The sequence below is a fragment of the Triplophysa dalaica genome, chromosome 20 (assembly GCF_015846415.1).
Source record: "Triplophysa dalaica isolate WHDGS20190420 chromosome 20, ASM1584641v1, whole genome shotgun sequence".
NCBI classification, from domain to species: Eukaryota; Metazoa; Chordata; class Actinopteri; order Cypriniformes; family Nemacheilidae; genus Triplophysa; species Triplophysa dalaica.
In genome coordinates this window covers 10,018,731-10,305,615 of record NC_079561.1, presented here as the reverse complement: position 1 = coordinate 10,305,615, position 286,885 = coordinate 10,018,731, and the positions used below count along the sequence as shown (strand labels likewise).

The 286,885-nt window shown below is 37.5% G+C and overlaps 22 protein-coding genes across 30 annotated transcripts in view; 12 read left to right on the top strand and 10 right to left on the bottom strand.

Annotated features, from left to right (window-relative positions):
* Positions 1–13,851, top strand: part of LOC130408793 (molybdenum cofactor biosynthesis protein 1-like) — a 17,116-nt gene extending 3,265 nt beyond the window's left edge. The window contains exons 4-11 of one of the 2 annotated variants that reach the window (XM_056732219.1): positions 1,844–2,008; positions 3,267–3,328; positions 3,821–3,932; positions 6,916–7,028; positions 8,175–8,285; positions 8,383–8,503; positions 10,433–10,480; positions 12,903–13,851. In XM_056732219.1, the coding sequence (XP_056588197.1) occupies positions 1,844–2,008; positions 3,267–3,328; positions 3,821–3,932; positions 6,916–7,028; positions 8,175–8,285; positions 8,383–8,503; positions 10,433–10,480; positions 12,903–13,624 (1,454 nt within the window). In that variant the 3' untranslated portion in view covers positions 13,625–13,851. Of the gene's footprint in view, positions 1–1,843; positions 2,009–3,266; positions 3,329–3,820; positions 3,933–6,915; positions 7,029–8,174; positions 8,286–8,382; positions 8,504–10,432; positions 10,496–12,902 lie in introns of both variants that reach the window. The other variant, XM_056732220.1, reaches the window with a different exon arrangement.
* A 2,658-nt stretch (positions 13,852–16,509) lies between these two features.
* On the top strand, positions 16,510–19,650 carry LOC130408820 (zinc finger protein 184-like). Its single transcript, XM_056732262.1, has 4 exons — positions 16,510–16,535; positions 16,706–16,870; positions 17,116–17,290; positions 17,416–19,650. Exons 2-4 carry the CDS (start codon positions 16,706–16,708, stop codon positions 18,234–18,236), a joined length of 1,161 nt encoding a protein of 386 aa, XP_056588240.1. The 5' UTR covers positions 16,510–16,535; the 3' UTR covers positions 18,237–19,650.
* A 264-nt stretch (positions 19,651–19,914) lies between these two features.
* Positions 19,915–23,404, top strand: LOC130408807 (zinc finger protein 501-like). The gene is made up of 3 exons (XM_056732244.1): positions 19,915–20,257; positions 20,432–20,609; positions 22,365–23,404. Exons 1-3 carry the CDS (start codon positions 20,102–20,104, stop codon positions 23,402–23,404), a joined length of 1,374 nt encoding a protein of 457 aa, XP_056588222.1. The 5' UTR covers positions 19,915–20,101.
* A 3,725-nt stretch (positions 23,405–27,129) lies between these two features.
* LOC130408810 (zinc finger protein 239-like) lies at positions 27,130–33,761 on the top strand. Of its 2 annotated transcripts, XM_056732247.1 has the most exons (3): positions 27,130–27,438; positions 27,686–27,839; positions 31,461–33,761. In XM_056732247.1, exons 1-3 carry the CDS (start codon positions 27,283–27,285, stop codon positions 32,486–32,488), a joined length of 1,338 nt encoding a protein of 445 aa, XP_056588225.1. In that variant the 5' UTR covers positions 27,130–27,282; the 3' UTR covers positions 32,489–33,761. The 2 variants fall into 2 exon arrangements, with proteins under 2 accessions (XP_056588225.1, XP_056588226.1); XM_056732248.1 differs by lacking the exons at positions 27,130–27,438; positions 27,686–27,839 and adding an exon at positions 29,631–30,116.
* Positions 33,762–39,893: 6,132 nt separating this feature from the next.
* On the bottom strand, positions 39,894–73,854 carry bmp7b (bone morphogenetic protein 7b). The gene is made up of 7 exons (XM_056732253.1): positions 73,106–73,854; positions 48,186–48,378; positions 44,898–45,046; positions 43,410–43,613; positions 42,861–42,937; positions 41,003–41,113; positions 39,894–40,807 (listed from the first exon to the last, which is right to left on the bottom strand). Exons 1-7 carry the CDS (start codon positions 73,503–73,505, stop codon positions 40,658–40,660), a joined length of 1,284 nt encoding a protein of 427 aa, XP_056588231.1. The 5' UTR covers positions 73,506–73,854; the 3' UTR covers positions 39,894–40,657.
* A 7,502-nt stretch (positions 73,855–81,356) lies between these two features.
* On the top strand, positions 81,357–90,959 carry spo11 (SPO11 initiator of meiotic double stranded breaks). The gene is made up of 13 exons (XM_056732263.1): positions 81,357–81,598; positions 81,682–81,795; positions 84,350–84,438; positions 84,687–84,753; positions 85,039–85,147; positions 85,408–85,494; positions 85,795–85,831; positions 86,306–86,415; positions 86,572–86,671; positions 86,877–86,914; positions 88,145–88,221; positions 90,137–90,248; positions 90,438–90,959. The coding sequence occupies exons 1-13, from the start codon at positions 81,507–81,509 to the stop codon at positions 90,555–90,557; spliced, it is 1,152 nt and encodes a 383-aa protein (XP_056588241.1). The 5' UTR covers positions 81,357–81,506; the 3' UTR covers positions 90,558–90,959.
* A 3,963-nt stretch (positions 90,960–94,922) lies between these two features.
* Positions 94,923–109,766, top strand: rbm38 (RNA binding motif protein 38). The gene is made up of 4 exons (XM_056732274.1): positions 94,923–95,470; positions 98,340–98,463; positions 100,692–100,746; positions 107,853–109,766. The coding sequence occupies exons 1-4, from the start codon at positions 95,261–95,263 to the stop codon at positions 108,166–108,168; spliced, it is 705 nt and encodes a 234-aa protein (XP_056588252.1). The 5' UTR covers positions 94,923–95,260; the 3' UTR covers positions 108,169–109,766.
* A 2,300-nt stretch (positions 109,767–112,066) lies between these two features.
* On the bottom strand, positions 112,067–113,535 carry mipb (major intrinsic protein of lens fiber b). Its single transcript, XM_056732273.1, has 4 exons — positions 113,176–113,535; positions 112,827–112,991; positions 112,662–112,742; positions 112,067–112,572 (listed from the first exon to the last, which is right to left on the bottom strand). Exons 1-4 carry the CDS (start codon positions 113,533–113,535, stop codon positions 112,435–112,437), a joined length of 744 nt encoding a protein of 247 aa, XP_056588251.1. The 3' UTR covers positions 112,067–112,434.
* A 3,494-nt stretch (positions 113,536–117,029) lies between these two features.
* On the bottom strand, positions 117,030–120,575 carry LOC130408827 (aquaporin-4). Its single transcript, XM_056732269.1, has 6 exons — positions 120,457–120,575; positions 119,727–119,921; positions 119,386–119,547; positions 118,326–118,490; positions 117,890–117,970; positions 117,030–117,735 (listed from the first exon to the last, which is right to left on the bottom strand). The coding sequence occupies exons 1-6, from the start codon at positions 120,469–120,471 to the stop codon at positions 117,520–117,522; spliced, it is 834 nt and encodes a 277-aa protein (XP_056588247.1). The 5' UTR covers positions 120,472–120,575; the 3' UTR covers positions 117,030–117,519.
* A 1,554-nt stretch (positions 120,576–122,129) lies between these two features.
* On the bottom strand, positions 122,130–148,642 carry baz2a (bromodomain adjacent to zinc finger domain, 2A). 2 transcript variants are annotated; one of them, XM_056732198.1, is made up of 31 exons: positions 148,461–148,642; positions 146,488–146,692; positions 146,218–146,347; positions 145,297–146,082; positions 141,114–142,616; positions 140,631–140,867; positions 140,160–140,543; positions 139,248–139,308; positions 138,917–139,025; positions 138,637–138,744; positions 137,159–137,378; positions 137,001–137,068; positions 136,832–136,897; positions 135,607–135,954; positions 134,717–134,971; positions 134,373–134,587; positions 134,209–134,283; positions 133,889–134,060; positions 132,301–132,363; positions 132,064–132,208; positions 131,296–131,939; positions 129,991–130,192; positions 129,707–129,862; positions 129,463–129,623; positions 127,338–127,403; positions 126,625–126,911; positions 126,383–126,518; positions 124,786–124,932; positions 124,408–124,625; positions 124,167–124,310; positions 122,130–123,998 (listed from the first exon to the last, which is right to left on the bottom strand). In XM_056732198.1, exons 3-31 carry the CDS (start codon positions 146,345–146,347, stop codon positions 123,839–123,841), a joined length of 7,266 nt encoding a protein of 2,421 aa, XP_056588176.1. In that variant the 5' UTR covers positions 146,488–146,692; positions 148,461–148,642; the 3' UTR covers positions 122,130–123,838. The 2 variants fall into 2 exon arrangements, with proteins under 2 accessions (XP_056588176.1, XP_056588175.1); XM_056732197.1 differs by lacking the exon at positions 146,488–146,692.
* A 10,905-nt stretch (positions 148,643–159,547) lies between these two features.
* Positions 159,548–163,348, bottom strand: ptges3b (prostaglandin E synthase 3b (cytosolic)). Its single transcript, XM_056732289.1, has 8 exons — positions 163,194–163,348; positions 162,050–162,163; positions 161,897–161,966; positions 161,701–161,799; positions 161,440–161,529; positions 161,196–161,252; positions 161,058–161,082; positions 159,548–159,991 (listed from the first exon to the last, which is right to left on the bottom strand). Coding segments are annotated over exons 1-8 (477 nt in total). The 5' UTR covers positions 163,196–163,348; the 3' UTR covers positions 159,548–159,971.
* A 602-nt stretch (positions 163,349–163,950) lies between these two features.
* On the top strand, positions 163,951–176,644 carry p4htma (prolyl 4-hydroxylase, transmembrane a). 4 transcript variants are annotated; one of them, XM_056732231.1, is made up of 11 exons: positions 163,951–164,190; positions 164,310–164,395; positions 164,506–164,786; positions 166,096–166,177; positions 173,212–173,390; positions 173,793–173,883; positions 174,335–174,500; positions 174,994–175,179; positions 175,290–175,380; positions 175,508–175,613; positions 175,705–176,644. In XM_056732231.1, the coding sequence occupies exons 3-11, from the start codon at positions 164,571–164,573 to the stop codon at positions 175,899–175,901; spliced, it is 1,314 nt and encodes a 437-aa protein (XP_056588209.1). In that variant the 5' UTR covers positions 163,951–164,190; positions 164,310–164,395; positions 164,506–164,570; the 3' UTR covers positions 175,902–176,644. The 4 variants fall into 4 exon arrangements, with proteins under 4 accessions (XP_056588209.1, XP_056588207.1, XP_056588208.1 ...); XM_056732229.1 differs by having other exon boundaries at positions 164,310–164,786; XM_056732230.1 differs by having other exon boundaries at positions 163,951–164,395.
* Positions 166,648–173,205, bottom strand: LOC130408841 (secreted frizzled-related protein 5). Its single transcript, XM_056732292.1, has 4 exons — positions 170,266–173,205; positions 169,302–169,480; positions 169,118–169,207; positions 166,648–169,015 (listed from the first exon to the last, which is right to left on the bottom strand). The coding sequence occupies exons 1-4, from the start codon at positions 170,562–170,564 to the stop codon at positions 168,696–168,698; spliced, it is 888 nt and encodes a 295-aa protein (XP_056588270.1). The 5' UTR covers positions 170,565–173,205; the 3' UTR covers positions 166,648–168,695.
* A 1,166-nt stretch (positions 176,645–177,810) lies between the features above and the next one.
* Positions 177,811–187,831, top strand: si:ch211-117c9.5 (sodium- and chloride-dependent creatine transporter 1). The gene is made up of 14 exons (XM_056732214.1): positions 177,811–178,224; positions 178,910–179,179; positions 179,942–180,073; positions 180,256–180,535; positions 180,621–180,753; positions 182,032–182,166; positions 182,245–182,348; positions 182,923–183,047; positions 183,243–183,355; positions 186,014–186,154; positions 186,275–186,377; positions 186,771–186,871; positions 186,957–187,127; positions 187,255–187,831. Exons 1-14 carry the CDS (start codon positions 178,200–178,202, stop codon positions 187,381–187,383), a joined length of 1,962 nt encoding a protein of 653 aa, XP_056588192.1. The 5' UTR covers positions 177,811–178,199; the 3' UTR covers positions 187,384–187,831.
* Positions 187,832–190,694: 2,863 nt separating this feature from the next.
* On the bottom strand, positions 190,695–198,780 carry si:ch211-117c9.2 (solute carrier family 26 member 6). Its single transcript, XM_056732215.1, has 19 exons — positions 198,641–198,780; positions 198,166–198,305; positions 197,833–197,943; positions 197,579–197,751; positions 195,377–195,541; positions 195,018–195,170; positions 194,835–194,917; positions 194,152–194,299; positions 193,887–194,000; positions 193,723–193,800; positions 193,511–193,606; positions 193,324–193,430; positions 192,855–192,924; positions 192,194–192,286; positions 191,987–192,070; positions 191,430–191,675; positions 191,170–191,224; positions 190,912–191,054; positions 190,695–190,817 (listed from the first exon to the last, which is right to left on the bottom strand). Exons 1-19 carry the CDS (start codon positions 198,778–198,780, stop codon positions 190,791–190,793), a joined length of 2,226 nt encoding a protein of 741 aa, XP_056588193.1. The 3' UTR covers positions 190,695–190,790.
* A 5,565-nt stretch (positions 198,781–204,345) lies between these two features.
* On the top strand, positions 204,346–210,287 carry nucks1b (nuclear casein kinase and cyclin-dependent kinase substrate 1b). Its single transcript, XM_056732265.1, has 8 exons — positions 204,346–204,741; positions 205,966–206,015; positions 206,273–206,315; positions 206,555–206,583; positions 206,674–206,805; positions 207,053–207,223; positions 208,523–208,666; positions 208,778–210,287. The coding sequence occupies exons 1-8, from the start codon at positions 204,725–204,727 to the stop codon at positions 209,089–209,091; spliced, it is 900 nt and encodes a 299-aa protein (XP_056588243.1). The 5' UTR covers positions 204,346–204,724; the 3' UTR covers positions 209,092–210,287.
* Positions 210,288–211,819: 1,532 nt separating this feature from the next.
* mfsd4ab (major facilitator superfamily domain containing 4Ab) lies at positions 211,820–220,282 on the bottom strand. Its single transcript, XM_056732224.1, has 10 exons — positions 219,943–220,282; positions 217,079–217,277; positions 216,534–216,755; positions 216,303–216,456; positions 214,810–214,925; positions 214,567–214,740; positions 214,266–214,413; positions 213,023–213,093; positions 212,838–212,955; positions 211,820–212,634 (listed from the first exon to the last, which is right to left on the bottom strand). The coding sequence occupies exons 1-10, from the start codon at positions 220,170–220,172 to the stop codon at positions 212,561–212,563; spliced, it is 1,506 nt and encodes a 501-aa protein (XP_056588202.1). The 5' UTR covers positions 220,173–220,282; the 3' UTR covers positions 211,820–212,560.
* Positions 220,283–236,685: 16,403 nt separating this feature from the next.
* Positions 236,686–244,190, top strand: lemd1 (LEM domain containing 1). Of its 2 annotated transcripts, XM_056732268.1 has the most exons (10): positions 236,686–236,921; positions 239,541–239,646; positions 239,761–239,904; positions 240,068–240,129; positions 240,613–240,681; positions 240,957–241,058; positions 242,368–242,463; positions 242,546–242,632; positions 243,333–243,397; positions 243,473–244,190. In XM_056732268.1, exons 1-10 carry the CDS (start codon positions 236,730–236,732, stop codon positions 243,750–243,752), a joined length of 1,203 nt encoding a protein of 400 aa, XP_056588246.1. In that variant the 5' UTR covers positions 236,686–236,729; the 3' UTR covers positions 243,753–244,190. The 2 variants fall into 2 exon arrangements, with proteins under 2 accessions (XP_056588246.1, XP_056588245.1); XM_056732267.1 differs by lacking the exons at positions 240,613–240,681; positions 240,957–241,058; positions 242,368–242,463; positions 242,546–242,632.
* Positions 244,191–244,319: 129 nt separating this feature from the next.
* On the top strand, positions 244,320–247,840 carry LOC130408796 (N-fatty-acyl-amino acid synthase/hydrolase PM20D1.1-like). The gene is given in 14 exon segments (XM_056732223.1): positions 244,320–244,719; positions 244,936–245,022; positions 245,152–245,300; positions 245,302–245,388; positions 245,465–245,551; positions 245,650–245,783; positions 245,865–245,984; positions 246,327–246,402; positions 246,524–246,585; positions 246,659–246,737; positions 246,818–246,889; positions 247,026–247,191; positions 247,347–247,446; positions 247,547–247,840. Coding segments are annotated over 14 exon segments (1,548 nt in total). The 5' UTR covers positions 244,320–244,505; the 3' UTR covers positions 247,662–247,840.
* A 1,664-nt stretch (positions 247,841–249,504) lies between these two features.
* pm20d1.2 (peptidase M20 domain containing 1, tandem duplicate 2) lies at positions 249,505–255,034 on the top strand. The gene is made up of 13 exons (XM_056732221.1): positions 249,505–249,780; positions 249,952–250,038; positions 250,330–250,565; positions 250,655–250,741; positions 250,860–250,993; positions 251,079–251,198; positions 251,329–251,404; positions 251,535–251,596; positions 252,044–252,122; positions 252,200–252,271; positions 253,313–253,478; positions 253,569–253,668; positions 253,757–255,034. Exons 1-13 carry the CDS (start codon positions 249,561–249,563, stop codon positions 253,884–253,886), a joined length of 1,569 nt encoding a protein of 522 aa, XP_056588199.1. The 5' UTR covers positions 249,505–249,560; the 3' UTR covers positions 253,887–255,034.
* Positions 255,035–257,987: 2,953 nt separating this feature from the next.
* Positions 257,988–262,547, bottom strand: LOC130408801 (acidic mammalian chitinase-like). Its single transcript, XM_056732234.1, has 12 exons — positions 262,412–262,547; positions 261,432–261,500; positions 261,333–261,359; positions 261,014–261,218; positions 260,862–260,918; positions 260,609–260,774; positions 259,782–259,906; positions 259,462–259,585; positions 259,091–259,273; positions 258,888–259,004; positions 258,539–258,671; positions 257,988–258,442 (listed from the first exon to the last, which is right to left on the bottom strand). The coding sequence occupies exons 2-12, from the start codon at positions 261,454–261,456 to the stop codon at positions 258,183–258,185; spliced, it is 1,422 nt and encodes a 473-aa protein (XP_056588212.1). The 5' UTR covers positions 261,457–261,500; positions 262,412–262,547; the 3' UTR covers positions 257,988–258,182.
* Positions 262,548–274,549: 12,002 nt separating this feature from the next.
* LOC130408800 (acidic mammalian chitinase-like) lies at positions 274,550–282,891 on the bottom strand. Of its 2 annotated transcripts, none has more exons than XM_056732232.1 (11): positions 282,793–282,891; positions 279,117–279,185; positions 279,009–279,035; positions 278,696–278,900; positions 278,544–278,600; positions 278,295–278,460; positions 277,101–277,225; positions 276,678–276,801; positions 275,615–275,797; positions 275,412–275,528; positions 274,550–275,181 (listed from the first exon to the last, which is right to left on the bottom strand). In XM_056732232.1, the coding sequence occupies exons 2-11, from the start codon at positions 279,139–279,141 to the stop codon at positions 274,783–274,785; spliced, it is 1,428 nt and encodes a 475-aa protein (XP_056588210.1). In that variant the 5' UTR covers positions 279,142–279,185; positions 282,793–282,891; the 3' UTR covers positions 274,550–274,782. The 2 variants fall into 2 exon arrangements, with proteins under 2 accessions (XP_056588210.1, XP_056588211.1); XM_056732233.1 differs by having other exon boundaries at positions 279,117–279,182; positions 282,793–282,833.
* Between the last annotated feature and the right edge of the window lie 3,994 nt (positions 282,892–286,885).

The window sequence follows — 286,885 nt, the reverse complement described above, 5'->3', positions numbered from 1 at the left end:
CCGCCCACTCAACTGTATGCTAGATGTTTAAGTGCACTGTTGGTTTATAGATGTATGTTAAGTGGGTCGCAAACCAGACAAGAACCGCATCACATTTACTCCTCAAAACACTGGAGGCTGTTGTTCTAGACATGTTAACCCGTTTTAAATGATCACTTGCAGAACCGTGAAACATTATATACAGAGAAATGTTCTAGTATTATGCTTACCTCAAATCGGAGAGATTTATATCAGTCTCATTATCTGCTGGTAGTTCAACATAAATGTTTAAAACCGGACTTTGTACCTTCATGCATAACCTTTCATCTTCAAGGCATGACTCAGATTTCCCAGTTAAAATATAAACGAAAAGCTCATTTAACTTTACATTTTATATTCACGTGTGTGCTAGGTCAGGTGTTTTTTTACAGGGGAGCAGGGGATAGACATACCAGTGTGCCGAATATACTGTATATATGAAATAATATATACACCGCATTCCAAATTATTATGCAAGTGGGTTATGGGTTACCTGACATATCAGTAGATTATGGTACTATAAACACTCAGATTCTCCCAGAAAGGTTGTTTAATAGTTTGCCAGGTCTTCTCAGTTAAATAAAAAACCTAGTTAAAGGGATATTTCACAGGCAAAGAAAAGTCCCCAAGTTTTCCTCGCATGTTTTTACTCAAGTTTTGAAGCTCCAAAAAGTGCATCCATGAACTGCTCAACATGGCTCTGTGGTCTTAACTCTTTCACCGCCATTGACGAGTTATCACGTCAATTAAAAGAAAAGCTTCCCCAGCAAAGACGAGTTATTACGGCAATCAGTGTTTGTACTGTTGTACAGCAGGTGGCGCTATTACACACCACTGGGAAAAAGTACAGAATCCCAGAACCTAGAACGTATATGTTTTAGGAGTTTTTAATGATCGTTCTGAGTGTAATCTGGGCGGAATCTTTGACGAAAAACGTTAATTGTCTCAGCTGTTTAATCAAAATGATGCAATTTTGAAGAAACCTACCCACATCTACGGAGTGATAAAAAAACGAACAAATGAAGATAGAAGAATGCGGTTTCTTTTGTTTGAAAGCTGAGACTCAGTTCTTTCATTTGACATATTTTTTGTCCATATATTCTTTACAGAAAATGTACTGTGAGCCATTAAAATTGTGTGAAAATGTTAAAAACCGCTGGCGTAGGCTGGCATTTTCTTTTTAAAGAGGCTGGCGGCAAATGAGTTAACAAAGGTCTTCCGTAGCGAATCAATGCGTTTGTTTAAGAGAAATATCCATATTGATAGCGCTATTAATGTTAATAGTAAGCTTTTGTTATCCCCCCTGCTGCACGTGGACCTGAGGCTAAAAATTGTGATAGTTAGGTGAATCTATTTTCCTTCAACCCCTAATATGCAATATGGGGAGCAAGAAAGATGTGAAGATGAAAAGTGTGAAACAATGCAACGTCTTACAAAAAGCATGAAAACAACTACTATTTTGTATAGAGATTTGTGAGATACCTGTAAAGACTTATAAAGAAGTTTATGTCCAACTATTTAGTTTTAGTAAAAGGGCAGCTGTAAAAAGAAGGCCAATGCTGAGTTGCCAATTTTTGTCTGGAGTCTCAAGATCCTCTCCATGTACGCTAATAGTTCTGTGGCAGTAGCTCCGCTGCTACAAAAACCTCACAAAGAGAAAGCAAAGTACATTTCTACAAAAAAAATAATAATAATAATGCAATATTGCTTGAGTAGGAGTGTGATATGGCTCCATATCAGGTCAAGCATATTTTGTTATCATACTTGAAAGCATTTGATCATTTGAGCTTTTTACCAGGTGTGTAAACTTTCGTTTTTCCTTAAGCGGAACTGAGAAAGCTGGAGGGTCTGAAGACCATTGCAGTCACCACTAATGGCACGACTTTGACCCGACAGCTGCCTGGTCTTAAGAAGGCTGGATTGGATCTACTGAACATCAGCATGGACTCACTAGTGCCTGCCAAATTTGAGTTCATTACTAGACGTAAAGGTAAGGATACACAAACCTTCTCCAAATAATACATTTTGTTACACCAGATTGTGTTCCATCAGTATGGATAGATACACTAGATGCAGAATGAATGGGTTAGAATGAAGTATCCAGGATGAAGAAGTTCAGGGGTGTGCCTTCATTATTGCTTTGCCAGCTCGTAAAATTTGTGTGTTTTGTAGCGAAATTGGGCTTTGCTGACATGATTTTAGGGTTTGGGGTGGAATAAGGTATTGCTTAGCCAACGTAAATATATACAACTTCCTTTAGTTTTAGATTAAACCACAATGCGATTTATTCAAGATTTATTCTTACAAAATGAGTTGAAACAAATTAGAAACGAACCATTTCCCTTGCATTATTTCTTGAATGCTTCACGTTTCTTTGTATAATAACATTGTTATGTTTCAAATAACAAAACTAAAAAGCAATTTTAAAACAAATTAATAATAGAAAAGCCTCTTTAATATAAACAAACTAATACTGTCTATGCTTTTTTAGAATTCTTTGCATTTCAGAAATGTCAGCATGTCCATGTTTAGGTTTGCAGTGAACATGGAGGCGGCCCCTGCTGTTAATTTTTTTATTGCTATTCAGTTCACACCTCAACCATTTTGAATCGTCACGCATTAAAATCAATTTTCAACATAGTGTACGTGCGTGAACTAAGGAATCAGCAACGTTTGACCAGAAAACATTTATTGTGGTTTGGTAATAATTGTTTACTAGCATAACACTAAATTCCTGACGATCTTACTGTACGTAAGCTATTGAGACCCGGCAACATTACATCATCTCTAGTCTACTTAACGGTTATAGATTATGAACCAATAAACAACATGAGCACAGCCAAATTCAGTGAAATTAAATCTCAGTTAAGTGTTGTCCTACAGCTAAAATATTTTAAGAGAGATTATTTTGAGGTCGAAAAACGGCTCGTTGTTGCTTTAATACCCATTTGAGGACTGATCTATGTTCTGTTTGTGGAAACATGTACAGTATTAACATGTTAATAATAATGTTAAGATTTTTACATATAAGTGTAGTTACATTATTGGTTAACTACAGCAAGTGATACATCACAATCATTGTAAAAGCTATTGGACTGCGCATGGTTTATAGAAAATATAACAAATTAAAAACACATGGAATATAAACATGAAAGTATTCATTCACACAAAGTATTTGCTACTACTAACAACAGTGTCCATCAACTGACAGTATACTTTTTGATGCCTAACATTGGTACTGCTTGCAGGGTTTCATAAAGTGATGGAAGGCATTGAGAAGGCTATTGAAATGGGCTACAATCCAGTCAAGGTAACACATCTGCTTTAGTATTGTGATTCAATGTTATTAATCGATGGCAAAATAAATGTTTGTGTTTATGTTTGCGTTTGTGTGTTCATAAATACACAAACATACATGTATCATTTGAGAAATAGGAGTAATATTTATACATAATGTAAAGTTTAAATAGAAGTATTAACCTTTTATATGTGTTAGGTCACATGACAATATCAGTTTTGTGTTGCCAGTGTTGTCTGGCTGGTTGGCACATTTTGCACTGTCAACAATCAATAAAAGAAATGTGTTGCTTAAGGTAGTTTTTAACCCAACCCATTTTTTTTATAAATACAGGTTTTAAGAACATATTCCTGTATTTAACCTGTTTTGACCACATTTCTTGAACACATCGAGATATAACATGTAACCTTGTAAATGGTAAAGGTAACCTTGGACAGGAAACCAATGTAAGGGCAGTTTTATCTTTGGGAAACAATAAAGATGTTCATTGTTGACTGCTTTCAGGTGAACTGTGTGGTCATGAGAGGTCTGAATGAAGATGAGTTACTGGACTTTGTGCTCCTAACAGAGAAGAAACCTTTGGATGTGAGATTCATTGAATACATGCCTTTTGATGGTAAGATCATTATAAAATAATATACACTGTATTTGTATATTCTAAATACAAAGAACTCAATAGTAAACCCGTCTGTACAGTTGCAGAATTGACTTTTTTTTTACTAAATCTATTGTTGAAGGAGATTGTCAATGAGAGTGAAACCGTTTCTGAGGATTTATTGTCATATCAGATTTTTATACTGTACTTTCTCATTAATATTCAGTTTTAAACTGATTAGGTGCTTGAAAACGGGGTATTTTGTGACAATGACAATAAAATGAATGTGGAAAAAAACAAAGTTTGAGGGTAATTCAAACCACTATTTGACATGTAGGCGTTTAATACAATAAATAAGACCCACCATCCTGATCAGCCCTTCAAACTGAAGAATTAATAGATATTTCACGAATAAATAGTTGAAATAATCTTTAAAGACCTAGTGAATCACCTTGGAACATGCAGCATTAATTGATGTGTTGACGTAATTTCAACTGAAAAAGGCTAGACAGCGTGAGACATATCGTGTGGCCCCGCCCCCCTTTTAAAATAACCAGTACCGTTTTGTTTACAGCAGAGATAGCCTGGCAAAGCTGCATTTACCAGCGTGATAGCTACAGTGGTGGAAAAGTCTAGTAGAAAGATGAGGAAGATCTGTGATACCAGTAATGTGTCATTTCTAGCTTGTGATTTACATCACGCTGGCATTTCGTCGCTTTAGAATTATGAGGTTCTGTCTGTTATCTGTATCAGTTATTCACAAATTATTATTCTTATTTACATGTTTTTTTTTTTAATGGGTATATTTTGAGACTTTTTTTGAAAACTAAACGGTTCTATTAACAAAATCGCATTATAGTTTAGTGCTAAGGTTCTATCTGCGAGCCAATCAGCACTTTGATGCACACAAGAGGACCATTCAAAGATCTATTCGTCATTCATCAGGACATAGTAAATGTGCAAACAAGTGGCTGATGTGAGGCACCACTTTAGCGGCTTTCATAGTAAAGGGGGCGGGACTCTGATTCTAAAGCGCATTTGATTGGAGGACAAGAACTTCCACGAGAGGCTGAAGCGTAGCGTGATGTCTTGAGATTTTTTTGCACGTGCATGATTGTCAGTTTTGAATGCTAAATCTTAAATCTGCTAAATGGGAATTGTGTCACCCTTTAGGAGCATATCAGTTTATTGCTGTCCTTAAGGCTAAAACATATTTATATTTTAATTTAAATACTGTATATTAAGAAAATGTAAAAATTTAAATATTCATATTGATTTTAGTTTATATTTAATTGCACAAAACTATCAAAGTTGTTATAAAGAAAATTTCTGAAACGGATGTTAGAAAAATGATAAGTCGAAAACTCTTGGGGGGCTACAGGGGGACCACTGATCTAAAAATGTTCTCAGAAATCTGCTTCTTTCTCCAATTTTTAAAGACAATCTCAAAATGATCTCGCTAGTCAATCTCACTAATGTACTGACGATCAGTTGACTATCTTGCCACATTTCTAGACAATAACGCTGAATAAATATATATTTGTCCTAGTCAAACTGATTAGATACAGTGCAGTGACCACAGCTCAGCTCACACATTGTACGGTTAAAGCATTAAGGAAGCATTTAAAAAAGAATGCATTAAGTATGGAAGGATTTTCTATTTTGAAAAGTAATTGGTAACACATAATAAAAGATTTGTTAACATTAGTAAAAGCATTAACTAACATGGACTAACAATGAGCAGTATTGTTTTTAAGAATGTATTAATCCTTGTTAATGTTAATTATTGTCAATATAATTTTTCTTGTTAGTTTGGCGTGCATAAACTAATGTTAAAATGGTTAAAACATTTAGAAATGTTTGCACATACACAGACACGTATGTACACCCGTATTTAGCATTGTATACATTGTACAACTTTGATGGTAATATTGCAAGTCTTACAGATGAGCTAGAGATACTTTAGACATGTTATCAACAGGTCAAAGGGAAGTTGCAATACTATTATGGATTGCAGTTAGCATTCCTGGGGAAAATATTCTTCATGATTGTAGTCTGACTGACATAAAAAAAATAAGTATCAAATATAAATATAAATAAGTTTATACAGATATACAAGCAAACTGTTGGGAGAAAGGCACACAGGAACCGGATGTCATGATGGATTTGCAAATTTTTAACAAATACAATCTCAAATAAATATAAAGTGTTACCATGTCATTGCTAATGTATTGTTGATGTTACATCTGTAACATAATTTAAATGCACATCGTTAGCATTTTGTTTAAGTTACACAAATTGAATGTAATGGATTTATAATTTGGAAGTCATTGGAAATGCAATTGCAAGTGGACTTGGCAGACATTGTACGTTTGAGAAAATGAAAATGCAAACAAATTGCGTTTGATTTATGTCACAATTTTTACATCCACAAATAAATGCATTTGCAAATACAATTTCCAATTGCTTTTCAAAATTGTCTGGTAAATCCTGCCACAATTTTCTACACAATCCTTCCATAATTAACAAACCCTTTTTCCTTTCTTTAAGCGGAATGCGTAAAACAATGACAAACAATTCACTAGTTGCACAATATGGCACCAGGGAGCTTTTGGGACGCCAGAGTCGGCAAAGTAGTTCTGGTCATATAACGCTGTATGGGAAAAGGAGGGTTTTTTAGAGAAAAAAGAAGTAGTAATATATCAGCGATATGATGGATCCTCTTTACATTGTTGAGCACTTCGTCAAGCCAAAACAACTTGATAGGGTTATACGACCGGAAATGAGTCTGCTGGCTGACTCTGGCATCGAAAAAGCTCACCGGCAAATAAAAGTAAAATTATCAAGACAAAATCTTGAGTATGCTTTACTCTCCTTGGAATTTGTACTTCTTAAAAGTAAAACTAGTGCAGCTCCTTCAGTTTCCATTATTAATAATTTCCCAATTCAATAACAAAATAATCAAAATGGTTGAATGTCAAGACACATTGGTCTGTCACTGTAGGTAACAGATGGAACTTTAAGAAGATGGTGAGTTATCAGGAGATGTTGGACTGCATAAAGCAGAAATGGCCCAATCTGGAGCAGGTTCCTGGAGAAGAAACGAACACAGCCAAGGTCAGCCCTTATCTAACATACTTATCTAACATACTTGACTCAAATCATCAGCTCAGGGCAGTTGGTCCGTGTAGTTGGCAAACAGTTTTCCTTTGTTCATATTTTTGGATAATACGTTCGAGTTCCCATGAATGCCATTATATGCAGGTGAGGATCAGAGATGACATATTTTTGTAGGCTCACCAGGAAGTAAGAGTTCTCTCAACTGAAAGCCTATGCATTTTTCACATATACTTTTAAAAGATTGCAAAAAATAAGCACTGTGATTAACAAAGGTTTATGATGTTTACATGTTTTTCTATCAAGATTATCTTTACTAATGAACACAACATTTGTTACTTTTGAAGCCGAAAAACAATTGGCAGAAGTAAAAAGCTAACACTTGTCGCTTAATATCAATGTCACCACCACCAAACCTCCAACAACTCTTTTAAACTTTAATAAAAATGTGTTCCCTGGTAAGTAATTACTCCGTGAATGAATCCACATCTACGTTTTAGGAGATTCGTGCCCGTGTTGCAGTATTTGTGAGCTTTATATGTGCGATGACGTCTAACGTCCCCGCCACAGGAAGTAGTCAATTTTAGCAACTTGTTAGCAACCGCCGTTTTTAAGACACAATAAGCCTTTAATAAATCACAAGCTGGCTGTAATTGGTGTGTTTTGGCGTGAAAATATTTAGAGGTTTGTTTACGACAGACCTTAATTCGGCCGATTTACCAAAAACCCATTTAAAAACCTCATAGACTTTGAATCGATGGAACCGGAAGTCCTAAAATATTTACTCGCTTCTGGGTTTTGCATACATAAATACGTCATCTCTGAGCCTCCCTATGGCACAACTAGCACATAGAGTGATTTACTAGCGGGAGTGGGCAGGTGCAGGATATAGCCTGGAGGGAGTGGAATTGAAAAAACAGACCTCAACCTGACAGTGCCTGCTTGCCATCTACTTTGATTATAAAAGAACAGACCAGACATTAAACATCTTGCCTGATGTTTCTCAGAATAAATGAGTCTGGAAGTTAATGAATATGATAGTATGATGATGATAATTTTCATTTTTAAATGTTAAGGCTGTAGACCAAGAAAAATGTTCGTTAATAATCTGTAATGTGTATGGTTTTATGCTGTGTATGGTTATAGGCGTTTAGAGTACCAGGATTTCAGGGGCAGCTGGGGTTCATTACCTCCATGTCAGACCATTTCTGTGGTACCTGCAATCGTCTGCGCATCACGGCTGACGGCAATTTAAAGGTAACTGAATGATTTTTTCTAAACTCGAAACCAAAAGCTTTTACCCTTCTCTCTGCTGTAGAATTGTGTTTTATATGTATATGCCTGTTTGTGGTAGGTGTGTTTGTTTGGGAATTCAGAGGTATCCTTGAGGGATCGTCTGCGTTCTGGAGCATCCGAAGAGGAACTTCTGCATGTCATAGGGGCAGCAGTGGGGAGAAAGAAAAAGCAACATGCAGGTACACAAACACATCACACAGATACAATGAGACAAAAGTGTTACGGTCATTAATTTAGAGTTAGATAGTCCTACATTTAGTCTGTGAAACCAGGGTCACGTTCTTTTGTCAAACACAGTTGTGAATCTCTTGGTCTTTCTATTTATTTGGGATTATGAAACAATTCTAACACAATGCTTACAATTTATAGCCGCAGAGCTTAAACACCAATGTAATTTACCTTGAGCAGAATTCGGTATTTTAACGTTTTTGTGAAAAAACCTGTGTTCCTTCTTCAATTTATTAGACTTGTCATAGGAGCTATGCGGATTGACACATCTACATAAAACCCCCTATTTATTTGAAACGGATGCTTACGCGGGTAACCCAGGTTCTGTGAATGAAATCCGCACACCATTTTGTGCCTGGCTAAGGATGAACTGTCAGGAGACAGTCAAATGTACATGTTAACATGTGGCAAATTCAAAAAGAATGAGTATGATTTAGAAAGGCACACCTCTCAATAAGATCTAACTGCTAGTAGAGCTCAGAGATAGGATTGTATCAAGACACAAATCTGGGGCAGACTACAGTAAATTCTGCCGTGTTGAAGGTTCACAGAAGCAGGTCAGCATCCATGAATCATTAATGGAAGAAGTTTGGAGCAACCAGATCTCTTACTTTAGCTGTCCTCCTGGCCAACTGAGCAATCAATAATGGCCTTGGTTAAAGCTAAAGTTATTCATTGATATCTTCATACTAAAGGTCTGGGAACTTTGGCCGCTTTCATCGGCCAAGGCCCTTCTGAGGCTGAGACGAGTGGCCAGTTGGCACCTGCATTTATAAACTGTGATTATGAGTGGGGCGTGGATCATTTGTCATTACAGCTCATCCTTAGATATTAGATAGACTGACCCATACTGTGATGTGTTGACTGAGATTGAGTAGAACTAAGTTTATTGTGCCGTTGGCGCTTAAAGATGACTTGCCTTTGTTAATTTATGTATGAGCGCTGGCATCTGAAATTGGGTTCACAGACAAGGCTTAGGCATAGTTCACAAAAAAATTTTTTTGTTTTGAACTACTCAAATAATGGGCGTGTCAGTACTTAATTTAGCATTTTAGCGCGAAAACTAGCATCTAAATCTGTGAAATGATAGGAGTTGTGAAGAGGACTCATAAGTCACTAAGACCAAATCGCAGCAATTCTTAAATGTCTGTAACACAGACAGTCTACCTTGAAACCTAAATGTATGAAACGATTTCATGACATTAAGCTTAACCATAAAGGCTGCTTATATCTGCAAAATGTTTATGAGATGCAAACAGGCAAGATGCTGACAATTAGCCGAACATATTGTTTGTTTTATTAGTAACTATATTAGAGGAGTTCATTTGCAAAACAGATAACAGATAATCATGTTTTTTATTGTGCATTCTAAGTAATATCAATCAAACTGCAGTTTTTATTAAGTAATAAAAACTAAAAAACACAGTTAACTAACACAATAAAACCATAACACAATAAATAACTTGTTTTTATTTGTTTTCTTTAATAATGTTATGTTTTACAAATAAACTTTTTATTTTACCTTGTTAATTTTAATGTAGGTTCAGACGCGGAGAAACTTATTGAATACCAACAGCAAAGGAATGCTGATTTGTTATTTACACTTAGCATTTAGCTCCCAAAACCTAAATAAGTTAGAAAAATAACAGTGATTTATCTTACGGGGCAATTATATGAGAAGTAGTAAGATTCAATCTTAAACATACCTGCTAGAAAAGTTTTTTGTATATTTTCAACGTGTTTACTGAAAACATGACCTCTTAGTTGTGGGACAGTTTATAAATCCTGTTTCTAGGACATTTCTAATCCTGCCTTTTAAATCATGCTTTTTAATCCTGCCTTTTTTATTGGTTGTATTTAATAATTTCATTTTTCTTCAGGGATGTTGAATTTATCTCAGATGAAGAACAGACCAATGATCCTCATTGGTGGGTGATGTAGCAGTACGTAACACACTTTACACACATTGCTTTTGTTATCTATTGGATTAAATGTTATTTACTCAGTGATTCGGCAATATACAGATATTCAAACATAAACTGAAAAGCTCATTCCTTCAGAAAGGAACCAAATAGGTCAATGATTTTAAGATTGATTAAGTGAGGGAGTAATCAGGCATCACTCATTAATTGATCATAAGGAAGGAAGAAATGTAAATGTGGGACTAGGTTATTCAATTTTATTTATATGGGACTTTTCACATTTTTCATTGTTCAAAAGCAGCTTTATATACATCATAATTTAAAAAATAAATAATAATAGTAGAACTTGAAGGAACAAAGACAGTATATGATTATAAATATATTAAAGGCAGTATATGTTATTATTGCAAGTTTTATCTATGGAATGTACACTGTTGAAACTTAACATAAATAAATGCTGGATTGTCAGAAACTTTCAATTATTCAATTGAAGATAATTAATTAAATTAGGTAGGAATGCATGATAAATTATCGGCCATATTGGTATCGGCCGATTATAAAATTTAGGCCGATAAATTATAGCAGATAAATGATGAATAATTTTCTCTGGTTAATCCACTTCAGCAAATCCAATACAGTACTGTCGTCATGATCTTTCACTTACTGCTATTAGCAAAACTTTGTTAATGTAAGTACAGTGTGTAGATGTTTATAAATGTGTAAATTATAGGAACAAAAGCCGACTGCATTCAGACAGAATGCTTTCTCTCTTAACACCTGTTAGAAATGTTGCTATTAAGAACACTTTTCTGGGTTGCTCTGGAAGAACACCTTTAATAAGTTTATTAAATAAACATACTAGAAAATTTTAATAGTTTAAGAATCTGTAACTAGTGTAAAGTAGGCTTGGTACATGATTTTCAGGAAAAAAAGATAACTTATGGCAACCTTGTGTTTTGCGGTGAATGCTTTCAAACAAAAGCAGTTGGTCACTTTTTGTCTTTTGTTTCGGTCTCAGAAAATGTTATATTAATATGTAGAGACTGTATATTGGCCAATATATCGATTATCGGCTTCCATTAATAAATAATAATCTGTTATTGTTATCAGCCAAAATTTACATATCGGCGAATCCCTAATTTTAAGTATATTATTATTTTAAATATTGTTATCAGGACTGGAAATCTAACATGACAACATACCAGTGAGAAAGAGAAAGTAGTTGCAGTATTTGTTCCTGTAGGCTACATGGGAAAAAAACATTTTTTGTTAAAGTTAAGATATGTTAACGCGCATGTAAGTTAATAAACATAAACAATAGGTCTTTTACAGCATCAAGTTATTATAGGTTATTTGCAACCTGGCATATTTGGGACAGATCCAGGAGATTAGTATCTTTCTTTTTTTAATCATATATTAAAACATACACACAAATGTTGCATAGAGTATTTTTACCTTTTCATAATATCTAAAGGGATATTGTCTTTTAATTGTATTTTATATAACTTAATGTAAACATATACATGTATAATATATATGTATTCCTTAGTTTACCCAAAAATGAAATTGCTGTTTTTTTGCTGTTAATTTACTCACCCCCAGTCCCCAGTACATCCATGATGTGGGTGGCATTGTTTTTTCAAGAATATATTTATGAAGATATTGGTTGCATTATTGAAAGTCTAATCAATAAAAGTGAAAAACGACAATTCATTCAGCACAAAAGTAATCCCTGCCCCTTGTGACGTTAAACTGGCGTCTTATAAAGCAATATCTAATCGCATTCTTGTGCCCCACGCACTTACACCGTGTCTACACCGGACACGACAGGCGTGATGCGTATTTTCAATTGTTTTTTTTGGGTCACACCGCGGGCGCCGTGGGGGGGAAGCTTGGACCAGAGCATATTGTGAGCTCACACACCTCTTTAACATTATCTTTAGTTATCTCCGACTGATGAAGTAGAACATCATTAGTGCAGACGTGAATAACAATCTTTGAGTATTTACATTTAGCATTAGCCAAGCACATTTAGCGAGTCTAATGTTGGAATCGCGTCTTGTTTGTCACTCGCTGCTAAAGGCGACTTACTCGGGCAATGTGGACTGTTTGCCTCAACAGAGTTACATGGCAGATCATGAAATAAGAAATGTACAATTATTACTATAGACATGGGTTTGTAACCGTTTACTTGGCACAATAAAGTAAAATGGAAAAATAATGTTACTCGCACTTCTGTATTGTGACATTACCTGTTCAATATAGTTTGGACTGCATATCTTTTATTATATCTTTTATTATTTTATTATGTATCATTTTGGCAGCTTGGTCACAATAAAAGCCGTTTTTGGACTAACAAGGGTGTTTTGAAACTGAAATCTGATTTTTTAATCCATTACCCTTTTAAACGTTTTCATTTTTTCTACAGGTAAAAGCAACTGGCTTCTGCAAGCGTTTAGAGGCAATCCAAGGCAGACTGCACCTCTAATCCACCACATTGATTCAGAAGCCTCAGCTAAAACTCGGTCTTTAGGAAATAGAGCATTATGTAATTCCAAACGCAGTGGCTCAGTTCCGCACAGCGTAAGACAGTTTCACCGGGAAACCTATAAATGTGGTTCTGATTCGAAGGAACCATTTTCAGGATCACAGATCTCCAGCCTTGATGGAACCTCCGATCGGCTGACTCACACAGACACACAGGGTAAAGCCTCCATGGTCAATGTCGGCAGTAAAGCAGTAACGTGTCGCACAGCCACAGCTTGTGGAAAGGTCATCCTGGGCCCAAAAGCTTTTAATCTGGTACGTGCCAACCAACTTGCCAAGGGTGATGCCCTTGCAGTCGCACAGCTTGCTGGCATCATGGGTGCAAAACAGACTTCATCTCTCATTCCACTTTGCCATGCGCTTCCTCTTGACCACACCTCCGTTACCATAGAGTTGGTGGAGACGAGACACACCGCCGTTGTCAAGGCAACCTGCCAAACCACGGGCCGTACAGGAGTGGAGATGGAGGCTTTGACAGCTGTTACTGTGGCCACACTGGCGCTGTATGACATGTGCAAGTCTGTCAGTCGTGACATCGTTATAACTGACATTAAACTGCTCAGCAAGACGGGTGGGCAAGGAGGCGACTTTCAAGCTTCTTGACATACCCTGTGTTTGACAGTATATAAAGGAATATTGTCATTGTCTCTCCAGAGTGATTTCCTACAATATTACAAAGTGTGCTTTTGGATGCCTTTAACTTGTTATTGCCTATTTACTTATAAAAAGTGACCAACCTAAACTTTTCCTGAATAATTTATTAGCATTGATGTAATTTAAATGATGTCAAATCATTTATAATCTAGAATAAACATTTCATTGGGTTCCCAGTTAATTTTCATCATTAAAGGCCTAGTCCGTCAGATTTTCTCCCAACCATTCAGCCTTTAAACTACAATATAGCCAGTATTAAACACAAGAGTAGAACAGAATAGATTATGGCAAAGCTATAGCAAGAATGGGCTTCTGTAAAGTGATCTTAATGTTCACATGGCCGTGTGGTTAACTTGATTCGTCAGTTTTGTGAATGCAACATTCCTCTGTAATCAACAAATAGCAGCGTCAAACTATTTTCAAGTATGAAGTACATTAAGGGGCAGTTTCCCAGACAGGGTTTATTTAAAGGCAGGACTAGGCCCATGTTAAATTATGAAAGTATTTTTTACAAACATGTCTTACAAAAACAATTACCGCTGTGCATTTTGAGACAACACAAAGGCACTAATGTTTTTTCAAGTTGTTTTCAGTTTGGACCTCTCTATCATTGATTTTAATCTAGTCTTAATCCCTGTCTGGGAAACCGCCCTTAAACGTGAAAAGTGTCATTATTAAAGTGAGGAATACCTGTGCCTGGAATTTAATGTCTGATTTAAGTGTTAAATGTAGCTGTTACTGATGCTGGTTCATCTGATCATTGGCCAGTTTTGTTTGACAGTTTGTTTGCTTGTACTAGACCTGTTAGCCAGCCTTCTTCCTATCTCTCTAGGTTTATCATCCCCTCCACAGCTGTACAATTAAAGGAGGCTTTTGTAGCTATCCCAGATCTTATGTGTCCCCAGTCACCACAAGCACGAAATGTGGATGATTTGGCAAATTGTTTAATTCCTCTTGTTTACCAATTCTAAGTGTAGTTTCCCCTCTCTAACCGAAAAAACCCCCAAATTCCTTGGTTCAATGAAAGCAACATTAAAGTTGTAAGAAAAGATTGCAGAAGAGCAGAAAGAAAATGATGGACGGATCAATTACAAATTTCATATCTTTTGCAAAACACTCCAGGAAATTCCAGGAATCTGTTTCGTTAGAACGGGCTGAATACCTACAAATTCTCGTTTTCCAAAGATTTTGTTTGCTATGTTAAACTATGTGTTAAACCGCACCAGTTGGTCCAGAAAATAGAGCTATGTGAGAAGTTTTGTGAATTATTTTATTAAACAGATTGCTTTGATCAGGGAGCAGATTTCCTGCGATTTAACCCATTCATATTACTAATGTCAGCCACTCTGCATTTTCTAAATTTCAAGCTATTTCATCTGTTGATCTGTCAGACAATATTTTAAAGATGAAACCAACCAACTGTTCTCTCGATGTTTTACCTACTAAACTGCTTATGGATGTGCTACCTTCCGTTACATTTAGTTTGCTCCCTATTATCAATGGGTCCTTACACACTGGCACTGTTCCATCTTGTTTTAAACATACTGTGTTCCAGTTCTACTCCAAAAAACAAATCTTGATCTCACTGATTTTGATAATTATAGGCATATTTAAAAATAGCCTTTTTTGCATAAAGTTATCGAAAAGATAGCACTTACCAGATCACTGATCATTTGACTGTGTTTTTGAAATATAATATGGTTTGTTTCACTTGCATGTTGTTCCAGCAAGAACTTCCAAATGCCACACAGAATCAACTCCAGACCTTTAACATTCTTTATTTATGACAAAATTGTTCAAGGAAAAGCCCATACCTGGGAATAAAATGGCTTTTGATTAAACTGTCCAATTACTTTTGATCCTTTGAAAAAGGGGGGCTTCATATTAAAAAGATTTAATTCCTCAAGCCTTCAGCTAATCTGGATCAAGTGAAAATTGAAAGGTATGTGTTTGATGGCCAAAGCCTTTTGAACAGTAACAGCTGATGGGATTCACAGTTTGCCATCTAGAATCAAACCTGTCATCACACAATGAGCGACTTGAAGATTTGCCTAATTTTATCAGATTAGTGGATGTAAATATTTAAATATAAAAGAATATTACATCACAGAATACACGTGACCCTGTAATTTACTCACCATCATGCCATCCAGGAACAGTATGACCTTCTTCCTCCAAACACAGAGTTACAGAAACAGCAATTATGACAATTGTTGCCATACATGTCTGTCAAAACCAGCGAGAAAGAGAAGTTGCAGTATTTGTTCGTATACCTGTAGGCTACATGAAAACACTTTGGAGTCTCAAAACATGCTGTGGCCAAAAGGGTCTATCCTTAAAAATCGGTAACACTTTAGATATCAGTCCGTAATGTACTGCATAATTAAATGTAACAATAATGTACCTCTACAGAACAAATAATATGGTAAAGGGGAACAATATGCAAAGTTTGGGGAATAAAGAAGTCAGGAAAAAAGTATGCTGTAAGTATTTTAAAACTAATGGATAACTATTTTAATATTAATTAGTATGCATGACCTGGGGTATGCTATACAACAATCTAGTCTGAACACTACATTTTTGTAAACACAATATACCCATAGATAAGCTACTGTGGATGTTAATTAAGTAGCTATGGGGTTCTTATTTTATAACTATAGCAAACATGACATAAGGGGAAATTATGTGTATTGGATTTTTAATGGCATGCAGTTCCCATGATGGGGTAACTGAAGGCAAACGATTGTTGTCGAGCACAAGCTGATGCGTCACACTCCAGTCCACCAGGTGTCGCAAACGCACCACGTGACGGATAAACAGCACGCGAAGAAAGAGCAGCTCAGGCACAGGAAGTGATAATGTGCGTGTTTTGTTTTCCTCTCTTACTATAACTTTCGAGTAACTTTATAGTTTTTACCGGACGCATTAAACTATTGATTCACTGAGAGTTGTTGCTGTATTGAGATCTCTTCTCAATTCATCACAGCTTCGCAACAATAATTGTTAGTTTATTGTTTGTTTTGTGTTCAGATGTCCATCATGAGGACACATATAGATGTGATGTGCTGTAAATCAGTAGGAACGGATCTGTCCATGCTGGATATTGATGATTTAATGACAGAAATCTCTCAGCTGAAGAAAGAGGTGGCGGTATTGGAGGCAAAGCTCGGGGAGAGAGATGAACTGAACACAAAGGTTTGTACAGATTAAACTTTCATTGATTCATTATGGGAGGGTGTTTGTAAGGCTTCTTCACAGGACCTGGGTGGGTCTCTCTTTCTATTGAGTAGTGTGCTAGAACATTCTGTTCAAACCACACAAGAGAATATTGTGTTCAAGAATATTTATCATAGATATGAATGTAACATTTGCCTTCATATTAGTTTAAATGTATAGAAACTCTTAATTAGAATTCTCTGCTTGTTGTGATGTTTTTCCAGGATGTATCTGTTTTCTCTCTCTGTGTCATTTCTGATCAAACATCTCCAGAGCTTCTGGTTTCTGTCTGTAATGAAGAGCAGAAACCATCAGTGAATCTGCTGGACTGCAAAATGGAGCTGAAAACAGAAATCACTGAAACAGAAGAACAGACAGATGCTGGTTTGATTCATCCAGGTAACTTCAATTATTGTCGAACCGGTAATGAGAGTAAAAAGACAATATAATTATAGTTTGAGAAGTCCATCGTGCATTATAATTATTACACTTATAATCATAGTTATTTTCTCTGTTCATTTTAGACCTGATGAAAGTAAAGGAGGAAATTACAGAACCGAATGAAATGGAGGAAAAAACTCATATAACTTTAGAAGAATCGCAGAGCTTCTTAAAGACTGAGGAGAATTTGTCACCAATACAATCTCAAAATGAAACAACCGAAGATTCCCTAAAATGCCCTCAGTGCGGAGAAATCTTCACTTGTGAATACAGTTTAAACAGGCACGTCAGACTTCACATCAGAGAAAAGTCTTACAGTTGTGACCAGTGTGGAAAGACTTTCGTTTTTAAATCCCACCTCATCAGTCACATGAAAGTTCACAGTGGAAAAAAGTCTTACAGCTGTGATGAGTGCGGAAAGACCTTCATTTGTAAATTACACTTTACTGATCACATGAGACGTCACACCGGAGTAAAGGTTTATGAATGTGACCAGTGTGGAAAAACCATTCATAAATACATTCATGATGAGCACATGAGAAGTCACGCTAGAGAAAGGCCACACAAATGTGACCAGTGTGAAAAGACCTTCACTCGAAAATCCCACATGAACGAGCACATGAGAAGTCACACTGGAGAAAAGCCTTACAGTTGTGATCAGTGTGGAAAGGTCTTTTCACGCAAATGTCACCTTAGTAAGCACATGAGAATTCATACCGGAGAAAAGCCTTACGTGTGTCTTCAGTGTGGAAAGAGTTTTGCTTGGGCAGATAATCTGAGAACTCATCTTTTGTGTCATTCTGGAGTGAGACCATTTCAGTGTGAACAGTGCAGTAGAACATTCATATCTGTACGCTACCTGAAGAAGCACATGAGGACACATGCAGGTGTGACTAATGACTAAACACAAGAAAACACAAACAGGTGTGACATCTCATATGTGTTTTGAGTGTGGAAAAGCCTTTACTACAGCTAGCCAATAAAAAACAGCATCACAGATTTCATACGGGACATAAACGTTACCCTTGCTCCTCATGTGGACAGAGTTTTAGAGAGTCTTGTGACTCACAGGAAGAAGTGTTGCAAAGACAACAAAAATCATCTTCAAGAAACTGTTTAGACCACAAGATCCCTAAGTGCTGCTGCTGTAGTCTGCTAATACTTGTCTAGTGGTGATTAAGTTAGTCATTGATTGACAAGACAAATGCAGAGGTGGTCATTGTAATAAATGAAAAAATTTGAATGTTAGTTTAGCTATGTTAATATTTTAAAAGCAGTCTGAATGAATTTCTTTGTGGGGTCATTCCGTGTCAATTCCAGAGGTCACCGGCTCAAACTTTAGGCCCCGGTTTTATAGACCAGGTTTAGCCTAAGCCAGGACTATGCCTTAGTAAATTTAGGCTATTTAAGTCGCTTTTATTAAAATGCTGTAGTTTTTTTTACTGATGTCCATCTTGACTCAAAACAACAGCACTGACATATTTTAAGATACGTCAGGGCCAGTTATTTTCAGTTAAGACAGTTCAAACATTAATTTTAGTGTGGAATTTATCTTAAACCTTGTCTGTGAAACCAGGCCTAGATTTTTAAAATCTTTTTACAAAAGCAAGTGCAACATCAGTAGTGATGAATTAAATACCACAGATGAATGGAAACGGAGAAATCTACTATATTGTAGAGGATAGAAATTACGATCTTCAACCGAACTTTGGAGCCATATTAGAGGGGGTTGAAAAATTACATAAGAAATATGCCTGCATCACAATTTTATTTTTCAAAGGAGATTCGTTTATGTTCAATCTGTAACTTTATCAATCATTGATTTATTTAATGCCAATGGTGACGGTTAACAATGAGGAAAAATCTTTTTGTGTGTGTGTATTTTTTGCATGTATGTAATTCAAAAATTGTAAGTGATACCTTAATGTCCTTTTATATGCGTCTGCTAGAACAAGTTATCTTTTGGGAACTACATTTATAAGACACTATGCTTTAGTCCCAGAGATAAGCGGTTAAAATGTAAGCTTTTTCAATCATCGAAAACCAAATGTGAGTCATTTCGTAGAAATCTGGTACTTCATTTCTTTTAAAGGGGAATGTCTTATAAACAAATAATGTTGAAACTAGAAATGCATATTTTGTCCATCTATCAAAACATGCATTGAACATAACCACTTCGGTGTCTTTTTGGCACGGAGTTACTTTGTGTGTTCTGTTACCCTGTAAAAAGGCTACAAAATGAATCCACAAATATTAATTACAAAAAAACTAGTAAAAATGTACTAAATAAACTTTGTTTCGTCTGCGCTTTTTTTTGTTTGAATATATTTGAATAAAACCCATATTATCTCGTCATTTTGCTGTGTTTCTGAGGGGCTAATTGTAGGCAAACGATTGTTGTTTTGCACAAACTGATGCGTCACACTCCAGTCCAGCAGGTGTCGCAAAAGTACCACGTGTCAAATACCACTTGAATAAAGAGCAGCTCAGTTCCTCATTCACTACAGTAGGTGGCGATATGCACCTAAACAAGTTGTTTGCAACTCCCCCTTAAAAAGGGAAAGAAGATGCAGCCTCTATTGGCTTCAGTTGAACGCTTTATTATTTGCGTGATAATAAGTGTTTTGTTTTCTTGCTTACTATAACTTGCACGCATTAAACTCTTGATTCACTGAGAGTTGTTGCTGTATTGAGATCTCTTCTCAATTTATCACAGCTTCGCAACAATAATTGTTAGTTTATTGTTTGTTTTGTGTTCAGTGGTCCATCATGAGGACACAGATAGATGTGATGTGCTGTAAATCAGTAGGAACGGATATGTCCATGCTGGATATTGATGATTTAATGACAGAAATCTCTCAGCTGAAGAAAGAGGTGGCGGTATTGGAGGCAAAGCTCAGGGAGAGAGATGAACTGAACACAAAGGTTTGTACAGATTATACTTTCATTTATTGAGTCGTTTTCTATTTGGAAACCACACAAGAGAATATTGTGTTGTGGAATGTTTATAATACATGTGAGTGTTTATTTGCCTCCATACTGGTTTAAATGTATATAAACTCTAAATGTTATTATCTGCTTGTTGTGATGTTTTTCCAGGATGTATCTGTTTTCTCTCTCTGTGTCATCTCTGATCAAACATCTCCAGAGCTTCTGGTTTCTGTCTGTAATGAAGAGCAGAAACCATCAGTGAATCTGCTGGACTGCAAAAGGGAGATAAAAACAGAAATCACTGAAACGGAAGAACAGACAGATGAAGCTGAATTGATTCATCCAGGTAACTTCAATAATTGTTGAACTGTCGATGACATGAAGACATTTTAAGTATAGTTTCAGACGTAGGGATGTCAGAACTGCTGTAAATTACATTATAATTCTAAAGACAAGCCTTTTCTCCTAAGCCCACTAGAGTTCGCAGCACAATGGTCAAATATTAAAGGGACAGAACACCCAGAAGGAAAATTCTGTCATCATTTTTTTCACCCTCAAGTTGTTTCAAACCTGTGTACATTTCTTTGTTCCGATTAACACAGAGAATGTTATTTCAAGGAATATTAGTAATTTTATATTCTGGGACATCATCAACAACTACCATTTAATTTTAATTAATTAATTTAATTTAGTCATTTGGCAGACGCTTTTATCCAAAGCGACTTACAGTGCACTTATTACAGGGACAATCCCCCTGGAGCAACATGGAGTAAAGTGTCTTGCTCAAGGACACACTGGTGGTGGCTGCTGGGATCGAACCAGCAACCTTTTGATTCACCAGTTCAGTGGTTTAACCCATTAGACCACCATCTCGCACTACAACCATAGTTGTTGAACAAAAAATGTGATGTTTGAAAGAATTTAGGAACACTAACAGTTCTGGGACACCTTTGACTACCATTTCATTTTTCCTATGGTAGTCAATGATGTCCCGGAACTGAAAATTACTAACATTCTTCCAAATATCTTATCAGTGTTCATCGGTACAATGTGATTTATACAGGTATGCAATTTAAAAAGGGTGAGTAAGTGATGATGACAGAATTCACATTTTTGGGTGAACTATCCCTTTAATTAAATTTGTTGATCAAAGTACCGTACCACCTAATGACTGGCATAGGAAATGAAGCTGTGAAACTTTGCTTGTCTCATGATTAGATACACCTTGTCCTCCAACACTTTTTTTTATTTACCAGCTGTTTTTTTAACTAAAGAACATGTTTTTTCCATGTTTTTCAAGTTAACAGTAATGGTGGACACAAAACACTTGACTTTTACTTTGTGGAGATTTGCAGAAAGAATACAAAGCTATATCAAAAACAGACGATGTGGAAAGATTTTTAACACCGAAGATAAGTAAAAATGTATGAGAACAGCAGTGCACGGTTGCATAAAGCATCTTAAGGTTTTCCCTGAAGTATTACACTTAAGGGGTGATTTCCCTTTACCAAAGACAATAGAAGAATAACTTAAGGAAAACTTAAGGTATATATAAGGGCACACTTAAAATCAGATTAAAATGGGACAGGTGTGTAATAAGGTGGTGATTATAGGGTTTGTTTTAAGAAGTCTTGTTTTACTTTCTTACTCTCACACTTAACAGCAGCGGCTCTTGTCAAAGCGTCTGTCTGCTCCCTCTCACGCGCCTGAGTTACGTCATCGACCAATGATAATAAAACAATTCATACAACTATAATAATTGCACATAGGCTATATGAGATGTTTTCTGTATTTATCAATCATGTATAACATTTGAAATTGTATTTAAAACAGAAAATGAATGTATAGAGTTTTTAATTCCCTGTCATGTCACGTACCACTACGGGTCTCTTCAAGTACCAATAGGGGTACGGGTACCACTGTATGTGAACCACTGGCTTAAATGAAAGACTACTATTTGACTACAAAAATCTCTAGTCAGGGACAGGCCTAATGTTTGTATTCAACTAATATTTTAATTTGCTAGTGGTCTTATTCAGTAATTCCTTAAGAATTTTTACAATGTCACAATAATCAAAATGATTTTCTCTGTTCGTTTTAGACGTGATGAAGGTGAAAGTGGAAATTACAGAACCGAATGAAGTTGAAGAAAAACCTCATCATTTTATAAATGGAGAAGAATCTCAAAGCTGCTTGAAGACTGAGGAGAATTTCTCATTGAAACAATCTCAAAGAGAAACAGCCTACGATTCCCTTACATGCCCTCAGTGTGGAGACATCTTCACTCGTAAATATAATTTAAACAGGCACATCAGACGTCACACAGAAGGAAAGTCGTACATTTGTACTCCGTGTGGAAAGACGTTTGTATGTAAAAACATTCTTAAAGCGCACATGAGAAGTCACACTGGAGTAAAGCCATACAGATGTGACCAATGTGGAAAGACCTTCAATTGTAAATCCCACTTGACAGATCACATGAGAATTCACACTGGAGAAAAGCCGCACAGATGTGACCAGTGTGGAAAGACCTTCAGTTGTAAATTCCCCTTGAACGAGCACATGAGAATTCACACCGGAGAAAAGCCATACAGATGTGACCAGTGTGGAAAGACCTTTGCACTGAAATCCACTCTTAATGTGCACATGAGATGTCACACTGGAGTAAAGCCGTACAGATGTGACAAGTGTGGAAAGACCTTTGCACAGAAATCCACTCTTAATGTGCACACGAGAGGTCACACTGGATTAAAGCCTTACAGATGCGACCAATGTGGAAAGACCTATACTTGTAAATCCAATTTGAAAGATCACATGAGATGTCACACTGGAGAAAAGCCGCACAAATGTGACCAGTGTGGAAAAGTCTTTTCACGTAGAAGCAACCTTAGTAAGCACATGCGAGTTCACACCGGAGAAAAGCCTCACATATGTCCTCAGTGTGGAAAGAGTTTTAGTTGGGCAGCTGGTCTGAAAGAGCATCTTTTGTATCATTCTGAAGTGAGACCGTTTCAGTGTGAACACTGCAGTAAAACATTAATAGCTGTATGGTACCTGAGGAGACACTTTGAGAAGACTCATGCAGGTGTGACTAATGCACTTTCTTCCTCTGAAGAACATAAGAAAACCACACAGGTGTGATGTCTCACATGTGCATTGAGTTTGGAAAAGCCTTTACTACATCTAATCAAATAAAAAAGCATCACAGATTTCATGCAGGAGAGAAATTTCACCCCTTCTTGTGACTCACAGGAAGAATTGTTGCAAGATCAAAGCTCATCCTCAAGAAACTGTTCAGAGGTGCGTTTCCCAAAAGCATCGCTAGTCAACAATGGTCGCAAGTTCCATCGTTCCAGCATAGCTCAAAGATTCAAGTGTTCCCCGAAAACATCTTTCATCAATCGCATGCCAGTTGGTTTCTCAAACGATGCTTTGTAGTTAACCAGCAAGTTATTTGGGAAAGATCTTCTGCAGTCATTTTCTAATACTGGTCTAGCAGTGATTAAGTTTGTCATTGTTTGACGATACGAATTCATAGGTGGTCATTGTAATCACTGCATAACTTTTTTGGAATGTTAGCTCAGCAATGTTATAATATATATGATCAACAATCTGAATGATTTTCTTGGGTAGATTACGGCTTGCATTATTTTGCTGGGTGCTGGGTAACTACGGGCCAGTGAATAAGTGGTTTTGTACATCTTGTACAATGTTATCTGTGTTTACTGTGGCCAAAGCCTTTTGAACAGCTAATGGGGATTCACAGTCACTTTTTCTTCAGGCAAACACCGTTACAATAACACCGATTATGTCAATTGTTGACTCACACATCTTTCCAAACCATTGAGAAAAATATTGTAATTGTTTATAAATTATTCATTATTGTTAATATTTTTTAGAAGGGGGACCGGAGGGTGTGCTCCAACTATCGGGGATCACACTTCTCAGCCTCCCCGGGAAAGTCTATGCCAGGGTACTGGAGAGGAGAATCCGGCCGATGGTAGAACCACAGATTCATGAGGAACAGTGTGGTTTTCGTCCCGGTCGTGGAACGCTGGACCAGCTCTATTCCCTCTACAGGGTGCTTGAGGGTTCATGGGAGTTTGCCCAACCAATCCACATGTGTTTTGTGGATTTGGAGAAGGCATTCGACTGTGTCCCTCGCGGCATCTTGTGGAGGGTGCTCCGGGAGTATGGGATTCGGGACCCTTTGCTAAGGTCCCTGTACGACTGGAGCAGGAGCTTGGTTCGCATTGCCGGCAGTAATTCAGACTTGTTTCCGGTGCTTGTTGGACTCAGGCAGGGCTGCCCTTTGTCGCCGGTTCTGTTCATAATTTTTATGGACAGAATTTCTAGGCGCAGCCAGGGGCCAGAGGGCGTCAGGTTTGGGGACCACATGATTTCATCTCTGCACTTTGCGGATGATGTCGTCATGCTGGCCCCATCAGACCAGGAGCTTCATCATGCACTGGTACGGTTTGCAGCCGAGTGTGAAGCGGCTGGGATGAGAATCAGCACCTCCAAATCTGAGGCCATGGTTCTCAGTCGGAAAAGGGTGGCTTGCCCACTTCAGGTAGGTGGAGAGTTCCTGCCTCAAGTGGAGGAGTTCAAGTATCTGGGGGTCTTGTTCACGAGTGAGGGAAGGATGGAACGGGAGATTGACCGACGGATCGGTGCAGCTTCTGCAGTAATGCGGTCGCTGTACCGGTCTGTCGTGGTGAAGAAGGAGCTGAGCCGTTAAGCGAAGCTCTCGATTTATCGGTCAATCTACATTCCTACTCTCACCTATGGTCATGAGCTGTGGGTCATGACCGAAAGGAAAAGATCCCGGATACAGGCGGCCAAAATTAGCTTTCTCCGCAGGGTGGCTGGGCGATCCCTTAGAGATAGGGTGAGAAGCTCGCTCGCTCGCTCACTCGGGAGGAGCTCAGAGTAGATCCGCTGCTCCTCCACATCGAGAAGGGCCAGCTGAGGTGGCTCGGGCATCTTTTCCGGGTGCCCCCTGGGGCAGACCTAGGACACGTTGGAGGGACTATGTCTCCCGGCTGGCCTGGGAACGCCTCGGTGTCCCCCCGGAAGAGCTGGAGGAAGTGTCTAGGGAGAGGGAAGTCTGGGCATCCCTGCTTTGACTGCTGCCCCCGCGACCCGGCCCCGGATAAGCGGAAGAAAATGGATGGATGGATGGATGTTCATATTTTCATGCATTAAAACACTATGAACTCTCAAGACAACTTAGGAAAATGAATATCTTCTTTTTTGTTCAAATATATAAAAGAAAAAATTGTGTACAAAGCTTACCGGTACAAGGGCCATGGTTTCAAAATGTTTTTTTAATGTAGAAGGATCAACAAATATTATTAACTGATATGGTTATTTGTAGTTAAAATGTAGCGTTTCTTTGCAAAATGGCGTTGCTGAGCTCTCCCAATCCCAAATTCAAACTTTAACTTGGGTAGTTTGATCTCAACCTTAACTATTTATGGGAGAATCTTATTGACAAAGGCAGAAGGTATGACACGTCTTGTTTATCCTGCTTTCTCTTTGTTGATCAGAAAGAGATTAAATCTATTGGCCCACTGCTTTTCCGTTTTATATGGAAAAATAAACCTGAATGTCTTCAAAGAAAAACTCTGGTAAGAAGCTATAAAGAGGGTGGTCTTAACGCTTTACATTTTCAGTCTATTAACCAGACATTTAAAATAAATTGGATTAAGAATTGTCCTAAATTTTCTTATACAGGCTCTACTTTCCTGGAAGATTTCTTTTAAACGTAATTTCTCCCCACACACATGTATGCTTTGGAATAACAAAAACATATTGTCTGGTAACAAGTCACTCTTTTTCAAGGAATGGGTGAATCAAAATATACTATTTGTTTATGACTTGTCTTTATTCTCATGGAGAACTTCTTTCCTTTACGGACTTTGCATCTTTTAAAGATGAAAAAACACTGATATCCTCTGATAAACTTTCTCCATTCAATTCATTTAAGTCTATATCAAAACCTTTAAATTCAAAGGCTTCTAAAACATGTAACATTCTTGAGTCTGTTGTAAGATTTCTTTAAGATATGTTAAACCGTATTTTTTAACTATGTTGATATGTTTTGTTGATTTTAATGGCCTTGCAGAGTATTTGTGATGTCCGTTGTCCCCCCTGTAATTGTGTTTTATACCTTGAATAATATCTCTTCAGACTGAAGCGTCACGTGCAATGCAAGCACAACGCCTATGGCTTCCGTTAAACTACGCAAAAAGGATGAATGAACACGATGGATTTATATATTTTTGACGTTCAATATTGATGAATATTGATTTTTTATATAATACACCGCAGTACTATATTACTTTATTGATATTACACACCTCGGTACCGTACGTTTGGCGATATACACCTAAACATGTTGCTTGCGTTACTTGGCGTCATGTTGGCGTTGATCGTTACTGTCACTTGCTGTTAATGTGTTTTGTAAATATAGTTTGTTAGTTTTACTCAAAACACTTAAAACTGAATGTGTCGAAATTATTCAACATTTTACTGTGTTTTTTTCTTTGCTATTTTGCTTTAAATATATCGTTCATAAATTATTTGTGTTCACATTTTATAAAAAATTATTTATTTGATGTTTCATTTATTGTTCACTGCTATCTATTATATAAGGTTTACTTTCTAAATACAAACCTGGAAGCAATGCCTGGATGTAGTAACATTAAAGGTGTTTAATTACATTTAAAGAATAAATATGTACTATTAAAACAGAACAAGTATTTATTGACATTTCATAAATGTCTTCCGTGTTGAGGTCAGAATTAGGTGACGTATATCCGCTCGGGCTTCCAGTGGAGGTGACTAATGTTTGTGTTTGGCTTTCTTGCTTGCTATATCTTGCAGATTTTTTACTTGACGCATTAAATTCTTTATTCATTATTGATACAATGGTCACAATTGTCTTGGTTTAACGAAGCTCCTATCGTGTTAAAAATTTAGTTTATTGTTTATTTTGTGTTCAGTTGTCCATCATGAGGACACAGATAGATGTGATGTGCTGTAAATCAGTAGGAACGGATCTGTCCATGCTGGATATTGATGATTTAATGACAGAAATCTCTCAGCTGAAGAAAGAGGTGGCGGTATTGGAGGCAAAGCTCGGGGAGAGAGATGAACTGAACACAAAGGTTTGCTTTCATTTTATGATCGTAATATTTTTTGTTGCGGTAACGTTAGAATGTAAAGATCAGATGTCGTCATACTGTGAGTAATACATGTACAACTTTCTGTTATCGGAAACCACACAAGAGAATATTTTTTTCTAGAATATGTATCACACATTTGATACATGTGAATGTAACATTTGCCTTCATACTAGTTTAAATGCATATAAGCGTGAATTTAATTCTTTGCTTATTGTGATGTTATTTCCAGGGTGTGTCTGGCGTGTCTCTCTGTGTCATCTCTGATCAAACATCTCCAGAGCTTCTGTCTGTCTGTAATGAAGAACAGAAACCGTCAGTGAATCTGAAAATGGAGATAAAAACAGAAATCACTGAAACAGAAGAATCTGATTTGAATTATCCAGGTAACTTCAATTATTGTTGAACCAGTAATGACAATGACATTATAATTATACTATAGATTCGGAACTAGGGCTATTAAAACTGCTGTAAAGCTGTATTCACAGTTCATACTTAAATAACAATAATATTCAAATCATATTTAAATGATAAAACAAGCTTTACGAGGGCTTTTCCATTAAGTGCAAGTTATAGTCGTGCATAGGACCTATGCAGTAACCTACGCTGTAGACTCATGCGCCGTTGTGTTTCCACACTACCTTACGTTTGCGTGCAAGCTGTCCGCGTCTTCGGTGTGATTCAGTCAACAATGGTTAAGTAACTTCCCAATGTTTGGAAGATTTATCGAAAAATAAAAGGTTTATGAATATCGTCTTTTGTTTAGTGCGAGTTGTTGATAAAAGAAAGGCTATCGCGTTTTTTGTTGCGGAGAATAAGTATACTTTGGGTTCACTTCACTTCACTGTTCACTTCACGATTCTTCCGATACTTCGGTTGTATCGAAAAGGATCGATCCTAACATGAAAACATCGATACTAATGTGTTTTTACTACAGATCTTATTTATTTACTAATGTAGGCAATAATTGTATAATAAAGAAGTATTTATCAATACACCTAGTTTTGCACATGTTGCTCCTCCCTGGCTTGCTGTGTTTGGTAGTCCGCTATCACGTGACTCAGCAGCGCCAAGCGCAAGCACGCAGACGCTGCTGCTGCTGCCAGCGTAAAGAATAAAAACACTGAGAACTGCGGTGTTTGGCAGTGGGCCTTTGGGGGTAAAAAGCCAAATATTATAAGTACTTTATTATTTAAACACGTTGTTTATTTTTGTTTCTAAAACAATTGTGTGCACTTTGTTTATAAATTCTATTATTTATCATGGTGGCAATCATTTTATTATAGTGTCTAAACATAACACTAAACAAAAACGGACATGCTGTTTTAAAAGCTTTGTTATACAGTAATAATTTCGTGCACTTTTTTTTAAACTAGAGAAGTAATACTAGGATAGGTAGAAATTGTTTCGTTATATATCGGTTTTCTGTTCTGTTAATCTGTTATTGTTACTATTTTCTAATAATAATTTGGTGCAAAGTTCATGCTTGCAAAATTCTATTACAGGGATAAATAACTAAATAAATAACTTTATTTTGTTTAAATTATGCCCTGTGTTTTAACATCGACATGATTAATAAGCCTATAGGCACATTAACAGGACAAATGACAAAATAGTTTAGTGTTCATGAAAATATATTCAGATTTAGCAAATTATTGATGAATTCATCTGATAAATTATGACATTTCATCCACAGGAAAGTAAATGTAAATTCAAGTGAATGCTTATGAAAGTATTGGTATCGATACAAAATTTTACAGTAGCCTATCGCCCACCACTATGAACCAGTGCAGAAGTCAATATGGATCTTATTACCACCTGCTCGTCACTAGAGGTGTGAACCTACACTGGTGTCACGGTTCGGTTCGATTACGATTACCATGTCATCGATTCGGTTCAATTCGATATCACGATGCATTGACGATGCATTGACGTCTCAAATTTAAATTTTACTAGTTCACATGTTTGTCAATATATACAAGCAGTCAGATATATGAACTGAAACTTTCATTTTACCTGGTCTTCTTCGAGTATCAAACATCATACAAAACTCAAGTCTGGGCATTAGCATGAGCAAAAGGGGCAAATACAAAAAATAAATATTTGAAGTGCACAATGCAAGGAGTGTACTTTAGTACTTACAGTAAATACTGCAATGTACTTGTAACACATTTTAATGTAAAGTGGCTCGCTGTGGTGCTGCGATGGAAGAATGTTGATATTCGTCGGATTCTTCCCAAAAGCCTGGCGAGTGCGGCCACATTAAGCGCTCGCTGGGACGCCAGATTAACTGTTTGTGCGAAGCATTTCACGTGATCTCAATGTTCCGATTTGAGCTGCAGCGATCATATTCGACACATTATCTGTCACAAGCACTACATCTTTATTCGATAGCTGCCATTCCTCGACGACATGAGACAGTAGCTCTGCAAGATGTGCACCTGTGTGAGACGTTATTGTATTGTCACATTCGACTGTGTTGCGACCGAAGTCCAGGAATCGCATGTTATTGCAACTCGATGAGCTCGGCTCATTAACTTCATTACCTGGGCCATGGTTTCGTGGTAGAGTTCGGGCAGAGTGTTTTCTGAAAAGTGGCTGCGTGAGGGAAGTGGCTATATCGCGGCTCCAGTGTATTCAACAGGTGGCGAATCCCGGGCTTTGTAAGTTTGTGGTATTAACCCCTGCGTGTTTTATTTGTGCGTGACAAGATTTACACACATCTTGTGTCCTCTCCAGGTCGTGCTTACCAGGTTTTTCATAAAAGCCGAAATGTGCCTAGATGTCGGCTTTTAAAGTAGTTGGAGCATTTTTGATTACTCGGCTTCCTCCGCTATTGCATGCTAAAGCATTGAAGCACGTATGAGAGATGACGTCAGAAAAATGTAAGTGCGTAATAAACGGTTATGGTCTGTAACTGAACCGATACCGAATCGTCCTCGTTTGCATCGCGATGCATCGTAAAAACGATTAATTTCGACACCCCTACTCGTCACGTGATTGTCACTATTTGCGTGCACCTTCCCCATAAAATATAAACACTCTAGGATATTTGTACTACACAACATTTTAATCCGATTCATTGTTTTTACAACTCTTGTTTAGTTTTTATTGCTTAGTTAAACATAACATAAATAAAAAGTGTAGTCAACTAAATTTATATGCATTTTTGGTTAAATTATTGCATTTCCTTGTCAATTCCTGTTCATTTTGAGCATGATACGTGTGCTATCACGTCCGTACCACACAGCAAAAATAGACTCGATGCGTAAACGATCGCCGCACTGCATTCGCACGCTGTGTGAATGATCTAATCCTTTAACATGTGCACGTAAAAATATACGGGCCGCACACGCACTGCACATGGAGTATGTGTGGCCCAGGCTGACGCGCACCTCTCCAAAAAAGCAAAAACTCGTCGCCTCAACGCGGACCCTACATGGACCACAAGCGCTGGGATTGGTCTGTTTGACCAATAACGTTTTGCCACGTAACATACAATAATTGTTCATTTAGTTTCAATCATTTTCTGCATGTCTCATTTACTATAATTGCATTCGTGCTATGAAGGCCAGTCGACCACAGTGCTTCTTAAATATCAATATCTTCCATTAAAAAACTCATAAAATCGGTCAACCATCTGGTAGCGTAGATTCGCGTTCATACATCATTTTCTTTTAAGCAATGATAGTTTTTGCACTGCTTCTAGGTCTTACTATACACTGTGTAACGGGTTGCCGTTGGCAGTCAGCGAAGTCTTTTTCTTGCATCTGGTAGATTAACAGCATAAACACCTCAGCTTTTGAAAGGATCGGCTAACTAACAAACCACTTCAGTAACATCATCATCATGTCTTACGTGTTTCTTGATGCACCTAAAATTCCAATGCACTGACTTTGCATTTGTTTACATTTTTGTTCAACGAATATTCAAGTTTTATTTTCCTATTCAGAAGACCTTCATTTTTACTGTCTATTAATCATAACGATTTTCTCTGTTCATTTTAGACCTGATGAAGGTGAAGGAGGAAATTACAGAACCGAATGAAGTTGAAGAAAAACCTCATCATTTTATAAATGGAGAAGAATCTCAAAGCTGCTTGAAGACTGAGGAGAATTTCTCATTAAAACAATCTCAAAGAGAAACAGCCAAAGACTCCCTTACATGCCCTCAGTGTGGAGACATCTTCACTCGTAAATGTAATTTAAACAAGCACATAAGACGTCACGCAGATGGAAAATCGTACATTTGTACTCCGTGTGGAAAGACCTTTAAGAATGTTTTTACACACAAAGTGCACATGCGAAGTCACACTGGATTAAATCCTTACAGATGTGACCAGTGTGGAAAGACTTTCAATGGTAAATCCCACTTGAAAGATCACATGAGAATTCACACCGGAGAAAAGCCGTACACATGTGACCAATGTGAAAAGACCTTTGCACTGAAATCCACTCTTAATGTGCACCTGAGATGTCACACTGGAGTAAAGCCGTACAGATGTGACCAGTGTGAAAAGAGCTTTGCACAGAAAACCCACTTGAAAGATCACATGAGAAGTCACACTGGGGAAAAGCCTTACGGATGTGACCAGTGTGGTAAGACCTTTACACGTAAATGGCATGTTACTAAGCACATGAGAAGTCACAATGGAGAACAGCCCTACAGATGTGATCAGTGTGGAAAGAGTTTTGCGTGGGCAGATAACCTGAGAACTCATCTTCTGTGTCATTCTGGAGTGAGACCATTTCAGTGTGAACAATGCTGTAAAACATTCCATTCTGTACATTACTTGAAGAAGCAGATGAGGACACATGCACATATAACTAATGCACTCTCTTCCTCTAAAGAACACAAGAAAACACACACATCTCTTATGTGCTTTGAGTGTGGAAAAGCCTTTACTACATCTAGCCAGTTAAAAAAGCATCACAGATTTCATACAGAAGAGAAACTTCACCCCTCAGGATGTACGAACCCTCATGAAACTGTTCAGACCAGAAGATCCCTGAGATCTTCTTCCGTCATTTGCTAATACTTGTGTAGTAGTGTTTTAAGTTTGTCGTTGTTTGATGAGACAAATTCAGAGATGGTCATTGTAATAACTGCGAAATAAATCTGGAGTGTTAGTTAAGCAATATTTGATCAACAATCTGAATTCATTTCTTTGGTAAATTACAGACCAGTGATGCTTGAATTTTTTGTTCAGTGCTGGGTAACTACAGGCCATTGAATAAGTGTTTTGAGACCATCTTGTAAAATTAAAATGTAACATTTTTATGGATGGCTAAAGCCTTTTGAACATAAAACAGCTACTGGTATTCACAGTCATAGTTCTAGAATCAAACCTGTCATCACACAATAAGACACTTATAGATTTGCCGAATTGTGTCGGGTTAGTGGAGGCAAATATTTAAATATTAAAGAAATTTCATCTCTGTTTGAAAATTAACCCACAATTTACTCACCTTCATGCTATCTTGGGTACAGTATAACCAGGGCTGGGGAGTAACGAAATACATGTAACTTAGTTACTTATTTTAAATCAAAATTTGAGTAACTATTTCATTATAGTTACTTTTTAAATGGTGGTAATCAAATTACAGTTATATCCGAAAAGTATTTTAGATTACCAAAGTGATTCCTTGGAATTTTAATGGTATTTATTTCATTTAAACTTTATAATAACTGTAACGGGCAATTAAAGGGGTCATACGATATGACTAAAACAAATATTATTCAATCTGTATACACTTTTTAAGGTTGAAAAACACTGTTTTTTTTCCACATTCCGTGCATGTTTGTATCTCCTGTTTGCCCCGCCTCTCTGAAGCACGCAGATTTTAACAAAGCTCATGGCTCTAAAAAGCAAGATGTGCTATGATTGGCCAGTGAACCAGTGCCTATTGATTTGTCAAATACTGCAACCGTTTGACGGAAATGTAACGCCTCTTACCATATTTGGAACATCAGGTTACAAAGCAATTGTACTGACAGGTTTGTCTGGTCTCTGACGTAGATATGTGGGGGTGTGGTTACGCGATGCGTTTCAGGCAGGTCTGGGTGAGCATTCGTTTTTATATAGAATGCATCTTTCCTTCTGACAGTTTAATTTTTGCAGTTGTACATGTCTAATACATGCATGGGCAATTTATAACATACGCTGTCAAACATGTATTCTTACGACTCCTTTAATGTAAACAGCAATTGGTGGTTCTCTGACTCTGACACTCTGCAAAAGCATCCCAAGCCACAGTTCTGCTCGTTTTCATGCCCTTTGCAGAATATGCAAAATTTGAATAATTTTAACAAAATAAGAGCGATCTGGGTTTACAGAAATTGCATAATAATTTGATTTAGTACTGTTCTGAATTAGCTGTTTCACGCAATATAAGTTTACATATACTCCATAACACAAACTGAGCTAATTTATACAAAGTGCCACATTAAAAAATGTACATACCCTTGAATCTTTAATGTCTGTGGTTTAATTTAATTGTTTATGTAATTGCAACCTTTTTAGTTCTTTTATCTCACAGTTCTGACTTTGTCTCATTTGGAGCTTGAGAAACATTGTTTAATTTTACTCATGTCCAGCAGTAACTGTATGATGTTTAGATTGCTCTTTTTATATTGAGGATAATCAAGAGATTCATACACAACTATTACAATAGATAGAAACATTCAGTGCTGCCCACAAAGTAAACATGATTCATTTAAAGTCGGGTGTAAACCTCTGTTTTCTATGTGTAAATCGTTTGGAAAGTCATTCTAACGTAAATTTTCGGATTCGTGAAAATATTCGTATTTTAAAAATGTTAGTCGGTTTAAAAGAAATGTACACCTGCTGCATACCATGTGTAGATTTGTGCGTAAAACCTCTTGTAATGTTCTGTAATCTTATAGACAAACTGATGACACTGCATTTTGATGCACCCTGTATTTTTTATCATTTTTTAACTTTGGATAAAACACAGAGCTCGTCACTTTCCCTTTTTTACACAGCCTTCCAAACACAGTGGAGAAGAGGCTGGACAAACACTACATTGACCTACCATCATACATAAAAATGGAGAAGTTTATTTTATTACAGCATTTTATGATTCACTAGTATTCTTCAAAATAAGATGCTAGTAACCAGTAGGATAACTGGTTGCTGATATTTCAACGCATCTTCGGAAAAACGTGCAGTGCCTCCAAAGCATTCTCAAGCCTTCTAAACAGTCTCTGGAGTAGGACGATGAAAGTTCATGAAGTAGATGTAGATATTAGCATCCTGCAGGTAAGGAAATGTATCTGTTTTTTTGTTGATAAACATTAAAAGCACCCCAGGGGTATTATAGGGATCTGTTCTGTTTATTCTATTAACTTTTGCTATGCACAGGTCTATGTCTTTTGAATTAAAGTGGGCAGTGACCTCTGTTGCCTTGAAACTCATGCTGGCACCATTCATTTCATATTCCCCCGGCTGTCTTTCCAGGCCAGGATGGCGGTGTGAACAGAATAGGTCACGTGACTGCAGGAGCTCTATACAATAGAAGTGAACAGGGACTGCTGATGTTTTAAGTTAGTAATTGATGACAGAAGTTTCAATTTTGGGAGAACTATCCCTTCAGGTTACGTGCAAGAGCATGGACATGTAAAAGTGCATGAAGTGAGCCATGTTGACCAGTAGAGGGCATCATTATTCTGTCCAAAATCTGAGAAGTGGGTCTTGTAAAAAGTGCTTTAGTCCACTTTAGATCTAGTTTTAGAGTGTTTTGTATGTGTTAGGGATTTGAACAAATGAATGTTTTGCAACAAACATTTACATCTACTCATTTGGCAGATGCATTTATCCAAAGCGACTTACGTTGCGTTATCCTACACAGTTTATAAGTATGTTCATTCCCCTGGGATTGAACCCATGACCATGCATTGAAAACACAACACTCTTACCACTGAGCTACAAGAAAACTGTAGCACATGAATGCAACCTTAAATCACATGCCCTAGTTGAGTACAGGACTTGTGCTGTTTTCTTTAAAAGTGATATTTTACCTCATCTGGATGATAAAGCAAATGAAATGTGTAAATGACACTTTTTATGAATGACATACCAACATATACGTAATGGTTTTTTTTGAGGCAGTCAGAAACCAGTGTTGCCAGGTCCTCGGTTTAACTGAGGCAGTTTTAAAAGCAGGTAAAAAGTTGATAGATTTTGTTTAATAGCTGTTATTAATTCAAGTGCAATTAATATACACTTTGGTATTTGGGCTGCGGTTATTAAGCTAGTTATAGGTGTGTTTGGTTATGCATATCTGGCAACCTTGACACCTAGGCAGTTGCCCAGAACATACACTTAACAGCCAGAGTAGCAATATGGCAGCAGGTTTTAGGCAATAACTGATACAAACAGTATGTACTGTGATCTTTTCTTGAATCAGGTTTGGCCACATGAGTAAGTGTGTGAGACATCTTTCTCAGCCCTACCCAAGGTCAAGGATTACTGTTGAAGCTAGGTGAAAGTAAATACATTTCTTTTCCACCTCATCGTTATTGTGAAAGCACAGGAGACCCATGGGTTTGTAGAAGAAGAGGTCATAAAAAAAAATGACAGCAAGCGGAAGTCCATGTTAGCCTCTGTGAAAGATGACAGCATGTGAGGGTCTGCAGGGTTTTAAGAGTTGACAAAGGGTGGTGTGACAGCGTAGAAGTTTCCCCCTTTAGTCCCACATTACCACCCCGTTAACCTCTGACCCATGTTGCAGAGAGCAGAAGAGGAACCAGGGGGCTTGTGACTGGAAAACTATGTGAAGAGAGATGGCGGTGAAAGAAAAATCCTCACGGGCAGGGAGAGAAAAGTAGGGTGTGCGCCCTGTGACCCTGCACACGCATACACATGGTCTGCATTTGGAGTGGCATAGAGCTAGTGCTAATCTAGAACAGCTTCTGCAATAAACAGGATGTTTGATGAGAGACCGTGAGAGGGAGAAAGAGGCTGTCTTTATGAAGATCACTCCATCGTTGTTTATGTAAGTGTATGTCTTTATCTTAATCATACATGTTGCTGCTCTCCTCCCCTTCCTATCTCATAATGCTTTATTATTGCAATAGTGTAAAAAAACTTTTTTTTAATGTTTATTTACCAGACTACCAGGTTTTGGACTTTAAAATAATGACAACCACTATAATACTAGGTGATACAATAGTTCTCCTACAAAAAAAATTAGGATAGCCTACTTATTTTAAACAAAAGAAAATATACTTTCAGTTTACTTATAATGTACTTAACCAAGTCTTAAAAGAATAAGGACATGTTCTAAGGATACTTGGCTCGTAGTTAGGTTGACTTTTAAGTAGGGCTGGGACGATATTGTGCAATTCTAATGCTCAGTTTCTTAATGAATTACGGTTAAATGACGCAACATTTCAAAATCTTTCTCTCTCGCAGAATCTCCTGTTATGGGATACGGAAGAAGAACAATTTACACGTAATGGCTGGAATACAATACAAGACTTTTAAAATCTGAACAGATTTTTTTAGACATAACACACTTGCAGACTTTTTTAAAGTTTCAGATAGAAATACACTAAAGCTTGGCTCAGATAACAAGAGTTTTAACATCCTGACCGAATAAAAATCTGGTGGCAGCACACACAGGAGGAGAATCTTAATAGATTCTCTTATATAAAATCTTAACCATGCTCGAACAACATATTTGACATTTCTATCACATCACACACTATAAGATCATTTTAAGATTATCGTACCAGAGGACACGTGATTTCACCAGAATGCAAATGTAAACAATGTGATGACATGGGGATATCTAGTGATAGTATGGCTTTATGTCAACTGGTGGTCATGCAGGGATGTTTTGTTTCTGGTAGCTCTTAAATAAAGTTGTGCGAGGAAGCATCAGCTTGTGTTAACTATATAAAATACAGAACACAATTTAAAAGTTCACTTCTTTTTTGAGAATTTTCAATATGAACACACTACTCACACTATTTATACTACAAAACGGTATACCTTTTAAAATGTAAACACTATATGGTTGAGTGCATAGTGAATATTTTAAGTGCATAAGTACAGTGTCATTTGGGACTCAACTAAAGATATTAAAGAGCCGTAGTTTACGGGAAGAGCTGTGTACAGAACACAGAATCGAAAACTTTGTGATTTCTAATTCAATTTAGACGTATAATTAATGTGATACATACTTTTTAGTCAGTAGCCTATGAAATACTTTTGTCACTAAGTATTACATGCTGTATTATTAACTTACATGTTCGAGTTTATATAGTAACAATTTCATATACATAAATTAAAAAACATTAAACAGTTGACTACCATACGAGTTATATATTAAATTCACTTGAAGAAAACAAGTATGCTTAAGAGTAAAAGCTACTAAACTAGTAGTTTACTGAGAATTCACTTTTATAAAAAAAAAATGTGTTGAAAGTATTAAACTTGATCTGCAAACCTAGAGATTGCAGTACAAATAAAATTTGGTTGTTAACTAGACCTGTACTCAAAGTTTACTACGGTTAAATTATAATGTACTTAAAAGTAAACTTTTTTGAAATAAAAAGTGGGCCAGTTAAATCCTAAGTATTACACTTACAAGTAATACTGACTGCATACTTAATAAAATGAACTACAAGTGTTCTCATGTTTTGTGAGGGAAGGCACCAGTGTTGGGTGTAACTTTACAAAGTAATTTGTTACTTTCGCCTGGAAAAAGTGTGATAACTCTTATTTTTTCTGTAATTTAAGTACAGTTACTTCTGATGTAATTGAACTAAATGCTGTGTAATATATTCAATAGTGGAAATTACATGAAAATGAGGAGTCTAACTTTAAAATATATTCTTCTCCCATTTGTAATACTTTGTTATAATTTGCAGTTAATAAGAATAATTTATGAAGTTATTTATTTACATTAATTAAATAATCAATTTCATGTCCGACCTTGAATCACTTAACTAATCAAGGTTGATGTACAGTACAGTAGGATATATAAACTAATAAGCAACTAAATACTTTTTGGAGAGAGTAATTTGTACAGTAATCTAATTAAACTATTGAATATATAATTAGTTACTAGTAATAAATTACTTATTCAGAGTAATTATCCCAACACTGGCAGCCCCTTAAAGAATGAGGCTAATGCAAAACAATAGACAACATAAACTTAACAAAATATAATGTTACAAAATACAGGTAAACAACTGATGTTTGCTTGATGGAATCTTGCACGAAAGTCTGATAAAGTTTTAGAACATAAGTAAAATATATTATATCAATACATCATGTTATCAATTAATATAAAATTCAAATGATATTCTAACATATATTGATTTACATAGTTTCACCATATGTCTGATAGGCTATATGAACCAGCTATCAGGTTTTTACTGTTGCAGTTTTTTTGTTTGTTTTACAGAACACATGTGAACGTTCTGTTGTCTGGTACACAAGCGTGTGTTGATCAGTGAGAGACACAAACTGAGGCCAGATGAGCTGCCTACAGACAGACATTTGTGGTCAGCACAAAAACATCCTGCACGCAAATGCCACACTTAAGTTCTCACTTCCTCCCTGTTTACTTATAAATTATGTTAAGTGTTCAGAGACTAACCATTATGAATTTGTTTGTTATTTTATTACTTGTTTTTTTTCCTAGCATTTGTACACCACCTGTTAGTTGACTTGAGGGAGCGGGATGGAAAAAGACGAGGACTATTATCAAAGTCTGTGTCAGAACGGAATGATAATCAAATATCTGTCTTGAAATAATATTTTCTCATATAATCCTTTTATCCTGATGGGATTATATATTGTTCTTTAAATAAAAATCCTAATGGATGAAGGAAAATCCCTGTTTTCTATTATTCAATTAGTTAATCTTACAGTATCTTACTTGACTGGATACGTTTTTATGGCAAATATTTTATTAGCATTCCACTTGGATGTTCTTGATAACTGATGTGAAAACAGCAGGCCTCAGGATCACTGTTTGAGTTTAGCCTCCAAAAAACAAACGATAAGAGTTTGGAATTATTACCTCCACCAAACATGTTCGTAGCCTGTTAACTGTCACCCGTTCCGTATACGGGACCCATACGTTTGCATGAATATTGTGCATGTAATTTCTCACGCGTTTTCATGTGTAGGCTAAAAAAGGGCTCCGACGGTTAACAAATGCCTTTCTGTGCCTTCAGCAAAAAATAATAAAATTTGCAAGAAAGGGACCAGGAAACAGATGAGAAAGATAAAAGAGGCCGCAACCAATCAACTTATACCTATTATTTTCAACCACCAAAGTTGTTCATACTGAACTTTCATCTTGCAGAGCCTCATGTTTGATTATCGGCATAAAGTCTGGTCCACTTTATACATTAACAGATGGAATGTAGGGATGGGTTTATAATGTATACCACTGTAATACTGTTCATATATGTAAGATTTAAAAATAAAATAACTAAAAAACAGAAGTGCTTCAGGACCAGTGTTTACATCTGGCAAAGGGGTCTATACACACGCACACTGTCAATAAAGAAAGAACCAGACACATTAAACAGAAAGCCACACAGACGATTGTTTTTTTGACTCCATGTTGGAAAACCAGAAAAAAATAAATACACTTTTTTTGTTTCTTTCATTGAAAAACTATTTACACAGTAGGAAGCACAAGTATCATATAAACGTGTGTACATGTGAGCGTGTATATTTGTGCATACATTTGTGTATGTATGTGTGTGTAAAAGAGAGATTACTACTTTTATTATTATTTAGCCATGGATGAATGTAACAGACAATTAAATAAATCCTTCCATAAATAAATCATGTAATAATAGGTAACTATGACAAAAGTATTTAAATCGTAAATGCCGCAAAACAAGTTATTTATTACATTGCATATTTGTATTGCTAACGTTGATTTCTTGATCTATTGTAAGATTGTTTTTATTCAGTCTTGTCTGTCATATTCATCCGTGTTTTGTAACGATCAATTATTAACAAATTACACAACTTTACACATTTCAAAGAGCCAAAACTATTGTCCATTGTAAAGAGTCCTGGGATTGGCCCATTGCCTGAGATCGAATGCTTTGAGGAGCAGTCAGATGTGGGACAGTGTTTGTCATGTATTTGTTGTTTGGGGGAGAAACTGAGAGTATGTTTGTGTGTTGTGTGTATGACAGGACTCTAGTGGCAACCGCATGCTCTGACCACCATGTTGCGGTATTTCTTCAGGATGACGTTGGAGCTGTCGTCAAAATACAGGACGGAGATGGCGTGGAGTTGTGTGGGAGCACAGCAGGGTTTTGGAACTGTCTCTGGGTTGATAAAGTGAACCTGTGAAAATACAATCATAAGAGCTGAAAGTCACAAAAATGTCTTATAACTCAATTATTCCGTGCATTTCATGTTTTATTTAAAGGCACAATATTTAACTTTCATTACGTTCATTTGAGAGGTGAAGCAAAGAACAAAAGTAATAACTTTGAACAAATGTATAATATAAATATCATGCTGTGTTGTCAGGCTTACCAGCGTCTGTACAATAGCGTGATTCGTCGCATTCATATAGGAATTAAGTGGAAAGGCACATTCACCCATACAGTAATATGCGGCGTAACCTTCAGGAGCTATAATCCAATCCTGAGAGAGAGAGACAGGGAAAATCTGTTAGCTTGTCAAAACAATACAGCTGGAAATCGACATCCATTGTCACTCGCCCAACCAGATGGTTTTAATTTTCATGATGCGCTTTGTGCGCCTGACCTATCTCGCAGATCACTCCGACCGTACGCAAAGATCACAAAAAAACGTGATCCTGTTCAAGTATGTGTAAAATGTTATGATTTAAAAGGGAAAGTCGAATATAAACCTGTGTGGTACGGCCAGAGTCTCTTAGACCTCGGCAGCTGTTCTGAGCGAGTGTTTATGTGTTGTGATCCAGTTGGAGACCTGCAGGTGGCAAGACTATAGATGTGTAAACAGAAACTACGCTGTCCTATCTCTGCTCACGCTCTGAGGTAATGCAGCCGAGTTGACCGAGGCCAACCCGGAGCTTTGTAAAACAGTTTGAGCCGTAAAAACTGAGAGAGTAAAGGTTTAAGAACGCTGCTGGAAAAAACAGCTCATTGGCATCTTCAAGGGATATTTCAGAGGCGAAACTAAATTTCCCCATTTTTTATTCACCCTCAGGGCATCCTGACTGAATATGACTTTCTTCGTGAAGAATAATACCACGTATCATTTTCCATCCAAGCGGTAGAATAGGAGTGAATGGGGGGCGATTTTTTGAAGCTATAAAAAGCTTGCGGTCTTAACAAAAGTCGACTGAAGCGAATCAATGCATTTGTTAAAGAGAAATATCCATGTTGACAACGCTACTAACGTCGATTTCCAGCTTTCATTATACCTCTGCTGCGCGTGAACCTGAGGCTTGTTTTTCTGGCAAATGACACAGGTGTGTATTAAGTTCTGGTGACGAACGCGGTATTTTATTTTTGTTCCAACAGGATACCGTCTCCTCTGTGCGGGAGCTTTCGTCACAGTAATTTGCCGGAAAAACAAGCCTCGGGTTCACGTTCAGCAGTGGGATAACGGAAGCTAGAAACTATCGTTAATACCGTTGTCAATATGGATATTTCTCTTAAACAAATGCAAAGATTCTTTTCAGAAGACCTATGTAAGATCACGGAGCCGTGTCCGGCCATTCTTTGATTGGTGGATGCTCTTCTAGGAGCTTCAAAAAGTTGACGGCCATTCATTCTATCGCTTGGAAATAAAATTACACGTGGCATTATAACTCCGACTGCATTAATCTTCAAGAAGAAAGTCATATTCAGTCAGGATGCCTTGAGGGTGAGTAAAACATGGGAACATTTTGTTTTGCAGAAATATCACTTTAAGGGGATCCAACTGTTTTTGATGTTTTGGAACATTGCGGTAACTGATCTTCCAACACGACCCAGGTGGTCTACCACATGGCAATAAGCAATAAAAGCAAGTGAGTAATATTAAATATATTTAGTTTATTCTAGAAATGTTATCTACCCGACGTATAACTATCAATTGCACAAGCAAGCCATCAAGTTTGGTTTCCTATGTTTTAATATTTTCCTAATATATTTTTTAATTTACTCGTTTAATAACTTAATAATCGCCATGTTTTTTTCAAATCTGCATGGCTTCTGCAGAACACAAAAGCAGATATTTTTAAGAATACTGGTAACCAAAAACATCTGGTACCCATTCACTTCTATTGTATGGACACAAAGCCATTGGAAGTCTATGGTTAGTGTTCTGCAGGAGAAAGTTTGAGTCACTAATGGCAGATTTTCATATTTTTACACCATCTACGGAGAGAACAGAGGTTAAGGGATAAGGAATATCACACCTGCCATCCAAGGTCCCGAAAGCTAACATACAGCTCGTGTTTCTTACAGGCCTGCTTCTGATCGGCACTGTTGTTCTCTGGAGAAAGAGAGAAAGAGAGAGAGAGAGAGGACTGTTGTATAATGTCGAGCAGCAAGAGAAACACAAGTAATAGGTCGCTGAAGCCGCCGTGTCCCTGTGACCTTCATACCAATGCGATGCATAAAACCAGACTGATTTAATATCCATTTAACACTGTAATGCTTTTCCATTCCAAATGAACCTGCAGTGAATTAGGCAGTAATAGAAAACACATGAACACACACACAGACACACAATGACTGGCACACATTTCATCCAAGTAATGGCACTCCACTGTCTTAAAGGAACATTCAATGAAAATTCATTTATACAGTTATATTTTTTTAAACACAAAATAGGGCTATCCGATAATATTCACTAATGAAAAAATTCTGATGATGTTGATACTGATGAAAATGATATTGAGTTTTTCTCCTTTTGTCTTTATCGCCAATGACATTAGAACATTAATAACACAAAGCACACACACCTGCGATGTTGGCTACACGTAATGCCTCTTGGCCTTTGGCGGTTTTAGAGCGGTTAGGATTGCGCTGCTTGTTGCCCCCCTGCGCAGAGCGGATGCTGCGGATGTGGACCTCCGTCGCTTTGAAGAAGGCCACCATGAAGGGTTGTTTGCTCTGGGGGCCGCTACGACCCACCAGTCCAGCCACCCATGGATTCAGGCTTTGGCCTGAAGGGGGAGACAGAGAGATGTTTGCGTCAAGAAACCATGTTAAACACAAATGGCATGGTGCATTTATTTATGCCACAAACTTTCAAAAATGAAACAATTTATTTTCTTTCATACAGCTGAACTCTAAGGAAAACATTAAAATTGTTTGTGGAAACGCTGCCCAATCCCACAAGAGGAAGAGTCAAAGTGCTTTATGGAAGTTTTATGGGTCCCCTGAAAAACATTCATCACCTGCGTACCACAAGGCAAGTTATTTGTGTTTCATCAAACCAAGTCTTCGCTCCTAAAACACTCCTAAATATAACTGTTTAGCATTGTAATATTTCTTTTGTCGGAGCACTATTGCCAGTGTATGTTTAGCAAGTTTATATTTCTGTCTTCTCAGGAACACATTTCAGAACTTCTTTCATTCCTTCACTCACATCTGCTTCTTTCTTTATGTAATTCTGGAGTATTTTCGCCTACACACACAGGCTGAAACAGTGTGTGTTTGTGTAAGTGTGTTCTTTACAAAGAGGGAGGTATGCTATCACTGTCTTTGAGCTAATGTAAAGTCGGTTGCCTATAGCGACAAGGCAAGCGTCCAGCAAACATGTCCCGACAAGTGTGCAACTCTTTATAATACCCCATATACACTCTGTTTTCATACTTACACTAAAACCTGCCACATCCTGCACACACACCTACCTGTGTGCGTAATACAAAACACTACCAGTTCTGAAAATAATGTGAAAAAATATAAGGTTATAATTATTAATATTTTTTATTTATATTATTTATATTATTTAATTTTAGGGTTAACATTTAAATATTTGTATTCATTAAATATTCTTTTAATGTTTTAGTTGCAACACTTTAAAGTAAGATTGGATTTGTTCACCTAAGTGCATTAGCTAACACGTACTAATAATGAGCAATATAGCTTTGTAGCTTTTATTATTCTTTGTTAATATCAGTTCAATATCATGGTGCAATATACCTACTGTTAAAAGACACAACTTTTGAATTTAAAATGTATTAGTAAATGCTTAAATATGTTAACATAGCCCATGTTAGAAATGAGAAAAAATATAATAAATATTACAAGAACATCAAGAAAGTTATGCAGATGATATGATTTGTGACAAAAAAATCCTAATAAGAAATTTGGACTGTATGGTTTTCTATAAACGGCTTTTTGTATGTACTGAAATAAATCCCCCCTTTAGATAAGACTGCAAACATTTACTGAACAGAATAATGTGGGCTCACAGTCGCTTATGATTTCTGATCTCCACTTACCGTCCAAGCTTTCTAGAGCTAGCTGAAGGCCAAGATTTCTGCCTGGATTCAGAACCCAGTGGTTACTGGTGGCTGTGATGTCAAAAACCAGCCATCCCTCTTCTGCCGCCCAGATCACCCGTGAGTCCAGCAGGAACAGATCTGAGTCCCTGATGGAGAGAAAGGAGATGTTGGTCACAAGCATACGACGACAGTGTCCCTATCACGTTTTTGGGTTGAAAGACTTTCTTGGATCTGTTTAATTTTATACAACTTTCAAAAGCACATTAGACAAAAATTGCACTGTTTATGGAAATCACAGAACATTGTTTAAAGACAGGCCCCATCCAAGCAACTTCCAGGAACCGGGATGGGAATGCTAACACGTTGCTAACAGACCTTATTGTTTCACCCCGGGAATAAAATGACACAAATTTATGCGTAATACGGGTGCGCAAATTACACAACCCACACGCTTGAAATGAAAGACAGAGAAGCTAATAGATAAGGACAGAAAGAAAAAGATTGAATGAAATAAGCTGAGAAAAGAAAGAGCGCTCGCTCCAGATGGTGAGGCCCCGGGGAGCAGTTAATTTCTCTAATTGACAATAATGGCTTTATAAACGGCTGTTGATCTCACTATGCTGCTGCCCTGCACTAAATCAAACTGAGGAATGTGGAGCAAGGTGGGAAGAGAGTGTTAAAAAAAAGAAAATGAAAGACAGAATTTAACAAAATGCACTGTAGGGAAAGAAAGAGCGAGAGAGAGGTCGAGGGAGTGTAAATTGACTGAAACCATTGGAGCACATGGGGTTTCACAAGAGGTCATCTGTGTTTATCTTACCTAGGAATGTCAGAATACTAATTATTTGATACCAAAAGTTGGAAAACTTGTATAATTCTATTTAACCTGCTGTTTGACTGGCGGTTTAACCACTTTTGTGAATGATGTGTTAATGAGGGCTCACACCTGATTTTCACAAAATGAGGAAAAAACATAAACAGACTGAATTTGTGTGAAGGTAAACAAGTGAGACAAAAGTAAAAGTCAGTTTAAAATGATCTTATTATCAGTCCAAGTCCATCTGTCTATTATTACAGATTGTTAACTTTAATAATTACTTTAAAAGCGAAGCAACAATAATAGAGTTCATACCATTACAATAGAGTACATAACAGTCGCTGTCATGCTTTTTTATGAGATTTTATACATATTATAATATTATATTATATTTTAATATATTTGTAAACTTTGATAACACATTGTTTCAGTGTTTGGAAATTGTGTTTTTGTCAATACCAATAGCCTTGTGGTTACTTTCTCAGTGATATCCTATTCAAACAAAGGCATGAAAATCCCATAAATATAACTTCAAAAAAGAGTATTTTTGTGTTTGAGATACAAAGGTTTCTGCCAGACAGGCACAATATTAAGAATAATAAAATTGATTGTTTAAAAGTTTAATAACTTAATAAAAATGGATTAGGATCGGTCAATAGCCATGTTTTCTTTTACAATAAAATAAATCTGTTATACTCGAGACTATATTCACAGTTTAGCACAGCCTCTCTTGTACTTAAATTTAATTATTACATTTTTATAAATTAATATTTACATTTTTAATAAGAGTGAATATTCATTTTATTGTGGTATTCAAGAACGTAACAAGTAAACATTTATAATTTATTCAACCTCATGTGATTCAAAACCTTTATATTGTCGCTGTTCTTTCTCCATGTTAAAAGATGTCTAGGAAATATTAATATTAAAAATGAAATACTATGTTGTCTGTGCTGACAAGCACTATTTTTATTATTTTCATTGGTTAGAAATTGCAAAACATTGACAAACATAAAGGGTGACTCATAATAATGATTCATGATAAAAATGATACACGATTTTTGAAGGACAGCAGCTATATGTTCAGAACCAAAAAGAAGATATTTTGAGAAATGTCTTAGTGGGTTTGTTTCCATACAATGAAAGTCAATGGTGGTCAATATTATTTGTTTACCAGCATTCTTCAAAATATTTTCTTTTGTTGTCTTCAGAAGAAAGAAAGTCATACATTTTTGAAATCACATGTTGAAATGATGGTGAATAAATGATGCAAGAATTCTCATTTTGTGTAAACCATTCGTTTAACTAGAAATTTCACTGGTATTTGTATTGACTACTGAAATAACTGTCATTATAACACCTGCTCTGTTCATACCAGCCATTCTAATCTCATTTCAATTCCATTTATTCCTTTATTTTGCCTGTTTGACTCTGGAAGCACAATGGGATGTGTTGTCTCCCATACACTTTTCAACTGTCTTCAGGTCAGGTAGAGCATCACATAAGCTAGATGTTCCTGAACCAAATTCACAGCTGGGGTCAGGCTGATATTCTAGAAGTTCCGAAGGTTGGTGAAGGGAACCCAGCGGATTCACAACCGATTCATTCAGACGGAAACCCCAGAGTACAGCAAAGTTTGCATTGGGACCATCGGATAGAGTTAGCACAGTGTGTAAGGAAAAGGAAACACATATCAAAAGTGTTCATTGTTTACAAAGTAGAGGGTTTGAGAGCATTACAACCCTCCCATTTTCCATGGGAATCGAACCTCAGGCATGGAAGTCATGTTTCTCCTTTAAAAAATGGTGAGCTAGGGTACAGGCCAACACAGAATTTGAGGATTTTAAACATTTCCTGCCCTGATTTTGAAGCACATGGAGTTGAGGGCACTCCTGTTGGTAGCCGAAAGTCATGTTAGTCTGATTTTGGTCAATATAAACATTTCCTAAACAAATAAATATTGATGAAATTATCTTAAAACTAATTATAGGAATAATGAGATTTAATAAGAAAACAGTTTTCTGTTGAATTCTGCGGTACAGATTGCATTGCTTTATAAACTGATAATGTGAATATCAGGGAATATTCACCTAAAAATACAAAATATATATAATTTATTCACCATGATGTTGTTCAAACCTGTATATGACACTTATTTCAGTGGAACACAAAGGAAGAAATGTTGAGACATGTCTTGTGTCCATATAACGGTGGTCAATGTTGTTCGGTTACCAACGTTCTTCAAAATATCTTCTTTTGTGTTAAAATCATATAGAGAATGAATGACAGTAGAAAGAAAATCATACACAGGTTTGAAATGACATGAGGATGAAGTTGAAGCCTGACCAATCCCATTCTTGAACCAAAAATCCTTAATAATAAATCTGCAATATTCCATAAAAAATATATATATATACTGTACATATATTTCATGGTGACTTTAAAGGCTGATTTAAGAGCAGGTGTACCTGTCTGAATGTTCTTCCAACACCTGGTAGATGCTTATGCGGAAAGTCTCGTTGTCAAAGCGTTCTGCAATGAAATCTTTGTAGATCCTGAACTCCGCAGCCGTCACCGCCTCGCCCTCCGGAATCTTGGAGAGGTCAAAGCGGAATTCTCTGTGATGGCGACGCACAGGCAAAAACTCCTTATCGTGTTCAACTGTGGGAGAACAGTGTTTCATATTAGAGTTTACCAAATATTTGCGCAGCAAAGCAAGGAAAGATTGTGACATGTATTGTTAATTGAAACATCACCTTCATGTGCGCTAAGAAAAGCCATGCGTGAACACAGAGCACATGTCTACACAGATGTTTGAACTCTCAAGAGCCTCCGATTGAGACACAGCGCCGCAGACAGCTTTATGTGGCCATTTTTCTCAAGCTATTCCCTCGATCTTATTTACTTTTCCACAATCTTTCCCTCCACTGCTGTGGTATGGAGTCTGTGAGGCAGAAGGTAACTCTCACTGTCCCATCAAATCCTGTTTACATTCTATCAGCATGACCAACGTGACACATTCTGACATTGAAACTTGAGTATTTTTAGTAGCCAGGAAACATTTGAAATAGTTCATTGCACAATGAAAGATTAGTCGGCTAATGCCATTCCAGAAAATGATTTACTGTATTTCCTTTTGTGGAACACAGACTTATAGATTTTGTAGAATGCACCGGCATTAACATTCAAAATGCAATGTTGTATAATTTAAGTATGTTAAGGGTGAATTTCTATTTTCTTACTTTGGGTGACATGGTTTTATCTTTTTACATTTTATCCAAAATGAATTTCAATGGATTCAATTTATAAATTTCATCTATTGCAGGTTTTTAATTTTTCATATAGTGAATAGTTTTTGATTGTATTATTTAGATTCAGAACTGTTTTTAGAGGTTGTGCGTGATGATGTCATAATTTTCATAAAATTAAGAGAAGACAAAATGAAACGGTAATCCCTGATCAGTTTTAAACTGGGAGGTGAGGTTGTTGGCAGGTATATGTTGTTATCTGTCTTTCACTTTTCAAAGATAGATAAGCCTAGTCGAGGACTGAGATTCTCTCTCTCTCCTTACTTTGTTTTGGCTCTTTTATCACAGCGTGAAAGTGCTACACAGACACACAGACAATACAGGCCTTGTTGACTCTTCAGTCTGTACATCAGAGCCAGAGAGAGCAGCTGTAATCCTCATACCTGTTCTGGCATCTGTTAATAAAAGACTCAACTGTCAAAATAACTTCACATATTACATTGGAAATCAAGTGGCAACTCAACAAAGCTGAATTATTAAAGACAAATTTCCTAAAAGGCACAGTTCACCCAAACAAAATGATATGCTGTTTTTTAAGTAAAACACTTCACGTATGTTATATTTGGTCCTACAATGACAGCTCATAGTAAAAGCAAAATGAGTTAGACTGCAAAAGCGCCGACTTGTGTGCTATATTTCGCTATATTGTAGCTGAAACCATACTGTATGATAGCTTGTGAACTATTCCTTTGAGAATAAAAATGAACATAAAATATACGTAAATATGGGACTGGTTACTATTTTTTGTTTTGGCAAAATAATGTTTTGGCTAAATATCAGTTGGTGTTTAAAAGGCATCTAAAACATCAATAAAAAACAATTCTATACAGAAGATAATCTAAGTCTAACGTGATCTGTCTTGGCTAAATACGCTCACAATATTATTCGGACACTCTCCAATGCCAACATCAAGCCAGGCAGAGCCAGGACATCTTTCAAAATTACTCAACCTATATCCATCTGAAGAAAGATGGTACACCTCATGTAGGATGACATAAGGGTAAATCATGGATTACATTCATTACATTTACCTTCATGCATTTGGCAGACGCTTTTATCTAGCGACTTACAATGCATTATACTGCACATTTGTTTCCAAATGACAAAAAGTTATCACCTAGGCGTTGTTAGTGGAATGCTCTAACCACTGAACCACAGGAATGATTAAAATTCATTATTGGCTTAACTAATGCTTTAAAAAATCATAATCTTGTTTATATCATTAGTTGCATTATATATAATTTGTATTTGGCATATTACTTCTGTCAGTCACTCTACAAGACATTTCTTCTCACCCCATCGTCTCATACTTCTCTCTCCTCCATCTGACCCCTTCATCATTTTGTTTTCCCTCTGTACCCATCCTCTGCCCTGTCTCTCCATCTGCCACCATCTCTCCTCATCCTCCTTTCATACCTCTATTAGAATGGCAGCACAAAGACTCCAGTGTGCAGTTAGGTGAATGAGAGAGATGTAGAGAGAGAGAGAGAGAGAGAGAGAGAGAAAAACGTGCACAGATCCGGTTACCCAGCAGTGACGATTAGCAGGGGCATTCCGTGTCTCATTGTCCCGCTCTTCTCAGAGGAGTGGAATTGTTTACACACCGTTCTCATTCAGAGCTGCCCCTGCATTGAACCCCCTGGGTGCCCCCTCGCAGGCCAGACGTACCACCAGGGCCACCTGTGCCCGCTTGGCTCAAAACGACAGCTCTAACAGAACCCCCAGATCAACTTGCATTAAAATTCTGTCTTCACGCTCTTATCATTTCAAACATATATGTCTTTTTTTCTTCTGCAGGTCACAAAAGAAGATATTTTGGAGAATGTTGGTAAGCAAACAACATTGGCCTCCATTGACCTCAAACCTTAAATTCTGAATCAAAGCTCGACTTTTACAACTCACTCTCTTCTTCTCAAACACGGTCTCACTCTTCCTGCTTCTATCTCTCTCTGTCTTTAAGACAGTCTGTGTCTCTCTGCCAGGGAAGATCAAACAATCCGCTCTAAGTGCTTTTCCATTTCTGTGAAGATTTTAATGGATGACGTGCACCAAGCTGTCATTGCCTCACCCTTACACCATAAAAACATACCTCCGGGAATGTGCTTTAATAGACACTGCAAGGCAAACACACACAGTACAGTGACCATCAAACTGGACAAACTTATATTTGTCCACATTATTTTTATTTATTTAAATTTGTTTAAGTAAAACATCACAAAAATTGAAGATTTTTAAGTTACATAACTGCAAGTTTTACAAATACGTCAAAATCATGTAATTTCACATTAAATAAAATGTATTTGAACGTATTTTTCTGCCGGCCCAGCTGCTGGAATATAACCGTTTTTCAACAGTGTTGGTGATCTTTTTCGAACAACAGCCACCTGCTCATCAATAGCATCAGTAGAGCAAGACCAGAGGAGTATCATTGTGTGTTGAGACGTTTTTTCCTATTGTGACCTCATATAAATGAGATCACACACACACATGTCCACAAACACAGCGCACGTGGCTACAGATATGATACATCAGGACAAATCTACTCCAGGAAACATCTGCAAGCTTGGACACACACGCACTAAAGGATGATCGCAGCAGTTGTTCTGTTCCACCCTGTTACCAATAAATAAGATCTCAATGTAGCAGCCAGAAGTGATGACACAAGTAAGCGTGTGTCGGTCATCCATAAACTCCTTGAAACCCCAAATCTCTGGTGAACTGGGAGCCTGTGGCCCTGTGCAGGTGCACTTTCACTGGGGACACAGATGAGGGCGGACGTCCCCTCCCTCCCTCTCTGAGCTTGGCCCATCCGTCCATCATGACTTCCACATTAAAGGGAACATTATCAACTGTGTATGTTCTTTCATATATGTCTCCATTTTTGTAGTGAATAGGTTTGTGCTAAAAAGATCTCTGCCTTAAAAACAGTTGATTTTTTTTATGGCGCCAATACTTGTTTTTCTGTGTCTTCGGTGTCTTATAAGTTGCCCATGCATGCATTAGACACGTAAAATTAAAAAAATCGGAATAAAAGATTAATTCTATCTAAAAGTGAATGCTCACCCAGACCTGCCTGAAACGCCTCGTGTAACCACACCCCCACAAATCTACATCAGTTTGTGGTATGATTTGACTAAGACCACCCAATTGTATACACAAGTAAGGTGGGCGTACCTGTCAGTACAATTGCTTTGGCACCTGATGTTCCAAATATTGTAAGAGGCGTTACATTCCCGTCACACGCTTGCAGTATTCGACCAATCAAACTACACACTTGTTAACTGGCCAATCACAGCACACCTCGCTTTTCAGAGCGATGAGCTATGTAAAAAATCGGAGAGTTTCAAAGAGGCGGGCAAAGAGGTACAAACATGCACGGTATGTGAAAAATACAATGTTTTTAAACCTTCAATCGTATATAAACATTGCATCACATCTAAAACAAACTATAATATTCATTTTAGCCGAGTCATATGACCCTTTTAATATATTTCATTGTTTTCCAGTATATTCCTTTATATTTTGTTTCGGTTTTGATTGCACACAGGTTGGATGAAGGTGAATAAATTATGAAATCATTTATAAAAAAGAATATATAAAAAGAATGGGTGAAGAAATGGGTGAAGTATTATCTACATTCTTTTCAGTCTGGGATAAACAGATTTCTATCTTTTTGTGGGTTGGACAAAACAGGTTCATATTTCCCTAGACAAGGTAAGACATCTGGATATGAAACGCCTTTGAAACTTCCAAATGTTGTTTCTGAATGGAGACCAGAAGAGTCTGAACAATCTCCTCACTTCTCTGTGAATAGTCACCGACGGTGTTTTATCATCTGCTTATTTCCATCTACTCTTTCTTCCTCACTCTCTCTTTCTCTCTTTGACTCTCAGTTCATATATATGGCAGTGATTAGCAGCAGGGCTTGGTGTAATTAAACCTAAGCGGGCACATTTATGACTTCCTCTGGGAGGAAACAAGCGGCGGGCTGCGTGGTTGCCCTACCTGTGTTAAATAAACATTACAGATGAAGATAAAGAGAGAGTAAAAGGACATTTATATGGGCTCAGTCCTGTATTTACTGTATGCTTTATGAAGCCCAATGCCCACATGCCTTGGTTCACCATGCAGTATTTCAGAAACACACTCCAAGCCCAAATTCTCTTTATGTTGGAGACAATGATTTATACAGAACATGTGGATTGAACACATATGATGCATACTTAAAACATTAAGTTGGGTTTAAGCTGGTAATCATTTTTATATCATTATTCTTTGTATAATGTCAGTAATATTGAAGTCGCAATATCAAAGTTGTCAAATGGCAAAATCGATGCCATTAATATACCTGATGACATCATTTAATAGTTCACAAAATGTAATTTTAATAACTTCAAAACATAAAAGTAAGCGACATCTGTACACAAATAACAATGGACCTCCGTCTTGTTGCAGAACTGTTGCTAGCGTTTTTATTGAAATCATCAATGAATCTCACATTGTAGCCAACGTAAAGCTCACATGTTTTTTTTTAACCCGTGATCTACAACTTTTTGTGAACAGAAACCAATGACGCAAGAAAATAAAAAAGTAATATTAAAACCGTGCCCAATTACTTTTAAACCAATTGATCTAGTTTTAAGAATAGATTACAGTATAGACGTTAGAATACAAAAGGCAAATTAACCCTCAGGTTTACAAACGTTCCCAACAGATTAACTGCAGGTGTAGTTTATCACATGACAAAGTGTTTTGCGGCAACTGTATAACAAACACTACGTACAATAATATTAAAAAGATTGATGCTTTCTTTTAAGGTTAGCGCACTCAAAGATGAATTATTGTTTACTCACCCTCTTATTGTTCAAACCCCTTTAGGCTATTTCTGTTCTTCTGAAGTATTGTTTTTGTGTGTGTGTGTTTTTTGCTATGGCAGCGGATAGTGACCGCCTCTTTGTGTTAGAGCTGTTAACGCACCTTTATCACAGCAGAATTGAACACCGGAAGTGCTCATCAAAGCAGTGTGTCGATTCTTCCGGTAACGTTTATTGACTTTATGAGAAGAGATATTCTGATGATTACTGTGAACAGATTTTTACAAACTAAACCGAATTTTAATCCAATAAAGTCATTCTGAGAAAACAGTGGCAGGTAAATTTACGTGATTATTTCACCACACTGTGTCAGTCAGCGCTCTAAATTATTGATCACAATGCTGCAGTGTGAGAATGAGCATTTATTTTTATTTTTTTTAACTATTTGTATCACTGTTGTGTGTAATTTTTCATATTCTTTAAGTTAATGCATGTAATTCACAAATATGCCTAAATTCATTGATATTTAATGTAGTCGAGTTGTCGTTGCGTTACTCTCCCAAGATTGTTTAATTTCTTTTAGGCAGTTATCATGCATTCAGCTATTTTAAAGACTGGATTAACAATTCACATAAGCAATACTGCTCACACATAGGCTATAAGTTACCGTATACTCAATAACCACTATAGTACAACCATTGATTGTTCATTTTCAGAAAGATTGCATATGACTCGTTTAAAATGTAAAATCAACATGTGACGTTACGAAATATGACCAGTAAGAGAAAACACAGGATTGTGGTAGGTTGGGAAAGAAATGTATTTCTTATTCAGAATGTGGATTGGGATGGGAAATGTATTTATATGAACATTTTTTTAAGCAAGTTCAAGTGAAAAAAGCCTCCGTTTCAAATGAATACTGCACACAAACGTACTTCCGTATGTTGTTTTGAAAGAATGCACTTCATCTCACCGTATCAGTCACACCCATGCTTTCCTTAAATAATTTTGTGTCAGGAAATTGCGAAAACTAAGGTTAGGAGGTGGATGTTTAGCTTAAAAGCAGCCCGGTGCTACAGACACACTGCTGGTAAGTGCATTCAGCAATTAGTTTGAACTGCGTTGCAATACCACCGGAAAAGCAATACACTGCTGTGCTAACTGGATCAAGGCCTGGTTTCACAGACAAGGCTTAGCTTAAGCCAGGACTAGACCTTAGTTAAATTAGGATATTTGAGGCACTTTTATAAAAACACTTTTGAAAAAACATTACTCGTTTCTATCTTGAGACATAACAATGTCACTGACATATTTTAAGATATGTCAGGGCAAGTTTAGACTGGTCAAACATTCATTTTAGTCTGGGACTAGTTTTAAGCCTTGTCTGTGAAACCGGGCAATAAGAAGTTTGATAAAGGTCCATTAATCGCGATTAATCGCATCCAGAATAAAGGTTTGTGTTTACATAAAATATGTCAGCGTACTGTGCATATTTATTTTGTATACACAAACACATACATGTATTTAGGAAATATGTGCATGTATATATTTATATTTTTATATAATTAACATTTTTATATTTGCTTTTTATATTTAACGTTTTTTTATACATACACATGCATGTGTACATTATTATACATACAAAATTAATATGCACAGTACACAGACACTATGTAAACACAAACTTTTATTCTGGATGCGATTAATCGTGATTAATCGTTTAACAGCCCTAATTTGTTATATACCCATTTGTATGCGTTTAGGACAATTGGAAAATACTGCATGAGTTGAGTCAAATCATTTTATAACACTTAATCATTTTGAAGCTTGAAAAGAGGGTCAAAATCCACTTTCATTGTAGCCAGAAAGCCAAAACATTTGGGTTCTGTCAAACAGAACCTGTGAGAGGTTTTAACATCACAAGGGTGAGCAAATAATGACTAAACTTTCAATTCAAGTCACAAATTGAATTTTCCTTTTAATGTGCTGCACTTCATTACTACAGAAATCAACATCTACTTCCTCCGCTGTACCACATCAATACAGCAAGACCAAAACCCACCAGTTCACCACACACTGAGTGTGCGTGTGTGTTTGTGTGTGTGTGTGTGTGTGTGTGTAGACAAAGCCGTTATGAGATCAATGTGACCTCTAATTGGAAACACACCACCAACACACAGACAAATGAAAACACACATTATTTACGCCTCATCTTTATGTTTTATGAACACACTCGCATTCACCTTATTGTTATTATTAAAATTACTGTCACTACATTGTTTTTTCTCTAAAAAGTATGAGATACATTTCCTGTCCAAGCCTTTTAATCCATAACAAGCTGTTTTAAAGGGCACAAAACCAAACCGCTATTTGGCAGCAGATTTCGATGTCACACATGTGTTTAAAAAAAGCACTGAAGCCGAGCACTTCCTCCACACACACACACACACACAAACTGTGTTTAAATGTGGGATTATGAGCAGAGTGCTCACGTTTAAATTACGCAGCTGCTTTTGTTACACACACCGAAGAACTGCAGAGATGAGGTCACTCCTCGTTGCTTACAAACTCCACACGAACGGCTCGCCAACATCCCCCTGACCACCCATTGAACCTTGATATCTCAAATCTAGCTTGCTCGTAACAAAGTACTTTGAAATATGAAGCAGGTGGGGGTTTCAAGTGTGTACCGGTAAAATCATTGTACACAGAAGTATTCACATAATAGTGGGAATTGAGGGATTTATGATTAAGGCTTTGTTTACTTGTAACAATGCATTGTGGGATATGGAGCAGGCAGCGCAGAACCGGGGCTTGTGAACATGACATGTATCAGTAGGTTAACACCTCTGAGGTGGGATGAGAGGAAAGGCCGCAGTGACACTGCAGATTAGACTGCTTGTCTGTCTGCTGCCTTCACACCTTCCACCCCAACCTGTGTTCTTCCTCTGCTCAGCAGGACACCTGAGATCTTTCTTTTTCATCTATATCTCAGCTTCTCTCCGTTATTGTCTTTTTACTCACGGCCATCATGCTCTTGACACAACACTGTCTTCGGACGCATTTATGTTTTTCCCTCTTGCAACCAGTCATTTTGGAAATATACCTTTACATAGCATTCTTATCACCTTTTAAGATGACAGTTCACCCAAAAATCTAAATTCAGTCTTCATTAACTCACCTTCGAGTTGTTCCAAATCTGTATAAATGTCTTTGTTTTGATGAACACAGAGAAATATATTTGTAAGAATGCTTATAACCAAACAGATCTTGCCCCCCAACTGACTCCCATAGTAGGAAAAATTACTATATCATTTTTTTGTTCAGTTGAACACATAAGAAGACATTTCGAAGAATGTAGGACAGCAAACAGTTCTGGGGCACTTTTGACTACCATTGTATTTTGATGGACTGGCCAAGCATGTCTTCAGACCTAAACCCTTTTGACCATCTGTGGGGCATCCTCAAAGGGAAGGAACTCTATGCCCAAGAGGGTTAAGGCAGTGCTGGAAAATAATGGTGGCACACAAAATAGTTTTTCTTCATTTTTACAGTTTTGGAACAACTAAAGGGTGAGTAATTTATGAAAGAATTATCATTTTTGGGTGAACTATCCATTTAAAGAGATACATATTCTTATTTATCCCATTAATTTGTAACGGGCTCTACCATGAAAGAAAATTAGAAAGACATACTTTTATCATGTTAACACCTTGTACATATTTCAACCCCCCCCCAAAATAACCATCAAAAAAGGCCAATATCTGTTTGTCTGGTTCCATTCTCATTTTCTCATTTTGATTTTGCCTTCTCTTCTAATTTTACGGGCGTAGCCTCGGCACCACCTTCTGCATCCTGACCAGACTGGCTCCCAATATAGAATACAGGAGAATGCAGAAATATCCTCTAAACTATCCTTTCTCATTCTTACAACAGCACACAGATGTGACACATACATAAAACCTCATTCAAATCAAACACCTGAGTGAGTACAATGTGGATAAAGGAGTAAAATAAAAAATAGGAGATCATTCTAAGTGATAAATTCTTGATGTATTGTAGCCATTCTAGACCAGTGTCTGTTGAATTTCAACAAAATCAAATCTCAAGAGTGACAAAGTCACCCGACAGCAATGTAAAATACTATCATATGTATTTTTTTAACTTTCCCTAAATATATGTACAAAATCTTAATGTTGTTTTGGTTTAAAAGTGTTAAACATGTTTTCATTGCAGTATTTGAGGTCTGACAAAACACAGAGCATATTTTCTGTTAACTTGACCTGCTTGTCCAGTTTTGTACATGAACACATACCTATAAATAGTAATTGAAAGTATATGTTTGTAGGTGGATGTTGGGGAATAATTATCAAAATATGATACTTTTCAGAAGCGTGACAGTAGCTAAGCTATTTTCTGAATAGTGCCGTTGTTCTAGTAACAAACAAAATGTTCTATCAACAACCAGTGTTAGGTGACAAAATGCTACACTGCTGTTTTAATCACAAACACATATTCAATTGTATCCGATTGATTTGAATCTGTGTGCAACTTTCCAGTTGTAAGTGTAGTAAACTCTTTTTAAAGCTTACAGCTTGGAAAACCACACTTTCAAAGTAGCCCCAACTCTTTTGTAGGTCATCCACACACAAAACAAATAAGCAACGATTTGTGTGGCAACATACGGCACTCAAAAACCCCTCTCACGCACACATTCATCCAGAAAGCCATCCACTTGGGCAAGAGTTCGGTTTCAATTGTACTGTTGCGCTGTTGTTTATTTTGTTAAATTAAATCCAGAGACTCTTAGTGAATTAATGAAACAATTCTGTTTAGCTCGAAGCCTGCCTGTGGTTTAAGCGTTTCCTAAATAAACTGATGTAATATTGGCCATATTCATTTTCCACACTAATTTGACACACGTTTCAGTTCCTCATAAAAGAAGCCTGTTTGCATTTATTGCTCGGCTCTAATGGGTTTTCATTTGGCTCAAGTCCTGCGATGCGTTTCTGTATACAAAGATTAATACAATATGAATACACACAAATATATGGATTCAGTCTCCAAATATGGAACACTTATCTATGATATCTATACAGATATAGATATTATAGATTCTTTATGTATGATTATAAGGATATATTATAACAGTTATAATAATGCTGTAAAAGATTTTGTTACTTAAAATTAGCAGAAATGAGCACTTGCATTTTTTGAATCATAAAGGAACTACAGTTTTTAGCTACAAATCATCTTTACTGACCAAATAAATCTTGAATGGCTTGAGGGTGAGTAAATCACAGCAAATTTTCATTTCATAGTGAGCTAATACTTCAGAATTGAATTGAATCCAAAAGACAATTATGACGTTTTTAGGTGTGCGCTCTGTCATTTTTAACCATTAAAAGACATTAATCACATAAAGAAATAGTCATTATAAACTGTCTTTAAAATTATTGACTTTGTCAATTGTTGGCTCATGAGGGGATGAGAGTTAAAGGGATAGTTCACCAAAAGATTAAAACTGTGTCATCATTATCAGCCTCATGTAATTTCTATACCTGTATAAACTGAGAAAGTTATTTGGAATTTCAATTTTCATTCTGGGAAATCATTGACCACCATAGTAGGAAAATTGAAATGGTAGTCAAAGGTGCCCAAGAACTATTTTCCTTAATTCTTTAAAATATCAAATTTTGTGTTTAGCAGAACAATTTTTTTATAACATCTTATCCAATTTATTCAATACTATGGTAGAACTGAAAATTGCTAACATTCTTCAGAATATTTGTATTTGTGTTCATCAGAACACAGTAATTTATTCATTTTAGTAAAAGATGACACAATTAAGATTTTTCGATGAAGTATCCCCTTAAGACATACCGAATTCTACCCATTCTATCTCAGTAAAATTACAGAGCACAACTTTAAGAGGTTTTTGTTTCATTTCCAGTTTTCCACAATAAATTGCATAGAAGACAACACGTGGCACAACTTACCACCCCCTTCTAATCTTTTAAAACTTCTAATCCTTTAAAGACTTTAAAGTCATATTGAGTCTCACCTCATGCAAGTAAATGCAAACTAAGTGCATCAATTAAAAGATTATTCTCCTCTCTAAATGTTTCCTGTTTCTTCTGAGGTAAAAGTGCACCAAAATACACATAAAACTACACACTAATTTTGTACTTGATATATAAAAATTTAATATTAGTCATTTTAAGAAAATCTATGTGTACTTACCTGTCATTTTAAACCTGTATGACTTTCTTTCTTCTGCAGAATACATTTTGAACAACGTTGGTAACCAAATAACGGTACCCATTCACCCACTTAAAACCGCTGTTGTTAGGTTACCAACGTTCTTCAAAATGTTTTCTGCAGAAGAAAGAAGTATCTTCTAGTGCTCTGCAGACGTAAATGATGACAAATGTTTCTGGGTGAACTATCCCTTTAAAGGCAGAGTAGTGGATGTTAAGATACTTCTAACCAGCATGACAAAAACGTTTCTGGACAGGATTTTCTACTCAGCCTTTAGGTACACTTACTGTCATTAAATAAAGTGTATTTTAGTGCTCTATTTTTTGTTTCCCAGTGTACACGCACTAGCTCTGGCACGACTGAAATCTCTGTATTTGCTTAACCACACTGAAGCTATTTACAGAACTAACAAAAGTGCTCAAAACTGAGATGGATCCAATCATATTCCTCTCTGTTGTCCTTCACATTCTTCTCTCTTCCTCCTGCGGTTTATTCTGTTGATTGGACTAAAGAAAACAACTGTTGCACTTTGTCTGATATTTCCCAGCACACAGTGAGACCTGTGGACTGCTGCTCTGTAACAATGTGTTACACAATGTCAATGCTCTTGAGCGGCACAGGGGTGAGTGAGAGAACAGCCGGGTTAAGACCTCCTATAAAATGTCTTTTTATCAGAAAGAAAGCAAGCAAGCTCAATCTTGGGACCAGCTTTAGTAACCGTGTTCTCCAACAGGTAGGTAGACAAGTTACAGTTTCCCAAGACAACATGTCAAGGCAAAGAAACTACAAACTCAACAAGAGGATACAAATTCAAGTCTCTTTCATTCTGTGCCAAGCACGCCGGCGGGGACGTTTTGTTCTCTCTAATATAAGGTAATCTTTTTCCATTCACTTGCTATGTTTATTAGCAAGACTTCATCAGTCACATCGATAACCAGTAAATACATGTTCTCAACCAAAAGATCGGACATGTGTAGACTATAGGCCAGCAGTTTCAAACTCTGAGATGTCCTTTCTTATATAGTGAAACTAACCCGTGTATGTGTGTGTTTTGTTGAGACTGAAGGAGGTGGGGGGCGTGTGCGTGTGTGTGTTTGGACTTTGAGCAGATAAAGTTCCTCACACAGCTGCTTTGGCCTGCAGATGCACAGAAACATCTGTATTAACCTCTGGCAGTGTCCCAGGGGCAGCCTGCCGAGAGCAAGAATGTTAGAAAGGCCCTTCCACAGAGACGAAAGCAGGGATGAAGAAAAAAGAGGCAAAAGAAGAAAGGGATAAACATGCTGAAAGCAGAAGAAAGGGTCAGGAAGTATCTGTTTAGAAACCCTTCTTAATGTTTTACCATTTAACAACAGCAGTTACTTTATTATGGCATTCAAAGGCATATTTACAGGTATATAACACAAAACATGTCCCACAATTTTACCTACAATTAGCTTTTAAAGAGCAACATTAAAGGTGCCGTGTGTACTTTTTATGGTGGATCTATTGACAGAAATGTAATATAATATGCATGTCTTCAGATGTTTATAAAGACCTTACATAATGAAGCGTTATGTTTTTATTATCTTAGAATGAGCTATTTCTATCTACATACACCGCGGATATGTGCATGGATATTGCATGAATTCCCTTGCATGAAATTCACCATGTTGTTTCTACAGTAGCCCTAAACGGACAAACTGCTCTACAGAACGTGTTTTGTAAATACTTGATCTCCTTAAGCAAAGAAGCGAAAACGTGACAACATCTTAGCTTTGTGTCAGCTGCCGTAGTGCTTCGAAAGGGAGGGGAAAAGTGAGCCGTTGATTGCAATTCGCAACCTCACCACTAGATGCTGCTTAAGATCACACAATTGTCCTTTCAGGGGGAAATTGAGACTTTGCTAATTAAATTAGCAAATTAAAAACAGGTGGTCAGTAAAATATTCAAATTGATTTGTTTTTCATAACTATTTTCCTGTTTTTAACCCGCTGTTAGGGCCGGATAATAAGCGTGAGTAAATGATGATGATTTTTGATTTGATGGATAAACTAAGCCTTTTAAATACTTAACTCCTCCACCCTGAACATTGACTGTGTGGTGCACTTAAACTTGCCAAGCACTTGTGCCAACACCCACACCTCTCACAAATAATAAAGTATTCAACAACTAAACAACGATCAAGTCCAAACAGGGCAATAAAGGGATGGTTACATAAAATTGAATTTGTTTCATAATTTACACATTCTCATGTCAGTCCAAACGTGTATGACTTTCTGCTGCAGAACACAAAAGAAGACATTTGAGGAATGTTGGTCACCAAACCTCCACTTAGTTTCAGTGTATTGAAACAAAACCACTGAAACATTTCTCGAAATATCTTCTTTAGTGTTCCACAGAAGAAAGAGTCAAATCCAGTAGATATGAACCATGGAAGTTAATGGGGGGGAAACTGTTTTGGTTATCAATCTTCTATATTGTTTGTGTTCTGCATAAAAAGAAAAACACACCATTTTTTTGCTCATCATTGATGTTAAATAATTAACAGTACATTTCCAATGTATTTTTATTCATCCATGATATATCTATAAAACACAGTATGGGGTATCTTCTTGTGATTCTAAATCAAACGTTGTGAGTCACACAGCATTTAATAACAAAACATTGCTAATCTTAACAAATTGACCTATTCCGCAATAGTTCTCCCACAAAGCCACTTAATACCTGACCTAACTTGCACTATAAAACAATACAACCTGACTGCCAGAAAATATCTCTCCAGAGATTGTGTGCGTGTGTGTGTAGTAAAAGGTAACTTCCATGAGGATTACCTATTGTTGTAGTGCGACTCATGAGAGTTTAATGCTCAGATGAGGGGCTCACAGAAATAAGGACACACACAGTCACACTTGTGATTCACCAAACCTCATGAGGCAGTACTTGCAGACTCAAAACAAAAGGTTTAAAGGGACAGTGCATCCAAATATAAGTAAACTGATATCTTGCAAAATCTCCACGCTGCTCAATACATTTTGGATAGTGACTGGCATTCCTAAACTTAACAAAATTAACGGAAGACAAGATTTTCATCAAATAACGACAACCGAAGGTCTTTCTGATTAGTTTTGTGTGATAGGCGACTACATTGTGTGATTTGCCAGGACAAATATTTGGGAATGATACTTTTAATTCCTTTAAATGTGTGTGTTTTTCTCTTAACCTCATCTATCCTTTTCCTCTAAGCATCTGGTAAGTATTAAATATTCGCTTTAATTTTCCATGTTCAGATGTGTGGCTTCTGATGCCAGGAGCTGTTTTATTTTAAGACCCCATTCATACAGATGTAAATGTGACTTAATACAAGAGCAGCGATCCATTAGGAGCTTAAGATCTAAAATGTGTCTTTCTTAAATCTCCCTTTATCTATCTATCTATCTATCTATCACAGATTCCACTCGCATGCCAGCCAGAGGTTTGCATGAGAGCCAGCTGTGACTAATGCTCTCGATAACGCATTAGCGAGCCTGAGAGACGCAAAACAGACCCACAAAAAAATGATAGGGTAATGAAGTCTCTTTTTCATGGCATGTAGCGGACAGGTCATTTCCTCACTCTGCGAGGCTCTTGGCACCCAAAGTGCATTTGGGTGAACTAACGGCATGGGTCGGGTCAGGTTAAACTCATTTCATCCTATTCCATCTTATTCTTAGAGTGGTGGTAACCTAATTTGTTATAGAATCACATTAGACTATCAAGACAACTACCTTAATGCTTCCTAAAATGGTTAAATGCCCTTTGATTAAAGACATAAACCATGAATTGGTTATCAGGAATGGGCTACAACAAATACAAACTTGAGCTTTATAAAATATGGACTGTTTTACCCAACGTCAAATTCTACTAAAATCAATTATGAGTCAAGTCTATCACGCTTCATGTGAGAAGCTTTATTTCTATTTATTTTGATGCTTGTGGCAGATGCCCTTATCCAAAGTAATTTTGAATACATTTAAAGTACATTTTACCATGTGTTCCCTAGGATTTGAATCCACAATCTGTGCACTTTCATACCACAACCAATTGAACAACAGGAACCATTATAAGGTCCCGTTTTTGTTATGATGCTCACGTAGATGTAGCTACAAATCAAGTCCCAAATAAGAGCTGTCACCAGGGGTGGGCTAAGGGCGCTGAAGCCACGAATGTTTTCAGTAAAGCCTTGAATGTTTTATTGCCAATGGCATGTACGAATCACTTAGGGGCCGTTTACATTTTGCGTCTTTGTTATTTATTTTAAATGTTGATGGATTGCAGGTGCACTCAAGCATAGCAATAACGCATACATGTACACAATTTTTCCAGGCGTGACGCTGCTGAAAATTCCGTCTTCACGGCGAGCGTGGCTCCTGGTTGCTTAGCAACGGCAGACGCCACGACAGCCCAAGCTCCCAGGCTCTTTGGAAAAAGAGAAAGTGCCATGGTTTGCATGTTCCACACATTTTACACACAAAATCTATATTCAAACACATATGTTGATGTATCTGCTCTAAGCACCGGATATCCACTCACCCTAGAAGCACCCTTGGCTGTCACAACAATTCTGTATTTGTGTGCCATTTACCCTGGAATATTAAGTAAACTAACAAAGTAAGAGTTGTGTCAAATACAAAAGAGAAGGTAGAGTACAGTGGTATAAAGAACAGAGTAGAGTAGAAGAGAATACAGTTAACATAAATGCATGTGTGTATGTAGCCTGTTAACTGTCACCCGTTCCGTACACGGGACACCTAAGTTTGCATCAATATTGTGCATATAATTTCTAATAGAATCATATCAAACTATATATCATTGGAAAGGTCTAAGACTCTAGAATACAGATTTCTTTGGTGTTTTTTTAAATAATTTATGTAGGGAGAGTAATTGATTATTTTTTATAAAGAGTGTGCTTCGATTTTTGTTATCCTTTTGCAAACCGTATTTTTTTAATGTATTTTTCAATCAAAGAAAAACATAAACTTTTTTATTTATTTTTTACAATACACCTAACAACATACCTTAAAAAAAGTATTTGTGTGTGCGATTTTTTTTAGCAATAATCAGCTACTTTTCTTTTTTCAACGAGACTAACCGTAAGTCTGTATTCCAAAGAATTCATGAGTTACCTCCATTTTAGTTACAACATGCGTTTTCATGTGTAGGCTCAAAAATGGCTCCGACAGTTAACAGGAGCTTTGTGTTCTGTGCTATGCAAACCAAGACCAGTTTTATAGCACTTATGCATTATTGCCCTTTTGTTGCAATGATTGCTTCCTTTGTTTGGCCTATTTTTAAGTCACCTGGGAAAAAAAGCGTCTCCAGTAGTGTAGAATAGAATAAAGTAGAACATAGTAGAATGAAATGAAGTAGAGTATAAACTGGAATAAATACCACAGCAACATTTATTTCTAAACTTTCGAAATATTTCTAATACAACATTTTGTAACAGAGTAGAATAGAGAATAGAGTAGAACATAATCCAACAGAATAGAACAGAATGCAATAAAATAGAATAAAACAGAGTAGAATAGAATACAGTACAATGGAACAGAATAGAGTAGAACATTATACAGCAGAATAGAACAGAATACAGTAAAACATAATTAAATTCAACAGACTAGAGTAGAATACAGTAAAATACAATAGAATAGAGGAAAATAGAGTGGAATAAAGCAGAATAGAATAGAGCAGAGCAGAATAAAGTACAATAAAGTGAAAAAGAGTAGAGTAAACTGGAATCGAATAGTCAAACAGAGTAGACTATGATACAACACAATAGAGAAAAATAGAATAGAATGGAATACAAAAAGAATAGAATTAAACTTAATCTAATAGAACAGTAGAATAAAGTTGTTAGTGAAATAGGACAAAGTAGAATATAGTAGAGTAGAGCAGCATACAGTATAATGGAGTGGAATAGATTAGAAAAGAGTTAACTAGAGTACAGTAGAATAGAATATAGTAGAATAAAATGGAATCTAATAGAGTGCCGCAACACAAAACAAAATAGAATGGAATAGAAAAGGGTACAAAAGAACTATAGTACAGCAGAGTTGAGCAGAGTGGAATAGAACAGAGTAGAATAGAGTACTATAGAGTAGAGTAGAATCGAATGGAGTAGAGCAGATGGATGTAGCTCACGTGGACTGTCATCCGGCAGGTGCTGATACCACTGAAGATCATTTTAAGCCTGTTTACATGAACACCCTCTGTGCACCATATATAAACTTCTTGAATTAGCAAGAGCTGCTGAGTTTGACTAAAACTTGACTACTGTAATGCATATAATAATTCTAGAATAATTCTACAACTACAATGTTGAGATGATTGATAACAATGTTAAATTTGAATGTGTTGCAATGACCAAGGAAAATAAGATATTTTGTATTGTTTTAAATGATGTTCTCCTTAATTTTTGTGGTTTTAATGTGTGTAATAATACTTTATTACATAATTAAAAAAAACTATTTCAAAATGTTTTTTTAATTTTCGATATTGGTTTTCGACCTAGTGCATACTAAATTTTTAATTCTACATTTTCGGCCCACAATTTTCATTTTGGTGCATCACTAGTACAGAGTAAACTAGATCAAAACATAATAAAATGAGCAGGTCTATTTTTCACTCTCTCCTAAGTTTCAATCAGAGCACTGTCAACACCTCAAATCTTCTCCCGCCTGCACTACTCTTGCCTGTGATGATGTCATCTTTACCTCTGAATTGTGCTACCCAGTTTAACATAAAGTGAAAAGAGAAAAGGAAACCTTGGAGGCGAAAGAGAGAATGTTGCAGTGACCAGAATTATAGTTCTCCCTATCAGACATGCCTGCATGTGTCCTGACATGTTTCGATGCAGACACATCACTCAGAAATGTAACTGTGACTTTAAAGGAATGAGTGGCTGATGGGCTCAGTTAAAGATCTAACGTTTTAATGATTGTATGTGATCACAAGATATGGAATAGCCATCATACAAAACCCTAGCTAATTCTCACTCCCTTTTTTTTAAAGGGGTCATATAGCGCAAATACGTCTTTTATTTGTCTTTGGTTTCTTGCCGATGCATGTGTTAGACACGTAAAATTTACGGATGCCCACCGAGACCCGAAACGCCTCGTGTAACCACACCCCCACAAATCTATGTCAGTTTGTGGTATGATTTGACTAAGACTGGCCAAATGTAGATGCAATTAAGGTGGACGTACCTGTCAGTACAATCGCTTTGGAACCTGATGCTCCAAATATGGTAAGAGGCGTTACATTTCCGCCACATGCTTGCAGTATTCGACCAATCACTATGCACTGGTTAACTGATAGATACAGAAATATACTGGAGTTACAAACATGTATGTTTTTGGTGTTTTAAATCATGTATACACATTGCATAACATCGAAAACAAATAATATTTGTTTTATCCGTGTCATATGACCCCTTTAAGTAAACTGTCCCTTTAAATCTGATTCTAACTGAGCGGATAGTAGATGAAAGTCTGAAACAGCCCTATCTCAATATTTCACACACGCATGTTCTATGTCCCTGGAGGGTTCACACACCCTCCGCCACACTGACTCATGTTGCATGCTCAGTGTTACATTTACATTTTACATACATGCCGTAAGCCATTTACACAGCTGGGCTTTTAACTTGGGTGACTCAGAGACTAAATGTCCCATGCCCTGGGGTCCAAAGAAATCAGAGACGCACCCACTTACTCTACACTGCTTGGAAACATCTCTGTTAACAATAGACCTAACAAAGTGCAGACACTCTTATAAACATTCAACTGACACAACGCTGGCTGAAAACATTACTCTGAAACGTTTAAGTTGCATACCTCAGGCACAGCTGCCTTTATAGAACTACCCAAGTACAAAGCATTTGCCTTAATTGTTCAAACAAAGTTTGGGTGAGTCACACCTGTGCTGGACCTCAAATCCAATTTAATTCAACACAGGAAAAAGATCCATACTCTTAAAGCAGCGGGAAACCCACATTTCGGTCGTAAATTGTGTTTCATGCTTATGAAACATTTGTAGCAACTGAGAGGGTCCAGCCGTGCCAAACAAAGCTTCTTTAGAGCCCGTTCTTCACCAGACCTCCCCACTGCGCTTTCAAGACATATCTGTGTAATCAGACCCATGACTGTTGTCATAATATTTTAGAAGGAGCGAATGCCACCCAGCTTCATTGAGAAAGAAAGGGAACTAATGTACTTTAGATGGAGGGCGCAAGAGCACTTTCTCTCCATCATTTGCGAGCTGCATCAGACAGACGGTGTTCACCCAAAAACAAATATTCTGTCATTATTTATTCCCCGTTATGTCATTTAAAATTTGTATATGACTCTTCTGTGGAACACAAAAGAAGATATTTTGAGAAATGTTTCGGGGGTTTTGTGACCATAAAATGGAAGTCAATTGGGGTCAATGTGGTCAGGTCACCAACATTCTTCAAAATATCTTATTTGCAGAAGAAAGAAAGTCATACAGGTTCGAAATGACATGATGGTGAATAAATTATCCTAAATAATGCTAACTGCTAAATATTGACTTGCTTTTATCTTTCAGGCACAGTCATCGACACCTCCTGCTCTTCAAAAAATGTGCGGGACAAGTCGCATCTGTTTACAATTCTGACCCTTTTTCCCAAAAAACGGCACCGGATGAATAATTATATTCACCCAAAGATTCAATAAAGCTGACCGAATCACGAGTTTCAGGCATTGAACTCACAAAGCTTCTATTCTCCCACATATATCATCCCTCAGCCAAGTATTTGTTTAAGACAGGCTATGACACGGATAATCTGATATAAACTCATGAGCGAGATGCATCCAAACAGCTTGTGCCCTTTTTTCCTAAATTGAAGAAAATTCCGTTAAGATTGTGAGACTTGGGGCCCTATCATACACTCTGCGCAATGCAGAGCCAGGAGCGACGCAAGTGTTTTTTGCTAGTTTCAGCCCAACACAGTTTTCATTTTCACGTCCTGCGCCACGTTGTTTAAATAGCAAATGCATTTGTGGCCATTTGTGCGCCCATGGGCTTGCTGGTCTGAAAACGAGGTCTGTTCAAGTGCATCATTGGGGCATTGCTATTCTGAGGCAACTGAAAAGACTGCGCCATTGACTGACTGAAACCTGGTCTAAAGTCAAGAGTTATTTAAAGAGCACATACACTCTACTTATTAAGGCTGTTTTTTTACTTGTGTGTCGGACCAATGCCGTAGCCTCTAAACCATAGGCAACCCGCCGGTTTTCATTTATACTTGTGCGTCATTGTCTGTGTCGACAGGCAATGGCCACTAGGCGTCTATCTCCACAGGCATGTTGCTTGCGTTGCCGAGACAAGACCCGAAGAAAAAGCGGTTTGTTTTGTACGCTGTCTTAGAAGCATTTAGCAGTGATAGCGGCAAGTCAACTGTCACTTATGCAGTTTGAGTTGTTAAATACAGAAAAACATGTAATTTTTTTAGACTATTCATGCGTAAATGCATACAAGTAAACCTGACACGTTTTTTTACCTGAAGGGAGGGGGTTCAAGCAGACCAATCACAGTGCTTGCGGTCTCTGCGTAGACTACAGCGTAAAAATCGGGCTTTACAAACACAATGATGTGTACACAATAATGCCAAATATAAGGAAAATAAATGGATTACAATGTAAAAGATGTATATCGTTGACATAAAGATAAAAATCTGGCGACTTTCTGGAGAAGCGTCCAGTCTTTGCTCTTTCAAATTCTGGCGTGTTAATAGCGAATCCGCCATGGCGCGAGCAAAACTGGCTCTTGGAGGGAATGGGAGATAAGACTCTGATTGGTTTACTGCATGTTTTGCCCAAAACACACCCATGACTCATTAAGAGAATAGGGACTACCCTTTAGACCATGTGGCTGGCGTGCAGACCATTTATCCTAGTAAAAACTAGTAAAAGTGGATCCGAACACGCCCTAAGTGCACTTGCCCCTTGCGCTTTAGACTATGCACTTAGATCGTTAAAAAGGGCCCTAAGAGTTACTTATAAATAATTTATTTTTTTAGGTAACCATTAAGAAAATAATTTTCAGTATTAAGAAATTGTTTGGAAAAAAACGTATCACTAGCGTAAACATGACTAGTGGAGTCACATAGGGTTGCTGTGAGAATTTCTATGAATTATTTTGTTTTCAAATGTTTTCCCTCCTGCTTATGTGAAACATCTTTGTAATAATTGACTGCCAAGTTTATGGATCACAGATTCAGGAGAAAAAGTGAATATTTCTCCTAATTCAATATAAACTGCCTCTGAAAATGAGGTGAACACATATCTGCACATTCCTTTTGTAAAACGCTGCAGGGAAAGTCTCTGTTAACATTGTGTTTAATATAAAAGGTGCGCTGTCGCAGTTAAAGCAGGTGGGGGTTTGGTTAAATAGAGCAGGCAATGGCAGGTTGTTTGATTGAAAGCGTGTGTCTCTCCTCAGGTAAGAAAGAAACCCAAGCAGAGAGAGAGAGAGAGAGAGAGGGAGAGAGAGAGAGGGAGAGACTCTGCTTGCCAGCTTGTTCAAAATAGGCACAATGCAGTGGTCCTCTGGATAATTACACATTTCAGAATAAGAAACACTGTCACTTCCCTTGAGCTTGTCATACACACACAACCAGTGTTGGGTAAGTTACTCTGAAAAAATAATTAAATACTAGTAGTTATTAAATGTATATTCAATAGTGTAATGAGATTACTGTACAAATTGCTCAGTACAAAAATGATTGAACTACTTATTACTAATATTCTTTATATATCCTAGATCAACATAGATTTGCATTGATTCAAGGAAAGACATTCAATGGCTTATTTAAGCTATTCATATTAATAATATAATAACTAACTACATCAATTACTCTTATTAACTGACCAAAGTATACAAATGTAAGAAAGATACATTATTCCCTTATTTTACTCCAAAAAGTAAATAATTACTTTGTAACTAGTTACACACAACGCTGCACAAAACACACATAAATATTAGTTTAATTAATTAATAGTGAATTGTAAGGGGCTGTGTCCACCGAGCCACGTTTTTTTTTAAAACACCAGCAGTTGAGGTTCATCCCTAAAAATTCAGCCATTTTTTAAAGCTCAGCGTATCCGCTTGAAAACAAAGCCCCCCCCGCACTGTTTAAGCGCCCGCAACCTGCGTTTTCAGTCGGCACCACCTCAGCAACGTAAAAGGGCCTGTGTGAATCTGTAGCTTAAGGGGTTTTAAATGTAGTTTATTGTAGTTTATCCAAAAGCAAAAAATGTCACTATTTATTCGCCTTTACTATAACTTTCATCCGTGGTAAAAAATTTTTTTTAGAAAAATGTCTGTTTTTGAATTCATAAACAATGGAAGACAATGGTGGTCTAAAATATATTCTTTCGTGTTATGCAGAGGGAAGAAAGTCATACAGGTTTGGAATGACATGAGAGTGTATGACTTTGACACAAAAGAAGATATTTTGAAGAAAGTTGGGTACCGAACAGCGCCGGCACCCATTCACTTTTATTGTTTGTACACAAAACCAATGAAAGTGAATGGATGCTGGTTAACAAAATTCTTCAAAATATCTTCTTCTGTGTTCTGCGGATGAAAGAAAGTCATACAGGTTTGATATGACGAGAGGGTGAGTAAATGATGACAGAATTTTCATTTTTGGGTGAACTATCACTTTAATTTCAAATCCATACAACACAAGTTTGTCCATTTTTTCTATGCAAGTTGTCCTTTGGTCATCTTTATACCCTAGTATACTGTTGTCTTGACACCAGCGATGAATATGTGACATCCATAAAGATTACCATAAAGTGGTGCCCACCATAGACAATGGGGGAAACACATCCCCTCAATTTTCACATAAATAATCAATCACCATTTCACAATCCTATAATTTTGATTTGGAAGCCCCCGAGATATAATATCTGTTTACATTCGTGCATGAATCAACCAATAAGCTTTAACTAGCGCATATACTCTGTCCAATGACATCTCTCTTATCTAACATGGCTTTTGTACCTTAAAGAATTCAGATCATAGCTGAACTATCACATCTACCCCTATACCCATTTTGCCAATAAACAGTGACACAAATCACACCCTTAACAACCTGATTGCTCTTTATCACAGCCTAAATCACAAATTGCACGGCAATATAGTGCTTATGCGCAGTTGATGACTTTTTAATGGGAAACTATTCTTTGATAGGACTGGTGCCAGGTGCTTATGAAACATCCAGCTACGCCAAGAAACCCATCTACAGATGGGTGGGTTAGATGTTAGAGATGGATGACAAATAGCTGTTATTTTGGCTCTACCCTGCAGTTTTTCAAATGCTTTAAAATAAATGCAAAAAGTGCATCTTGTCTGAGACAATACTTGCACGACAGTTGAGCAAATGTCATGAGACGTACTTTGCACTTAGCAAAACACTTCTGTCTCTGTCAGCTTATATCATTACTGCCAAGGAAAAGACAGAAGATAAAGAGCCTGTTGAGCTCACAGACAGCCAACCCTGAACACCTGAACATCAGCGGAGGACACAGCTGGCCCTGAGACAGCAGACGCTTGGGAATGTAACAGCGCTTATTATCACTGGGCCAAAAACACACAATACAAATATAGGTTTGTGTTCAACAGCATTAAGAGCTGGAAACCTCTCCAAGGTTACGACTTGGGCAGATAAGTGGCCAACTAAAATCAAACAAACAATGCAGCGGACAACTATGCATGTTTTTTGGCTCAGGAACAAATCAAATATCTAGGACTCGAAGGGGGGAAATCTCCATTCTGTGGTCTGTTATTATTCACTCAACCCTGTTATTATCTCATTTCTGTGTCAGATCTTTCCTGTCAATGCCACGACATGAAAAGGCTGGGTATGTTACTGGTCAACATGTTTTGACTGCGCTTAAATTTTAATAATTTTTTGACACACAACAAAGATTGGCATCCTATCAGTAACCGTCTTACCTAGATTTACAAAACTCATCACCATGTCCGCGTCGTTTAGGAAGTTGTTATCCTGTAGGGTGGCGATTGGCGGTCCCTGAGTGGTAAAAACGGGTTTGTACGGGTACGAATAGCCCTCCTCGTCTCCCTCAGTGGACATGGCATTGTACAGATCCAGCATGAACATCGGCGCGGCGTTATGCTTGCCGTGGAGGTGCGGCCGCGGCCGGTGCGGTAACCCGAGGATTGACAGGATCTCGCGCTGCATCTCCCGGCGCTCCTGGCTCTTCAGTCGCCGGTGGATGAAACTCGAGTGCACCTCGTTATCCAAAGTAAAGTTTGTGAAGACCGTTTCAGCCAGGACGCAGTATCCCCACACCAGCAACAGCACGAGACCGCTTAAATCCAGTAACGAAACCATAACTTTTGTTCAGCTTTAAACGTTCACAAAATTAAGGGAGTCAATCCAAATGGATGATGCGTTGATTTAAACGGCTACAGTCGGTATGAGTTATAACGTTACCTCATTTTACCTCTCTTTAATAGAGACGAGCGCATTCACAAACGCACTTGTAACCTGTGCGTTTCTGGAGCGTTTTTCTGGAGCGCTCAACCTGCAGAGACGCACGGAGTCTGATGCGTGTTTCCAGTTTGGATAGCAAACTTGAGGAGGCGCAGCGCGCAGGGAGGAGCAAAGGGGCAAATACGCAAAACCGCGAACAAAGCGCAAGAACGGAGTGGAAGGTATGAGAACGAAAGGACTGATAACGGGGAAGGCCTCGGGTTATCTCTGTCTCCGTCCAATGCGTTTAGCGGATGCCCGTTTTCAGAAATGCACCTGCGCCAGAGACGATGTCGTTCTGACGCGCGTCTCTCTCTCTCTCTCTCTCTCAATCTCTCTCTCTCTCTCTTTCAGTGTGTGTATGAACGATATTGCAATAAGTCAGTGAGAGTTTATTATAATGTTTTTATTAGTGCTGGAGATCTTGCCTGAGGGTTTAGATTATGATCGTAAATATCTAGAAAAGCATTTTTGATGTTCCTCACAGATGTAAGCTCCTAACACAGAGGTGATTCTGTGTACACATGTTGCTTTTATAGCTCAGAATACCTATAAAGTATTGAGCGATGTTACGATCTCTGTGTCAGATGTTTCTCTTAAAAATTCCAGAGGAGAACCAAATAGATCAAATGATACAGTTTTTATATACAGCAAGAATTACAGATGCAATGTGAATAGAATACACGGATTTTACTTTTAATTGCAGGCTTTTGTATCAAAACCAGACAAAAGAGACACTGATGAACTGTAAAAGCACAACTCTAAAAAGAGCTTGTGATGATAGGTTGCCTTATTGTTTTAATAACCAAGATGACTTGGTTTCTTCGGAGAAGGAAAATCAGAACATGAGATGTACGAAGTCTCCATTTGCTTTCTATTCGATTTAATTGTTTAGTTTGCGTCCAACAGAAACAACGGAGCGACTGCGCAGAATTCCATTTGCGATTTAGCTTTCCCATGGCTATGCAAATAAATTGCCAGATGTTTGGATTCAGATGGCAGACAGCTGTCGTGTGAGGCCAATCCCACCTGCCCCTTATGGCTCAGCACCTCTTAAACACTCCAGTTTAATGTAGCGCTTCTGAAGCTCACCTGAGCTCTTTATTCGCGCACCCTGTCACACCTAACCTCTAGATGCTCTGTACAGGTTAAAGCCATGTGCCAAAAACACAGCGTATCCGCAGAACAGAGATACTTTTTCTGTAAACAGCTCTGCCTGGAGCGCAGGTGTCAGGTACTCATTAAAGTGGATTCTGTGCAGGGGGATCAGCGCAGTCCCAGATGTGAAACAGCAGCCCTCAAGTTCCAGCTGCTTTTGGTTTTGGGAAAGATGGATGGAGAGGAAGCCGTTCCTAGCGACATATTGCGTTCATTTCTCATTTGGGAATGTCCTCGCCCCCTTTGATTTGCAGTGACAATAAACTTTGGTTAATCCATCCGGTCCACAGTATGTTGGCCTGATCCGAATATCCGTTTATGACTCGATCAGTGTTAAAAGCCCGTACCATGTAAACAGTGCTTTCCGCTTCCTCAGATAGAATCACTGAATGGCTGTGTGTGTTTACATTGAGGCAGCATCTGATTTGGGGACTCGAAAAGGAGGGATGTGGTTTCGGTAAAAATTGTCCCTATATGTGGGAGCCAGAGCCCCTAGTTCTCTTTTTGCCCCAACAGAGGGCTGTCATTCTGGTGTAGGACAATAGGAACAGACCCCCCTTTGTTCCAGCTCCGGTGGCCCTTTTGACCGGCACAGTAAACAGTGGGCACAGGCTGATTTGCCGGTCTGGATACCCACACTGAGGCGCTTTTGACCAGGGGAAGTTAAGCAGAACAGCTCCCTGAGATCTCCCAATGCCTCTCTTCAGAGGACAATCTCTCTCTCTCTCCTTCTCTAAACCTCACTCAGCCTCTTGAAAACAAACTTTTATTAGTAGGGAATGTACACAAAAGCCTGCAATTACACAAAGGAGATGGGAAGAGCACAAAGCAATGAATGTTTATGCCCAAACTTAAAAAGGCAATGTTAGGTGGAGCGTTTAAACGCTTAGCAAATAGCCACTCATGTATATAAAGGAATAGTTCACCCCAAAACAAATATTAATTTTATATTGAAAAATAAATGTATATGCACTCACTTTGGGTGTGGTGCCCAAACAACACACAAGGGTTAACCATTTTTTTCTTGCACGTATGTCATTTGAAGTTCTTTACTTTATAGAACCCTTAAGCTCAAGAATAAACATTTTAAGGAATCTTTGTTTTTGACAGTGTACAGAAGATTTTTGGGGCTACAAATGAACAAAATTCACCACATACGTAATGCATCGGTATTCTCACAATATCCAGGAGCTGTAGGGTCTGATTCAGCTGGAAAATTTTGTGTTTGGTCGCATATTTAAAAATGTCTGTAGTTACATAACAGAAGGTCCAGCGTCTGTATTGCCATTGTGGGTGCAGCTGACATGCAACTTATTTTACTGACATCATTTTTTACTTGCAGTGGGTGTTGATAAAACTATTAAACTGCAGTGCAACTCAACTCAACTTTATTTATATAGCGCTTTTTACAATTTCCATTGTTACAAAGCAGCTGTACATGAGACATATTGACTATAAGCAAAACAACTAAAGTCATATACCTGTAAAAACAAGAAAAAGGTGAAAACACAGAAGACAGACATACCCACATACAAACGCTCCACACACACAATATGCACACATATTTACACACATCGACATAGACACTCGGAAACACACAGACACGCACGCACACACTCACAGTGAAAGCACACATTTAAGATAAAGGAGAGAGAAACACAGGTCAAATATTAAACAGACTATACATTTCTATATGTAATATTAATTATGTAAAATTTCTGAAGCAGCCAGGCAAATAGTGCAAAACAGTATGCAAACGGTGGAGAGGAACCCAAAACTCCAATCGAGAAAAAAATCCTCAGGAGAAACCAGGCCCAACCAGGGGATTACAGTTCCCCTCTGGCAAAAGCTGCTGCCTCACCATAAGCACAACAAGGCTTGCACGACAAGGCTAAATAAATTAATTTACTAATAAGATTAATTATAGATTTGAGATTATCATTAATAATCTAATAGCATTTGAAATTTTGTAGTGAAGTCGTGTCAGGTCGGCGCGTCCTTTATCCAGCTCTATCATCTCAGCTCTTGTCAGGTCACCGCTTCCCATTCTCCGCACTGCCATCAGGTCTGGGCATGAACTGCATCCTGTGGTAACCTTGGAACAATGAGACAACACTGGCTGAGAGTTGAGTACTGTTCTGCACTCTTTGAAGAAACAATTACATCAGTTGTTGTTGGAAGTAAAATCTGAAAAATGTGATAGCCCTTGTGTTTTTTTTTAGGAAAAATCATGTTACCACTATAACTTTGATGGTTTTGGCTGCAAAGAAAAATCTATTGGGGAAACTACTTATTGATAAATTTCATGTATGCAGATAACTTTTTATTAAATAAAGCAGTGCGTTGATCATTACTTAATCATCTTATGTTTTAATTTACTGTTTAATTGTGTGAATGTAAGTGAATGTATTTACTCGTTATTTTTTATTTACTTGATCTAGTTGTTTCACTTGACCGGTTTAAATAGAAAAATTGAACTTATATCAGTATGGGCTTTACCACAAAGATGATTTTGTGGATAATGTGTATTACTTTGAAATAAAAACATTAACACTCTTTGTGGTTGATACAAACATTCAACATTCAGCAATTATGCGTCAGCAGGGCCGGCAGAAACCAAACAACTAAAAAAATGTAAATGAAAATGTAAGTAAAATGACATGTTTTTCAAATACATGAAAATTATGTTAAATGAATAGTATTACTTCACAGTGATATGCTCAGAAACTATTGTAAAAAATCACTACTAACTTCTATTTCAACCAAAGATTTTGCTGGAAATGTTCTGTGAGTTAAAAAAATATATATTTACTTCTGTGTGTCTTAATGGAGATTTTACAAAACCATTATTTTTTTATAAATAACCTTACATCTCTTAAGTCATCTTACAAACATCAGAGCCTCAGCAGGTTGAAACCTGATGCTGAAATCAAAAGATGTGCTAACTCCAGTCAGAAATAACTGACACGTACACTTATGTTCACACTATCCCGCCTTAGACTCGAAAGCCCTCTCTGGTTTTCCTTTTCAACTTGCTCTGTTTGACTCTGGCACCAAGAGTTGGAGACACAGGTCAGAGTAATATTTATTTTGCATGTGTCTGGTTGAAGGCGGGGGGCAGCCTTTTGAAGGCAGCGGGGTGGGAAACAGTGGGGCGGCCCGGTGAAGGATACAGTAAAACTCTTTCAGGGTAAGCTGACCCTCAAATGAAGCAGTGAGAATTTGGAGAGGGCTGAACAGGGCAGATAGAGGAGATGGGAGGTGGGGATAACGTTCCTCAACCCGTTACGTCCTGTCTGGATTTTTGGGACGCCCTGGGTGCGAGCGGCATGGCAGGCTGTTAAAACCCTGGCGGCCAGGTGGGACTGAGTGATAGCGAGGCTGATATTGCGAGAGGCCTCACAAACATATGAGACACAGCTGTGAAACAGGGGAAGCAAGAAAAAAAAGAAAAAGTGCTTCACATCTCTGGTCTTTGGGTTTCTGCTGTGAGTTTGTGCAATATGTACCATAAGGCAGCTGTTCAAATGCTTGGAGAGCGTGTTATTGCATATTAGCTCTCTGATCTTAAATTTCCTGTGCTTCTATGCTTTGACAGTTTCAGTTTAGTGATGTTTTATTTTACTTAAACATAATGAAATGTTAACTTGTCTTATAACAGACATTCTTGACAACTTTGAAACTTTCTATATGTAGTTTATACATTGCTGATTCTTTATTTGACAAATTTCTTATATTATATTATTATTCTTTATTTGCAGACTTGCAAGTTTGATACATGCTTTGATGAACTTGAAAGTAGCTATAAACAACCCTTTCCCCACCTTCAGGGTCTTCTTGGTCCAAATCTAAGGAACCGACATTGATGTGTTTCGCGTAAAAGTTAAAATTCGTACAACTTGACACATTCTCTTAAAAACGCGTCACTCATTACGACTGCAAAAGACTCAAGACGTCGCCATAACAGTGAAACGTGTGGGTCTAGCGTGTTTACATTGAAAAACCAATGTAAAAGTAACTCAGAGGGATGTAAAAACACATTCTGTGTGAACCACCCCAATACTGTTGTATGGATTGAGATATGCTCACAATGGAATGCTGGCATCATTCTTGGAAAAATGTGCATTAGTAGCTCAATTTTCTACAAACAAAACAAAGTATACAAACTCCTAGAACTCCATCTAACTTTACATCAAAATAGAATAATAAAAAAGTTGTGAATTGGAGTGCATTGTGGGATACAGCATTCCTCACTGAGCTCTAGAGCTGCTGCATTCTGGACAAACGTGACAAGCATTCACTTTTCACCATAAATTTAACAGTGACTTGTCTTTTTTTATATAATTTTAGCAATAATTTTACAGTACAATATAATAATTTATATCATTTTTATCATTTTTTATATCATTCATTTTCACAAGAAAAGAATCGTGCCTTTTAAAATCAATCAAATACTGTATACGCAGTTTTTTACAGTTACTAATTATGGTTTATACTGTAGCGTTTACCAGATTTTTACTTTAAAACATTTTGCGCAGTGTATGCTATTCTTTCTGAACATAAAGCCTGACAAAGGGGGCTACACAATTCTCGTGGCTAACGAAAAAGCCCTCCCGCATTCTTTATCTCATCGCTCTGTGAGGTTATGCAGAGCTGTCCATTACTGCCAGGGCCAATCAGTCACTTCCTCCTCAGGGATGCTTCTCTGGGTCCCATTAACAGGCTGGGGGCAAGCAGTGTTTGGCAAAGGGCAGATGTGAAAGAGATGAAGCAGTTGTGGGGTATGTGCCAAATGAGAAGGAGAGAAGGGAGAGAGGTAGAGCTCTGTTTTTTATTTGCAGGGATTAGACTGACAGATCTGTATTTGGTTTCGAAGGGGCCTCTGGCTTCAGCTAATCCTCATCACCTGCAGAATGGTCCCCCCTTCTCTTGTGCTAAATTTTCAAAATCCCCCTCCAGTGGCCTAATAACCCTTCTCTTTGGCCCAACAATGCAAACACTCATTCTGGACACAGGAGTCACACTAAGCACAACTACAACCTCAAACCAGAGAAAGAGAGAGAGAAATCTCCCTTTGTAACCTTTCACAATCTTTTGGAACTGGCCGTGAGGTGTTGCTGTGTTGGTTTTAGAGAGATAGCAATTATCTGCAGATTAAACTCAAGTGTTACGGAAACTGCTTGTCAATGTCACTCAAGAAAAGAGGAGAAGATGGCCAGATGCCTACTGAGGAGCCATATGGAAGTTTTCGGGTCAGGTCAGGGGCAAGAAACGGCGTCTCCTGTAGTCTCATATTTTTTCACACGTTGTCAGCAAGATGTGATGCTCACAGCTCATAATTAACTTCAAATTAATACTTAAATTGGGGAATTCACTTCAAAAAGCATCACTGTAGGGGTTTGGAAAGGTTCATATATTACTTAATAAGAGCAGAAGTTTTGATTTTACTGTAGGTGAACTACTCCTTTATCTTTAAAAGAGATTTTACCCTGGAGCTACCAAAGAGTTCTTGGATTAAAGGACCTTTGAGTCTTTGATATGTCTTCATCTAAAACCTTTTTAAAGGAAGTTATGTTTACTGGAGGGCGGATGGTGGAGGCCTTTGCCTGCTGCTGGTCCCTGTGGTGTGGTCAGGCGTGCCGTGCTGGAATTTCGGGGGTTATGGGATAGTTTGCTGCAGGGTTCATCAGGGAATTGAGGAAAAAATCCAAAATGGCTTCAAGTGAGACACGACTGGAACAGTAAAGGGGATGTTTCCTTTATGAATTGCAGTTAACATTACGGCCCTAACTGTTTAAATAAAATAAGACAAATGGGTTGCCTTCAAAAATTAAATGAACCCTCTGGCATGAAAAAGAAAAAAATTGGCAATTCTGTTCAACAATTACTTTAAATTAGATTTAATTATTTATTTGGCGGGCAGTTTATCTAAAGCAACTGGAGGAAGGAGGATTTGATGTATTACTGCTGTAGCTGAAATGTGCATTCAAGCCAAGGTACATTTAGTATGTGTTCCCTGGAGACCGAACCCACAATGAGCTACAGAAACAAGAGAAAATACATAATAAAAATATATAATTTCACAAATAATATATTTTTGTTAGCTATTAAGTACGTGTAAGTGATTAATATTCTCTATGCATATTCAATGATTATAATATTTTAGATTTTTAAAAAGTGTAAGTATCAATTAGTCTTAAAATATATATATTTAAAATAAACAATGCAAGCTGGCAAATAATGGTCAGGCAATGATGCTCCATCGCTGTCAAATTTAAAATATTGTGGTATAAGTTCTTTAAAACCATAAGTAGCCTATACTACTGAAGATTCGTTTATTATTACTTTTTATGAATGTTGCCATTCAAAGATTTGGGGGGGGGGGGTGATTTATCTTTGTACATTTGTACAAAACGAGTTATAACAGATTTCCACTTATATTTAGATTATCTTCTTGTTAATATTGAAGACTCGTTACATCAAGCAGCGAAGCGCAGACCGACATCACAGTACCGCGAGAGTGATCAATAAGACTGTTGTGTTCTCGCGGTACTTTGATGTCATACGCCGAGCGCTCTTCGTAACGCTACACGTTGTCAAATACACTTACTGACGCTCTCGCGGTGTTTCTGTCGTTTATGAACATATGGTAGTAAAACTACCTCAAGTAGAAACATTCGTAGATTGGGATATTCGACTTAAATGGCTGACCTGTTCGCTGAGGTAGATAAGCTTAGGGAGACGCTACTCGGGCGCGAGGAATCTGCTGACAGGCACCTGGAGGACATCAGCAGGTGACAGGGCAGGAATCTCGATGACCTCCGTGTTCATCTGTTTAACAAACACCGACTGAATATGATTTGTCCCTCATGCACAGACAGGATGTTTTGACGCGGATTGAGACAGTCATTCAGACTGTAGTCACGAGTGTGTCTAAAGGTGAGGCACCTGTGCTGAGTGTGATGAACAGATCCAGCTGGGCCAATGTCAGGTAAGTTTATGAAAACGTTCTTTCAAAATAAAAGTTTAAATAAATTAGGAGGAAATTAAACATTTAGAAGATATGTCTTACTGTATATGTATGGCCTATGCAATCTATCTGTCTATCTATCTAGCTGACTGTCTCTCTCTTTATCTAACAAACAAAATAGTAAATATCCATTTTATTTAATAAGATAAAAATGGTATCTATCTATATGTCTGCCTGTCTGTCTATCTGCCTATCTAACATAAAAAATAGTAAATATCAATTGTCTGTCTATCTAACTGTCTGTCTGTCTGTCTGTTTGTCTGTATATCTAACACACAATGGTAAATAAATATCTGTCTGTCTATTTGATAAAAAAATCTGCCTGTCTGTCTGTCTGTCGTACAAAATGCTCAATATAAGGGATGAACTGATATCTAAATTTTAGCCGATAACCAATAATTCTTTAAACTTGTGAGCCGATTATCGATATTTTGGCCAATTTACTGTATCTTAACATTTTCTGAGACTGAAACTAAAGGCAAAAAGGGGACAACTGCTTTTATTTGAAAACATTAACTGCAGAAACAAGGTAACCATTAGTTCTCCGTTTTTCCCTGAAAATCTGGTATCAAACCTACTTCACACTAGTTAAATATTCTTTAACTTTGAAACTTTTCTGGTATGTGTTTGTATATGTATATGTTTATTTGAAAAATATATTATAGATGTTCTTACAGAGCAACCCAGATAAATGCCACAAGTCTAACAGGTCTCAAGACAGAAATCATTCAGATAGGTCTCGGCTTTAAACAATATACTTTTGTTCCTATAATATACACATCTACATATCTACATACTGTACCTACATCAACAATGTTTTGTTAAAAACAGTAAGTCAATGATCATGACAGATAGACAGTACTGTACTGTATTTTAACTGTGAGCAGCATGCAGATGATGTAGTTTAACCAGAGTAAATTATTCATAATTTATAGCCTACAATTTATCGCCCAAAATGTTTTTAGCGGCCGATACCGGTAACATTAAAAATGACCATTTATCGGCCGATAATTTATCGTGCATCCCTAGTAATATCTTTTTTTTCTGTCTGTCGGTCGGCCTGTCAGTCTATCAGATAAAGAAAGAATGTTTTCTGTCTGACTGTCATGTAAAATGGTAACATTTATTTTTATCTGTCTATCCATAACATAAACATTTTATTTATCTATCTGCAGTGCTTGAAGTTGGCAATACCGGCACTTCTCTATTTTAATCTTTAGCCCAGCTTCACTTTGTCTTGCGCCACTCCGAGTCAAAGCGTCATTTTATGTCACGTCCAAGATGCTTCCAGTCAGTGAGATTAGCGTGGACCTACCCAATTTCAAAAGGCTGTCCAATCAAACACAGTTTACAGAACTCCAGCAAATCAAATTGAAGAAGACAGTCAGCCGGCGACGATAATGAGTAGTGAGAAGGCAAAATAAAGTACATATCTTCTGCGAATACTGTTGTGTTATCTCAAAACATACGTTTTTCACATATTGTTGGATTTATTGTGTGGTCGGCCATTTAATGTGCCTAAAAACATATTATAACAGATTTATAGCATATAAACCGTATGATATGACTGTGTGTGCATATGGTAGATTTAATGAGCAGAAGAATTCAATAGACTGCCGAAAAGGTAATGAAATGACTGAAATTATCATTTTTGCTCACATTTTTATTTAACATTATTACATCAGTTGTTCGGCAAATCGTTGCTTTAGTAACCAGTTTTGCACCAGAAATATGTCCAAATATTGTTTATCGTTCTAGAAATTTCAAGTGAGTACGAGAACCTTTTTCTCCCCACTTCAAGCATCAGTCTATATAACTGTTGTTCTGTCTGTCTTATCTTTATGTATTTACAAATGAAGTAACTTTTTGACTGTATCATTTTCAAGAAGGGCTTTATGAACACACCCACACTCTCTCTATCTCGCTCTCTCTCTCTCTCCCACTCACACACACACTTAAAATTCAGACCTCTAAAAAGGTTTTCACTGTATAATAGCTCATGTTTAGAACAAAGAAAACTGTCTGGTCAGATCTACGTCAAACCTCCCCAAGGCTTAACGCACGTTTCTGGGGCCCCTCTGAGGCCGAGGCCCTGACAACTCAGCTCTTGGCTTATTGCTGTAATAAATGTTTCCCTAGTGCAGGTAATATGACAGATTTTTCTCAAAGCAGTTTTGATAATGAAAACCTCATTTAGCTGAATCATTTCATCCCCCATGAGAGCAAAATAGATATAATACCTTATTGTGCCTGGTTATATTTTCCAAGCGCAACATTTGGTAATGATCATTTTAAGATTTCTCAAATTAGACATCAAGATGTTTTTCCCAAAACATTTCACCCGTACACCCAGTCTTGAAGTAACTCAAGAAGACATCATTTCTTGCACATATTTCGGGGCATGTTATGACTTCAATGATATTAGGCAATCAATAAATTGTCAAATTGTCTTGGAGGAAGAGGAAAAGGAGGGAAAAGAAAAGAACAGCAGAAAAATTATTGATATAATTCTCAGGTTTCATGAGTCTGTTGGATTGGTACTGAAGCCAGATGCATCTGTAGTGACTCTTCGAAGTGACTGGCCTTCATCAGCCACCAAATTTGGTAAGATTATGTTTTACATTATTGCTATTTTATATGTTTGTACATATCTGTACAGAGAATATTTCTCTCAAGACCATTCAACTTTATGAGTTGGCAATTTTACATGATTTATATGTGAAACATAATTATGACATCAACAGCCCTTTAACAAGAAACGTGTGCTTTTTTTCAGAAAATGTCGTGAGACCATTAAAACTAATGTTGCCAAATATGACTGTATCCAGTGTCTTTCTGTTTTCTGTTTCCAGCACTGATTTTAAAGCTCTTGTCTGTAATTTACAAACTTGTTCAAAGTGACTCCTATGCTACTAAAAGGTGAGTATTCAATATATTTGCGTGACATTCTCAAAAGTCTTTCATATTGTATATTTCGGAAAGGTTTTCTTCAGCCTGTTTCATGTCTAAATATTTAGCATTCTTATCCGTCAGCTATTACAAGAACGTTTTATGGAAGCCAGCTGTGGGCATAAGCGATGATGTATAAATCTGCAAACAGTGCCATAAATCATCTGATATAGAGAGCAGGTGGAACCTTTGATTTTTATGAAGGGATTTGTCAAGTGCACCTGTGCGCTGAAATGTTTTTTTTCTGTCTGTCAGGGATATATATTATAATGATCCACAGCTGTTTGGGTCACAGAAGACCGTGGATTCCATCGTGGATGACATTTCGTGCATGCTCAAGGTTCCCCGCAGGAGTCTGCATGTTGTACGTGCACGTGGCTGTAATGTGTGATATTGGCATTTCTGAGACCGTTTTACACACTGTCCTGCTCAAGTTAACATACACTTCTTTTTTACATGTATACAACTGATAACAAGACCAAAAATACAATAATTGTCTACAGTTTCTGATATTGTGTGTCTGTGTAATTTATTGAAATGCTAGATGCTATTTCACAGATTCTGCAATATGTGAGTTTACGAGCATGGGTTTAGCATAAATTGAATCATTACTATTTTCCTCAGCTTGCAACATCCAAAGGCCTTATCTCAGGTGATCTGTGTTATTTGGAGGGAGATGGTACGATGGTGGACTGCAGTTCGAGCACCACAGTGAGTCTAGATCAGAAACTCAATGGATATCCTTCTATAAAGTTCACATCATGACCATGATTGATGTCATATCCTGCCCAAAATCATTCATCTGTAATTCCACCGACAACATTTTTAGACTGGAGACAGTCATATGAGCTTTACTCAAATGCTGTCTTACCACTGGAAAACATTAGTCTGAGACAGCATTCTAAATCTACTCGGTTATTTTGTCTGTTTGGAGTTGTGTAATGTTTTTGAAAAGATGAGGCTATTTTTCTTGTGCAACCATTCCAAATGTTTTTATAATTCTGTCCACAGGCCATCCCCGTGTCTTCCAATGTTAGTGGGATTAATCGTATCCTTTTGGTTTAAGCATATCACTGATTTATTTATGTAGGCTACACTAGTGTTTCGAAAATGTAGGGTCACCTACTCATTCTTGAGGAATAACACAGATGTATCTGTAAGATTTAATGTGTTTAATGGTTATTAATACGTTGGCACAATTATATTTTTGTCATCATATGAAACATTTCTGTTCACAGTTTCTTGTGTGTCCTTTATAAAAAGCAGACTTGTGATGTATAATATTAAGTTTTACACACAATAAATAAGTTTTACTTTTCGAAAAGGTAGCTTTCATTTACTTACCCATACCTGCACTTTTTTGCTCTATAAAAGGAGATGTTTTGCAAAATCTCTAATGTGCTCTTCCATGAAGTGAAAGAGAGGGAGACAATGTCAAGTTTCAAAAAGAACTAAAACGTTTGCAGTTCTCTGTTTATGTTTGTAAGACGGGTGATCTGTTAGATTCCTCAGCATCACAAAGACATTGTATCATCTGCCAAATTCATCCTTATAGTGGAGAAGGATGCAACTTTTCAGAGACTCCTGGACGATGACTTCTGTACCAGACTGTCTCCATGCATCATCATAACTGTAAGCATGCTGTCATCATGATCCTGTAGATCAACTGGAAGAGCACAGCATCATGGGTTTGACTCCAGGGGAATATTCTGATAAATGTATACCATCAGTCAAATTGAGAAATGAAAGATTGATAGATTGTTCAGGTGTGTTTCGTGTGTCCCTCAGGGTAAAGGTGTTCCTGATGTCAACAGCAGACTGATGGTGAGGAAACTGTGGGACACACTACATGTCCCAGTCTTTGCTCTGGTGGATGCAGACCCGCATGGTACAAATAAACACACACGCACCCACACCCTTGTTGATAGTAGGTCGTGGTGTGGTTTACCTCTGCTCTGTCTGACACTGTCATTACAAATGTTTCTAGCTGTCTTCTTGCATGTGTAACACTTTACTTTGTTCTTGCCCAAATGATGCTGGTCCGTAGGATAATTGCATGAGTATGGTGGTGATTGCATCTCTTTTTTTCCCAGGCATCGAGATCATGTGCATCTACAAGCACGGCTCAGTGGTGAGTCCTGTTTCCTGCTATTTCTGTGCTGTTTCCAGCGAGGCATGTGCAGAGTATTGCTTTGGGGCGACATGTAATTATTCTTTTCTCTTTGTGGCAAGAAAAAGAGGAAGTACTCGTTCATAAACTTGAAATTTACCCGGTGGAAAGAGTGAAGCATTTTTACATCTGTGTGTGTGTGATACATCTACAGAGTATGTGGCTATTTCGGATGTGTTCAATACTGTTCAAGAAAATCATATTGTAGATCAGTATTCTGTCGTGAATTTTAGTATAAATATCATAACCTAAACCAGATTCATTTAGATCTTGTTTACACATGGTCTGTCTGAGCTGAGCTGCGCTGAGCTGAAAATCTCAATATCCTCTGTATTATTTTTTTGACTCTGTTAAGCAAATTATTAGTTCGTAAGTTTAAATTTAACAAAAGTTGGTAGTTTGTAGAAGTTGGTAACACTGCAAGTATTTAACCAAAGCGACTTACATTGCTTTATCCTATACATTTTACATAGGTTTTGCTATCCACTGGGATCGAACCCACAACCTTGCGATGCTCTTACCACTGAGCTACAGGAAAGGAATTGGAATTACAGTTTCTCATGTTAGCTTATTGTAATGTTAACAGATACAATTTTGGATTGTAAAAGTGTAGTAGTGAAAATTAAGATTGACATTAAAAAATAAGGATGAAAGATTAATAAATGCTGTAAGTATTGTTCATTGTTTTTACATATATATATATATATATATATATATATATATATGCTCAACTATAGTTATATAGTCAACTAATGATAACAAATGAAACATTATAGTAAAATTTCACAAAAGATTTATGTATAAACCAAAAAAAAGAATGCCAATGGAGTCAGTCAGGTATTCGGCAGGTTGAAATATAAAAGAACACTGTGACTTGAACTTTTTCATTGATCCAAACCAATCACATGCTTTCTAATTCTATCAGAATTGTTTGGAATAGGCTCTTGCTGTAGCTCAGTAATTAGAGGATGGCGCTAGTAATGGCAAGGTCATGGGTTCGATCCCAGGAACTGCATACACTCAGATACAAATGTCAAATATAATGTGATGCAACTCTCTTTGGATAAAGCATCTGCCAAATGCATAAATGTAAATGTCTGCTAGTAAATTCATGCCGAACATGTTTGATTTGCTGTGATAATGAAGTCTGTTTGACCGTCAAACTTTATGAACTCTGTGATTTGTCCTCAGTCGATGGCCTTTGAGGCGCGCAGTCTGACTGTCCCCAGTGTGCTGTGGTTGGGCCTCCTGCCTTCAGACATTCAGAGGTTTGGGAAAGTCAACTCATTACTTTACTCTGTGGTTTGCAATTGAGGCCGGGCTGGCTTTGCTTTCTGCTTTCTGGCCTTTCTTGTTTTGGTTTTTGTTGCTGTTTTTTATTTCCTTCCTCTTGAAAGCTATTTTAAGCGGGTTTGTCAACTGTCATGGGCTGTGAATGAAATCAGAACCACTTTTCAGGAATCTATGGGCAAAAAATAGAGAACCAAAAATGGATTGGGGCCGTTAATGGATATGCTATGTTAAATGCTTTTGATGGCCACCTGTCTTTGTAATCTAGCACTTCAGGTACAAGAGCCTTTGGTGAAGTTAGAACTGTCTTGGAGGGATTCACCAGCTGATGTTTATTTGCACGTTTTCTTGATTTACATAAGAAAGGAATTATGAAAATCAGATGCAAACGTGAACAAACAAATACTGTGGGATATGTAGCAGATCATTTCAGCGGTTTTCAATTTGTTTGTCATGAACCCTTCTAAAGCCGGACAAGATATTTCATCTTTACTGGTCGTAGAAATGATCGTAAATGATATTGCTTTGTAGGAGCAGTGTAGTTTGATGTATATTGTCGGTGTTGCACATAGTTTTTTTACTGATATCAGCTGTCGTTGTTTCAGATCAAAGTAGCTAAGATGAATAAATTCGACTTGACTTCAACTTTTTTTTGGTCAAATGACAAAAGATTTATCTGAGTCTAATAAATATTTGTCAGTTATTTATAGTAACATACTTTACATTTATGAGGTTTATTATATGCCCATATGTCTGCATGAGCTCTGTCACGTTTGTGAAAGCATTAGTATTTCCAACTATTCCTAATACATCATAGATATGAACGCAGAATCTGACTCGGTCTTTTGTGTGTTGAAAGATGATGCAGATCTTTTGCTGTGTGAAGAGTGGTTATTTGAACATTTGTGATTTGAAAATCTCAGCACATCAGCTGTTTCTCAGATGCTGGAAGTAGCACATGTGGGACTATCAAGATGCTTACACAACACACTTGAACCATTTTGATATTTTGTTTAAGAACCAACATTATTAATGTCTAAGAGACAGCAGACAAATCTAAAAAAAAACATTTTTTTGTTACAAGTGTAAAGAGTAAGAAAATATATAGGCTTGTCAGAAAATTGCTAATTTGGACAGTAAATCAAAAACAGAAACTTGCAAACAATAAAGTGACATTTTAATCTATAAAGGCAGTTCCTTGTAAACCTTGAATGATACGTACTGATTTTTAACTTCTGTTTTAGTTCATTCATTTTGAATTCTACAAATTTATCATAGAAATCAACCAGATAAAGAGTCTTTTTAAAAAGTGTTTTCTCACTGTTCACAGTTAAATGCATACATGTAGCCTATCTGTATTATAAGAGACAAACATCATCTTTCAGAGGGGCAAGTTAAATGAAATGTCTCTGGTCATGTGATACTTTAAACCACTCATAAAAACAAATTTAGTGGTGACATTAATGTAATGTAATATGTATAATTTTTATAAATTTTGGGATTAAATAGGTTAACTAGACACTTTAACTAATTAAAGTGTCTAGTTGTGAATAGAAACAGAGACTTTAAATATAGTAGGGATCAACGTGGACATTGTATCGGCATCTAGTGGAGAGGTTGCGAATTGTTTGTCCGTTTGTCATACAATCCAAGCAACATTGGAAAATCCATGTAAGGGGACCTGTGGTGTATGTAGATAGAAATAGCTCATTCTAATGTAATAAAAACATAACACTTCACTATGTTAGGTCTTTATACACATCTGAAGACATGGTTATGTATATTATATTGCATTTTTGTCAATAGATCCTCCAAAAAATAACACAGTGGAGCTTTAAGTCTGTTTGTGTGTATTATTGTTATATTGTTTTGAAACTGTGTTTGTACACACAGGTACAGGATTCCAGAAGAAGCTTTGATTCCATTTAGTCAGGCAGATGAGAGGAAAATCAACAGCTTGAGGAGCAGACCGTACATCACCTGCCAACCAGCATGGGAGAATGAGGTGAACGTTCTTGTAGATACATGATTTTTTTTAATGTATTAATAGAGCAGAGTTCTCACAAATGATTTTCCATGTTTATGACGAAAATGGGACATGGTCTTGACATCAGGATAGCTTTGTGAATGCATTGTACAGTTCTTAAAACAATATATGACGTGATGTACGAGTTTGTGTGTTTATTGATTTCAGATCAAAGCAATGCAGAGACTGAAGCAGAAAGCTGAGATACAGTCCCTGGCATCTATAGCTCCTCGTTTCCTCACTAGAGTTTATCTTCCTAACAAACTGCGTTATGGTTGCTGGATATGAGCTTACACTGCCATCTCCTGGAATAAAAACTCTACTACAGCAATCAATTATTGAATTCAGCAGAAGATATATTTAGTGTTTCAACGTTTTTATTTTAAACTAGTTTATAGTGATACTTTAGCTGTTCTGTATGAGTGTCGCTGGATGTACTGGCTAAGAGCTTTTAATAGACCTCCTGAAAGTTGGTTCGAAATGTCATTTTCACTTTGTTTATAAATAGGCTTAAATAAACTGCACTTTATTGTTCATTTGTTTCTAACGTTGTGATAACTTATTTAATGTTAGTATAAATCAACAACAAACTGTTCTAAAATGCTGTCATGAAAATGATTCAATCTTACGTTAATATCCCAGATGTTCGGGAAGCAATGTATGACATTTTCATTAAAATGTTCACTTTCCCAGACAGTGAATTAGTTTTTTGTGATTCTCCATTGGGCTGCTTTGTTCACAGATTAATTTTGTAATATGCTTTCAGGGGAAACTTGGATAGTTTCTATACAGTTACACAATTTTAGCACTAGGCGGCGCTGTTTATATAAAACTGACACATCTGGCAAGTTTTAATAAAAAAAAACTTTACAATAAGGTTTTAGTAAGTGCATTACATAGCATAAACTAAGATGAACAAATGCAGCAGTAGTATTATTGTTGATTGAAGTTAATGTATGCTAATTCATTAAGACATTTCTACAAATTCAACCGTATTGTAAAGTGTTAACTATGGTATAAACACAGAGCAGCAATAAGGAAATCATATTGAGGAAAACAGGTTGTAATAATTCAATGAGTTTGTGCGGCACACAAATATCTGGTCTCACCATCACAAGTTAAAATTAGAAATAACTGAGACATGAACATTCGAATTGTCGCTTGAAGAAACAAATAAAAAAGTTCACATTTAAAAAGTATTTTTATTCAACACAGCTTTGATTTGACTCTATTACTTATTTACAATCCCAATTTCTTGAATATATCTAAAACATTAAAAAATATCTTAAAACTGTAGATACAAAAGTGCTTTTTAGTTTGAGAACCTGAACTAAGCATGCACATCTAATCATAAAAAGATCTAATTAGCTCATATTTTTATATCTGTATTGACACTGACACTCAGTCATGAGGATCTACAAAGTTTTTCTCATTTCCTCTTGTACGATGCTTGTCTCAAACCAGCATATGTCTTTCTGCAATTGTACAAAAGGCCACATTTAATTTCGTTTAAAAAAAACTTGTAATTACTTGGAGTTTTGGGGATGTCAGTAAGCACATACTTTACATTTTCTTTCCACGAAAGAACAGGTTTGGAACAATGTATGGATGAGTAAATGATGACAGAATTTAACATTTTTAATTACGTATTCAAGAATTATAAAAAAATAATAATTAGAAACATGATCATCATGGCGAGATTGCATTTTTTACAGATCCAAACATAAAAAATATTTATTTCAAGTTTAAAACCTTGTAATTGTGAAGATGTATGTAGTTGAGGTGATTCCAAGTCAATAGACGGAGACATTTGTCTGCAAATAAAAAGTAAAGCCTGAAAGACAAAGGGTCTTTCTGGTTCTCAGAGGTGTGAACAACTGCACGTTACATTCTTTGAGCCTTTAATAGGTGTTAGGTCACAATCAGTATAACGCCAACACTTAAATGATTGTCAATGAAGTGCCAATAAAGTCTCTCCCATGAGAGATAGTGTGATCATTTGATCATTCTTCTCGTCTTCAATTGGCTATATGTTCAACTATAAAACAAGTATCAACTGTTTTTGGAAATCTAACACTTTGAATTTCACAGTTTAGTATAGTAAAATGTTATTGAAATAATCTAGTGCAATAAAATAAAGGGTTGTCAATGACCTTCCTGTATACTGCACAGAATGTTCTCTCAAAATACTTACTTATTCTTTCTTCAAATACACAGCCAAACAAACTAGATGTGAGACACAATTGCTCAAGCAAGACAGAGGAGCTAAATGCAACACAATGCTGCCTGTCTGCGCCTCTCTCTGGCTTGCACCATTGTTGGCCTGGCATGTAAAACTGATAGATGCGTCGCACATTGGGACACTTGGCATTGCAGATAAACTATATTTCAAAAAACATCGGAGAGCAATTTCAAGAGTTTAATGTACTCAAAAGTGACACAACACAGTGTGGTCAATGTTTGACCTTAATCGATGTAGTGAGCATTGGTGTCACCTTAAAGTGATAGTTCACCGAAAAATGAAAATTCTGTCATCATTTACTCACCCCTTTGTCATGTCAAACCCGTATGAGTTTATTTCTTCCACAGAACACAATAAGATATTTCGAAAAATGTGATGGCAGCCATTCGCTTGCAATGGTTTTGTGTCCATAAATTAGAAATCAATGGCTGCCACCGCTGTTAGGTTATCCACATTCTTCAAAATATCTTATTTTGTGCAGAAGAAAGAAAGTCAGGCAGGTTTGAAATGACAAGAGGGTGAGCAAATGTAAATGATGACAGAATGTTTCATTTTTGGGTGAACTATCCCTTTAATTGATCTAGCTTCTAAGGGTCAGGTTTGTGGTTAAACATAAAATATGTATTTTTTGTGTTAGCCAATGTTTTCTTCCTTCTGTTCGATTGTGGGACCCACCAGCATGCTAAAAGATGTGAAATTTGTGTATTTATATGATCTTCCTGCAGATTTCTTCAAACCTTTTTTTTCCTTTCATTGTCATTTTCTCTCTAGACTTGCTGTAGGCGTGAGGAATGGCTCCTAGTTCCTGTGACTTGAGTGTTAAGGGTGTTAACGTTCTCACATTAGGCTGCACTGTAAATTTGAATGACAGTATGTGAGCCACTGACAGGCTGGTGTTGAATTCTTTGATGCTAAGCTTTTGATCAGGTATTACATGCCACCTTGTGGAATAAGGAACAATGTGCTGGTCCCTGAGGCCAAAGAGCTACCTTTTACAGTGTATCACAAACAAACCATTTCACTTCCTCATAATAATGGTAAAAATAGAATGCCGTACACTTCAAAATAAAGCTCTGGTTGCATGTGTCGGGCATTCCCAGTGACAGTTTTCCACTTGTTACTTGCAGGTCACCTACGGTTATTGACAGGTCAGCTGAGGCCACAGCACCAAGGCCAGTAGCAGGTTACTTCCTGTAACCATTTGTGGATGGACGGTCACCTGCTGGCACTGACAAATCATGTGTGGCCATTGACAAATTACCTCCTGTGACCAGCTGCAGAATATATAAATCTAAAAGTCTGTCTTTAACATGTTATGTGTGACATGTGTTATGGATGTGACATTTTCAAACAAAACTTGAAATTCATATTCTCAGAGAATGTGTTCATTACCAACATTGAACCACCTGTTTATATTTTACAAAACCTCTGTTCATAGGGTCCAGACATCAGAAAAATATCAGTTTATATTTTAAAGGAGGGAAAAATGGATGCGATATTTGTGGGATTCCTGTGAATTAAAATCTATTCACCAGAAGCATTAATATCTAACAATCGGAGAAGAGTTGGCTCATAACATAAAATAGTTACATTTAATTTGTATGTGCCCATTTATGTGTTATGGATGTGACCATTCACTTACCTGACTATAGAAAACTATGCTTTAAAAACACAAACAAAAAACTTTTAAAAGAGAGACTTCACAATTCTATTTAAACCACCAAATATCTAATGTCTGACCCATCAGTAATATGGTATTAAAGTGATACTTCACCCAAAAATAAAAATGCAGTCATTATTTACTCACCTTCGAGTTGTTTCAAATCTGTTTACATTTCTTTGTTCTGATGAACACAGAGAAAGATATTTGTTAAAATGCTTAACCAAACATATCTTGACTCCCATTGACCTCCATAGGAAAAATTACTTTATAATTTTTTTGTTCTCTCGAACACAAAAGAAGACATTTTGAAGAATGTAAGACAGCAAACAGTTCTGGGTCACTTTTGACTACCATTGTATTTTTTCCTACTATGGCAGTCAATGGGGGGCAAGTTCTGTTTGGTTGAAAGCATCCTTAAGAATATCTTTCTCTGTGTTCATCAGAACAAAGAAATTATGCAGAATTGGAACAGCTTGAAAGTGAGAACATGATGTCAGAATTTTCATTTTTGGGTGAAGTATCCCTTTAAGTCTACAAACTTCTATTGGAGTTATGTGACAGTGACCAGTATAGCTACATCTAAGATTCAACAAACTCTTCAATAGATATTTCTTGTTCTTCCTAATACACGCTGAGCAAGTTTAGTAGCATTTCCCCCTATCTATTATAGGCAAATCGCAGGTGCATTACTGAAACCCCAAAGAGCGATGCAAGGGAAGGGTCGACGAACGACAGTTCTTCAGAATAGGAGGGGTGTAGTTCAACAGAAGACGGCCGTACTCAGCATCGCATTGGATGTCGAGTCAGGAAGCCCGTCGCGCTCGTGTACAAGTGTCGCTGTAGCTGAGGAGGCTCGTCAGTCACCTGCCGTCATTGTGTTTCCCGAACATGGAGTTGGCGGAGTAATCTGGCACATGACGAAGTGGAAAAGGAGCCACAGTTATTTCTCCGAGCCAAAGGAATATCTACCTCACTGCCTTCGTAAACAGTTTTAGAGTATCCTGAGAAGCGGGATACGTCGTTATTTATCGCTGTTATTTATATCTATTTATAACGCGCGCGTTCCGTCTCTACAATTTGCGCACGATGCTTCTACACCAGTTCGTGAATGGGACGTCGGAAACGATGTATCCCGGTATTCAGAAAGACACGACTTTCACGAAGATCTTTGTCGGCGGTCTGCCGTATCACACCACGGACGCGTCGCTGCGCAAGTACTTCGAGACTTTCGGCGACATCGATGAAGCGGTGGTGATAACGGACCGACAAACGGGAAAGTCAAGGGGATATGGCTTTGTAAGTAAGAACAGCTACAAACTGTGAATAACCCCGCATGGAACATCACATTGACAGTAGTTTACATAGCTGCTTAACTGTTCTTTTATAAATTCACGGTAATAATTTGTCTTTGTTTCTCTCAGTTCATGCAAAAACTCCGCGTAAGTGATTTTGGCTGTTAGTTGTGGCTTCACGATACATTTGCGACGACTCGAGCGTATTCGTGCAAGGAATAAAAACGCGATTATAAACTGTGTTGAAGGATGACGGTATCGTTTGTGCGCGTGCTGTCTCCAGGTGACAATGCGAGCGTCGCGTGCCGTTGCGCATGTCTTTTGTTACAGTTGTGAGGAACAAAAGCCAGTTGCGAATCTCCAGGCAGCGGCGCGACGTTTTAACGATCCTAAACGGCTCTAAATAGCGTGAAGTACATAGTCACACGACTGTTGGTTTATTCTGAGCCGGTTTAATAGGCCTTAATGTTTTTCCCCAGTCCGATTTAGTCCTGAAGGATCATAAATGTAATCCTCAGGTATTGAGCGCTTTTCTGAGGCACAATATGCTCTCACATTGCTGTACAAGTGTGCGCGCGTCGGCGCGATGATGCGAGTCACATGTTGGAGAATTAAGTGGATTATTTCTACTAAAGCATGTCGTCAATTATCTTCCTAATTTCTTGGATGCATTAAAATACATTGAAGTTTCTGAGAAGTGGGTCCTTGTGGTTACTATAGCCTACTTGCTGTACACTTACTTAATACTATAATAAAAGTGTTGTTTTTTTATACTATATTATGTAAAGTATGCAAAAAGTGCTTTGTAGACTTCTATGGCTTTACTTTATGATAGGCCTAGGTTAAAACAACTGTAATGTTATATGAGCATTTATTTGTTTAGACGGTTTTATCCAGTTATAACTTCCGGTCTGTATTTGGTTATAATACAACAATGTATTTCATATTTATTTTATATTGATATTTTTAATTGTATTGAATTAAATCAAAACTACTCAACAGTTATAGGTTCTTTGGGGATGTCTGCCCGAAGTTAAGTTTGGGCCAGAGAACATTCTTGCAGCTGATGCTGTCTTTTTGTTGTGAAAACACATTACCTTTACAAATAAAGAGGAGAATACGTATAAATACGTATTCGCACTATTCAAACAGAATTTTTCTATAGCAAAATATTTTGCTTTGCGTGCGGTGTCATGATAATCCCCCATAAAGATCTATTTCAGTCTTTATTGATTTGCAACTATATGTTCAGTGGTACAGAATTGTCGCGGTTTGCCTTCAAAAGCAGTTGGCGAGCCCAGATAAGGCCACAGTTTCAGTTCTTGTGTTTTCTTTTTTTTTGGCGTGTCATCTAGTGAACATGACCATTAGATAAACATAGTTAGCAAAAACGTGACAGGAATTAAAAGCAACTTTATGAGACGAAAACAAATAATGTTTCTTTTGGTGTGAATTACAGTCTTTAATAAGCAGGCGGATACACTCCCTTGTGTGGGAGGCCTTGTCTTAATGTTCTAGAATAAGAAAAGAAGGAGGGGGGTTGCCACAGGAGTTCCCGCAGGATTACACAACCCTAATGTTTTCCCAACACACTCACTGCCGCCTGTCGCCTCATTTACTAGCCGGGTTTTGTGACTACTGAGATAATAACACGTTCTCAGCTGTGTGTGTGCGCTTGTTTTGCTCATGTCCATTCCAGGACGCTCTCCACACAAGGGCACTACAGAAACGAAGCGCAGACTGTGATGTTTACCTGACAGAAACCAGATCCCATGAATTCTCTTCCTAACCGATCTGCCGGGCTGCTGCTCTGGCTGTATTTCTAGTTCCACCAGCCCTCGGGAACGCTGCTGCCACTGGGTCTCCACAGGGTGGGGCGTGTTTGTGTCTCTCTGTGTGTGTGTGTGTGTGTGTGTGTGTGCGTGCAGCTGAGACAAGGCAATGAGCAGCTCTTAACTAATAGTGATGCTTTCTACATTTGTCACAAAGGCACAAGTTGTGAAAAGTCTTCTGTAGATGCTGCTCGGCCGTTTCACTAAAATACCCATAAACTCTTGACACATGCGATTATATGAGCAAATTGTCCAATATATGGCTTTGTTATTGTTCCATGCTTGTGTTGCAGTGGTGACGAGTGTGTTTAACTGCCTCTAATGTTGACAAAATAAATCAAGCATGAATTTATGAGTCCATTAAAAGGTTCAGAGATTATTATGAATATAAAATCTTTGTAAAGATGGATAGTTTTTAAGAGTCTTTTAGATAACATTAATCTATAACTGTGCTTAATAGAAGTGTTTAACTTGGTGGGGAGGGGGTAAGGGGAACATTTAAAGGGATAGTTTAATTCACCATGTTGTTCAAAACCAGTATGAATTTCTTTCCCTTTGTGGAAAACACAATATTTTAAGACTGGTCTCAGGGGTTTTGTGTTCATACAATGGAAGTCATCGGGGGCCAATGTTGTTGTTTACCAACTTTCGTGTTCTGAGGAAGAAAGAAAGTCAGTCAGGTTTGAAATGACGAGAGCGTGAGTAAATGAGGAAAGCATTTGGGTGACGTTTCTAATTGCGAATAAATGTGATTTCATTTTTACTCACTGTTTGTTGTGATGTTTGACTCCCCTGTTGTTCCAAACCCATGTGCTTCTATTCTGTTCCGTTAAACACGAAAGTATAAAGGAGACCATTGAATAACCACCTTCGAGTTTGTCCATCACTTGCACATGCTGTTGTATGGCTTTATAAGACATGAAATGAATTTGCATATTGGTGCTTGACTTATTTGATGACTATGAAGATGCAAACAGAAGACAAATCGCTTATAAGGGGCAATATTCAAACTCATTTGCATTCTCGTCTGTTTGCCTCCAGGTGACTATGCTAGATAAAAGTGCAGCTGAGAGAGCTTGTAAAGATCCAAACCCTATTATTGATGGACGTAAAGCTAATGTCAACCTGGCGTACCTTGGAGCCAAACCACGGAGTCCACTGACAGGTAAACACCAGACACATGCATGAAGGCTGTTTACCAACTTCAGAACGTTAGCTTTTCATTATAGGTTATGTGATTTTGTTTTGCACTACTCGGATCACAAAAAAGTCATTGCAACAATGTCTCTGTCGCTGGATAGAGTTAAGATGAGAGAAGGTATTTTATCTGGAAAAGATACACACTTCATCTTTAAGGACTCGACTCTAAATATATTTCCTTTTGTTTGAAGTTCCTCTGTCCTTATATGGTAGTGCAATCTTATGCAGGTTTTCTTGTTGACATTTTAACTGTTTAGCTGTGAATAAATCATATTAGTAAAAACACTGATGTATGGGCTCATAACACACAGTTTATCATAATAATCTTTTGTGCTTACCTCAAATGCACTGCACACTATCACACTCGCAAATTCACTCTGGCTGACAAACGTACAAACGCACACACACACACACACACAAAGTCACACCTCTTAACGGGTAGTTTGACGGGTTAGACCTGTCAAGAAATTACCACCATCAAACATTTGCATCTCTGCATGTGTGCAGAAAGTGATATCTGTTCACTCGCATGTCTTTGTGTGCCCCAGCTTTGCATTTTTATGTGTGTTTTGTGGCTAATATGACAGAAAAGAGGAAGGGTATTGTTGCGAGAGTTTAAAGAGCGTACACCTGTTCTAACACACCATATTCACACAGAAACAGAGGATATTTTGGCATCTGCTCTGGCTCCCGTCCGAACATGTCTGAAATGGCAGTCCTGTTTCGCTCTGTCTGCCGTTGTGGCCGACATCACGTGACTCATGCAGTGCTTCACCTGCTTTTTCAACCCCTGTGTGACTCTAGTGTGTGTCAGATCATACACTGTGACATATCATGTGTGTTTTTTATTTTGTCTGGACCTTTAGCATTAATTAAAAATGTATTGTTAAGATATAAACATTTTATTTGAAAAGTTTCCATATATTTTGGGGCATAAAAGATTTCTCTTTTTTTAATAATGCAGACCTCCTTTTTTGTCATTGACCCATATAAGAGGCGGAATCAGAGCGGAAACACAAAAAAGAGGAGAAAGGCTTGCTTGCTTTTTAATAGAGAAAGACATGGATTTAGAAGGCAATACATTGAATATGTTCAAAGTAAGCTTTGTCTGAAGGGTAAAGTGCGTTAATGCAAATGTAGCAGAAAAGGCCGTTGAGCAAGGCGAATGTGTGTGTGTGCAATGGGCATCCAGGCGAGAGATGTTTCTCATCTGTATCTGCGCAGACAGAGTGTTGTGTTGGAGAACAGACAGCCTGGAGTTTTTCACTTGACTGGCTGCATGCAAGCATAAAGATCCCGTCTTTCAGAGAATAGGTTGAAAAAAGAAAAAGATGCAATCCATACCGGATGAATGGAGAGAATTGAGTGCCTATTAAAGGCGAAAAGAGTGATTATAAATGTGAATCATGAAGGTCAAACGGGGGAAGCAAAATATTGGAACAAGAATCTGAAATCATGGTGCGGTAATAAAGTACCCTATCCAAAATCTCTCATTTAACAAACATTATTCATTCCCGGATGTCCCAAAGGAGTTTTCTTCATAATAAGCATGATATTATATTAATAATATATCAATATAATAGAGCCATATAATGCTTTAACTCTCAATTTGTAAAAACAAACCGTGTTTATGCACTTCAAGGGACAGTCAACCCCACAATTTTTTTATTATTTACTCACAGCTAGAAGATAGTTAGACAGTTAGAAAAAAGATATTTTCATAAGAATGTTGGTAACAACATTGGCCTCAATTGACTTGGACACAAAACCACATTTTTCAAAATATCTTCTTTGTTTTTCCACAGAAGAAAGAGTCAAAAACAGGTTTTTATGACACAAGGGTGAAAAACATTTTCATTTTTAGGGAAACTATGCCTTTAAAATGAAGGTCTGTAAGCAATGTTTTTGAGATTGTTTAACTTTTGTAGTTCTATTTACGTTCCTGTAACTTAATAGCAATGCCAAGGGTTTATCCATGGGTCTCCTTGGGAACACACACCCTGACAAATGTATGAATGCACTGTAAGTTGGACAAAAGCGTCCAGCATATCAGTAAAAGTGTGTTTGCATAACTATAAAGTCTAAACTGCACTTAAGGTGGTTGGATTACACGTCAGAAATTTAATTTTAGAAGAGGTACTACTTGAAATCTCTTTGTGATATCCATCTCTTATTTTTCTTTTTTGGTCACAGGATACACGACAGGAGTACAGCAGGTTCACCCAGCGCTGATCCAGAGGCAGTATGGGTAAGTGTCTCTCCTCAGTCTGTGAACGTAAGGGGTGAGGACTGACTGTGCATAAATAACACAAAATCCTCCCATGACCCCTCAGAAATACTGCTGCTAAATTACGGTTTCATTTAGTGGAAAATTGCGATTTACGCGTAACGGTCTGGCATCCTCTGATATCCTCCCCTACTCTTTGTTCATTTCATACATTCTTCTCCGCTCCTTCTACTCCTTTAATGCCCTTTAAAGACCAAAGGTTTAAGGGACAGTTCACCCAAAATAAAAATAAAATTCTGCTATAATGTTTTGATCCGTGTCATTCCACACAAAAAGAGTACTTCATATCTTCATATCAAACTCTCTTTAACATCTGATCAACTGCTCCTTGGTGCCATTCGTTGTGTGTGTGCACCACTGTGGTTTCACTATGGTCTCCACCTCCTTCCCAAATCCTCTCAAAGTGTCACTTTCTCCCTTCTCTGTTTCTCAGTTTTTGACTCTCTTCCTCTTTCTTCATTTCCCTCTCAGTTTCTTTCTGTCTGTTTTTTACCCTTCCTCTCTCTCTCTTCCCTATCCTGTTTGACCTGTTTGTCTGTCAGTTAGGTCACCACCTGCCTCATGTCTACTAACCAGCCAGGTGTTATGCAAAACACGTTTTTTATTCGAGCCTAAATCCATCATTCAATTTCTCTTTCATTGTCTTTGTCTTTGTCTATCTGTATACGTCACATCTGTCACGTTCTCTCCTACACATTATCTCTCAGATACTGAGTCTCCCACACACTATCTCTTAGAGACTGAGACATTTAATTATTGTTTTCTAAAATACATATTAAAACAACTCATTATTTGCTGCAGTTCCACCCAGATGTTTTTTTTTCTGTGTAAAATAAAAGTAGACATTTCTAGAGAATCTTCACACACCTGTTGTCATGCATCATTAGTTCATAGAGATAACATCTGTCATGCTCTAAGCAGCACACAAAAAAACTGAATAAATTAAAGCTGCAAGCAGCATTTAGCGGGTTCGAGCAGTCTAAGGCCTCTATTGGCCTTGCCATTGTCAACTAGGCTCAGGAATGGCACCGTAACAAATCCACAACGAATGACACTCTTCCACACCAAGAAATATGACAGAAATGGTTGGTAACTTTTAATACAGACCATGCATGCGTACACTCGTATGCAAAAACGGGCGTAAACCGATAATACCTAAGGGACGAGTGCAATAAACCAATTCTCATGTCTCTATGATGATTTGTTGCAGAGATAGAGATCTTGCTAAACGGTTGCTAAGCTAACCTGTTCGGTTGCCATGGGTGTTAATTAATACCTGTCAATTAATAACACATCAAACCACAAGTCAAACGAACCAAGCCCCGTGTCTTTATAATATTCTACTGCAGAGATGTAGGCCTGGCTAGACGATTGCAAAAAATAATCTGTTTGGTTGCTAAGGGCGTGGCTTGGCAGCTGTCAATTGATAAAGAATGAAGCCATTAGCAAAACAAAGCAACTCCTGTGTCTCTAAAACATTCTATTGCACATATATAGGTCTTTTTTTTAATACAATGCACATTCTTCAAAATAGCTTATTTTTTGTTCTGAAGAATTGATAAAAAAAATACGACCAATTTAAATAGATAATTGATTCACATTCATGGTCTGCAACAATATTCCAGAAGACCTTGCCATTTAAGTGATGCTTATTTGGTTGAGTCTGGTGACTCTGAAGGCCATTGGAGTACAGTGAGCTCATTGTCATGTTCAAGAAACCAGTTTGAGATCATTTGAGCTTTCTGACATGGTCGATTTTTTTTACTGCTGGAAGTAGCCATCAAAACATGGACATGGTTGGCAACAATCCTCAGGTGGTATGTGTTATCTAATATATCCCATACCATATATCCAATTGTTTCTCCATTTTGATGCTCGGTTTGAACTTCAGCAAGTGTGTTTACCACGTCTAGATGCCAAAATGGATTGAGTTTATGCTATGTGACTGGCTGATTAGCAATTTGACTAGCAAATGATGTATTTATTAAAGACAAGTTTAAAATAGTAATTTTAAATGTATGATATTTCACCTTTTTGACTGTTGTGAAGGCATGCCTCTTCCGATAAGAATCACATGTTGCATGCTTGTTTTGTGTCATAATATGTATAATAGTACTTAATGGCAAGTCAGTTGGATTAATTATTAAGGAGTGGTGACCTTCACCACACTTGTTTCACGCTAATATAATAAAGGACCCTGTTATGGTCACAAAACAAAAAAAAACTCAACATGTTTTTGATGATTATTGACCTAGAGAGTCCAGAGAAATGTACTGTGGTGGAAATTTTGTAATTGCTTGAAAATCTTTGAACAAGTTTGCAAAAGTAGGTTTTATACATCATCACCAATAACTCACAAACCATTTGATAGACATCAATGGTTCAAGAGGCAAAGTTGTTATGAATGAGGAGATCTATCGTTTGATATCAATAGTTTGTGTATTAGTCAAATGTCACATGACACAAAGTTGTCCAGGCCACCAAAATACATGTACATTTTGCCTTTTTTAATGTTTTAGCGCCACCTAGTATCCAAACGCCACCTTCCTTTGTATGTGACCTTGGAGTGATGGTCTACACATATCATCTGAGCCCCATGATGATATGTTAAGCCGTTCTGGATTTATGGCCATTTTAATGTGATAGGCTCAGACCATTTTAAGTTTTGGCGTCCCTAAGCAGCGGTGAAAGAAAAATTTCAACTTTTTTTCAATGATTATTTACATTCACACTCCACAGAAGTCATCTGCATTGGTTTGGTTCCGATCGGTTGAAAAACCAGGAACTAGTTCGCGAAAGTAGGTTTTTGACATCATCAGCGATAACTCACGAACCGTTTGATCAATAGAAGTTGTTCCAGAGGCAAAGTTGCTCAGAATGAAGAGTACTATCATATTATAACCATAGTTTGGGTAAATGTCAAATATCACGTGATACACAGTTGTGCATGCACTCCAAAAGCGCTATTACGCCCCCAGGTGGCCGAATAAGTTCATGTTTCTTACAGACCTTCAGGACCATGAGACAAATAAGCCCAGTGAGTGGCGTTTTGATCGGCCTCCGTTAACCCGGCGTAATGAGTGCTCAAACTTCATCGACCAATGGCGGCCATGTTTTTTGATATACGCCAATGTCCATTTAGATATTTATGTAGAATGAGACAAAGACACACCATAACAAATAATAAGTCAATCGGGCAAACTGTTGCGTAGTTATAGACATTTTCTAGCTCATTCAAATTATAGCGCCATCTAGTGGCCAAACGCCACTGTCTTTTTATTGTGACCCCGGACTGAGGGTCTACACATGTGTTCCAAGCCCCATGAAGATATCTCAAACAGTTCAGGAGTTATGGCCATTTTAGCTAAATATGTTACTTCCGGTTTGGATGTTTTAGCGCCACCTAGCGACCGTGAATTGAAAATTGAACTTTTTTTTAATAATTATTCATATTCACACTCCACAGAACTCATCAGCGTTGGTTTGGTTCCAATAGGGCAAAAATCCAGGGACTAGTTCATTTTTTTTTTTTTCATAAAATGCTAATTAGCGAAAAATCTATAATGGCGGAAATGAAATCGGAGATATACGTTTTTTAAGTTTTGAGCCAGTGATTACACTGATATAAGACACTTGGGTGTGCGACAAACGGTTTCGGAGTAACAAGCGCAAACGCGTTTGGTATTGCTATAGCGCCACCTATGGGTCGATATGGCTGGCTCCGTGTATCTGAGTAGCGACAAGGACTACTACCATCTGACCAAGTCTCAGCTCTGTCGGCCTTACGGTTTGGGCTGCAGTATCAGTTTTATGGCAGAATAATAATAAGAAGAAGAATAATAAAACCAACAAATACAATAGGTTTCTAGCCCTTCGGGCTCGAACCCTAAAAAAGTCAATTTGTTTAAGGGCTACAGTACACACAAGCGTTGCCGGAAGGGAAAATAACAAAAAAGCTGAACTACTTTTAACCTTTTCGACGCTAAAATGGTTAGCCGTTAGAACTGAAATAGTAAATGCGCTACAGACAAAGGGACACGTCAAAATACAATAAGTTGTAATCATAAGTGTATTGGAAAAATGCTAACAGTTAGCACAAACTAGCATGAAGCACAATGTGACACTAGACCTTCTCACACTGAGCTTAACCCCGGGTTATTTTCAATCTAAACCCCACTTTTAACCCCGGGTGAAACAAAGCGAGAATGATACAACCAGACGCTTAGCAACAGAGACCCGATCAAAAACTGAACAGCGCTTACCTCATTTCACAAGCTGTGTCACAGAATCTCCGTACGCTGTGTAAACAATCCTTTGAGTTTTTCATTTATTTGAGTACGTAACATCCTAGGAGGCTAAAAATAGCCAAAAAGGATGCAGAACAACAAGGTATTCGGTTATTTAAAGTGACCGCACAGTATTTTTATTCACTCAGTTTGACGCTTCAGTATTTATCCAATCATGACTGTTGACTCCGCAAATATGCAAATAAGAATGTTAATGTTGCAGAGCGTGAAACATCCGGTTATGAATACCCAGGGTTATCTATTAACCCATGGTCAAATATGAGCAGTGTGAAACATGAAACAGATAACCCAGGATTCTGTTTACCTGGGGTTTAGAATAGCCCGGGGTTAACAATTTCAAGTGTGAAAACCCTACTGAGGCTCTGTGTACACTCTGCATTAACAACTGTCAGCAAAAATATGTTACTGCTTAACTGTGGTAATAAAAAGCACCTTAAATTTGGAGAGAACATACATTTCGTTTTTTAGGCATCGCTGTATTTGTTACAGCAGAACAAAGCCAACACACGGTACCTGTATATAGCAGAAATAAATATTTTTGGTTGAAAACAGTTATTAGAAAAGTATGCAATGGGATTAAGGAGGTGGAGGATACTGATAACAGACCCCCTGTGACTAGAGACAGCATGGTAGGGTGTCTGCAGACTTTAGGAGCTGGACTTTGCTGAACCAGCACGATGAGGATCAAACTGCTTGACCATCTGAGATCGTGCATAAACAAACACACGCCTGGCTGTCTCTCTTAAGGCTCTTTTATACCAAACACCATTGACATAATTTTTTGGACCTGGTGACATTGCTAAATACTGGCCTGGCATGCAAATACAGCGTACATGTTTTAGTTATTTTTACGCATCTGCGTGAACACGATTATTTTGACATTTTAGTCTTTTGTTGTGTAAACGTACCCTCAGAGTGCCCCCACAAACTCAATGTACATTTACATTTCTTCATTCGGCAGATGCTTTTATCCAAAGCGACTTACAAGTAGGACACACTTACCAGTCCTGTTAGTTTACAAGGCCATGCTACTAGGAGGATTTAAACTGGATTAAGAAAGAAAAGGAATGAAAAATATTTTTGGTAGAATCATGCACCACAGCTCATATAAATCACAGCAATTAGTTTGCCCTACTTTGTTAGTCCTCACACCCTTGTCAAGTCTGGTCTTCTTTACTTTGTCTTTTCTCTCTTCCTCCTTGCCCCCCTCGGTCGTCTATGTCTATGTCTGCATGAGGGTTTTCTGGATGAATAGGGTCAGTAAGGACAGCAGACACAGTTGATTTGCCTACTCCACAAAGCCACTGTCATTCCATATAAATCACCCTTCAGCTCCATAGGGCAATGAGGGAATGACATGAGGAATGACAATGCAGCTGTTTGTGTGTGTGTAAGTGTGTTATGTAGATATTTTGAGCTTGGAGTCACAGTCCCTCTGGGTTCCTCAGTGTTTTTGAGACGAGTTCATGGCTTTGGTGCGGGGAACGAGCTGGTGTCGCTATGTTTGTGGGCCGTGTCCTTGGGAGTCTCTAAGCAGGAGATGTGCTTTCTGATTTGACCATGATATCACCAGGCAGAAGTTCATAAAATACATTAATAGGGTCAGCGAGCAGGTCAGTTAGCAAGGAGAAGTTGAGGCACTTATAATCCACAATTTCTTTAGTTTTTTACTTAATTAATCAAATAATTGTTAGTTGCTTTAAAAGGTCATTGAAAACTGATCAAATGAAGGATGAATTTTTATTTCTTTCCTCTGTTACTAGGAATAACCTAGAGATCTATAGAGCTATTGAACATACATTATGGGATTGTTTCCTTTAAAGGGCTGAAGACTATTCCTAGACTAAAATAAATGTTAGGAGTTGTCTAAACTGAAAATACATCAGTGCCATTGTTTTGTCTCAAAAGTACTTAAATGTGAAAAATGAATTGTATCTCTAAAATTCTGACACAAAATTCGAGAGGTGGCGCTTCTCTACAATTCAAGAATCCTGCCACGCCATGCACATAAATTCATATTAAATGACATCTTATTTGTCTAAAAACAAACTTCATGTACAAATTACCTTCACACAAAGAATGCAAGATGCGAGATTATCTACAAGGGAATAACAGAAAAGACAGAATATTAATTCAGAAAGACTGAATTTTATCACATTAATAACAGATACAGAAAAACAAATATGGATTTAAGAACGTGATATAAAGCTCATTTATTAAATAACGTTCAAAGACGATCTAAAATAAGAAAATTAATTATAATTGGCCCAATTTGCATCAGGAGAAGACTTTGAACCTGATGTCACAAATAAATAATGTACGTGGCCTGTGTGTGATACTGTACATGTGAGCTCTCCCCCTTATTGCATGTTGTAACTTTGACCCTTAAATTGTACTTCAAAATCCTGATGGAACTATAATTTTTTAGATTTCGCTCTCCGAGACATTTTATGTTTTTTTCAAGGTCACGTGTTTGATATCCATAATGATATCTAGCGGATAAGATGTACTCAAATATCTATAAATTAATGTTTATTTGAGGATTCAAAACGTCCACTATCCTCTAAAAAGGCCGTTTTGGACCTTACTAACATGTGGTGAATAAACCACTTTGTTAACGGATCTAATCAGTAACAGCAAATGGCCAACGCTGATAATCTCTTAATGGAGAATTAATCTGCCTATCTGACATTTCAGTCTGTCACTCCAGTAAACCACATAATTATGTCTAACCCTCTCTGTTTCTCTCGGTCTCTCTAGGCTCAGCCAGCCGTATGTTTACCCTCAGGCCTTCCTGCAGCCCAGTTTGGTCCTTCCTACTCAGGTCACCTCCACCGCAACAAGCCCTTATCTTGACTTCAGCGCTGCATATGCCCAATACGCCACTTCGGCCTTCGAGCAGTACCCCTACGCCCCCTCACCGGGTTTCTTGAGCTACGTGTACCCGCCAGGAACACCCGGGGCCCCCTCCTCTGCCTCGACCACCCCGGTTCCCACCCCGCTCTCGGTCGGAGCCCCTCCCACAGCAACCTTTATCCAACTCCCTCCTTCTCAGCTGCACGCCGACCGCCTGTAGATCTGACAGTTCGGGACAACTGAGTCTGCTGAAATTGCACTAGAACATCATCATTGTGGGACAGGGAATTGTGACATCATCAGCCTGTGACTGGTGGGCTAAAGACTAAATACTGAGGTGTCATACTAAAGGGCTTCGAGTTTTTCCCTCAGTTGAAAGACATTTTCTCTGACTGGATACTGTTATGATTATTCATTTCATTATCTGCATTATAGTTAGAACATTGTAGAATAATGTTAGATGATTAAATGGTGAAATCGAATGACAGATGCATCAAGTGAAAGACCAGAAAGAATAGATCATATGTGATTTATACAATGAAACCAAACGTTACTTGGGCAATTTAAAATGTTTGAATATCATTGCATTAGATAACAAAATATCCAACCAAATATCATTGTTTTAAACAAAGACAGCAGAAGCAGATATGCAAGCAAAACATTTGAAAAAGACACATTTGTTTGGAGCTGTTTATATAGATATTTGATATTTCATACATTTTCAAGTTTTAAGCGTCCAATTTGTGGCCAGTGTATACACGATTGACAAGTTTTTGAAGAGGTATTTATATATCTGAATGAAGAGATCACAAACACTGCAAATTCACGAAAAAACATAAACGTCTGCAGGAATATGTGTAAAGCACAAAGCCTTAGAGATTTCACCGTTACCTTCCTTTATATAGCTGTTTCTATACAACTGAGTTTCCTTTGAGGTGACCTAAATGATGTGACTTTTTTAACCTGACTTTTTCCAAGAATAGATCAAATTTTAGAATTGTAGCATTGCAAAAGGTTTGTAATTCTGCTTATCTCTGTGTTCTGCTCCAGTCCATGTCAGTCCATGTGTTTCTGTCGTTCCACTGTCCTAAAAGGAAAAGTTGTGTCATTTACCTTCATGCTAGTTCAAACCCATATGTGCTATTTTTTTCCATGAAACACAAAAGGAAGGTTGTTTTTTAAGAATCTTGTTTTGTGTGTTTCACGAAAAAGATTCTAGCACACGGACTTGGAAACATGATGATATTAATGAGTCAATATTAACATTTCTGGGCGAACTGTTCCATTAAGATTATTGAGCTCCATGTAGACCGTAATGATGTTAATCCAAGCTTCAGTAACATGGATTTGATAGGCCCTGTAATTATAAATATGAGGATATGTACATGGAAACATTGAGTATTAATCATTTTCTAATTCAGTCTTCGTCTGTGATGCTTTCTAGATCAGGTTAGGGCTAATATCTACATCTATTTAAAGGACAAAAAAGTATTGTGCTGTTTCTATGGCACATAAATGTCAGTGTGGATTCTGTAGCTGGTTGTTATTGGTATCGTTCCATAAATGACACTACAGATCAAAATGCCAGCAAGAACATATAAGGCGAAACATAAAAGAGAGGGAGAAGACATGATTGAACAGACGTTTGGACAGCACGCAAGTGGACATTTTGCCTGGACAATCTGTTTGTTTTTACATGAACAGTGTTGTCCTTAATCTGGCCTGAGACAATTTCAATAGCTTTAAATATGAAAATATCGTACAGTGAAAGCCATAAGACCAGAACATGCAAAACCAGTAATAAAGTAATTTGCAAGACTTCCGCTTCATTGATGTGGTTATTGTGATCGTGTAGGTTTATGTACTGTTTATGTTCTCTTTGTATGTATATTATAAATAATCTGTTGTTTATAAAAAAGGGCAATACTACCTTATCAAATCAAAAAGAATGTTTATTAAGTTTAATAAAAATCAAACGCCAACATACCCTTAAATGCACTTAAAATCAAAGTCGGTTTAACAACCCTGCATGTTTGCTTTAATGGAAAAGATGGACTGATTCCAACAGTTCATGGACATCCATACAAACCTATGCAAATGAAAGCAATGGTGAGTTTTGCAAAGCGCACACAGGGTTTATTCGAAGTTTTTGTGAGCAGGCAAAGTATGGTGAATTTAATCCACAAGGCCCCAGACCTCAATCCAAATGAGCAACTGTGAGCACAATCATCATTCATCTAACCAACCTAGCAAGCAGATAAAGCTTTCTAGGTGCTGCTCTATTGTGAGATGTTCCCAGCTGCACATCAAACTGGAAAACACAATATCAGCCAATGCTGATGCACATTTACTGTAATAAGGGAAAAGCCATCATGATTAGCTAATTAAAAATGGTTTGCGGTCGCCCTCTATTGGTAGATGCTGTAATTGCACTGTACTGAAGCAAATACTTTGCTAAAGAGGGGCATTGTGTCAACATAAAAGCAATTAAAGGCATATCTAAGGACAACAAATAATTCAACACAATTATTTATTTATAACAAATTATTATTCAGAAATATTGGAATTTTAACTTGAACATTGGAGATGATAGTACCAGCATTGGGCCCACTTAGATCGGCTATTGATTATTATATATTTTTCAAACAGTTCAGCCTTTTTTTTCTATTAATCAACATATAGAGGACATGCACACAAAAAAGCCTGGTTTGGCTCAGTATTTATCTTCAAACACATTACACTGTCTTTCAAATGTACACAGTTAAAGGTGCACTGTGTAAGATTATGGAGTATCTTTGACAGAATTGCATTAGGCCTATTATGCACATACCTATGTCTTAAGAGGTGTATTAAGACCTTATGGCATAATTAAGACATAATGAATGGTTATGTATTAATGACGTTAAAATGAGCTTTTTCTATTTACATACAAAGCGGGCCCCCTTGCACAGAATTTACCATGTTGTTTCTATAGTAGCCCAAATGGACAAACTACTCTACAGAGCGTGTTTCGTAAATATATTATCTCCTTCGGCTAAATTACATGTTTGTCCTGTGTCAGCCACCATAGTGATTCAAAAGGTAGGGGGGAACGGTGGAGTGAGCCGATGGTTGCATTTCGCAACCTCAACACTAGATGCTGCTAAAATCTACACACAGAACCTTTAATACAATTAAAAGTTGACATACTGTGTGCTTTACAGTTAAATACACTCATTAGAGATCCTGGATCTTTCTGGTAAAAAACTAAAACTTTTAATCCGATGTGTCAAATAAGGGAGACAAAATGTGCCGTCTACATTATATATAAATATGAAGAGTTTGTTGATCACTGCATTATAAACTGTCAAAAAGAATGCTAATATATAATCATATATTACAAAATCATAGATTATAATGTAGATATTAAAATGTATATATGAAGAGTTTATTTCCGAAGAGATTTTAAAAAATCATGTTTTTTATTGTGCATTCCAATTAATATCAATCAAACTGCAGTTGGTTTGTTTGATTTAAACCATAATTCTGCTAACAAACACAATAAATCAAGAAAAACATGACAACATAATAGAAAACATGATTTTTGAAAAATTTAAGTTATCTCTTTTCGAAATAAATTCTTAAAATATAGGCTACATTATACTATCTACATTATAATCTATGATGTGGTAATGTACGATTATACATTAGCATTTCTTGTTGACATTTTATAATGCAGTGATCATTGCGTCTGCACATGATATATCAAAAACACTTTCTTTTTAGTGTATTTATTTGCATTTCTATACATTGCATATCGCATTTGCCCAATCATAAATGTTGTCCTCAAATAACATTTAATCAAAGGGAACACAGACACCAAGCTTGAGAAGTTTTTGCAAAGATGGGCTGTGTTTAATACAGTTTGTATGAAAGTCAAAGTTGAACATCATTGCAAACACTACAGTTTGGGGTGTCTTAGATTTCTGTAAAAGAAAAGACATAAGCATTGTACTTACATGGATGAGCTGTAACTGAGAAAATCCTAAAATAAATTCTTACAAACATTTCACAAATACAATTATCACGCACATACATACCTGGTCACACAGTCCTGAACACCCTCACAAAGTCACAAAGACCCACCCACATGAACTCTCACACACATTCACACAAAAAAGAAAAACTTGGAAAAAAGTGTGAAGCACTGGCTAAGTTGCACCTTCATACATCCGCATCTTGTTGTAGAAAACAAAATAACTTAAAATTGAAAATCATAATCAGATGAAAAATGAAAGCATGCCTAAAGAAACTTCTAGCCCCTCCCACAACCAAAACTCCAGCCTCATCCAGTTGGTTCTGCCACCTGGGCCGCTGCCTCGGCACCAACAGGACATAAGTATATAGGAGAAGGTCCAGTGAGGTAGAGCCAGATTTCGGTTCACAGGTTTTTAAAACATCATAAGGTTTGAGTCTTCAGCTCTATGGGCTCCCCGCGGGTGTCCTGCTAGTTTTCTGCCTCCGGGGATCGACTGCCCTTGAGTGTGGCTAGCCGCTCAGAGAGACCCCTCATACGCGGGAACAGAATGAAATCATAAAAGATGGCACCCATAGCACCGCCAATCATGGGTCCCACCCAATACACCTGTTGTGAAAAGAGACATATTCTCGTGACCCGAGTCTGTGCATTTTTTTAAATCGTGAGATGCGTGCATCCTGATATGCATTCCTTACCCAATGGTTAGTAAAATTCCTCATGATAACAGCAGGAGCAAAAGACCTGGCTGGGTTCATGCCGGCTCCGGTGTAGTACATCTAGACGAGCAACGTAACTTTTGATGTGCTTGTTCAAACAATACTTGTAGACAGAAATGTTCAAATGTTTTTAGAATCTCTCACCCCCATCAGGTGGCCCATGGTGATAGAAAAGCCAATGGACAAAGCAGCGGAACCCAGACGTCCATTTCTTCTCTCATCTGTGACGGCAAAGACGCAAATAACCAACTGCATGGTGAGGAACACCTCCACTGTGGTCGCCATGCCCAAACTCATGCCTGGTTGCAGCTATTGAAAATAAAACATGAAGAATTAGACTCAATAATAACCATGAATATGTAGATGCTGATAAATATTCACTTTTCACTTTTTTCTTGTAAACTTTTATTCAGTAGACTTAAACTTGAAAAAACATTTAAACGAATCATTTGAATAGGAATTTTTGACTTATCTTTGGGAAACTCTCACTTACAGTATTAAGAGCCAATGTGCCTCTCATGTTGTTAGGTGTAACTCCATACAAGGCCGCGGCCCCTGCCATGGCCCCCAGACACTGAGCGCAAATGTAAAAGACGGCACGGAACAGGGACATCTGGGAGCCAACTAAGAAGGCGAAGGTGACGGCCGGATTGATGTGTCCTCCGCTGATGTGACCAATGGATTGGATCAACGTAGCGGCGGCGAAACCAAAACAGAGGGCTGTGTGGAAGACGTGGAATGGGCCGGAGGTCCAGCGGAGCGCTGCACCCACCCCGAAGAAGACAAAAAACATGGTGCCGAAAAACTCGGCGAACACCGCCCGCCAAAACATAATAGAGCGAAACTCCCACATCTTGATTTTTGAGATCCAACTAAGACGACAGGATGAAAATCCAAGGAGTTGCTATCAAAAATAGATTTTTTCTTTTAGCAAATAAACAAAAAGTTAAACCCTATGTGCCACAAAAATTAACTCTACAAAAGAAAAGCAAAAAAAAAAAAAATTCACCAATAGATCTAGCCGTTAGCTAAGGCTATGAGAGAACCTGCGAGTATACACTCACACATGAATCTTCTCTGCCTACACCAAACACGTGGTGCGTATTGTGTTGTGTGTGTGTTGGCCTAAAGAATGTGAAGGGTTTTCTCAGAGACACCTGAACATCAACGCTGAATGCTAAATCTACAGGACTAATTCTAGATGAGAGACACAGAAGAGAGTATATCCTGCCCACACCAACAAGAGCCGGTCTGACGGACCGCTAAGGGGCCACAGGGGGCATTTATAACAGTCTCGGGGTCTGGTGTGATGTCATAGCCCCCCTCCCCTTCCAGAGGTGAACGGGACCATCACACATCAACTATATTCACTCACTACACTCTCTCGATTTAAGTCAGCGAGAGCAAGACTACAACAGCAACCTGGATTCAAAGCAAAGAGGAAGACACTGGTGCCACAATACATCAAGTTTTAATCGGATCAATCTGGGCACACAACTGCGCAGACTACAACTATCTCTTAACAGTTATCAATGAAATGAAATCTCATTTCTAAATGTATCTTGAATCAAATAGTGGTTAAGTATATGTTGAAGTTGCAGATTTGTATCAAAATTAAACTGCAGTTCAAAGTTTAGAAATGTAAGGTGGATTTATTTCACTGAGTAGTGAATGCTGACATGAGCACACACACACTAACAAGCACACACATATCTTCAGAAAAACATCACACACAATATGCATCCATCCCTGTGGCTCAATGTGTTCCGATACATAAATCCCTAACAAAATCCCTAACCACAGAGAATACTCTGATGTAAAAACATATTTCAGGTCTTCAACCTGTTGTGTTGCCTGTGGGGTTTGCTTTTAATTTACTTTTATGTTTAATTTTAAAAGATGTGTTTCTGGCAAAAGATTAAGATCAGGACATAGTGTGTTATGGATGACATTTATTTAATACCAATACATCGAATCGTCTGTTTATGTTGTCCTAAACCCCTGTTAATAGAGTCCAGACATCAGAAATATATCCATATATAATATATAAGTGAGAACAATTCATGCGTTGTAGGATTTCTGTGAATTAAAATGGACAAACCAGAAAAGCAACAATACCCTACAAATAGAGAAGAAAAGGCTCTTCATAGAACATAATTGAATTATTTTTCATGTGCCCATATATGAGGAATATGAATCGTTATGGTTCTGACATTTCACCAAGATGAATATGAAAAACTGTGTTTTAAAAATTGCTTTGAAAACTTTAAGACTTCACATGGGAATTTTAACCATGACCAATTTTTTTCAGGTTATCACATAGTTTGTAAAAAAAGCCAAAAGCCATTTTTATAGTAATGCACTAGGGATGAAAAAGAAAAGTGAAAAAAAAAATGTAAGTACTGAAATTAATTCTTCCATATATATTGTTAATCATACAGAATAATTTTTTTGGTGGATGTTTTTATAAATGGGCTGACTTTTAGATGCTTACAGTCAATGGATCCGTGGACCTCATTGCTTTTCCCTTGTATTTAAATATTAGGTGCGAGACAAAATGTTTGTCAAAGAGATTCTGTCAGTTGAGTCGTAGTTGTTATCAAATAATGTTTTTTTGCATTTAGTGTGCAAATACTATTTACATTAACATTTAATTTTCTTTACTATACTATGTATTTGTATTGGCACCTAATGTATTATTGGTCCTGTATGACATATCGCTTGTTGCTCCCTTTGTAAGTCGCTTTGGAAAAAAGCGTCTGCTCAATGACTAAATGTAAATGTACAATGATTCATTAACTTACTGAATGATTTTGTGGATTGCATGAGTCTGAACTTTGTTTCTATTGACAATTATAAATAGTTAAATTTTATCTTGTATTGTAAAGTAAGTGAGTGTGTTTCTGGGTGCCTCTGGTCTGTTCAGGACAGAAGTGATTAGACAGAGGTTTGTATTGTGTGAGTGTGGAGGGGCCGGGGACAGATAAAGCCCTGAACAATCCCTCTGTTGGTGTAGCTGATGGTGAATAAGGATCGCTGATGTCATCAGTTTTACTCCCTCACTCCAATACACACATATTAACACCAAACAAAACAAAATGCTGGCTGGCACTGTTTGGATATTCTTCATTGTTGAAGTTCATATGTGTGAGCGTTGGTAATATTGGATATGTGGATAACAGGGTTTAATACTAATGTAGAAGTATTAGAAAATTATAAATAAAAATATCTTCTCTTTTATTGTTAACATTTTTTTCTTAACCGACACCTTGTTCCTTTCTGAAACTGGTACAAAGCTTTTCGTATGTCTGACAAATTTAATAAAAATAGAAAAAAATTAAAATCTTCTCCTTAAATCCTCAACAATTTGTAAATGTTCAAGCAGATAGTGTAAAATATAATGTATTATTATGTGATAGCGCTCAACATGCTTCCTGTATAAACAGTAGACAAACACTAATATTTAAAATAGGATTTTATTATTTGCTTAAAATATGAATGAAGTATTTTGCACTGTCTAGTATGACTGTAGTGTGTAGTATGACCAAAGCTGTATGTGACCTGCATGAAAATCCCCAAAGTGCAAATAATATTACATTAGTACATTAGTACAACTTGCGAGACACGTGTACTTTTGTTTTTTAAATTCAAAAATAATTGAAATATGATTTAGTGATACTACTAGCTTTGCAGACATCCATAACACTTCAAAAGCATTAAACACTTTAAATATCGTAGATATATTGATGTGAAATCCATGCAAAAATTCAGATTCTTTGCTTTGGATAGAATTGCTTAAATATTATAGGACCAAAATAACAATCTTAAACCACATAGAAAAAGATTTGGCACTTTTAAAACTACCCATATAAAAGTTGAAGATTATCCGCAAAGGCAACATATTTATAGATAGCTCAAGACAATACTAAGTGAATGTGTGGATCTTCTGATCAACAAAAAACAGTGTATTAAATAAACAACGTAAAACAGCTTTTAAAGAATATTTACACAAATATTACAGTAATAGAGACTTTATACTCTGAGAGCTGGAGAGTCATAAAAGAACAGAACATGATTTTAAATCATGAGACATTTTCATTTTCTTCACAATATAATCTATTTCAAAACACATTAATACAACAACTACTATTTACAGGAAGAAAGCCTATGCAGTGAATGAGTCTGTGAATTAGGTTAATTTACAAGAACTATGCAAATAAACTAATTCACTGAAATGACTTAACGTTTAATCATTATATGAGGAAGATGACTGTCTGAGAAATTGATTTTAGAAGTTTTCAAAGTTCTGTGGATTTTGTCACACTATATCACTTGTTGATGTGCCAAAAAGATATTATGAAACAGCCATAGCCACCCAACTAAAATTGAATGAATCAGTCAAAAGTAAACAGTGTAAGTAACACTGTTAAAAATCCTGTAGAAAATATCCTGCACAATTTCCTCTGTTTTTCTTGTAAATTTGCGTTTTTTTCCTGTAATTTGGCGGTTTATTCAAAATAATAAACGGGCCACCAGAAATGTATTGTAAAAATGACAGTTCTTTCTCGTAATTACTTGTTTTTCCTGCCTTTCTGGTAAATTTTCAGGCTTTTTCTGTAATATATATCAAAAATACGTGAACTATCTGTAAATAATACAGTAAAATTATATTTTACAGTGTACACTTCCAGTATAAATTATTAACAGTGCGAAGGAGGGAACTAAGTAACCTAGCATTACAGGTTTGGGCCAATGTGGTTCTATACACTAATCTTACACAAGTTGGGGGTCTACAAACGTTTACATTTGTGTGTGCTGGTCTTGGTTTAAGTTCAGTTTAGCTGTGCTCAAGTTTGTTGTTTTGTTTGTTTCTCATGGCACTTTGTGTAACAGTGGACAGGGAAGATCGTGATACGCTAGCTGTCTCCACAATGTCAATGTCTTTACATGTGAGACACGCCACCAACTTCTGTCTGGATGCACTGGGGGCAACTATGAACTCGTGAGATATTCCAGCCAGAACTGCACCTAATATTGGTCCAATCCAGTAAACCTAAAGAGTGAAACGGCATTCGTTTTTCAGGTATAGGTTCGGTATAACATAAGCTTACTTTTAATTTTAAATCCCTCTTATTATTGGTGTTCTAGTAATGGAGTATGGGCATTTGGACATAGAAAATGCAAATTGTCTCACAAAACACACTTACCCAGTGGTGTTCCCAGTATCCCAGTATTATAGCTGGACCAAGAGACCGAGCCGGGTTCAAGCTAGCACCAGAGAATCTACCCTAAACACATAGGCCCAATACTAAGTGTGAACATATTTAAAAACTTGTAATTAAATACTTTTGTAATTAAAAATATATCATTAAAACATATTAGTAACAGTACACATATGAAACATGGACAAGCAACAAGGTTTTTCGTTTTTCATTCATTTTTCATTGTTGTAATTAAAACATAAGAGAGTATAAAAGACAGAGGCGGACTATCCCTTGAAGTTGGTGGTTTCTATCCAGAATAAGCCACAAAGTTGTCTAAACTGTATACCTCATTATCAGACATTCCTACTTACCATGTTTCGCCAAACAATCTAAACACAGACACATTAAACGTAAGGACGCACACATTTTGCAAACTTACAGCAATGAAGATGGCAGTGGTTACAGCGAACCCAATGCCTAAGTTTCCAGGTTCACTGCCTTCTCTCCTGCGTTGATCTTCCACTGAGAATACTGTAAAACCCAAGAGAAATGTGGCCAGTATCTCCATCCCAAGAGCTTGTCCTGCATTCATGTCCACAGGGACCTACAGACATAAATCAATGGAATCAGTGGAAGAAATTTATCATTTTTCGCGTAGGTCAAAAAAGCAGCATTTTACATCAAGTATAAAAGTGAATGACTTACTATAACTGCTGTCCTATGTAAAAAAAGTAATTTAACAAAAAAATCGGTTATATTGAAATATTTTCCACATAAAATGTAAAAAATTACGGAATTGTACTATTTTTTTAAGTTTATTGAATAAAAATTAATTGAAAAAGTTTAAAGTTTCTTTGATTAAAAAATACATTTGAAAAATACGGGTCGCAAAAGGATAACAAAAAATCTAAGCACACTCTTTAAAAAAATAATCAATTACTCTTCATACATAAACTATTAAAAAAAACTCCAAAGAAATTTGTATTCTAGAGTCTTAGAAGTTTCCAATGATATATAGTTTGTCATGATTCAATTAGAATCAAAGTACATGCACAATATTGACGCAAACTTAGGTGTCCCGTATACGGAACGGCTGACAGTTAACAGGCTACATATTTTTTATGTTTTTGAATCACAGTCAATTATAGAAAATGACACCGTGGGATTTATTTTTATTTTACAGTATATTTCTGTCACTCCAGCTGACAGAAAATACAGATTTGTTTTACAGGTATAGTTTATGAATTAGCCATAACCCTTTTATCAACATAACACAAGATATTTGACATGATATCAATCTATAATGCTCTATTTGACTTTATTTCGATTTGACTATTTCTCTTCAAAAGAGAGTGAAACAACATGATACAAACATTTGGTGTGGAAAACATCAGAAAACATAAGAATTTTATGTTTTCTTGGCCAGTTTTGTTGCATCAAAGAAAATTCCTTTGTTTTGTGACTTTTTTAGTTGTTTTGTGGAATTGTTAATTACAGACCTTGTTGAGGTAGTTTTGTGCTGTGGACTTCAGGGGCAGGCAGAGGTAAAGCAGACCAGTTGCCAGTATTCCACCCAAACACTGAGCAACCATATAAACCAGAGCCCTGAACACATCCACCTTCCGTGTCGCCATAAGGGCCACAGTGACGGCAGGATTCACCTAAAACAAGAGCATAACGTGACTTAAAAGATACATTTACTTGAAAACACATTTCTTTTTTTTTTAAGTATCAAAATGAAGTGTTTCATGGGTATCAGACCTTAGCATTGTTAACACCACTCACACAAAACTACAGGAAAAAATAATTTAATCTTCAAAAAGATCACAGTTCTTTATACCTGAGCCCCACTGATTTCACCAAAGCAGTATCCCAGAACCACGGTTGCCATACCACCAGCCAGTGCTGGGTAAATGGGCCCTGGGGAGACCCCGTCCTGCCCCGGGACTAAAGAACCCAACACAGCTGATACAAAGACCAGAGAACCAAGGATCTCTGCCAGAACCCCCTGCCAAAACTGACGGCTCCTCAGCTCCTATGTCGACAGAGGAGATAAACGGACAATAAAAACACAATAAAAAAGTATTTAGAATCATTTAAGAGCCTTTTATTACTCATCGCTTAATTACATTCATTTATATTATAGAATATGAAAAACTGCCAACACTACAATGAGTAACCAGCCAAAATAATGCTTATACCTGTATAACAATGTCTTTTTAACACAAATTATTCCTCTCTAAAACGAAAATATTGTTATAACAGAAATACTATAGTTTATTGTGCATTCAAAAAATCTAATCAATCTCAAAAAACATTTGTAACCATTTGTCAAACTATACATCACCAGAACATATCGTCATTTCTAAAATCGGAAGATTTAGTGATGATCAGAAAACAAACATCACTGATTATACGTTGAATCAACGTTGCAAATAACCAATTTAACATTGATTCAATATTAAACCAATTCTATTTGTTAAATGTCCCCACATAAAACATGCCAACCTTAATAAAATGAATATCAACATATCCTCACTAAGTAATAATTGCTTAATATTCATTCTTACCTCTTTTATTGCCATTCCAGGTGGTATGATATTTAACAATCCGTCAATCAATGTATACGTCTAACTTGATGTAAGTGTGTCAGCGTGTGTTTGTGTTTAAGGGACTTGGGTTGGGATGGAAGAGTGTCTTCTGTCAGAAAGAGGATAATTAATTCCAGTGGAGGACACTGCAGGAGGCCGGACACAAAGGGATCACCCCCCCCATCCTCAGTAAATGCTTATTAGAGAGATCAGACGCTGATAAACCTCCACAGCAGGTCGTCGTGAGGTATCCATGCAGCGTGTATTATAAACATCAAGTTCAACCGAACACGTGAAGCGTTCAATTGCAACCCATGGCTTACATGCAACAGGTCCATCAACTGCAACAAGGGTTCAGGAGATTTTGGAAATGCTGGCAGATCATTTTTGGGATTTATGATGAAGGTTTTTTCGATTGCTGTTGTTGCAAGTGTTTCCATGACAACGTCTTTAATCAAATGACCATAGACCGAAAACACAGCACACGTGCATGTATTATAGCACCGTTTCTCTCCTTTCATCATCCTGCCTGTGAAGTACTGTGATCATTTCCATGGCGACAGCACTTTTGGCCTATTTCAGTTGCCATGACATCTATTTTGATGCTGCTGGGCACTCTTTTAAGTGGCCTGTTTTAGATGAGCTAAACATAGAATAGGGGCCTTCTCTTGGCCTTTATAACAACCATAAATTCTAGTACACCAGCAAATCTTTAACTACATCAAATAAATGGGAGGTGTGTATGTATAGACTCTGATTTAGAGAAAGTTAGAATCTTATAATAGCAAAAACAGGAAGATTTATAATCAGTATATTAACAATAGTGTGTATGTTAATAGTGCAAGTGTGCATGTTCGATATTTAAATGTCAAAAATATACCAGATAAAAATAATCATCTTTAGTTGCACATATTCTGCAGAAAATAGCTGAAGAAATAAGACCAGCGGTGGCCAAAAATGTGTTTTTGTCTTGTTGCATCCAGTGTGGACAAAGTGTAAATGTTAATAGGTTCTAAAAAAGTTATCTTCCATTGTCTCTATAGGGTCAGGGAGCACATGTGCACCCCTCCTGTAATCCAACCTGTGCTGGTGGTTTGTTGAGGTGTGATCCTCTCTTTTGTGGATCTAAACCCAGTGTAGGCCAGTGAGGGGAGCCAGACTTAACAGTGTAGAGACCTGACACAGAATGCTGACACCAACATTACACACGTACACATACACGCAGTGTCCAGAACCATACAAACTGGCATCAAGGTTACTCAGCTGACTATTGCTTTGGTAAATTAAAATGTGCATGTGCACAAACATGAAACAAATTAAAAAGGAGCCACAGCATTCATCCTGTCTAGAGTAAAGATCGGGTACAGCTGGAGCAGACAGCAGCATCTCACCACGTCATGTGCTGCAGACACGCTCCAGCCACCCGAGTTTTGTGTGCTGTCATACTGCCTGGCTCACACTTTGAATGAATAAAAACACAACAATCAATGTTCTTTTAGCACAAAGCATAAAAAGGATAGCATTAACCAAGTGCATAAATGCGAATAGGCATTGATAGTCCCAAACAAAGCACATTCATTGTGCAGAATCTACACCATAGTCATGCATGACGATACAGTAGAAAACATGGAGACAACAAGAAAAAGTTTTGTATACTAGATGTGGTTTTATTTCTGCTTACAGTACATTCTACAGATGCACGTGTGTTACATTACTTTGAAACAACATGGTCGTTTAACGCCTCTTAAAAACAATATATTGGTCCTAAAAATATAGAAAGGAACAAATTTAAAGTCACAAAAACTGTACATTATTAAAAATTCACTAAACGCCACATTTTGTTGAATTTTTCTAGAACAGCTTACAGTTTTGTCGTCTTTAAAAACAAAACCAGTCCCTTTTTTTCTGTTGAGGAACACAAAGTGAATGAACTTAAGAGTTCAGTGTATGAAGACAATGATAAACAAATGTGAATAGTGTGTTCTACGGCGGTCAGTGCTATAATATCCTGCTTCCATGACTAACGTTGCCTATGAAGTTGTAAGGGGAAAATGAAAACGTTAAAATCTGCTACTTTAAACTTTTTTTTCAATCGTGTTTGGTTTACATTTTTAAAACCACTTACCGGCTAACTTCATTAAAATGAGAATGACGAGCCTCTTCTATCGAGGAAACAGTTAATATCGCAAGACAAAAGAAAAAGTCCTTTTTAAAGGAGTTGGTCCAGGTTTTATAGATACCACACAAACACACCAGCACCAACACATAAGACAGTCTACACATCTTAAAACGCAAATGATTTCAGTAAGCCATGTCAAAAAAAATCATCATTTTGTGAAAGCAGAGAGCAAATTATATCCAGTCACACTAAATAGAAAGTGAAGTATACCTTACATCTACACTGATGTACCAAACGTACATACAAATCATTTCACCAATATCAATGCCATCTAGATTCCCCCCGCCCCAAAGGACAATAGTCACACACTGAAAAGTGATACTCAGCTAGCAGAGCTTAAAAACAAGGAGCTTAAAACGAAGGGGGTTAAAAACTGGTGGCCAGTGTTCTTGCATTGTAGCGGTTATAAGTTTTTGCGGTGGTCATTACATAAGATTCTACTATGGCAAAACATTGATTTATTTCTGGGTTTGGGAGGCTTAACAGGACAAGAAAGCAAAAATAAACCAGTAAATGACTGCAGATACGACCAATATTCAACAAGCAAAAAAGTAAATGGAGTTACTTGTAGTACATCTTACTGGCCATTTGATGAGTCGCCTATACATCTTTCTATCACGTGGTCTGTACAGTTGACTACAGGCTATTGCTATTAAATAATCCCAACTAGTTTTTTCTGTCACTAAGTGTATATATAGTATATAATAAAAAATATACTGAGGAAATTGCTTCTAGTCTTAAAAGCACGTTACAATTCAATCAAGGTGACACAGGTGGTCCACAACCTATACAACATGGAGAAGGCGGCTTTGTTAAAGAGAAAAAGTGTCAAAAATATCCTGATAGAGGTGTGCTAATCCCTTCGATTGCACGTGTGACATCAAGTGTAAACCAATCAAAGTTCTGAACACGTACTTTAGCCCCAAAGGTGCAACAGATGAAATTTTGGATGGGAAGTTTATACTTCGTAATACCAGGTGGTAGATTTTTTAACCTTAGGGTCCATGTGGAGGGACAAAAACAGATACTTGTAAAACAAACAGAATCAAACTATACACATATCTACACACGTATGCTTACAGAGGACCGGAGAGCTCTCCAGAAAGAGTTTTTAGTAGTAATGAGCATCAAAGGGGGCGTGGCATCTCAATGCTTTCTCCCGTGCAGCAGATGGTAGAATCTTTATTTGTCCTTGTTCTCGTAAAACTCTGCCCAGCGGCTCTCGAAGAAGCGCCGCATGGAGTAGCCGGCCTTGCCGACATCTGATGTGTCCTCATTGAAAAGCTCGCAGTTGCTGAATACAAGCTGAGCATCAGCGGCAAACTCCTCACAGCTGCAATACCTGTGGCGCAATTTTTAAACACAAATTGAAATTTGTGTGCCAATATTTACAGTTGATATCAAATCCATTATTGTGTCTAGCTTGGGTAAAGAGATAAGCTGTAGTTTCTGTACTGCCAAACAATAAAAGTAGCAAAAGTATAGTTATATTAGCCTCAAACTCTCTTACCCTCCCTGTAGAAGTTTTTCCCTCATAGTGAGGAAGTCCATGGGGTTTTTGATGATGCGTCGGTAGCCAGGCACCAAACGGGGGTTGACCGGCTCCAGGAAAGGCCAGGCATCCGAGTGAGCTTCCATTTCCATCAGAATGATCCTAGTGCACATCAAACACAATATTCAGGTTTTCAGACGGATGTTATAATGTAAAACCAAGTACTGAGAAAGGATAGAAAGCTGGAGTGCGGACTCACTCGCAGTAAGTGAGATCAGGCTGGTTTCTTGTGGTCATCCGTCTGCGTTTGGAAGGGGAGATGCTTGTCCCACTTGAGGAAGCAGTATTGTCCTTTTGCCGTGTGGTCATGCCCCGTTTGAAGCCTTCATCCTCGTCTGAACTATCCTCCGCAAGACGTCGTTTCCGCATCTTTGACCTCTGACGTGCTGAACGTGATCGTGGCTCGTCTCCGGTATGCTGGAAAATAATGTTACGATTTTATCACACTCGCACCATAAACTAACGAAACGGGCAGCAAAACACAAACCTGATTTTGTTTCACATTAAACCTTAAATAGAATTTGAGTAAATTGATAAAACAAGTAATTTGATTTTATCGTACTAGTCATGGCATTACCTTGGCAACACAGGTGGGACAGAACCAATCGCCTTCTGGCACCTGCATGACCTTTGGTTTTAAGCAGAACATGTGACAGCCACGATCACAGCCATCACACAAGAGCAGGTATTCGTCATCATCACCCTTACGACACACCTGACACGTCTGTGCACATACAGAGCACAAATTCATTGCATTTCCAGTCCTCTTTTGATTGACAGGATATATCGGCTCTGATCATTGGATGTTTTTAAACTATCAGCGATAGCCAATAATGTCAACCGATACTGATTACTGGCCGATATATCGGTGCATCTTTAATAATAACTATAGTTGCGTAAAATAATACTTCAAAATGCAAATAGGCCATTTAATGGTAAACACTTGGGCCCGTATTCAAAGAAAAGGTTTAGCTTAATCCAGGACTATGCCTTAGTTAAATTAGGATATTTAAGTCGCTTTTATAAATGTCTTTGATAAAAGCATAACTGGTGTGCATTTTGAGATTAAACAATGGCACTGACATATTTTGTAATTAGTTAGTAAAACCATTAAATAGTTTTTCACCAATTCTTTTTCAATCTGTTTAGGATTGTTTGGGGGGGATAAAACGGGAGACTGAGCGTCCGAGCATTTATCCCCTATCGCTACAGCGCCAAGCATCAGGTCAGGGTAGTAAGATTTTCGCTCACGCTTTCAGGCTCTCACTCTGCCCAACTAAACAAATCCCAAACAAAATAACAGATAATCCAACCGGCTGGTTCTCTATAAGCAATCTCAGCATCTACCTTATTAGCTCAAGAGAGAACCACTACAAAGCTGCCTGTGTTCACACTTGACTTCTATTTTTCCATATCCTATGGAGGAAACCGTGTTTTCAAAAAAAGGTTTTAAAATGCCAACTCCAGCATCTTTTTCTGCAGCTCAGATTGTCTTTTGAGGTTGAAAAAAGTTTTCAACTTTTCTGAAAAAACTTCCTCTCAAGCACCTTTTTCACAGCTAACCAAAGACGGAGACCAGTCATTCCATAACAACATGAGAGGAAAGTGACTGGTCGAGAAGGCTCAAGCTCGAAATAGTAAAATGGCGGCTGAAACGCCGTTGGAGTATAGTTTTGTATAACTGTATGTTTCATTTTCACTTTCAATAACTTTGGATTGTATTTCCATCGAGAAATTAGTATTGCCTTTTTTAAATATGCGTTTGGTTATAGCAAAGACGCACTCGTTTTATAATTCAAATAATGCTAAACCACAATGCTTTCTGGGTTCAGGCTAATACCGGGCCCAGAGCCTTTCCCCCGGTCATGGAGAGAGTACTCAGAGTTCGTAAGAAACTGCCCTCTCCCCGGACAGCACGCCAAATACGCATACCTATTAACCTGCTTGTGAATTATCTATCGATTAATATCGCGCAAATTGTCTCTCGCGTGTGGGAATTCAAATACTCCCATAAAACGTATTCACATAAAGGCTACTGGGCTGGGGACTTAGGTTGAGCCATTCGAGTGCTTTTCAGTTTTCAGTTGTGTGACAAACTTGGAACACATATTTCAATGTCACTTTACTCTGACTTTAACATATGCCCAATAGGCTTTTTGAATGCGTGTGCTCACCACTTTGATGACAGATCTCTCCCAGGCTACGGCTTTCTCTAGCTGCATCAGACAGAGAGAGAGCTGAGACGCGCTGCGGCAGCGATCCAGAGCCTGTCGCCACGTCCTCATCCTTGGCGTGATCTCACTCTCCAAACTAGAAACACAAAGATGTCTAAACTGTTGCAATGCACACATGATAAACTGAAACTAAGACTCACTGAGACTACATTTGGAAGAATCACTTCCTGATAAAGACCCACCTAACAGCATCTAAGGGGACTTCCTCGCCTCCTGGTGGAGGGGTCAGGGGAGCAAGACGGATCACCTCTGCCAGATTCCACAGCGGCTCCTTTAAATACCGCCGCTCAATGTTGCGCTCCAGGTTAGTAAGTCGGAAAACAGCCTGGTCCAGGGGGTTGTTGGGAACTCGAAGAAGATCAGACCAATCCTTTTTAGTCCTGACCATCCAGTCGTCCCTTGGGTCCACCTCGTGTTCGTAATACTGCAGGTCCTCCCGCGTGGAGTCTGGCTCTGGAGGGGTAAAGCTCTGAAAGGACAAGAGGAATCAGTCCAGCGGGATACAGAGAAAAACTCATGGGAGAAAAATTAAAGGAGGGCGAACGGCAAATGATGAACAAGCAAGCGAAAAAGAACGTGAAAAAAATGCTGACAGAATGTGATTAATAATTATTTATACTGCACCTGCTTTGCATAATGTTAATACAATAGCGCTGCGTTAAATTAACAGTCTTTTGTCTGTTGTGAAAAAAATATGAAATATTTCTAAATATTTAAATTAATAATTTTACGTAACTTGACTTCATGTTTCGGGAAGGAACATATGTACATTTTGAAATTTATATTTTTGTTTCAAACAAAAGTGACTTAGTTAATAATTATTGTTTTTACATCACTAGTAAGTCTTGAAGTTTATATTTAGTATTATTAATGTGGACTAGTATGTGTGAGCTACCTGAAACTGAGAACTTGAAGATTCCTGTCCAGTCTCTGTTCCACTCTCCATGTTGGGAGAGCCCATCTAGAAATAATGTGGACATGGTGATTTGAAGAGTAGTGCTGGGGAAGCTACTTTCAATATTGCCAAATTCATATTTGAACAAGGTCAATGAGTTTAGCTAACCTCAAGAAAAAGATTTTGTTATAATACAAATGTATAATAGCGCTACTGAATGGTAATTGTTGACAAATTTTTGTATGTGTATATTATTAAATATTACTTTCCAAAACTAGTTAGTTCGGTATTTAATTATTTAAAGTAAAAGCAAAATTTATCAACAAAAAATATGCTAAGACCATTAAAAAAATATATAAATTGAAAATAAATGAATTGATTGAACACTGATGAATGCTATATTCATGTTGTTACCCTTGGGGAAATTAACCATAGTTTTATTATATAAAATAACACGTTTGATGATTCATTACAATTTGTATGACCAGATTAAAAGAGCAAATATCACTTTTGAACTTTGGTCACTATAGGGAGACTTTAGTAAATTTTAGGATTTCCCATTAATAAAAGCAAAAATTATGGTTATTATAATTTATCCATGGTTAATTTTTCGTAAGGTTACAACAAACAAATGCATGTAAAAGAAACAAATTCATAAAAGCCATGCTGGGAACGCTTAAACGAATAGTTCACCCAAAAAAGAAAATTCTGTTCATCCTCTTTTCATTCCAAACAAACAAGAAGAAAGAAGACTGTAGATGAAAGACTTTCTCTAGCATAACTCAAAATAAGATATTTTGAAGATAACCAAACAAAACTGTAGTACTCATTAGTGATGCAACAATACAGCTCATCCACGGTTCAATACAGACCTTGGTTTATGGCCCAGGGTTTTTGGTTCGGTTCTGATGGCTTCTGCACAAAGTGATTTTGAATTTGTTTTATGCTTATGTGACAGGAACAGTAAAAACTTACTGAAATTCTCTTTATTTTACTATCTTTAAGCAAGAGGTTTTGTGCAAAGTAAACGTGCGCTCAATGAGAAAGGCCAAAGATAATATATTAACAAGGTGCATCACTGCCATTGCAATAAATTAGAAGAAAAGCAAAGCTAAATAGCTGCTTGGAGGCACTCTTGCTAAGACGTAAATAGCTGTCCGAAAGGCCAGTGGCATGACTTTAGTTAAACGGACTTAGGGAGGTGCTAGAAGAGATGCTATTGCTGCATGTGCTGAGAGTAACGTGAACATGCTGCTTTCGTATGCAGTGTAAAAATACATTCTTGATGTGCCAAATATGGACATTATCACTTTAGTTCAAGGGGCATATAATAAAGCCACCTAGCGTCTGTACATCAGCATTATAAGTGACAACAGCACATTGGTTCTCGTGTTGTAGGTAGTCTCGCTTCACCGCCCCAATCACCACTCGATATTAGATATTGGGGATGCGGGGGATTTATCTATCTCAGCATACAGACAAACACTGACAGAGCCAGTTCACAGTGTAATTCAGCGCACTAAAAAAACCTAAACGCAAACCGGAAAACCGAAATTCACTTGTACGTAATTGACCATTGAGGTCGTACCGACCGGTTCAATATTATATTGAGTATTGTGGCATCCCTAGTACCCATTGACTTTTAACTTTTAACATTGACAAAATAACTTCTTTTGTGTTCTGCAGAAGAAAGAAAGTCGCACAGGTATGGAATGAGAAGAGGGTGAGTAATTGATGACAGAATTGTCCCTTTAAATAATGATAAGATGAATAGCTTCTTAAATCTCTACACAAACACTACGAGTGAAACAAATCTAACTTCTCAATAGGAGTTATATCAGAGCACTTTTCTGAAATTTGTCAGACTGGTCAACACAAACAACTACAGTGGCATATAAATCTAAAGTACTAAAGATGAAGCCTGTATCATTACTGTGTGTTTGTACTCTTATATGGATCTCTGTAGCTGTCAGACTAAAAAAGAAATAGCACCACCTTGTGGTTATCAATGTTTACATCATTCTAATGTTACTACACTGTCCTCATGTTGTGTTTAGCAGTTTTAATGTCAGGTTAAAACTTTAACCTAAACGTTTTCCTCACATCGGTCTTATGCATTTCTTACCTTGAGCTGTAAATCCGCACCTACTACCCTCAGCTCCAAGTCTTCCACCCACTGCAGAACACTGATGTCTATCTGCAGGGCTCTATCCTGCTCATTCCACGTCTGTTTAGACGCCTCCAACAGTGCGTCACCCTCCTCCACCGTCATCTCAAAGATGGGATCTAGGAAGCAAAACATGAGGAATGCAATAAATCTGCACTTAAGACACACACACTGACTACGGATCACTGTCGCTGTCCCTCACCAGTCACGGATCGCGTGCAGACCTCAGCAAGATACTCCATGTGTTTGGTGAGGTGTTTGTGAAGGACCTTCTCACGAATACCTCGTGGGTGGAGGGCGCTGAGGATGGCTGTAAGCTCTTCTGGTTCTCTGATCCACCACCAGCCCTTCACCATCTCTGCAGAACACAAAGGCATTTAGCTTATATCAACATAAATATATATATCTGTATATAATAATAAAAAAAAATACAATTTAAAAAAATCTTTTTTGTAGAGAATGTGTGACTCTCCTAATGGCACTCACCTAATGAAATAGGCTTTATAACGAGCTGAGTGAAATATTTCTGCTCAACGTCCTGGAAGAGATTGGATGGTGGTCTGCCCCGCCTCTTTGCGATGCTGGACCGAGAGTGCACTCGTGACGGGCCGCTGCCCCTTCTGCGCCTCCTCCCGGCCCTGGGAGCTGGAGTGGAGCAAACCTGAGGAGGAGGAACTGCCGTCTGCAACTGTGACAGAGAGAAGCCATCCGAATAAGAATATTGTATTGAAAATTGTTTGGCATTTCTTATACATTTATATAATCCACATGCATTCTAATGTTACTATCCAAGATGTCTTCCTGTCTATCACCATTTTGATTAAGTTTCAATCCTAAATGCAATTAAAAAATGCGTCAATGCACACATCGATGCACATTATTCATTTCATTTTAACATAAATGAGTTCTGAATTTATTTGTTAAAAATGAGAATATATAAAATATATAAAACCTGACAATAAATCAATTGACAACAAGGACTACAATATTTGTGTTGATTCCCCTATGAAAAATGAACTATAGCTTTATTATATTATTATGCCAGATTGGTTGCCATTGGGATCCCTTGAGATTAAAGGAATTAATAAAGCAAAACCTAAGATTTTTGTTTCATTCTGAGATCTGATAATAATATTTCTCTCAAATTTCAAGTAAAACGATTGTTTCTGTTTGCATTATTTCTATTGTGTCTATTTTCAATTATTTGCAGAAATTGAAAACTGGAGAAACAGTCAAAATAACAGAAAAGATGCTCTGTATTTTTTACAGAAATATATTTATATACTAGGAAAAGGTCCAAAATATTTTTTTTTATGCGATAACCTGGATTTTTTATCAGTTTTCATGCTGTCAGTCTTTCAAATTGCTGTTAGATGTCTTGGTCATGCCTGAGGTTTGATTTTGTTAAAAACATTCATGAATTTATAAATCCTTCTCTTCATTTTTTTTCCATGATGGCTTTATAGCTTGCAGTTTTTTTTCAATCCATAATCTAATTTGTACTGCCATAGTTTCAAAACGAACCGAAAATCTTTTATATTTCTTCTCATGAAAAAATATCTCAACATTGTTTAAACGTTTTGGCAAACTGTCTTCTATTGACAGTCAACACATCCAGGGACACTCAAAAACATTGTTGTTAAAACTTTGTCACTATATTCAGCGTCTTTTACGACCCCCTTAGTGACTATTGTTCAGAATAAGCGTACAGTAACAAATCTAGCAACTTTCTGAATTAACCTTAGCTTTCATTCAGTGGGAAAATGTGTCATTCAGATTCAAGGTACTGACCTGTGTTGACAGAGGCTGAGGTTGAGGTTCAGCACAACCGAGGGGGGCTGGAATGTCTTCAGTAGGGGCTGAAGGAGTTGTCAAGTGGTTCTCACAAGGTTGGGAGAGAGAAGTCTCATCACATGGCTCCTTAGGCAACAGATTGAACCACTGGCCTGCTTTCTCTGCCTGCTCTCTCATACTGTCCTCCGGCTGGCTGTTGTCATCACCTTGCCCAGCTCCAGATGCTGTGACTGGTGCACTATCGGCTGCTGGGTCCTGCGGTTGGTCAACAAAAGCCTGGAAGGGGGGCTGTGCGAGATCCTGAATGGGAGAGTTAAGGCCCGAGTCTTCACCTCCGGATCTGCTGCTACGGCGGCGACGGCGGTTCTTAGCTGTTCGGAGGTGGAGCTCAACTTCAGGTTTGATCTTCCGTGGACGGCCCCGTCCTCGAGGGGTGCTCATGAGGGATGCTTGACCAGGCAGAGGATCCACGTCTGATTGGGAAAGCTGGGATGCTGGAGGAGAACACGGAAGTGATGTCTGAGGTGTACTGAGAACGGGAGAAAGAGGCTGCTCAACTTTAACCTCCGCTTTCACTGGAGACCCGACTTCTTTCTTCACCTGAGAGACGGGTTCATCGCTGACCAAAACATCACCCGAGGCTGCATACAAAGAAAGGTTACATGTTAATGTAGAAAATCAAAAAAAAAAAACTCCAAAAAAAGATCACAGAAAGCAAAGAATGATGGAAGTAAAAAAGTGGAATAAATAATACAGGATACACACCCAAAATATCCTCAGCTCCTTCCACGACCAAACATCCCATATACGGCAACAGCAAATACCTGCGGCGGTACCGATCCTGCCCGAGAGACACTGCCCGCATGGAATGAGATGACTGGAATAGCTTCTTACGGAAAAACTGCTGACGCTGAGAAAAAAATTATATTGACATGTGTTATTAAAGTGTAAGCAGCACAAGACACAGATTCGGTTTCAAATGAAGATTTGTGAGAAACATACCTTGGTAAGTTTATCAATCTGACGCTCTAGTTCTGCAACACTGCAATTATTGGGACTCTCGATCTATGAGGGAAACAGAGATGTTGTGCTTAAGAACATAAAAGAATCATTTAGTTGACTCCGGTTGAATTAGTTGAACCATTCAGTTAACATAAGTTGAATCATACAGCCAACATTTAGTAGACCTAACATAAATCAGTTAAATTAATTGAATGATTCAACTTGAGTGAACTAAATGATTTAATTAACCCAAGTTATATCGACTGAACCATTTATGTTCACTCAAGTTAAATCGATTGAACCATTTGGTTGACTTCAGTTGAATCATTCAGTCGACTCGAGTCAACTAAATGGTTCATTCCTTTTTAGCTGAAGTTTAATTGATTCAATCATTCCGTGAGTGTGGTGAGGACAAGTGTTCCATACTCAGAATTTGTGCTCTGCATTTAACCTATCCAAGTGGACACACACAGCAGTGAGTAACGGTCTTATTTTAAGTGGACCAAATGATTTAAAAGTTTCGGGTCGGATTTACGATTCAACTTGTGTTGATTAAATCATTAAATTGACCCTATTTTAATCATTCATTCGATTTAACTGTATTTATTTAATAATTTATTTGATCAACCCAAGTTAAATCGACACAACCATTAAAGTTAACTCAAGTTGAATCAGTTAAATTACTGTCGACCAGTGTTGCCACAGTTACTTTGAAAAAGTAATCTGATTACTGATTATACCTCTAAAAAGTAATTTAGTTACTGTACAGATTACTGGATTTTAAAAGTAAATAAATTAGATTACACGTTACTTTATCAGTTAGATTCAGCAGATGCCGCCAACACCCCCACTGCCTCAACATAAAAATGACAATCGGCTTTGCCAACACTCACTTTATTGGAAGTGTATTTTTAACAGTTATGTCAACAACAATTAAACTTAAAGACAATTTCCTGAAGAAAAAAAAAAGCTTTCATTAAAAATAATATAAAGACTGATTTTCTTGATTTCACTTAACGGTCAAATCAGTCTTTCTTGACCTGACATATTTAACTGTTAACACTTTAATAATGGCAAAACATACTATTTATAATCTACTTTTTAACATGTTTTATGAACATTGAACCTGTTGTTCACAGCATTAGAGCAGCAAGGAGTGTTTTTTTTTGCATATTACATACCCAGAACTTGATTCATCCTTGTTAGATTACTCGTTACTGAAAAATGTGGTCAGATTAGAGTAACGCGTTACCGGCATCACTGCTGTCAACTCAAGTCAACTAAATAATGTAATCGATTCCACTTGTGTCAACTAAATGGTTTGGTCATTTTAGTTTAAGTGTAATCAATTTAATCATTCAGTTACCTCAAGTGGAATCAGTTCAACAATTTCGTTGACTCTATTCAAGTTGAATCAGTGGAATTACTCAGTTGACACAAGTTGAGACGATTGAAGTTTACTTGACTTGAATCATTTGAATCATTTAGTCAACTGAACTTGGAAACGGTTGAATCATTTAGTCGTCTCATTGGGAAAACGGTGAATTGTTCACAGGATTATTAGACGGCTGTGTTTAAGCATCTGTACCTCACTGTTTTTGGGTTCCTCCTTGGGTTTGCGTCGACTACCTCTCTCCAACACGCTGCTCTCCTCGATGCTCTCCTCCTCAGCCATGCCCACACGGGCACTACGGCGTCGCTCTTCGATGCACAGCTCCTCCTCTGGGCGGCCTGTTTTACGCACTAGTGCCGCCTTCAGCCTATGTGAACACACAACCAAATATAAAGAATATGCCAACCAATGAAAAGTCCTCCGGTATCAGAATCAGAAAGAGCTTTATTTCCAAGTGTGCTTGGACACACAAGGAATTTGTCAAGTGACAGAAGTTTGTGTTAAGGCAAACTTACTTGCGCAGTTTCCCTTCAATAATCCACTTGTTTTTTCTGTAGGTTGCCATATTCTCCAACGTGTTGTCAATTTCTCTGCAAAAACATAGAATAAAAACTACTTTTTTACAGGCAAAAACTTCAATTAGGTTCTTACGGATCATTGTATTTCTGTTCTTGCTGACCTGGTGATGCAGTTGCTGCCATTGAGTTCCTCCACCAGGAATGCCAGTATGGAGGCTTTGACATCAGCTTTAAGGGTCTGGAAGCTCTTTGTTCGCAGACTGTTACACACCTCCGACTCAAAGCCGTGAGCTTCAAGAAAGACCCGCAGAACCTCGGACACGGTGCTGTGACTCAGCTCCAAATCCACCAGTTTCTCTCCAAGGATCTTCAGAGACTGAGAGAGTGAGAGAGAAATAAAACAGAGAAATTCATTAATCACTGAATATATGTGAATGCTGTTTTAACATTGCTTTAATTCTGTTTTAATAAATATACTGATATTGAACTCAAATAAAAGAAAAACCTGGTTATTTGAGGGTAGTCCAGGATCGTGCAGTGCCGCCTCCATCAGTTTAATAAGCAGATCAAGGAGTTGGCCCTGGCTTTTCTCTAGGCCGAGAAGACCCTCCTGCAGGGTGCTCAGACTGGGAATATCCTTGGGCACCTGTAATCCCAGGAACTTTCCATAACCGTGGAGGAACTCAACTACCCTCAAACAGTTGGAGAAAGCCGAACCAGAAAGCACAAGTCCTGGTATGCGTAACAATGCTGGGAGAGGCTACAGAGGGACACAAGTGAAAACACAAAAAATGTGAAATAAATTACACTCCAGTTATGACCTTAACAATTTTTTCACTGGTTTCATTGCTACCAAATCGATTAATCGCAATTTCGGGTTCCAAAATAAAAGTTTGTTTAAATGAACATACGAGATAGTGCCATTTATAAAATACATGTATATATTAATTAAAAATTAGTAATATATATTGTGTGTATATTTATGATACATACAGTATAAATAAACATATCAGACTGGATTTATTTTCATTTATATATCGATTATTCTCAATTAATTGATTTGACAGCACTAATTGTTTTACAATTGCTAACATATGGCATCAACTGTCAAAGATATAAAACCAATCGTGTGGTATAGCCGGTGTGTGCAAGAAAGAAAGAAAAGTAAGGAATGAATGAAAGAAAATAAGGAAAACAAAAAACGAAAGAAAGAAAGAAAAACAGATAAAAAAAACAATACAACAAACACATGAGTTTAGTGCTATAAAATAAAAATGAACAAACAAACAAAACAAAATTACAAACAGACAACACAAAAATAGAAATAAAGAAATACCAAAAAACAGAACAAACAAACACTGCAATAAAGAAAAAAACTAAAGAAAGAAGTCTCACCGTGTGGTCAGGCAGACACATGTCCTCTGCAGGCTTCTTCAACTCCTCTAAGATCATCTGCTGTCTCTTCCTCTCCTCCATGCGTCTCTGAGCTTGTGCTCTTCTCTCTGCCTGTCTCTTAGCTGTGAGCACTGCCTGTGCTTCAGCCTCCGCCTGTGCCTGAGCTTTGGCTAGAGCTTTGGCTTTGCAGCGGGCGCTTGCCACACTCTTTATAGGACTGGCCTTCTGCAGATCCACGGCCTCTACAGCTGGAATCTTCCTCCTGCGGCCAGGCTTCCTGGGCGTCACTTGAGGGCTCTCTTTATCAAAAGTCTGCTCTTCATTGTTCTGCTCGTTGGCTTTCTCCAGCTGATAACATGACAAAACAGACAAACATCAGAAAACTGAGTTTAGGCAACAACAGTAACGGTTATTGTGAAAAGTATGATGGATATGTGACCTGATATGGCATAAGTGGTATGAGAATATCAAAGTTGACAGACCTTTAAAGCCAACAAATTTCCAATATTCTTCTAGACATGATTATTAGACATGGTTTTGCAGTGATATTTGAAACAATGAATTTCAAGGGAGACTCTTAGAATGTTCTCCACTAATCTTCTGCCTATTATGCGACCCTGGACCACAAAACCAGTCATAAGTAGCACGGGTATATTTGTAGCAATAGCCAACAATAAATTTGGGTCAATATTATAAATTTTTCTTTTAGGCCAAAAATCATTAGGATATTAAGTAAAGAGTAAAATTTCCTACCATATATAAAAGCTTAATTTTTGAGAGTGAAAAAAAATAAATCACTGAAACACGCCTACAAACTCTTCTTGCTGTTGCCCGCCTTTTGGGAACTCAAATTCTTCTTAGCAACAGTCTGCTACAGAGCCTGAATTTTCTAAATTTTGTGCATCCTCATAATTCAGATTTCCAAATAGTTATACCTCTGCCAAATATCGTCTCATCCTAACAAACCATACATCACTGGAAAGCTTTCAAATGATCATTCTCAATTTCGAAAAATTGACCCTAATGAATAGTTTTGTGGTCTGAGGTCACATATCTAAATTTTTTCCATTTTTATTGTTGTATAAATTATAAAGATTTATAAGATTTAAAAATAAAGATTTTGTTGATGTTTAAGACTATTTCAGTCCTGGAAATACATTTTCAAGTTCCCTCGAACCACAGTAACCCTATGTGTCAATGTGGAGTTCTTAAATAGGTCTCTTACTTTTGCTTTTTTTTTCTCCTGTCTGAGCTTCCTGTTCTTTGCATCCTCCTTTCTTTTCATTCTTGCCTGCATGAGAAAAACAAAAGCTCATTTTAATTAATGTAGATTTTGAGATCAAAACAGTTTCAATAATAAGGACCGTTGATTTGTCACTAAAACAATTGTGCACCTTTCTCTTCATCTTCTTCTTGATCTTAACCAGCTTCTCTTTTTCTTCCCCTGTAAGATCCTCTGCAACTGAAGATAACATTTATGTAAAGTCAACAACATGACGTGTTCATACGGATTAACAACTCAATAATGTGGATCAAACCCATTCACACTCACCCTTTGCCTCAAGCTTCTTCAACAGCCTAGCATCCACTTTGCTCAGCAGATCCTCCATCTTGGCCTTGGGAGGTCTACCTGGGCGTCTTCCTTGGCCTCTGGCTCTACGAACCCGGGAACGAGGCTCTTTGTCTGGATTTGGAGGACGACCACGTCTACCTGTTATTGCCATGATCATGGAGGGCACTTCCTCATTGGCAAGGAGGAACCATTTCATACCCTGTAAACAATAAAGCAATAAGAACAAATGTGATGTAGCTTCACAAACTAGCGTGTATAAGAGAAAGATTAAAATTGAGCCTATTTAGCTCAATTTAAGTCAAAACAAACCCATAAAAGAACTATATTCAAATATGGTGAAGATATGTGCTCTTATGTTTCATGACTAGCTAGGGATGTAACGATTCACTGTTAGCCGGTTGAAAATCTGGATTTATAATTAAAATCGATTATAATATGTTATGATTCAAGTCGATTTAGATATTAAAGATGCGATAACACACGCAGTTACTGCAAATCTCTAATTAATTTCGAGTACCTATACAGTAGTATTGCATACTTAGTATCTTCGAAGAGTATTTAATTTGATACAATTTTTAAAAGAGAGATACAGCTGTACCATTATTAGCATTGATGGGCGTGAAGCATGGGAGTGCTCTTTTTCTCTAGCTAGTGTGTGGGTGTACGCTTAGGGGCTGTATCCACCGAGGTGCTTTAACCCAGATGAAGTTGAGAATTTTTTAACTCTGGGCACGTGGTCGAACGGCAGCGCTAATCGTTGGAAAAACGCATAGCACCTGTTTTGCACAAGGAAAAATCTGCCAGTTGCTCACGTTTTCAAAAAAACGCGGCGTTTCCATTGGAAACAATTGAAAAATCACGCCGTATGCCAGCAGAAATGCCTTGGTGGACACAGCCCCTTACATTCGGTTCATGACGTGTGTACATGCTTTTCCAGGAGAATGGCCAATAAAAGGTATAGGATGAAACAGGGATCCAGACTTGTAAAAAAAATTCGGAAACAAATTGGAGTGCATCGGGCACAGAAATACAACGTCCAACTTGTTTTTTAACAAGCATTAGAGGCCAGCACGTTTAACAATGTAACTTCAGAATAAATGAAATAGCATAATACCCTATCTTAAAATGAATAGCGATACATGTTTTGAACAGCAGGGGCAACTGTGTTAACTGCAAGTTTGGAAAACGTTAATAATATGCTGCGATTTCTCAAAAAAATCCAAGTTAGGAAAACCACTGATAAAGTCTTCGTATTTTTATATTAAATTTTTTTTTGCATTGTTTATTTTTTATTTGATTTGGAATTTGTTTTAAAATTGCAATTTAGTTTTGTTATTTGACATAAAATATATTTTATTTTACAAAGAAATGTGCAACATTTGAAAAATAATAAAAGGGCATCTTTACAGATTAGAACCCCTTATGTCTGTAGCACATGTAGAACACTGAATACAAACCTCAGGCGTTTCTCGCTCTTCATAAAAATCTCCCACCGGCATGCGTGGACTAAAGCTGAAGTGCTCTCTTGAAACCCCTTGGAGATTATCCTGATGCTTCTTCAGATACTGGAGAATGTGTTCCAAAACACAAACAGAATGAAAACAGAGCAACAGTCCAACTACTGATAGAATAGTTTGATAAAATATTGATAAAAACATCCGGCATTGATGGTTAACTCTTTCCAAAGTAAAACCAAACGAATGATTTAAAAATCTGAGGAATTATAACATGTCGTACCTTGATGATCTCTGGGAATTGCTTCATCCTTCGACCACAGGGGCTGTAATACCACGTCTCCCCTTTCAGGCGGTCCTCAACTCTCCGGACCCGAATCTCTCGCCGCCAGCTACAAAATGCATAACACAAGAAATAGAAAACAGTCAATAAAAGGATCAATTTAATTGGGTCAAGTTTTCTGAACTTCAAGAGTTTGCCTATCTATGTAGCGTGTGTAAACATTGGCATAAACTGGCAGTACAAGAAAATCTGAGCATGAGTATCACTCTTTCGATTTTTTAGGCTTTTTTTACATAACTAGAAACAGGACCCTGGTCAAAGTATTACTCACCCATGCTGCAGAGGAAACTGGACTTGCTCCTCAGTTGCAACCCTACGCCTAGGGGTGTCACCTAAAACAAGATTTTTTTTATTGCATTTTATTAAAGGTACAATTTGTAAAATCCGCCTAGAGGGCACATTTTATTAAAGGTACAATTTGTAAAATCCGCCTAGAGGGCACACATTCAAAACATGTAGAAAATAACAACAACGGGACGCTGTGAAGGAGCATGGAATAATGGGAACTGTGGTCTTCAACTCCACCACTAATAACCAATCAGACGTGAAATCACTATTATGTAAAGTAATAAAATTGTATAAATGTTGCGTTTAATGACATGATCTTATTTCATAAAAATGAATTAGACGAATTAGAAGTAATTCATAAAAGGTATTTATTACTATTTAGTCATATGATTTAAAAGTGATTACTGCTTGTTCGGTAACTATATAAATAACAATATATACGTTATGACACTTTGTCCATGAGACTGTGTTGTCATGGTTTCTACAGGAGTAAAAGCGGAAATCGAGGGTAATGCCAAAGACTTTGTTATTAGCGATATGCAAGGTCTGGAGAAAGCGCAACAGCTTACACGAATCACACAAGGCACCTCAGCCAATCATATAACAGCCTCTAGTCTCCTTTCCTGCATTTCACCAGCTTTCCATCTAGTATTTTTTTTAACGCGGATATGAGGCTATTGACAGGCGACTGTCAGACACGGCCCCGTGTCACTGGTTAAAATAGACATTTTCTCACGATTAACAAATAGTTGGAAACATTTAAGATATTGTTAGTACTCAACTGAACAAAATATATAACACTGGCCTAGTGGTTATTGGATATTTTACTGCAATAAAGTTAAAACTGTAACTAAGTATAAGAGGGAAAAAAATTCAGAAAGTTAGATGTAGATACCTGCTGTGGAGCTGTTTGCATCATCATTACCATCTTCATCTTCAGTCTTTGCTTTCGCAACCTCGTTTTTGACTGGTTTGGACGATTTAGCCTCTTTGTCGCCTTCTTTCACCTTACGCTTTCTGATCTTCTTCGGTTTAACAAGGGGAGTCTCATTATTGGGCATGCTCTGATTATGGACAAAGTCCATTGGGTCATTTGAAGCATTTGAAGGACTTGACATATCAACAGGGACAATATCCAGTTCCTTAGCCTCTTTGGAAAGCTTTCTCTTCTTTGTTGCAGTTGGTGGCTTCTCCTCATTTTTCTTTCTCCGTCTGACCTTTTCTTCTTTTGGAGCATCAGGGGACAACTTACGCTTTTTGGTCATGGAATCAGGAGAGCCTGTTGAAAAAGAATCAAGAGTCAATTGTAACACTGTTGAACCTTTGGAAACAAACAGCCAACAAGAATCTTAAACAATGCTTTTACCTTCACCAAAAGCAGCAGCAGCAGTGGAGGTCCGGGGGGTATTAGGCTTTCGGGGCTTTTTTATCGGAATGGTGATCAGGGCTTCAGATGGTGGTGAATGTGTGGTCGCCCCTTCAACAGAACCACTGACAACTGCTTGAAGTGCCATCGCTGTCATTGCAGAGAGTGCTGATCTTCTCTCACCTCCAGATAAGTTAGGAGCATCAGGTCCATTTTGTTTGCCAGGAATTTTATCACCTTTGGGTCAAAAACACAATGTAGTTCAACTATGGATATTGAAAAATGGGGTAGTTCACCCCAAAATAAAAATTCTTTCATCATTTATTCTTGTTATTCAAAACCTTTGTTATTTACACTGAACCGCATTGACTACCATGTATGGACCCAAAACCATTGACACATTTCTGAAAATGTATTCTTTTGGTTCCACAGAACAAAAAAATCATGGTTCGATATGGTTCAACTTCACATTAAGAATCTCACCTTTGATACTCTTGGCAGAGACATTTACAGATGCAGAGAGCAGGGAAGAGTTATTTTGTGAGCTTTCGTTGAAACAGTCGTCCAACAGAGACGTGGTGTTTCTGAGGGAGGTTTCCCCGCTGGAACAGGTAGAGGTCATGGAGCTGTTCAAGTTTTCTTCCACACAAGAAGCTTCATCAGTCATGGAACCCTCGGTTAACTTTGATGGATCTTCAGTCTGGGAAAGGCTAAAAGAATCATCGAAAGTGTCCATCATAGAACTAACCCCCTCAACTCTTGAGCTTTCCAAGTAGCTTGATTCGGCCAAGGATGGGTAGTCTACTGACGTGTCAGTGCCAAAAGTATCATCGAAAGTGTCACTCTCTCCTTTCCCTGGTGTGGTCTGACCCTTTATGTTATGACGGTCCTTTTTGACAAGTGAAATAGAGTCTTTTTTTGGAATGATAAATGCTGGTTCAAGATTCCTACCGTGAGCCTCGTTGTTGGGCTCCTGTTTGCTAACGACTCCAGCTTTGCTCGGGGAGTCGCAGACCTCATGCTTACTAAGAGTTTCCTGACTGGTCTGGTGATCTGCTTCCACTCGTACTTTGTGAGAAGAAACATCTGCATTTTCTGAGGCGTCCACGTAATGAGCTGTAGACCCGGTGAGGGAATCAGACACCTTCGGAGCAGGAGAAACACTGGGATATGCTGTAGGTGCCCGAGGAAAGGAACTAACAGCGGGAGGCGCTGCAGTCACAGTTGAAGCAGATGACAGTAGTACAGAGTGTGCAGAGAGATCGATGTTATTGGCATCAGTTGCTGGAGTCGAGGAAGCAGCAGGATGTTTAGGACTTTGACCTGTAAGAGGTGATGCTTCTTGGGGTCGTTTGAGAGGTGACAGTCTTGGCGGAGTGGTGACAACAGATAAATATTGAGGTGATGGAGAGACTGGACTTTTTGACCTCTGGGTCTCTTCCAGAGGTAAAGGAACCATTTGAGGAGGCACATGCCCTGTCGGGGGGTGCGTTAATGTCACAGAACGACTTTGAGAAACAGCAGGTGGAGCTCTTGACGTCTTCGGAGAACACGATAAGGGAGTTTTGTCACCAACTGGTGATGGTGCAGAGAATCCAACAGGTCTTTCGCAATGGACCATCCGAGGCTGCGATGAGACGGGAGAGGGTGGAGAAGGTGTGGACAAAGCATAAACTTCTGAATGTAAAGGAGATTGTGATTGCTGGCCAGGAACAGGGACTGACAGGGTTGATGTTTTCCGAGGTGGACTAGCCAGTGGTAGATGACGTCCCGAGACACGAGGGGGACTGAGTTCCTGCAGGGCAGCTCCCATTTCCTGATGTTGTTTTGCAGGTTGCTCCAGATCCTGGCTGTAGTCGGCTGAAGAAACCGAGCTGGGGGACTTGACAGAAAAACCCTCGGTTTCGAGCAACCGTTTGGATACAGAGGCTCTATCAACACCATTGAAGCCTTTATCAACCTCTTTCAAGGACTCGCTCATGCGCGCTAGAAACCAAGAACAAAAACATACAATAGTTATTAGTTTGAGACAAGAACATTACAAAATAATGTGTAAAACAAACATTAGCCACAAACACACAGCAAATATGCGTTGTTTGACACCTCTGAATTAAAGATGTTTGTGGCGTGAATAACAAAAGGAAGGAAAATCTAAACCCAAGCAAAAAAAATTGCATTAATACATCAATAGTAAATATTTTAGTTTTTTCCACATTCAGCATGTTTATAAAATCCATGGCCAAGCACACAATTTTTTTGCCCGAATAGTGTTTATAAGTAAAAAAAAATGTATATACGTGAAACTATGTTCATTCTTTTTTTCATGTTGTACTCTGTGACTATGTGGGCGGAGCAAAGAACTGGGGCAAGACCTGTTATAGGGAGAGTTCAACCAAAAATTAAAATTGTGTCATGAATTACTCACCCTCAAGTTGTTCTAAATCTGTGTACATTTCTCTGTTCTGATGAACACAAAGAAGGATATTTGTACGAATGCTTGCAACCATACAGTTCTTGGACACCATTGACTACTATTGTATGAAAAATTACATTAGTAGTCAAAAGTGCCCAGAACTGTTTGCTTTCATACGTTCTTCAAAATCTATTTTGTGTTCAACTGAACAACAAAAATTATACAGTAATTTTTCACACTATTTACTCACACAACAATTACCTTTGGTGACTTAACAAGTATGACTGAAAAGCAGTCTTACCAATGGTACTTTAAAGTATCAGTCATAACAGCATTCAGGAAGTGACTAGACTAATTGTTCTGCCATCATTTGGACTATTACTGAGAAAATACATAATAGTTGCATTCTTATGCCACCGCATTTGAATGTTGTAACAGATTTTTACTTTTTTTTTTACTTAACACCATACCATCTTTTGAGGCTATGTTTATGACAAATGCAAGATTTATTCATCTAAAAATAGTATTACATATGATTATGTTAATGAATTTTTTTCTAAGCCTGGTCAGTACCTGGATGGGAGACCTCCTAGGAAAGCTAGGTTGTTGCTGGAAGAGGTGTTAGTGAGGCCAGCAGGGGGCGCTCACCCTGTGGTCTATGCGGGTCCTTATGCCCCAGTAAAGTGATGGGGACACTAAACTGTAAAAAGGCCTTGTCCTTCAGATTAGACGTTAAAATGAGGTGCCGACTCCCTGTGGGCATTGAAAATCCCATGGCGCTTCTCGTAAAAGAGTAAGGGTGTAACCCGGATGTCCTGGCCAGATTCCCTCCAATGGCCCTTGTCAATCATCGCCTCCTAATAATCCCCACGCTCTTAATTGGCTCTATCTCTGCCTCTCTCCACCTATAGCTGGTGAGAGCACTGGCACTGTTGTAATGTGGCTGAAGTCGCATCATCCAAGTGGATGCTGCACTCTGGTGGTGGGTGAGGAGAGACCCCCTAATATGATTGTAAAGCAATACCCAATAAAGCGCTATATAAATGGCTCATTTAGTCATTCATATCAATTCAAATGCTTTTTAAATCGAATGCTATCGGTTAAATTTATCTTTATTTTATATTTTCTCTTTTTTCGCCAATAAACCACACTAAAAATACCAGTATAAGAAAGCAGAGAGAGAGTTTGTAACCATTGTGACTCAAGCTAAAATGTAACTCTAGCTATGTTTCCATCTAAAGCTGCAGATTTTAATTATGCACAAAACTGGAATATTGCAGAAAAGATTTGTGCTTAAGGCACAAATTTTGACACCAAATAACAAGCAGAAAGTTTGAAGTGGCAGTTCGGTTTGTTGTCCTATAAAATAAATTACATGCACCTCAGAGTGCAGAGGCGAACTGCAATACACGCAGTCCTGTCATTTTACCTGGAGGATAACAGTAGTTTGGGAAAGCAGACAATTCTTGGGTATAGTTATACCGAACCACTTCGATGACACACTTTGGCTAAGGTCATTGTTGAATGACCAAGTCAACTTTTCAGGTGCTATGTTATGATAGCGGAGACAAAGTCATGTGACTTTTTTATTGCGCACAGACATTTTATACAGTACATGTGTTTCCATGGTGTTTTTTATAAGATATTCCAAAATGTGCATTAAAACTGGTGAATGGTAACATAGCTATTGATAAAATTTCAATAATCAATCATTTTAAATATAACGTTAATAACAATACTGGTATATTGTAACTCTCCTAGTGGATATGACATGATCCCTGCAAATCCCTTTAATTTTCTATTACGTAACAGTGACTGTACAAGGACTATAACATTTTTTATTTTAAAAGGGGCGATCAATTAAAACCTAAATTTTAACTCAAGCTTTTGTTATACAAGAGGGAATCATATTCAAGCGAACATCCTGTAAGTGTCAGAATTGAAACCAGGCTCAGCAAACGGCAGGTCCTGGTATGCGAATGTGCGAATAGGGCAAACCTAACATTACGTCTCTATCCAAGTTCAGAGAAGGCTTGAACTAAGTTCTTCATGGCGGCATGCGATTTCCAACCGATTGTTTGCCGAGCAGGCCTTAAACCTAGGTATAAAATAGCAAAGTACTTAAAGATTTTGTTGTTTGTGAATGTAAAAACCACGTGAACGTCATACAGCAGTATAAAACAATAAATGGGCCCAGTTCATCACACCTTTAAATAAAAAGAATTGCGAGTTTGCAACATGGGGGTAGCTAACCTTGCATCTCTCGGCTTTTGGGTGATCCGCTCTCAGGCATTGAGGAAGGGGACCTCATTGGGACCTGCATGTGATGGGGACTACTGCTGCCTCCACTGCTCACGTGATGTTGCTGGGGGCTGCCGCGTGGAGGTGTAAAACTCTGTGGGGTGGGTGGTATCATCTGGGTCTGGGGTTGAGACTGAGTCCGGGACTGCTGTGATGGATGCTGGTAATAGGGCATTCCATTAGGCATCAAGCCATAATGTTGCTGCTGTGGCGGTGACTGCTGCTGGTGTTGTGATGGGTGATGGTGTGAAGGGTGTTGGAGATGATGTGATGCTGCAGGCTGGTGCGGCATGCCTGGAGGCTGCTGGTGATGCTGGGAGGATGCAATGCCAGAAAGCCCCTGGTTTGGATATGCTCCATACATGCTGCGAGAGTCATAACCCATGGGCACTGAAGACCCCCCCTGCACAGGAATACCCCTCGCCCAGTACTGTGACCCGGGGGGCTGCCGTGAAGGTCCAATACTGCCATTGACCTGGTACGGCCCGTGGCTCTGGAAGTGGTGTTGAGGCTGTTGTGGTTGTATCACTCCCTGGGAGCCTGGTTTCTGGGGCATGCTGTGGGAAGGGCCAATAGCTGGGTTGTACTGAGACTGACCCCACATGTAGTCATATCCCATGCCGCCCGGGTTGTGATGGTTGCTCATATGAGGGTACGAGGAAGAGGGAGGGTGGGCGCCAGATTGGCCACTCCCACCTGCAGTAGTGATGCCATTCACATTCATATCGCCATTCAGGTCTGAACAGAATCATTAGAAAAGAGTGGAAAAGAGAGCATTACATGAATGGATTTATAGGCATCAAATAGTGCATGTAAAGAAATAAAGAATAGTATCTGGATTTAATTTATGCGTCATACACGAAACATGCTTACTTTTCCCTTGCTGGGGGAAGCTCATGGAGGACCCGTTAGTATAGAGAGAATCTCCTGAGGAATGCTTCAGTCCTGAGTTAGCGGACACAGATGAGTGAGGCCCGTAGTTAAAATGGTTATTTGCATCCATCTGTTGGATAAAAGAAAAAGAGTCAAATAATTGTGTCGAAGGAGACCCGTGTGACTTTTACAATTGATAAATGCGGTTGATCAAAACACTGGCAAAGTTTGTTTAGGTTTCTCTACAAAGCAACATCTTTTTCAACTTACATCATTTGGGGTACAACTGTCCTGTTTGTCCAAATAATGGAAGACGTGGGAGCATTCGGTGAAGTTTAAAACAAGTCAGTGGTATTGTTTATTATTTTATTTCCTTTGTCTTAACAACATGAGAATATAAAAATGTGACAGGAAAAGCCGAGGTGATGAGAGCGGCAGGAGTGCGATCAGGTCATGATGCTGACGGGACTCGAACCTGCGGTGCAAAATGCGTATGTTGTGTAAGTTCCACTTAGCCTACATTACCCCACAGCACCACGGCTCTGACAGCCAACGCATTTCATTGCAATTTAAATGGCCTTCCCGAATCTTATACGATTCAAAATGATATAGAAACCCTAAGTATACATACAATTATACTTGGTGTTGTATACACACCAGGGTGGCAAAGTGCCAAAAACGGTGGCTGTTTCAAACCCTATCATGCTATCTACATATACAGCATTTTACCATTATAGAGGCGATTTTTGTCATATTTTTCGTTACTGGTGCGTACCGTACGCGCGCAAATGATGCCCAAAAGATGCTGTCCATGTAACGTTACGCTCGTCCTGCTAACTAGGCTTTGAAGCAGCCACCGAACACCGCTGTGGCCGACATCACAAATATTGCTCTTCACATCTCTCCATAAAATGTCGCAGATAAAGCCGATGAGATGCCCGAGCAATTGCGTTAAATAACACATCACACACAGAGATACAATCCTGATCACCGGTCCCAGTCAGCTAATAAAACGTTTAACGAGGAAATAAACTCTGTCTGAACCTTTCCGTTAAAAGTTGATTAAAATAAACTGATGTAACGTAGATTTAAAAATTAGCTTCGCATCCGCAATAATAATTTTATGCGTGCCCATCATTAGCCTCGAAGCTACGAGTAAACACTTCTTACAGTTGTTGAATTTCATTCAGAAATACCGATATAATATACACACATCACTTAAAGGTCACATAGAATGTTAAAAGTAACATTTAAGTGACGAAAATATAAAATATGTGGTTCAGGAACGTAAAGAGTGATGAGGGAATCCGTTAGCACGAAAGCTAACCCGCTGCACATGACCATGCGCTACTTCTGGATCTCACGCCGCACACAAATATAAACGTACAATTTATTATTAAACTTCCCTTACACTGAAGTAACAAGACTGAGTCAGTCAGCTAAAGTCTTCTCTGTCTATCTCTACCTTCTCTTTAATATAATTTCAGCCTCGCATGCCCATATATTAATGTAATAAGCAAAAAATACGACTCAGATGCGGCCAAACAACAGACACAAAAACGAAAACAAAAAGGACCCAGCTAGAAGACAACACGCTAATTACGTACTGTAAAATATAATGAAAACCAAATATAAAAGGCGAACGGTTTGTTTCTGTTAATGAAAGTAATCTACAGCTACACAACCACACGCACGTATACAATTATATTTTAATATGAAGCTCGATTAAAGTGGTTGGTTTAGATCAGGGGGATGATGCCGTGAAAAACCGAGGCCTGCGATTCCGCAACGCAACGATTAATAGCAACATCTTATGGTATTTAAATCATATTCATTTGTGTCAATTCATATTTGTATTTGTTGTGTTGTATTTAAGTAAACACAAATTATTCCTCAATGAGCATGATGTAATGAAAACAGCGGGTCCTATTTACATAGCCATGAATTATTATTTAATTAATTAAAGCGTATGGATAAACAGGCTGATTTTATGAACATAAGAACTCGAGGGTTTGTGCTCTCACGTTATACGACATAAGTTCATCGTGTCCCCACAAAGCACATCTGCGTCCTGTAATATTTAGGGATGTGGATCATCTCTTCTCTGAAGGTCGTTATTTTGCTAATTAATTCTTGGATTTTTTCGAAAAAGGCAATAGTAAGAAGGAGAATGAGGCAGCATCACCCACACAAACACACTCTCAAAAGTTTCCCCCGTATAAATGATAATAAAACTGCCCAACCTTGATATCTGCTGATCACACAAGAGACAGCGCCTCTGGCCACCCGGCAGGAGACCAATATGAATGAAGAAGGTATATGCGAATCAAATAATAAACGGGTAAATTGCTAACCTTTGGGTTTCACAATTGCAAACATGGCTGGTAATGTTTGAGCGCAGCCATGATCACAGAGGGAAAAAGAGAGAAAGCCGAAAAGAGGAAGTGAGTGACGGCCAAGCGGCCGTTGGCTCCTTGGTCTTAGCGCCGACCAAGTTTACGTCTGCTACAATGCGATACGTAGTCATTCTTGTACAGTGCTTTTCACAACACATACATCTTAAAAGTTTTAAAACCCCCACTGTCAAGGAAAAAGACTGAGATGGTGAATCATGGATGAAAAATACTTTCTTTCCTCAATTTAAGAATTTTTATTAATAAAATTGTTGGCCACTTAAAGTCCAAAGGTATTAAAGCTTCAAAGATAGCAAACATGTTTCATAAAAACATCTTTAAAGTATGCAAAATAAATGTCTGGCAAATCAATGTTTGTGAGAGAAAACATTGAAGTTATAAGTGTGTTTATCAAAATTAAAATGCAATTCTGAACGATGTTGGTGCCTACAAAAGTAAATTTGTGTCATGGCAAAACTCAAAGCTCAATATTATGATTATGTTTTAAGATTATGCTTGAATGATCATACATGACTATATGTTTTCGCGTGAAGCTGGCATGCTTGATAAGTTCAAATTCTATCGGTTGTAGTTGTAATTTAATATTTTGTATAAATCGGCATGATAGGGAAGTAGGTTGTCTTTTTTTCCGTGTCGTGATAATGGAGGGTATTGACGTGTCGTCACTTTACCACGTGAACAACGCGCGAGCACGCCAGAGCGCGCCCCCGTGGGTGGCAAAACACTCAGGAAAATGACTGCTTACAATATCAGGAAACGCAATTCCGTGCAACATTTTAGTGTACAGGAACACCTGTGTTGTACCGAAATCCGACTCCCTGGACAAATCATACTCCCCTCGCGTGCACGCGCTTTATTCACATTTGATAGGCGGAGTTAAGAGTTCTGTTTGCTGCGATTTTATTTCACACTTCTAGCCCCAGGAATGAATGTGTAAATTAGTCGTTGTCAAAGTCCGAAAATCTATGATCACCAAAAGATGTTAAGCAATACTAAGGATTAAAGATGGGTCAAGTAAATAAACACACCACAACATGTTAGATAGATTTAGCTCGCTCGTGGAAGCGATATCTTCAAGACCACACGGACAATTTTACATGAATTATCACAGTTAAGGGATAGTTATGTTTTTTATGCAGACTAATTTGGATGCCTGATGTCATTTATCTGTGCACAACTTTGTTCCAAATAGAAGTCACGATATCTTTGGATTTGTGGATGACGTTTTGCTGTTGCCATGTTACTAATTCACACCGTCTTTCAAATAACTTGTAGGCTGATCCTTTACATGAAGTATAGAAGAAGGTGTTAAAAATGCCAAAATTCTTTCATTTATCTCTTTTTTAAGGATTTTTCCCTTCTGTTACATTTTGTTTGACCAATGAAATCACGATTAAAGGACAAAACAAACAGTTTTCAAGTGTCTTCTATTTTGATAACATTGAAAATGCGTTATGTCTTATGAAAATACAAAATATGATTTATTTTGTATCAGGCTATTTAACAGACCATTCCTTTATTTCTTTTCAGGTTTAAATATTCTATTCAATGTATGTTTTTCTAACCTTTGTGTAGTGTTAAAAAGCTGGAACAAGAAGCACTTCATTTCTTTAATATATCTTTGGTTGGTGGCCTCATGACTATTAAGCTTTAGTTTTACTGGAACGAGTTTAATGGGGGAGTAAAATTTCCACAATTTTAAACTTACACCTCCCAAAAATGTACTTCCCTCTTTATCTCATCTTAATATTATCACAGGCACATCACATATAAAATACTGACACATCTTTATATAGAGATTGTGTCTTTAAAAGCATTTGACTCTAGCTTCAATACATTGGGTTTATTATAGGGGGTATAATTTCCACAACAATAACCCATATAGCCGTTAAAAATGTACTCCCCTCTTAATCTCATTTTAATATTATCACAGGCACATCACATATAAGATACTGACACATCTTTATATAGAGGTTGTGTCTTTAAAAGCATTTGACTGTGGCTTCAACACAGTGGGTTTATTATAGGGGGTATAATTTCCACAACAATAACCCATATAGCCGTTAAAAATGTACTCCCCTCTTAATCTCATTTTAATATTATCACAGGCACATCACATATAAAATACTGACACATCTTTATATAGAGGTTGTGTCTTTAAAAGAATTTGACTGTGGCTTCAACACAGTGGGTTTATTATAGGGGGTATTATTTCCACAACAATAACCCATATACCCGTTAAAAATGTACTCCCCTCTTAATCTCATTTTAATATTATCACAGGCACATCACATATAAAATACTGACACATCTTTATATAGAGGTTGTGTCTTTAAAAGCATTTGACTGTGGCTTCAACACAGTGGGTTTATTATAGGGGGTATAATTTCCACAACAATAACCCATATAGCCGTTAAAAATGTACTCCCCTCTTAATCTTATTTTAATATTATCACAGGCACATCACATATAAGATACTGACACATCTTTATATAGAGGTTGTGTCTTTAAAAGCATTTGACTGTGGCTTCAACACAGTGGGTTTATTATAGGGGGTATAATTTCCACAACAATAACCCATATACCCGTTAAAAATGTACTCCCCTCTTAATCTCATTTTAATATTATCACAGGCACATCACATATAAGATACTGACACATCTTTATATAGAGGTTGTGTCTTTAAAAGCATTTGACTGTGGCTTCAACACAGTGGGTTTATTATAGGGGGTATTATTTCCACAACAATAACCCATATAGCCGTTAAAAATGTACTCCCCTCTTAATCTTATTTTAATATTATCACAGGCACATCACATATAAGATACTGACACATCTTTATATAGAGGTTGTGTCTTTAAAAGCATTTGACTGTGGCTTCAACACAGTGGGTTTATTATAGGGGGTATAATTTCCACAACAATAACCCATATACCCGTTAAAAATGTACTCCCCTCTTAATCTCATTTTAATATTATCACAGGCACATCACATATAAGATACTGACACATCTTTATATAGAGATTGTGTCTTTAAAAGCATTTGACCCTAGCTTCAATACATTGGGTTTATTATAGGGGGTATAATTTCCACAACAATAACCCATATACCCGTTAATAATGTACTCCCCTCTTAATCTCACTTTAATATCATCACAGGCACATCACATATAAGATACTGACACATCTTCATATAGAGGTTGTGTCTTTAAAAGCATTTGACTGTAGCTTCAATATACAGTCGTGGCCAAAAGTTTTGAGAAGTACATAAATATTCGTTTTCAAAAAGTTTGCTGCTAAACTGCTTTTAGATCTTTGTTTCAGTTGTTTCTGTGATGTACTTAAATGTAATTACAAGCACTTCATACGTTTCAAAGGCTTTTATCGACAATTACATGACATTTATGCAAAGAGTCAGTATTTGCAGTGTTGGCCCTTCTTCTTCAGGACCCCTGCGATTCGTCTGGGCATGCTCTCAATCAACTTCTGGGCCAAATCCTGACTGATAGCAACCCATTCTTTCATAATAACTACTTGGAGTTTGTCAGAATTAGTGGGTTTTTGTTTGTCCACCCGCCTTTTGAGGATTGACCACAAGTTCTCAATGGGATTAAGATCTGGGGAGTTTCCAGGCCATGGACCCAAAATTTTAACGTTCTGGTCCCTGAGCCACTTAGTTATCACTTTTGCCTTATGGCACGGTGCTCCATCGTGCTGGAAAATGCATTGTTCTTCACATTTAGTCATTTGGCAGACGCTTTTATCCAAAGCGACTTACAGTGCACTTATTACAGGGACATATTACATTATCCCCCTGGAGTAACATGGAGTAAAGTGTCTTGCTCCAGTACACACTGGTGGTGGCTGCTGGGATCGAACTAGCAACCTTTGATTTACCAGTTCAGTGGTTTAACCGACTAGACCACCATCTCCATTTCTCCATTCACCAAACTGTTGTTGGATTGTCGGAAGAAGTTGCTGTTGGAGGGTGTTTTGGTACCATTCTTTATTCATGGCTCTGTTTTTGGGCAGAATTGTGAGTGAGCCCACTCCCTTGGATGAGAAGCAACCCCACACATGAATGGTGTTAGGATGCTTTACTGTTGACATGACACAAGACTGATGGTAGCGCTCACCTGTTCTTCTCCGGACAAGCCTTTTTCCAGATGCCCAAAACAATCGGAAAGGGGCTTCATCGGAGAATATGACTTTGCCCCAGTCCTCAGCAGTCCATTCACTATACTTTCTGCACAAGATCAATCTGTCCCTGATGTTTTTTTTTTGGAGAGAAGTGGTTTCTTTGCTGCCCTTCTTGACACCAGGCCATTTTCCAAAAGTCTTCGCCTCACTGTGCGTGCAGATGCGCTCACACCTGCCTGCTGCCATTCCTGAGCAAGTTCTGCAACGGTGGCACTCCGATCCCGCAGCTGAATCCTCTTTAGGAGACGATCCTGGTGCTTGCTGGACTTTCTTGGACGCCCTGAAGCCTTCTTTACAAGAGAAGTGGTTTCTTTGCTGCCCTTCTTGACACCAGGCCATCTTCCAAAAGTCTTCGCCTCACCGTGCGTGCAGATGCGCTCACACCTGCCTGCTGCCATTCCTGACCAAGTTCTGCACCGGTGGCACTCCGATCCCGCAGCTGAATCCTCTTTAGGAGACGATCCTGGTGCTTGCTGGACTTTCTTGGACGCCCTGAAGCCTTCTTTACAAGAATTGAACCTCTTTCCTTGAAGTTCTTGATGAACCTATAAATTGTTGATTTAGGTGCAATCTTAGTAGCCACAATATCCTTGCCTGTGAAGTCATTTGTATGCACCGCATTGATGGCTGCACGCATTTCTTTGCAGGTCACCATGGTTAACAATGGAAGAACAATGATTTCAAGCATCACCCTCCTTTTAACATGTCAAGTCTGCCATTCTAACCCAATCAGCCTGACATAATGATCTCCAGCCTTGTGCTTGTCAACATTCTCACCTGAGTTAACAAGATGATTACTGAAATGATCTCAGCAGGTCATTTAATGACAGCAATGAAATGCAGGGGAAATTTTTGGGGGAATTAAGTTAATTTTCATGGCAAAGAAGGACTATGCAATTCATCTGATCACTCTTCATAACATTCTGGAGTATATGCAAATTGCTATTATAAAAACATAAGCAGCAACTTTTCCAATTTCCAATATTTATGTAATTCTCAAAACATTTGGCCACGACTATATATATCATCCTATCTTACTTTATATAATTGAATATATAATAATGAAACAACCAAATATTACTAAATTACAAAGTAAATAAGTATTTCTACTTTTTATTTATTTAAAAATATAAGCATAATATAATTTCAATATATCCAAATGAAAAATGTAAAATTCAAATATAAACAGAGTCATACAGTATTTTTAACTGTATTCTAACATATTTTTGTTTCGGAAGGGGACACTGGAACTGATGGATTCTGAACACATTGTTTTCCATTGGCTTTCAAGACAACTATTTATTGATTGCTGAACAATATTTGTCCCTTTTGTAGTGTAACAATAATCATTAAATAACAAATACATTTAAGAAAACTAAATTTTTGAGAGACTGAACGAACAGCACTTACTGTAAATAACTCAGTCTTGAAAACATTTTAGACTTATTTAAATGTAGAAAAAAAATCATCATATTGCTTTTACAAGTTACTTCCAACAGGCTGTGCAGATGAAGCTTGACACCTTCAATGATGTTTTTACACAGACAGTGTGGAACGACAGTGGGCACACATCACAGCCAATCTAAACATATTGGCAATTAAATCAATTTTAAAATGTAAACAAGCATACATTAAAAATTATTCTTATTCTAAGAGCAATTTTTGCTATAAAAAATTAGTTTGACACAGATTAAACTTTAAATTATATTTGAAACGGAAGAACGTCTTTACTTACCCAATCACTTCCAGTATTGTGTTCCCCACAGAAGTAACATAAGTCCTTTAAGTTATCTTATGAACAATAGCATCCGGGTAGATAAGGGTGTAAAATGCACAACATTTACTTTTAATTCATTTTTAACGGGTATCTTAGTTATTGTTGTGGAAATTATACCCCCTATAATAAACCCAATGTATTGAAGCTAGAGTCAAATTCTTTTAAAGACTCAACCTCTATATAAAGATGTGTCAGTATCTTATATGTGATGTGCCTGTGATAATATTAAAGTGAGATTAAGAGGGGAGTACATTTTTAACGGCTATATGGGTTATTGTTGTGGAAATTATACCCCCTATAATAAACCCAATGTATTGAAGCTAGGGTCAAATGCTTTTAAAGACACAATCTCTATATAAAGATGTGTCAGTATTTTATATGTGATGTGCCTGTGATAATATTAAAATGAGATTAAGAGGGGAGTACATTTTTAACGGCTATATGGGTTATTGTTGTGGAAATTATACCCCCTATAATAAACCCACTGTATTGAAGCTAGAGTCAAATTCTTTTAAAGACTCAACCTCTATATAAAGATGTGTCAGTATCTTATATGTGATGTGCCTGTGATGATATAAAAGTGAGATTAAGAGGGGAGTACATTATTAACGGGTATATGGGTTATTGTTGTGGAAATTATACCCCCTATAATAAACCCACTGTATTGAAGCTAAAGTCAAATGCTTTTAAAGACACAATCTCTATATAAAGATGTGTCAGTATCTTATATGTGATGTGCCTGTGATAATATTAAAGAGAGATTAAGAGGGGAGTACATTATTAACGGGTATATTGGTTATTGTTGTGGAAATTATACCCCCTATAATAAACCCAATGTATTGAAGCTAGAGTCAAATGCTTTTAAAGAGACAACCTCTATATGAAGATGTGTCAGTATCTTATATGTGATGTGCCTGTGATAATATTAAAATGAGATTAAGAGGGGAGTACATTTTTAACGGGTATATGGGTTATTGTTGTGGAAATAATACCCCCTATAATAAACCCACTGTGTTGAAGCCACAGTCAAATGCTTTTAAAGACACAACCTCTATATAAAGATGTGTCAGTATCTTATATGTGATGTGCCTGTGATAATATTAAAATGAGATTAAGAGGGGAGTACATTTTTAACGGCTATATGGGTTATTGTTGTGGAAATAATACCCCCTATAATAAACCCACTGTGTTGAAGCCACAGTCAAATGCTTTTAAAGACACAACCTCTATATAAAGATGTGTCAGTATCTTATATGTGATGTGCCTGTGATAATATTAAAATGAGATTAAGAGGGGAGTACATTTTTAACGGCTATATGGGTTATTGTTGTGGAAATTATACCCCCTATAATAAACCCAATGTATTGAAGCTAGAGTCAAATGCTTTTAAAGACACAATCTCTATATAAAGATGTGTCAGTATTTTATATGTGATGTGCCTGTGATAATATTAAGATGAGATAAAGAGGGAAGTACATTTTTGGGAGGTGTAAGTTTAAAATTGTGGAAATTTTACTCCCCCATTAAACTCGTTCCAGTAAAACTAAAGCTTAATAGTCATGAGGCCACCAACCAAAGATATATTAAAGAAATGAAGTGCTTCTTGTTCCAGCTTTTTAACACTACACAAAGGTTAGAAAAACATACATTGAATAGAATATTTAAACCTGAAAAGAAATAGAGGAATGGTCTGTTAAATAGCCTGATACAAAATAAATAATATTTTGTATTTTCATAAGTCATAACGCATTTTCAATGTTATCAAAATAGAAGACACTTGAAAACTGTTTGTTTTGTCCTTTAATCGTGATTTCATTGGTCAAACAAAATGTAACAGAAGGGAAAAATCCTTAAAAAAGAGATAAATGAAAGAATTTTGGCATTTTTAACACCTTCTTCTATACTTCATGTAAAGGATCAGCCTACAAGTTATTTGAAAGACGGTGTGAATTAGTAACATGGCAACAGCAAAACGTCATCCACAAATCCAAAGATATCGTGACTTCTATTTGGAACAAAGTTGTGCACAGATAAATGACATCAGGCATCCAAATTAGTCTGCATAAAAAACATAACTATCCCTTAACTGTGATAATTCATGTAAAATTGTCCGTGTGGTCTTGAAGATATCGCTTCCACGAGCGAGCTAAATCTATCTACCATGTTGTGGTGTGTTTATTTACTTGACCCATCTTTAATCCTTAGTATTGCTTAACATCTTTTGGTGATCATAGATTTTCGGACTTTGACAACGACTAATTTACACATTCATTCCTGGGGCTAGAAGTGTGAAATAGAATCGCAGCAAACAGAACTCTTAACTCCGCCTATCAAATGTGAATAAAGCGCGTGCACGCGAGGGGAGTATGATTTGTCCGGGGAGTCGGATTTCGGTACAACACCTGATTCCTTTGTAAGTCATAGGTAAGTCGTAAGGATCACCGTCGAGTCCACCTGCTTGTAATTTAAGCAGATAATTGCGTGTTTTAGTCCCGGTTTCTTTGTTTCTCTTCAGCCATTTTGCTGGGTGTTTTGCCACCCAGGGGCGCGTGTCCCAGGGCGTGTCCCGAAATGTGCACGTGGGATAGTGACGTCAGTGCATACCCTCTATATCCAAGTGAATCGAAACGAGAACAAAATGTAAGGCGGGACATGATTTAATCCAACGACAACTGATTGGACCGTCAAAAGGTGAAAGATTTGAACGCCAGTTTGCAATCTGTCAGTCATTGCAGCCATGACCTTGCGCCATTCCTCGTGACCAGTGAAAAAAGATAGTTTCGAGAGGGGTATCATTTATAACAAATACTTAACCACTGTGATAAACAATTAAAAAGATAATATTTGAATTTTATGACGACCTTAAGAAACAAAAGAACCAATGAGAAGTTGAAGGAGAACAACGCTCATATGGCCTGGTTTCAATGACACAGTATAGCTTAAGCCAGGACTATGCCGTTGAATTAAGATATTTATGTCGCTTTTATAAAATTGGCAATGAAATATTTTCAGATATTTTTGTTTTGCTCAGAGCTTAAATCGAGCTTCAGGTTTGAGCCCTCTTCAAGAACAGCAAGCCAAGTTAATTTACCATTAACTATTAAGAATGAATGGCCAGCCAACCTTGTAAAATGCAAATAGCCTTTGCCAAATATCCACACGCACAAACATGACCAGATGATAAAAAAATTATTTCTGGACACTGGCTCTGTTAATATAGGTACTTTGGTGTGTAATTAATTACTCATCAAAGACCAATTTAAGTGGTTTAATAATAGTCTGTTTCAAAGTTATTGGCTCATGCCCTAAAGATGAAAGGAAAGGGTAATACAACTGAGAAGGTTTTTAAAAACATTTCCTATTGCATCAATTTTGCATATGAAATTCCTGGGGAAACTTGCTCAGCCTGTAGTGGCTTCTATTTTAACCTATTTGAAAAAATTGTGTAGCAAGTGGCTTAAAAAACTGTGCCACACACTTGCTTTTTTAGTTTAAGTTAACAGAGGGTCGTCCCAAACTAAAGTGCTTAAAACCAGGCCACTTTTGCATTTAGGTGGCACACTAACATTTGTTGTCACGATTATTTTTTTGTCATTTTTTATTTGAAAACAAGTTCAGCTCAAAATTGCTCTGTTTTGGCGAAATATCATTCCAGATTTTGAGGGCCAGTGGGGTGGCCAAGTATGCTGACACGGGGAAATAGCCCCCCGGGCAAATGGGCCTTCGGAATAAATAAATTCGAAAGGCACAATTGATGGACACTTTACAGCAGCAACAATGGAAAAGAAAAGTCTACTTATGCTGCGGGAATGAACCCGTCAGACTTTAGGGCCCAGCATGATGTTATTGTCAATGGAGTCGAATATATGCACTGCCTTCATGCTTTAGGAAATGACGGTTGGCTTTGGACATCGTTTTATGTAGTTCATCAGAAATCACTCATTATGTTTGGGGAAAATACATTTCTGGTGTCCGTATAAATACGTATCCCTGTTTATATTTTGTTTACAGCAGATCATTTTAACGGTAATAACTTAAATCCTTAAAAAAGCTGGTTGATTGTAGTGAAGGGTGTAAGCAAGCTCTCGTGGCCAGATCGCAAGGACAGCTTGGAACGTACAGCGTCATAACTTGTGTTCAGATGCGTGCTGCGCAGATCGGCCTCTCTGCGACATCAAGGGGGATCTCGCCAACAACAAACGCAATAAAACATAACCCAGCAATATGACCATCTTTATATTTATATATAATAGCTGTACATATAGCGTCCATACATTAGACAATTTTAAAGGTGACAAGTTGTTTTTGTAGATTTCCTATAGTTTTTGTTAAATATATACTTTTATATAAAAGGATTTGTCAGACAAATTTTACCACCTGACTGCTTAACAGAGAAAATGAAAAGGCAATTATTAAGCAGTTTATTAGAAAAGTGTAGACAAAACCAAAAGCCTTAAAAACATTATAGCAACGTGCACATACAGTATACTAATAGCCCTGTCTAATATGTCGCCCAATTATTTTTTAAATAGTGCGAGATTTTTGGTCTTTGTTTTTGGACTGAATCACAAGCAAACAACACCCATCTCAGTCTTTTACACAGATACAATACAATACCCTCTATGATGCCAATTCAATTGTTAAAAGATGACAGGGCTTTAATAAAACTGGATGGTTACTGAAGTGAGCAACCGTAGTTGACTATATACACCACCATATGTGGTACTGCCTAGGCCCATCTATATTCAACTAGTTTAGTAGGATTAAGGTGATGCCAGTGGTATGTTGACCTACATAGGCCATAAGAAATAGGTAATGAGTGGTATTCACATTTTCTGAAATCATCAATTTTTTTCCATGTTTTAATCGCAAGATCATAAACTACACTAATTTTACAAGACAAAACTTCCATTACCATTCCAAGATCGGAAAGAGAAAAATAATGATTTTACTTTTTATTTTAATTACAATGCCTTACAATAAAAAAGGAACTTTTCATCACACCTATTGCTTATCAGTTGAAAAATACGAATACAGTGCAGATTTTCAGAACAGTTTAGGTATACTTGACGTTTGTAGTACAACAGATTAAAATTAAACAAACAAACAAAAAACCAGGACTGTTCATTAGGAGAGGGACAAAGAAGCTCTGTACAGCAATATGGATATTAACTCCCAGCGGAAGGATGTCAACCTTCTGGAGTGCAGCCACTGAGTGGACAGAGGTGATGTTTATGAATCCACAGGTCTTGTACGTAGACTACTGCTTTGCTCTATTTTAGATCATGTACCATTTTGTGACGGCTCCCTCTTTTCATTTTATTTCCCTCCCCTTGTCTGTCTATCCACAAGGTACCAGTCCCTTTATTCTAGATCAGGCATTTCTGAAAGAGAAACAAAAAAACACATGCATTAATGGAATGTTCATAAATGGAATAAAAATAAGGTATACAGCTGAAGTCCAAATGTTTCACGAAATAAGTTCAGTTCTTTCTTTCTTACATATACAATTTATGATATTTTTTGAAATATATAAGTTTGTATAAAAAAATACCATATGAAAAGTTAATGCCGGATTTAAAATGTTTTCAAAATTTAAGGGCGCAAATTTAGTAGAAATGACCGTTTCTTTGACCGTCTTCAAAAACAGTATTTTTTACAACATCGCGTCACTTGACATCACAAGAGGGAGAAGAGTGCAGCGCTTTGCCTTTTTTATCACTGCAGAGTATCTTAAGATATTCAGTAGTAGCCGTCGTGAGTAGGTATGTTTGAACTAATTATTTGTTTCAATTTTTCATCGGCATGGTAAATGATTGCATTTGTAGAGGTTGCACAAATTCCTGTCAGGAAATCGTGTCCACATGTTTTTTCCGTTTGGTCCCTGCTCTCTTGTCCACATAGCAGGCTCATAATTGTATGGCAGTGGTCCGTCATACGAATGTGTATAAACATTTATAATATTTTCCGAACTCTCACTGTCATCACGATCCATTGTTTTCCTATTGTCTACATCGACGGCACTACCTCTCGTTACGCCACTTCCGGTTTTGAGATGCGGTAAACAAAATTCTCTCCAATAACGTCCCCAGAAGCCTAATTAGCGTATATATGAGTATATTTTAAAGATCATATAATTCCTATGCTTTCTTCTAAACAATTACTCTCCGGAGTCTCCAACTTGCAATATGCACTTTAAAAAAAGTTACATTAGTTCTAAAAAATCTTTCACATTTTCAGTTTATGTGTTACAATGTTTAATCAACAATCTCAAAATATACAGTTTTCGGTTCATGTAACTAAAACTAATAAAAACATTTTTTTTTTGGTTTAGTTAATTTTTTTCCAGAGATATAGCTATTAAACACGCATGGCATAGGTTCTGAGAAATGTTGGGTATATTACTTCCAATGTATCCCTACAGCTTAATATGAAAAGAGAAAAACTTACTTTCATCATCGCTATCTACTGATTCCTAAAATGAAAGCAAACATTTATTAGTCATTGCCATAAGACATAAACAGTGATGAGTTTATGAAGGAAGACATTATGTAGCACAAGTTAATAAATTAAAGCTTTAAATCTTACATCATCTGCTCCATCTAGGTCAGGTAAGTCATCCTCTCCTCCCATGTTGTTCATCATCTAAAAGCAAGTCATATTGATTACAGACAAACTCTTATCGCACACTTCAATAAATACTTTTAAAAAGGAATTATTATTTAAATCACCGGAGATTACACACTACATATTAGTGCCATTCAGTTTCACTATTTTGCTGTGTTTTTTCAAGTCATTGGTAAGTTAATTATACATAAAAAAATGAACTTACATCTGAAAAGCGATCATTGGTGGACAAATCTTCATCAGATTCATCCTCCCAGTCTTTCCAGTTGTTGAAGTCAACACTAAGCCAGTTAATCTGCATATAAAACCACATTAGACAAATGGAACATCACCACTGTTTAAAACTAGTACACAATTGATGGTATAAAATCTAGCACTTTGAAACCCGTTTTCAGACCCCAAACACTTTTGTTGTCCTTTAAATGGCCCTTAATCCTTTTTATGAACTCATCCTGATCTTACTTACCTTTCCCTTCTCTTTTGTTAATCTTGGCCATGATTTCCCAGGCACTGCTTTCCGTAAATAGCACAAGACTGACCGGTCTGTGCGCCTGTGTTTGGACTCCTGAGGACAGGAAATAAAACTTATAACAAAAGATTGACATTGTGCATCCCACTAAGGGTATTTCAAACCTAATATCGTATCTGTGTGCTAAACTTACCTCTTTATCAATAGCATCAAAGAGGTCAATTTCATTTGAGTGCTGAGTATTATCAGTTCCACTGAGACAACTGAAAAGAGAGAAGACAAACTTAGCTAAACCTCGAAACATTTAAACAAGATTTACATGCAGATAAATTGTTGTACATCATACCTGAAACCAAATTTAGATTTTTCAAAGTTTACTTTAACATCCTTGCTGTCCTCCACAATGAACTCGACGTAGACACAGTCCCGTTCGTCGTACCACTTAGCGGCTGCCGGTTGCCTGATGAGTGAAATATTTTGACTGTTATTTGTGTTTAAATTTAAAAACACCAATCCCCAAAAATACAAATATCAGGCGAGGTAAAGGAAAATCGTCCCCACATCAGACAATAGGTAGATCCACAAAGAGCAGGTGGCACACCAGGTGACAACACTTCAACCTACCACCTTTTAACGGTCCTTGTTAGTGTATATTCCTCCTGTACTTAAACCCCCAAAAACTATCGTTACCTAAGATTGTTTTCTATGGATTAAGTTAGTAAACACTTCAGTGTGGAATTTCGTAATTCCAGAAGATTAGTGTTGTGAAGGCATATGGGCACAAGCAGTTCTCATTCGCTACTATGATCACGTGATGTTTTAACCAATATAATCGGAGTCAGAAAAACGCGTGGCCATCGAAAGTAAATCAAACCTCTGTCTAAAAAAAGAACGGATTCGTGGTAAGAGTTTTACATAAAATGCATTTTGTATTTTATTACTGGATAAGTGTCATAGTTATTCATTCATTCATTCTTTCTTTGCTGTGTGTTTGGCCCTGCTGCACGTGCAGCGCGCGCACAAGTTTACAACACATTCAAAACCCTACATTAGCCGTTAGGGTCAATCACATTTAACTTTTACGTTAATAATATTAACTGTTATAAACAAGCTTTTCCCCGAGGTGTCTGTGATCATTAACGGACGTTCCGCGGCAAACGGGCGAAATATGCTAATACCGGTGAACAAGCTAGCTAACAGCCACTTTACAGTACAATTTTACACATTTCCGCTAATATTACAGATTTCTGAACTCAGATCATTGACATTTAGCGTTTACTAACCCTGCAGCGGATTTAAATTAGTTCGCTTTACTATTAGTTTTACGATTATCAAACGAGTGAATGAGTCGCGCAAAAATAGCTCGTGTCGGCTAGCAAAAAGCTTCCCGGTCAACTCATCATCTATTTAATAATAATTTCGCTACCAAGTTGTATTTCTCTGCATTCAAATACTCATGCTTTCAGCAAACTCCCCCCACCCAAACTTACATGACTTTAGTTGACGTGGAAGCGGGTGAAGATATTTCTGGTATATTCTCCCGGGTTCTTCTTGCTTTCCTCTGTGTCACCCGGATAAGCGTGGGCGGGACTTCAGGCCACGCCTCCAGCGCGAGTTGAACCTTCCTAGAGCTTCCGCTCGTCCCTGTAGGTCACGCGGCAGATAAAATAAAATAACAGTACCCCTTCATTATGTTGAAATATGTTATTTTTTAACGTTTTATTGAGTTGTTATTACCTCGTTAAAATGTCATACTCTTATTAATGTTTAAATGTTTTTGCACTTCTTACCCTCGGTAATTTTTTATAGTAGCATTGTAGTAACCAATTTTTGGCAGATTTATCATCATTTGTATTACCAAGGTTTATAATATAAATACCACTACAAACACAAATAAACTATTGGATACCATATTCATTTCGGTTTTACCACAATCCATGAATATAAGTAAATTATTAAAAAATAGACTTAATAGTTGAAACGTTTTGTAAGGATGTGTCATTTCAAGCAGTCTCACATTTGTTACATTTCTTCATTGGTAAAATGCGTACAAACCTTACAATTTTTATAAGAAATTATATTAATTATTTTCACACAACAAACTTTGAACCTTTTTAATGATAATTTCCCCTTTATCTAGATTGTCGAAGTTTGTAAAAACATTTTTATATAAAGTCACATTTCGAAGCGAAGAGAAAAAATCAACCAAAATATCGTGCTTTTATTTTGAAAGAATCAGCTGAATAGGCTCGTCAAGATCGCCGTCGACTGCTTCGTGTTGCTACTAGGACGAATGACAGATTATTATAACCGTTGTTGTTTTTCTCGTTTGCTTATCGACATGGCACTTTCATAAAAGGAATCGTATTTTACAGTTTTCGTAGATCACGACGTCTGATTTATGTTTGGTTTGCTCGTTGTTATGAGTCAGTTGACATTGCCCTAACGTTAGGTATTTTTCGCCGGATCAGCCTGAATCAACACATGGTAGACCTACATTTTGTATAAATTATTACTATTTGCATCCAAATCGCCATGTGCGCTTATTTTCTTGTATAAAAGTTATTATCATCGTGAGTGTTGTTCTCTATGATGCCCGTGCGCAGCTGTCAGTACAGGTAACCTCTGCTGCTGCTGGCTGTAGACCTGAAACTGATCTCTGATCTTATGAAATGAGAGAGTAATTAAATAGGTGAGTCGTGAGTTAGCAGTTGTCTGGGATGGATGAGTATAAGGAGAATTTGTATGAGTTCGGGGGTCAGACGTCAGATTTTTTCCCTCCTCCTCCACCTCCTCGTCTAGTTGCTCGGGAGCGATTAAACATACAGAAGAGCAGCGTCTGCTCCAGGGCTTACTTCTTGGTGGTGATGGCATTCTTCCACATCTACATAATAAACATCATAGCTTTGCTGTTGTATGTGCATTACAATACCGGATCTGGGGAGACCTCTGGTGGAGAGCAAGATGTACCCATTGTGAAGAGCACTAGTGTCCCCAGATCCATTGCACCTGATCACCAAAGCACTTCACCAAACCTGAGCCCTGAAAACTCCTTCTTTCTGCCCCGTTTGGAGGGGATTAGGGTATGATCACTGTCACTTTCATCTTATTTGTTCATATGTTTACTCTCCTCATTGCTTTTAAATGTCTTTCCAGAAGTTGTAATACTTTCACAATGTATTTATCCTCATTTCATTCAAAACTTGTATATGACTATTTCTGAAGAGGAACCCAAAAAGAAAATGATGAGAATTGGCTTAAAATCTAAATATGTTGGGTTCTAGAAAAAAAAGTAGGTCATACAGGCTTTCCTGTAGCTCAGAGGTAAGAGCATTGCGTTAACAACGCATGGTTGTGGGTTCGATCCCAGGGGATTGCAAATACTTATGTAAAATGTATAGGATAAAGAAATGTAAGTCGATTTGGATAAAAGCGTCTGCCAAATGCATAAATGTAAATGTAAATGTGAAATGTATGGAATTATATAGTAGGTAAATGCTAAACGAATTGTCATTTTGGGTGAACTATTCCCTTAAATTAAATGTTTGAATTTCTGTTTAAAATGTTTAATAAATTGCTGATTAGAAATAGATATTAGACATATGAGAGTAAAAGAATACAGTGTTTAAAATTGATACCCGGAGGGGTATTTATGCAATGTTTGCTTTTTTCATTAAAAAGCAAACATTTAACATATCCAATAAAAGCGTCTGCTGTTTTGTCAAACGTATTGTCAAAGCAGTAACTGAGTAAAGCATTAAAATATGAGAAGCATGGAACAAAAAACACAAAACTTGAGTTATTTTAAGATTTTTATTTTACAAAAATATTTGTCAAAATAGTCAACTACACTGTATAAGGGAAAATATGTTTTATGTACAAAGAAATCCATAGAAAAACAAAAAGCTTACAGAAAAGCTTACTTCATTAGTATTTTGTCCTCCTCTCTTGTTTTTTCACCATAGAACTCATTCTTCTAGGCCTTAACTCGATAAATTTTGCGCATTGAATGTGTCTTGTCAAACGTTTGGCCAAACTTTCATAAATGTTTCCCAAAGCTGATCTTCAGTTTACATTCCAGGCACACCTACACAACATGAAAAGAAACTCTTCGTTTACATTTTAATAATGTGCTTTAAGAAAGGGCAAGACATTAATTGTCTGAAGCTGACAGCAATTTTGACCACTACTGTACACATTGAGATAATTTTGTCTTCTAATAAAGAGTAACCAAGTTCAATAGTTTATTTAGCCATTACTATTTGATACTTCTGTGTGCTGTTTGGAAATAAAGATTACTAATGCATGTTAATAAAGAACAAAAAAGCCAGCTGTTTTGTAGAATGATTGATGTAAATGTCTCATCAAATGCATTCTATATTTTTTTCTCAGGTTGGTCATGTGCAGAGAGTTTCTCTTGTTCCTGACCGAACCCATAACATGCGTACCCTCAGTTTGAAGCCACTGCTGTTTGGTGAGTTTCTCATTGCCATTTAAAAGATTGTTTTATTCATAAAGCAAAGCTACTGTAATAGAACACCTATACAAGTATTTTGGGAGGTGTAAAGTTACTGTTAGGTAATGTTAGGTATAACCATTTGCAGCACGAAATAGACAAATGGACTCCATCATCAAAAACATTCGTAATGGTTTATTATCTTATGATGAAAAAATATATAGAACATTGGGGTGTGCGATATTGACAGAATTAAAGATTTCTAGATATTTTCTGGGATTTTACGAAAACGATAAGCAGGCAATATTTTGCATCCCATAGTCTTATGTTGTACTAGCTTCATCTTACATGATACTAGGACATTCATTGTTGATATTATAAATAGAGAATGAGAAAGATTTTCTCATCAAATCCTGTCATCATTCACTTGCTCTAATGTCATCCTTTGACTATAACTTGTGCAGAATTTAAAAGAAAGTTTTGTTAAAGAACAATGTTAAGGTTGGGCTGTTAGATTCTGAATTTTTTGGAGTTGATTCCAATTCCTGGTTTGGGAATTGAAAGAATCGATTCCTAGCTGCTGTTTTTGATTCCTGCTCAGTTCCCTGTTTTACTTCAGATTTTTATTTGCTTTTAAAAATGTACACATTTTAAATGCAATACAATTTTCTATGCTTTCATTTTTTACATTTATTCATTGTTTACTGTTTCTATAACAAAAACCTTAACCAAATATGTCGATCTTTTCCTGCAATTCCAATGTATCATTAATAATATCATTTATAATCTTCATCAGTATTTCCTCACAAAAATACTTGGGGAATATAGAAAGACAGATCGATAATCAGTAAATTGTATAAAAAATATGTAAGAATACTGCGCATTCTGTAAGTGTAAATGACAGACATTTCTCCACAGATCAGGTAGGAAGTAGTTTCTCTTTACTGACTAATAGACTCACATACGTTTTTTGCTGTTGCTTTTTCTCGTCCTCTCATTTAATGTTAAATGCAAGTAGTACAGACAGGTGTTGAAAAAGTTCTGTCCAGCTTTAACAGCTTAGACGTCCAAGTTAATATGTTGTGCTTTATATAAATGTAATTCTCTTCACGCTCATAGTGAATTCATCGGTAGAGAAGACGGTCCGTTTACAGTCCGTCTGAAAAGACAAATATACATGATTTGTTAAATGTCTGGATGCATGTAATTATTTCTGCTTAGTGTGTGCAAACAAAGCTTTTGCGTTCATGCATACAGAACGTCATTCCTCAGCTCTAGTCTTCATCCATCATTGACAACCATAATAAGAAGAATTAAATGGTAGTTAGAGGTGATGGAGAGCTCTCTATTTTCTTTAATTCTTAAAAATATCTCTTTATCTGTTCAACAGAACAAAAAAATAAATACAATATATTTTTTCCTACTATGGTAGTGGATATTATCCCAAAACTGAAAATTGCTAACATTCTCCCAAATATCTTTCCCTGTGTTCATTGGAACAAATACATTTATATAGGTTTAAAACAAACAGTAATTTTTGGATGAACTATCCCTTTAAATGGAATCATTCAAGTAGAAACACAACACATTACTGGTGTACGGTTAACTGTGCAGCATACAAGCAAGAAGCACCCTGGAATATAAAAGTAGCCTACCAAAAGCAAACTTTTGAGGGATGGTTATGTTTTAAAAAAAGTCGTATTGCTCTTTTCTTTATAACTGTTTTTAAACAAAGTTGAACTGTCACAATCTTTGTCATCAGAAGGGTCCCAAATTTTGCGACCCTGTGGACGAAACCCGTACAAAAGCTCATGCACGAGAAAATGTTAAGAGCCCGCTAGGTGGCAGTACACACCGAAAGTTTGCGGTGTGCAATTGTCGATTAAGACCGACACAAAGCGGAGGAGCCAAAACACTACAACAAAGAGTTTGAGTACAACAGACAAAGAATTCAACGAGCGTTTGTGTGGGAGATTAAAAAATATCTGCATTTATGTAATTCAAGTTTAAGAGAGTATAAAGATGTGTTCAGGGCGGCTAATTGTTATCTCTGTCATCTGCGATGGTGGTGCCACACTTCTTCTATCATTAATTTGCAGTGGGCCTGTGAATAACGCAGCTCAGTGCTGACCTCTGACTGTCTGGTGGAGTATACATACTCATTTTCACTGCGCATGTGTCAACCTCGTCCGTGACAGCTCATCGAGCTACGAGTATGCGCAGGAAGCTGAGCAGACGCATTTTTGCGCGAGACAGACACGGACGCAAAAAGTCAAGTATACCCGTGCCTTTAATTGCTATGCCCGTTGTGAATGTGCACAAGCAGTGCTTGACTAAAGTATTTGTGAAGACTGAGTGATGTTTTTAGTGGAGCTTAAAAAATGCGTGACACACTCGATAATATGATTCTGCACATCGTTATAATAAGATTTGCGATATTATCGCAAACGATATATCTCGCACACCCCTAATAGAACAGGTATTTTCTATTATTTACAAAGCTCAGCACACATTTTGACCTCCACAAAATTCGCACTTATCCTCTACACCGGTGGCTTTTCCATTTGCGGGCAGCCTGGTTGATGTAACGCTGGCGTTTCCCCCAGCTAAAGGCTTTGGTGACCAGAAGTCTCCTGCCAATCACATTGCCCGTCAACAGGAAGGTTCCCCCGTGAGGATGGTGGCGGGTCAGGTTGCCCACACAGGTGGCGTCTCTCTCCAGCCATAGAGTCAGACGACTCCTCATTTCCCCTCCCAGCAGTGGACCATGCTTCAGAACTTCAACCCGTGAACCCAGCGAGAACATGGTCAGGACAGAGCTGCTGGAGTTCAGTTTAGATAAACGCACCTTGACCACTATAGGAGAATTGAGAAGACCATTGTCAGTAAAGAAAGAAAACATTTAGTTTGCATTGCTGATGAAAGAAATACCAGACGTTGTGATCTATGGAAACTTACCAAAGTTGCTTTTGCAGAAAATATCTAGCATGTCTTTGGATGATGTAGCTTCCTCTAACTCACAGTCTGTGCAGCTAGCACGTGGCACCACTAAAAGAGAGGAAAAAATCATAAAAAAAAACAGATTGTGTGTGATCTAAAAATTGCTCACATGTAAATGGTATAAATAGAAACCATTGTTTACCTCTTCCGTCGTTGTTGGTGCCATTTTGCATACTCGCAACTGAAGAAATGCACATCAGATGATCTTTAGGAAAGTGGTCACATTGCAGGATTCTAGGCCAGGGGTAACCATAGCAACTCATGATGGGGGCACAGCTGTCCCGTATTGACTCACACAAACTTCTACATGGTGAAATGATCCTGAGGGGACAAAGAGAGTTTTTGCGTTTATGTTTATGATTCTTTCATCCAACATACAGTGCATGCATGATGTATGTGTTACAATGCCGAAACAGACACCAATGATAATAAGAGACCACTCCATGTTTGCCTTCAAACAGCATTCCTACATGTATTATGGCCATTTCACTCTAGTATCTGTTGAATTCCAAACCTCAGGAATGACATGAACTCACCCAACTGCAATGTGACAGAATGCCAAGATGCATGAAAACTAAAAATAAAATCAGGTTATTCCATCAAATATTACTCTTTCTGAATGTAACTTTTCATAAACACAATTAAAATCATGGATATTGTGTTGTTTTAAAATGAATATGAACTTCTTTTTCATCTTTTTTGATAATTTGACCATTTCGTGAAAATAAATGCAAATAAAAAACAAGATGTCAGGAGTTCAGAGAATGAATCAAAACTAATAATTTCACCTAAAAACATACCTTTAAATGTGTATAAAAATAATGTTGGAATATCTCTTAATTTTCCAGAGCTGTGTGTAATAAACTAAACACACCAAAGCAAAGAACATTGAAATCAAGTGTTAGTTTTGTTGAGAAAGTCACATGTAGAAACAGCTTATAGTTGTCTTTGAAGCTAACTTTACAGCACAATCCTGTAAATCAAGAAAGCCACAAATTCAGTGTTTCCAAACTGACTGAAAGTGTGCATCCTCAAGCCTCAGTATCATCACTTAGCACCATCGGCAAATCAAAGAGACAGTGTGTCCACTGTCAAAGCCATCTTACCTCTCAAGGCACACGGGAGCGAAGAGCGAGCAGAGGAAGATGCGGGCGTGCGGGTGGCACTCTCGGGCGAGGAGTGGCAGCCAGCTGGTGCTCTGCTGGACAGCTTCGGCTGGCGATTCGTGTCCCAGCAAGTTAGGTATCCTCATGGTGTTGTAGCCCAGACCCTGGCATAGAGCCATGTTGGTAGGGATAGGCACACAACGAGAAGAGCCCGGGAGGGGATCCCAGTGTCCATTGGGCAGGGCACCAATGCCCGGGCAAAGCATGAGCAGCAGTACAGCGGGCAGTGGAAGGGTCATAGTCCAAAATGATTGCTAAGGATGGATGAGCTGAAGAGTAAGTGTAGTGCAGTAGGTCAGTAATAGGTGTCTTTATACTCCATTGTCTGTGGCCCAACTGGGAATAGGCGGGTCTTTGCAGGATGTGAGATTGGATTGGTTAGGGAGAGTTTGCGTATGCGTGACCAGTTCTTCCTTTTTTCTGTAGATGCTTAATGGTGAGATTTTGATATATAGATAGATACTTTACATGACACTCAACGTGTAAAGTTGATTGGCTGTGACAGAGGTGTGTGAAAGGAAGTGTATAAGTGTGAGAGTCCCGGTGTGCCGTCTGTGCGTGTGTGATGCTCAAGAGTTATTCTTCCCCTGCTGGGAGTACTACACATTGTCTAACCCAAAAATGGCCCTCACTTCCTCTCCACTACATTCCCAGGACCCCCTGTTCCCCTTGGCCAAACCATGCGAAGATAACATGCATGCATATCTGTGCACATATATTAAAACGTCATCTGCATTTGAATGACAGAACAATAACAGTGATTGATAACTCTGAAACCTGTATACAGAAATGTAAGTCATTCAGTACTCTCACCCATCCCGGAGACAATGGCCCCCACCAGAACACATTATGGGACAGTCTCATTAACACACTCAATGGGCCAGGCAATACCATGAGACCCAAATGAGGGGGATGGGTAGAATTAATTCATATGTTTAGACATGAATGGCACTTCTGATTCATTTATACACGTGTCCTATACTTCAATATTTCTATATTGCAGTTTCGTTAAAAATGAACCAAATCTGTTAGTAAGAAAGTATATAAAAATCAGTGATGATTTATGAGTTAAGATGTTGTGTACTATTTTGTAGGACACGTCAGTTTGACATCATTTGACTTTATCGCAGGTAAAGATAAGTAAACCAAGCAGCAATTGCATGTGTCAAAAGAGATGGGGATATATAGATGCTAAAATCACGGCTTACAGCTTTAAATAATAATAACAAATCAAAAAATTGATTTGATTGATCAGACATTTCAAGAGACATTTCTGCTTGGACACCTTGAGAGAAACTGACGATACAGATATCCCCTGACATCTGTTGCTTTTAAGAAATGTCAAAAAAAAAATGTTGTGGTCCCCTGCACTGTATTCCTCAACATTTTATATTCACATTGACATGGAAATGATGGTTCTCACCAAATGAGAATTGATTACATTAACAGCCATTTGCGGTAAACTCCAGCAGTGGCAGGTCTGTTGATTAGCCCTTCATAGTGTGACTGTGATCCTTTAATCTCAGTCTAATCTCATAATGTTCTCACTCGTTGACATTCTCTGTCTGCCTTTCACTTTTGCAGACACTTAGCTCTACAATAGATCAAACAGAAGTACTCTGGAATCATTTCAGCTTTTAAGACCCTCTTAACACATTGTTAAAAACTGTGCCGGGATCCTCACTTTATACCCAGGAACTGTTAAGCAGACCTCAGTGCAAATATACATAGAAGTGCTTGTGTTTGTTGGGCTTTACATTTTATTACCTGTTTATATACCTTCAGTAGTGTTAGTGGTGCTTGTTAAGCTTTGTAACACTATTACTACTGCTAATACTTGGAGTCCAATAAAGGGTCATTTTACTTTTTTATTATCCTTTTATTCTATCTTAATCTTATATACAGTTAGTCCAGCAACCCTTATGAAAATGAACAAAATATGATTTTACTATAGTAAAAATGTGTATTTTACCGAAAATGTACAGCATAGCATAATGTCTACCATAGTTTCACTGCTAATGTTAAGGTAAATCTGAAGTTTGTGGTTCCTGTTGTTTCCTACAGATAGAATAATTAATCTATGGTTACTGCAGTATATTCATGGTTTATTTTCGGTAGGGTTGCACTGTCAAAAAGTCAATGTTTTTATCCTTGGGGCAATTCCGTGAAAATGACAACCTTACCACAAAAAAATATGTTTTTTATAGCGGTTTTTACTATGGTAACAGCACAGATTTTAACATTTGGTGGTTCAAAGACCCATGCGAGATCTTTTTTCAAATTTGTAAAGCGTTTGCTTTATTTTTAGTGCATGATTTTTCATAGTCAAGTGCCATTTTCAGGATTTTCACATCCATAACGCTACATATTCCTCATAAATGGACACATGAAAATGAATATAAAGTAACTATTTTAAGTTCTATAAAGAGGCAGCCCTTCTCCATTCATTGGGTATCATTGCTTCAGGATTGTGCATTTAATTTTATAGAAATCCTACAAAGTTCATCGTCTGACAAAAACCGACAAAAACCGTTACATCCATAACGCATGTTTACTTCCCATTTCAAATATTTTTTTTTCATAGACTGACATTTTTGGATGTTTACAGTCTATCAACAAGGGTTCAGTGAAGTATAAACGGATGGTTCAATATAATCATAACAAATTCATTCTCTGAGCATTTTCATGTCATGTCCATAATGCTGGATTTGCACCTTGCCAATAAAAACAAATCAGAACCAGTTGCGTACAAAATATACCTGCTACCGTAAATAGTTTATTTTATCACTGATTCTGAAGACTACTGTCTGTTTTTTTGTTAAAGTATGTTTGATCTGACTTTTGACACAGCAAGTCGGTTGATGTGTGAATGTTTGTTTATTTCAGAGATACCGGGGTTCCTGAGCGTGGAGGAGAGCAATGTGGTGATGCAGCTGGCCCAGCTAAAGGGTCTGACCCACAGCTCTCTCCTCCCAGTTCCTGATGGTCAAGAGGAACAACTCACCCAAGATGAGCTCTTCAGTCTGCTAGATCTCAACCAGGATGGTTTCCTGCAAAGGGAGGAGGTCAGTCCCACAGGGAACCGTGCATTCGACATGTTCTATTACAGTGATGATGTTGACGCTTCACCTCTTATCATTCAAATCCTGCATGCGACTCTTTTATTCTGTGGAGTACAAAATAAAATATTTTGAGAAATGTCTCAGTGGTTTTGTGTTCATACAATGGAAGTCAGTGGGGGTCAATGATGTTAAGTGACCAACGTTCTTCAAAATATCTGCTTTTGTGTTCTGGAGAATAAAGAAAGTCAGACGAGTTTGAAATGACATGAGGGCGAGAGTAAATAAATAAATCTTAATTTTACGCACGTCAATTCTCGCAAAACGTTTGTTTGTCAGTAATACAGTTAAAGAGACAATATTAAAGTGAATATACCCATAATTAAAAGCATCTGTGTACTGCCACAGATTCTGAGTCTCTCTCACTCGACTGATGGATCTTGGCTGAGCTCATACAATTTACGGAAAATCCACACCGGGCTTGAGACCAGCCCTTCTGGTAAGTAAAGTGCTTGTGCGTGAATAGTCGCTCTGCTACAATGACACGGCACGCAGTGTTTTCTCACCCCTTCCGGATGGATCCTATTGTCACTCATTAAAATCTCATTAATAAGAGGGTTACATACAGAGGATGCGAGGTAGAGCCCCCTCTTCCGGTGCCCTTGCTCTATTGTCCATATTGCTTCCCGCTGTGGTTCGGTTCCGGAGGGGAAAGAGTGAGCATCCACTGACCCGTGATTAATAGAGAAGATGAGAAATGCTGTTGTTATTCTCGCCTTGTTCATTGTAATGATGTTAATATTTTATTAGAATTTGTTTTTATAGCAAGCCACTCAGCATACAAATTTATGCATGTACAATAAAGTGCATTTCGTCTGCATGTATTTCTCATATTGTTGCTGCATGGCCATATCAGATTTTACACAGGCTCTTTTTTGACATGTCTACAGGAGTTTTGTCGCTGCAGGAGTTTAAGCGTGTCAGTGGTGGAGTGTTTCAGTATGGCAGGGCAGGCCAAGGATTGGACGGCCACACCAAGGTCAGGGAGAAAAGCACCAACACGAGACTGTACCTCGGTGAAGGCACACACCACCTGCTCAAGAGCATTAGAAACAGGTAATGTAAGCTAATAGGTTTTTAAACGTAGGGATTGTAATTGAAATGTTGTAGGTTTGAGCTCAAATTTGAGGCGTTTAAAGGGATATTTCACCTAAAATGTATTTTAAATATATATTTTTTTAATATATTTAATTATTTTTATATAACAAATTTCATATAAAAGATTATTTCATAATTAATTCACCCTCATGTCATTCCATGCTCATATGACTTTCATTCTTTTGCGGAACACAAATTGGAGGAACACAAATTGGCTCCCACTGACATTCCTCAAAATATCCTCTTTGGTGCTCCACAGAAGAAAGAGTCATATACAGGTTTTGAATGGCATGAGGGTGACTAAATCACGGCAGAATGTTTATTTGTGGGTGAATTGTTACTTTTATAGGTTACTAAATGGAGATCCTCCATGGTTAAATCTACTCGACGTTAGTTTACAGATAAATCAGCTTAATGGCTGCATTTTTTCTTTTGGTTACGTCTTTTCAAGGGTGACCCGCATAACACGACTGCCGTCCTCATTGGTTGATCTCAGCGAGCCGATGGAAGTGGTCCGTTTTGAGCAGGGTGGGTTCAGCCACGCCCATCATGACAGCAACCCCGCCAACCCAAACAGCAGCTGTGCTCATACACACCTGGCGGCAAATAACTCCGCCTCCAACCAGGTCGCATGCAGGTACATTTTTGTGAATGATTACAAAATTGAAATGTACCGAAAATTACTATGTCACTAAAAGCGTGTATGTGGTGTGTTTCATCATCAATAGCGGTTGTGTGTCTTCATAGGTATTTAACAGTCATGCTGTTTCTCAACTCGGTCGATGGAGGCGGGGAGACCAGCTTTCCTGTGGCTGACAACAGGACGTACGAGGAGGAGGTGAGCTATGTCCTGTTGCTATGGATACAGAGGGAGGGGAGCCCTGTTCCCGTAGCAACCACGCAGCATCAGGAAAAGGGTCTTGATGGTTATGGCACTTAGATTTAGGTTTGTGTGTGGATTTCAGGTGTTGGGCGATCTCTCTCAGCAGTACTGTGACAAAGGCAATCTGAAGGTCAAACCTGGGGCTGGCACCGCCCTGCTGTGGTACAACCACCTGTCTGATGGCAATGGTGACGGTCAACCTTTCATCACATTCCTTCTTTATCTAGAATAACATATGGAACTGGAATAACACGGCCATTGTCTGTTTATATCCGTCAGGATGGGTTGGGGAGTTGGATGAATTCTCTCTCCACGGTGACTGTTCCGTCGCCAGGGGCTTCAAATGGATGGCAAGCGTTTGGGTGAACATTGACCCTGATCAGCGACGTCAGGAGCGCTACCAGCGGATGGTCTCATGGCATCCAGATGGGCAAATCAAGAGCTCGGAGCATGACAACCTCCACCAAGATCTCTGAATCAGCTATCGAGTTAGAAGTTTTCATCAGGCAAGACCTCATGTCCAGCCTTAGCTGATTCATTACTTTATAAATGCATTTACATTTAGGGATTAAGCAGACACTTTTATCCAAAGTGACTTACAATAGAGAGCAGAACAATGAAGCGCTTCATCGTAAGGAGGCAATAATACAATATTAGACCAAACCTGTTGAAGGAGAAAAGGTTTTTCTTTAAGGGAAAGGCATTAAAGATGTTCCTTTCAGATATTCACAGAATTATTTGTTGCTGTTTTTTAATGTTGTGAGGGATGCGGCTTACCAAACTTCTGCAAAGCATCACCTTTATATTGCTTGTGTCACATATTATTCAATATCCATGACTTGAACAGGGAACTTGGTTTTTCAATAACATTTAAACATTTACTGATTAAGTTTACTGGTATTGCACAAGTTTGAGCTATTTATGCACTTATTTATTAATTAATTTAAGATTTTATTTATTCAATGTTGCATATTTATTGAAGTCATTATTTTTTTGACAACTTGCTATTTATCAAATTATTTATTATTATATGTGGTACATTTATGTACGTTCAAATATGTGGTATATTATGTAGTCACAATGTGTGTCAATCTCAGGTTATGCACAGATTGTCTTTTCATTGTAATGACGTTTTTGAAGATTTTTTCATGTATGTTAATATAAGTCATATAAAGGTGATAATTTATTCAAAATAAGAAATAAATTCATAACTATTGAATACGTTTTGTGGTGTTTTTTTGTTATTTGGTCAATTTTCTTTATGGGTTTACCCTGACTCGCACTTGCAAGCGTCTTCCACAAGAGGGTGCTACTTAAATGGTCCATAATAAAGGTTTCTTCTAAAATAGTTCATTGTAATGACTTACAAGTAAACACTTTTGTCGATCTAAAAAAGAGAAAAAATATTAAAACAATTGCTTGCTTAACATCTTGCAATATATCAAATGCTTAAAACGCCGATTAAAGATAATCAAACTATGTAAGACTACTGTATATTTGGACGTCAGAAGCATGTGTATTTAAGAGTGTATAAACGAAGTTCATTCACCAACAGCATCAATGGTTTAGTCAATAAAACGTTTAATTTTGACACGATCGTCATGCAGGTTCGAATACACCTTTCACTTGTCTATTTATTGTCTAAACAATTCAGAGAAAACAATAATGAATTACAACTTTGCATACATTACATAATGTACTGTAATGTACTACTCTTTAAAAAAAAATGAATGAATGAATGGTTCTTCTTTTTTGATTGCACTCATGCTTTTGTTGTACTTATGCTGTCCCAATTGCTTCCATTGCCTACCCCACCTGTAAGTCACTTTGGATAAAAGCGTCTGCTAAATGACCAAATGTAAAAATGTAATGTACATAAAATATACAAATAGAAGAAAGTATTTAAAAATGCCTTACAGGTGTTTGATAATAAAGTGTATTAAGGGGAAGTCGTGAGTCTATAATGTCGTCATTTGACGATATTTTCAATTATAATTGTTTCACATAACAATCTCATCTGGCCAATCCAGATGTATAAATATTGCATTATGAATAATATTTGTTACGTTATCAGTACATTTTTTTTACTCCATGCCATGTGCCAGTGTTGCCCAGTCGCAGTTCATTGCTGTCAAAAAAGTCATATAGGCCTACCTAATTAAATCAGGATAAAAAAATAAACCTTTCAAATACAAGCGAGCATCAAAGAAAATAAAAATACAATAATAAACAAAAACTAAACGCATCTGTGGTAATACGTGTGACATCATGTTGCATTGAGACCAAGCGCTTAGCAGTCAGCCAATCACAGTAGCGCACAGTCTTTGGCCAATCACAGAGCAGCACACGTTCTTTGACCAATGAAAGTGCAACGTCGAGCGCGAGCCGGGGTGCTGAGAGCGGGGCGCTGATGATTTCATCCACCGAACCCGGCGCAACATCACACCTGCTTTTCCAATAAACCACTGGAGTAGAACGGCGGATTCCTCAAGACTCACTATTCTTATCGTTTAACCAACACCCATGCGATTCTTCAGGCTTACCTTCAAGTGCTTCGTCGACTGCTTTTGAGACCCTCATATTTCTCCGTCTGTTTTTGGCGCACTTTAATTATCACAATAAAGAGCTTAATCTTATCAACCTGGTGTCGACGATACATACTATAAAACGGACAAAACCTCCGCAGAACCGCGAAATATAATCATTTAACCAAACGCGAAAAACCGTTATTTGCGAATTGACAGGCGCGCGCGGCGCTCCTGCTGGCCAGCGGCATGTCGCCCGAAGATCACTTCACCAGTAAGAATTACTTTATTCGTGTGTTTGCTGAAGTATTTAAATATATCAACAAAATTTAAGTGCATGTTTTTTACACAGATCTCTAACTCTATAAACACTATACTATATGAGTTTTCATGTAGCTCAGTTGTAAAACTGTACAATTCTGTTTCTTGTACTCTCTCATATTATACCTGCTCTCCTGTAATCCGCTCCAGTCTGGATTTAACAGCTCTGACTTGCATTAAAATGCTACTGATGTCATGGGAACACAGAAGTAAACCAGTTTGCATTATGTTTTGTAGGCTAATTGAGTTTGTATACCCTACAGAGCAGACCAAAAGTCCACTAGTGAGTTTGTCTTGTTTCAAACAGCATCATATCGTTTCTTCTCTGTTTTTTTTCTAAATTTAAAAGACCAAATCTTAATAGTTTTCATAAACTTGCACAAAGCAACATGAATTTCACATGTGGTCGTGTGGAGCCTTGTTTAGAAACAATTTCATGTAAACAAAAATGAATGTGGTTTAGAGTAAATCATAAGACATCTTATTGCAGTCAAATTTTTTACAAGATGATTGTGTGTGTGACGAAGCACAAATAGTGGTAGTAGATAGTGAGTGTTGGAGTGCATAGCGTCAGCACCTTAACATAAGTAATAAAACCCTTTTTAAGGGTTTTAAAATGTCTCTCTGTCTTCCTTAAGGTGATGAAGGATCGTGTCAAGATGATTCTCAGGAGGATGCAGAAGTCGGCCGCCCTCTGGTGTCAGAGGCAGAGGTGTCAAACACACAGGCGAGTGAGCCGAGTGTCTGCTCGGCTCTCGTGGATGCAGGCGATCCCACTGCAGAACTGGGCCATTCAGATCGACAGACATGGAGCAGACAGATGGACTTTATCATGTCCTGTGTGGGATTTGCTGTTGGCCTTGGAAACGTCTGGAGATTTCCATATCTCTGTTATAAGAATGGAGGAGGTGAAATGCACACGCAGAATTATATATTCTTGAATTTGTTCCCCGCACATGATATATTGCAATGGGCCTGTACTTTAAAAAAAACGAGAGGCTGTGGGTTCGGAGAAATTCGACGACCTTTTACTTTAGCTCTGACAACTGGAATAGAATCAAGTGTGCCTAAGATAAGTCAGAAGGTTAGAATGTAGCCAGACAAAAAGGATTTTATAGAAAGGAAACTGACTGTGTAATGTTCATGACATGAGTTTATCAAAGGTTAAAGAAATGATACTCTGTGTTTTGTTCGCCAAACTCCCTCTGAACTTCTATTATAACTGTAACCATCTCCGCAGCTCTTCTGACGCATGTCAGTGATCATTACGGGTACTTACTGTTATCTGCTCTTTTGTTTTTGTTTCTGGGTTGATATACATCTCATTCAAGCAGTCTCAGAGTCATGTGCATTTCTAATCTTAAAACAGCGGCCTTGATGTTAAATAGTTGGATTTGTTTTTAAAAAACATCTTATTTTCATCCTCTTGAACCTAACTCTAACATCTTTTATGATGGGATATAGACAAAGAATGTCCTATCCGGTTTATCCAGTTCATGACAGCCTTATATGACAGTTTATTCATAGTGTTTTGTTGTATTAGTCATAGTTAATGTGAAAACTTTTGACTTATTTCTGAAAATTTGGAATCCCATATTTAGAGAGCTTCGGTGCCTGTCAAGTACGTTTCCGTGTGTGGTGTTCTATCTGAGTGTTTGTGTGTGTTTCAGGTGTGTTTCTAATCCCCTACATTTTGATGGTGTTTTTCGGAGGCATTCCAGTATTCTTCCTCGAAATCGCACTGGGTCAGTTCATGAAAAAGGGTGGTGTCGCCACATGGAACATCGCTCCTCTTTTTAAAGGTGGAGTATTTTTAGCAGCTAGATTTATTTTTACAGGTAAAACAGATCAATGCATGGTCCTGCGGACAATAATGTTGAATTATTAATGGAAAAACAGAATATTGATCTGTCTGGCTTTTATAAAGCAGATATATTGTGTTTTGGTTTAGGATGAGGATATATCATGTGACTTTCTCATGCAGGGCTTGGTCTGGCATCGATGGTGATTGTGTTCTTCTGCAACACCTACTATATCATGGTTCTGGTATGGGGCCTGTACTTTTTGCTTCACTCTTTTACTTCTCCTCTGCCGTGGGCCTCGTGTGGACAGGAGTGGAACACAGTCAACTGTACCACCAACTTCAGTCGCGTGTGTGTCAATCAATCAATGTCCTTATACGCTCTCAATGTGTCCTCCGTCAACACCAGCGCAAACTGCCTGGAGCCTACGGGCCTGATATCATCTGTCAATGAATTCTGGGAGTAAGTGTTTTTTGCCACAAAATTCATTTGTACACAATGTTACTTCTATTCAAATGATTTAACGAGACATTTCTTTACCTGTCAGGCGTAAAGTGCTCCGTCTGTCTGGCGGTTTGGATGAATTAGGTGACATCAGTGGTCATATGGTGTTGTGCCTGCTTGTTACATGGGTCATTGTGTACTTCTGTATCTGGAAGGGTGTTAAGTCCACTGGCAAGGTACAAGCATATGTAGAATTCATTCACAATCTTGTTTTTAACTAGGCTACGGGCAGGGTTTGAGTGAGTCTAGTGTATAATTTTTATATACAACAAAAGTCCTATAGCCAGGTAAACGTGTGTGTTTTGTCTAGAGTAATCAAATTGAATTTACATAAAGACCAAATTGACATTGTTTTGTTTATCTGCACTAGGGTGTGTAAAGCTTCAAAATACTTACAATGCCGCTCTATAAAAAAATGGTATTGTAGTATCATGAGTAATGTTGCATATACGCATTATCATTCATTTGAACACTTGCATCTGCCTTTTTGCTGTGTTTCTCTCCTAAATTAATCAGTTTTTCAACGACTCTGACAAGATAATGATTCAGTGAGTCATTTGTCAAGACGATCGTTCTTGAATACATCAGTTGAATGATTCACTGACTTGAAAAATTGCCGCCACCTACTGGCCGTTTTAGTTTCAAAATTAAAGTAAGTCTTACATTTCCTTTTATAAACATTGCTGTATAAATGGAATATGTCACACATTTGAATTAGTTCCCATGTGAAAATTTTTCTAGTGTACTTTAGTATTTACTACAGTAAATTTTACAAAAATTCCTTTTGAGTCTTACCATAGTAAATATTAAAGTCCCATTGAAATTTAAAATTACAATTCCTACTTTTTTATGAAATATTACAGTGTTTTTGTTAATATCTTACCAATGTGGGTCATTGTCTTTTTAAAGATCATGTGCCCTCGTTATCTTCAGTTAAAATCTGAAAATGAACTTCCGCCCTGTAATGACTATCCATCTTAAATGACATAAATTCAACGGCAAATTTTATCAATAAATTTGCAGTGAAAAACACAAGCCACTACCACTATTTTTTACATTTCCTGGGATCGAATCCACAACCTGCATTGTTAATGCAATGCGCTTACCACTGAGCTACAGGAAAGCTCTGTGTTTCACACAGAAATGCATCAGAATACGGAAGTAAATACGATAGCAACTTTAAAGTATAATACAGTGTTTACTACAATTTATCCAGTTACTATAGTTAATACTACAAAATATTGTGGTGTACAGTATAAAAAAGTTCACTATAGTAAATACAAAATGTTTTACTTAGATCTGACTGTGTATTAAATAAATTTAGTCTATTTTGTAGATTTTGCGAAGTATCGTGATACAAATTGGCATCGCGATACTTTAGCTGGTATAGTATTGTTAGGTATGTTTATGGTACCGTGACAACCCTAATCTACACAAATTAAACGTGTGTGCAGGTTGTGTATTTTACAGCTCTGTTTCCATACCTGGTCCTGGTGGTTTTGTTCGTTCATGGCGTCTCATTGCCAGGAGCTGTTAATGGTATTATTTACTACCTGAAGCCAGACTGGAGCAAACTGTCACATCCACAGGTCAGAAGTTATGTACATGTTCAAAGCAATATCAGAGAAGAGATGGTGATGTAATCATAGTTGTCATGACGTTGACAGATATGGATCGACGCTGCCACACAGATTTTCTTTTCGTACGCAATTGGTCTGGGGGCTCTCACTGCGCTCGGGAGCTACAACCGCTTCAACAACAACTGTTACCAGTAAGTCAAATGTTACTTAGTTAATTATATTAGCAGCATAATGTCTGTATGTGTCCCTTTTTGATTTTTTGAGCTTGCTAAAAGTTTGTTCGTGTTGTCCCAACATGGTTCTAAATGTTTCTCTGTAACAACCAACAAAAGTTGACATTTTGTACAAATACAATGTTAGCAATTTCAATGTCACAAATGTGCTTATTTTTTTCTTGACTATCTTAGATAATATGTAGTCGTTTATATATTAGTGTTTTACTGTGATGTCAATCCTAAAAGGTGTTTATATCCATGTTTAAATCCCTTATTTTTACATAGTCTTAGACTTTTCACCCCCTCGGAGTACTGAATGTACAGTTTTGTATACAGTACAGTGTGTTGTGTTTCTGCCTGTATATGGAAACAGTACTAAAACAATGGCCTTCCTGCTAAACAATGTATTATCAACACAATCCTGCAGCATCCAAGCTGGACCGGAGTGCGTTTATATTCACATGCATGTGCTCAGATCAGAGACCAGAGGTTGAGTGAGTTCACGTCCACCTAGTTTAACCCTGTTCGTGATTTCTCTTTTTCACTGTAGAGATGCATTCATTCTGGCTCTTATAAATAGCGGCACAAGCTTTTTCGCAGGGTTCGTCGTCTTCTCAGTTCTGGGGTTTATGGCAGCAGAACAGGGAGTTAACATCAGTAATGTGGCAGAAAGTGGTGAGACATCTGCTTGTATCATCATTGTGCCCTGACTTTGTACTTTATTGCATTGAAAAAGTATAAAGCACTGTAATGATTTTTTTGTATGATACTTTGGTATTATTTGAAATTACTTGGAGCACTATAGTGCATGAATATGTTAGTCATTTAGTACATGGATACAGTATATTTTGAATATATGTTCTTTTTCAGGTCCTGGTTTAGCATTTATTGCCTATCCAAAAGCAGTATCGCTCATGCCGTTAGCTCCATTCTGGGCGGTACTCTTCTTCCTCATGCTGCTGGTGCTGGGATTGGACAGTCAGGTGAGTGCTATTAATTGCCTGTAAGAAGATTTTTGGTACAGGTTTAGTAGGATAGCAACCCAACTGTTTCAATTGTTACGATACGTTTTTAAAGGAGCCAGTCTTTACTGTTTCTGGCTGTGATTATGTTTTAGGGTGTTTGACAATGGATGTTCATGTTTCTAATAAAAAAAAGGCTTTATATTTCATATATTTCAAGTCTATTGTTCACCGCTGTTTCTCTTTAACAAAACTTGATTTCTTTCGGTCTATATAAAAAGCCTCCTTCTGAGACGCTCTGATTTGTAAAGCTGACCCGGTCTGTCGTGATTGGTTCCCCGCTTAGAGTGTGTGTGTGAAGATGTCCCACCCATACCATATCAGCGAGCTTCCACTTCTCAGGCTGTTGTGATTGGTCATGTTCATAAACCTTGGCTTTGAGCAATAGACAGTAACAATGGCGTCAACCTCACTTATCAGTTACAAACATGCGGACCCAAGTCTGCTAGTGCATGTGCAAAAGTCCATCTTCGTTAGAGGTTGCAAATTTATTTTCTACTTTGGCGAGGGAAATGACACCGGACCGAATGGCGTCATATCGGTTATATTAACCATAATAACAGAAGTGTTAGTTTTGCCTTTTTATATTGGACCCGAGTTGGGTAATAAAACAAGCAGATTGACCAGGAGACATTTGCAAGCAGGACTTCAAAGGATGTTTCACAGAAGTGTTTAAGAGGTAAGCGCACACACACACAATATCAGTGTGTTACGCAGAACAGCTTTCACAGCCGATGTTAAAGTCATGGATGCTGTTATATGACCATTGGTTGTTATCTTAGAATGTGTGAAGCTGAATTCTTATTACCAGCTGTAGGACTGTGATGAAAGTGAAAGTAGTTTAGCGCGTAGCTCAGTCAAATGTTTACAATCTCTGAAAACCAAACACTACTCCAGCGGCTCTTCCTCTTCTCTAAGGAAGGCCTCACCCATTTTCTGCCCAGGTTATTAAAAGCACTCAGAATAGTGACATTGTGCACCCGGGAAGTTGAGGAGTTGTAGTCCAATTCCAGCCGTTCTCTGTAGTCCTTGAAAAGCGATTCTGTTAAAGACAATATTTCGCTTGGGACTGAACTTTGAGCTTTATCATATTGCAGGTATTGTTTATGCTCTAAAAGCAACATTACACACTAACTATAGGTTGAAATTTTTTATCGCAGGGAACGTGGCCTTTAAAATAAAGCTAAAGAAAGTACTCAAAAACAGTGATACAAACTTATTTTAAATCAAGTTTAGGGTCAATGAGCTGTCCTTGTTGCTACATATTTCTTGTTTTGAAATTTCACCCTTACAAGTTTATTCAAGTGTGCTTTTACTAGTGTAGTACTTTTAAAGTAAAATTAAGAAACTGCCCTAAGGAAATGAAAGCCTAAGTCTGGCTTTAGCTGGTCAGGCTGGATCCCACCAGCTAAAACATGGTAAACACCAGCTTGACCAGGCTGGAAGACCAGCTTTTCTAGTTAAATAAAGCTTTGCCAGGCTGAGTGGACAAGCCTAAACTAGCTACTTCCATCTTAAACCAGCTAAGACCAGCAAACCAGCTTGACCAGGCTGTACAAGTTTCAGATGGATTTAGCTGGCGAGATCCACTGACCAGGTTAAAATTATTAACTTCTTAACTATAAAAATACCTATAAGTTCACTTGCAGTTGCAGTACAAATTCAAAACATAGTTGCAAACTACTTGTGTACTTTTTGTTTACTACTGTTACTTAAAATAATCATTTTATAAAGTAAAGTGGTTCAATTTAGTCAATTTAGTGGCTGAGCAAGTAGTAAAACGGCAACAACACGAAGCAAAAGAACAAGAAGGCATATGATTTTGTACTATTTCAAAGTTTAGTTTTGCAAAATTATGAAAGTACATTTTTACAAATTCAGTATTTGTCCATTGGCATACAGTTGGTTTGACTGTTGGACGTTCGATAGCCGTGAATTTAAAGGACCGTCTGCAAAGTAACATACACATTAATATTCTAAATAGCATTTACAGGGAATGACTAACAGTCACGAAACCTTCTGTCCATGTGAGTCAAGCTATAATGCACACCACTGCAATCCAATGCATTTCTTTGCCCATGATGATATGTAATTTAGCTGTCATCACACAAATTGAGGAATGCTTAGTTTTCTTGAGTAAACTATATTTATCATGTTTTATATTTGTTAATCACTTATTTAGTTAGTAAAAATATAAATGGTTCCAGAGCCACGTGTTACTTTAAAGTAAAGGATTATCTACATGTGAATCAAAATGTGAATATATTTTGTACATAATTGTTCTTATTGTCAGTTTAATGTTTTTAGTCTTTCAGTTTAATTGATTTTTATTTCTTACATTTTACAGTCACACTTTTCTTATTTTAACTATTATGACAAGGGCACCTCACAAAAGTTTGAATAGGGCCCCCAGACGTGTGGGATTGGTATTGAGAGGACTACTAGTCCTCTATTAGAAATATGCTTGGATTTAAAAATCAACTTAAATTTGTATTTATCGCAGCAGAAAAAATTAAGACCATTTCAAAATTATTGCATATTTTACTTGTGGAAAATTGCCTTTAATATAAAAAAGTAGTTAAGTAGGCTTGTTTTCTGATATCTCTTTCATTGTTTCAGTTTGTAGGTGTTGAAGGTTTTATCACCGGAATTATGGACATGCTGCCCCCCAAATCCTTCCTGGGATCTCTGCGTCGGGAAATCATTGTGGCGATATGCTGTTTCACCTGTTTCATTATTGATTTTTCCATGTTAACAGAGGTATGACTGAGTCGAACAGCAATGAAATATCAGATCTATTAAATAATACAATGGATCAGATTCTCTGGGTCTTTTTGACTACTACATTGTCTCTGTGTGTGTCTCTCTCTCTCTCTGTAGGGAGGGATGTATGTTTTTCAGTTGTTTGATTATTACTCTGCCAGTGGAATTACTTTGCTCTGGCAAGCCTTCTGGGAGTGTGTGGTGGTGGCCTGGGTATATGGTAAAAATCTATAATCACGTCAACACATAGACTGCTATTTTGCCAAAAAGGATGTGTTTCAGGATAAACATCTTTTGTTGGTCGTGCAACAGCATTCCAATGAAACACACATTGCCTTAACACTTTCTCTAGATACATGCATATCAGCAAGAAAAAGGAAGGGCTTATTGCTCTAGTGGAGATTTAATTAAACCCTTTTTCTTCTAAAACAGCAGCTTTAAGTACTTAAACCCAAGATTAACTCTAAACCTGATCCAAATGCCTGACTGGAATGTTATTTCAGGACCAATAGGAATGTTGATCCGGTAACATGTCCTGCTGAAATAAATCACTCTAAACATGCAAACACACACATGTAGTCTGTCGGTTATTCGCTGACTGTGCTTTTGTCAGGTGCCGACCGCTTTATGGACGACGTGGCCCGTATGATCCGCTATCGGCCTCTACCGTATATGAAGTGGTGCTGGTCTTACATCACACCTGCAGTGTGCATGGTGAGTTTTTAATGCACTGATCTATTCAGGATGATTCAGTTTGGAGATACAATGGATGAAAAAGGTGACTGATGTTTTTCCACAGGGTGTTTTCTTGTTTCACTTGATCAACTACAAGCCATTAGTGTATAATTCTGTGTACGTCTACCCATGGTGGGGTGAGATGCTGGGCTGGTTTCTCGCACTCTCATCGATGCTCTGTATACCTCTCACCGTCCTCTTCAAACTTCTGCACTGCAAAGGAACTCTTATGGAGGTGGGACTCCATAAACTATGTGTTTTTTATATTTTTAACTGAAAAATGTGCTAAGACTACTCAAATGTAGTCGAATGGTTGTGTACAGTGTTTGTGTGTTTTGAGTGGCATTTCTATCTCTCTTCAGCGTTGGCAGCACCAGACCACCCCCATCTGGGGGAGACATCACCTCGAATTCCTTCCACCTGAGAACGAAGCCAGATTTCTACCAAAGCCAGAAGAAAATAAAACCATACTCTTTGAAAGTGTCATTTAGTACCCCCAAAAACACATGTTCCACATTGCAAATCACTCAGATACAACTGCTTTACATCCCAGAAAGCAAAGGCACACACACGCAGAAGGAAAGTGCAATTAAATGACTTTATTACATGGACGAGAATCATTGAACTCCAATTTATCCCACAGCATCCATGCCATTAGCCTACACAGTGTTATACGAATACAGCACTTAAGCTCAGTCTAGCACATCAGTGTCTGGGCATATCAACTAACGCAATGCTGATTCCATCTCCATCCTCAATGCATTCATAAGGGCCGGTAAATCCGTGTGGCTCATGTGCAACAAACGTATATATAACAGTGTCAAATACTCTGATTAATTTTGTGTGTTCAGTTTTACTTGTTTGTGTATGCCCTACATCATAAGCACTTGAGATCTTACAGTGTTGTGCAAAAATTATTAAAACAACTTTCAGAACCAACTTATTTGGTGTAACTTTATAATGTTTCATTAGAAAAACTGCCTCATACACCATTTTAGGGTCAACGATATTTGGAAATATGCAAATAATTGAAAGTTTAAGCAATTGACAGAGTAAACTGGATACATATCTTTTAAAATGTAAGTTTTAAGTATAGGCAGTGTTGACTTTTTATGTATTCTTTATGTTAAAAGTTTGAAAATTTAATTTGGTTTATTGAGAAACACATTTATCCTTTAAGTTGTATGCAACATTTAACAAACAACCGTAAAGTCATGTGCTTTGTACTTTTTATTTTCCCACAAGCTATTTTCTGCAAATGACTAAGGTTTTTCCTTCATTGTGCAAAAGGGATGTAGGTTGTCATGGAAACACAGGGTCCTCACAGGCACAAGTAACAAAGCATGTCCTAACTGATCTCACGGGAAATCTATGGGCGGGAATCAGAAAGCAGCCGGACCTCTGTTATGTTTCAATCCTGATAATACAAAGCATGAAGACACGAAAGTTCTCCATTCTTAGCTTTTTATTCCAGTCCATAAGCAAGCCAACATTACCAGTTATTACTTGATAGGCAACAGGTGCAACACCCTTGCATTCTTACTCTTCCCTTTTACAGGAAACGATATCTGGACTACAGCGCCATCTCTTGACAATTACACAACACAACAACACACACTTCATGTTTAATGTCTTGCTGGAAGAGTTTGAGGCTAGCTCCCTACATAAACAATGGTCTATGGATCCGGCTATAGAGAGAGATCGTCTGTAAAGTGCAAAACCCGAAGGGTTTAGGGATACTAAAGTATCATTAGGGATACTAATAATAGTAATTAACTTTAGTGCTACATACTGTAGTAAAACTAAAACCAGTTTCAATTCAGCACAAGAGCATTAATCTGTAATCTGAATTTGGTGAGACTACATTTTAGTCAAGACTATTTTTGTAATAACGCTTTTCGGATTTACAGTCACTTTGCAGAAGGTCCCTTTGGACTTTTGCGTGTCTCCTGGTCATTAGAGATCAATTTAGATTCTCGTTTGAGGAAGACTTGGTTGTTCATCCTTGTCTAAGGAATTATGTGTTATTTGTGTTATAACAACGTTTAGCCTAAGAGTTATTGTTTTTACTATAGTAACAGCACAGATATTAACATTTGGTGGTTTAAATACCCATGTGAGACCTCGCTTCAAGTTTGTTGTATTTTTAGTGCATGATTTTTCATAGTCAGGTAAGTGCCATTTTCAGGATTGTGTCATCCATAATGCTACATATTCCTCATAAATGGACACATGAAAATTAAAACAAAATGACTATTTTATGTTATATAAAGAGACATCCCTTCTCCATTTATTGGATACAATTGCTTCAAGATTGTGCATTTTATTTCACAGAAATCCTACAAAGTTTGTCGTCTCCCAAAAACCGGTTTCTTTTTTGTCACATCCATGTTTATTTCCCTTTTTTAAAATATAAATGTATTCATAGACTGACTTTTTTATGTTTAGACTCTATCAACAAGGGTTTAGTAAAATCTAAACAGATGGTTCAATATATCCGTAACAATTCATTCTTTGAGCATTTTTATGTCATATCCATAATGCAAAATATCACTAACGCTGTGATTTCCTAAAGCTTTAAAAAATATTTTTCTCGTCCCTCTCATATTTTTCCCACCATGTAGTCCCTAAAAGGACTCCGTAGAATTCAGCTAAACATGCTTCAACATGATTAAAAATATGACTCCGAATGTAAATTTTTCGGTGTTTCAGAGTGACTTTAAGATGAGAGATCACCCAACCCGATGACCCTGCAGAGAACAAGTGGTTTTAGAGAATGGGTGGATCTACTTCTGCCTTTCATAAAAATTCATTAGCCTCAATCCATGGTGTGAAAAGTAACGGTGCACCCAAATCTCCAAACATATTACACCAAGAAACAAAACACCCCTTTAAGAGAGCTTTGTTTCAAAACCATTGGATATATGGGGGGAAATAATTTTGGTCAGGTTATATAAAAGCGCATAAGAAACACTGAAATGTGTGGGTTATGAGAGCTGGAATTTCATGTGGAATGGGATTACTGCTCTGCTGGAAACTTGTTTTGTAGAGGCTTTAACAAAAAAGTGAGATTAAAACAGGACCAGCCAAGACATTCACTTTCTAAAGTGTTGTGCCGATTTATAATGTTTTGGAAAACTTTTGCAACTAGTGGACAGAATAACTAGCCACTACACTGGAATAAACCAGCAAGAAATCCATGAAGAAAATCTTCAATGGGGAAAAAGGTTCTACCAGCTATAAAAGGTAAAAAAATAAATGGTTATTTTAGGAACCTTCGAATTAATATTTTTATAAATATACATTATATAAACATACATACACATTATACATAATATTTTTTGCATATCATTATAAACATTTACACTTAAGGAATTAAGTCCATATTTTTTGCAGATATAGCCACAAAAAATGTTGCTGATGTGATCAACAGATCGCAGTGATGCATTTTTAAAAACATGGTAACAAATACAAATAAACTGTAGTTCTGCATGCATGTTCAAGTTTTAAGTTAATTTGTCACTCTTTAGCCTTGTAAAGATGTCCTTGGCATTTAAATGCTTTTGTGAGGGCATAGAAAGTCTACATTAATACAAGAGTTAAATAATAATAATATAAATAGATATACAGTATAATCAGTAAAAATTAGTTGAAATATGCTATCAAATATAAGATTTTTATCATCTGTTTGAAACTTTATTTTTAATGGTCACAACATTGTTTTGCGTAAATAATTTACAGATAGGTTAGCCTAAATGTAAATACTTTTAAAACGAAAAGCCATGAATAAGTAGGGTATATTATTTAGCATTATTTGTATTCTTGCAACATACACACAGTTTTACCAATATTGCATCCATTTGCATTATGGGGTTTTGCAGGTTCTGACATCTGCTGTTCACAACCGGGAGATGCAGGACATGTCCTGTATCCAGAGCAACATCTCAAGTTAATGTGATAAGAATGTAAAAAAAAGACAGAATCTGTTTGGATCTTTTGTGTGATGATGACATCCTCACCTGTGTAAACTCAGAGCTGGCCAGATCTCTCTTAGACTTTGATAGACAGTAAAGCACAGCATCGTGTATGGATGGGAAAAGTTGACTTTTGGTGACCGAGCCGGAGAAAAATCCCCCTCGCTCCAACTGGTCTGCTACACACACTGAAAACACGCACACACGCAATTACAAGCATGCTTACTGTATTTGTTTGAAGATTCTGATAACTCTTTGTGAGTGTGGTTGATCTTTGAGTTGTGTGTCTTTCAATTTACCCACCTTGACATCCAGAAAGGTAAACAGTGACATCAACTTCTGCAAAATCTCGAAATACCTAGACATGGTCCGACACAACAGAATTTTAGTTCAGTTATTACTTCTATTTCATCTCTAAACATTAGTGATCTCAATCTGATAATAGAAAGTCTTTTTGAATGTATATTTTTGAAAGGGAAGCATTTTTTAAGGGTAGCTTAATAATGAGCTTGCATTGTATTTTAATGTTTATGCTGGATGTTTTTTCCCTTTATGTCTCTTACATTTGTCAGTGTGTTCAGTGTGACAGTGTCGATAAAGCTGACAGTAGTGAAGTCCAAGATGATGGAGTGTTTTTCTGTATTTTCAGAGTCCAGCTCAGACTGAAAGCCCCAGTTTATGTTACCGTTGGTTACTGTTGCTATCCCGTTTTCATTGATAATGCATTCACAGTCAGTCTCGTGGGGACAGTCGGTTACATTCTTCACAGAGACCATCATTTTGTTTGCTAACTCTCTCAGGATGCCACTCTAGAAAAACAAATATTATGTTTAGTGACAGACCATTACCTAACAGCATTAATTGCAAAAGCACTTCATTTCGTCTTTTTAGTCTTTAGTTTTCGATATGAAAACTTTGTCAACGTCAAAAGTCTAAAGATTTTTTTTAAATCAGTTTTTTATTTCAACATACGTTTTTAAATTTTAACAAAAATACAACAAAAGAAGAAAATATTTAGTTTATCGTAAATTCAACTAAAGCTACAACTTAGCCAAACACTTTTTTTAAACCCGATAACTAAAATAAAATAAAAGGAAACACAACAGTTTCTCATTCTCACTTGTTTATCTTCTTTCTTCGTTTGTCTCTTTTTCTCCTCTTTCATCCTTTTCAGCTTGCGAAACTTTGGAACATTGATTCCACTCTAGACAAAAATAAGACAGAAAGAACGAGTGAAGGTTGTGTGTTATTTAATTTTTCCTGCTGAATTCCCTGCAGGTTTTTTAACTCTGATGTCATGTGTTAAATTTTTCTTGTGTGTTTGTACCTTCTCGAGTAAGGCTTCTTGATAGAGTTCAGCATTAGCATAGTAGATCGTAGCGGAGGAACGGAAAATGGTGATACCTGAGATTTCTTTGGCCTGTTCATCAACACAGACATGATTATTAAAAGGGTTAGTTCACACATAAAATGCAAATTCTGCCACCATTTACTCATCTTCAGATTGTTCCAAAACTTTATAAATGCCTTTGTTCCGCTAAAAACAACTGAAGATATTTGGAAGAATGTCAGTAACCAAACAGATCTCATCCTCATTTACCGCCATAGTAGGGAAAATAAATACTATGGGGGTCAGTGGGGTTACTGACATTCTTCCAAATATGTTCCTTGTGTTCAGCAGAACTAAGAAATGAAAACAGGATTGGAACAATCGGAGTAAATGATGACAAAAAATTGTTTCAGGTGAACCATCCCTTTAAGTTCAGTTTAAAGAATTGATGAAAAAAGTGATATTGTACATAATGCATAAAAAGCCATGCAAATAAAATATTTTTGTAGTAACCGTAAATAGATGAGACTTTTAACTTTTTGAACACACCAGTCAACAAACAAATGAAATTAAAGTTTGGAGAAATGATTTCAGTATTGTGTTTTTAGTGTGTAGATTTACATTTTGTAATATTTTATAATGTACGAATGAAAGTTACCTCCTTATATGAGTCTGTCTCTAAGTAGAGCTCTGTGCCTGGTACTCTACCAAGTAAAGAATACCGTGGACTAGACAGAAAGAAAAAAAAATAGTTTGACTCATGACACAAGTTTTTATCTTCATAAGAACATAGATAGGCCTATGTGTTCAAACACACACACATACACGCATGTATGTTTTATTATCTCCGTGGGGAAAGTCCATAGGCGTAATGAGTTGTATACTGCACAAACTGTATATTTTATCCCTTACCCCTAACCCAACCCCTAAAGATCGTAGAAAATGTTTTGCATTTTTAGATTTTCAAAATTATCGTTCTGTACAAATATAAGTTTTTTTGCCCCTGACCTCAATTTTGGTTCCCACAGTGACACGAGTCCCCATGAGTTGGTGTGCATTCAGGTTTAGGACCCCTCTAACATATTAAAACCAAGTCCACATGTACATACACAGACACACATATACACCACTGGGTCCTGAAGATCACGGTGAGAAGACTGCAGCCAACAGACGCCACCAGACCCAGATCCAGATTTAAAAAAACGGTACAGAAAAACGTCAAAAGCCACACCAGCTATCAGAAGACACAGAGAATGAGTCATGACACAGTTTCATACACAGCACAGACATCTCCATTACATGACCAGATCTCACCAGGTCCACTCGGTTTCTTCTCCACAGGGCAGGAATATCCCGACACTGCATGAACATTCCTTTCAGATTCACAAACACTATGGTGGACAGCACAGCCTGATGACCAGTACACAAAAAACCAACACACTGAACTGCTAATGGTGGACGATAAAACATTTATTCAGAATTTAAATAAAACATGAATGGATTTGTAAATGATAAAGGTGACCTACTTTAGGAAGCTCCTCAAAAAGTGGCCCAAGCTTCAAAACAGTAACGAGTACAATAATAGCAGATACCACACTAGCGATCTGTTAAGACACAATTGTGTATTTATAAACACGTGTTTACATACATTTGTGTGTTTTCAATGTTTTTGATTGTTCCAGTTTATTACCTGTGTTTTCCCCCCAGTGCTCTCCTGGACAAGACTGCGAGACATGGAGGAGGTGACAGAGTAACACTGAAAGAATCCACCAATTGTGTTACTGAGCCCCAAAGCTACCAATTCCTGCAGAGTTTAAAGTATAAAAGTATTTAGAAATTGTAAAAGCAAACATTCACTTACATATTTAACAAGTTTAACAAAATGTTTGAGATGGGGGTATGCCGGTGTCTTTTCTCTATATATTCTGAGGTTAGTACAGCATATGTGTGTTTACCTGATTGCTGTCTACTTTATATCCATGTTTGAGAGCAAAAGTCTTTCCCAGAGAAATGTTAATGGCATATCCCACCACAGCTACAGCAAATGCATCCACAACAATCGAGGAGAATAAAGACATCTCTGGGATGGTGGGCGAAGACAGCCTGGAAGGAGGTTAGAGGTTATAGATCCAAACCATCATAAATGTATATTCTCATGCCAATGAAATAAAAGATGCTCACTGGAACAATAAGCTTTGGCTTAAGGGATAGTTCACACCATTCAAAAAGTCACTTTGCCTTATTGGCTCTTGTGTTACTGTGACCAATTCAAATAATTGCAATGCTGAGATGCAATTAATGCTGAAAATGCTTTGACGTATGAAAGAAGATAAGTGCTTTGCTGTAGACGTATTTGTACAAACTCAGATTAAAAGTCTGAGTTTTTTCCGAAAAGAAAGAGTTGTTGCCAAAATGTGCAGGTCAATGTTGTTGCATTTAGTTTAAATTGCTTTGAAAAAAGTGGACGGCTTCTTTTAATAACTTGAGTGACATCATACCAAAGATATTTTTATGCTGATTTCAAAATGGTAATTTTCTCGAAGGGACCTGATACGGGCCTGGAGTAATTTACTGTTTGTTCAAATTACGGTAAATCTAAATGATCGATTATAATGTATTATGAAACACACACACTTACCCATTTGGAATCTCTCCCACCACATCAACACCATTAACATCTCTGAGATCAATATAATGTGAAAGAAGAGTCACTGAAATAATCTGTAAATATACACACAAACATTAAAAGCATCTCTTTCTCTCTCTCTCTTTCACTCACTCTCTCTCTCTCTCTCTCTCTCTCTTATACGTAAATACTTACCACCATGAGCTCTATTGGTATAGGTAGAGGTAGTCTGTGACTGTAGCAGGCATTGATCTCTTTGACAATGATCAGAACTGTGAGAGACACCAGACTGACCACCAGAGTAGGAACATGAGTCTGGGGCAATAAACTGCCCAGGTCAAAAAGAGTCTACAAAATAATGAAAACATTAATAACTATATTTATATAATTATATAAAAATAATTGTAATAGAAATAAAGAAATTTTGTATTTAAATCCAAAGCTCAGTTATAACATAGAAATGTCTCAGTTTATGCTCTTAGTATTTAACCCAATAGATATAAAAAACAATGAGATCAAGCACAAATTGCATGCTGTGAGTGTACAATACATACATAAAGCAGCTGCAGGGGTCCAGTAAATCGTTGAGGTGACAGTCCAAACATGTATTTAAGCTGAGAGATGATCACATGTGTGGCTGCACCTGTCGTGTAGCCCCGAACCAGTGGCTCCGAGAGATAGGTCACCACAAACCCGAACCGAATCAGACCCAACAAAATCTGTTAAACAAGATCTTCATTAAGAGGTTTTTATTGTCCATTTTTACTGTCCATCCATCCATCTATTACCCATCTCTATCCATCCATTCATCATCCATTCATCCACCCTTTCATCCATTATCTATCTATCTATTATCTATCTATCTATCTATCTATCTATCTATCTATCTATCTATCTATCTATCTATCTATCTATCTATCTATCTATCTATCTATCTATCTATTATCTATCTATCTATCTATCTATCTATCTATCTATCTATCTATCTATCTATCTATTATCTGTCCATCCTTCCATCCATCCATCCTTCATCCATCTACTACCCATTTGTTCATTCATCCATCCATCCTTCATCCATACATCCTTCTATCCATCCATCCATCCATCTACTACCCATTTGTTCATTCATCCATCCATCCTTCATCCATACATCCTTCTATCCATCCATACATCTACCACCCATTTGTTCATTCATTCATTCATCCATCCATCCATCCATCTATTATCCATCCATCTATTATCCATCCGTTCATGATCCATCCATCTATTATCCATCTACAGTACATCCATTCATCCACCCTTTCATCCATTTTTTATCCATTATCCATCCATCTATTATCCATCCATCCATCCTTCAGTCCATCCTTCCGTCCATCCATCCATCCAACCATCTATCAGTTATCCATCAGTCTATTTTCCATCTACAGTTCCATTTTTACATTTAGTCATTTAGCAGATGCTTTTATCCAAAGGGACTTGCAGAGAGTTCAGGGAGCAATAAGTAATAGGTGCTAATACAAAGTTACTAGATTCAACAAAAGCCAGACCAATACCTGTTGAGATAAAGACAGATTTTTTTTCATTTGTCTTTTAAGTATTCACAGAAGACTTTTTGGAGAAGGTCTTTTTTGAATGTTGTGAGACATGTGATTGACGGACTGAGTGAGGAACAAGGTTTCACCAGGAAGGAGTTGTGAAGGAGAATGATTGGGGAAGCGATTTACTGCCCTTATGAGAAGGCAATACAGACGCAGCTGGTTTGCTGAACGCAGGGGTCTTGATGGGGTGTAGGAGGGTGCAGGAGGTATGCCGGTGAAGATAATTTGCACATTTCCTGCTCAGATAAACATGAGAAATGCGGATGTGATGCAGCGACAAGGCAAGCCTCACCTCTGACTGCACTATACCTCACACACTGGGTTGATGCGTGCAATTGGCATGTGGCTGTTGCTGTCTCTCTAACACCATTATAATGTTTCTGGCACGTTTATTAAACACCCTCACTTTCAACAGTCTGGCTAGTATCTTTCATGAACATGTGTGACATAATTAATCTTGCTAATCGGACATAAAACCGCAATGAAAAGGCACAAGGTGAGGCAGACAGTTACCGAGCCGAAACTGAAGGGGGCAGATATGAGCCGAACAGTCAGGATAACTTGTACAACAAAATGATGGAGAATTTCATGAAGAAGGATAGGCGCATGGACTTCATTTATAAATCAAGGTGGGACCATAAACGGTTTCCAATTGTAGACAAATAATAGGACCAGAATAAAGAACAATTAAATATTTAAAAAACGAAATTTCGACCTTAAATAGAAAATTCTTTAGATTTTCCTGTTATCCTTGGATGGATATTATCCATCTATTATCTATCCATCCATCCTTCCATTTCCATTTATGCATTTGGCAGACGCTTTTATCCAAAGCAACTTATATTGCATGATCCTATACATTTGTATTTGAGTATGTCCATGCCCTTGGCATTGCTAGGGTCTTGCTCCAACCACTGGGCTACAGGAAAGCATGACACGTTTCAATAGGTAAGAGACAGAGTTATAAATATGTATCCAGTGTAAAATAATTTATATATAATAGCACCACGCATTTTTAAAGGAACCTTTTCTGTAATCAGCATCATGATCGAAAGCGTCTTCATCCATCCATCCATCCATTGGTTCTTTCAACTATCCATCAACTGACCATCCATCCACCCACCCCTATCCTTACAAATTCATCCCTATCCATCTCACCTGAAAGATGCCACACAGTAATGTCGTAGCTGCGGCCACGTTTACCCGTAGCTCATCCCTTGCTTCTGTATCCACAATGACTGATCCGTTTGTTCCATTAATAATGAAGCGATCATCAGGTGCCAGTCGCTCTGAGACGCTTCCGATCATGATGCTGATAACAGCAAAGGTCCCTTGAAAAATACAGCACAGTGTCATACTATTATAAATAAATTATTTTACACTGGATACATATTTATCCCTCTGTCTCTTACCTATTGAGATGTGTCTCGAGGTGCCAAAGATGAAGTAAACCAGTACGGGATAGAAGGAGGTGTACAGACCGAAGACAGGTGGAACAGAGGCCAGAAGAGCATACGCCATGCCTGAATAAATCACACACATGCTTCTGATAAAACACATCATTTGTATTAAAAAGTAAGTAAGATACAAAGGTAATTGTATCAATAATATTTTTAGCATTTGTAGCCCCTTATTAACCCTTTTTAGGAGGACAACATACTAACAGGTTTTTGGGGGTTTCTGTGATTATTCCAGTGTTTTTTGGTCTAATGTGTATTTTCTTTTTGTGCTTGTTGAAAACTGACCCTGAGGCAGGTGCATGATTCCCACGCTGACACCTGAAACCAGGTCACCGAGAGCATTATCCCGAATGGAATAACAGGGAATCCAGGAGAGAACGGGAATCCAAGTCAGAATCCAAATCCAAACACGTCCAACTGAGCACCTGGAGCGGAAAGAATGAAGAGATAATAAAGAAAGAGTTCTCATGTCCTTGGTTTTTTAAACAAGTATGTAAACATGCAGTTGTATTTGTCGCCCTGCTGTTAGGCAAGCTCATGTGTCACATTTTAATGGAGTGTTTACCAATGACTGGAATATTTAAGATTAAAATATATTTTTGAGATTTTCTATACCTAAGAGTAACACATATAGTTTTCCAATTTATGACATGAAGGTAAAATAAATCATCCAGCAATCAAAAAAGAACAATGCAAACATTTTTCACACAAGTTCAGTTAAACAAATTTTACATTTACGTAAAAATCGACCACATCTTACCTCACCGAGTTACGGATCCTCTTCTTTAAAGAGGGCCCTTGGATTTCACTCTGCCATCCAGCTACTTCATCCAGGTTAGTTTTATCCAGAATGATCCTCTCCACACTGAATTTGGCTGCAAAAGGCTCAGAGACATCCATACCCAACTTGTTCGTGTGCATGATATGATCCTTTTAATATAGATTGGGGGTTCCCAATCCTCAAACCCCTCCCATGGGGTTACACATGGACCGAGTTCTTCTTCAGTTTAGTTTGAATCAAAACCTGATGAATTATTTCCAGAAAATGGATGTCTTATCAGTGGTCACAGGTCCATCCCCCAACACACCTCCCTCTGTACCCACAGCAGACCCAACATGTGCGTGCCAAATGGATCATGCATCTGCAAATTAACTCATGACACTTGACCAACTTAAACAAACACAGACGTAGAGCATTACTACTATGCTGACATCAACTTTTTGGCACAAGCACAACTTGTAATCTTGATTTTTTTCTTTATGCTAGACAAATTATATGAATGACACCTTAAATTATCAAAAGATACTGTATGAATGTCATGGCTAAAGTCCTTGCTTTCGCTTAGGTTTAAATTAAAAAGTAGTTAACATTCGGCAGACTAATCTTTTGTGTTACTTAATTTTCATCTTCTGTCGGGGAAAACTTTGTTAGAGCTGCCTTAACCTTTATTTAAAATGGTTCTGTGTTTAATATTTGACAGTCAGACATCCCATTCATTAATTTATTTTGATTTATTTTGAGACCAATTGAAGCAGAATGATATTAACAGAAAATAACAAAAATCTCTGGTATCCATTCAAATGATATTATTTCTAAATTATGATATCACCCCAATGTCAATTGTGGTTGAATCTAACGGGAATCTTTTTTTTCTTTTTTAAGAAAATAAATCCTGGCACAATGGCTCTGTGCATGCACTGAAAAAAGTAACTTTCAGAATTTACTTCATAAAATCCCTGTATAAATGTGCCCTAATATTTTTTAGCTAAAATGTTTTAATTCAGGTACAACTTACTAACCATAATAAAATAAATTCTACCTATTAAATACATTTACGGGCGGTATTTTTTAAAACATACAAGACTGGTGGTCTCTGAATTGACATTAGCACAGCTACTGCTCAATAAGTAATATTATGCAGTCAGATGCAAAAGCATGCTGGGAACTACAGATCAACTGCCAAGGTAATTAAATAAGTAAACTTAATTTGACCAATTTAAATGGGTTTTTAAATTTAAATGGGTTTAAGATTATAATATTTTGTTGGATTTACTTAATAATTCAATTAAAATTACTCAAACAAAATAGTTAAAATCTTACAGTAAAAAACAATTTAATACATTTTATTCCTATGATCTTTACGTTATTTTAACTCAATTTTTTGGTTAAAAACAGGATGAAATTCTATGAATATTATTTTCATAATTTATTTTTATAAAATCTACGAAGGCACATAATCGTTTTTTTCAGATATATATATCTGATATTGTTTTTTTTAAATAAACGACTAAATAGGAGAAAACTCTCAAATGCATGTTTGCAGTAATTTATTAATTTGGAAGAAGCTTTTATCCAGATTGACTTAGAATTCAATTTATCGGTATTTTTTGTTCTCTAAGATTTAGATCATTACTGTCATGGCCTTTCAAGCACCATGCTCAACCTAAACCAATTGAGCTACAGCAACATTTATTTATTAACATGGGAAAATGGAATAACTTTTTACATTTACTCATTTGGCAGACGCTTTTATCCAAAGCGACTTCAAAGTAGGAGAGCATATTAACATTTTGTCAACAAGCTAAACAGTACAATCAGTTTACAAGGCCGTGCTACTAGGAGGATTAAAGCTGGAGTAAGCAGGGGAGAAATTTACTAAATTCTAGATTCTTTAATAAAAAAGTAATTTAGTGCCGGTTAAATGTGTGTTATCAAAAAATATATCTGTGAATGTGGAATGGCTTAATGTTTTCTAGGTATTACATTGAATACAATATTAATATATAGAATTTTGAAAAAAAACGTTCAGTATTTTAAACTTCAATAATATGTATATAATATATAACCAACGTATATTATCTATATAATTATATTACGTAATATAATACTTCTAATATTAATATGATATTTTGTGTAATGTTAAATATTGCAGCAAGTGCAGGCTTTTACAGTCAGAAAAAGAACTTACTGCCAAACTAACAGGTAACATTTTGTCTTCTTTTTGACATTGAGTCCCTAAAACAATCATTTACATAAGCGATACATCAACACTTCCTATTATCTGTTAACCTCTGACATTCATCGTCCAATGGTTAAAATGTAATGAAAATGGACAGATAGATTACTTTAAATAATTTCATCAAATGTTAGTAGTATTGTGTTCATTGTGCCGCTATCACTGGTAATATAATACTGTATAAAATGTAACAAGCTTGAGGTATCCCAATAACATCATAATACTTTTATAATTGTGAAATAATTATGCAATGAAATATTCTTTCTTTATGTGTAAGTAGTGTATTGCTCTTCTTCTGCAATGGTCATTACATTAATTATATAACTCACAGAACATTGACTTGAAATGTCATTTTTATATGAAGAAATCCTTTCAAGAACATAGTGTCATGATAATGGTAAAAGAACCCAAATGCAGACAGCCAAGGTGCAACACAAACATTTTATTAAACAAAAAAACCCTGATGGGGCAAAAACTAAATTAAACAAGAACTAAAAAGAAACTCTTCTCACAAGGGGGAAGATGTCTTAACTACGAAAAATACAAAGTCCACTTGAAATAGGCAAGACAGGAACAGGGGAACAAGGAAACCTCCACAAGAACTGCAATGAACCTGCACGGGACAGAAAACTATAGGTAACTAGAAAACTACTCACAGGAAGGACAGGATCATGACACATACTCATTAAGGGGGCATTCGTCTATCAAAAACGGACAAATTATATAACCCATACTGAATTTATTTTCTCAGGTGTTTTTTATTCTAGCCTCATTTACAATCATTGCAGAGCTTTGTGGAAGGTACAAATGAGATCTGTGAGTTATTGACACTGAAATCTTTTAGAATGTATTTTTTGATAATTTTATGAAATAGTTATAATTGTTTTGATGATAAATGACTTCAGCTATTGCATTTAAAAAAGGTTTTCAACATGTGGTACTGGATATGTCTCAAATGAATTATAATGAATGTAAAATAAAATTGTCAACTTCTGTTCCTTTCTTAGGCAGATTACACAGATAGTACTTTATGTCAACTACGTTTACATCTTTGTATGACAAAACAGGTAAAATCGAGAATAAAAAAAGCTACACAAGCTTTTAAAAATAATCAATTGTAATGTGGGCTATTTTTATATCAATGAATGATTCTGAAGTGCCTTGTAACAGAAACTTGGATGGGATATAATTAAGGTACTCCTCCCCTTTTTTAAAATAGACAATAGCCTTTAGTGTGCCTCAATCTGATGATGTGCAGAATGATGTCATTAAAATCTGTGATCTGTATTGGCAAGAGTAATAGTTATAGTTCATTATAGTTAATATTTATGTTTTTTTCTAATTTGAACTTTTTTGAAAAGGGCTCTTAACAAAAGTTTGCTTAGGGCCCCCAGATATCTAGGATCGGCACTGGTGTTGCCAAGATCTTTCCTCCATCTATGCTATCTATTCAAGATCGATGCTTGTGCTTATCAGGAGACAACAGGGGGTACTTTTTGGTTGGTGTTGCCAAGATCATTTCAATGCTATCTATTTAAGATGAGACGCACTTTAGATTGAGAGATGTCACCAGCATGTGTTTCATGTATCTCCGACTTTGCAAACCTGAGATTGGAGGAGGGAGTACGTTTTTGGTAGGTGTTACCAACCCCGCCTTTAAAATGCTTTCTTTTCAAAATAGAGGCTTGTGCTTTTCAGGAGAGAGACTGAGAAACAGTTTTATCTCTGACCTAACGAACCTTAGATTGAGGCGGGTATTACGAATGATGTTAGCAACTGACATTTGGGCATCGTTTACTACCATAGATGGAAAATTTGATATTTTAAAGAAGCAAATAACTGTAGGGCACCTTAGACTAGCATTTTAATTTGTCTTACTATGGTAGCCAATGATGTCCCAGAAATGTCAGTTTTTTTTACATTTTTCCAAATAGCTAATCAGCAGAACAAAGACATCTATAGAGGTTTGACACAACAGTATGATATATATTTTATACTGTTTCATTTCAAAGATTCTTTCATGTGTATATTCTTTTTACATTGTTTGTATACTTTGTGTCATATGTATGTCTAGTATATTATTGTATTTTTAGATGTTTAAAACCGTCTGGAGTACATACCAAAGATTTTCTTTCAGTAAAACACAATAAAAGTGATTTAATTTGAAGCTTTGAGGTTTGGGGATTTCAACACCATCTGCTGGTGCGACGGTGTATTTTGCTTCACTACTTTTTCACTTATTTTGTTACACAGACACATTCTAGCTTCCAGATGAACTGTTGATCCCTATTTCATTGCATAAAAAGGTTATGGTTTTAATTTAATCGGTTGTTGTTGTGCTGGTAGATCTATGGTTGAGGGCTGATGACCCAGAAACATGAGAATTACTAAGAAAACATCTTCTATCTTCATTGTGGCTGTCAGCTTAGCTCGTTCTGGAAAGTAAGACTGTGTAACACTGTGTGACACTCTAAATAAGCGAATCTGCTCAATACCAAATAATTACAGAATGTATAACAACCTCACAGTCTCAGCTCATGATATTACACAGTAAGGACAGTATGACTTCTGTACCAACCAATACAAATTTACTGGTTTGGCTTAAGCAATAAACTATATTTTATTTTGGGATAGAGTCTTTTTTGCATTTACATGCTATTCTTCATTAAATTTTTATTCTTCATTTTTACTATATGATTTATTACTATATTAGATCTTTAGCTTCTTCGTTTCCTGTTTTTAAAGTTATGCTTAAATCTCACGGCCTCGATCGATTTTCAATGACTAAAGAAGTGTCTGTTGTCAATGATGTTATCGTTATTATTTATGAATTTTTGTATTATAATTTAATTATTTTAAATTGGTGTTTTTTAAATTGGTATTTAAAAATACCAATTAAATTTTAAATTGGTATGGTGTCAGACCATACCCCTAGCAAAACCACTGAAGCACAAATACACCACCTGACAACCAGTTGTACATCTAAATACAGGCTTTGTATTCCCTATAATAGGTCACTAGTATCTGTACATGCATGACCTTTCTGACCAAATTCAATTCAACTAGTCTGTGTTTGTGCTTTAACACGAATTGCTGTGCAAATAACCTGCAGAAAAATATGAAGGCATCAAACACCTGTTGCATCCAAGCATAGCAAAAAACACGTTATACAACTTTTTTTACCCACCTTCAAAAGAGGATAGCCACCTCTTTACGAGCACCTTTTGTCAAGTGACGTTAACAACCTTTTTTAACTTTATTACGCCTATAACAACGATGAAATAAAACTGCATGTAAATGGCATGTTAATAACAACAACGTCTGACTAACTGGGATTTAAAAATAAAATAATCTAATCTAATCAACAGAATAACCAGTGCTCTCATTAGTAAAAGATTGTTGCCGAGTGTGGTCATCCAATCCTGACTTGCGATCTTGCGTTCTTGAGACTCCCATCCCACTTTTACTCGTAAAAAGATTCCTGGCTGCTCGCAGGCCAGGCGGTAGCTAATGAGTTAGCTACTATATTCGACGACAGGCTTAACCAGGTCAGTCCGGCCTGTAGTCATTTGAACATTTCTCCATTTCATAGCCACGCAGAACAACCGTGCGTGCGAGTAGAGGCTCTAGATCGCACGTATTTGCGCGTCTTTTGTGCAGTTTGCATCGCATCGTGGTAGTTTCTCGTAGCTCCGCGATACATTAAGTGCATTTCGGAAGCGGCAGAAGACACTTGGATTCAGCTGCAAAAGCCAGCCGAACGCAACAAATCCTCCGGATCTCCAAACAAAGGTTGTAGCTTGAAAACCAAAGGTCGAATTTGCAGCATGGCAAGACCTTCTAGGTAAGCGCGTTATATTTGTTTATTTGTTTACAGTAAGTGTATGTTCGCACATGAAGCGAGATGTATTAGTGTCTCCATGTTTGCTAACTGGCTAACCCGCATTTTCTGCTAGCCAGTTCTATTGCAGTTACGTTGTCGCGCCAAAAACACACAAAACCTATCGTAAACACGAAGACTTTAACCTTTAAATAAATGTAACGTTACGTATTTATTTGCGTTAATATAGTGAACGTACGGTTATGAACACCTCGAGACGGACCTGAGCTAACCACAAGCGGCCAGCGTCAAATAAAAAAGCGGGATAGTAGTTTACGATTCAGGGCTAATTAATAATATACAAAACCACCTGCCAGACATCATGAAGGAAACACGATTCCCTTCGTGGTCTGTGCACGACTGATTTTAAACTTGGATTTATCGGTTAACGTATATTATTAAGGTGTTGTTGAAGAGAGAAGTTTCACGTGTTGTCCATACGGCGCACAGCGCGAAAACTCCCCCAGCGCAATGCGCGCCATTACTTTACACTTACGACGTGAGTCATTTCTGGAAACTTGTGCTCGTGATTAATGGACTTTTAAATCCGCTTTATAATCAGGAAGTAAGAAAAAGGTTTGGTATCCAAAACGTTTACATTTGATGTTAAATACTCTGCATTTTAATTTCAGTCTTTCTGGATTCAACCCAAAACCTCAAACCATGTTGAGCAATAGCCTATTTATAAAAAGGGATTCGTTACGTGTAATTTATGGATTGAAGAGACTGGGTGTGAATATAATCTGACCTGCAGGGCCTGGAGTTCAATGCCCTGTCTGCTGGCTGACTCCAGATCAGTTCCTCCACACTGCTGTTGGCATGGCAATGAACCGCTCCAACATGGCACCTATGTCTCCTCCTCTGCCCCCTGTACCAACCACAGCAACACAACATAAGAGTGATGACAACTCTGTTGCCACAGGAAGAATAAATAGATAGAAATACAAAAAATACATCTGCTGATATTTAAAACTGATTTTACTTTTGAATTCAGAAGATTGTTTGGTTTTCATATTTATCATGTAATAGACAAAACAGGATATTTTAAAACCAGTATTCTCTATTATGATGCGTTTAAGGCCTGCCTAATTGAGCTGTAGTTACATCAGCGTAAATCATGTCATAACTGATTTATAGATGCATTTTGAATGCGTTTACTAATGGGCAATGTATGTTCAATGTGTACAGGAATAAAAGGGTTGTCGACTACGCCCAGTTCCAAGAGTCGGATGATGCAGGTGAGATCTCGTAATGAAAACATCCACATTTTATTCCTTCGAAATGACATTAAACTGGAGCTCAGTTGATAAAGCAGTATGTGAACGGTGTAGAGATCATGGGTTTGATTCCAGGGAGCACCTATACTGATAGAAAATGTGCCTTAAATGCACTGCAAGTCACTTTGTATGAAAGCATATACTAAATACATATGATACTAAGTTGTATGTGCTGGGAAAATGTGACTCATGATTTTAATTGGAATTGTTTTACGCAGATGAGGACTACGGAAGAGAAACCGAGAAACCTGAGAAACGCAGGTAACCCTTTCTGAATTAATGTAATATTATTAGATGGTAACATCGTAAAATGTTCATAAAATCGTATTGACTCTGTATACGTCATGAGTTAAAGGGATATTTCAGTTTGAACACTACTGTCATGTTCCTATGGGTTTCGTTTGGAACATTAATGAACTTGCGTAGGTTTTGCATTTAATGTACTAAATAGATAACGGCCTGTTATTTTATTTCATAATCCTCTACCTTTTCCTATATAGTGACGATTCTCGAGTCAAGGACCACAAGAGTAAGTCAGGTTAATTTTTGGCATTATTCCACCTTTATATGTTTATTGTTGAATATTCTGTAAAAAAGCTTTTCCATTGTCATATTCCAGAAGACTTAAGTGACGATGACAATGACTATGGAGAGGATGAGGAAGATGACGATGATGCTGGTGACAGTGATTTTGATGCTAAAGAGGCCAGCAGGGGGAGGCAGGTGACAACTAAACGGAAAAGGCCAGCAGGTACTACCAATATAATCACTACATGTCTGCTTCATTACACACTAGCTTGCTTTTATTGACTTTTTAAGCACATTTTTGTTTGTTCATACGACATATGAAAATGTCATATGTTTTATAAAAAAGTCAAAAAGTCTTGCCATTCTTTTTTTGCATTGTTTTTTGTTTTTACATGTGTGTGTTTTTGATCAATGCTAATGCGCACACACACCTTCAGCTTGTGGTAACCCTGCATGTCTTTGACACACAGATGATAGTGATGATGACGTAAAGGTTGTGAAGAAGAAGGGCCGGCAGGTGCGTCAGGCCGCCACTAAAGCTGCATCCAAACAGAGGGAGATTCTTCTCGGTGATGGAGGAAGTGAGGATGAGGAGGGGAAGGAAGAGGAGGAGGAAGATGAAAGTGATGCTTACACTGGAGGTACAGCCGTTATGATATCACAAAGGGAAAATAAAGCATTGCCTATGAAGTGTGTTAATGTGTTCTAGGGCTGGGACAAGATTTACACTCATTCTACGCATCAAAATCGATTCTGAAACCCTGTGTTTTATGCACAGCTCTTCTGTGAACTACAACTTGATCAGTAGGAAGTACTGCTCGATCTAAAATCACTACGACATCGAGTTGTTAATAACGTGTATTTGAAAAAGCGACACCTCAACCATCATCATTATACATATACTTTAGTATCATGACAAAACGTGAAAAGGTTTGAGGAACAGCGATAGAATATCACCATTGGCATTTCCTGGAACTGTGTGTGTGTGTGTGTAAATCGTTCTTCTGTCCCATATTCAGAGTTTCTGTGTGAGAGCGCCCTCTGGCTTTCGGATGCTTCGGCATTTAACCGTGGTTCAATGAGGAAACAGCACATGAATTGCAGGATATATCGGCCCTAATGTGGGCCCTAATGTGTTAGAAGTTATAACCTTTTATTATATTTAATAAGGCTGTTGTTTTAATGCATTAACTTAGTATTCTTGTGTTTTTTATTTAATTTACACATTTAATTGTGCACTCCTCCTGAAGTTCAGAGCAGGCTGACTGGGTTCTCGACACGTTTTTAAAAGTTTGATTTTTAACTTGTTGGTGTTGAACAAGTTCGTATGGTGAAAGAGGTTGAAAAATGGACTTCAAAGACAACAGTTTGACTTTTGTGCTTAAACCAACAATTAAAAATTAGCACAGGCAGAATGCATGAACACGTACCGGGTGAAAACCCTTAAAGGGAGGGTTCACCCAAAAACGAAAATTCTGTCATCATTTACTGACCCTCAGGTTGTTCCAAAACTATTTAAATGTATTCGCTTGGTTAAACACATGGGAAGATATCTGGAAGAATTTAAGTAACCAAACAGATCTCTTCCTTCATTTATTGGCGCAGTAGGAAAAATAAATACTATGGAGGTCAATGGGGAATGAGATCTGTTTGGTAACTGAAAATCTTCCAAATATCTTCTTTTGTGTAGCAGAACAAAGAAATGTATGCTCAAGAATCTGAGGGTAAATGATGACAGAATTTTCATTTTTTGGGTGAACTATCCCTTTAAGTCTATCTCAGATTGACCAACTCGCTTGCAAAACGTAATGCTACATTGATACAGAAACAAAAGCAATATATTGACTTCTAAATATTCAGTGGTTTACTAATATGTAGTTATTTCTGACAAATTTTTATTAATTTGATCCTAAAGCAATATTTTGCTTTTCTGCCTATAGAGGACTCAGGCAGCGATGAGGACTTCATGGTGGAGGATGACGATGATGACAGCGACTACGGGCGACCCAAACGAAAGATCGCTAAAGTCAGCAGGAGAAGCAAAGAATTAAAGAAGTCACCTAAACCCAAGATAAGGGCTTCAGGTACCCAGAATCTCACCATCAGATCATGAAAGAAAACACAACTATTGCCCTTCATACTTTTATTTCAATAATAACCATGTGTCAACCTCAACTGGTTTCCTTTATTCCCAGCAACCCGAGGGCCTAAGAAGAAGAGAGGAAAACGGCAGACGAAGGGGCGGAGAGTTGTGAAGAAGGCTTCACCTAAAGATGAAGAAGAGGAAGACGACGAAGATATCGAGAGCAACAAAGAGGAGGAAGAAGATGGGGGCAAAGAGGAAAAGAGGAAAGAATCTCCCGCCCCCAAGAAGACGCTGGACGACGATAGTGGCGGAGAAGGGGAGGAAAACAATGACAACGGAGAAAAGGAAGAGAAGGAAAATGAGAACGAAAAAGAGGAAAAGGACGATGTTTCTGAGGAAGAGGCTCCGTCAGGTGAAGACTGAGGTCTTACCTGATGGTGAATTTGTCTATCTTTCTGTTTTTCTGAACAAGGAGCAGTAGAATTTATTTCTCATAATACTCGAAGAGTGTTTTGGATGTTTGTTAATGTCTCAGCGTGTAAATACCATATCTCAAAGGAATCTGTAAAGTATCTTCAGACCGATCCTAGAAACGGATGATTTGGCCTAATCCCAAACATGGGATTTTCTTCACTCTAAATGCGGTATTTCATATGAATATTTATCGATGTTTCAATTATAGCTTTGCAATCTTTTTGCTAAAATCATTTTGTTACAGTTGTCCTTCAGTGTATAACAAAGAAGGAAGGTTGTGGAATTGGCCCCCAAAACAATATACAGATAATACTGTAGGCTTTCTATGCTTCATGATAAAGGGCACCTTACATTTTTAAGATTGCATTTGAGAGAATCCCCCCCTCCCAAAAAAACCTTTGAATTGGTTTAATGCACATGATCTCATCCCTTCCACCACGTTAACAGGTAAATAACAGGCAAAATTATAGTGCACATATGCTTGTTGTCATGACCTGCACTGGATACTCGTGGCGCGATTTCCTCCAGTCCGTCTACATGGCTTCATACTGTAAATTGGCTAGCTGTAGTATGCTACTTTCTCCCACTTTTCGTTCAGTCAATTCTTGATTCAGTCTAGTAAAACTGCTTTTTCCCGTCTAAGCATTTGAACTAAAATGACTTTTCTATGGTTGTATTGAACCTCTTTCATGGGTGGAATGGTTTCATGTACATGGTGCGTCATGTTCAGGCGAAGGACGGCAGTGGGCGGAGTCTCAGCCAAATGGGCGGGACTCTGTCTTTGTCAACGATGTAATCTTTGAGAGTGAGTGATATGTCTGAAGTGAGCTAGTGGAAACCTTATTATTGACCTCTGTGATGCTTCATGTGTGCTTTTTTAAGAATATTTTGATGCTTATAGATGCCTTTTTAAATGAGCGGTCTCTTTAGCCATTAGAATGGTAAAATGACCTTAATCGAGCGCACACCATTCATAGCTGTCTCTGCTTCATTTCACTATTTTTATCGCTTGTATCGCCATCCTAATCTGTAGCCTTTCGATCTATATCATAATTTATCCAAAATAAATGTTTGTTTTAATTACACTATTCTGATTTTTGTAAAATTTGTTTTACAAGGAAAAAATAAAATGTATCTTTAAAGAATTTGAGTAGTTGGTGTGCTGTTATTCAGTTTGTTTATAAAGCATTGAAATAGTTTACCGTAAAAAAATTATTCTGTCACCATTTTCTGATCCTTTTGTCTTTAGTTTGTAACCGGACAGCGAGGGTACCCATTGGCTTGCATTGGTTTTGTGTCAAAATATAAAAAGCTCACCTTAGTAAGAACAACTTGTGTTTTCAGTCAGGATTTCGCTCCAAGCATAGTACAGAAACTGCCTTGGTGAGAGTAACTAATGATCTGTTATTGGCTGCTGATGATATCTATTCTTGTTTTGTTTGATTTAAGGTCAGCCTTTGATACCATTTCACACTCTATGTTGCTGAACACTACTATTGGTATCTCTGGTATTCCTCTCGCCTGGTTCACTTCTTATCTCTCTAACCATACACAGTTCATACAACTGAAACGTTTCCATTCCCAACCCTCTTCAGTTAACTGGCGTTCCTCAAGGATCTGTCCTAGGGCTTTTATATTGTTTCTGATCTATCTTCTCCCACTTGGTAATATATTTTCCAAATTTGGTATTAAATTTGACTGTTATGCTGATGACACACAACTTTATGTATCGACTAAACCTGACTCCATTCTTCCACCTATCTTTCTCACTAACTGTCTACATGAAATTAAAACAAGGTTTTCTGCTAATTAGGATTAGGAACTTGAGGGTCATATTTGACAGTACTCCATCATTTGAAGCTCACATTAATAGTATAACTCGGTCTTGTTCATCTTCGTAATATTGCTCGCTTTCGTTCATCTCTTACCCCACATAGTACTGCCATTCTTGTCCACTAACTTGTAATTTCTCGCATTGACTACTGTAATTCTCTTATTTGGTTTACCACATAAGCTTCTCCATAAACTTCAGCTGATTCAGAATTCCGCTGCTCGTATCATAACCAGGACTCATCTATACAACACATCACCCCATCACTTCAACAGGTTCATTGGCTTCCTATCAAATCTCGCATTGAATTAAAAATCTTCTTCTCACTTATAAAAGTCTCCATAACCTCGCTCCACTTTGCCTCTCAGATCTGATTCGGCACTAAATTCCTTCTCAAACTCTCCGCTCTTCTTCACTGGGTCTCCTCTATACACCTACGGCCCGTTTAACCACCATGGGTCTCAGAGCCTTTAGTCGGGCTCCTCCTCTCCTTTGGAATTCTCTCCCTGCTAACATCCGTAATTTAGACTCTTTACCTCAATTTAAAGCTAAACACAAAACTTACTCATTCAGAATATTTTATCCTACATGATTACTGTCTGCACTTTATTATAATTTTTTCTCCCCTGTGTTTTATTGATATTTTTATTGACTTCTTTATTACTTCTGATGCACAGTGACTGAGTGGTTTGAAAGACGCCTTAAATAAATATTATTATCAATGTATCCTTTCGTTGGTGTAATGGAAATTACGTGATCTTCAAGTATTTTTCCAGATTATGGACTGTTTTTTATTATGTAAAGGATTTTTTTTCTTCAAAAAATCACACTATGCAGTCAAAGGAATTTAAGATGTACACATTTATTATAATAATAAATGTAGTCTGTTATACTTGTATGGAAATAACATGGTGATCTTTTTGGGATTATAAAGGATAAAGTTTAAATAAATCTTTTTAGAATAGGTGAAGTATGCTATACTAAATACATATATTACAAAGTGTTGAAGTATATATAAAGCACCATGTGATTTGTCCTCAGTAATTGATGATCAAGAGTTACAAGTTTTTCTTTAGTAAAGTGTCTTTTTTAAATTTGTGAATGGTGTAGATCACATTAACCCGACCTTCTAGTTTATGAAACTCATTATGTTTACAAAATGAACACTTGTATTGAGCAAGAGATGTTCTAGGAACTTCTATGAATTCCCTTAGGTTGGTGAAAGATTAATTGAGACGTTTGGAGATGAATCTGTTGTTTAATTTGGTGAATGATTCTCTGTGTTGATGGGTGAAGTACAAAACAAGTTTATTTATATTTAATTTCTGTGTTCAAAACTCCATCCCTCAATTACTTACTGAGAATCTGTAAAACAAATAAAAACACCAGATAATAGCAAACCTAACAGAGAGGCACAATACCTTATTGCCCCATAATGTATGTTTTTCACGTTGTTACATGAACATGATAACAAAACCACAAGGGCACCCTTAATGTTTACAGTGGAGGGGTGCAGTGTTTCCAGCAGGTTGTGACCCACGGAGGGTCTCATCTGGAGTCACATTTGAGTTGTGTTATAAGAATTTTCTATCCTGCTTTCTCTGGAGTAGGTAGAGTGAATGGTGGTGGGTCTTCAACCATACCGGCTTTTTTAGATGGTCCTGGAAGATGAACATATTAAATCATATAAATATTGTATTTTCATCCTGTTGTATGTAGTGCCATGGCACAGAGTCTTGCATGTAAGAAATTCACCGCCAGTACACTTGTGTATGCGTAACAAAGAGATTTGATTCGATAACGTAGCCTAGTTAGGGTGAAAGTATTTCTGTCGGTTTAAGTATTGTGCAATCTAAGGTTTTACCTGCGAGTTTTCTGTGGATGTGGTTACATAAAACCAAGAACAAGAGGAAGATGAAGGCAAGACAGCCGAGAAGCATGCCACACACCAGGAAACTGTAACTTCCTTTAGCCTGAATCACCTGGAAAACATTTACTTGCTCAGAAAAAATTCTCAGGTTTTCAAAAAGTAACATACAAAGTACTTACAGATCCAACCAACACCTGCATAGACATCTCACCCATTTGAGCAGTGGCCACCAAGACTGAAGTTGCACATCCTGAAAAGTGCAGAAACAGAAATTTTATGTTTGTTGATGTGTGTGTGTGCTGGGACCAACGGTGGCCCCAAAAGGATTGTAAAACCGACTTTGTCCAATACAAACTCCTCCCGAAAAAATATTGATAAAATTAATAATTGTCTAAAACACATTCTAGCCAATTTGTGCTATTAGGACAACAGCTCAACACACATAACTACAAAACTGTGTTAGATTTAGGAGTAGGGGATATAGCAAATAGTCTTAACTGTGTGAAAACAATAAACATCAGTTGGAAGTCTTTACAAAAATAGAAAAACAAACTTGAGTGTATGCACAGTGTGGACAAAAAACCCCAGAGTATACAGGGCAGCACATAAGTGTTTAAAGCTAACTTGAAGTGAAGACATTTAAAGTGATCCTCAATACTTGAAATCTCTGGAAGTCATGTCAAATCAAATTATGTCAACAGGCTTTTGTGAGAATAAGAGAATATCACTTTCTTAGAGGGCAAATAGCACTTTCTTAGTATGAAAATATGAACCGACTAATTAAACCCAAGTTGTGTGTGTGTGTGTTTTATACGTAGGGACTATGTCAAACATGTCCCTGCTGACCAGCAGTCCCCACAAATTTTCTTGTGAACATATCAAATGAGGCTTAGTTAAAAAAAGAAAAATGCAAAAAGGTTTGTGTGAGGATTTGATTTTGGGGAATACACCGTTTGTACAAAATTAAAATCATTGTGCCTTTGAAAATTCCCCACAATGTGTGTGTGTGTGTGTGTGTGTGGTGGGGGGCTAAATGTACCCACAAAGTAATTTTCGACCTTGTGGGACATTTTGTGGTACCCATAAGAAAAACATCTTATGAATGTAAATTATGTTTGTTTGAAAAGATGTCTAATAAATTAAAATAGTAAAAACTAAAAACAAGATATTTTTTAATAGTCTGGCGATTATTTTTATAATGAATATTTTTTTTCCAGTTAATGTCAAGCTCTACACTATTTTTACATTTATGTGAGTGGGACGAGGACCTTGGAATATTGTTGAATACAATGGGGGGCCTTTGTGTCAAAAAGGCAGAAAACCCCGGGGAAAGGGGATACAATATACAGTTTGTACAGAATAAAAAGCATTGGTCTATGAAAAGTTATCATAAAACATGGAAACCATGTGTATGCTATTTACCCGTATAGTTCAGGATGTCTTCAGTATAAGCCAGTAAGCAGGGAAAAACGCTGCTGAGGAAAAGCCCAAGCAAGCTTGTCCCCACAAACAGAAACAAACTGTTTGTGTAGAAGACCAACAATAGCAGCGATATAACAATCACACCAGCCTGCCCAAGAGAGAGAGAGAGAGAGAGAGAGAGAGAGAGAGAGAGAGAGAGAGAGATCTGACAATTACAAACCAGTCCATTATATCTAGGTTCATGTGGTAATTTGATGGATACAAGAGGGTTCATTTCACAGACTTTTCGCAGGTTCATTACCAGGTTGACGATGAGCAGGTAGACGGGTCTTAAGCGGTATGACAGGGGGATTGACACCAGGCGTCCTGCAGTGATCGCTGCCCAGAAGACACAGTTGAGATATGCCGCCATTTTTGCATGCAGTGACATGGGAGGCGAAACAGCATATGTATAAACAAAACCAGCGTAGACCCCCTAAAGAAGAGATTCAAAGATCAAAAGGTAATAAAATCTACATATTAACAAATATTGTTATGTATTTACCATAATGCCTTCTGACATAAACAGGACAATCCCACCCAAGATATGGATGCCAAGAAATGTGACAGGTAACCTGCTCAGATTACCATTCATACAGCAGCTGAAGAGATTTCCATGTCCTGGAAAATATGATTTCATTGGAATTTTAGTATCACAAAAACGTTAATACCACAAATACTGCAGATCAAAAAATGTTAATTTTGAAGAATTTTGGTGCCCCAACAACACTGGATGTCCAGTATATGTATAATAGTGGTGGGCCGTTAACGGCGTTAACGCAGTGAGACTTTTATCGCGCGATAAAAAAAATGTCGCCGTTAATCTATTCTCAGAGTTGGGTTGGCAGCTGGGTCTATACTACGCAAGCTATGATGACTTTCACCTTGATATTTTAGCGCGGATGTATACCAGCTTAACTGCACTGTATGGGGCGAGAACGAGATTTTTCAACTCGCGTGATTCGCGTCATTCGCGGAAGCAGAAGCCGCCTCATCATCTCATAACCAGGGCTTCATTCGCGCGATTCGCGCAGCAAGTAGGTCTATTGGCTCTTTTCATTAACATATAAATCACTCGCGCTTGACACGCCATTCGCGTTTGGTCTGAACACAACATAACGTTACTGTGAAATTACCGCATCAAACGTGACGTGCTAACATGGATGCAGCTATGAAGCCGCCGGGTTTGCTTCAGGGAATATTTATTTTTAAGAAGCTTCCCAATGGAAACATCGACAAGACTAAGGTTGTTTGCACCTTGTGCAATGCGGAATTGGTTTAAAAAAAAATAAACTTTCTCTCAACAGGTAGTGGTCTAGCTTTAGTTGAAACCAGTAACTTTGTATTGAGATCTAATGTATTATGGCTCCTGTATGACATATCGCTTGTTGCTCCCTCACTCTTTGTAAGTCGCTTTGGATAAAAGCGTCTGCTAAATGACTAAATGTAAATGTACTGTAGGAGCTCTTCCAGTCTCAAGTACCACCTAAACACAAATCATCCCTTAGCTAATGCGGAAGTAAACACAAGTTCATCTTATTGAACATAATTTAATTTTCATCACCAATTATCATAGTAGAACTGCTTTCTCAAGCAGTTTGTGATGCATTTTGGAAACAGGAGATGAGCCCCTGGTCTAATGCGCCACCTGGCTTGAGAAACCCGTTCTCAAAGACTTACTTTTAGTCATTATTTGGGTAGCACACATATTCTGAATGCCTTCGGCAGAATTCAAATGAGCCATTTTAATCTAGATTAATCTAGATTAATTCCAAAATTAATCTAGATTAATCTAGATTAATTCCAAAATTAATCTAGATTAATCTAGATTAAAAAAAATAATCTATGCCCACCACTAATGTATACTGAAACATTTCTCAAAATATCTTCTTTTGTGTTTCACAGAAGAAAAAGGTTCTAAGGGTAAATATATAATGACAGAATTTTTATTTTTGTGTGAAATTATGATCACATGACCAGTTTGAGCAGCACGAATACCTTCAGTTACTGGTTCATGCATCTCTTTGGTGCCTGATGCCTGGGTCTCCATTTCCAATTCGTCTTTGTCCAGCAGCCGCGGAGGGCTGTTTGGACAGCAGGGAAGCAGCTTCTCTCTGTACATCAGCACGAGAACCGCAATCGGCACAGGCAACTAGAAGAAAACAAGTGGAATTGATCTCACAAACATCAAGCACCTTTAAGACACACAAGTGCTGTGCACAATCTTACATTTATGAGAGCCATGATCCAGAAGGCATACGACACGCTGGGTTTCTCCTGAACTGGCAGAGAGTGTGGGGAAGTATCGTGGATTACTGGCGCTAACCTGAAGTGGTGGAGTAACACTGAGGCGTTTTCGGTGCTGTTTGCACCCAGGCAGTGTTCAGAGATGAACGGATCTGCAATCAGGGGACTTATCAAAGCACCAAGCCCAATGAAGAAGTGCAGTACCTGCATTCAGAGTCAAAACAGACATCAAATGTGAAGAACACGATTCGGAAAAATAAAAATAAATATTTTTATGGTAAATATTTTTTTGTTTATAAAATGTGGTCCTCTACTGAAAATCAACATTTTGCCATGGGCATTTGAATATATGCATCAGTTTTTAACACAATACATACTATTTTTTACATGATTGGATGATTTTGCTGTAATTGGCAGAGTCAAGTGTGATTGATATGCAATGACAAAATCATTTTGTTAATTTGACTTTCTTATCACAGCATTGCTTTTATGTCCACTATCTCACTATGTTATGTGGTGTTTCTCACCTGCAAGAACATGGCAGAGTCTTTCTTATAAATGGACACCAGCTGGATGTTTGCAATAGTATCAATGAAACCCATAGCCAGACCTGACACTGCCATAGCAACTGCCAGCAACAGCACATTATAGCAAAATGGAATGATGGCAAAAACCACGGAGATGATGAAGGTGGAGAGGAAGAGGGTGGTTAGGGCACTCAACAACCTGAAGAAGAGAAAAAGAGCTTGTGTGAGAAATATTATGATTTTATCCGTTATTTCTCATTTCAAAGAAAAAAGCTTTTTGAATCATTTGATTTTTAGAAGTTGGGTGATTTTAAATGAAAGTGTAGCTTTCACAAATCTTTTACTTGATCTTTGTCAGTTATGGAAGCTTAATGTGTTTGAATCATCACCAAACTCTCTTTTTAATTTATTTATGTACTTTCATAAAACATTTAAATTCATGAAATAACCTGCAAACTACAGAATTGAACTGAAGATCAAGCTGGAGTTTAAGAAGAATGCTGAAATAATTATTTGAGGTGCAATGAAATTTGTCTCCCTTGGAGATCTGGACTATCCAACTTCTGATTGGTTCATTAATTAATCTAAAACTCACCTCCACAATTTATCCTAATCCTTACCACAGAATTGAGATACAGAGGTCCGTTTTCAATATGACACCGTTGAGATTATTGCAAACCACAGATCAACACTTAAAACTGAATTTACTGAACTGAACACTTAAGACTTAAAAGAACAACAGAGCTACAGCATGCAACTTTTTCAATCATTTAAAATTTAATTAATTTCTTATTCAAATACTACAAAAGCACTATAAAGCAAACAGATTTGATGTAGTGTACATTACAGAAGGGCTCAAGTACGGAATTAAACTCGATCTTAAGGCAATAAATGGTTAGTGAAAAGTTTAATGTTAAGAAAAGGAAATATTAAGTGATGAAAAAACTCCTTCCACAATAATATTTGAAACATTATTTATTCTGGAAACTCACAAAAGAGAATAATTTACTGAAATGATTGTGTTATGTGTTATAAGAACATAGGGATAAAAACATTTCTCAGTATACTCTTAATAATAAAGATGCTACATGATGTCATAGAAGAACCATTTTTTTTGCTGTCGCTCTTAAAAATAAAGATGCTTAAAAGGTTCTTCACAGCAATAACATAGAAGAACCATTTTTGTTTCCAAAAGGACCATTAAGCCAAAGGTTCTTGAAAGGCGGCATTAATTAAAATCACAATTTTAACCCGAGCTTTTGTTATATAAGAGGGAATGATATTCACGCGAACATCCTGTAAGTGTCAGTACTGAAAACGCCCTTGTTACTGAGATTACATCTGTTATTGACACCAGGCCCAGTTAACGCCAGGTTCTGGAATACACCTGTCTATGACGACATTTATAGGTTGAACATCGCCTCCACAGAAAGAATATCAACGACTTCTTCTCTAGCCCCACCCACTGGTTCACGCATGACAATTCTGAAGTAACACAAGTGGTGCAAAACCAGATAGATCGAGCTAGAAATAAACAAACATGCCATTAAAGATAGCTAAATAATGTGCCATCCCTGGTTGTGGAAGAATACAGCCGCTGCATAACCTTCCTTCGGATTCTGATATAAGAAATGCGGGGTTCAAGTTTATTTTTAAAGACTTTCCAGCTCATGTGGGAAAAAAATTGGAGCGTTTGTTGGTTTAATTTCTCAGAGGATTCCTACCTGAACAAGGCACAGGTTGACACTGAATTTGTAAAGAGTTTAAAATGAAAAAGCAGTGCTGTGCCGTCAATATTGGATACGATAGGAATGGCGCAGCAATCTGATGTGAGTAAAACATTTTTGAATTATGCGTCACAATACTGATGTGGGGAGGCCATTTATAAATCACAGGAGGTCTCCAGATAATACTGGTGCAGTGCAAAAACTGTGAATGGTGCTAATGTGTAACCAAACGTTACTTCTCTAACCAAATTGACAGAAGGCTTCAACTACATAAACTCCTATCCAATCAAAGCAGTTTACTTCCAAGTGTCTTCAATGCGGCACACCCATTAAAACCGAGCGTTTGCAGAGCTGGCCTAAAAACCTGGATAGAAAGTAACATATTACTTATTGATTTGGATGTTTTTGGATGTAAAAACCATGCAAACGTCATAAGTAGACCTCATATAACAATATAAAACAATAAACAAGCCCAGTTCATCAGACCTTTAAACAACCACTTCTTCTTACTTTTTATAATCTAACGAACCTTTTTCACCACAAAGAACTTTTTTTTAAACAGAAAGGTTCTTCAGAGGTTAAAGGTTCTCTGTGGAACTTAAAAACTAAAAGTGTTCTTCTACGGCATCAAAGAACCTTTTGAAGCACCTTTTTTAGGAGTGTATGGTGCCACACAGAACCTTTAACATCGAATGAACCTTTCTGTTTCACAAAAGTTTCTTTATAGTGGAAAACATTTCTTTAGACTATGAAAAGGTAAGAAAGAAACAGTTCTTTTAAACTGAAAGGTTGGAACCGAGGAACCAAAAGTGGTTCTTATTGCGGTGAAGAGCCTTTTGTAGCACCTTCATATTCTGCAAGGTGTGGAAGTCATTTTCTGGCCTGTCCAATGCTCTGTAACAGCATAAACGGGAAACCAACATCTGACAATATACTGTATGACCAATACTGTCAAAACATTTGAACAAAGCAGAAGTGCAGAAACACCCCAGACACTATATTTGTATTGTGACCGATATGTACTAAAAATCTAACACTAAATGACACACTGTGTATCCTGATCAGAGTATTACAGTAGAAGAGTGTTTATGTCGAACACCTCAGTGACAGGGGTACTGAAATCCTTGTATGACTCACGTTTTTCTGAAAACTCCTCCAACTGAGGTCCCGACGAGCAAGCAAAACTGCTGGGAGAAGAACACCCAGGTGATCTCCTGTAATGTGGAGCCGGTTTGACATTTCAGATCTAGGATAGTTGGCCCCAAGAAGGCGATGCTTAGTCCAAAACTGAAGAAGACGCTCCAGTATGTCAGTGTATGTTGACAGTTCCTTTTGAAAAGTGTTAATATACGCTCCTCAATTAACATAGCGTGAAGATCTCCAAACTATCCCTCTTCCTGTATTTTTGACTCCTGGTTCCTGGATGCTTCTTTTAGCGTTTCTAGGTTGCTTGGTTAGATGACAGTGTAGATCAAAGAATGGGTGACCATGTCCTGCATTTATATTCCTTTACTCCTCCCAGTTCATGAACCTTTGTGCGAAAATCTGAAGTTAATGCCTAAAAATCAACATCTCAACTGAGCTCTTCGAAACTGTCAATGATTTTCAGTTGAACGGTCAATGATTTTGATGTGAGACTTGGATCAGAATGTTATGATGTCAACATTTCAGAAGAAAGAACCGGATTTCTTTAAAGGACTTTTTTAAATCTAAAACATTATCATTGAATCAAGATGTGCACAGCTAAGAGCATTTAATTTGGGACATACTGTCAATAACACCTACAATTAGCAGGCCAAAGAAATTAAAATCAATGCAATGCTGTGAGGATACATCATTTACATAAAACTCCAGATGATGGAGAATCATTAGCTATTTACATCTACATGTTACTTGTGTTACTTATACGTAAAGCACTGGTTAGGCGATGCCCTATGGACCCAATGTTATACAATCTTTATCATTTTTTTACTTGCTAAAGTGTCTGCATGTGCAATTTCTATTCATTTTTGCCATAATACAACTGAATAATACTGGGTCAAACACTATGTATTGTTCCATGGTCATCTATCCCACCAGACTATCTTTCAAATTTCTGTCACTTTCTCAATTTATCTGATGTTTATGTACTGTAGATGCTCCTTTCAAACAATAAAGTTGTATTATTTTACATGACTTAAGAATTGAAGGACGTTTTTTTCTGTGCTGGTTGACACGTTACATCAATGCTGCATGAAGAGAATAGGTTCTGATGTGACCTTGAGAAAAAAAAAAAATTCTCTGCAAAAGTAATATATTTTAAACAGTAAAAAAATCATAAAACAGATGTATTATCTTTAGAAAAATCTTTTTTTGTTGTTGAAATTCTGTAGGTTTTTTGTCTGTCAATGCACCTTTTGAAATAGCTTCCTGGACCCCAAGTTAACACCCTGTCTTTAACCTTATGCATATATTAATATGTAATATAAAATCTAAAATAATTTGTCTTTTTAAATCATTTTCAAAGCAAAGTTTACTTAACTGAAGATTGTATAGTGCACAATAAGGAATATGTGAATAAATTGTATCTCAGTAGAATTTTTAATTGCAAAGCAAGAAGATTTGAGATGCTGCCACAGAACATCAAAAATATTCTGCACTAACTCACGCAACAGCATAGCAACATATTTATAAATCTGCATATCCTGCTTAATTATTCAGGGACTCGTTTGGGAGTTTACAAAAACCGTCATGCAGATTTCGTCTAGCAACAAAAACCTTTCAGTGCCTTTAAGGGATTTAACCCTACTGTATATCTATTGATGCAGCTATTTTCAAAGCTTAAGTCATCATCAGTTGCTCCATGCACGCATGGATACAAATTTCCTCTTTGTCAAATCTGATTGGCTAACATCAACCTGTAATACCATGTGTGGAAATAAGAGAGATTTTAGGAGCATATCAAATGATTGCCTTTTATGTTCAGTAAGAGGAAGCTGTTTCAGATGTGTTTATACAACAGACATTGATTAACACCTTTAAACATTGTCTCCCTTTCCTTTTCTCTCTTCCGTTTATGTTAACCCTAAGTGACTTATTGGAAGGTAATTTTACACTAAGATCTCGAATATGTCTGACATTCTGAATGAGGACATGTTAATTTTCAACAAATCATTCATTTTGTGAATTGCAGTATTTAGTTTCCCACACGGTTTTGAGGTCTGGAGAATAGATTCACATCTCTTAGTTTTCAGTTTCTGTTCAAGTACTTTAAACTGATGTTCAAGGTTCAAAGTTTATTATAATTTCAAAGGGCAATTTTTGATGCAGCATAGAGTTTGAATGCATACAGTATACAAAAAACACACAAACAAATAAAACTGAAAAAACAACAACATTTTAACATCTCAAAAATGTTTTCAAACTGGAAGTTTGAGAGCTAATTTGTCTTCTAGGTAGCAAAAGTGCTGAAGCCAGTATGATAATAATAATACTTTGGATTCTGAAGTATCAGAGATCAAATTAAATTGATGTCAAAATAATGGCTCAACCAAGGTGGCAATTATTCAAATTGGAAATATGATTAATGCATTAATCATAATTACAACCTTTATTAACTTTGCTGTCAAAAACTCATTATTAATTAAACTAACAATTAATGAATGAAAAGAAATGAATGCATTTTTTAAACAAAAATAAACAAGTTTGTATACAAACCTACAGTAATTTATATACAGGGTTATAAGATATAGTGATATCAAGTATGTGTTTTCCTTATTCTGCAGTACAACAATATCTATTTTGTGTTGTTTTGTGCTTACAGGGTGAGAAATTAGTCAGGGTGCAAGTTCCATAAAGAAACCACAAATCACCCTAACGGTGACTTCACACGAACAAACTTTACATTGTAGTTTTTTTTCTTTGTTTGTTTGGTCTAAAATATGATTTTTGTTCAAACATTTTCAAAAGAGGTGACATACAAATCGACTTTTCTTTCTCTCTCACTTAAGCTGTCTTGTGAATTGCAATTATGATATTATTCCTTACACCTAACACTAGATGGCAATATATATTGGAGTTAAACCTAAAGTAGTGGATTATACTGTATTGCTTCATCATCGATTGCAAAAATACATAACTCTGTTATTAAATGTTCAAAAAAAAAACTTCTCACGTTTATATTATGTTTTAAAATGTTAGTTTGAAGTATTTTATTGTGTTATTATTATCTAATCAAATCAACCCAACTGTAGTTTGATTAATATTAATTGGAATGCACAAGAAAAATAACATTTTAAATACGGTGTTATCTGTTTTTCCAAATTATCTCTTCATATATTTCACATGACTTTCCACTGACAACTGTAAATCATCTCAGGCTGTGAATAGATGATGTTAAACATGATGCTGTAGGCCTTAAAGTGACTTAAAATGACTCACGTCCATACAATACAGTACACCTTTAAAGTACAAAATCTTGATTCATTACCTGTGTCCTGAGTTTCACTCATTTTAAAATGTCACCGCTGGTTCAGTATTAAACAATAAAAAGTCAAACTCTGATTACATCATTTTTACAATAATTACCCAAATTCCTCCTCGCTCAGAACTGTGATACCAAATATTTCACTGTTGAATTAACAGTGACCACATCAACCAAACTGACCATAAAACCATTAACTAAGATGTGAGCGCACACAAAATGCCAAGGTTTCTGTCTCTATGCCTGTTGGTATTGCTGGCACGTCTGGGCTGCCCAGCTGGCATGACCCCTCCTACCCGCTTGACATTTAACAACACATCTCAGCAAATACACAAATGTGTTCACACATTACAGATGTAAATTGAGGATAATTAAAATCTGTATACGGAATGATTGTTTGATTCCTCCACTGTGGATTTTTAATTATCTCAAGCAGTGAATCTACCATCTCCTTTTCTATCTCACATGCACACCCACAAATTCTCTGCAGGTTTCTAATGAACAGTTACAGCAGAGGGAAGCTTGGAGACCAGTGACATTAAGGGCGTCTTTGGGGATTTCCCAAAGGATATGTTGACGTTAATAAACACTAAACATAAAAAAACTCTTTCAAAATGTCTGTCAAACTGTGCTGAATGTTGGCATTTGCTTCATACCGGTACTGGGACTAATCTCAGGCGTACGATGCTTTGACGGTGTGTCCAACACCAAGAACAATACTTGTAGATCTGTGGTGCTATGGAGATTAAATGCATTTTGTGTTAACACATTTCACCATGTTTTAAGATTGACTGAAACCGATGTTATTCAATCAGATAATGCAATAAGAAACAATCAAGAAAACAAGAATGAAAGCACGTCTCTCTGTACTGAAGTTATCCTCACCAAATGCTCTCCAGTGTACAATGCAAGTTAAAAAAAGACCTTGTCAAGGTTTTAAAGGCAATAAAATCGAAACGAGATTTTCCAACATCTATCCCGCAGACCTCAACCACAGCAAATCAATCTATTTCACCTTGACACACCAAGGTAGACTATCTATCCCACTGCCTTGAGGCAGGAGCAGGAGCATATCCCTTGCTTTATCTGAAACCCAATTCCCCTACTCCAAACAAGATAAATGAGAGGAGTGAGATGAGGCTCTTTGCAGGTTGGTTACAGGCAGACTGCTCTGTCATAATTAGAGGTAGACTATACTCTAGCTGCTGCTCTGTGTATCTGACGGAGATTGAACGGAGTCCTGAAAGAAAAAAATGTACACTTTTTATGGCATAATGATGATTTAGTATGCGCCTTAATAGTGCTGTATGATGTTTTGATGTGCACTGTATGATTATTTTGTAATGTTTTAGTATGCAACTAATTTAAGTTGAATGATGCTTAAGATATATTGTCTTATTGCTGTTTGATATTTAAGTATACATCCTATTATGGCTCTATAATGTAAACGTCTGCACCCTACTGTTGCATTATGATGCTACTAGTGCTGTATGATGTTTTGGTATGCTTTCTATTTTTGGTATATGATGTTTAAAGATGTGCCCAACATTTTGAAGAATGATGTTTCAATATGCACCCCATTAGCGCTGTAAAATGCAATCTTACATCTTTGTGATATTTAAGTATGCACACCTGTTACTGCTGTAGGATGTTTTACAAAGCATTTTACAATTACTGTGATGTTTTAACATCACATCTGCCCTTCCGAAACCTTGGATGTCCAAATTTGCTGTTTTTCAGGAAATGGACAAAATCACTGTGCTTTCTAAATACTATGTTTCCGAAGTTGACAAGCATGTTTTAATAGTTTCATTGATTAGATATTTGCAAACAGTGACAAACTTAAAGGATGACTTATAATAGTGGCAATAAGTACAAATTTTGAAATGTGGAGATACTAGGTTTCAGAAGGACATCAACAATAGGCACCCTAATATTGGCTGTGTGATGTGTGATGTGTGATGTGTAAGATGAATCCTCTTATTGCTGTGTGATGTTTTAATATGCGCACTATTGTTGCACTATGATTTTTAAGAGTGAATCCTATCATGGCTGTATAATTTTTAAGTATGCATGTCAGTATCTGATGTTTAAGTATGCATGACATCACGTCTATATGTTTTTAAGTATGCATCCTATCATGGCTGTATGATGTTAAAGGATACATCATAATATGGTTGTTTGTTGTAGTATAAATCCTATGCTTTTTGAGTTTTTTACTGTGGACGCATGTTGCTGTGTGAAGTGTAGTATGAATCTTAATATTGCTTTATGATGTTTTCTGTGCACTCTATTATTTCTTCCTTATAATGGTTTACACCTTGTTATTGTTGTGTGCTGTTTTAGTATGTGCAATATTGTTGCTCTATAATTTTAAAGTATGCATTTTATCCGGGGTCTATGATGTTTAAGTATGCATGCCATCATGTCTGTGGCTCCGTCCGAATACCCCCACTTGCGGTCTTGGCCACTTAAGAGTGCAAGCACACGACAGGAAGTAAGAACGCAAGTCTATCCAATGTCTTAAAAACCCCAAGTGCAGTGCCCTTAGCGCACTAAACCCACACTATCTTGAATAACGCTTTCGAGCTAAGCGTATCCCATCTTGCATCACGTTCTGGATTGTGTCCCATCGGGTTAGAAATACTACATGCTCACTTTGGATGCTCAGGCCCACCTGGGAAAAAAAACAGGAAAAACATCATGAAAGTAGTCAAGTGCAAAGACCGCAAGTGGGGGTTATTTAGCCTGTGTGTTTTAAGTATGCATCCTGTCATGGCTTTGTGATGTTAAAGTATACATCCAATTATGGCTGTATAATGTTAAGTTATGCATCCTATGCTTTATAATTTTCAGTGCGCACTATAGTTGCTGTGAAGTTTAGTATGCATTTTTATATAGTTTTATGATGTTTCTCATGCACTCTATTATTGTTGTATGATGTTTGAGTATGCATCCTATTTGTGTATAATATGTTATATTGCTGCTGAACAACTAAAGCACAATACAGAGAGCATGTTTACCAATGATTTACATATACAATTGAGGGGAATAGTAGAAAATATATTTGTATTACATTTAGGCCTTTGTCAAACACTTATTTGTGCATTCTCATAGGAATTGAGCGATGACCTTGGCAATGCTACCACCACGCTCTACCAGCTGAGCCATAGAAAAGGTTATGCCATTGATTTTTTAGGTTGTGAACGTATGTGTCTTTAAAAACAATTGTTATATACAGAATATGTAAATGTGACTGGTTTAAGTGAGTCTCCCCGTGGATAGCTGCATGTAGCTTTTTCGATGAAAAAATTAGAAAAAGGCATGTTAGGGTAAAAACAATCATAGTCAATGATTGTTGCTGTTCTGCCAGTTGTTCAGAATGATGGAAAAAGGTCTATGGAGATCTGACTCATCCGTTCACACAAGAAGAGGCATATGATGATCACAACAAACTGAATAACATCTGAATATGCAGATTAGGAGGAAGATGCTCTGAAGGCATTACGTTACGCTCACACACAGCCGTCTGGCTGAGAGAAGATAAGATGGCCATAATTCTGATGAGACAGCTCTTGTTTTGGCAACCACAATTTGTTTTAAGTCTGGCAACATGAAAAACACAGTCTCACTTCAGAAGTTTAAAGCCAGAACAGCTGCCAACCCCAAAAAACACATTTGCTCAATAACAATCCCGCTGTCCATTTTTCATACACAAACCACAAATGCAGATGTGCTTTATAATTCTATGAAAATACCTTTTATATGCAATCAGGGTCACTTTCATAACAATCATTTCCAGATAACCTTGAGCAGTATCATGATGCCCATGACCAGATTAGCAGCACCTCTGACAGATAATGAATATTTATAGCTTCGGGCTTGGTTAATAATTGACGGTTTTGAAATGTGATTGGAGAGTCAATGGACAGATATGAAAATCTACATGCTGCTTTATCTCACAGACTGTCCGGGTGGGTGTTCTGCCCTGCTGATAAGCCTTTTATTATGACACTCTCTCACCCCTGGCACTTCCATCCTCACACGCTCCCCTCCCTTCTACCCGACTGTGTCCTCACTTAAAATAGAGCTACAAACAGAATGGACCTGACCAGACTGACAGCTGAGAAAGAGAGAGAGAAAATGAGAAAGACAAAAAATTAGGGCGAGATTTTTTTTGCTATAAGAGCACCAAGCATTACACTAAATACTTAAAGTTATAGTTCACCTGAAAATGTAAATTCTGTTGGGATTTTGTGGGGAACACAAAAGAAGGCTCTTACGATGGACGTGGATGTAAAGTTAAACGTTATTCGCTACAAACATTACTGGCAGCAGTACTCACCATTTATTGTCATTTTACAGAAAAATATCCTTTAGTATTATATGAATTGAAGAATGCTTTTGAATGAATGAGGACGTTTTTAGGCATTATTTCTTCAAAGTTAGCCAAAAATAAATTAAAGTTCTTGGCTTTTAGTCCATGCCTATTAAAACTGAAGCAATATGCTAGAGTAAACTTAAACATTGCTGTTATTTGAATAAAAAATGAATAGAAATTTCATTTTTAAAAGTTTATTTCTCTTCTGGGAAACATCCCAAAAATATGGATGACTCACCCTGCCCTCAAATCCTATTTTTTGTCCACTCAAATGTCTCCCCGCCTTATACCACCTGCCTCTAAAGCTACAAAAAGAAGCATATCATGATTCATGGCGGACAAATGAAAGATTAAAGTGATTGAAACTTTTTTGGTTAAAAATAAAAATAAATCAGTTGATGAGCAAGAACATAAAAAAGTCTCCCTATACTTTAAATCATTTACATCTACATTTAGGCAATTGGCAGACTCTTTTATCCAAAGCGACTTACATTGCTTTATCCTATACATTTTACATAGGTATTTGCAATCCCCTGGGATCGAACCCACATCCTTGCCAATGCCCTTACCACTAAGCTAAAGGAAATCAATTTGCAATAGTAGATTTATTAAAAGTTGAGCCAGTGGTTTGGTTTCACAAATATAACACGTTATGTAAAGTAAACTGCACTTTATATTTCAAACAGAGATGGCGACAGAGGAGCAAAACTTAAAGACTAGATCTATGAAGAAGGGCAAAGTTGCATCCCAATTTGCCTACTTAGACTATGCCCTAAATACATAAATGTATGTATTGTTTTTGTAAGTGTACACTTTTTAGTGTGCCGCAAAATAGGATGCGAAATGGAAATACCCTGTCCCTGCGTTCCATTTTGAAGGGCTCATCCCTATGCCATAAACCCTTCAAAGGGATTACCCTCTAGAGTGAGAGCGATACATTCCATTTGGAAAGCACCGTCTGTTTCCTAGACGACAATGTGATAAAAGTCACACACACATCACAATGTATCTCCTTCTAGCATTTAAGCATATCTTTAATTATTATTTGTTATGTAATGTTCACTGTATAATTAAATGTGTTAATTTAGCTAAGCATTATTTTTATAATTTGTTAATGCATTGTAGTGTCACAGAACTCCGCTTTCTTGCAGTGAGTGGGTATATCAGCCGTTCACTGTTTTTCAGTGAATTTTCACCAAAAAACAGTTAATCATCCATGTAGAAATACTCATTTCTACCTATATGATTTGTGCATATACTCATTTTAAATTAGAACACTACTAAGGATAAATAATATGTGAATTGCGACACAAAACTTCGTGTTACAATAGGTAATTCATCAAAACAAGAAAAAACTGTGGTCATTAGGCCATTTAAAGAGTCAACATTACACACATAAAAAGAATTACAAAATGTCACAACAATTTTTTAAATTGTCGTTCAGTTGATATGAAGTTGAACAAAAACCTTGTCTGCACAATGACAAGTAACCAAGAGCAACAGAAGGGCTCTATTGATGGACCAGGTCATAGTTAAAAGGATTTTCTCTCCCATTTCAATCCTCTGTCGACAACACGAGGCAGAGAGGTGGGAGAGGAGCCAAAATGCGAAAAAAGGCCATGCACTCACAAGAACCCCATCCTTGCCAAAAATGTGGCACACACGAAAACAAAGAAGTACCTCAGAGAGTTTGCTACTTTTTCTGCATCAACTCACACATCGCAAGATGACAGAAAAGGCAATTCAATGACACTCATTCATACTTGTCAAGTTATTATTTGTACACTGCACTCAATCTATCAAATATCCTAAAAAAGTTGCTTAAAACAATTGCAAATTCCCTTAACTTTATCAAACAGGGTTTTGATATTTCAGAGCCCAGAGGCAAAATTGGAGCCTCCTTGGAGGAAAGTGGTTGCTGAAGTGTGCTGGAGAACTCACATGGCTAACCTCTGTGTGCACACTCTCTCTCTCCTCATCTAAGCCCTCCTGCCAGCTCTCTAACCAAGCGAGACAGATCCCCAGCAAATGCTAGCAGAGGGAGAAAGGTGAAAAACAAGAGGCAACAAGAGAGGGATTTGGTGAAAGGGCTCAGGCAGCGGTTTAAGATGGTGGTTGAGGAACTTTGAGAGCTAAGACAATCCTGCATATAAATGTATCATCTTGTACTATATTTGGAGGGAATGGTTTAAAGGACAAAAGAATGTATTATATCCCTGCTCATTGTGTCATGAGAGGGGTTTTTCAGAATGGACGACGATAATGTGGGTTAGACTGCAACGAGTGCTGTTGTTGAACAAAAGACAAAACATGTGTTATGTCATGCATACGATGCCACAGCACTGTTTCTCCTCGCTCTTTTTTCTCTCTTAGTAGGGCAGCGATGTGCATCTTAGGAGGACCCGGTGAATAGTAATGAAGTAAGCTTGTGTGTCTATTTGACAGAGCAGCAGAACAGGGGAAAGAGGTGGGGCTGAGCAACGCGTGTGTGTGTGTCCTGTTGCAGTGAGAGCTGTGAGTATAGGGATGCAGAGGAACAATCCCTCCTTCCATTCCTTCACTCCCGCTTCTGTTTTTCTGTGTCAGATGAGGAGTTGTGAAGACGTACGCCTGAATTCTTAATCGTCTTTCCCGACCGTTTCTTAGCAAGAAGAGAATTGCTGAGAAGAGGCTTACAGTGGAAGAGTTCTTGTTGAAATCTTGCAATTTTCTTTTTCACCAGCTTCCTGGCAAAAGCATGCAGGATTTCTTTGAAGAGAGCTGTTTGAGAGATGACGATATGACGAAAGAGAAAGACAGCGAGAGAAAGAGAAAGAGTGAGGTAGAGAGAGAAAGAGAGAAACAAACTGAATGTAGAAAATAATGTTGGATGAAACACGTCAAAAAGAGGCAGAGCACCTGCACAGAGACCTCTGTGTTCCTCCACTCACATGAATGGGCACTACAGAGGAAAAGAACGTGGAACAAACCCTTGAGAAAAGGTAAAAAGTATAGTCATTTGTTTGTTTTGCTTCTTCTATTCTTCTTCTAATTCTTGTTATTATACTATTTATATTATTGTAATTTTTTTTGGTTTATTAATTTTTTGTTTATTTGTCATCTACATTTCCGGTGGTTTTGTAAGCTGCTTGGAATGATAGTCATTGGCATAACACATTCACAATAAAAGTGCAATTCATAGTTGTCAATAAATTGTCTATAGGGAGATAGCTATGGCTTGATCTCAACAGTTGGGAGACCGTTTGAGATTCTGCCCTCCCCACATTAAACACTACCTGATCAGACTTTAGTTTTGAGCCCCACCCATCAGACATCGATATTGCGCCCTTGAACTTCACCCCAAATTGCTCCTGTGGGAAACCTCAGACCGAACAATGTGATAAATGCTTTTGTGTTCAAATAAGAGAATCTGCCTCTGTGTGGGATTCTCGGGTCCCTTGCAGAAGGGATTGAACCATTGGACTATGAAGATTGTTGCATCCGGTGTCTGTGTGACTCAAATATCAGTAGTAGTATTTAGAAGAGGGGAACACATACAATAGCCCCCCAGCCCCTTCACCCTCCATCTGAAAGCCAACAGCTCAGTGCCAAAACTTAAGCACAAGTAATTATTGAAGGCAGAATGACAGAGGCTTTCTTAAGGATGCAGTCCATTCTCACCCTTGCTTTAGATTTTATTCTTGTGTTTGAAAATGTTTGGACTTCTCTCTTGTTAAATTGCCCCAAATGAGTTCACCCAATAGCCTATTGAAAACGCTCTTATCATTTATTCACCCTCATGTCATTCCAAACCTGTTTGACCTTCTTTCTTCTGCAGAACACAAAAGAAGATATTTGAAGAATAATGGTGCCCAACAGCATTGGGGCCCTGTTGACTTATTTTGTATACGAAACCACTGAGAAATTTCTCAAAATATCTTCTTTTGATTCACAGAAAAAAAAGTTATAAACATGTTTTGAATGACTTGAGATTGAAAAAAGTGACATTTCAAATGAACATTTTCATTTTTGGGTAAACTATTCCATTCCACAGCCACTATCTGTCGCTCTTATTTAATTGTGTTTTATCTTTTTATGCTGCTAAACACGATTGGGGAAAAAGTGTTTGGAAAGATTATTTATCATAAAACAAGAATTTACTCGAAAGATTGTGAAAATAATTATGTAGGACTGGCTTAAATAATTAATCTTGTGTGAAATCTACTGAAAGCTTACAAACCAATATCAAAGTAAATTTAGTCATCAGATAAAAACAGATAGACTTGATGATAAAATTACATCCCGTATAATATTAATAAAAAAGGACATGATGAAGAGGCTTTACTGATGTGCCTTTGGAGGTACATAACACACAACATTTTATAAATCATTATGTTTAAATTATTGCACAGACAACTATGGTTTTCAATAGATTGCCACCTTTCATTTGATCGAGCAGTGTCTGGTTTTGATGTGTGTAATGATTGTGTCTGATTAGCAGGCATGCGAGTTCTGCTGTGATTTGGCAGAGAGTCACAGTTAACAGCCAATCAGAGGCTCAGAGCCTCTTAACAGACTGTTTTACTGTGTCGCACTGGCTTGGAATAATGATCATTAGTGCATTATCTATGCTAATGTGAATGATAATGAGGAAAACTCAAACAGATTATTTTACCTTGACTTAAAGGTATATTTCAGACGCAAAACAAAATGTCCCCATGTTTTACTCACCCTCAAGGGATCCTGACTGAATATGACTTTCTTCTTTTAGAATAATGCAGTTGGAGTTACAATACCATGTATAATTTTTCTTGGTATATGTATAATTTTTGAGTGGTAAAAAGGAATTGAATAGGGGGGCAATTTTTTGAAGCTCCAAAAGTGCATCCATCGATTAAAGAACTGGTCAACATGACTCTGTGTTCTTAAACACATGTTTTTTGAAGCGAATTGATGCGTTAGAGAATCCATATTAATGGCGCTTTTAATGTCTAGGTTCCTTTATCCCTCGGCTGCACGTGAATCTGGGGCTTGTTTTTCCATTTTGCCGTGTCGAGCATCAAAAAATTGCCCCCCATTCACTTCCATTTTACAGCTTGGAAGAAAAAAGATACATGGTATTATAACTCAGACTGCATATCTATTCAAGAAGAAAACCAGTTAGGATGCCTTGAGTGTGAATGAATCTGGGGAAATTTAGTTTTGCCTCTGAAATATCCCTTTAACCTTTTCCATTAATTAAAATGCAAGTAAACAAGCATATCAGCTTATATTTACAGACAGGCTATATATTTCTGTCACATTAAATATAAAAATGGTAACAAAACTGAAATATGGTGATTTACCACATTTGTCGTTGCTATAGTTATCTATCTGAATTTAGTGTCCCTGAATAATCCTCAAAGAGGGAGAGAAATGGCCTTGACTGCCTTATATCTGAGATTTAATGAGCTCAGATACACACTGGTGAGACTGTGAAGTGCTTAATACTGACAAAAAAATAATACAAACATAACCACATTACAATGTAAGAAAAGGTTGCTGAAGTTATGCATATTTTCATTAGTTGTCCTGCAAACATCACTGTTGCTCTTTGGTGCATTCATTCTTCCATTGATTTGGTCTAAATCTCGAAAGACATGTTTATCACACAATTATCTGGCGTGATTCATGTTTAACATCTGAGTGAATCACACACTGATAATGAGGTAGCAAGAAATTATAAAATGTTATGTATTATATTGTATGTACAATTAACATTGTATGCATATATTTTTTTGTATTAATGAGGCCCCCTCACACAAGTTGTATTCTGACAGCATTACAATATCCTATATAGGCTCAATGTTAATCAGATATAATAATCTGATAGATTTTATGATATACACTCATATCTCAGACCTTTAAGACGGTAAACTATGCCAGAGAGAGAGAGAGAGGGAGAGAGAGAGAGAGAGAGAGAGAGAGAGAGAGAGAGAGAGAGAGAGAGAGAGAGAGAGAGGGAGAAAGAGAGAATGTAGCAGACATCTGCCAAAACTGACAATGTTGACACACTGTGTTCACAGACAATGTTACTCAAAGACAATTTCTGGATTTATTATTTTTAACACATAATCATTGTGATGCTATAGCTTGTATTGTATATTATACAATATAGATAATATGTCTGCAAAGAGGTTTGGATCTTTACTGTTTGTAAAAGTCTTAACAAGCCTAATGGCTTTCATACCTGTAAATCTCTCCAATGTTAGAATATGTAAGTACTGAAACATAATTTGCATTCAAGATATAAAGTAAGCACTTGTTTCCAAAATAATGTCAACATTCACAAAATAAAGTACAATCCTATCGATTATTTTGATAAATAGTTGACTCTCAAAAAAACGTCAGAAGGTTAACTATTATTTTTGGTTCCCCAAAAATCCATTTACCATTACTTATTTTCTATCTAAAAAAACGTTTTCCATTACAAACAACCTTTTGTGACACAATAAGGTTCTTTGGATGCTAAAAGTCCTTCATGAAACCATTCTATGACATCACAACACACCTTTCTTAAGAGTGAAATTCAGTAATATCTAATGTTGTTAATTTTAATATTTATTTCATATTATGAATCATCTATGCTAATAAACACGAAATTAGCAATCATTTGGGGTTTTTAACTCCCTGATTTGGATTTCCTAAACATGCACCCATTCAGTTATGTGAATAAATCACAGAATGTACAAACTGATTATAATAAGCAGTTTTTCTTAAGCATTTTATTGGTGTCTGCTTTTTTAAAGACTGTATTCATTAATCAAATCTAATATACTCCCTGGGCACCAGATTTGAGCAGTGATGTAATTCTTAATATCTTTTGTCAAAGCCAGAAAGTCAGCAAGACTTCTGGATTCTAATTGTACATTGAATGTTTACATAATCCCCTCACCATTGACCCAGCCACTGTGGGAATCACAAAAGCCTTTTGGATTAGAGCTGTACCTTTTTATTTCTTGGCAACCTCTCAATGCCTCATCAAAGAGAGTTTGGAATGTTCTTGAAGACTGATTGACAAAATACAGTTTTCTCTCTCTTGAAGTGAATCGAGAAGCTCAGGCATGGACGAGTGCAATAAATAAAGAGCAATTAATACATAAATAAAGAAAGAAAATTCCAGACTTTTCCATGCGGAGTAACTTAAAAAAGAACAATGAGATGCAAACGCTGTAATCCTCCTAGGCCAGAAAGCGGAATAATACTCTCTAGTTTGTTTAATTATTCATGAATGTTGTTTTATCCCCTTTAATCTTCAATACTGCCTGCAACTTCGCTCAAAGGGTTCCTGCCGCATCTGTTAATCTGTGTAGGATGAAATACAGTGAGTTTAATGTTGGTTTTACGTTAACCTTGCAATTAAACACCAGCCAGTGCAGCCCGATTCCACTCAAAACACTACTGTGCTTTATGGCTTTCTATTCCTATGTGATTTTGATACAGTTTATCATGTAGGGTTCAAAGCCATTGGGTACAGAGTGGCTTATCAGCAATTAAAACAAACCTGTTTATACTTGAGACTCAACAGCTTATTTACTACTGCACTTTTGATGTATTTTGGGTAAAATTGTTGGGTGCATGAAGCAAAACAGTGTGTAGACCTACATGGCTGGCTACATTTCATTTATAGGAAATACACATTAACACAATACTGTGAAAACAGATAGTGTTATTGTTTAACCAACCTTCAATGTATAATGTAAAACATGCAATTCGCAACACCAGTCTTCAACATTAATCTGACACAAAACCTGGCTGGGTGAGGTTTGGTGGTGATGATATATTCCCATTTACCCTCCCTCACATCATGGTTTCCTATAAGAGAAAAGATTCATTTGAGAATGTCAGGAGATAAGTAAACAAAAAAAAATGAGACATGCAGGGGGAGCACACAATGGTTGTGCATATCGATGAGTGACTGAGTCCCACACAAATCTATGGCAAAGCATTACATTTCTCGAATAAGGATGAGAGTAAATCAGCGTTCATCCATTTGGGATGCACCTCAGCAGTGAAGCATCTGTGCCTGCACCCGCCGTCACATGAGGGAGACAGAGCATGGTTGTGATGCATGGCACGTTTCCAGTTGGCAGATCCTTCTGGACTCTTGAAGCTTATTAAAGTGGCTTGTAGTACAGGATAATCCTTTCGCTCGGAGCCCAGTGGAGTAATGTATCAGGCAGATATAAGCCTGGTGAATAACCAAAATGTACTCAGGCCAGTATAAAACCACTGTCTGTAAAGAACAAATTAAGAAAAAAGGGAAATTGTTGCAAAACGTTTTTATAATATATTTTATACACACAAGATGTAAACAATGCTCCGTTTTTAATATTATCTTTTTAATCGTACATTTATAATAACATCTTGAAAATATTCGTTTTCGGCCTAAAATCAGTAAATAAATACTTAAACGTTAGATGCAATTAAAGGCGCGAAAGCTCAACGCGTGTGACGTCACTAATTGTCAGCGGAAGACGTCGGCGCGCAGAAGTTAGAAAACCATCTAATTAACGTTTCATTGCAGTGTTTGGTCAATTGTATGTCACGTTGTACATACTGAATCGCACTACTGTTTAATCAAGGTGAGTCCACAAATATGAAGTGAATTTATTTCGTAAGCATGATGTAGCCTATGTTAAACTAATCTGTACGACCAAAATAGGCCACATGCCTGCATGACTTTAAATTGAACGCCTGACGTTAGTTTTAACTTTGTAGTGATACTAACGCATTATCTCAAGTTATGTTCCGTGACTTTACCTTAGAAAACGTGTTGTTAGATTCTAAACGTCTGACCTCCTAAGAGGACCCAATGAATGAACCAACAGGCAACAATCCTTAAGCAGAACCTATAGGGATAGCGTTGTGTGTTCATCCGAGCCGAGCAGCTGTTGTCGGTGGCACGGCTGTTAGGATTTGACCGCTGTCTAAACCCAGTTAAGATTGCTTTTGGGGAGCCAAAGCCGACGTTTCAGTCGGTTTGTATTGGAAATAAGTTTCTCCGACTTTCCTTTGGGTGTTTCGTTTTAATGCCACACACCTGCTGCAGTTTGAACTGACATGCCGGTGTTTGTAGAAGACCCCGCTCAGTTCTCTAAAGAGAGACTGAAGTCGGAGCTCATAGCGAATAATGTGGCGCTGCCACCGGCGGAGAGCAACAAACACGTTTATTTGGAGCTTTATCTGAAAAATGTGAAGACAAACAGCCCAGATTTCTCCAGCGATGAAGAGGACGATAGTCTCAATGACAACGTGAGTCAAAGATACCGATTTATCTCCTGTAGAGGTTATCGGTCTCCCTGCATTTAACCTCGTTTATTGAAAAATACGTTTATAGAATTCCTTAATTCGTGTACAAAGCTGTTGAGAGATTTGTAGGCCATGTGTTTTAAGACACCCATTAAACATCAATTACAGTGGAGGTCTGTAAGTTACCTCTTACTGAAACCAAAACTCTATTCTGTCTTTATTAGAATACATCTCTCTCTCTCTCTCTCTCTCTCTCTCTCTCTCTTACGCATGCGCGAGTAACAGATCTCTGGCAGTGTGCAAGACAACTACAGGTGTGTGGGGGTGCAGGGGGGCCCGTCAAAGGGGTCTATGAAATCCGGGTCAGAGCCATTAGACTTGGTGTCATATTCTCAGTTTATGATTAGAAGTGCTGACCAGTGTGAGACCGCAGAAGAAAGCAGTGCGTCTAGGCTTGATTTAGTTTCTATACGTCGCCACCAAGCTTGTCAAATGTATCAGTTGTTGGTAAACATTTGATTAGTCTGAAAAGCGATAAAAAAAACTTTTGATGGATAGGAAAGTGTAGCAGTTGTGATGTATGGCCAAAAATGTGTACGTCACTTTACGGACGGTTAAATCAGACGCACGCGTTGGCTGTGGCTAGAAGGGATACAGCTACGGCCGGAAGTCATGCCGAATCTCGCCATAAAATTACAATTATTTATATCGGCTAATGCTTACACTAAACCTTACCTTACAATAATATAAAACGGTAATTAACTGTTTTCAGCGCGAAAAACATGCGGTATTGAAGTGCGCATGTCCAGTGGAGGTGGATGTATCCCTTCTAGCCGTAACCGCAGAGGCCGGAAGTCTGTGTTTGGTTATTGGTCTCGTATCTTTGAACGGTCTGGTTAGCAGCTAATAACGTACAATTTTTTTTTATTTGATTTATTTTAATAATAATTTATACACGTTTATTGTATATGCATTGAATTAATTCTAAACTTATTGACTCTTTGCAGAGGTCTACCGGATGTTAAAGTACCAGGGAAATTAAATATTACAATATATTTTTTCATGAAATATTGCAGTGTTTATTGTAAATAGTTTATCTTTGTGGGTCATTCTCTTTTTAAAAATCGCGTGGCTTCACAATCTTGTTAAAATCTGAAAATGCACTTCTGTCCTGTAATGACTATCCATCTTAGATGACGTATGTTCAATGATCTATATAAATGATTAGATTGCTCATGATGTCATTACACTGAAGCTATCGCATCGCCTCGTTGTAATGACCAAACAATCTTTTGGATTAAGGGATGTACCGATATGTACATTTTTTTCTGATAACCGATAATTCTTGAACCTTGTAAACCGATAATAACCGATATCAGATATATTAGCCTATTAACAGGATCTAAATAGTATAACATTTTCTGAGACCAAATTGTTTTTTTAATGGAATTTTCCTGTCTTATTAGATATAGAGTGAGTTATGCTCATTTTCATTACAGTAGCATACATATCAGATCAGCAGACTAACGAGACCCCTCAACATATGACAAATGTGCTTATTCTGAAATCTAAATGAAAGTAAATACAGCCTGTATATGTTCTTGAAGTCATAAACCTTTATTTCTGAAAATAGATGGTGGCGCGATCGCTTCCGGTGGCTTCACCTCCTGCTGTTGGTTTAGCGTTCTAGGGGCAATCCAGTAATTTAAATGGATCAGTGCGTATGTTAGACAGCTTGGTCAGTTAACCCCTCCCCTTCAAATGTCCATTGTTAATGCATGGTTCTTTTTATACATTGCATCAAATCGCAGAGAAAGGCGAAATCCACTCCCAATATTTTCCTCATTCAAAATTCCAATTTCACTCGGAAATAAGATCCGCCAAAGTACGAAAGTAAAAACGATCGCAATTTCTGGTTGACAGGGACCACGATACGACCGCGTTTTTTGTTGCTGCTGAAGTTTTCTATGGATGGTGCATAGATAAATCAATTACAATGATTTTTATACATAATAATAATAATTATGAGATTACTCCGATTAATTCAGTGCACTGTTTGGCTCAAAACGAAAAGTTCTTTTATCACCAATTTAAAAGTAACATTTATTTAACTCCAGTGTCATGGTGAGATAACTTTGGTTTAGTAATTTCTGCCTCATTGTGGCCAAATACGCCAATTATTCAATAAGATCTTCCCAAAGTTTATACAAATAACCCCACTTTATACTGTACATGTTTGACTTATCTTTTCCGTCCGCATGTATTTTCTTGGCATTCTATTGTGTAAGACATGGCAATTTTTGCTAAATTCTGCTGAAAGAAGTAGAGTTCTTTTCAGCCTGAGGCTGAACGAGTTTGGAAACTGCTACAGCAGCTAATATTGGATCTTCTAGAATCAATCAATGCTATATGAAGGCAAAAATGGCAGCAGAAGCAGAACAAGAGTCTATTGAGTATTGTTCGAGTTGAGGTTAGCCTTTGGCGAGCTGGGTTCAGCTCCTGTTTATTAGATTATGCTAAAGTCTGCTGATTCCACAATAAACTGTGATAAAGTGCTATAATTCCTCGGCCTTGAGTTTATTTGATTAAACAGTGCAGTGTTGTGTGTATTTCCCCGTACAGGCAGAGAAAGAAGAGGTGTCAGATATGGTAGACCTCCACCTGCTGACTGATGACCAACTGAAAGCCAGACTGATCCAGTATGGAGTCAAACCGGGACCCATTGTTGGTCAGTCAATCTAATTAATGGCCCTTTCCTTTTAAACTGAAATGAAATATTCTCCCAGCATGTCAGCTTGTAAAATGTTTACCTGCCTCGTCTTTGTGTGTTTGCTGTGAACAGCTTCCACTAGAGCTTTATATGAGAAGAAGCTGCATAGGCTGATGGAAGGTCCAGCACAGACATCACAGCACAAGTTTAACGGCACAGCAGAGACGGGACAGTACTCCGACAGTGAGGAAGATGTTGAGGAAGATAAGGAGTCTGGTAAGGACTGTGCTTCAGATGATTTAAAATTTTGATTTCTCCTTTTTTGTCATAGTTTATGTATAAGCAGCAACATAATTGACAAAGTTTTCTGTAATGGGTTTTTTAGGTTGTGTGTCTTGCTGTGATTCTTGCTGATAATATTTTTTTTTTCTTTACATAGAGTCAGAGAAGTTGCGTTCTGAAACTTTGTCCCAGACGGAGAGCATCAAAACAGCAAGCAGAGTAAGTGTCACAATATAACTTCTTAAAAGTGTGTGTTGACACGATGATTTAATTTTATTCATTCATTGTACAATGTTCAATTCTGCAATTTTTTGTCATATTTTGCCCGGTTTCACAGACAAGGCTTAAGGCTTATCTCAGACTAAAATGACTTAACTAAAAATAACTTTCCCTGACTTTTCTTAAAATTAAAATATATCAGTGCCAGGGATTGTCTCTAGATGCACACCAGTAATATTTTTCTAATGCATATTTATAAAAGTGACTTAAATATCCTGTCTAAACCATAATAGAGGCTTAATAAAAAATCAGGCTTAATCTAAGCCTTGTGAAACTGGGCCTTTGTGTAACATTTAAAGGTTTTCAAAATGCCTTTATCATGACTAATTGCGTGATGAAATCTCCTGTTTTTGATTATTGTGAACAATTGTACCACACTGTGGTCAAAGTTAGTATGGCATTCGTGTGTGTGTATATCCACAGATGGGGACGTACTGTCAGAGCAGAGGTTTTTACCCACAGTGCTTTTTACCCTCAGCTGGATGGGTAAATGTACTTTGTGAACATTTTCAAAAGGGTCTCTCTTAATCCTTTTCTTCAGGGAATAAGCCTAGAATTTGTTTCTCGCACGGGTTGTTCTGATTTTTGTCACATTGTGTTCTCTAATTACAGTTTTTGTTTTTATCAGTAATTTTTCTCACCCTTTGAGGTTTAGTTGACATTCATTGCACCGAGGGATTGTGTGGAATTCTAGTATATTGCTACAGTGAAGGTGATCTGTTCTTGGTCATTTGTTGGTTGGCTCTTTTTGTAACTTGCAGGAAAAGAGTCGGCACAAGTCATCAGACACCAGCAAAAATGGGTCTTTGGGTCAAACTGGGTCCCCATGCAGATCCTTCAGCATCACTCAGATGGTCGAAGAGGGGAGTGTGTGTTCATAGCTGTAGTTTAGGACCAAATTTGAGCCAGGAAACCTTTCTTGGGGGCATTTGGGGATGCCCTCAGATGGAAAATTGAGTTATGAATAAAACAAATTCTTGTCTTCCTGGAAAACGTTTTGTTTCAGGGCATAGGTAGTATCAGGGATGGGTAACCAAACCCGGTATTATAACCGACAAAATTATGAAAAACGAGCGCATCGTTAAGCTCAGCCCTTATCGGTTCTGCTTCCGGGCCTCAGGGGAAAAAATATGATGTTATTGATACATTAACGTTACCTTTTACTTTTTTTGCACATGCATATTCGTTATTCCCAGAAGTGCGTGCGATGCTGCACGTCATGTTTCTCTGACGCAGTTTGTGTCTACATAGTGCACACAATACAAAGACTCTCAAGATATGCGACAGTGGCAGAGAGAACAAAATGTTCAAAGGTGTGGTTGCACTCTACCAAAGTTGATGCTGACAGTCAGTGACTGTTCGTTGCCACAAGTGCAAAAAACCTTTGCTTTTGGGTGGGACCACAATCTGTCAAAAGTGCATCACGTACAGACAGAGAGATGCGCTGTTTTTGACTGCTAAACCTAATCTAGTTCATCTGTCAGGTATGCATGCTGAATGCTAACAGATGTAACGAACTCTGACATTCTTTATATATTATTTGCTAAAGCAATTCACCCTATTGAAAATGACTGTAAATCAGAATTAACTGTTTTCCATAACCTTACAACTATGCTAATTCCACATGGGTGAAAGGAAATTACACATCTAATCCATTTTCTATTAGTTAACTATTAAAAGAAAATCAGCCTATATGTGTAATCATTTATGATTACAATGAGAACTGAAATAATACAGTGCAGCATACACAAAATAAACATGCACAAATACATAACTATTTAGAGTAAAATTGAATTACCCTTATAAAGATTTTGAAATGTTTTTAAAGCTGCAGCAATCCAATCCACTTCTTTGGATTCCGCTGGTCCATCCCCAAGAAGACATCTTTATATCAAAAAGTACCGATAAGAATACAGTTGAAGTACCGGACAGATAAGCAGTATCGATAAGAGTAGTAATACCATTAAAATCTTAACGATACCCATCCCTAGGTAGTATATAGTTGCAATTTGCTTTCTTTTAAACCTTTGCTATATTCCATCAATATGTAAAAATATAAACTGAAAGTATGCCCATGTGATTGTATAGTACTTTGATTCCAGATATGTTTTTGGTTAACATTAGTTGGGAGTCATTAGAGGTTTATATTGTGGGGTTGTACTTGTTATTCCTCTGCAGATTGAGAACCGATTCAGTCCTCAATCAAAACACACAGCGATTGAAAGAAGGTCCAGTTATAGTAATGAACATGCAATACACAGCAGGACCCTTCAGGTTTGCGGTAACACACAGACATGCAGAATATGTTTTTATTCTAATGCTTTATGAATCTCACAAAACCTGCTTTTCCCCGCAGGATTTCACTAGGCTGAATAAAGACACCATGACTGGCAGATCTCTGTGTTTAATGTCTCCATCACCCCATCAGAAACAAACTGTCACAGTAACTGCTTTTCTCTCCTCTCAAACTTTCTCTCCTCAGGGTCCGTCATTTGTCCGCACCGTTTCTGTGGATGTTTAATTCAGCAAACATGCCGCATTGGCAGAAGTTTAATGGGCTTCCACACTGTCTCACTCCTGTGGGAAATCCCTTAGAATTCTCTTCCTTTCTGTATTGCACTGACTTTCCACATCTGAGAGCTTTAACTTGTGTGAAATGTACAAAGAAAGAGCCCGTGGCATCTTTAATTTTCAGAGACTCTTTTTTTATTTTATTTTTCCTGGTTCAAAGGCTGGCTGTTCAAAGGCACGATGAGTAGCCACGCTAGATCTGTCAAAGGAAAGAACTCATGAGTCATCAAAAGGCTTTAGATGGTTATGCTGTGGACCTGCAGCTCATGTGAAACTCAAATCCTTGTATGCTTGATCTGGGACTGCTATGGTTTAATGCTATGGACTGCTCAACAACAACAACAATAAACAGTTTTTTTAAATAGGCTTCATGTTCTTTGTGCATTTGTTATGCGTGAGATTAAAGCTTTCATAGGAAGTTGGTGTTTGAATCTTTCATATGTTCTTGAGGCTGTGCTGTTCTTCCTTTGTTTTTGGGACATCTGGTTAACTCCTTATCTCTCTTGCGTCATGGCTTGTGCACTTTTCAATGAACCTGTTTTTCTGATTCATCCTGTGTTTTTAACTTTTAGGAACCCATGAGTGATGTTCTATCAGAGATGTTCCCTGACTGTGCTAAAACTCCCACTGGAATCTAGTGAGTAGCACCTGCAGAACTCCAGCAACTTCAACCGATGTTTGTTGTAACACAGTTGTTTTATTCCGTCTGCAGCGCTACTAAGAGACGACCTATAAAGGGAGCCGCAGGCCGTCCCGTGCAGTTTAAATACCCAGAAATGCCTCTATTGAGTCCCACTACATTGGAGAGACAGGAGATCCAGCAGCGCCTGGTGCCTTTGTGGGTTCAGATTGTGGTTTTTATCCTGGTGGCCTGTCTGCTTTATATCATCTACTCATCGATGGAAGAGCCACTGTCCAATCCGTTCAGTGCTCTGCTAGATGGTCTACAAGAAATACCTGGTCTGATATCCAGCACGCAGGACACGCCCTAGCTTAGGTTAAACATGCAGTGGATGTTTTTGCCTCAGGAAGTTATGCAAACATGAACCTCCTAATCTTCTCTCGCTGTTGAACGAACTGCGTGGACTTTGGACTGAATAAAATTAAAGGTGCTACATCTTAACAGTACTTAACAGCAATAGTTTTTCTGTTTATTACATACCTGCCTTAAAAAACAGCATGGGATTTTAAGATGTTACTGATGGTGTGTGTAGTTGTGCTGCTGTTTGTGGAGTGTATGTTGTTCATGATCTTTTATGATTTCTTTTATGCAAGTTGTTTTCCTCTTGAAGTCGTGTGGGTTGTTTGTACTGTTCTTAAATCAAAGTGATGCCTTAGAACCTGAATTCTTGAGTGAACCATGACATTCGGTTTCTTATCTAGCTGGACTATAAATTTTTATGTATGACTAAATAAATTTCTTCTCCTAAGATTGTTTTCAGTCTGCTCATTTATAATATTTTTATTTGCATATCATGTTGACAAGTTTACAAAAAGCTATGCAGCATACTTTAGTTTTAGTATATATTGTATTAGTAAATGGTAATGTTAACAGGTTGAGTATTTGACACATGGGTAATTTGCTGTATAAAAGCGTTTGCTTGTGTTTATTATCCAGTTTTATCATGCCAGCAGAGGCTGCTTATGATGCATTACTAGTCAAGCAATAAAAATGTGAACCCTGATCATGCAGCAACTGCGAGATCAGTGTGACAAACTATCATTCTACCTGAAAACACTCCAAGATGAAGATCAGAATCGCGAAGAAGAAATTTTTCAAAATTTTTGCCATACTTCTGACGATTCTTATTTTACCAGTTTTAATCCTGTTTCTTGTTGTGATAGGCAGGACATTTACATTTAATCTGAATACAGAGCTTGAACAATGGGAGAACACAACAATCTTTAATCCTCATTTAAGTCAAGAACAGAAAGCGAGACTGCTGGCAAATCTTAAAGGTAAAACAGAAAAGAATATTTTTGTCGAAGGCTTATTTGCTTATTGGTTCAAATAACTTTTTGGATTATGTGAATCTTACTTATGTAATTTGGTACACAGTACATTCACATACATAACTGACCAACACTTACCGTGAAAAAAATGGAACCAAAGCTCAACCACGGTATAAATGTTTGATTTCAGAGTAATGTGCATTTCTTCTATTTCTTATATAGAGGCAATTCAGCTTCCCACAGTGTCATTTTCAGAAACACAGCAGAACATCAGCGCTCTGTATGAATTTAACCTGCTATTGAAAAGAGGTTAGAGATTCAGCACAGACGAGATCATGGTATCCAAATCAAAGGAGCATTTGTTGCTTATCAATTGGTTTATTTTGCAAGGTTTACGTACAGTATAGATCAAAATATTGTGTCTTTATTCTCTTACAGTCTTTCCAAACGTCTTCTCATCCAATCTGGTCCAACATGAGACGATCTCAAACTACACCCACCTGTTCTCAGTATCGGGCAGTGAAGCTGATCTGGAGCCGTACATGCTGCTGGCACACATTGATGTGGTACCGGCTGATGAGGCGGGACGGATGGGATGCTCCTCCATTCTCTGCTCAAGAGCTCAATGGCTTCATTTATGGACGAGGGACCATCGACGATAAACAGTCTGTGATGGTACTGCAGTGATAAATAACAGCACATGTGTTCAGTTAAACATGTAAACTCACTGTTATGATGTTTGCTCTTGCAGGGAATCCTTCAGGCGTTGGAATATCTCCTTGAGCGAGGTTACACCCCTCGACGAAGCTTCTACATTGGTTTGGGTCACGATGAGGAGGTCAGTCTCAAGATCATCAACAGTGGGTCATAACCAGTCTGCTTACTGGTTAATAGGTGAATTATTATTAGTCATTTAACTCTATTTTATGTTGTCAGGTGAACGGGATGCTTGGTGCAGTGAATATTGTGAAGCTTCTCAAGAGTCGTGGAGTGAAGCTTCTTTATGTTTTAGATGAAGGTCTTACTATTATGGATGGAATGATCGCTGGCCTGGATGGACCTGCTGCCCTGTGAGATGTAATTTTAAAAGCAACTGTTTTAATATAATGGTTTTGCATTAAATTAGTTTATGTCTGGTGTGTGTTTTGTAGGATAGGTGTGAGTGAGAAAGGACAGGCCACAGTAAAGCTGAGTGTTAATGCTGCTCCAGGACATTCATCAATGCCTCCTAGAGAGACCAGTATTGGCATCTTGGCCTCAGCAGTCAGAAGGCAAGAAACTTTAATATTAAGAATTAAAATAATAATATTAAAGTTTAATTAAAGGTAAAGTTGTCATTTTAATATTGAAACGAGGATTATTAATGTTGTGAACATCTGCCATGGTGCCGTTATTAAAAACGTATGCATTATTTAAAAAGCTACATGAAGCACAAACTGTTTTTAGGATGTTTTTAATGTTTTATATGGCATCTAAAGAAACGGGCTGCCAGATGCTGATTAACAGTGTTGGGACGGTTTCATTCTGTCACATTTGCTCTTAAACTATTAAATGTGAACACAAGAATCTGTTGTGTGTTGTTTAACCTAATTTAGTTATTTTTGCTATAATAGACTGGAGCAGAAACGGATGCCCAATCTGTTTGGTCTTGGTCCTGAACGTGCCACGTTTGAACACTTAGCACATAAGGTAAAAACACACAAAATAATAATAAAAAAAGTTGATACAAAATATATATTTTGCAGAACATTCCTATAAATACTCAATGACTGTGCAAGTTAACAATAGAGACATTTCATTTGTTTTTTAGTTTGGCATGCCACACAGAATGGTCATGGCTAATCTCTGGCTCTTCTCTTCACTCCTCAGCGGGTAAAGTACATTTTCTTTTTAAGAATACACTACCGTAAATGAGAAAATACTTTGACATATGATACATTCACAGCATTCTGGAAGGACAGCCAGACACAAATGCCTTTGTGAGGACAACGACTGCTGTCACAATGTTTAACTCTGGTGTAAAGGTGAGCTGTCAATCATGCATTCTTTTTATTGCTTTACACATAAAACCACTTTAAGCAAGATGTTCCTCTCTCACTGACAGATTAATATATTGCCACCGTACGCAGAAGCCTTTGTCAATTTCCGTATCCACTCATCTCAGACGGTGCCAGAGGTGAATTGTATTTAAAATGAACGAATAGACAAATTAAGTATAAATCCGATAAAGAAAAAATATATCACTGTCTGTTTTTCAAATAAAGGAATAATTTTTGCAGTACTATAAAGATGTTTCTCCATTCGCCTTCCAGGTTTTAAAGCTGATCGAATCCACCATTTCTGACAAACGTGTTACGGTAGAGCTCATAAAAGGGTTTGATCCACTGCCTGTCAGCTCCTATGATGAGCACACATTTGGGTACCAGATCATAAAGAAAACAGCAAATGACATTTTCCCTCAGGTCACTGTTACCCCTGGTAAGACATTTAAACAGTATTGTCCAATAAGTGTTACTTGGTCTCTCTACCAACACCTCAAGAGGCTGAAGTGCCCCTTACACACATCATTGACTCATGAAGAGTTTCTGCTAAAAGATTTGTCAGCAGTGTTACTCAGTGATGATCTCTCACAGGTATCTGCATTGGGAACACTGATAGCCGTCACTACAAAGAACTTTCTCTCAACATTTATCGCTTCGCACCCTCGTGGTACAAACCAGGCGATTCTGCAAGGTAGGACACGTGGTTATGTGACTCGGTGGAGAAGCATATTGATTTGCATAAATGAATAAAACATAAAAGGGTTCATTAAACTGTACACTCATCCCTTTAGATTCCATGGTGTGAATGAGAGAATCGGCATTCAGAACTATGAGGAGATTGTGCTGTTCTACTTTCAACTCATCCAGAATGGAGACGTCAGGAATTTGCCATTACCTCACTCCTAATATAAATGCATCTTGAATGGGTGGATTTTTAAGTCTTTACTTTTATTTGTGTTCTTATTATTCATCATCAATGTATCAATTGCATATACTGCTTAAACTAAACAAGTCATGCATATGCTTGATAATGCTGTTGGAATTGTAAAAAACGAACCTTTTGTCATTCAATAAAATTTCTTTCTCAATCATTTCTTCTAAATTTGGGTCTTTGTTCAGTATTGGATTCTACATTAGACTAAGAAGTGTTCCTCGACAATCTGTTGCTGTGAAATGCTTTCTTAGCATGTGGTAAAGAAAGCAAACTCAAAGGTTGGATTATCAATGTTATGTTAGACTGAAGTGTTTTATTATGACATCCTAAAATCAGAATGCTTTGGTGAAAGGTTTACAATGTGGCTCAATAAAGATTTATTGTCTTCTCAATATCACTTAGCACAAGGCTGAAGTTAAAGAAATGCCTGGTTTTGTTATTTGAATGTTGAGTCTGTTTAACACTGAAGTGGTCTGTATTCAGATGGAACATTACAGTACATATATCCTTAATTTGCTTGGAATGATGGATTCTCATCATACTTAAAGTAAGCATGAATCACATATACATTTACATTTAGCAGACGCTTTTATCCAAAGCGATTTACAAAGAGTTTAGGAGCAATAAGCGATAGTTCATACAGGAGCCATAATACATTAGGTGCCAATACAAAGTTAATATACATGACTCACGTCTGGGTTTCCTACAGAATTCTGTCTTTGGGGTCCTATTGTTTTAATAAGGGACAGTTATCTGAAGTTATCTAAGACGTTAACAAATGAATGTGACTTTATTAGTACTTTATATGTATATATGTATATATATATATATATATATATGGAGAGCTCTTTTCCAAAACGCATTAAACGCCAAATTTAAAAAAATTAGTTTGTCATGCCATTTTGCTGTGTACTAAACCTATTTACTGCTCCATCAATGTATCATTTCAAATTGCTATATTTCCTTGTTTAAAATGTTCTGCAAGATGAAGTTTCTTTCCAAAACGCTTAAAGTGCCAACCTGTTTTTAGCCTAAATGCATATGTCATCTCGACCAATCAGAATTCACTCGTTAATGGTATTTGTATGTGTTATTTTTTAATTATTTGTGGTATGTGGTGGAAAATATTGAAACATGAAAATATTTATTTTACTATTTAGTTTGTTACTATTTATTTTATTTGGCTGTTATTTATTTCACGCATTTGCATTTATTTGATTTATATTCATTTATAGCATGAGTCCCTGATGTCATATGTTTGATGTTCTCATGTTTGTTTGTTTTTAAAAAAAATTAAACCAACATTCTTTTGAAAAAAGGATGGTTTTGTAGCGTTTTGAAAAAAAAATTAAACTTTGAATATATAATCGACAATATTGTTGGTTCATTTAACAATCATTGTTTAACATGTTCAGACTGAGCCAAAAGACCATTTTAACAGGATAAATTGAATATTAACCAAATGCATTGGTCTAGGTAAAAAAATGTAATTTTCATGAAAACTATTAAAATGGATTTATAGCGTTTTGGAAAAGAGCTTTCATATATATATAAGGTAAGTGATTAATAGTCAATAATTACAACATGAGATTGTATCCAGATGTTTATTGCTGCGGTCTGGTTGCAGATAAAGGCTTTCATAACACATTTTAATGGGTAATAAAATGCTAAGAAATGGTTGATTTTAAATCTTCTTGTCTTTGTGCCATGTTGGAATATTGCCTGTACTGAAATGTGCAATAAATGCAAAATATAAATATGTTGCAGGACTGCTTCAAGCCAGCAGAGGGCAATCATGCATCATCATCATCAAGAATGCATTAAATAAACATGACCCTGGTTATGAAATGACAATTTGCACTTCCTGAAACATGACGGGCCGTAACACACAATGGAAATTATTCACGTTTTTAAAAGTGCTGGTGCTGAGCTTTACTTTATCACTCACGGTTGTGTTTCTTGTTGCTACCGTAAGAACGTTCACATTTGATGTCAGCGCGGGGCTTCAGCTAGGCAAATGGGAAAACACGATCAGCATTTCTCCTCATATATCTCCACAACAGAGAAAAGATCTTCTGGAAAATTTCAAAGGTAGGAAAACGTGGTCGTTAGTTACGCTCCGTCTATGAATTCATCACGTGAAAGAGTTTAGCACGCGGCAAGTAACAGTGGCGGATAAAGGACATGTTGTTAACGTGCTGTTTGATACTGAACATATTACTAATACTAAATCTATTTGTATTGCATTCTTTTCATTTATAGCGGCTATTCAGATTCCTACTGTGTCCAATACGGACACGGATTTGAACACAGACGCCCTGCGTGAGTTTGCTGTGCTGCTGAGGAGAGGTAAGAGATGCTAAACATGGACACTTGTTGCATCAGGTGTTACCTGCCAATGGCCGGTGAAGTGATAAAATGCACAGTCCATGAATAACATACACCCACCATATTGGTATTATTGGATTACGTCATGCAGTAGGTATTAATTAATACAATTTATCTACATTTTCTCAGAAAATGCAAAGGTCTTTTTTAGCTATGTGTGCGCATGCTGTAGTGTTTGTACATCAGCAGGGAGAAAATAAGAGAAAAACCAAATTTTCACGAAACGTTATTGAAGAGTTATCCCTTTGGAAGTCTTCCCTAAGGTCTTCTCATCCAGTCTGGTGAAACATGAGGTTGTGGGAAACTACAGTCACCTGTTCTCAGTGTCGGGCAGTGAAGCTGATCTGGAGCCGTACATGCTGCTGGCACACATTGATGTGGTACCGGCTGATGAGGCGGACGGATGGGATGCTCCTCCATTCTCTGCTCAAGAGCTCAATGGCTTCATTTATGGACGAGGGACCATCGACGATAAACAGTCTGTGATGGTACTGTCTGATGAATCAGCAGTGATTAATAACAGCACATGTGTTCAGTCAAACATGTAAACTCACTGTTATGATGTTTGATCTTGCAGGGAATCCTTCAGGCGTTGGAATATCTCCTTGAGCGAGGTTACACCCCTCGACGAAGCTTCTACATTGGTTTGGGTCACGATGAGGAGGTCAGTCTCAAGATCGTCAACATTGGGTCACAACCAGTCTGCTAACTATAATAAATCTGGTTAATGGGTGAATTATTATTATTATTATTATTCATTTAACTCTATTTTATGTTGTCAGGTGAGCGGAATGCAGGGGGCAGTGAATATTGTGAAGCTTCTCAAGAGTCGTGGGGTGAAGCTTCTTTATGTTTTAGATGAAGGCCTAGCAGTGCTGGATGGTATCATAAATGGTCTGGATGGGCCTGCTGCTCTGTGAGACTGTTGTAAAACAAAAAACTCTACCAAAATATCTATTTATTTTTAAATGCATAATTTAAACATGGCTTGTGTTTTGTAGGATAGGTGTGAGTGAGAAAGGACAGGCCACAGTAAAGCTGAGTGTTAATGCTGCTCCAGGACATTCATCAATGCCTCCTAGAGAGACCAGTATTGGCATCTTGGCCTCAGCAGTGAAAAGGTAAAAAAACACTTTAGTGGTACCATTACTGAACGAATATAATATATAGGGATGTACTGTATGTTTTGCTGCTTAAAGCAAGCATTAATACAATGACTAAAGTATTTGTTCGCCATAATGACTTTGCCAGGCTGGAGGATAATCCGATGCCGAGACTCTTTGGCTATGGTCCTGAACGTGGCACATTTGAACACTTGGCACATAAGGTAAAAACTACATAAACATTTAAAAGGATGAACACTTCACCACCTGAAATACATTTTACAGAATATTTAATAATGAGTAACAGATTGTTTTGTGCATGGGATGTGTTAATGCACATCTCTTTCTTTCCAGTTCGGTTTGCCTCTCAGATTTATGATGTCTAATCTGTGGCTCTTCTCTCCACTGATAAGCAGGTATTTCACATTAATACTAAACAAACTCACTGTCGCCGTATAGACCGTTTCGTCGGACGCGCGCACTAGGACTGCAGTTAACTTCCAGTCTGTGTTTGGCTAGTGTAGTAATATAACTATTTATATTTAATTTAATTTATGTGAATATTAATTTATAGTTTTATTTTATTGTATAATATTTGTTTGAAATAAACTATTTGTTGAATGGATCCTGTAGTTTGGTCGTATTTAAAGAAACCGTATGGTACATTGACATCTATCACAGTCGAACTTCAAAATATTGGAGAGACAAGTTTAGCCATGTAACAGTTCTTCTCGGTTTCTTTTGCTTGTTATTGTAAATCTACAGGCACTCTATTGTTTGCGAATGTGTACCGGAGTAACGCATGTTTATGATGTCAACAATCTGTAACATTAATTTATGGCTCTTACATATTGAATCTGTAGAGTGATGGAGCAAAAACCTGACATGAATGCCTTTGTGAGGACAACAACAGCTGTTACTATGTTTAACGGTGGTGTAAAGGTGAGCCTTGTAAAGTTAGACACAAGCTATCGTTGTAACATTTGTCTGATTATTTCTCTCTGTTGCTGCTCTGGCAGGTTAATGTACTCCCGCCGTATGCAGAGGGTTTTGTAAATCTGCGTATCCACTCTGCTCAAACATTGCAGGAGGTGAGAGGTCATGCTGTAGCCGCATTACAGCCAATAGTGTTGACACATTCAACACAAAGTTCAGGCTTTAGTTCTAGTTTATTTATTAACTTTTTCTCTTTATACATAGTTAAAAGATTGAAACCTCAAACAAGCATGCTGTTGATACTATAAAAGGGATGGTTCACACAAAAAATTAAATTTGATATTTATTTACCCCAGGCCATCTGTGACGTAGGTGACATTTTGACAATAAATAAATAAATTTGATCAATAAAAATATTTTTTGGTAAATCCACAGACCTCTGTGCTTCATAAAATTGGAGTGTAAGGGGTCCACCTGTCTAAGAGTTCCTAAAACACATAATTCCAAAAAAGCGTCTACTGGCGACATGTTGACGTCCTGTGAAACGAATCTGGGGCTCAGTAAATAAACAGAAAAAAAAGTTTTTGGGTGAACTATCCCTTTAAGATTGTGTGGTATGAAGTTATTTACTCAGCCCATTCGCACCAATTGCGTATGAATAACACGCGCTGTGCATTATCGTATAATAAGGACGCCAAATTGCGATTTTTGCGTGCATAAATACGCCTTTTTTTGCGTGCACATGATACGCCAATTAGCGCGTTTGCATATTAAACAGCAATTTGTCTCATTACCCTGTCCCCTAACCCAACCCCTAAACCTAATGTTAGCGTCCGTGCATATTATAACCTCTACCCTAACCCAAACCCTAAACCTAACCTTATTATTTTAATTATTTCATTGTTTCCTCTTCATGTACGTTTTTAAATGGCTGCTCTCCACCCAGGTACAAGCACTCATTGGCGTATCATATGCACGCAAAATCGCAATTTGGCGTACGTATTAGACGATAATGCAAAAGCGTGTTATTTATACGCAATTGGGTGCGATCAGGTTGATTTACTATATAAAATGCCAATCACAACAGATTTTTGTGGTTGAAAACAGATGACATATTTATTCTGTAAGTGGGTGTGACAAAGATGTAGCAAGATAAACAGATGAAATGGACCCACAACAGATTGTTCTTTTTTTAGGTTCTGGATTTGATCAAGTCAATTGTAGCGGATGAGCGTGTAAAACTAGATTTGGTCAATGGGTTCGACCCGCTGCCCATCAGCTCTTATGATGAGCACTCGTTTGGGTATCAGATCATTAAGAAAACAGTGCAAGGCATATTTCCTCAGGTCAACGTGGCCCCTGGTAAGTCGGTTACTGTGTATCTAAGTGCATCATTGATTCATATGGATGAAGCATTCATTTTTTTTGCCATTTAATGACTTCCTCCCCCAGGTATCTGTATTGGCAATACTGACAGTCGTCACTACAAGGATATCACTCGAGACATTTATCGCTTCGCACCATCATGGTTCAAACCTGGTGATCCACAGAGGTATGACACATTCAATTGTGTATTTATGGATGAATGTGGTAAATAAAGATGTATATCATTCATGTTAACATTCATGTTTCTTGAATAGATTTCACGGGGTGAACGAGAGAATCTCCATTAAGAACTACGAAGAGCTTGTGGTGTTTTACTTTCAGCTCATGCAGAATAATGACATCAGAAAGTTGCCTTTACCTCACAGCAGTCAGCATGAGCTGTAAATGTGCTGGGGTGTGACACATACAGATCTCCAGCTCAAAAAGACATGAAGTCTCAGGAAGATTTATTTCAATTACTGTGAATTTTAATAAAGAAAGAAAACACTTTTAGCATCACTTAAATATAAAAGCTACACTTAAGTGACGGTCCTGTAGATAATTAAAATACCTTAAGGCATTAAAAGTGTAACATTTCAATCATAAAGGGTCTGTCTTTAATGCCTAAACAATATTGATTTTAAATGCAAATCGACAAAACAAAGGCTGTGACATTTCATTTATCAACCGGAACTCTTGGTGTTGGAGCGATATCTTGAACAACGCATTACGTAAAATAGTGATAGTTCAGATTATGTTTACATAAACACACACACATGGGCTTCATGATGATGTCGCTTTTCTGGGCAGTGTAAAAATGAAACATGCTGTCACGTGTAGAGGGTCTTCTGAGGGGCATAACATAGTTGAACAAACTCACTGTTTGGGTCCTTTTTGAAACAGTCTTGTTTAAGATATAGTTAACCCAAAAATAAAATTCTGTTATCATTTAATCAACATATCATTTCAAAGCTGTATGACTTTCTTATTGTGTTGTGCAGAACACAAAAGAAGATATTTTGAAGCTTGTTAGCAACCGAACAGCGATGGTACCCATTGACAGATTTTTTTCATTTTTGGGAGAACTATCACTTTAATGGTTGTGACACTACATTGTGTCACGTATGCCCTTCTGACGGTTTAGGATTTTTTTATCTTAGACATATCCTGAGCACTCAATGTATTTATTATTCATAAATGCGTCTCTGAATAATGCAGATTGTGATAAAGGATGCACTGTGGGCCAATAGCTTCTCATTAGATTAAAATTGTATTAGACTGAAGTGCTTTATTGTTACACCCTAAAAGCAAGTTAGTTGGCTTTTGTCTGATGAAAGGTTTGTGGTGGGTCAATAACTTGTTGGCTATATCATTAGACTAGGTAAACAGCCTTGTGTTTTTGATTTGTGAATATTACATTGAATCAGTCATAATGATTCTGTTTTACACTAAAGTGATCTGTACTGTTATTTTTGCAGAGTTGCTGTAAATGTATTTTCTTGAATTCCTTGAAATTTTGTGATGATATTAAATCATTTAAATAAGCAAAAATACATGCAGTTGTTTTAATGGACATTAATATACATCTTTTTAGATTAGAAATTAGTCACGTCATAAGGTTACCAATGAAGTTCCACTAAATCACATTATGTGTGACAAAAAAAAACTTGCAATAAAACCAATTTAATGTTAAATTTAAAGAGTCTAGAATAATGTAGCATAATATTAGAATAAGAAAATATAACAAGACATAAAGGTAAAGTGTGTATTCCAAATGGTAGAAAGAATTTTAACAGCGTTAACATGTCAATCATTTCTTCTAAACATGCATGTTATAGTACATTAGATGATAGGTTCATTGTGCGATTATTAGTTATGAGTTATGTGACGGAGAGTACCGATGTTTTGAACCTGACTCAGTTGGCTGATGAATTTATTCTCTGATTTTAATTTCAGAACCCTGCCAACTTTCAGCATGTACTGTATATGTTTGACAACTTACAGTCAGTGTATGTTAATGTAACCCATATAAATAATTACCTTTGTCTCATCTTGTCAAAGCTTCTCATTCTCTTCCTTTGGTTACATATGGAACTTTCTGATCAGATTGTGTTGTTGCTCCTTTAAGAAAGGTGCAGATCTGATGGAAAATGAGTGGATCACAATGATTTGTTTAAAGTTATTGGAGATCATCTTTATAATGCTTGTGAGTTTGTAGGTGTAAGATTATTACTTTTTGTCCCCCTATCTAAGTTTGATTATACTAAGGTTGAAGAGTCGAGTCGATGGAACACACAGAGTTGCAGCCCTGGAGACCAAGAATGATGTAGACACAGAAGTGCAGTTCAATCAGAGTCCAAAGTTTATTGAAAATAGTTCCCATATTTGTATTCATAAAAGAGGAAGTAAATATGTCATTTAAACTATTAATATTATTCACGCGGTTAGTTCTTTGTTCTTAGAGCTCCTTATAAGTTCATTTAGATGTTCTTCATTAGTACATTAGAACTCCTTTTAAGTACATTAGTATTTTTAGCAGAAGGCAGCACGATGTTCTGAACATTCTGTTAACTTGGTCAGCGCTTGAACTCAAGAAAGGTTAGACATAATTCAAGTACAATAATCATTGAAATACATTTCTCACAATATGATTTGTGAACAATAATCATTGCAATTCATATCACATAATGTGTGTGGGACACAGGCAAAGCCCAAATTCTCACAGTAGGGGAGGATGAATGAGAGACCTCATAATACTTGCATTACCAAAATCAGTGTACAGTTGAATGTCAATTTAAAAGTTACAACTTTTAAAAGTCATTGCAAAAATTCTCAGATAATTTCCTATGTATTTTTTTCGTATTCCATTTAGCTTTTCCTTATATCTATATTGTTTTTCTTTTGTCTCTATTGTTTTTCCATATTTTTTTCTATAAAGATGTTGTTTGTTTTAATTTGCAAAAGCACAATGTTTGTTTTTAGTTCAAGTGTGCAGTATTCCTATCAAATGATGTACTCATAGTCATATCTGGGTTACACATGATTGTACAGTGCCGTTGTTACGGTGTAATTATACGTTTAATTACTGAATAATAAAAATTATAAACTTGGCAGTTGTCATTGACATAGTATATTTACATAACTAAAAGTATCTGATTTACAGGTGATGAACAAAATCCTATAGAAAATGTGGTTATCCTTTTCTAGACTATTTAAATAAACTATTTGCATTTTAACTGTCCAATTCCACTTTTTTATTATTGTTTGGTACAGTAAATTTGTTTAATATATTAAAATTCAACCCACAGTATAAAAAAGTGCCCAATTCTGCAGGAACCCACAGAGTTGGCAACCCTGCAGCGGCTGCCTTTTCGGTCCCTGTACAATCAGGTATCTTTATTAACTACTAAAATGCCTGTCATTGGTTGAATATTAATTCAAACTGTACTCAGTAGCGAGTGTTTTTTTTTTAAGTAGCGAAATAGAAATATTTGATTAATTTGTTACAAAGTACAAGTATGGTTACAGACTTAAAAAAAATATTCTATCAAAGTTCAAGTAACTAAAAAAACTGAATTTGAGGAACGCGAGTAATGAGTTACTTCCAGCCCTGGAAAACATTTACCAAAACAATCACCTAGCAGCCAAACAAATGTATGCAGCCATCATGTGGTGGTTGTCGATTCAGCTCTGTCTGCACTGCTTTTAAAATCTAAATAACATTGGTTATATTATTTCCTCTACACCCAGACTTTAGCTCAGTATGACGCTCGACCTGTTTTTGCCAAGTGGTTGATGTCCTATGAGAACATATTTTGTTGACCTAAGGACAACATTTTTATAAATAAAACCTAAACCCAAACCCAAACCATAACTTACCCCTAAAATCAGAGGGAAATGATAAGTGAAAAATGATTGTATAGAAGCACCTAATGGTTGGAAGATTAAACTTAAAGAAAAACTGTAAAATTATTTCTGAAATCTCATTGGTTGATTTAAATGTTGTCCCAGGGTCAACATGTTGTCCTAAGGATATAAACCACTTTGCAAAAACAGGAGAGACACCAATGAACCAAAACACACATGATTCAAATCACCCCAAAATAGCAGCTGCACTTGTCATCTGCTCATAAAATCACATGTGTGTAAATTGCATCATAACCCATATGTTTCACTATTAACATTACGATTCTAGTTGTGTTCAATTGTTTAATTGAATTATCATTTCAATTAGTTTATTCAGTAAATAAAATGTCTAATATTAATAAACCTTTAAAAGTCATAATCAGCACCTTCATTCCTGTTAGAGTCGATGATCTAATCTCAATGACTGTACTGAATAAAAATGACACAGTAAGTCTCGTATTACTAATTCAGATTATTAGTACATTCAGATTTTACCTATTAGAGCTTTTAAACCAAACCAATAATGTTACACAAATAAAGCAAAAACAGCAAGAAATCATAAATCCCATTATGTGCGAAATAACAGACTGTACAACAACCTTGCAATCTTAAATCAGGTTAATTTTAATGAGAAAGTTTAGACCTAATAAAGGTAAAGTGTGTCAAATTGTAGAAAGTGTTTTAGGATAAAAACGGCACTATTGTCACCAAAAGGATCTACACCGGTCCGCAACCTATCATAGCAAACATTTCTCCTCCACAGGACATTACACTACATCATATGACATGGGGCGGTCACTGCACATTCACATTTCTAGGCCAGTCACAGCACAAGCAGTTGATATTAAAGACGAGCCCAAAAGAACATGGCTTAACAAAAGTGCTGCCATGGGCACAATGAATAAAGGACGTGTGGTCAGTTGGGTTTGCGTACTCCCCGTCTGGCCTGCCTGCACAAAAGTTCATTACAGGCACGGATGTTGGGAGAACATGAGGTCTCTTGGTATGAGGTGCAATACGCTGATGTGTTGTATTTGGGGTAACAAGAGGTGATTCTGGAAAGGAGAATGAGATGGATTATTACATGATTATTTTGGTTTATATCAACTTTGTTTATAAAGTCAAGTCACACTATATGGGATGGAGAGTACCGATGTTAAGCAGCTGTCGCAGGTGGCTGATGAGAGGACTTTTGCCCTGCTCACAGAACTGTCCCGTAAAGTCATCGAGATCCAGAGCCCAGACAAACGCTCCTCCAAACTTTTTGTCCTTTAGGTATTGAACCTGATGCATAAACAGAATTGTACTTCATATGTACTTTTAGGTTTTATGCATCTTAACTTCTTATATTTATTTTCTTCTTTGAATTACCATATACCGTATACCTTGTGCTATTTATATAGTCCTGCCTTACCTTGCAGCATTTACTATACATGTTTGACAAGTAACAGACATTTCATGTATGTTAATGTAGATTTAACTCATATGCAGTATAATAACCTTTGTCTCGTAGCTCATCTTGTTGTCAAAGCCCACCCACTCTCTTCCTTTGGTTGCATATGGAACTTTCTGATCATCGATCCATTGTGTTGTTGCTCCTTTAAGGAATGTGCAGATCTGATGGATGATAATTATTCAGTTTTCAAGTTATTGGAGATCATCTGTATCAAATTTTGAGTTTGTACTGTTCCTGAATGTGAGACCTCATAATAGGACCAGAATCCAGCCTCTCTGGTGTATGTTCCCGCTGAAGCAGAACCAACAGCTGGAGCTCCAACATCATTGACCGCGGAGGTCAGACTGAACGTCCGTCCATATGTTGCAAATCCCATCCTCAGTTTCTCCACAGGGGCGCCCTGATCTCTCCAGTATGTCATGGCGAAATCCTGCATTGTCATGGTGAATGAATGATTATCCTCATTTCCTGCTCCTTGTTATTTGCAATGACTCACTGCTTGTACGTCCATTATTTGCATATCATATGATTTTTTTATCACAGTTATATCACATCATTTGTTGCAGTTCATGTTATTAAATTATGACAGCGGTTATAAAGGTTGTTGGGCTTTCTTACAGTATTGAGGTAGATGTTGTCTCCTGTGTCTTTAGACCCATTATACAGAGGACTGTTGTGTCCAGTGAAACGCTGCCATGAGCCATGAAAGTCATACGTCATGACATTGATGAAGTCTAAATACCTGCATTACCACAGTCAACAGCAACTTTAGTTAGTTTCTAGTGGATATTCAAGCAAGTTGTTCAATAACTGCAGGATATTTTTTATAAGCACTTTTTAAAACATATGCATTTAAGGACTCCAAACTAACAAACATATACATTAACCGTTTTGAGGGACTTTAAATGTTTGTGAAAATGTGTATTTTTAAAACATACTTAGAAATTTCTGCAATTTCATAACCATCATCAATGATTTTCTTCCCAGCAGAAACTGCAGCACTGAGCAGGAGTCTGGGACGTCCAGTGGCGTCACCTTCTGCCTTATAAGCTTCCAGAAGTTCCTGTTGTGGACACATATTCACAGTTTTAATAGTAAAGCAGTGCAGTTGAAATGTGTTTTTTGAACCACTAAAAGTTATAATAAACAGTATGATGCAAAAGCTTTAGAAGAACATACCAAAACCTTACACCCTAACTGCTTGCTCTTATGGGTATGTCGTGCCACATCCAGTGTGGACAATATGTAAAATTATAATGGGTTCTTTTGCGTTCTATTGTCTTTTATCGTTCTGGTATAGACACGGTACAAGAAACTCTCAGATTCATGCACATTTTCAAATATATTTTACAAATTTTTTTCTTATCCTATTTTATGGAATTCTAATCATATAATTCAGGACAATATGAAGAGTGTCATCAGTTTATTACATAAAGTAAGTGTAAATCAAAGTTACATTTCAAAGTCAATTTGAAAGTTATAAAACATTGTCAATGTAATTCTCATATAATTTGCTGTGTATTTCATCAGATAAATAGTAATAATATAAAGTAAATTTAAACCACATTTTTGCTGTCACATAGCAGGACAACTTCATATGGTTTATTTGTCAACTACCTATATATATTTTTTATGTCTCTGCTGTTTGCGCCAAATGTTTCTCTCCACAGCTTCAAAATTGTGAAAACACTGTAGAAATAAACCTAAATTTTATTCAATTGAATGTTGTGATACTGTTTGTTTTGAAGAGTAAATGCTACAGTACTTTGCAGAGCAGAGTGAATCTTTGCTTGTCTTCTGGAGGACTTCCACGGGAACCAGGAAACTCCCAGTCCAGGTCAAGACCATCAAAGCCATGAGTCCTCAAAAAGTTGATGGAAGACTGAATAAAGGTCTGTCTGTTTGCCGGGGTGGACACCATGATACTAAACCTAAAGTAGGGGGTTAATGATACAGTCAATTTTAAGATTCAGTTCTGTTTATTAAAAAGCATTGCTGTGTATAAGCAGGACACTTACTGAGCTGTACCAAAGTTCCATCCTCCCACAGCCAAGAGAGTTTTCAGACTGGGGTTTCTGTCGATTCAAATGTTTGTATCGTCACATAAACGTCTTCAGTAAACAGCAAATAATGACTTTGCTAAATATCAGACTGATATGAGATAACGTACATTTGCTTCAGCCCATTGAAAGATATGTAGAGAGTTTCATCATTCCATTCATAGGTGCTCAGTTGATTTCCCTGATTAATAATGGAAAATGCATATATTAAATGGGTGCATAAATGGGGATCCACGTTAGACGGCAGGTACTTGCCAACATCAGGTCTGTACTGAGACCAGTTGGTGAAGTAACATATTAGCTCGGAAGCCAATCCTGAAATAATAAAACAGATTAAATGAAGGGATATTTAGTTTTAATTAAAAAATAAATGTATAGTCTAATAATAATAGTAATGATTGTTATCCATAATATAAATACAAAACTTACCAAAATGACATAGTGCCAAAGAAAACCCTGAAAGGAGAAATATCAAATGTTAAAACATAAAAACTTATTTGAAAAACATTTTCCAAAACAGTCACCTACCAGCTAAACAAATGAATCTAGCCATGGTGGGGGTTGTGTCAGCAAAGAGACTCTATCTGTCTGGTACTGCTGTAAGAAACAAAATGACATTGGTTATATTACTTCCTCTTACCCCCCACCAGAACACTCAGACTTCACCCCTGTATGACACCAATGATTAACCAAAGCTCACATGAACCGAATTCCCCTAAAATAGCGTCATTTTTTTTGCTCAAAGTCTTTGTATTGACATTTCACAGTTTTACAGAGTGAAGCTTATGACAAATATGATCAAGTAAATGTGGCCACCAGTACCTTTACAGAAAATATATCTGGTTTCACGCAAGCCACCCTAATTAAAGGACGCAGATGGAAACTGGTGTGTCAAAAATATACATTTGTTTATTTCACAATAGTTCAATTATATAAACAATTTAAAAGACGATTGTAATACTCTATGAAACTTCCCAAATCAAAACACCAAATAGTTACAGGTGTATACAGAGTTTTCCTCCGGAGACGTGTTAGAATTCAAAGCACACCACGTCACTCTTAATAAATTAATACACAGGTAGAACAACCCAGTTAAATATGGTATCTGTGATTTACAACCTTTCTCCACTCCACACACACACACCACTGCAGGCAGTTGTCTCCTGGGAAAACTACAAGTTACCCAATAAATATTTCAAACCAGAGAACCCCACAGAGTATACATAAGATTATAAAAACATACATTTATAAAACACAAACCTCCTCGCTCTCTCTCATATGGCCCTAAGCAATCGGTAGGTTACAAAATACATGGTAGGCAGTTGGTATAGCTAAAACTGATTAGGAAAAACAGTGACTGGACACGTTCCCTGTGTAGCAAACCGATGTTTGCACCGTGTGTCTTCCCCGCAATCTCACACTGCGTTACTGCGACAGAAGATACAGGACCAATATACCAAGCTTTTAAAATCATTCACAACGTTACACTTGATAATCGAACTTGGTACCTGCAAAATATTTGTCCACTGGCCAATCTCCAACAACGACAACAGCACTAGTTTGGACCCACAATCCTGGTGCTTTCACTCCCCACACTGTACCGACACGCTATGCTGGAACGAAAGTCTTGCGTGTCGCTCTGACTACGTCTATCTAAATAGCCAGCTGAGCAATTAACCGCTCTGAGTTGACGTCCCCTGGGTCCTAATGTCCTACCTTTTACATTCACCCCCTCCTAAAATGTCACCGTCCCGGTGTCAACACCAGGGTCTAAACACAGCCTGTAATGAATTGACTGTAAGGTGAGTTGGAACCTCCTCCCCACCATTCCCATTTGTTACAGCCGCACGAGGAAGAAGAAAACGATTAGAGTGCTGGCCCGCTGTTAATCGTGTGGTTCGTCGAGTTGTTTGAATTGGAGCTTGCTCTCCTTCCTCCAATCTACCACACCCAAAGTCTTGACTCAATTCCATGGGATCAGAACTTGGACTAGCAGGTTGTTCATGTAGCTGTCCGGATAACAACGGGGCTGCAACGCATCTTGGTCTTTCTGAATCATGTGGATTCAACGGTGCACACAAACCCAGATCGAACTCCTCATCTGTACTAGGATCAGGACTAGGTGCTATGTTCCCCTTAGGCACATCTCTAAATAACTCCGCATCAATCGCACATGGGTGAAGGGAGCCTACATGCATTCGCAATGGGCGCAATTCCTGTCGATGGATATTCTGCTCTGGGCCTGATTGGCCTTTGGGCTTGATTTTGTATAACACCCCAACCTCATCCAGACATCGCACTACTTCATACACAACGGGTTCCCACTGGTCTTGGATTTTATGGCGACCCGGGGGATGACTTCGCCTGTACACAAATGAGCCAGTAGGCAAGATTGACGATGGGACCGCACAATGTTGTGCTCGAGAAGCAGCTGCAGCTTCCAATCGAGTTCGCGCCTGAAGATAGGTTGATGTTAAATGCATCTGATGTTCTCGAACCCAATCTTCTGTTGTCCCACCCGATATCACCTCCTCGGTTAGTCCCAGAAGCAAATCTATAGGAAGAAGAGGCTTTCTCCCAAACATCAACTCATAAGGAGAGAACCCTGTAGAGCTATGCACTGAGGTGTTATAGGCAAACAACAGCTGGGGCAAATGCTGAGGCCATCTCTTTTTCTGTTCTGGGGGTAGAGTCCGGAGTAAATCGTGCAATGTCCGGTTGAAGCGTTCACATTGCCCATTACCTTCTGGATGGTAAGGGCTAGTACGTGACTTCTCAATTCCATACAACTGGCAAAGGCGTTTCAGTAGTTCTCCCTCAAAGTTTCGTCCTTGATCTGAATGGATCCATTTTGGGACCCCATAGGTATAAAACCATCGTTCCGTAAGAATTCGCACGACCGTCCCAGCTTTCTGGTCTGATGTAGGATATGCTTGTGCAAACTTAGAAAACACATCAGTCACAACGAGGAGGTTCTCTCTACCATCACTAGCTCGTTCAAGCGTGGTAAAATCAATGGCCACAATCTCTAGAGGTCTAGAAGCAAGCAGACTGCCCATAAAAGTTCTCACCTTTGGCTGTACAGCTTTGGCTGTCACACACCTAATACACTCTTGACACCAACGGTCAATATCTTGACGCATGAAGGGCCAGTAACAGCGTTGACGTACAAGGGTGGTAGTACGTTCCACCCCTTGATGCCCGTGACGGTCATGGAGATTAGTAAGTACTTCACTTCTCAGCCTCTGTGGTAGCAGCAGCTGTAGAACTTCCTCTCTTCCCCCAGGGACATGACTCCGCCTATACAAAACTCCCTGCTGTTCTTGGATTCTATTCCACTGGCGAACCATTTCTAGGACTGCTGAACACTCCTTTGTCCACTCCAATGCTGAGGGGACCCCACCACGTTTCCAATACGCCAAGAAAGCCTGTATGACTGGATCTTCTGCCTGTAACACTTGTAGGTCAGCTCTACCTCTCGCTGGGGCTGCCTCAATAATAGATGTAGAAGCAGCCAACTGCTGATGGCATTTAATGCAAGCTTGTTCCACATCTTCAGGAATTGTTATACCGGGAGCGACTTCTCCCATAAAACTTGGCAGCGGGGCAGAAGGCAAGCGAGAGAGTGCATCTGCATTCTTATGAGATGTCCCAGGTCTATACATCAGGGTGAAATCAAAAAGTGCCAGCTGCGATGCCCAACGTTGTTCTACGGCACCCAATTTAGCAGTACGGAGATAACAAAGAGGGTTGTTGTCGGTGAAGACCGTAAATTTGGAGCCAAGAAGATAGTCTCTAAACTTTTCCGTTACCGCCCATTTTAGTGCAAGCAGTTCCAATTTCATAGCTGAATAATTTGTCATATTCCTCTCAGTAGGTCTGAGCCCCCTGCTTGCATATGCGAGTGGCCGACGTTGCCCTCCTTCCTCTTCCTGGGACAGGACTGCCCCCAGTCCCAGATTGCTAGCATCCACTTCTAAAACAAATGGTCTAGTAAAATCTGCATACCCCAATACTGGGGCCCCAATCAGCTTCTCCTTAAGAGTATGGAAGGCCTGTTCGCAACTCCAGTCCCAGTGATCACTCCAGGAGCTACTTGATCTAGGCCTAGCTCTTTTACTGGAAGACTGCAACTTTGCTACTAATTTGTGGAGCGGGGCGGCATACTTCGCAAAATCTTCCACAAACCTCCTGTAATAGGAGGCAAAACCCAAAAAGGACCGCAGTTCAACGACAGTAGATGGAGTCTTCCACTCTTTAACAGCACTGATCTTTTCAGGATCGGTGGCGACACCAGATGCGGAGATGACATGACCCAGGTACTTTACCTCTGGCTGGAAGAAGTGACATTTTCTGTGCTTAAGTTTTAGGCCATTCTGTTGCAACCGATGTAACACTAGCTCCAACCGCTCCAGGTGATTCTGAAATGAGGATAAAAAGACAACCACATCATCCAAATAAAGGAGGAGCGAGTGAAATCGTTCATCTCCAAAGATGCGTTCCATCAATCTCTGGAATGTCCCTGGGGCATTACAAAGGCCAAATGGCATCCGCTGAAATTCAAACAGACCAAAAGGTGTACAGAAAGCAGTCTTCGCTTGATCCTTCTCCGCTACGGGGACCTGGTTGTAACCACTCGCCAAATCCAATGTAGAAAACATGCGAGGGCCAGTCAGGGCATCCAAAGATTCCTCTATGCGCGGAAGGGGGCATGCATCCTTCCTGGTTTTCGCATTTAATTGGCGATAATCAACACACAGGCGAATTGACCTGTCCTTCTTCTTGACCACCACAATGGGAGAGGAGAAAGGGCTACAACTCACCCGCACTACCCCCTGCTCTACCAAATCTTGGATATGAGTCTTCACAAGATCATACTGGGAGGGAGGGAGTCGTCTATAACGTTGGCGTATAGGTACATTATCTAGCAGGGGAATCTCATGCTCTATCAAGTTCGTACATCCTAAATCTCCGTCACTCTGACTAAAAACCACATTATATTTCTCCAACAAGGCCTTAGCATCTTCCTGTTCTATCTCTTCTAGGTTAGGCCATGATATATTGGCCAGACCAGGGACAGCGTGATTTACTACTTCAGCCGACTGAATGAAAACAGTAGGGCTCTCACAACTTTCTTCGCTGCCAAAAATCACAGGTTGACTATGGGGACATACACTAACCATTTGAAGTCTACCTAAGAAAGTACGTGGTCTAAGCCACCTGTCCTGAGTACCTTTATTAACCAAGGGTACAGAAACAGTTCCCTCACCAATAGTTACCAGGGAGCATGGGATCAGGAGGTCTGCAGGTAGTTGCCAGTCACCTATACCTGGGGGTTCTAAGAATGCAGAAGGGATAAGTGAACCAACTCCCTGTCTGCACAAGGCTGGGACTAGCTTAAATGACCCAGAGGGAACACAGATGGAGGAACCTGGAGAAGTAGAGACACTACCAATAAACTCAGAATCAGTTAAACGTTCAAAAGTCTGACATTCAGACATAGCGCTCTTCAGCACATCCGGTACAGCTGGTGGGGAGTGAAATAACGCAGTGCCATGCTGACCAAAAAGCTCTCTGTAACAACTTTGCAGTATATTCATACAACCTTCATTACTGGACACTGGCCAATGAGCGTGGAATGTGAAGGTACAGTTGACTTTAAAAAGGAGCCACCCAATCCACCATCTAGAGCCTGGCTCAGAGCACTAGATGAAGCTAGTTTCCCGAGGGCCCTATGGCATGAGTATTTCTACCTCGACCCCCAGTTCCACTCTGGAACTCCCCGGCTGCAGCAGCTTGATGGGCTCCCTCCCCATTACGACAGCGCCTAGCTATATGACCTGGCTGTCCGCACCCCATACAGATAGGTTGGCCTTCTGAATCAAACCGATATCGCCGAGGCTGGGTGCTAGGGCCACTGGGTGCAGCTTGCCAGACTTGCACTTTTCCTTTAATTCACCAATTTCTTTACTGGGTTCTACTGCTACAGCACTTGAATTTACCCCCAATTCACAGGCATCAATATGGGTATCACAAGAGTAAGCTCTAGCCCGTGGAAGACTAGGACGCTCCCCGTCATCTGACCAACGCAGAGCTTCACTGCGAACGTCAATTAAGGACATACTAGGTTGGGATCGTATGAGACGTTTTAACTCTCTGCGAAGCATATTATCACGGACATACTCAGAAAAATGATCACGAATTACAACATCAGAATCAGGAATTCCCCTTGGATTCTTACGCTCAATTACCTCCATTAAAGACATAACGGCATGAGAAAATTCACGCAAAGATTCCCCATCACGCTGGCGTCGCTGAAAAAATTGTTTCTGAGCTTCAATATAAGATTGAGGGCAACCAAATGTTTCAAGCAAAATAGTTAGGATTCGATCAGGGTTATTTCTATCTGCCGTGGGACGGAATCGGATCTCTGACTTAGCCTCCCCATAAAGATGGTCATACAAAAACAATGCCTGCTCAGTAGGGGTCATATGTTTGGAATTTAAACATCTACGGGCTTCTTCTACCCACTCCTCAAACCCCAGACATCCAGTACTATTACTGCCTGAAAACCTTGGGCATTTCCGCTCTCTTGGGATAATAACATACCTCGGGTTTACTAAACTTTCTTGCTGACTGCTAGTTACACCTCCCTGTCCTGCCACAGCATTCGGTAGCGCTACTGCTTCTTGTTGAAGCCTGGTATTATCAGCCTGCAGCTGCTGGAGCTGCTCGGTCAGAGCCCTAATCTGATCTTCTGTACCTACAGACATGATAGACAAAACAAACAGAAAAAAACAATGATAATAACAGTGATAAACAAAAAGGAAAAAAAAAAAAATTTCTTGAGGTTAAAGTCCAGCTGGTGTTGGGCTGCCTCTCCAATCCTCCTTACCAGCCACTGTTTTTCCTTTACCCTAATAAACCTAACTGCCTACCAGTTATACAGATAAAAAACTGGTATATATATATATGTATATATACACACACATAGATATGAGGAGGAAGGGGATGACACCACCAGTAACCACCCAAACAATCCTGCCGACTACGCCAAATGTGGCCACCAGTACCTTTACAGAAAATATATCTGGTTTCACGCAAGCCACCCTAATTAAAGGACGCAGATGGAAACTGGTGTGTCAAAAATATACATTTGTTTATTTCACAATAGTTCAATTATATAAACAATTTAAAAGATGATTGTAATACTCCATGAAACTTCCCAAATCAAAACACCAAATAGTTACAGGTGTATACAGAGTTTTCCTCCGGAGACGTGTTAGAATTCAAAGCACACCACGTCACTCTTAATAAATTAATACACAGGTAGAACAACCCAGTTAAATATGGTATCTGTGATTTACAACCTTTCTCCACTCCACACACACACACCACTGCAGGCAGTTGTCTCCTGGGAAAACTACAAGTTACCCAATAAATATTTCAAACCAGAGAACCCCACAGAGTATACATAAGATTATAAAAACATACATTTATAAAACACAAACCTCCTCGCTCTCTCTCATATGGCCCTAAGCAATCGGTAGGTTACAAAATACATGGTAGGCAGTTGGTATAGCTAAAACTGATTAGGAAAAACAGTGACTGGACACGTTCCCTGTGTAGCAAACCGATGTTTGCACCGTGTGTCTTCCCCGCAATCTCACACTGCGTTACGGTGACAGAAGATGCCAATCAATATACCAAACTTTTACAATCATTCACAACAAAACATTTAGTAATCTAACTTGGTACCTGCAACGGTTTACCCACGTTCCCTGAATAGCAAACAAATGTATGCACCATGCGTCTTCATCACAATCTCACACTGCGTTACTGCGACAGAAGATACAGGATCAATATACCAAGCTTTTAAAATCATTCACAACGTTACACTTGATAATCGAACTTGGTACCTGCAAAATATTTGTCCACTGGCCAATCTCCAACAACGACAACAAGCACTAGTTTGGACCCACAATCCTGGTGCTTTCACTCCCCACACTGTACCGACACGCTATGCTGGAACGAAAGTCTTGCGTGTCGCTCTGACTACGTCTCTCTAAATAGCCAGCTGAGCAATTAAGCGCTCTGAGTTGACGTCCCCTGGGTCCTAATGTCCTACCCTTACATAAACATATTACTCACCCCTTACCCCGGCTCCAACAGAGTCCCCCACCCGTGAACAGTTGTTGTACCCGTAATAGTAAAGAACAAACATATAGCCATATACCATACAATTTTTGAACACATCCTACTGTTGTGTGACAATTGTTTTCATTGTCAAATGATGTGCAAGATCCCTAATCCACAATTTAAATGCTTGGGGAGTTTTTCTTTCCATTCAAGGAGTATGAGTCACCTAGCTAGGAGAAATGCAAAGGCTATCATTTATTTCAATTGTTGACTAAAATGTTGAACTACTCCAAATATTGCTATAATAGCAGAAGGTTCTATCGGCACTTCTAAAACCTCGGAGATAATTCAAAAATTGACTGCCAAAAATGATTTAATTTCGAGCAGGACCAAAACATGTGAAAGTGTGGCAGGCGCCTGGCCGTACAGGTCACACATGAGGTCAGGATCAGGTAGAAACTTGAAAAGTTTGGTTTTAGACCAGTGGAGATGATGTACTACTTTAAACTGGAGTGCCCTGTGATGTAAGCAAATTGAAGAAGAGTGTATTCTATTTAATGCTTTCTCCCAGGTTTTATCTGAAAATTGTATCTACAGCTCTTACTCCCAGTGACTTCTTAACCGGGTTGAGGGTTCCAGATAATAAGAATTTAATAAAGAATAGACCGTTCCAATAGAGAATTTGGAGCAAGGATTATGCAACAGGACGGAGTCTAGAAGAGAACTAGGTGGTTGATTTGGGAAATAAGCGCAATGTGTCTAAAGGATGAAATCTCCAATTCTCGCTTTTTTGTAAATTACTAAGTGTTAAGTGCTAAGTGTTTTTGGTAGGCTATTTAAGGGATTAGATAGGTATAAACGCATGTCATCAGCATATAGGGATACCTTATGCTCTTAGCCACCTCTCTGCATTCCTTTAATTCACGCCTCTCCATGCAATGCGATTGCCAAAGGTTCAGCCGCAATAGCAAATAAGAGTGGTGACAAAGGCCAACCCTGCCTGGAACCAAAGGTTGCAATTCGCCCGAACAGCCGCCAGTAGCCTCACCCAAGAAATCAATTTTGAACCAAAACCAAATTGTTTAAGAGAAAAGAGGAGGGAGTCCCACTCCACTCTATCAAATGCTTTTTCAGCATCAAGCGATGCTAGTATTTCTGGGACTTCGAGTGGGTTGGGATCATAGAGAATATTAAGCAAGCGTCGTATGTTGAAGAATGAATGTCGAGTTTTGATAAAGCCTGTTTGATCATCTGACATAATTGAGGGTAAGGTAGCTTCTAAACGTTAAGCTAACATTTAACATTTAGCTAACATGTAGACGGTTAACAGAATAGGAGCAAGTTGTTTAGAGAATTTCTTAAAAAATTCACTGGGGAACCCAGCAGGGCCTGAAGATTTTCCCTTTTTGTGTCAATTGCCTCTTCAAGTTCTTCTGTAGAGAATTGTTCTTCTAAGTCAACTGCACTGTCTCTATTAATTATGGGACTGTCTAGTCTCTTAAAAAAAGATCAAACAAAGAATCGTTTCCAAGGGATTCTGAGGTGTGCAGCTTTGAATAGAGCTTATAGAAACAAGAATTGATTTCTGAGTGATCTATGTTTTTAGTACCCAGCTCATCATTTAACCCCAAATTGGTTTAGAGGCTGTATCTCGGCCAAACATGATCAGTCGCAACAAAACTTAGAAAGTTTCATCAACACCATGATCTGAGGATACATGCCAAAGTTGGGAACAGCGCCACCTAGGGATCGTGAGATACCAAAAATGCACATTTTTGGGTATAGTTTTTGAACAGTCAGCAAATGATAATCTTGGAACTGAGGATATATCCAAAAGTTGGGAACAGCACCACCTATGGGTCCAAATTTTGTTATTTCTATTTCATTTCATTCCCTGTGATATGCCGATTCTGACGATGTTTCCATTGTCATTTTCCACGAATGTGCCTGTCAGTCATATTTAAGTAAATAAAAAACTGCTTTTTCACCACTCCTCATTCAAATTTTGTCAAATTTTGTTCAAAATACAATCATATGATCTTTGGACCGACCCGCACAGAAATGACTGAACATAATTTTTGATCTTAAATTGTTTTTAACCAATAGATCATAAACTGCAATCTGTTGGCCAACCATGTGTCACTGCAAATAACCAAGAGATTGCCATTTCCACACGTGCCAGACACATTATCTCATTTGTTATGTTTCAGCACTGCAATAAACTTTCAATATTTACGATACAATTACATTTATAAACACTGAAAAATCGTCTTTTATTAGTAATTTTAGAATTCTTTCTAAAACCCACAAATATTAATCTTTCATCCCTTCTCTGAAGCTTTATAAAGGTATGTCTGAATTGTCACTTCAATTGCTTTTATTAAAGGTTGTGTTAACCTTTCTATTTTTAGAAATGTGGTGTGCTCACACATCATTGCTTGAACTTCTAAACCTCAACAGCTAGCTGTCCATTGATCTGCATACTACATTGATCTGCATAGTATTAAGCAACAAGCATCTAAACTAAACATTGTGTTTGATTCCTGTGTGTCACTTTCATAAAATTACATTTAATACTTTGTCACTTACATTCAATATCTGCAGTTCTGCCTCCAGCTCATGTCTCTGTAAAACTAAATGAACCAGAATGTATGAGTGGCAGCCTGAAAAAGGCTATAGGTTTAAAGATTTTCTACAAATTAAATGTGTAGCATGTGCTTAACCATTAGAACTGTCAATGTTTAAAAGTACCTAAATAAAAATCCAACGTCCAAACATGCCAAAATTACCAAAAATAGGCTTGGCCCCGGAATCGCTGCTTGCAGCTATATTTTTAACTAGTCCCCCTAGATTTTAAAAACGTAATGATTATTTCTAACCAGAGGTCATGACCACTCCATAAAGATAAATAGACCAATCCTACTTCCTCTGACAGTAGAGTTTTATAATCATGCCATAGTTTCCTATGTACACTGTTTTTGCCAAGTGGTTGACCCTAGGACAACATAATATTGCAATAACCAGAGGTTTGAGTCTTACCCTATTTAGATTGGTCAGACAACATATGTTCTGTTCTAACATACCACATAGGATAGCAGTTGTAGAAGGAGTGAAGTAATACAACCATTTATATTTTGTTTAATTTATTTGAATATTATTATTTTATTGTATCACAGTTGTTTTAAATAAACGATTTGTTGAATTTTGTTGTATTTTCATTTTTTGAAATAACTTGTTGACTGGGTCCTATAGTTTGGTGGTATTCAAAGAAACTGAATGGTACACTGACATCTAGTGGTTGAACTTGGTACCGCAGTCTAAATTCAAAATATTGCAGGGCAAAGTTTAGCAAAAGAAACAGTTCTTCTTGTTTTCTTTTGCATGTTGTTGGAAATAATCTACAGGCAATCTATTGTTTGCGAATGTGTACCGGTTTATGTTGTCACTAAGAAACCATCTGTAACATACTAATTTATGGCTCTTACATATTGCATCTGTAGAGTGATGGAGCAAAAACCTGACATGAATGCCTTTGTGAGGACAACAACAGCTGTTGCTATGTTTAACGCTGGTGTAATGGTTAGCCTTGTAAAGGCTTTTGTCAATCTGCATATCCACTCTGCTCAAACATTGCAGGAGGTGAGAGCTCATGCTGTAGCTGCAATACAGCCAATAGTGTTGACACATTCAAGATAAAGTTCAGGCTTTAGCTCTAGTTTATTTATTAACCGCTAAAAGTTAAATGTTGAGTAACCTAAAACACAGCACGTGCTAAAAATACTAGTTGAGACTGTGTGGTATGAAGTCATATACCACGTGACTATATAAAATGTCGATCATAACAGATTTATTCTTTGAGTGGGTGTGACAAAGAAAAAGATGTAGACAGATGTACAATGAGAGACCTCATAATACCGGCATTACCAAAATTAGTTTAGTTTCTAGTGGATATTCAATAAGTAATGAGGCATATTTATGTGGTTCTATAACAACAGGATAATATCTTATTTGCATCTAGACATTCTTTTTGAAGCATATGAACAAAACTTAAGGAATATAAGGACTGTTTATCATGACTGTGTGTGAGGATGCGGAGACTCAGATGCGGGTATAAATGAGAAAACATTTACTAGGTACAGTTCAACAATAATTCACCAGGCGACACCGGCCTCGAACACAGGAACCACGGAAGTCCACGGGGAGAGGACTCAACCAGACGGCACTCAGAGGAGAAGCGGCATGATCCCAGTCTGGGAAATCCTGACCCGCCAGTTGATTCATGACGAGATAGGTGACGACCACAGGTGGAGAGATGCCAGGGTGAAGTGAACAGGGAGAACTGAGGAATGGTGAATAATAAATGTTTCTTGAGACATCAACATCAAACTAGCTGTTTTGGACTACTTGTAAATTCATGCATAAGTTTAAAAAGATAATGGTGTGCACAGATAAATCCTTTAAAATTAATCACTGCAACACTGTGTAAAACACATGATTTGATTTCTTGGTGACTTTAAGAATAATTTCAGCGGAGAAGTATGATGTATAGTAGTAATCATTGACGTAATATATTTTCATTACAAAAGTATGTGATTTACAAGTGATGACCAAAATCCTATAGGTAATGTAGTTACCCTTTTTTTTTAACTATTTGAATAAACTATTTAATTTTTAACTATTGTCTGGTACAGTATATTAGTTCAATATACACATTTAGGTCAACTACAATTTATAAATATGTCAACTTTCAACCTACAGTATAAAAAGGAGGAAACCCACAGAGTTGACAACCCTCTAATACAGACTTAAAAATAGAGACATAAAAGTTCAAGTATTCAGAAAAACTATTTAATTACAGTAATGTGAGTAGTTGTTATGCGTTATTACCACACCTGGAAAAAAAACCGAAACAATCACCAACCAGACAAATGTATCCAGCCATCATGTGGTGGTTGATTCAGCTTTTTCTGCACTGCTGTAAAAATCTAAAAAACATTTGTATATTATTTCCTCTACACCCAGACTTCAGCTCAGTGTGACCCCAATTGACTAAAACACACATGATTTAAATCACTCAAAAATAACAGCTGCACTGTCATCTACTCCAGATGTCACAAAATCACATGTGTGTAAACAACCATTGCATACCATAGGTTTTACTATTTACTTTAAGAGTGTAGTTTTATTTAATGGTTTCTTTTAAATAATCATTTCAATTAATAATATGATAAATAATCCAATATAAATAAACATTAAAAGGTCATAAGGAGCACCTTCTTTCTCTTGTCAATGTGTTCATGTTAATAGTAGATGATCTAATCTCAATGATTGTACTGAATATTAATGACACAGTCAGTCTTGTATTTCTTATATTGTAATTCAGATTTTACTTGACCTATCACAGCTTTCAAACCAAACCAAAAATGTTATCACAAATAAAGCAAAAGCAGCAAGAAATCATAAATCCCATTTTGTGTGAAATAACAGACTGTACAACAACCTTGCAATCTCAGGTTAATTTTAATAAGAAAGTTTAGACAGACTTGCATAATGTTGCATAGCATTAATATTAGAAAATAAAGGTAAAGTGTGTCAAATTATAGAAAGTATTTAAGGATAAAAATTGCACTATTGTCACCAGAAGGATCTACACCACCAGCTTAACATTTCACACATTTCTCCTCGGCAGGAGTGTTACACTACATCATATGACATGGGGCGGTCACTGCACATTCACATTTCAAGGCCAGTCACAGCACAAGCAGTTGATATTAAAGATGAGCCCAGAAGGACATGGCTTAACAAAAGTGCTGCCATGGGCACAATGAATGAAGGACGTCTTATCAGCTGGGCTTGCGTACAGCCCATCAGGCCTGCCTGCACAAAAGTCGTTTACAGGGACAGAGGGTAGAACATTAGTTTGAAATGAGTCATGCTGATGTGTTGTATTTGGGGTAACAAGAGGTGGTTCTGGAGAGGAGAATGGTGGGATGGGATGGAGAGTACTGATGTTAAGAAGCTGACGCAGGTGGCTGATGAGAGGACTTTTGCCCTGCTCACAGAACTGTCCCGTAAAGTCATCGAGATCCAGAGCCCAGACAAACGCTCCTCCAAACTGATTGTCCTTTAGGTATTGAACCTGATGCATAAACAGATTTATATTACATAATTTATTTATGCATCTTTAACTTTATACTTTATTTTATAATTTCTTAACAGTTTTTTTTCAGGTTAAGGACTTTGAATCACGATAGTTTGTGCAATTTTCATAATCCTGCCTTACCATGCAGCATGTACTATATATTTTTGACAACAAACAGACATTTCATGTATGTTAATGTAGGCTTAACTCATAAGCAGTAAAATTACCTTTGTCTCGTAGCTCATCTTGTTGTCAAAGCCCACCCACTCTGTTCCTTTGGTTGCATATGGAACTTTCTGATCATCGATCCATTGTGTTGTTGCTCCTTGAAGGAATGTGCAGATCTGATGAATAGTAATTATTCAGTTTTCAAGTTATTGGAGATCATCTTTATCAAATTTTGAGTGTGTACTGTGCCTGAATCTGAGACCTCATAATAGGACCAGAATCCAGCCTCTCTGGTGTATGTTCCCGCTGAAGCAGAACCATCAGCTGGAGCTCCAACATCATTGACCGCGGACGTCAGACTGAACGTCTTTCCGTATGTTGCAAATCCCATCCTCAGTTTCTCCACAGGGGCGCCCTGATCTCTCCAGTATGTCATGGCGAAATCCTGTATTGTCATGGTTTAAATTACTTTAATCAAAATGATAAACACAAAAATGCAAAACGTTTTGATCAATTTGATCGCTTAGCAATCTATAAAACAGGCCTGGAGGCCTATTACCTGCAGCCCTGCGCCACAGAGGAACGCATATTGTTTTCTCCACAAAGACCTGATTTTTACTCAAGCATTTATTGATTTTACTCAATAAACCATTTTGAAACAACCTAAGAATTATGATCATGTTCCTACTCAAATGTTTATGTATGTTCCCTACATTATTGTGGGCAGTCTGCTTAAATGGGTCTTTTGTTCACTCTTCGGGAGCTCCAAATGCTTTAGTTCTGAACCCTTGCACTCACACATGCGGGAGTTTCAAAGTAGAAATAACTGAAATAAAATGAGTTTCAAGGGAGAAATAGCAAAACAGGAGGGTGAAGGGACATGGGTGTAAAATACGGGATTGTTGACAGTGATGTCACTCAGTGTTGTAGTATTTGCTGCATACCTTACAAACATTGTTGACCCGTACTGTTAACTCATTTTGATAGGAGGATACTTATTCCGAGTACTTTGGATAAAAGCATCTGCTAAATGACTAAATGTATGTAATCGCATTGAATTTGTTTAATTGTTTGAATGCTCGTATTGGGCGTTAATTTCCCTTGGTGCTATAATTATTTCTAGCAATACCACTTATATATAAATATATATATATAAATATATATATATAAATACATAAACTGCATTAGGTAACGCACTCCAAATAGGGCAGGGGGCACTCCATGTATATCATATTCTTTTTTCTATTACAATTATGTCATATGCTTTTAACAGTTCATGTTATTAAATTATGACAGCGGTTATAAAGGTTGTAGTACATTCTTACAGTATTGAGGTAGATGTTGTCTCCTGTGTCTTTAGACCCATTATACAGAGGACTGTTGTGTCCAGTGAAACGCTGCCATGAGCCATGAAAGTCATACGTCATGACATTGATGAAGTCTAAATACCTGCATTACCACAATCAACAAAAACTTGCATTAGTTTATTTTCAAGTGGATATTCAAGCAAGTTGTTCAGGATATTATACAACCACAGTATTTACGACACTGATAACAGAGAATTGCACTTATCAAGCATATGGGGAAACCATAAGCAAAAGTTAGGAAAAGCAGGATATTTTTTATCAGCATATTCATAGTCTTTTTAAAGCATATATGCATTTAAGGATTGCAAGTGAAGAAAAATAGATATGAACTGTTTTGTGAGACTTTACATTTTTGTGAAAATGTGCAGTTTTAAAACATACTTAGAAATTTCTGCAATTTCATAACCATCATCAATGATTTTCTTCCCAGCAGAAACTGCAGCACTGAGCAGGAGTCTGGGACGTCCAGTGGCGTCACCTTCTGCCTTATAAGCTTCCAGAAGTTCCTGTTGTGGACACATATTCACAGTTTTAATAGTAAAGCAGTGCAGTTGAAATGTGTTTTTTAAACCACTAAAAGTAAGATTATAAACCGCAAGGCTAAAGAAGAACTTACCAAACCCTAACACCCTAACTGCTTGTTCTTATGAGTTTGTCGCGTCGCTCCGCTTCCAGTGTGGACAAATTGTAAAATTATAATGGGTTCTAATGCATTCTGTTGTTTTTTATGTTATTTTTATTCTTATATAATTCAAAAAAAAAAAGGAAAAATGTCATCAGGTTCTACATAAAGTGAGTATAGTTCATAGTTGCATTTCAAAGTCAATTTGAAAGTTACTGTTACAACGTTTACATGCTAATTCTTAAATGTGTCCCTGGGTCACAATATCAGTCTTAAGTAGCACGGGAACATTTTAAATATTAAATAAAATAAATTTAAAAATTTAAATATATACATTTTAAAGACAAAAATAAATTGTATGGGTCAAAATTATCGATTTTTCATTCATGCCAAAAATCATTAGGATATTAAGTAAAGATCATGTTCCATGAAGATATTTCGAATATTTCCTGCCCTAAATATATCAAAACTTTATTTTTGTGAGTGCATGACCAGTAACAGTGCCTCTTATTTACAACTTCAAAGGCAATTTTCTCAATATGGAGATTCTTTTGTACCCTCAGATTCCAGAGATTTAAACAGTTATATCTCCGGCAGATATTATCATATTCCAACAACCTAAACATAAATAGAAAGCTTAATTGTTCAGCTTTCAAATGATGTAAAAATATTGATTTCGAAAAATTTACCCATACGAGTGGTTTTGTTGTCCAGAGTCACAAATAATTGCTGTGTATTTCATCAGATAAATAATTAAAATATTGCTGTCACACCACAGGACAACTTCATACGGTTTATTTGTTAACTACTTATATATTTTTATGTCTCTGCTGTTTGTTCTACATGTTTTTCTGAACACTTTCAAAATTGTGTAAACACTGTAGAAATAAACCTAAATTGTATTCATTGAATGTTGTGATACTGTTTGTTTTGAAGAGGAAATGCTACAGTACCTTGCAGAGCAGAGTGAATCTTTGCTTGTCTTCTGGAGGACTTCCACGGGAACCAGGAAACTCCCAGTCCAGGTCAAGACCATCAAAGCCATGAGTCCTCAAAAAGTTGATGGAAGACTGAATAAAGGTCTGTCTGTTTGCCGGGGTGGACACCATGATACTAAACCTAAAGTAGGGGGTTAATGATACAGTCAATTTTAAGATTCAGTTCTGTTTATTAAAAAGCATTGCTGTAAGCAGGACACTTACTGAGCTGTACCAAAGTTCCATCCTCCCACAGCCAAGAGAGTTTTCAGACTGGGGTTTCTGTCGATTCAAATGTTTGTATCGTCACATAAACGTCTTCAGTAAACAGCAAATATTGACTTTGCTAAATATCAGACTGATATGAGATAACGTACATTTGCTTCAGCCCATTGAAAGATATGTAGAGAGTGTCATCATTCCATTCAGAGGTGCTCAGTTGATTTTCCTGATTAATAATGGAAAACCCATAAATTAAATGGGTGCATAAATGGGGATCCACGTTAGACGGCAGGTACTTGCCAACATCAGGTCTGTACTGAGACCAGTTGGTGAAGTAACATATTAGCTCGGAAGCCAATCCTGAAATAATAAAACAGATTAAATGAAGGGATATTTAGTTTTAATTAAAAAATATTATCTTATAATAATAGTAATGATTGATTTCCATAATAACGAAACAAAACTGACCAAAATGACATAGTGCCAAAGAAAACCCTGAAAAGAGAAATATCAAATGTTAAAACATACAAAATTATATCAAATTAGTTTGAAAACATTTTCAAAACAGTCACCTACCAGCTAAACAAATAAATCTAGCCATGGTGGGGGTTGTGTCAGCAAAGAGATTCTATCTGTCTGGTACTGCTGTAACAAAATAACATTGGTTATATTATTTCCTCTAACCCCCAAACACTCAGACTTCACCCCTGTATGACACCAATTTCAAAAAAATAGTGATTGCACTGACATCTGCTCCATAACAATCCATTTTTTATGTGTTCAATGGATTAATTCAGTCATATTTCATATTTCAATGACTTACTTCAGGAAGTATGATATAAATAAACATTAAAAGGGCATAAGCAACTTCATTCTCTTGTTCCATTAAGTGCCGATGATCTTATCTCATTGACCACACTTATAAAAAAAAAAGTCTGTCTTGTATTACTGTAGTAAATGAAGTAAATCATTTTACCAGAGCCAATATAGCTTTTTAGCTGAAACAGAAGGAGTAATCTCCAAAAACAACATGAACAAAACCTAACCGTATTCGCTGAGAATGAATATAAATATGATTTAACCAAAACCTACACACCCATTTCCATTAATGTAAGCATTATTTTCATTGGTTACTAAACACATTCACATCCAAGCATTTTATTTTGGGTGACTCCAAATCTCCGGTAGCTGTCACGTAGCAGTTTGAGCTATTAGTATATCCCAGTAGTATACCCCGGAACCATAAGCAAAAGTGTCTCTAGTGATGTTTTTAATGTAACCAGCGATGTGTCACGCATTCTGACTTCTTTACAATGTTGAACGTGCTGTCTTCTCATGCTTAACATGGTCAACTTGTCAAAAAACAAGTTGGGTGTGTTACGTAGTATTTTTGTGCTTAACACACTCCCCCACCTATCGTACAGGTTTCGGAAAGTTTTTTTTCGAACATATAAAACTGTTTCGTAACAACTTTTCTTAGTCCCTTATTGGACAATTCTCCCATAAAAGCACGCGTCACGGCAACAGGAGAGCAGGAGAAGGAGCATGCGCAGACGTCAATTGTAGCAGGAGTATGGAACGCCAGGAGGGCCAAAAACGTGCGTATTTTAACGCGTTGTTTGCGCGTAGAGTACGCGTTGTTTGCGCGTAGAGTACGCGTAGTCTACGCGTGAAAAATCGACGCGTACTCTACGCGCAAACAACGCGTACTCTACGCGCAACCACGCGTTAAAATACGCACGTTTTTGGCCATCCTGGCGTTCCATACAGGAGAGTGCGCTTAAGTTCGCACACGCGAAGTTCAGGTGTTTGTTTGTTCACTGCATTAGGTGATGAATGTTATATAAACTGTGGATATAACCCTGGACGGACACGAACCGAGTGCAGTGAGTGAAACTGGTGTCTGTGTTTTGTTGACAAAGAGCACTTTGGTTCAGCACCTCGCACGCGCCATATGTAACAATCGTAAAGCTGTATCTATCTTTTATAAATGTGATCAAACTTAATACTCTTCGAAGATACGAAGTATGCACTATGACTCTATAGGTACTCAAGATTAATATGAAATTGGCAGAAACACCGTGTGTTACGCCTGCTTTAAACTCTGCAACTGTTTGTGTTTTTAGACAATAATTTTGAGTATGATATGTAATATCATTTTTGTTCTGTCTGATTGTTGTTGACATTTAGTTTTTGTACATGTACATGCGTAATATTTTTGTTCATTAACTATTATTATATGTATGTTGGGGTTTATCATTACTGGTCACCCGTTTAATCTACGTCATTGCATAAATATAGCGAGGGCGGAGACAAGCCAGGAAGAGTTTTTGAATGAGAGCAGGTGGCGTCATACGGTTTTTGACCACTTTATCTTCACTTAAAGCCTGAGTTTGTTCTTGCTATGACTATTAAACGATTTATGTTATGCTTTCCACTAAACTTTTCTGTTAGAGAAAGCAAATGAGACAAAAGACAAATAAGGTTGTGAAGTGCGTGCAAAACCACCACCTGTTCCAGAATGTTAGTCAAACATTTGGCAAAACACACTGAATTTCCACATTTTACTTCTGCTCTAGATTTTCTAGATTAATCATTAAAGAGGTTCTGCCAGTGTAATAGGCTATTGTATAACCACAAGCTGATGTTCCTCATTGTAAATAAATTAGGATTTAGGAGCAGATACATTGTGTTTTGTAAAAGCAGATGTATATTGTTTATAGTTATAGGAAGTGAGCTTTGATTTTGGAAAATGACGTCATGGAAACCTTTAAAGCAACACTAGAGAACTTTTGCTTTTAGTTTCCCCATTTGCTTGATAAGCGCAATTGTTTGTTATCAGTGTCGTAAATACTGTGGTTGTATAAGCTTCTCTGTGGGAAGCGCAAAACATGAACTAAGAAATCAGCAACTTTTGACCCCCCAAAAATACATTTTTGTTTGGTAGTCATCGTTTACAAGAATTGCACTAAATTTCTGATGAGGCGCGATCATCCTACATTAGCTATTGAGATCCCGACAATATTACATTATCTCTCGTCTACCCTTATGGTTATAAATTGTGAAACAGTAACTTTAGTGCGCCACTAAACACCTTAGCACAGCCTACTGACCAAAAAATAAAAAAAGTATAGGACAGTAAGAAATCAGTCACATATAAGAATTGAAAAAAAATCCGGTAGCAGGAAGATATCAGATATTGTTTCGTGTTCGGGCTCGTGTCCGATCACTCTTTCTCTCGCTTTCTCTGACAAAACCCTCTTTGGTTTCTTTGCTTGCTCTGCCATGTCGTTGGCTTTGAGACATGAATATTATATCGTTTTGTCTTATAGTTAGCTGTTGGCTAACTCTACTAAGGCTACGAGTATAATATATGACATATGCCGTAAGGCAGGTTGCACTCTTCCGCAGGCAGGGGATGGGTGGGGCTGTGTGTACTGACCCGAACACAGAACTTACAGAGTATGGTTTCCTAGCTGCTCAGGTCGCTGTGGCAGTAGAATTTGTCCCGTTAAGAGTTCTTCTACCAATGAAATTATGTTTTAAGGTATTTAAGGTAAAAAACTGCACAGTGTTGCTTTAACAAGGAGCTGCTAATAATTTGTTAATGCGTTAGCTCAAACGAACTAACAATGAACAATTCTAATACAGTTAGTTTAGGTTAATTTCAGGATTTACTGATACATTATTAAAATCATTAACATTTGTTCATGCACCATGAATAAACGTGAATAACTGTATTGACATGAACTAACCTCAACAGTGATTAATAAATAGCTAATAAAAAACTAAATTGTCCATTATTAGGCAATGTTAGCTAATCAATTTCTACTGTAAACAAGTACCACTTACTGTAAAGTGTTACCAAAGATCTAATGTGGTTTGTTTAAAAGTTTGTTTGCATTTACATTATGTACATTTTGTAGACTAAGTACAGTGTAAATACACATACTGTAAAGACTGATGTTTTTTTATTTTTGTTCCATTTAAACACATTAGTTAAATTATTATAAAAGTAGTTGAAATGTGAACATGGGTCCAACTACTTCAAATTAATAACATAGAACTGAATATAGTTCTCAAATTTTAACTTAAATGTTAAACCTTACATGAAGTACCAAATTCATGAAAGTTATGAGAGATGTTCGGAGCCCTGTGATCTAATAGCAGTTTCAGACCCTTTGCTCAAATTAAAAGAAGCATTGCAGACAAAATATGAGCATGCAAATCAGAAAAACATGAACTGACGTACCTGCAGAACAGCTGAAGATGAAGCCACGCTGCTATCTGATTTCAGACTAGTACCTCAATTATAGGATCTCGAAACTTACTGTCGCACAAACTCGCCCACATAGCAGCGTATGAGATTCCAAATTATGTCATCTAACAAGAGTAACGTGTTTCACACCAGGGGCCAGTGGCATAAACAGCGGCTAAGTTAAAGGGATAGGTCATCCAAAAATGTCATCATTTATTCACGCACATGTAATTTCATATCTGTATGAAATATTTTGTTCCGATGAACACAAAGAAAGACATTTGGAAGAATGTTAGTAATTTTGAGTTCCAGGACATCATTGACTACCATAGAAGGAATAATTAAATGGTAGTCAAAGGTGGCAGAGAACTCTTTGTTTTCCTAAATTCTTCAAAATATCTCATTAAGTGTTACATTTTATTTACTACTATGTTAGTGGATGATGTCCCAGAACTGAAAATTGCTAACATTCTTCCAAATATCTTTCTTTGTGTTCAATGGAACAAAGAGATGTATACAGGTTTGAAACAAATTGAGGGTTGAGTAAAAAATGACAGATTTTATCATTTTTGAATTAACTATCCTTTAAGACTATGTCCAAACAACTTCTTAACAACTTATATGTGACTGATTTAGAGAAGTTATGACCAGTTTTGAAGAAAAAAATTGAATGACTAACTTGTAAGACTAGATGTTTATATAGATGAATATCACAGATGAATCACACCTAGTTTATTATAGCCATGAAAATGTCTCTTTTATTTGCATGCCTGTGGCTCAGAGGCTAGAGAGCATTGCGTAAGCAACGCCAGCGATCCTGAGTTCAATCCATTTGTTCAAAATTAACAAATGTAGTATAATGCAATGTAAGTATAAAATATAAGAATGCAATGTTTATCTGTTTTCGAAGACCGTGCAGAAAAAGTTTTCTGCAGGTGCCAACAATATCATCACAGGTAAGAGAAATATTACTTTAACCTTACTGTGGGGATATTGTTGAAGGCAGATTTGAATGTAATTTTAATCTCTGCAATATTTTGAAGGTGTGGCACTCCGTGGTGTTAACGTTGGACCAGGTTACACCATAGTATTCGCGAGGCACACATCACGTGCATTATTAGGTGGAATTAAGGTTACCTCTTTAAAAAAAGGTTGGATTTTCTCTGAGAGTTTTCATTTGGTGATGGGTTTTGTAACATTTACATTCTGTTGATTCGTTGAGTATGGGGCAAAACATATCATAAAATATATTGGTAAATTGGGCAAACCATTTATTGATAAATTGTATGGATGGTCCAAAAGCGCTATACTGCAAATTGAATCGTATCCAAGACAAGGTTCTTCTAAGAAAGATGACATGGAGTTAATGAAATCCATCATTTAAGACACATGGGGATATTATTCAAAGAAGTAATTCCTTGCTTTGGTATACTGAAAAGCGTGATAAAAGACAAATAACGAAGGCCTGCTTAGAAACAGGAAAAAGAGGCCTGTGTTATCAGATTTTTTGGCAGAAATGAGAGTGGCACCATCCTCAACAGGGGTTTCTTCCCTAGGTGAAATGTAGGTGATCTTAGATGGTTTCCTGTGGTTAGATGACCTAATTGAAACACTGAATTCTGTGGAATGATGTTTCTCTTCGACACTGTGCTGCAAAGATATCCCACTGGGCCTTTTATAATGGGAGTCTATGGGATTGGTTGCAAGGTTGCTTTAAAAGGCTGCTATGGGCGTGGCTTCATTATGATTAAAAAGGCCCAGTTGTATATTCTTGCAGCACAGTGTCGTAGAGACAAAGGGGTGGGTTCCATAGCAATTGGACAGATTATTTTAGCAACCATTTAATGTGACTGTTAGTTTATTCAATTCCTCACACTAGCCCATGGAAAATTGCTTTTGAGGTTGGCAGGTTGTAGGAAAGGGGTCTTCAACTACTTTTCTTTGAGGGCCAGATTCCCCAAAGTCTAAATAGGATGCATGCATGTTTTTACCGTATCCCCCACATGACACAGTTTTAAGTTCTTGTAATACATACTGAAAAGAATTAATAAAAAGTATTAACGTTAAATATTTTTAAACAAAGTGGAAATAAAAAATGATTTTGTGCCTATGTGTTTACTCTGGGCCAGGTAAAAATGATTGACGGGCAGCATTAGGCCCGCAGGCCGCTAATTGACTAGCCCTGTTGTAGAATTCTATGCACTCTTTAATATATGATAGTGGAATGTAACTGACCCACCCAGATTGACTGCTTAAGGTACTATCAGATTGTTCTATTCAACTCTGTAACAAAGGATGTTTATGCTCTCTCAGATTGAATCAAATGATCTCTGTGATTAAATCAAGTTGATTGCTTAAAGCAGTTTCAGGAATGGCCTGTTCTGCGCTAGAAACTGTTCACTGTGAGGAAATAAATTAGCTTGATACAACTATACACTTTGGTGTTCCTGTCTCTTGCTCCCAGAGCTCTGCTGAAGACATCTCTCACAACATCCAACCGCAATTGGCTACTTATTATTGAAGGAGCACGCACTGGAAACGCTGCTGGCGCCTAAAAAATATTTAATTTTATGTCCCGACCTAGCCCTATCGGTATGTTGTTTAGAGCCAAGTGAACCACATTTCTCGAAAGTTTCGGGCTCCTGGGGCCTATGCGGGCCGTACGGGAGCCTCTGACACCTGCAACCTATCCCATTATTTTCATAGGTGCCTATGATGCAATGACCCCAGAACGGCCCGGGGACTTGGAATGACCCCGTTTCGAAATCTTTGGCTCCTTGCGTCCCCTTCATTCAGTTCCCAGAGTTTGAAGTCAGTACGACCTCATTATGTACTATGTTGTTCTTTTTTTTTTTTAAAGCACTTGCCACACTGTGAAGGCTACGGGCTTTGTATATGTGGTGCGTGAGAGTGTGACAAACTAGCGTTCGAAGCCCCAAGGTGTTTGTACAAAAATAAAACCGATTTAGCCTGAAAATGCTGGGCGGAGACTTATTTCAATGAAAAGTGCATTTGTATACAGTAAGTAAGCATTTAACAGCCTGGTCCTTTTAGGATACATACCTGCAGGTTTGTCATACGAAAGTTGTTTTCTGTCTTAAAATGTACTTTTTACAGTATTGTCCAATGGAAGCCTACAAGGCTACTGCCAAATAATTTACAACTGGGACTTTCAGTGGTTTTGCTGAGTCACCGGAAGTCCCAATCATAATTTATTTGATTGTTGGTCATTAGGCTATTTACACACCAATTTTCGCACTAGAAATCGCAATAGAAAATGTTCCTACATTCTTTTAGGCCTACAGACTAAAAGAATCTAAAGTTTGGTGCCCCTCGAGTTAACCTATCCCAGTCATTTTCATAAACTCATGTTGGACAATGGGACAGAAAGGTCTTATCGACCCGAAATTCACATATATGCCTTGTCACAGGCCCCTGGGTCATGTTCTAAAGTTCCGCGCCTCTCTGACCTCTTTGACCACTCATTTTGCCCAACAAGAAACCAGCAGCCATAAACAGATTGCAAACATACGCTCTAGAATACAGGCGTCAAAAGGTCGCAGGGTCTTGAAATTCCACGTCTGTCACTTCCAGAGAACAAATCTCATGAGAAATAGTCCAAATAGTTTTATGAATACTGACAGTTCTGACATACTATTAGTTCGCCTACTGCTTTTTGCCTACTATATATAGTAAGGAAGTATGTCACTTCGAAGTCAGCCCTAGTGTTTTCTTGTCAGTTGTCCGGTATTGTTATGTTGTAATGTGTCATGATCCCGCCTTCCTAGCAATTATTTCTCTTGTTCTGGCCGACGGGATCATGACAGCCGTGTACATGACTAGTTCTTGTGTTTTTGAACCCATGTGCTCTCCTGTCCTCCACCTTAGCCCCGCCCCCTTCTCTTCTTATTCATCATTCCATATTAGTTAACGCCTTTCACCTGTTGCCCTCGTTACCTCTCCTTAGTTTCCTTCCTATTTAATGCCCTTGTGTTTGGTTTGCTGTAATGTGCTGGATCTTTGGCTTCATCCCCATCTTGTCCTGTTGCCCCTGGAAGTTTTGTCAAGTATATTGTTCTTTCCTCGA

What these genes read in the sequence shown, in the direction of transcription:
- LOC130408820 (XM_056732262.1), top strand. Translation starts at nt 16,706, where the DNA reads ATGTCCATCATGAGGACACATATAGATGTGATGTGCTGTAAATCAGTA. An exon ending in GAGATGAACTGAACACAAAG is followed by an intron (nt 16,871 to 17,115) that starts GTTTGTACAGAT and finishes ATGTTTTTCCAG; the next exon opens with GATGTATCTGTTTTCTCTCT. An exon ending in TGCTGGTTTGATTCATCCAG is followed by an intron (nt 17,291 to 17,415) that starts GTAACTTCAATT and finishes TGTTCATTTTAG; the next exon opens with ACCTGATGAAAGTAAAGGAG.
- LOC130408807 (XM_056732244.1), top strand. Translation starts at nt 20,102, where the DNA reads ATGAGGACACAGATAGATGTGATGTGCTGTAAATCAGTAGGAACGGAT. An exon ending in GAGATGAACTGAACACAAAG is followed by an intron (nt 20,258 to 20,431) that starts GTTTGTACAGAT and finishes ATGTTTTTCCAG; the next exon opens with GATGTATCTGTTTTCTCTCT. An exon ending in AGCTGAATTGATTCATCCAG is followed by an intron (nt 20,610 to 22,364) that starts GTAACTTCAATA and finishes TGTTCGTTTTAG; the next exon opens with ACGTGATGAAGGTGAAAGTG.
- LOC130408810 (XM_056732247.1), top strand. Translation starts at nt 27,283, where the DNA reads ATGAGGACACAGATAGATGTGATGTGCTGTAAATCAGTAGGAACGGAT. An exon ending in GAGATGAACTGAACACAAAG is followed by an intron (nt 27,439 to 27,685) that starts GTTTGCTTTCAT and finishes TGTTATTTCCAG; the next exon opens with GGTGTGTCTGGCGTGTCTCT. An exon ending in ATCTGATTTGAATTATCCAG is followed by an intron (nt 27,840 to 31,460) that starts GTAACTTCAATT and finishes TGTTCATTTTAG; the next exon opens with ACCTGATGAAGGTGAAGGAG.
- bmp7b (XM_056732253.1), bottom strand. Translation starts at nt 73,505, where the DNA reads ATGGTTTCGTTACTGGATTTAAGCGGTCTCGTGCTGTTGCTGGTGTGG. An exon ending in GATGAGTTTTGTAAATCTAG is followed by an intron (nt 48,379 to 73,105) that starts GTAAGACGGTTA and finishes GTTCTCCCACAG; the next exon opens with TTGAACACGATAAGGAGTTT. An exon ending in TTGGAAGAACATTCAGACAG is followed by an intron (nt 45,047 to 48,185) that starts GTACACCTGCTC and finishes TCTCTCCATCAG; the next exon opens with GGACTCAGATCTGTTCCTGC.
- spo11 (XM_056732263.1), top strand. Translation starts at nt 81,507, where the DNA reads ATGGCTGACCTGTTCGCTGAGGTAGATAAGCTTAGGGAGACGCTACTC. An exon ending in ACTGCAGTTCGAGCACCACA is followed by an intron (nt 85,495 to 85,794) that starts GTGAGTCTAGAT and finishes TTCTGTCCACAG; the next exon opens with GCCATCCCCGTGTCTTCCAA. An exon ending in CAATGTTAGTGGGATTAATC is followed by an intron (nt 85,832 to 86,305) that starts GTATCCTTTTGG and finishes AGCATCACAAAG; the next exon opens with ACATTGTATCATCTGCCAAA.
- rbm38 (XM_056732274.1), top strand. Translation starts at nt 95,261, where the DNA reads ATGCTTCTACACCAGTTCGTGAATGGGACGTCGGAAACGATGTATCCC. An exon ending in AGTCAAGGGGATATGGCTTT is followed by an intron (nt 95,471 to 98,339) that starts GTAAGTAAGAAC and finishes GTTTGCCTCCAG; the next exon opens with GTGACTATGCTAGATAAAAG. An exon ending in CTGATCCAGAGGCAGTATGG is followed by an intron (nt 100,747 to 107,852) that starts GTAAGTGTCTCT and finishes CGGTCTCTCTAG; the next exon opens with GCTCAGCCAGCCGTATGTTT.
- mipb (XM_056732273.1), bottom strand. Translation starts at nt 113,535, where the DNA reads ATGTGGGAGTTTCGCTCTATTATGTTTTGGCGGGCGGTGTTCGCCGAG. An exon ending in GCACATTGGCTCTTAATACT is followed by an intron (nt 112,992 to 113,175) that starts GTAAGTGAGAGT and finishes TATTTTCAATAG; the next exon opens with CTGCAACCAGGCATGAGTTT. An exon ending in GGAATTTTACTAACCATTGG is followed by an intron (nt 112,573 to 112,661) that starts GTAAGGAATGCA and finishes TTTTCACAACAG; the next exon opens with GTGTATTGGGTGGGACCCAT.
- LOC130408827 (XM_056732269.1), bottom strand. An exon ending in GTGAAATCAGTGGGGCTCAG is followed by an intron (nt 119,548 to 119,726) that starts GTATAAAGAACT and finishes CTCTTGTTTTAG; the next exon opens with GTGAATCCTGCCGTCACTGT. An exon ending in CACAAAACTACCTCAACAAG is followed by an intron (nt 118,491 to 119,385) that starts GTCTGTAATTAA and finishes TTATGTCTGTAG; the next exon opens with GTCCCTGTGGACATGAATGC.
- baz2a (XM_056732198.1), bottom strand. Translation starts at nt 146,347, where the DNA reads ATGGATGCAAATAACCATTTTAACTACGGGCCTCACTCATCTGTGTCC. An exon ending in AATTCCCAGAGATCATCAAG is followed by an intron (nt 138,745 to 138,916) that starts GTACGACATGTT and finishes CACATTCTCCAG; the next exon opens with TATCTGAAGAAGCATCAGGA. An exon ending in GTGCGGATTTACAGCTCAAG is followed by an intron (nt 127,404 to 129,462) that starts GTAAGAAATGCA and finishes CATTATTTCTAG; the next exon opens with ATGGGCTCTCCCAACATGGA.
- ptges3b (XM_056732289.1), bottom strand. An exon ending in AAATCTAAATTTGGTTTCAG is followed by an intron (nt 161,967 to 162,049) that starts GTATGATGTACA and finishes CTCTCTTTTCAG; the next exon opens with TTGTCTCAGTGGAACTGATA. An exon ending in CCAATGATCGCTTTTCAGAT is followed by an intron (nt 161,253 to 161,439) that starts GTAAGTTCATTT and finishes ACTTGCTTTTAG; the next exon opens with ATGATGAACAACATGGGAGG.
- p4htma (XM_056732229.1), top strand. Translation starts at nt 164,424, where the DNA reads ATGGATGAGTATAAGGAGAATTTGTATGAGTTCGGGGGTCAGACGTCA. An exon ending in TTTGAAGCCACTGCTGTTTG is followed by an intron (nt 166,178 to 173,211) that starts GTGAGTTTCTCA and finishes TGTTTATTTCAG; the next exon opens with AGATACCGGGGTTCCTGAGC. An exon ending in GCTTGAGACCAGCCCTTCTG is followed by an intron (nt 173,884 to 174,334) that starts GTAAGTAAAGTG and finishes ACATGTCTACAG; the next exon opens with GAGTTTTGTCGCTGCAGGAG.
- LOC130408841 (XM_056732292.1), bottom strand. Translation starts at nt 170,564, where the DNA reads ATGACCCTTCCACTGCCCGCTGTACTGCTGCTCATGCTTTGCCCGGGC. An exon ending in GCTCCCGTGTGCCTTGAGAG is followed by an intron (nt 169,481 to 170,265) that starts GTAAGATGGCTT and finishes TTGTCCCCTCAG; the next exon opens with GATCATTTCACCATGTAGAA. An exon ending in CACCAACAACGACGGAAGAG is followed by an intron (nt 169,208 to 169,301) that starts GTAAACAATGGT and finishes CCTCTCTTTTAG; the next exon opens with TGGTGCCACGTGCTAGCTGC.
- si:ch211-117c9.5 (XM_056732214.1), top strand. Translation starts at nt 178,200, where the DNA reads ATGTCGCCCGAAGATCACTTCACCA. An exon ending in CTGTTATAAGAATGGAGGAG is followed by an intron (nt 179,180 to 179,941) that starts GTGAAATGCACA and finishes TGTGTGTTTCAG; the next exon opens with GTGTGTTTCTAATCCCCTAC. An exon ending in TCTGTCAATGAATTCTGGGA is followed by an intron (nt 180,536 to 180,620) that starts GTAAGTGTTTTT and finishes TTTACCTGTCAG; the next exon opens with GCGTAAAGTGCTCCGTCTGT.
- si:ch211-117c9.2 (XM_056732215.1), bottom strand. Translation starts at nt 198,780, where the DNA reads ATGGATGTCTCTGAGCCTTTTGCAGCCAAATTCAGTGTGGAGAGGATC. An exon ending in AATCATGCACCTGCCTCAGG is followed by an intron (nt 197,944 to 198,165) that starts GTCAGTTTTCAA and finishes TGATTTATTCAG; the next exon opens with GCATGGCGTATGCTCTTCTG. An exon ending in GACCCCTGCAGCTGCTTTAT is followed by an intron (nt 195,171 to 195,376) that starts GTATGTATTGTA and finishes ATTATTTTGTAG; the next exon opens with ACTCTTTTTGACCTGGGCAG.
- nucks1b (XM_056732265.1), top strand. An exon ending in CCAAGAGTCGGATGATGCAG is followed by an intron (nt 206,016 to 206,272) that starts GTGAGATCTCGT and finishes TGTTTTACGCAG; the next exon opens with ATGAGGACTACGGAAGAGAA. An exon ending in GAGAAACCTGAGAAACGCAG is followed by an intron (nt 206,316 to 206,554) that starts GTAACCCTTTCT and finishes TTTCCTATATAG; the next exon opens with TGACGATTCTCGAGTCAAGG.
- mfsd4ab (XM_056732224.1), bottom strand. Translation starts at nt 220,172, where the DNA reads ATGTTAATTGAGGAGCGTATATTAACACTTTTCAAAAGGAACTGTCAA. An exon ending in TGCAGGTGTTGGTTGGATCT is followed by an intron (nt 212,956 to 213,022) that starts GTAAGTACTTTG and finishes AATGTTTTCCAG; the next exon opens with GTGATTCAGGCTAAAGGAAG. An exon ending in CATCCACAGAAAACTCGCAG is followed by an intron (nt 212,635 to 212,837) that starts GTAAAACCTTAG and finishes TTCATCTTCCAG; the next exon opens with GACCATCTAAAAAAGCCGGT.
- lemd1 (XM_056732268.1), top strand. Translation starts at nt 236,730, where the DNA reads ATGCCGGTGTTTGTAGAAGACCCCGCTCAGTTCTCTAAAGAGAGACTG. An exon ending in ATCAGAAACAAACTGTCACA is followed by an intron (nt 242,633 to 243,332) that starts GTAACTGCTTTT and finishes TTTAACTTTTAG; the next exon opens with GAACCCATGAGTGATGTTCT. An exon ending in AAAACTCCCACTGGAATCTA is followed by an intron (nt 243,398 to 243,472) that starts GTGAGTAGCACC and finishes TTCCGTCTGCAG; the next exon opens with CGCTACTAAGAGACGACCTA.
- pm20d1.2 (XM_056732221.1), top strand. Translation starts at nt 249,561, where the DNA reads ATGACGGGCCGTAACACACAATGGAAATTATTCACGTTTTTAAAAGTG. An exon ending in CTGGATGGGCCTGCTGCTCT is followed by an intron (nt 250,994 to 251,078) that starts GTGAGACTGTTG and finishes TGTGTTTTGTAG; the next exon opens with GATAGGTGTGAGTGAGAAAG. An exon ending in CTGCTCAAACATTGCAGGAG is followed by an intron (nt 252,272 to 253,312) that starts GTGAGAGGTCAT and finishes TTCTTTTTTTAG; the next exon opens with GTTCTGGATTTGATCAAGTC.
- LOC130408801 (XM_056732234.1), bottom strand. Translation starts at nt 261,456, where the DNA reads ATGGCTAGATTCATTTGTTTAGCTG. An exon ending in TAGATTCATTTGTTTAGCTG is followed by an intron (nt 261,360 to 261,431) that starts GTAGGTGACTGT and finishes TTCTCCTTTCAG; the next exon opens with GGTTTTCTTTGGCACTATGT. An exon ending in TTTGGCACTATGTCATTTTG is followed by an intron (nt 261,219 to 261,332) that starts GTAAGTTTTGTA and finishes TTATTATTTCAG; the next exon opens with GATTGGCTTCCGAGCTAATA.
- LOC130408800 (XM_056732232.1), bottom strand. Translation starts at nt 279,141, where the DNA reads ATGGCTAGATTTATTTGTTTAGCTG. An exon ending in TTTGGCACTATGTCATTTTG is followed by an intron (nt 278,901 to 279,008) that starts GTCAGTTTTGTT and finishes TTATTATTTCAG; the next exon opens with GATTGGCTTCCGAGCTAATA. An exon ending in TGGAACTTTGGTACAGCTCA is followed by an intron (nt 278,461 to 278,543) that starts GTAAGTGTCCTG and finishes CCCCTACTTTAG; the next exon opens with GTTTAGTATCATGGTGTCCA.